This window comes from Diabrotica virgifera, chromosome 4, assembly GCF_917563875.1.
Source record: "Diabrotica virgifera virgifera chromosome 4, PGI_DIABVI_V3a".
NCBI classification, from domain to species: Eukaryota; Metazoa; Arthropoda; class Insecta; order Coleoptera; family Chrysomelidae; genus Diabrotica; species Diabrotica virgifera.
Genome location: NC_065446.1, coordinates 67,155,370 through 67,423,061, shown reverse-complemented (window position 1 = coordinate 67,423,061; position 267,692 = coordinate 67,155,370). Strand labels below are relative to the sequence as shown.

Below are 267,692 nucleotides of genomic sequence, written 5' to 3'. Positions count from 1 at the left end.
CAAAAAATTTGGATACCAAATCCAAAGTCAGACAAAAAAGGGTGAACTTTTGAAGACGCCCAACCCAACCAAATAAGAACAACGATGTTCGTGTTTTTGGAATGGAACGTTCGTGAATTTTATGAACCAGGAAACTTCTGAAAAATTATTATTGATTTACTAACCACAGATTTTAAAAGGGCCGATTGTCCTCGTAGACAATTTTCACACTATGACCTGAAAGATCTTTTACATATTACCATACGCCCAACCCAACCAAATAAGAACAACTGAGAACAACGATATTCGTGTTTTTGGAATGGAACGTTCGTGAATTTTATGAACCAGGAAACTTCTGAAAAATTATTATTAATTTACTAACCACAGATTTTAAAAGGCCGACTGTTTTCGTAGACAATTTCACACTATGACGCTATGATCTGAAAGATCTTTTACATATTACCCTACATTTAGTTTAAGTCCAACTAATCTACGCTTCTATTGAATGCCTATTATCTGATGACAACCTTTTTCTCTATGTTTGGGTATTTTATTTATGTACTATCTTTACTTCACCCTCCTAGTATATCCAGTTAATCGTATAAACTTGTATATACATATGCCTCTTCTTTAGCTCTTTTTCTACTCTCGCTTTCTTTTAGCAGGCGACTAAAGTATTTACACCTGTATGATTACACATGACAAACCTTTTTCTCTATGTTTGGGTATTTTATTTATGTACTATCTTTACTTCACCCTCCTAGTATATCCAGTTAATCGTATAAACTTGTATATACCTATGCCTCTGCTTTAGCTCTTTTTCTACTCTCGCTTTCTTTTAGCAGGCGACTAAAGTATTTACACCTGTATTCAAAAAATAATTTTTTTCACTTCGTACAATTTTTATGGATTCTTTGGGTCATTATGAGCAAAAAAGGTGTCTTGTGATTTTTCTCTAAAATTGACTATTATCGAGTTATATACGCGATTTAAAATTTGAAAAACACGAAAATAACTATTTTCCAGACTTAATAACACGGTTAAAAATTATTATTATAAAAGTCATAAAAGTGACTAAATCAAAGTTTAAAGCCCCCTACATAATCCTGAAGAAATAATTTGGGTCATTATAATTTATTACTAAGCTGTTATTTTTAATTAATAACAAATGAGCGCTAACTCGTATATTGAGGCGGCCATCAATGTGAGTGCGAAAGAGATGCACTATTCCGGCAGTCCAATGGTGCATCTTACTCGCAATATTGATAACAAAATAATACTGGATAACAAAAATTGGTGCTATGGCTGTTCAAAGTTTGCATACACTCGGGATTACTGACTCGTTCAAGCCATTTTAACTACAGCCTTTTTAAAAATAAGCACTTTGAACCGATGAAACTTACAGATAGTATAAATAAAGAATACATGAGCAAAGTAACTTGTGAAGTATAAAATAAAATACAAGTAAAAACTTGTATAAATCGTTATAACGATTAATTTTATTTGGGATGCTAATTAGGGGGTGCTTTTCGCGATTCTTTTTACCAAAAAATAAAAGGGACCAACAATATTTTGAGCGTAACTCACTTACTTTAAATGTTAAAAGTTTTTTTTTAAGAAAAATAAACCTTTTTTTAAACACTTTGAAAAAGTTATTAATGAGTATTCCCCGAAAATATGTTCCTGTACAACCAAGAAAAGACTATCCTTTCTTCATCCCTTTTCCCACTAAACCCAGTGGCGGCTGGTGGGGTAAAATTTTGGGTAGGCCAAGCCAGCAAATTACATATAGCTATGTGTAATACATAATATGCAAATATAAATTTATTTTTATGTATAAAAATAATTAGAAGGTAACTTTAACAGATTTAGTAAAGCCTCAGAAAAACTCATTTTTATGTATCAGTTATAAAACTATCGCACTATTCCAAGAAAAATTTTAAACAATCAACCGAGATCGGCCAAACCACTTACTAATAACAGTGAAAATCAAACAAATTTTTTTTTCGAATTTTACGAATTTTTTTGAACTCATTTGCGCAAACGTACACTTGTTTACAATTGTGTTATTTGTCTAAAAATATGTTACAATTATAGATTATGTTACATATTTTTTTATCAAAATTTAAACGAAAATTTATATTACAATTCGATAATTATGTTTAAAGTGGCAACGAGGCTAGGCGAAGGCCAGTTCGATTCGAGCCTATACACCAAGCATAACACGACAAATAAAATCATTGTCCGGCAAGCTGCTTAACTTCAAACGCTTTTTGTACGGAGATCTTATGTGATCTAGGTCGGCCTGGTGCGAGCGGGCCTGTTAATGATATTTAAAATGCCTGAATACGATTCGATGCTTTCTGTGATAATATAATAACAAAGTTGTCTTAACGGACGCTGATGTATTGAGTGATTTAGTACATTTAAAAGTTATTTACACACATAATTTTTGAATATATCTTTTTAAATTTTAAAGCTCTTAAAATTATTGGGTAGGCCCGGCCTATCCTGCCTACCCCCAAAAGCCGCCACTGACTAAACCTACATCCCCAAGACACAAGGTAAAAGTGTAATTGTGTGTCCAGACCTGCATAGCAGTTGTGTGTCTAAATTGAAACTGTCACAAACGGTCGACTAAAGGAACCAGGCCGCACCCCCCTTTCATTTAAGGCCTTATACTTGTACGGGGAGCGCTGCAAGTATGGACAGATTACTTCTCCGATACTCGTGAGATCAATATGGAACCATGTACAAACATTAAAAATTTAACCATTGGGGTCTCGCAAGAGCACCCAACTAACTCTAATACTTCCACTGAGTCTGTTCGACAGAATCTGGAAGAGAACAAACCCACCACATCGGGTAATAAAAATACAGAGGACGGAATATCTGGGACACAGAGGAGGATGCTTCAAAAAATGAGGAAACAGGGAATTGATAATTCTAAGGTCAAATTACCTCATAGGTACAGCTCAAAATAAAACTAGGAAATGCCATTGCTGCCGTCTCTTCCAAAGGGTTCAAGCGACAATTACAAAGCTGCTCTTATTAGGATAAAGACAACTTCTTCTTACGGCACCTTATCCTTATAAGGACGTTGACCAGCCATTACATTTGCCCATTTAATCTAGTTTGCAGCTCCCTGACTATGGCGGTCATATTCGTCCATTGTCGTAGGTTTTTAAGTCAAGATTTGCGTCTTCTTCCTGGTCCCCTTTTTGCTATTGATTTTGCCTTCAATTATAAGTTGGAGCAGTTCATACTTTTGATTTCTTACGATGTGACCAAAATACTGTGTTTTCCATTCTTTTATTATCTCTATTCCGTATAGAGCTATCATAAGCTCTCCTTCCTTGTTAATCCTCCGCAAGAGTTTCATCCTAACAACGCAGAGTTCGAATGCTTGGATTCTTTTTTGTGTTGCTTCTGTCATCGTCCAGGCTTCACACCATAGATAGAGCAAGGTGGAGAAAACATAGCATATACGGACTGCAAAGTGCAGTCGAGACCCAACAGCACGAGTGCGGTGGGACTCGACTGCACTCTGCAGTCCGGTTGAAGTCGTGTGCGACTGCAATACGACCGCACCTATTCAATCAGTTACAATATGGATTCTATTCAAATTTTTAACAATCTCCTAAACCTGTTGTCCGATTTAAGTAATTTTTTCAACATGTTATAGCCTTATTCTTTAACAATATCGCTGTAATAATATTGATGCTAGACAGGTAAATTTTCATTGTGTACCGGGTGTACCAATCAAACTGGGTATTTTTCTCATTTATCACAACATCCTGTGGAATATTCTAGCCTTTATAAAATATTGAAATTAAAACCCAACTATAGCCACAGGTTTTCTTAACGTTCTGTTTTTTATTTATTCGCTTATGCTGGATAATAAAAAAGTTAGGGACTTTAACAACTAGACAGGTAAATCAATACAGGGTGTTTCTAAATAAGTGCGACAAACTTTAAGGGGTAATTCTGCATGAAAAAATAATGACCGTTTGCTTGATAAACATATGTCCGCAAATGCTTTGTTTTCGAGATACGGGATGTTGAATTTTTTCTTACAAACTGACGATTTATTTATTGCTCTAGAACCGGTTGAGATATGCAAATGAAATTTAGTAGGTTTTAAGAGGTAGTTATTGCGCATTTTTTGACATATAATTAAAAATGTTATCACCATTGGCGTGCATACGGGCATATTACCCGCATGCGCGCCAATGGTGTGAATATAAAATTTTTAATTGTATGTCAAAAAATGCGCAATAACTACCTCTTAAAACCTACCAAATTTAATTTGCATATCTCAACCGGTTCTAGAGCAATAAATAAATTGTTAGTTTGTAAGAAAAAATGCAACATCCCATATCTCGAAAACGAAGCATTTGCCCCTAAAGTTTGTTGCACTTATTTAGAAACGCCCTTTATTGATAAAGAACATGGCTAGTTGTTAAAGTCCCTAACTTTTTTATTATCCACCATAAGCGAATAAATAAAAAAAACAGAAGGTTAAGAAAACCTGGGGTTATAGTTGGGTTTTAATTTCAATATTTTATAAAGGCTAGAATATTCCACATGGTGTTGTGAAAATTGAGAAAAAACCCAGATTGATTGGTACACCCGGTATACAATAAAATTTACCTGTTTGGCAACAATATGATTACGGCGATATTGTTAAAAAATAAGGCTATAACACATTAAAAAATTACTTAGATCGGACAACAGGTTGAGGAGATACGAGACATAAAAAATTACCCATTTTTCGTGCCGGTGAGTGTAGATTCATGTGATTTAATTTCATTTGTCAAGAAATCATCATCCAAATCAGCTATATTTTTGCATTTTTCTTGATAGCAAGCACAATAATACCATTGTTTAACTAGACTAACAGAATAGTATACTGTATCGTGGTACAACGATGAATTATCTAATCGGAGTGCTCGAGAGAAAAGACGCGGGTTGCAGTCTAACTGCAGACTGCTCTATGCAGTTCATGTCCAACCGCATTTTGCTGCCGGCACCACGGCAATAGTCGACTGCAAGCCAACTGTATTTTTGCAGTTGGACCGCATGTGCGGTCCGTATATTGCGAAAGGATAATTTTGTATTGAAACTGCAGATCGCCCAACGGCGACCGCATGATGCTGCTTGCAGTGACCGCACTTTGCAGTCCGTATATGTAAGCCCTTAAGTATTGTAGTTCTCAATGAGATACCTAGCTGGCCGTTGCATAGAACTTTTTGCATTTTGTAAAACACTGTACAGGCGTGTTCTTATCTCTAGTGAGTGGTCCCAAGTTTCATCAAGATTACTTCCGATGTACGTTATTCTTGTTACTCTTTGGAGATCTGTTCCGTCGCCATTGACATTCACCCTTCTGTTTTGCTGCTTGCTGAAGACCATCATTTTTGTCTTCTTTGTATTCAATTTCATTCCAAATTCTCTACAGGCTGTCGTTACTCGGTCCATAGGCGTTGCAGTGCTTCAGCATTATCTGATAATGCTGAAAGACGCTTCTCTTATCAGCAGAAAGATGACAGTCATTCCTGAAGAATACCCAGACATGTATGAGTCTGAGACTGACGGTAACGGGGCAATAAAAGATGCCCTAACTAAACGATGAGTTTCCTTGCGCACCTCTTTACGAAGGTAATCGACTCATGGATGGGTATTATGGGTTGATATAAGTGCTGACGAGGAGTCCTTTAAGATTACGAAGGATTTTTTGGAAGAAAGGACGGAGTGGAAAGTTGAAATAAAACTATATTCCTAAGGTATTCGGTAAATATATTAAATAAATATTTCATAATATAAAAATAACAAATGGAAAATGTACCAATTTGGTATCAGCATACTGATTTTGTGTCATTATACTTAAAATGAAGTTTTATACTTCTTCATTTCTACCATAATAAGATGTATATTTACAAGTTGTGATCGTATTTGTGGTGTTAATAGTTTATGGAATCTGTGATAATATTGCACTAATTGTGTAAGAGCTAACTGAAGTAAACTAGAGCCTGTGACGAGATTCGGAAATGATAATAAAACTTCCCTGTTAAGATCTTCCAACGACCGTTTCCAATTATTACTAAAATTGGTCACAATATCAACTGATTTTGGTTCTAATGCTTTCAATTCTTTAACTTTTGAAGTCTCGAAATAATGTTCACATTCTTTTACATACTGGATCAATTCACCAAAATGTGGAAATAAGATCTGTTCTGCATATTCTCCACTTCGTGCAGATAATCTTGATTTAAATACTTCCGCTTCCTTTGAATTATCTCGAGTCCTTTCCATAATTATACTGAGAATCATGTCGTAATTATTTATTAAAAATATTAGTTGGTCTTTACGTTCTGTGAACACCCCAGCCATTCTTAAAATAAACATCTCTACTTCCTCTTGAAGTTCTGCTAAAAGCTTGCTAACCAGTTCATTGGGAAAGTTTTCGCTTATACTAACCAAAGCTGCACTGAACTCGGCATACCTTCTGGCAATCTAAAAACAAAATTAATAAATAAATTACATGTGATTAAATGTGAAACCAATACAATCAGCCCTGTGATGGATGACCGAAGTTATCTTTAACATTTGCGTTAAAGTTAAGATAACTATTGTAACGATATGATACATCGGCAAGCGATGAGCTGCTATTACCAGAGACGACCGATGGAGTGTCCGTGTTTGCGCATTCATTCTTCATAGCACCGCTGGGGGAAACCGAAGGAGAGGGCATCGAGAGCATATTTAAGGCGAACTAGGAGAATGAGAAAATCAGTCATGGTTAGTGTATTGAACTAACTATGGCTCAACAGCTGATGCTCGCGTATTGAACGAGCTTTAGCTGGCTTGGCAAAGATGCACCGTTTGTGAGGTGGGACTATGCCTAGGTAGACGCCACCGTAGTGACGTGGAGTCTTGCCGCAATCGTTATCGCAGTAGGCGGTAGTAGCAAGGAGCGAGTGACTGCATTGTAGTAAAATGCGGTCTTCAGAATATGTTGATTTAACGTAGCAATATTGTTATTGTATATATGGTTTATCGTATTATTTTAATGTTGCTGATATGATCGGATGGCTGTAATAAAGTTTAATATTGTTTTTCCTTTGCAGAAGATGGAATTATATTTTATTTTATTTGTTTTAAACTGTATATAATTATCTTTAGTATATTTGCTTTATTTTTAACTTGTGTTTTACTGAGTGTGTCGTCCTTAAAAGAACTACCCGTTACACTATGACATATAACTACTCGATAACTTTTTACGTAAACTTCGTGTGACGTATCCGTCACCGTTATGACATGAGATATTTCTTAAACGTTAAAAAAAGTATTGGCACGTATTGGTTTCTCTAACAAAGAGGACCTTATGTGTAGAAATAGTACAAGTTGGAGCGAGAAAGTGAATCATGATCATGAGAAGACCTACCCGTCGCCGGCCACCGCCGATGACCGAACAGCAAACAGCTGTTCGGGTTCGGTGGTGTATCAAAACGTAGATAGAGATAGGGTTGCCAGATTGGGGTATTTTCCCACAATTTTGGGGTAATTTGAAAGCGTCTAGGGAAATTTTTCTAAGTAGTGGGATTTTTTGGGCGGAAAATTATTTTAAGGGGTCATGGTAAATTAAATTTGCGCATGTACATAGAATTATATATTATACTCCCATACAATGGAAGACGATAGAAATTATGAATTATTTCCAGGGCCCTCGTTGATAAGTTTGTAGTATAATTTTGGTTTATTGTTCTCTTCACTTGACTACTAATTTATTGAAATGCGGCAAAAATTTAAATTTGGGGGATTTGAGCTTCAATTTGAGGGAATTTCAGTTTCTAAGTGGGGAATTTATAAAATCTCATCTGGCAACTCTGGATATAAAGAACAGTATGTACTTAAAATCCCTATGTTTATAAATTTCAACTTATATCTCTTGATTTGAGAGAGAGAGACATACTTTATTGATACAATGTACCAAAAGGCCACCGACCGAAGTCTTTCAGCCAATACCATCTCGATTTGATTTTTGTATAATTTTTAAAATTGTATTACCCTTCTATTCTTAATTATTAAATTAATAGCTTCTAAATTCACTTGATTTCTGTCTAAAAACAAGTCAAAAGATGAACCTAACCTTACATATCCTTACATAACTACAAAGTTATCTCATAACTTGAGGTTTAACGTCGCGTTATAAAGTGTGACAGTTGATATATCAGATAACTTAAGAACTGTCAAGAAATAACGCAAGTATTTAAGTTAAATATGATACACCACACCAATTTGACGAGTATAACTTAACTACAGGATAACTTTACGATATATTTAACGTGAGTGATTCATCACTGGGCTGATTGTTACCATGAAAACATAATTAGGTTCGCAGACAGAGTACTATTGTGAAATTCACGGGTAGATATCAGTGCACTGCTTATGACAAGCGAGTTGCCGTTTAAGAGCTATAGTCGATTCGCTAATCTGAGACACAATTGTCTACACTACAATCACAATAAAGATGCACTATATAGAAATAGACAAACCAAGACACGTTGAATGTTCGAGCAGCACTCCCAAATCATGATTTATTTCTAGTGCATCTTTATTGTGATTCTAGTGTAGACAGTTGTGTCTCAGATTAGCGAATCGACTATAGGAACGTTCTCGATCGGCCCGTACAAAACCGGACCGCGTTGGCCCTCATGTACGATAACATTAAACCATGCAATCATATTAGAATTACAACTTCAAGACTGCAAATCACAAGATATTTAATAAACACATTTTCCCTAATAGGGAAACTGTCAGTGATATTAAAAATTTCTTCGGCAAAAATTCATAGCTCCGCAGTGGATACAAATTTAAATTGGTAATTCATATAGAGTGGAACCTCGATAAGTCGGATTAATCGGGACTGCAGCCGATCCGGGTTAGCCGGAGAATATGGTATAAATTAACAAAATACATATACATAAATAATAAACAAAAATACAAACAAAATACAAGCAAAAACATGAAATACGTATGCACAGTACATCTAAATTACGTACAGTTGTATACAGTATTGTTTATTTCTTGGGGAAAAACTCAGTCAAAGTGAAAAAATGTTTGTTTTGTCTGATGAAAATCGGTCCGGGTTAGCCGGACTTCCGAGTTATCGGAGGCCGACTTATCGGGGTTCCACTGTACCTACAGGACGTCCCAACTTGGATCAATGATATAAATTTTTATATTTTTTAAATGAAACCCTGTAGTTTATTTTAATTTTAGAATCTTAAAAAAGGTAATGTAATATTATTTATTGCATATTTTATTAGTGGTATACGAGAATTTGTCAAAAAATGAGATTTTTGTTCAAGAGTAAAGTAGCTTTATTTTTAACAATCTCAAAAATTATTAAAAAGAAAAGTTGTTTAGAATTCAAAATCATAATTTAACATTGTTTATTTAGATAAAAAAACTATTTTGTTTAACATTTTGACGCACTCGGTGTAAGTGTGTACACACCAAAGAATAAAACTACGCTAATAAAAGAATAAAAATGTATACAGCCTAAACGCTACCTAATGAATAAAGATAAGATTGTAATTCAAACAATAACAGCGTCTGGTCTCTACTCCATTTCGGAAAAATCGTCATCACTGGAACTGCCAATATTGGCTGTGATAATTACCGGTAGGATATCTTCTTGTAGGTTGTCAGCTATCCACATTTGTTTTTTAACTCTGATGACATGCTGTATATAATTTTGCCACTGTTCAGCATAGACATTGGCAAACGCTTCATGTATGAGTTGCTGCACACAATCGTTTTTAAAGTCAATGTTTCGGGCGGCAACGTAATGTTTACCTTGACTCCAAACTATCTCTATCGGATTGAGCTTCACAGTGATAGGGAGGCAATCGTAATACTTCTACACCGTATTTCTCGACCAAAATTTCGATGTTATACTTGTCGTATATACATATGTATCTGCATAACGGTTTACACCATCCAATAGTTCTGACTTTAAATAATCTTCTTCATAAAATATACCCTTCTCTCGTAACCATTCTTGAATTATATGTTTGTTCCAGGAGCTTCTTTTGTTCAAAAAACGTCCAAGAGAAAATTTTGTTTGCATGAATGAATAGAATAGAATAGAATAGAATAGAATACTTTATTGGTATAGCTTTACAGCTGCCATCATAAAGATGGATATACACGTCAGATATACAACACAATATAGTCACAGACACATAATCAAATACCTATACATACACTTAAATTTTAGATTTAACATAATGTACATTGATAAATATGAAAATTATTAATATTAGACAGAACTCATAACAGCAATCTAGTTGCTAAGTATTCTTCTACACTGTAGAATGCATGTTTACATAGTATACTTTTCACAACTCTTTTGAATTTCACCGGATGCAAAGATCTAACTTCATTTGGAAGATGATTATATAGCCTGACCCCCACATAATCTGTGGACTTCTCAAATTTGGATAGTTTGTGACCAACAGTAACAAACTGATTGGCATTCCTAGTTGAGTATGCATGTAAATCAGAATTTCTCTTGAATGAATGTAAATTATGCTTAATATACAATATGGATTTCAAGATATATATGGAAGGCAACGGTAAGATATTGTTATTAATGAAAACTTGCTTACAAGTATGCCCAAAAGGAATATTGAAGATAAGTCTAATAATTCTCTTCTGTTTAATAAACACTGTGTCTGATTTTGTGGAATTACCCCATAACGTAACATTATAAGTAAGGTGACAATAAACCAAAGAATAATATACATTAATGAGAGTTTTAATACTGAGTGTTCTCTTCAACTGTACTAAAGCATAGAATGAACAATTTAGTTTCTTATTAACATATTCAACGTGAACATCCCAACTCATAAACTGGTCCAAGAATACACCTAAAAATTTTATGTTTGGAATATTTACAATTTCAGGAATAGACACAACTGGCATATTTCGTTTGCATCTAAAATGTATATACGATGTTTTATCAATATTCAGTTGTAGCAAGTTTTGTGTACACCATGTTTGGAATAATCTGATAACCCTTGACACTCTATTTTGAAGCTCTACGTATGTATGTGCTGATACAATCACAGATGAGTCATCTGCGTACATTACAATGTGGTCATGAGTAATATGATCGGGTAGGTCATTGACAAAAATAAGAAATAGCAGTGGTCCCAACACAGATCCCTGCGGCACTCCTACATCTACACTGAAGATGTCTGACCTTTCCTTGTTTAATTCAACATAGAATTTCCTCTCCAGAAGATATGAGTTCAATAAATTTAACATGTTACCTCTTATTCCGTGGACATACAATTTGTTAAGGACAAATTCAAATTTAAGACTGTCGAATGCTCTGGAAAGATCAAAGAAGATACCCACTACAAGAAGACCATCATCAAGATGCCTATAGACAGATTCCATAAATACTTCAGTAGCCCCCTCTGTTGATCTTCCGGATCGAAAGCCATGCTGTTCTGAACACAGTGCATTATTTTTGTCCAAAAACTGTATGATCCTAGTGTAGTAAGCTCGTTCAAAAATTTTTGAAATTACATTTAACAAAGAAATAGGTCTATAATTATCAATACAAGTGTGATCGGATTTTTTATATACTGGAACAATTTTACTTAATTTTAGGTTTTCAGGAAATTCACCTGTGTTGTATACTAGGTTAATTAAATATGCCAGCGGTTCTGATATAACATCCTTGATGTGTTTGATCATTCTTGTGTTTAATTCATCATTTCCAAAAGAATGTTTATCTTTAAGACCACAAATAATATCAAGAACTTCATCAGATGTTACTGGAAAATAAACAAAACTGTCTATAGTCCACCTATGTGATAAAGTACAGTTTTGAGGGTTATTGTCAAGCCTATTTTTTAGTGCATTATTTTTGTCATTGAAATGGCATGCAAAATATTGAGCTAAATTTTTATCATCTGATATTAGTTTGTCTTCAATTTTGAGTTTAATTTTATTAGTACTTTGCTTTCTCCCTATAGTTTTATTTACTATACTCCACATAGTTTTTTGTTTATTATTACTACTTACAATTTGAAGATAATTGAATTCCCTTTTCTTTTCAGCAATAAGATTATTGTATTCCTTCTTGGTAGCTTTATACTCATTCCAGATGTTACTATTATTAGAGTTTTTAGCTTCATTAAATAGGTTTTTTAATTGTTTACTCCTAGCATATATGTCATGATCAACCCAACCTTTACTTTTATGCACGTCCTTACCTATTTTACTTTTAAGGGGACAGTTTGAAGTAATAGCAAAGTTTAAAGTATCCATAAATTCGATAAAAGCGTTATTAATATTACTTTCATTGTATACCTCGTAAAAACCAATCCTCATCAAGTCTTGTTTTAGGATGTCTAAATTATTATCATTTAAACACCTAAAACACTGCTGTTTTATATTAGATTCCATCCTATCCTGATTACGACTTACAACAATGTCAAAAATAATGGCAAGATGGTCACCCATATTGGGTTGATTGACTTGACAAGTATGATTCATAGTGATATTATTAGTAGCAATGTAGTCAATTTTTGTTTTAGTTACTTTATTGTTATTCATGAAAATACGTGTTGGTATATTTGGGATATTAAGAGACAAACCAAACGATTGAAAAAGATCATCTAATCGAAGTTTTTCATTGCTCTGAATTAAGTAGTTGATATTAAAGTCTCCACAGAGATAAATTTTATCAACACGGTTGTGAAAATGACCTAAAATATTAAAACAATTATTTATAAAAGAATCTAGATTGCTGTTAGGCGTTCTGTACACATTAATGACTAGAAATTTACAGTTACTGATTAAAATAGTCACAGCACAACATTCAAAGCTTTCTTCCTCAGAGAATTTACGGCAATCAACGACTGAGATTGCATACTTGTCTGTCCCAGATTTAGATAAAATAAGAGTTCCACCATGTATTTTATTTTTTCTAGTAAAATGGGTTACCAAAGTGTACCCTGGGATATAAATAAGATATGGAGCATTATCCATTACTCACTACCACATTTTTCTCTCCCTTCGGGAGGTTTGCGATTAGTTTATTTTTAAACCAATCTTCGAAAGACTCACCGTTCATTTCGTCATAGTAATCGCCTGAATCTTTTGCTAAAAATACACGCTCTGAACTTGGTACAAAACCTCTATCAGATCCAGCAGGCAACAAGACAAATCTCGGACCTCTCTCAAGCGGTCAAGTCTTCTAAAAATGTATCCTTATAACTGGATATGATTGAATCCATCATACCTTATTTACTGTATGTCCGATATTTACCCAATTTTCATCCAAATAGAAAATATTCTATCCTTGAGATCGATAATTCTGTAATTTTCTAAGAAATTTATGCCTCCAATTTATTATGTCAGGACGCTCCATCGTTACTGATTTCTTTCGTTTTTTCATAAACAAAGTCTATTTCTAGCAATAGTCGATAGAGAGTAGTTTTGGAAAGTTTAGGCAAATGTTCATGTAAACAGCATCCAGGATAGCTCTGATTGTGGGAGGTATGGTCTTTAAGAAAAATTCCATATGGACAAGCCTTCTCAATTGGCTGCTGATATTCTCATCGTCGGTAAACTCTCGATTGGTTTCCTTCTTGGTCCGTTTCCGTGAGTTTTTGGGAATTTTGGGTAAGTCTACACTATGATCCAATCCTTCCTGATTATTGTTCCAGACTGTCTTGTCGCTAACACCCAGTTTGGGTGGTGTTGTTTTAAACTTTTCACCTCTAAATGCTCCATGTTTGTGACATGGAGCTATACAGTAAACCTCGACCTGTGACCAAAGAGAAGAAAAATTATATTAAAGACCTTTTCTCTTTTATTCCACCCATTCATCATCCTTATTTTGAGAATCTGTTCACTTCAGAAGATGCTCAAGACATAGGGCCACTGCAGTTAGACGTCAATATTGAAGATGATAAAAAACTATGTAAATAAAGCGTTGTTAACTACAATATTAAATGTATGTTAAATAAAATGGTCATATTTTTATCAATAATAATTAGAACAAACTTATCTTAATACATTTTTTTACAGGGTGTCTCAAACTTTTGTTTCGGTTAAAAGACATGTTCAACTACAAAACCGTCTACATATTTTCTTTGTTTCTAAAGATATCAGAGATTCAAAAAACAAAATGTTCACAAAACCTAAGACTACAGTATGATTCCGATGTATGCTCATATTTGTACCTCGTCCTTCCTACAGGGTGTCTTAAACTTAACATAAGAAAAATATTTCTTTTCTTCCACCCGGTATAAGTACGAAAAAGAAGTTTGAGTAAACATTTGCACAACTGTGTAAATACTAAAGAAAAATCTAAAATAATAAAAAAATTAGCGGAATCCGTTAATCCGTTCACGAAAAAATCAACTATGAAAATGAGCATAATTTTCTATATCCCTAACTTAGGCGGTAGGCCTCGCAGTTTACATAAATAAAAAGATCTCATACAATAATATAAGAGACATAAATATATGCCTCATTACATATAAATATGTATTTTAAGTGATATGATGTATTCCACGAATATACGACTATTTTGGATTATCGCGACGACGAATATTTTAGTGTGCAACATAAGACGTACGAAAGTATTTTGCTCTAATAATTACTCCAATAAACAACAATATAATTTGCAATTTACTTTCGTTCTTCATATTTTGCACAGTAAAATATTCGTTATCGCGATAATCCAAGAGGGTCGTATATTTGTGGAATGGGGTATATTAGGATTAACTCCAAAAATTGTGAAAACTATTGGTTGTTAATAAAGTATTTTACTTACATAATGTGGACCTAATTCCAGATTAAACTTTGTAACATCGCAATCGCGTATACTCTTTATATTCAACTGAACAACATACTCAAATCTTGGCAGAAGAATGTTCTCTAAAATATCCCAATACTGGTCTAAAGCTGGTACACATCGTTTATGGCACATTATTTTATATCTCAGTACCAAATGAAAACATAAAAATATGGCTATGGAATCGTAGCAAGATGAAATGTAGCTTTTTAAGTTTTTCTGAAAATAAAAAGTATTTTATCAACAGGAATTTTACATTTAGTCTTATTAGGGCAGTCAATGAGGGTATTGGGCTCCGAATTCCATCCTACTACATCGATTTACTTGATATTTTCACAGTAAATAGGGAATAGCTCAAGAAACAGTCTACCCTATGCCGATGTGAGCTTTTATCTTGGGGGTTCAATATGTTTTGGTTAAAATAGTCACGGAAAAGGCTAGACAACCTAATTTTAAGCCAAAACTGTTCTATAATATATACCTTAAAAACTATGCATCTAACAAAAAAACTATATAAAATATTTCTGTAGGTTATAAAAAAAACAAAGAGATTGGTTCCTTCATAAATCCTCTAGTTAAAATACAAAGAGGGATATGGTAGATAAAAAGAGTTTGTTTTTTTGCTGCATGCTCAAATCGGTGTATTCAACTTGAAATAACAGAGAAACTATCGATTTTAGGTGTATAATGATACTAATTACTTTTGTAGTGCTTGAAAAGACCTTTAAAATGAGCAATAATAAATGTCGATTACATTCAAACTAAGCGAGATATTCTGCAAAAAAGTTGATGACTTATGCATTTTAAGAAGAAATGAGAAGTTTATTTAACCCCTCATCCATCAGAATTTAAATATATCGTTTTCCTTCTACAATACTTTTTATTATAGTGTTATTTCTATGTTCAAAAAGTTGGGCTAGATTAAAATAAATGGTTTCTGAAAAAATAAGATCAAATTATAGAGCGCATTTTTAAATTTTCTTAAAAATCTTCCTTTTCCTCCATGTAACTCGAAAAACATAAGAGATACGAAAAAAAGATACCACAGAAAAATGTCGGGCTTTTCAGATAAAAATTTACTTTTTATTTTTCATTACTGTATCTCTTATCATTTTCAAGTTACATGGAGAAAAAGGAAGATTTTTAAGAAAATTTAAAAATGCGCTCTATAATTTGATCTTTTTTTTTTTTCAAAAACCATTCATTTTAAACCCGTCCAACTTTTTGAACATAGAAATAACACTATAATAAAAGGTATTGTAGAAGGAAAACCATGCATTTACATCTTGGTGGATGGGGGTTAAAATTACTTCTCATTTTTTTTTAAAATACATTAGTTATAAATTTTATATGCAGTATATCTCGCTTAGTTTTAATGTATTGAACCTTCAATGTAGCTCAGTTTAAAGGTCTTTTCAATCACTACAAAAGGTATTAGTAGCATTAAACACCTAAAATCGACCGTTTCTCTGATATTTCCAGTTGAATACACCAATTTGAGAATGTAGCAAAAAACAAACAATTTTCACCTACCATATCTCTTTTTGTATTATAACTAGAAGATTTATGAAGACAACTGTCTCTTTGTTTTTTATAACCTACAAAAATGTTTAATATAGTTTTTTTAGTTAGATGCATAGTTTTTAAGTTATTCGCAAAAAAACGTTCGAAAATGTATTATGTTTCAAAGAAAATGGCCAATTTTCAACCACGAATATCTCAAAAAGTATTGAGTTTTCAAAAAAAAATTATAGAACAGTTTTTGCTTAGAATTAGGTTCTCTAGCGAATTCCGTGGTAATTTTAACCAAAAATTTTTCCACCCCTAAGAAGGGGTGGGAACCACCCCCAAGATAAAAGCACACATCGGCATAGGGTAGACTTTGAATTAGGAGATAAGTAGAGGCTAGGCCCAAAATTTCATTAAAATCCATGCAGTAGGATAGAATTCGGAGGTAATATTATATTCTTGCTCCCATTTATTTATTTAGCGTATGGCTATATCACAGTTTTTGTATATAAATAAAGATAACAACAATACATTATAAATAATAATTAATTTTTATAAACGAAAATTTAGTTGAAATTTGTTTTCTGTGTGTGTTTCTTGCATCGCGACCAGATCAACATCGTCATCCTTTAATAGTCTGTATAGAATTTGACATTTTGCTCTACTTATACCTTCTATTATTTAATTGGCAAACTCTTACATTGGGTCCAATTTCTTTTGTAATGTGTTCCTTGTTCCTTGGAAAGTCCATTCATTGACTGTGTTATCTTTAATTATTCTAAAAAAACTGCGATTAACTTCTGGCAGAAGATCTTTGGAAAGATTGTCTGGCTCCCATTGACTGGCGTATATATGATAATAGAGTAATAAACAGTTTGCTGGTAAATAAAATTAATAATTTAAATTAGAATCATTGAATAATTTTAATTAGGAACATTTTCACCACTGTCGTTAAGTTACTATACATAAAGTCTTGTTGTTTTTAAGCCTTATGTGTCCCATCAGCCTAGCATAAGTTTCGTTTAGCACAGGCTCATACCTGTTTTACTTCGGTTTTTAACCTCAATTGACGTTATTTTACCATCTTTTCCTCGGTCGGCCCAATGATGTTCTTCCATTTGGCGATTTGTCTCTTGCTATCCGTACTATTCTATTTTCTGTCATTCTTTCTATGTGTTGATTCCATTCTGTTTCTTCTTTTGGTCCACATGTTTATTTCCTCTATACCACATCTCGCTCGTATTTCCTCGCTTCTTACTCTGTCTTTTAGAGTTTGGTTTGTTATTTTTTGTAAGACTTTCATTTCTGCTATTTCCAGCAGCCTTTTTGTTTTCGCCGTATCTGCTCTTGTTTCCGCTGTGTACGTCATTATCGGTCTTATTGTTGATTTATATATCCTGGTTTTTGTTTCCGTTGTGAGATATTTGTTTCTCCAGATTGTATTGTACTTCTTCTTCCACTTTTCCGTAGCTTGACAGTTTTATTCCCAATTATTCCGTTTCCAGCACTTGTTCTATTATTTCTTCTATTCTATTCTATTTCTTCTATTAAAACACTTTAACTCCTGGACCTATTTATCCTCAAACGTTGTCACAGCCTGACCACTTTTTGTGGCTTGGATAAGTTCTATTCTTGTGTATCAAATTCATACACATAGGCTCAGGGAGAGTACCTGGTGTGTATTATGTATGATACACATAGGAGTCAAAGTGTTAACATAGGACTAGTGTTGGAAAATTCTCGAGAATGAAAAATCGGAGAATATTCTCGAGAATACTCTTGAGAATATTCTCGATATGGAGAATTTTCTGAGAATGAACCCTATTACGCGCTTAGGGATATTGTTAAATATGAAATAGGGTATTAAAAATCATGAAATTATATAAAAAATTATGAGACGAAACAACAGTGTTCTCTATATAAAAAAATGCAAAAATAACAGAAAACACAAAATTTGTTTGATAAAAAATAAAATTTTCTTCTTAACAGCAAATAATGGATGTGGTGATCTAATCTGAAAAAGATGCGGCCTTAGATTCAGAATCTATTTCTATCATTAGCTCTTCCTGGTTATCTACATTCTGCATTTCAATGTACTGATGGGAAGTTGTGGGATTTTGTTTTTCATGAGTCGCCAGCTCAGTCATGGATTGGTCTTCCTCTAACAATTTCAAATTGTGAGCAATAAAAGTTACCTTACCACCAGTTCAGCAGTAAGCCGGTTTCTTTTAGAGGAGTGGATGAAACCACTGAAACTTGTATATCCGTCGCTGCACTGGATGAAGGCATGCTTAATATATCAACTGATATTTTAGTTAATTTTGTTCCGAAACATGTACCTTTCCAGCATATCACTGGGTCTAGTTTTTCAATTAATTTTACAACGTACGGTTTTCCAAAAAAATCCCCCCTTAGACCGATAAAGTGCGAAATCTGCCAATATTTCAGCCGAGTCATCACCATATTTTAAAGTTGCTAAATTATCTATAAACTCAGTTCTCTCAACTTGTTCTTCTCTGCTTAAATGAACACCATTAAACGTAGGATCCAATATATTAGCTGCCGAATGAATTGAATGTATTGGCATTTGTTTGCTTTTAGAGACAAACATTTTTATTGCTTCTTTTTTCTAGTTTTAATAACCTTGAACTTGACGATAGTTCTCGTCGAGAATAAAAAATTCTCGCCGAGAATTTTCTGGCCGAGAATATTCTTTTCTTACATCACTATATAGGACCTCCGTGTGTCCAAGATCTTCTGATCCAGAACTTTCTTGTTCGCCAAGAACGATTTAAGACACTTCTTACCAACAATGGAGACAGCCCTGAAGCGAAAAAATTCTACACGAATTTCTTGTTCTTAGTTTCTTAGTCTATCTATCAATCTTATAATCTATCTATCGATCTTATTCCAAGCATTGATCTCACCATTTTATGTTGTGTACTTCTCAATTCTTCCACTGATAATTGGGATATTTGTTTTAAACACGTCTCTCATTTTTCCGAATGCATCCCACATCCCAACCTAAACTTACTCTTCTGAGTAGTTCACATGTCTGTCTGTCTCGTGTTAATCTTATTTCGTGGGCCAAATACACATATCTATCCACAACTTCTGTGGGCTATTTCTCGATTTCTATTAGCTAATTGGGGACGAGATTTGTCATCATTAGCATAACTGTGGCTTCTTTAAGTCGTCTGTTATGAGAACAATGTCATCGATGTATAAGAGATGATTCCATTTCTGTCCATTGATGTAATATCATTTGAGTCCCACTCTAATCATTTAAATCGTCAGCATACAAAGGCGCCATCTACTTTGATGGCTATGAACACAAACAGTTTATTAATATTATTTTCTGTCCTTTCTGCTACACGAAATATGCAAAAGTTTACATGCTCTAGCAAAGCTTGCTATCGCTCTGATGTATTTAAGGCACTATATATCATAGTAGCACGATTAGTAGCTCTAACATGAAAGACCAAAAAACGTCTGAATTTTTGCATTGTATCAAGTCAAACGACCCGTCAGGAAACTAAACTACAAAGAAAAATACACTAACAACTACGATTTCAGTTTAGTAGATGCACGATATAATTTTTTATCTTATCTAAACAAAATTGAGATGGTAAAAACTTACCGTAAGAAGTGTGAGGGTTTTCTCCATAATTTTGTAGAATAAGTCAAGTGCAGATTGATTTTTGACAATAAAGTATTCGCTAATAAATAAGTATTCTCGACAGGCGTTATCTACTAGAGCATATTCTACACTTCTAAACAGAGCTTCAAATGGAAACTAAAATCGAATCAAAAACATTATTTCTCTTACTTTCTTTCTGGTCATATTGTCAATAGATTTTCTATTGTGCTTTTAAAAGTTAGTAAATTACTTACCCTGTTTTTGGTTTCTGCATGGGGAACAATAATAGGAGCTTCTAATTGTTGTGCCAAAACATCTCCTCTGTTTCCAATAGAAAATACTGTAGTCTTATGTTTAAGAGACTTGTTAAACATTCCTCTAGTAGCTGTATCCTCTATTCCCATAAGGTCATCAACGGTAATATTTTCTTCATATTGTAATTTCATAATTCTGGCCTCATATGACTTAAAATATGAATAGTATATTTTACTCATTGTGTCTATATATTCATTAGCTATTTCCTCAGCTATGTTTCTTTCATTCGATAGTAAGAATTCATAGTGCCCTTTATTTTTCAGTAGGTTATTTTGTGGGATTTGATAGTTAGTCATAGGTTTTCTGAATTTCGATATTTGTTCTAATAAATAGGATCTTATCTTTGACATGGCTTTAATTCGTAACTTTTCTAAAATATCTTTCACATCCAAACATGCCTTTGTATCTTTAAAGCTTTGCTCTTTAATAAAACTTATTTTGTGATTTAAAATCTGAAGCTGGGTCAAAAATTCCTTGTCTGTGACATTAAGATCCATTATGCTCATAATCAGAGTTTCAGGTACTTTGATATCGTCAATGAATTGACTAAGTTGCCCTCGAATTGCCTGACGGTTCGTCAGTTCTTGACTCATCGAAATAGATTTCTTTTGCAATGTTAATATTTCTGAACTTATACTTCCGAGATCATTTTGGAAATCTAACAACATGTTTTCCATTCTTTCTAATATCTGGTCACAAGCGGATATCTGGTTATGTAAACTTGCTATATTCTCGCTCTCTTTCATATAAACCTAAAATTAACATTATCACTAAAGTAAATATATATAACTGAAAATACTGATATTGGTTCATTTTATACAGTATGCAGCAAAATAAACCGTACTGAAGTGAAAATGTATTGAAATGTTTAGTTTATGATTATTTATATATTTAGTATACATGTTATAACCTTGCAAGCATGATTTATGACAACATTCCCGATAAAACAGATGTTAAAATTGTCCTCTGGCACGAAAAAATCTTTAATTCTAGTCCACAATTCCGGAATGTCAGACAATGGATCAATCTGCCTTCCTTAGCATTCCTCAGATGTATGCATCAAGTGGTGTTAATTAGGTTAGTTCTGATAAGTGCGATGGGTATGGAAAATCACTGAGCAGTACTCGAAGAGACTCTGGCCGTGCGACGGGCTGCCCCGTCCTGCACAAACCATTGTTATTTTAAGCTTGGACCTATTTTGTGACCTTTTCTGTATGACAGAATTTAGGACTCCACAATAAAAAAATTTTCTTCAAAACTCAGAACCATTCTGAAACATTAACACGACATTCACATAAGTTATAAGGACATTAGGAATACTCAATACGTTTCGGCACAGGACATACAAATTTGACGCGTACTTATTTCAGTACTGTTTATTTTGATGCATACTGTAATATTTATAATTCAGTGAGAACTGTATATATTTTCTTTAAATAACAAGAAATAAATGTAGCCCTAGATATAAACCAGCTGGATCTGAGAATGTACATTTTCGATAGCTAAAATTTTGTTGGAAAGCAGGGTTGGCAGGTTTAAACCAACATGCTTAAAACCTTGGTTTCAACAGTTAGTTTAAATCTGGTTTTTTTATTTTTATTTTTTTTTACTGAGCCTCCAAGCTCAAGAACAAGAAGTTTTTACTACAGCTGCCGCAAATGAAGAAAATGAAGATAAATAATTTCTATTTTTTTACTTTTGAACTTAGTTATTTTGAATATTATAACGTTTGATGTTTTTTTGTTATATTAATTTTTTGTGTGTGTAAATAAAAATAAAAGTTGTCTTAATCATTTCTTTCATTGTTTATTAGTTAATTTTATAAAATAATTTATTCGTTTTTAAAGTTTTTAGACTTATTATACTTTGTATCAAAAAAACCTGGTTTAAACCAAATAAACTTGGTTAAACCAAAAAACCTGGTTTTTTTGGTTTTTGCCAACCCTGTTGGAAAGTAATGCAAGAGGCTTAAATAAAACTATATGTCATTACTAAAAAAACAAAATTTTGAAATAATATACCCATTACAAGCATACATTTTGCATTGATTTGAACTATTTTTTTTTCAGATGCAGTCCATTTGGGTCATATTACCCATATCCACGCTAATGGTGAATATTAAATTCTTAATTGTATGTCAAAAAATGTGCAATAACTACGTCTTAAAACCCACCAAATTTCTTTTCCATATCTCAACCGGTTTTAAAGCAATAAATAAATAGTCATTTTGTAAGAAAAACTTCAATAGCCCTATCTCAGAAACAAAGCATTTGCGGACATATCGTACGTTCGGATAAAAACTGTACAATCTCAAAATTTACAAACTTCTCAGGAGAGCATTTTTAAGATTTATCGGTTAATAAAATTTTCCACAATAAACATTGGCAGATTTTTGTTTCAGTTTGTATTAGTTGTATCTTTTATATGTCGAAACAACATGAAAATATTTCAACCATATCGCACACTGTACAATCTCAAAATTTACAAACTTCTCAGGAGAGCATTTTTAAGATTTATCGGTTAATAAAATTTTCCACAATAAACATTGGCAGATTTTTGTTTCAGTTTGTATTAGTTGTATCTTTTATATGTCGAAACAACATGAAAATATTTCAACCATATCGCACACCTAGTTCAATTGTGCCACAACTGCAAAAAATTCGAATTTTGGGTTAAGGCTGTAAAATATTGCCTATATAATGGCCCATCTAATGCAATACAGCCTGAACTAAAATATTGTTTTGGGTAGGTATAAAGTAAGTTACTTCGGTATTTCACTGTAGGGTTTTTGGAGGTTTTGAAAATGCAATAAGTATGGCCATAACTGAGATGTGGCGATAATATACACTGCCACAATACAACCGATGTAATTCAATACATTCAATACGGCCACAACTGCAAGAATCAAGAGAGATATGGCGATAATATACACTGCCACAATACAACCGATATAATTCAATACGGCCACAAGTGCAAAAATCAATTGATTTTTTCATTATATTGCCGCCGTATCTCCTAGGTATCGTTTTATAAATGACTTTCTTCACAATGCAATATCGCCATAACTATCAAATAATAATAACGTTTTATTTTTAATAAATTGTAATAAGATCCAGCCAATAAGTGTATAATTTGCTACCTAAATTGTAATTTTGAAGCCAGTCATTCTCAAAATAAATTATTTACAGGGCAAAACGCATTTACTACAGAACGTTTTGCTCATTTCTCGAGAATATTGTGTTTTGCACTTGTGGCACTATTGAACTAGGTGTGCGATATAAATACTAATAATAAAACAAATTTTTTTTAAATATGATGTTTTGAATTTTGCTACTTTTTTAGAGAAAATATTATTAATTTCCATTATTATACAGATGTTTCAAAAGTACTATTATGATAAAATAGGGTATGTTCAATGAAAAATTAGGCTTATAAGCAAATTTTTATTCTCAAAAATATTATAACAAATATGTAGTAGGTAATATGGCACAAACGTAAGAATTTACAACGTACAAAATAAATTTAACCTTACAATGAAACTTAGTCAAAACTCTTGATTTAGCAAAATCACATTTACTATTAAATACAAACAATCATAAGTAAAAACAAATTAAAAGGAACGGGAAGGTTTTTCAAAGATTTTGATAGAATCCAAGATGTTAACCTGGAATGGTTTTCTTTTGCAGTAAACCCAATAAACCATTTTTCTTCTGATCTGAAAATTTATCTGAAACAGTATAGAATTACTGAAATATACTATTACTCTGATAAAGATTGCATCATATCCCAGTAGATTTTTTAACGAAAACTATACAATTTCAAAATTACATTATTTTAAATAGAAGAATGTTTTAAAATATTATGAGCAAAGTTAAATAAATTAGAAATTATATACTATTCATGAAACACAAAGCTTACCTTCAAGTTGATATTTTGGTTTTGTATACTCTTTAAGAGAAACAGTGTACGAACTTCTTCGATTCGTGAACACAACTGAAGATTGAACCGTTTTAGAGAGAAAGTGATGCACAATCCTTCCAATTTAAAACTAACCAATGCGCTTCCTAGTGGATATTTCTTGAATTACGATTGATTGTCACTATTCCAGAGAAAATAATGATGATACTGAGCGTTTCTATATACTTAACCCAATTTCGTAAAAATTTGGAGGTTGTATACTTTTCATGCGAAGAGACGATATGTTTATAAAGCAAACTATCATTATCTTTTCATGCAGAATTACTCCTTAAAGTTTTCCATACCCTTTTAAAAACACCCTGTATTGATAAAAAACATGACTGGTTGTTAAAGTACCTAACTTTTTTATAGTTTAACATAAGCGAATGAATCAAAAAACAGAATGTTGAGAAAACATGAGGCTATTATAGTTGGGTTTTAATTTCAGTATTTTATAAATGCTAGAATATTCCACAGGGTGATGCAAACTTTGAGAAAAAAACAGTTTGATTGGTACATCCGGTATACAATGAAAATGTACCTGTTTAGCAACAATACTATTACAACAATATTGTTAAAGAACAAGGCTATAACATATTAAAAAATCACTTAAATCAGAACAGGTTTAGGAAATTCGAAACATCAAAAAAGACCCAGTCTTAAGGTGGACAGTTAATTTTTTCAGTGAGTGTATAACAGTTACAATTATACTTATGCTGTCTTTTGACATTGTAAAATTATGCAACTTGACAAAGGTTAATATGTCTTGAGAATTAAACAAGTCCTCTAATCAGAATAAATATTTAAGTTCACCAGCATGAATAAAACAAACATAAGAAATGTGTTAAGAGAAATAATATGGACTTTAGTAGCAATTATCAAGTCTGTAAGTCTACACAGTTTAGTTTTTACTTTTTGAGGAACAGGGTAACATTTTTCTTCCATGTAATTACCATTATGAAGATGAGTTTTCAAGAAAAGAACAAACCTTAACAGATTGGTCTTCCGTATTTCTAAGTTCATTTTCTATTTCTCTAGAATAATGCCTCAAATCTGTGAATGTATTCAAAATTTCTTGAACCACTTTGTCGCTACTTGTAACTTCTTCATTGCTTCCTGCTACTTGAATGTATTCGCTCTTTGTGACTAATTTCGGTCCTTCGCCAGTAATTGGATCAGTCATTATGTATGAAAAATTGTGAAAATACTAGAGGATTTAACAAAATTTTGATAATTACAAAACAAATGATTTATGAATGTCACTGTCAAAATATGCGATTTAGGTCACAAATAATCTAAAGAAGTAGTTCAATTGTGTTGATTTTAGTAGTTTAAACACACTCCTTTAATTTTGCCGTCTGTACAAAAAAGAAGAATGGACAGATTTAGGTTGGTACTCTGAAACATCCATAGGTTGTCCAACAAAATAAAGCTGAAAACTGAAAAGTTACCAACCAAGCTTCTTTTCTGATAAACTGTCATACAAAATGGTAAGTTTTAAAAACAATTTTTAGTTATCTTCAAAAATAATTGTAATCCTGGGATTAGGATTATTTTAAATGAAATTTAAAATGAGTAGAGGTTTAGTGTTAATATGTTGTAACAATATTTATCAAAAATATATACTTACATTCTAATAAACAATGTCTAACCTAACATTTTTTTTTGTTTTAGTCTTTGGTAATACCAGAGAAGTTCCAACACATTCTTCGTATCTTAGGTACGAACATTGATGGTAAAAGGAAGGTACAATTCGCTCTTACAGCAATTAAGGGTGTAGGTAGACGATATGCCAACATTGTACTCAAAAAGGCTGACGTAAACTTGGACAAACGTGCTGGAGAATGTTCCGACGAAGAAGTAGAGAAAATTATTACCATTATGTCCAACCCACGTCAATACAAAATTCCTGACTGGTTCTTGAACAGACAAAAAGATATCATTGATGGTAAATACAGCCAGGTAAGTGTAGTTAGTTTTTAATTAACTCAACATTTGTAAGAGTGTATTAGTCATTTGGATCACAATATATAAGACTATTATTGACTGGTTAAACATTGGAATATTATGTTTACGGCATGTCTTGCATATCTTTCTGGTATGAAAATAAGCATAAGTTTGTCTACATAGTGCTTTAAGTTTGTAACAAGGAAAACATCAGTTTTTGTTGTAAGACTTCATCACTTCATTATTTTTTCTGAAATTGGAATGTTTTCGTAATTATCTGTAGATTCTGATTTTTGTATACCTAACTCGGTTGACGCCATCGTAGCAACAGTGGCCTAAGCCACAAATAAGCATTTTTAGGTTAATATATCAATAAAAGCAGCAACATTAAATCTTTGGATTAACTGGGGCCTACACAACCTACCTATGTACAGTAGAGCGTTGATTATCCAATCGACCGCTTATCCAAACTCCCGACATCTGTAAAAATTCGATTGAAAATTCCTAAATGTAAGCGTATTGTCCTTCCTATGAAAAATAAACACAAGATAACAAACGGTTAGAAGAAGGTGAATCTGCAACCAATTTATCCAATGAATACAAAGTTGGTAGGCTGGTACTACGAATAAAAAAAAAGATGGACGTAAGTAACTTTATGTTCTGGCTTAATTCTTCTGACGGATCCACAAATCGTAATGCGATAAAACTTGCCTTAAACACGGATTTAGATGCTGTATATAAGAGGTTTACTAAAAAAAGATCTCGGGAAGAACCTATTTCTCCTCCCTGGATTCCAGGGAGTTTTAGCTTTGTTACCTATAGTTTGTGATGCCAAACTAACACCGAAAATCAAATTTCGTATTTTTTAATCCATTCTGAAATACTTTGCCAGACACATGGTTAAAAACACGTAACCCAGCCGCTCGTAAACAGGTAGGATTGCTTTATCAGAAGAAAATTGAAAAAAATCTTCATTTTGTTGCAAATACAGACAGCACTTGTTTGTTTAATTTCTATCCTATTTGTCACTAAAGATATACAGTGAAACTTGGATAATTCGAATCTCAGGGGACCGTTAAAAAAATTCGAATTATCCAAAAATTCGAATTAAAAAATAAATCTACAAAAACAAGGATTATCAACAAAAACATCTGCAAATAATGATAAATATCAGTAGTTGATCAGCAAAGAACAGTAGTTGATCATTTTTATCGCTGGAGACGTTTTTGTTCCTATTATTGCCCGAGTTTTGTCAACCCAAAAAAATGGGCCAACAAAATTCGGCCAAAAATACCAATTAAAACATTTGCAAGCTATAAAAAAGACCAACTTTATTTTTTCCAAAGAGATCCGAAATTTTTAGCTGCTTTTTAGAATTTAGCTTCTCAGTAATGACAAAAGTTTCTAAGATACATAATATGTAACTTTTCTACTATCTTTTCTGAATATTATTCAGAAAAGATAGTAGAAAAGTTCGAATTATCCAAAATATAATTCGAATTATGCAAGACTTTTTACCATTACTTATATAGGAAATGCTAGGGACCAGAATAAAAATTCGAATTAAAGAAGATTTCGAATTATGGAAGTTCGAATTAAGCAGGTTCCACTGTATATGTATGTCTGTAAGTATGTAAAGATGTATGTAAATAAGGCTTTCATTCACCTGTGGATAAATAGTATTGCTGTATCAGTACAGTTCGATTATCCGAAAAAATCGATTTACTGAACACCCCTGTCCCCCCAATTAGTTCGGATAATCAACGCTCTACTGTATTTGCCTAAATTGCGCTACATAATTTGTACTGCCATCCCATACACATAATGGAAATTTATCTCAAAACTTCGTTTTTATTGTTTAGGCTACTGTTGCTCTGATAGTCTTAGTTCAGCTCAGATCTGTTATTTATTCTTCATAAGGTTCCATCTTCTATCAAAGTTTGGATATCAACATCAACATTCATCATCATCTCATCATAAATTATAAAGTTAAAACCAGGATTAACGTTTTTAATAACTTCACTTTCTAACGAATCACATGAAACAGAACCTAAATGTATCACTAATACTTATGTTTATGAATCAAAATTCAGGGATGAATATATATGTTATCATCTGGACAGTGATTTTGTTAAAACATGCTTATGCATTTCATTGTTAAAATCATTTTAGCACATTTAAACGGCTGCTTTTATATGCTATGTGAAAGCTGCTGGTAGCATGTGCAACATTAATGCAAATCTTCTGCCTTTTCTGAAGAAAACTTGAATATGCGGATTAGTCACTGCTTATGTGATATCTAAAAAGCACTTCAAGTAACTTCCAGAGAAAATGTTTTGATTTGCTACAATTTTTTACATTTACAAGTTTAAAAATCATACATCATCGTTCTAATCTGTAAACTGTAAATAGTTTCTGATAATTCTCTGAAAATGAGTTACTACATACATAACTCCCTAGTTTGTCATACCACACAACTGTCCTATCACTGTTTAGAAAGTAATATTTTCAAGAAAAAGTTGGTGGTAAGTAAATGCTTATTAGACAATATATAAATGTTAATGATATGTGTATCTATAAAATATTTCCGTTGTACCATCCTATCTTTTAAAATTTTAAATTATCAAATGTTTGTGGCTTTAGGTATTGACATTTTAAATTAGTTTTAGTTTTTTACTTTTTAAATTATGTTATGGACTATATACGGCAAGGTAAATACGGCTACTGGCAAGTCAATCGCCACGTATTTCGTAGCTCCGAACAAATCGTTTGATTTTGTATAACATACTAATTATTAATTCATTAGACATAAACTATCCTATTAAGTGCAATAAACTCTACAAAAAGTGCTAATTAGTCAGTGTAAAATTTGCAATCCAAAGTGCCTTTTGGAACAGTTTTTGTGAGTACATTTTATCATATTCGTAAACCTTATCAGCATATTCACAGTAAAAACTTTACAATGCCTACGTCACCTAATTGTGGGAATTGTTTAAAACCGATACCTGCCAACGATCGAAAACTTCAGTGCGATGGATGTAAACGACAAATTCACATGGGCTGCACAGAGGTTTCACTTGACGATCGGGTAACCAGACAGAAAGTTCGTGGTATTTGTATTCTGTGCAACTCTTGTAACACAAACGTTGCTAACATTTCTCAAATTAAGGATCTTTTATCTGATCTCAAATTAGATATTAACAGTAAAATGGATGCATTTGATAATAAACTGGCCGAATTAAATGAAAAATTGAAGCAGATTGACTCTCTTAAATCAGTAGAATTTGCGGATAATATAGCTAACGAAGCTGTTGATCGTATTACAAGAGCCAAAAATGTGTTAATCAGAGGCGTCCCCGAAGTGGGTCCTACATCTCAGGCTAAAAAAGATCATGACAATAATGTTATTACATCGGTATTGAGTTCTGTTGGGTGTCAAGAAACTCCGCTGAGTTTTTACAGGGTTGGCAAACCAAATCAACGTTTCCCTCGTATGTTAAAAGTGGTTATGTCTTCCGACTATTTTGCTAAACAAATTCTACGCAACAAATCCAAGCTTCTAGAAGATAAAGACACTGAATCCTTCTCCATAATTGACGACAAAACTCCAATTCAACAACAACGTCTGAAAGACCTTCGAAGCGAACTGGAAACTAGAAAAAACAATGGTGAACGGGACTTGACAATTAAGTACATCCAAGGCATTCCTAAAATTACTACATTTCGCCATTGACCCAAACTCCTCTATGTTCAACGATTGGCTACTTCTTTATACAAACATTGCTTCACTTAATGCTAAATTTACTGAATTTGTATGTAATATTCAATTAATAACACCTCATATTATCTGTATAGCTGAAAGTTGGTTGAATAATAATATTCCTGACTCTTTAATTGCCATACCTAGTTACACTATTTATCGTAAAGACCGACAAAATCGCGTAGGAGGTGGGGTCTGTATTTATCTTTCGGAGTTAATTACTAATAAGTTTTCTATTTGTGCTAAAGATATTCAGACTGCCGGATTAGATATTCTTCACCTGACTATCACCAGAAATTCATTTACCATGAATCTAATTTGCTTGTATCGTCCCCCTGATACCCAACCAGGAACTGATAATCTTTTTATTGAATTACTTGAGGAAATATCACTTCTTGACAATCTTGTTATCGTAGGTGACTTTAACTTTCCCAATATCTCATGGCCAGCTATTTCGTTAACTGACGGTGTTAGCTCTCATAATTTATTTAAAAATTTTATTATAAATTCCAACCTGTCGCAACTTATCACCAAACCTACTAGATTTAGACTTAATAATCAACCATCAACGGTCGACCTGGTAATTACAAACGAAGAACAATAAATATCAACGATAGACATATCTTCTCCAATTGGAAAATCCAATCATGCAGTGATAACTTTCCACATTCAGTTTAACTTATCGAAAAGTCTTAACAAAATGTATACAAAGACTATAACAGTTACAGATTTCTTTAAAGTTAATTCCGCTTTACATCAACTTAATTGGAATAACCTTTTTCATAACTTAATCGATCCCTCGTCAATGTGGGACACTTTTCTTGACACTACAACTAGAACTATTTCAGTTCATACAACTGAACGTCAGCTGTTTAGAAATCAATTAAAACCTTGGATCAACCTTGCCGCTACACGCTTAATTCGACATAAACGGAAGCTTTGGCAATCTTATAAACGCACAGGTTCCCTTGATGATTTTCTTGTTCACCGTAGATTTTCCAATAGAGTAAAACAATCTTTGCTAAACCTAAGGAAAGATTTTGAAGAATCTATCATTGCAAGTGATAATAGTAAGAAAATTTTCCGGTACATTCGCACATCTTTATCGTCTAAAGTCTCCATACCATTGCTTCAAAAAGCCGACGGGTCTTTATGTTCTTCGAATAAAGAATCCTCTGATGCTTTATCGCTGTTTTTCACTCAGGTTTTTACAGATGAACCTAATGATGCCGTTCCTCAAATAATGTGTCCACGTTTGCATGCAACTCTTAATGACATCTCTTTCTCACCGGAGGTAATTAAACAACATTTACGGAAACTACGCAACAATTCATCGCCCGGTTTGGACGGACTAACCTCCTTTTTCCTAAAACAATGCGCAGATTCTGTAGCAATCCCTCTATCCCTTATGATGAATACTTCCTTTAACACGTTAAGCCCCATGTGTACCACACTGGCACACACTCTAGTTTTATCTGGGACCGTGTGTACCTGTCAGGCCACAGCGAAGTGTCGTGTTCTTAATGCCGTGGCTCGTCGAGGATCGCATTTGCCGTGCTTTCTTATGTATAAATGTGTGTAAACGGTCTGTGGTAAACAAAATCAGAGGTTGGTCCGTTAAACCACGTGTTCACAAACAGGTTAGGTTATAATTTCTAACATGCTTCAGTCAGTATCGGTTCGAACGTCTAACGAGGCTAACACTATTTTCTCTTCAGTTTTTTGTTAAAAAGTGGAACTAAAAAATAAGATAATGTTCCGTAAAGGACTATCGGAAGACGAACTTCGCAGACTTGCTGAGGAGAGTGACTTTAGTGATAGTAGTATGTCTGAAAGTACGTTTTATGATTCTGATGCCGATCCAGTGTACAATGAAAATGTTACTGATGGTTCTTCAGACTCATACAGTAGTGAATATGAGTCTCGTAGAAAAAAAGCTAAAATTTGCAAACAAACACAAAATTGCAAAGAATTTACTGCAGGTTCTAGTTCTAACCAAAAGGAGGCTGATACAAGAAGGATAGGTAAATTATTTAAGAATGCACAAATTAGGTTTGTACTTTACTTTTTTTTTGCTTTGTAGAAAAAGCTGAATCTGCAAACGTTAGCCTGGAAGCTGTTATTGACGATGTATCAAGAAATAAAATAACTGCAGGTCCTAGTTGTATCCAAAAGGAGGCTGATACAAGAAGGATAGGTAAGTTATTTAGGAATGCACAAATTCTGTTTGTAGTTTACTTTTTTTTTGCTTTGTAGAAAAAGCTGAATCTGCAAACGTTAGCCTGGAAGCTGTTATTGACGATGTTGTATCAAGAAATAAAATAACATGGAGCGATGTGCCAAATCCAGATGATCTCAATAAGTTCGAACTATCATTTACTTCAGGAATAAATCAGGAAGAACTCGCAAAACTTACAGACCACAAACCAATAGATTTCTACCTACTGTTTATCGACCGTCAAGTGCAAGATTTGTTGGTTACTGAAACTAATAAATACGCCGAACAAACCATAATCGCTGGTATTGTAAATGAGTCAATAACGAAACATTCGCTTATGAGTAACTGGAGACCAATTGACAGAAAAGAATTGCTTCGATTTTTGGCTCTCATTATTTGGATGGGGTTAGACAGAAAACCGAAACTCAGAAATTATTGGAGTAACAATTTACTTTACAAAAATGAAGTTTCTAAAATGTGTGAAATAAGTAGAAGTCGATTTGAAATATTATTACACTTCTTTCACATTTCAGATAACGAGAGCTGCCCACCTGGAAACAGACTCTACAAAATTTCTCCTCTTGTACAAATACTAAATGAAAAGTTTCAGAAAATGTGTACTCCTAGAGAATCGTTATGTATTGACGAAACTATGGTGCCATTTCGTGGTAGACTTAGTTTTTTGCAATACATTCCTGGAAAAAGACACAAATATGGAGTCAAATTGTTTAAACTTTGCGTCGCAGATGGATATACGTACGCCGTTAAAGTGTACGGTGACCAACCATCTGAAAAGTCGTTAGCATCCAGAGTGGTGATGGAACTTATGCAACCGCTTCTAGATACAGGCAGAAGTTTATATACTGATAATTTTTATACGAGTGTTGACTTGGCTCATGATTTAAATAATAGGAAAACCCATTTAGTCGGAACATTACGTTCCAATAGGAAACATAATCCCAAAGCGGTAGTCAATGCAAAATTAAAAAGAGGTGACATAAAGTATCTACAGAGTAATACAAAAGTTGTTATCGGAAAATGGAAAGATAAACGGGACGTTTTATTTTTAACGACCAAGGATATTCCTTTGATGATAGATGTTCAAACAAAACGTGGACCTGTTCCCAAACCATCGACCATTGTTGACTATAATTCTGCAAAATCTTTTATCGATGTGTCGGATCAAAAGGCTGCATATAATTCCCCTGTTCGACGAAGTATGAAGTGGTATCGTAAATTGGCTGTGGAATTACTAACAAATACCGCACTTGTGAACTCTTTAGTTCTCTACAAATCTGTTACTGGCAAACATCTCTCAATTACTGAGTTCCGTGAACAGATTGTTCAAAGTCTTTTAATGCCTCAAACAACTTCTGAAAACTCTTTAACAACTTCTGAAAACTCTTTAACAACTCTGCATACGTTGGACGAGAAAGAGAAAAGGGGAAGGTGTTCAGCATGTTACAAGAACTTTTCGAACCGTGAAGGAAGAGCATCAGCGATGAAGAATGCCAAAAGGGTATACACTTTTTGTCCGGCATGTGCCGTTAATACCGCATATATGTGTGTTAAGTGTTTTGTGAATATTCATACATGTTCTTTGAAAAAATAAATTGTTTTTGTATTTTTAAACTTAAAATATCTTAGGGAGAAGGTATTTGATTATCTTCCTGGTGTGAGCCAATATGGCACACATGGTCCACATTAAAACAAATTACAAAAATAATTATAAATAGACCGTGTGTACCCTGTTGGTACATGCTGTTTTTTACTTAAAAAATGTATTTTGTTTTTATTTTAGAATAGAAATAAATAGTTATACACATTCTTATTTCAAAATTATTAAAAAAATGTTCCGGTCTGACAGAAAAATTATGTCATGATGATCCGGGGCTTAACGTGTTAATCAGGGTTATCTCCCTTCATCGTGGAAATTGGCTTCGGTTACTCCTATTTTTAAGAAAGGCAATAAACTTGATTGCAATAATTATCGCCCAATCAGCCTAGTACCTATTGTCAGCAAGATCATGGAAGCCATTATTTCTGAGAGTTTCTCCTTCACGAAAATGTGATTCCTCACCAACAACATGGTTTTATTAAAGGTCGTTCAGCAATCACGAATTTACTCCATTGTGTTAACGATTGGTCGTCATCTTTAAACGATCGGCATCCTGTTGACGTAGTCTACTTAGACTTCTCCAAAGCTTTCGACCGTGTTCCCAAGCGTCGACTACTAGCTAAATTGGATCACTTTGGTATCCGCGGAAAGTTAAACCTTTGGATTCAGAATTTCCTATCTGATAGGTATTTCCGAGTTCGTGTTGGGGAAGCATATTCATCAGATAAACCTCTCAAGAGCGGAGTTCCACAAGGATCGGTACTTGGACCACTTCTCTTCTGTGTCTATACAAGCGATCTTCCACTTATTATATCTAGTAAGGTTTCCATTTACGCTGAAAGTTGTACGTTAATCCTATTGTTAACCAACATGTTCTTCAACATGATCTCGATACAATATTGAAGTGGTCCTTGGAATGGTTACTTCCTCTAAACATTGAGAAATGCGTTGTACTACACATTGGCAAGAACAACCCGTCACGACATCCCTTAAGCACGGTAACCTCCCACAACGACCTCGGAGTGATAATTAACAGTGACTTAAATTGGTCGGAGCATATTGTGTCGGTGTGTAAACGTGCAAACTCGAAACTATTTCTGATACGTAAGTGTTTTACACGTATTTCTTTAAATTCCATGTGCAGACTTTATTCAATATACGTCAGACCTACTCTTGAGTTTGCAGGACCGGTTTGGAATCCAGATCTCGCTCGTGACAAGGTATTAATCGAAAATGTGCAGCGTAAAGCTACAAGACTCGCATTCGGCCGCGTAAGACCTTGTTATGAAGATAGACTCACCATGGCTCATCTAACGACTTTCGAGCGTCGACGTCTTCGAGGTGATCTAATTTTGTGCTTCCGAATTCTGAAATACAACTTTGGAAACCTAAATACCATGTTTACCATAAACCGAGATGATAGATTAAGAGGCCACCAATACAAATTAAAGAAGGAGCAGGCAATAGCACGGTCCAGAGTAAACTTCTTGCCTAACAGGATATTTAATATTTGGAATAATTTAGATCGGGACACCATATCAGCAACTACAGTGAATACGTTTAAAAACAGACTGGATACGACAATATTTCATACATAAAAATTGCACGATGTTAAATTTTCTATGGATATTTTACTAATATCTCTTATTTTATGTAACTGTCAGTAGTTATTTTACATTGTTATTTTTCTTTGTTTTTGGGCATAATAGGAGCTTGCTCCTCTGCCCTTACTTGTTATGTAATAATAATAATAATAATAATATCAATACTTGTATTGTTTTGACTATATGTACTTTAGCATGTTTATATTAGGTTATCCTATTTCAAATAAAGTATTATATTATATATTATATTATGGGAGATATGCAGTGCTGTTTTTGTGACGGTACACGCCGGTACGCCGTACCGGTACCTCTTGGGACAAAAAATAAGAAAAAACAACAAAATTATAGACAAATTCCTGAATTTTTTCCTTGCTTCCAAATAGCTTAAAACGACCTTATTGAGGCTAAATTTAAAACATTTTCCCGGGTACGGATCCTCTTACGAACATTCCCCAGACTCACCGGAACCTATTGCATGCCGGAACCTATATTGTTACAAAAACAGCACTGGAGATATGTATTATTCGCCTTAGTCATATTTAGAGAGATAGTTTTTTGTGTCTCCTGTAAAATTTGGATAAATGGAGTTACGCAGTTTACAGATTAGGTTGATGACATTTTCCATATATCATAAAAGTTATGTTGTTGATGTTAATTATTGATAAGTTTATTTTCTTTGCAGTTGACTTCTTCCAGTCTTGACTCCAAACTTCGTGAAGATTTGGAAAGGATGAAGAAAATTCGTGCCCACAGAGGTATGAGACACTACTGGGGTCTTAGAGTAAGAGGTCAACACACCAAAACTACTGGACGTCGTGGACGTACTGTTGGTGTATCTAAGAAGAAGTAAATGTAATATTTATAAGGAAATAGAAATTTTTTTTCATTCCTGGGTTTTTTATTAATTTCCAATTCTCAAAAATCAGTGAATTGATTCAACCATTCCTTGATGGAAGTTCATTTTATTTATAATAAAATACTGAAAACTTTTGTTTTCAAAACTTCCACAAAATTTATTATCACTGCAGTTGTTTTGGCAGTGTCTTTTGGAAGAGATATATTTTCAGTAGCTCTATACACTTTATAGTCTTTCACACATTCACTGCATTATAAGACAAATAAATCTTGTATTACGCTAACGGTTGGCTGTGTCAAAGGTTCAATAGGGCTTTTCATTCACAGTCATTTGTTTAGAGCTTCTGTCATATGTCACATAATCCTTGTATATTAATACTATTCACAGATTATACAACATATGACAGAAGCTCGAAACAAATGACAATCAATGAAAAGCCCTATATGACTCATACCATAATGCACTCAACGTAAGTTTATAAATATCTCTTAACCGCAGTGAAGGTGTTATGTGTATTTTTTAATTTACTAAATTCTATATCTGGACCTCGGAGGTAAACTACACTTCTGTCATTTCAAGCAACTGTAAAGTAGAGCACTTTGAGTGTCATACAAATTGATATATCCCATAATTGTTCAAAAGACACTGAAAGAACCAATTTGTATAATTCAACTAATAAAATAAGTGGATTAAAAAACTGATTCAAAACCACACCATGTCGACATAGTGTAGTTTATCTCCGAGGCCCAGATATATTCTAATAAACAGATAGTTTAAGCCCTATATTTTGAAGGTGTTCATTAAAAGAATGATTATGATCTAGAAGCTGAATGCTGAAATGCATACATACTTAGAATCTGTTTTTCTATTAGCGAAAGCTTTTTTGTGTTCTGCTATGCATTTGTTAACATGTTCTACCAGTTTGACTAATATAGTTTTGGTTTTGTAGATATAGGGCAGTCATCACATGTAAGTCTTCGTGCTACCACATGAAGAATAACTTGAGGTGGAAGGAACATAATGCCCTCATTCTAATTTTTTTATTATTGTAATTTTCTTTGTGTAGTTTGAGCTTCATTTATTTATAAAGTTGTATAATTGCTCTATTTTTTCTAAAATCTTTTCAATTATTTTGCTCGTCAGACCACTCTGTCACAACTTAAAATGTATATTGTATATTGCTGCTTGGGCTGTAGTACATGAAGTAGTGTATGTAATACAAAACTGAAGTGTAGCATCAGATTCCTCACTGTCCCAAGAGTATGGTTTAGTGAGGCAATGATGTCACCCGGGCTGAAGGTTTTATGCTATATTTTTTAAAAGAAGGTTTGAATAGGAGAAACAAAATATAAACTAATAAAAATAATATATTACAAATAAATGTACAAATTCTTAGACTATTTTAAACTTAAATAATATAATTTAAGAGAATAATAATATAGATAGTTCACGCCTATGACACCAAAATATTTACAACTTACTCCAATCTGATATTCATTTTTTAACTTTTATTAAGAGCTCTAAATCCATACTTATTATTTATGTAACTGGTATTTAAACATTAAACTGTTGCATAAATTCTTTTAGGTAATACTCAGCAATCAAAATGATTTATGTGCTTTTTACAAGGAATAAAACGATATAAATTAGAATATTTTATTTGGTTTCGTTATATTGTAGTACCTATATGCAAGCACATACATAATTCATTCTAATGTCTGTCCCACCGTGACTTTACAGTACACGAACATACGGCAATACAATCCTTATGGGAGTTTTTAGCGCGGCGATACCGATTTTCTTCAAAAGAATTTTCAATCGAACATTACCGGGGTCCTAAAAATGTTAAATTAAAACTAACCCGTTACAGTCAAGTAAAACAATATTTTTCATTGTTTTTTTGTGAGTGATAGTCACTTTCGAAAAGTAATCAGCAATTTTATAATCGATATGCCTAATAACTTTTTTTGGTTAAGAATATTCATCATTAAAAGTGGATGTTCTATGGTTATTAATTTATGTATTGACAGTATAGACAGTTCTGAAGTAATGTCAAGAAAAATATAAAATAGATTGTCAGTCAAGTTTAAGTAAAGTTTTATATTGTCCTACAGTTGAGAATAAATAAAGTATAATTGTTTATGGTCAGTTCACCTAACTTAAATTATAACAAAGAATATTAAATAACCTTAAAATTATTACTGATAACATTGTATTGAGTAACTCATTGCATATTTTGTAAATTTGGATCCTAATTGCAGTTTATTGTTATTCATAATGACTGATTTCCAAGATGAAATTAATGTCATTTTAATGTGTTGACACCCTACGACAGTGGCAGTGAAAGTGAGGAAGACACATTGACATTTTTGACATATATATCGTACTAGTGACGTCATCCATCTGGGCGTGATGACGTGATCGGCTATTTTTTGAAATGAGAATAGGGGTCGTGTGCTAGCTCATTAGAAATGTTATTCAATTCCCTATGCAGTAATATAAACATTAACATGATTATTTGTACAGGGTGTCCAAAAAAATTGTTTTTTTAATTAAATTTATCGACAAAAAGAAGAATGTATGTAATTATTTATTTAAAATACATTCTACTGCTGTCAGAAAATAGAAATAAATGTTTATTAAACAAATAAACATTACTTTTCACTTAAATTCAATGTTCAAGCTGCCACCCATCTCCCTCTGCACAGTTTGAACATTGAATTTAAGCAAAAAGCATATTTTTCTGTTTTCTAACAGCAGTAGAAGATATTTTGAATTAAATAAATTACATACATTCTTTTTTGTCAATTAATTTGCTTTAAAAAATTTTTTTGGACATCCTGTATAAATATTTATCTTAATGTTTATATTATTGAATAACCTTTCAAATGAGCTAGCGCATGACCCCTATTTTCATTTAAAAAAAATAGTCGATTACGTCATCACGTCCAGATGGATGACGTCAGTAGTATGATATATATGGCAAAAAATCATAATTTAAAAATCGAATAACTTTTGTTTTTTTATATTTTTTTCGAACTCTGTGAATAAAGCAGTTTACTGGGTGGTCAAAATATAGTGAATAACCCTGTACATAAAGATTATTTGACAGTGACTTTGTCACCATTATCTTAGAGATGACTTTTGAATGTTCTCGGATAACCGTTGCATAAATTATTAATTCAGTTAATTAATATATTTTTTCACTATGTATCCAGTGATTAAAATAATTTATAGGCATACTATGCAATAAAAACTAATACTTAATCGAGAAAAAAGGAAAAGTAATAAAGTGTATTTTTTAATATACATATATTGTTATTATGGAACGCTTAGATAAAATTTGAACCTAAACAACAAAATACTTGGATCACAGAATATATCCTAGTGTATTCTCTGCTTGGGATCTTCCATAAATAATAAACAATAGATAACTTTTTATTAATTTCATGTCTTAAATCAATTATTTATCAAATATATGTACTATCGATATTATTTAATAAACAACTCAAAATATTTCCGAAGCCGTGTCAAATATCCTAAAATTGTCACTGTCTTACTGACAATATTCTATTCGACTGAGTGCGTTGTATGACAAAGATAGATTTTGGAAAATATTACCACGGACATTGTGTTCATTTTTTTTTAATCCTGAAAAAACCAATAAATATTTTTGAAAAATTTAAACGCAGAATGAGTGAATAAATTATTACCGGGGGCCGAAAGAATAAATAAAAAGCTTATTTTGAATGAGATATTTTAAATTAAAAATCACTAAATTTTCTCTTAGTTTTTCACCCCTGTAACTTATTAAAATAAACATTATAGAAGTTCTCAGGGACTTTCGGCCCTCGCTAATAACGTAATCTTTCATTCTGCGTTTAAATTTTTCAAAAATACTTATTAGTTTTCTCAGGATTCGAAAAAAAATGAATCCCATTTGAATAGCATTGAAGCAGAAACTATGTACCGATCCCCTTAATTTAAGTGGGAGGTGTTTCCTCATCCGTCATATAGTCCTGATCTTGCACCTAGTGACTACCACCTGTTCCGAGCAATGAAGACCTGGCTTGCAACGCAGCGCTTTGATGACGACGTGGAGCTACGGGACGGCGTTAAACACCTGATTGAAGTCTCAGACGGCAGAATTTTATGACAATGGCATTTCAAAGCTAGTTCACCGCTATGATAAGTGTCCGAATTTGTTGGGAGATTATGTAGAAAAAATAGTATTTGAGTGTCTCTCTCAAATGTATATAATGAAATCTTGTTCTTGTACTTGTTTTTTTTTATTCCAAAACGTAACGTACTTTCTGAATAGATATCCTGCATGTCTCATGTATAGTCTGGGCAGATTATCGGAGAACAGGCCATTTTTGGAAAAAGTTATTTACCAGCAATTTTATTGCTGGAGTCGAATCTTATGACTGTATATATTAATAATATAGGTATGCAAAGTCCGCAGATAGTGTGCTACTTTTTATAAACAAAATGGCGCCCGGAAAATCGTGTTTTTTTCAATTTTTGCTCCATAACTCCAAAGATTTTAACTTTAAACCAAAAACACCCAAATAAAAATTCACCGTAATTAAATTCTGCATAGAGACGTGTTTTTCCCGATTTATTCGACGAAAATTTTCCCCGAAAAATGCCGGTTTTTTCAACAAAATCTTTAATTTTCAACTAAAATTTTAGATAATTGTTATCAATAAATAAATAACTTGGTAGCATAAAAGCTCTTTTCGTATAGATTATTTCCAGAAGCCGATGAAAATTAAATGAACAGTTTAGCAACAATTGAATTATTAACTAAAAATTTACGGTCGCTATAATAACCACAATAATAATTATGATACATAAGAATATCTATGATTTTTGTATAAAAAGACACTGTACCTATCTGATGTATTTTACAGAATTGAAATTGGACTATTTAAGCGGCCTCAGGAATATTTTAAAATTATAAACAATTTGACTTATAAACAAATAGAATATCTCGTGAAATATTAAATTAAATTAAATCACGAAAACGGTATTGGAAAAAAAGCGCCAGGACGCTTCTTTTAAAAGAAAAAACGTTTAATTGTGATGAGTGGTTCCTGAGATACAACCGGTCAAAGTTGACCGTCATTTACGGCAAAGATATAAACAATAGGATCATAATTTTCGAACCATTACCTTTTTATTTTTATCCTCTCTCTTCACACCAATTTTCATATCTTTAAAATAATTATAACATATTATAATAAAAACTCGATATTACGAGTCAAAAATAGCAAAATTCCAATCAAAAATTAGGTTGGAGAAAATGTAATCTCAAAGTTCAAAATCGGTATACGTTAAAAAAATGCATTTTCTCGGCTTCCCATGGAGCAATTTTCTTCATTCTTTTTTTGTTCCCAAGTAACTCGAGTAGAACCATCTAACTAACGCATTATTAAATGTCAAAGTTGCTTTTGTTTTGTTATAATAAATTTATTTATTTATTATACCAAAATTTTTAATTTGTTTAAATAATTCAGCTTTCAAATGAGAATACATATTTGTGTTTTTAACGTTAAGTCAAAACTTAAGTAGTAAGTTTATCTAAAAAAAAGTCTACAACTGGAAAAATATGTAGTGTTTTTTTCTTATAAATAAATTAATCTATTATAACAAAACAAAAGCAAGTTTGACATTTAATATTGCGTTAGTTAGATGGCTCTACTCGAGTTACTTGGGAATAAAAAAAGAATGAAGAAAATTGCTCCATGGGAAGCCGAGAAAATGCATTTTTTTAACGTATACCGATTTTGAACTTTGAGATTACATTTTATCAAACCTGATTTTTGATTGGAATTTTGCTATTTTTGGCAATTTTCTCTCGTAATATCGATAGTTTTTATTATAATAATATTTGATATGATTATTTTAAAGATATGTATGAAAATCGGTGTGAAGAAAGAGGATAAAAATAAAAAGGTGATGATTCGAAAATTATGATCCTATTGTTTTATATCTTTGCCGTAAATGCCGGTCAACTTTGACCGGTTGTATCTCAGGAAACACTTATCACAATTGAACGTTTGTTCTTTTAAAAGAAGCGTCCGGTCGCTTCTTTTCCAATACCGTTCATGATTTAATTTAATTTAATATTTCCTGAGATATTCTATTTGTTTAAAGCCAAAAAATTGTTTATAATTTTAAAATATTCCTGAGGCCGTTTATATAGTCCAATTTCAATTCTGTAAAGTACATTAGATAGGTACAGTGTTTTTTTATACAAAAAGCATAGTTATTCTTATTATATATATATAGTTTAGCTCTCCAGGCCTAGAAGGCCCATGGCTTGGTTTACTATTCCTTTCCAATCTCTCCTATTTGCTGCTTTATTTTTCCAATTTGTGATTTTCAGTTCTTCTATGTCTTTTTCAACATCTTTCTTCCATCTGGTTTTCGGTCTACCTTTCTTCTTCTTTCCTCCTATTCCTCCCGTTAGTATTTTTTTGGGAAGTCTCGTGTTTGGCATCCTTTGGATATGTCCCAACCATCTCAGTCTTTGTGATTTTACGATCCCTACTATGTTTGGTTCACCATACATCCTCTCCAATTCCACATTTGGTCTTCTTATCCACATTCCATTCCATATCTTTCCGCCAAATATTTTTCTTAGGACTTTTCTTTCCCATACTTTAAGCATGACTTGCTCGGATTTGTTCATCGTCCATGTTTCACTGGCATACAAGACTATAGGTCTTATCACTGTCTTGTATATTCTTATCTTAGCCCCTCTAGATATGTTCTTATTTCTCAATAAGTTGTTTAGAGCAAAGATACAACGATTGCCAGCCATAATTCTCGCTTGGATTTCTTCTTTTATATTTGGTCTCCTAGTGAATGTCGCTCCTAGATATTGGAATCTCTCTACTTCCTCGAATTTATATATTTTTGCCTCTGTGTTTATTGTCAGGTATTGTCCTTGTGTGTATTCTCGTTCTGTCCATTCCATATATTTAGTCTTTTCTTCGTTTATGTATATCCCTTTCTTTCTTCCTATCGCCTCTAGTCTTTTTAGTATTTCTTTTAATTCTTGTTTGCTTCTGGCTATCATTACTATGTCATCAGCGAATGCCAAGCATTGGTGTTTTCGTTGGTATACAAGTCCTGTCCTGTTAATTTCGGCTTCTCTGATGACTATTTCAAGAAGGATACTAAACAACAGTGATGACAGTGGGTCTCCTTGTCGTACCCCTTCACCGACCCTAAACTTATCTGTTTCCTTTCCATTTATTTTAACCCTGTTCTCTGTTTCTCTGAGTGTAACTTTTACCATCTTTATTAATTTTTTACTAATTCCAATTTCACATAGTGCTTTGTATATTTCTTTTCGTTTAACTCTGTCAAAAGCTTGTTTAAAGTCAATGAATAGGGCCATTGTAGATTTTCCGTATTCGTAGCTTTCCGCTTGTATCTCACGCAGCAGGAAAATTTGATCCACCGTGCTGCGTCCTCTTCTGAATCCACATTGATATTCTCCTATGTCATTATCTATCTTTTGTGTTATCTTGTCTTTTATATGTACTGCAAGTATTTTATATGCAACGTTTAGTAGGGCTACTCCCCTGTAATTATGGCATAAACTTTTGTCGCCTTTTTTGTGAATTGGACACAGTGTGGCTTCAGTCCATTCTTTTGGTATGTGTTCTTGTTCCCAAATTTCTTTTATCAGCTTTTCCAAATGCTTAATTAGTACTGGTCCTCCATATTTAAACATTTCAGCTGTTATTTCATCCTTACCTGGGCTCTTGTTTTTCTTTAGTTTTTCTATTATTTCTTTTATTTCTTTTTCATTAGGTGGTCTTTCCTGTATTTCTTCTTGATCAATATTTTCATTCGGTCCTTCTTCTTCTTCTTCTGCATATTCTGTTGTGGGAATTTCATTTAGAAGCTCTTCGAAGTATTCTCTCCATCTGCTCAGTATTTCTTCGTCGCTTACTAAATTCCTTCCATTTTTGCTTTTGTAGTGTACAGGTTTTCTTTGGAACCCCTTTTTCTCATTTTTTACTCCTTGATATAAGTTCCTGACTTCTCCATTTTTATAGTTTTCTTCTATGCATTTCAATTTATCTTCGTTGTACTTTCTTTTCTTTGCTCTTATGATTCTTTTAGTTCGTTTTCTTTGTTCGTTGTATTGTATCTCCATCTCTGGTGTTTTCACTTGCATCATTTTGAGTCTTAACTTATTTCTTTCATCCAGTTCTATTTTACATTCTTCATCAAACCATTCTTTGAATCCATCTTTTATATTTCTATTACTGACTTGCGCTGCTTTGGTCATACATACTTTTATTTGCGTCCATTTTTGTTCGATGTTTTCATTTTTTGCAATATTTTCCAGTTCTCTAGTGACTAGTCTTTCATATTTACTTTGTTCTTCTTCTGACAGTAGTCTAATAGGTTTAGTTACTTTGTACCTTTTTTTCTGTTGATTTCTAAGAACTGGTATTATTAACTAAAAATTTACGGTCGCTATAATAACCACAATAATAATTATGATACATAAGAATATCTATGATTTTTGTATAAAAAGACACTGTACCTATCTGATGTATTTTACAGAATTGAAATTGGACTATTTAAGCGGCCTCAGGAATATTTTAAAATTATAAACAATTTGACTTATAAACAAATAGAATATCTCGTGAAATATTAAATTAAATTAAATCACGAAAACGGTATTGGAAAAAAAGCGCCAGGACGCTTCTTTTAAAAGAAAAAACGTTTAATTGTGATGAGTGGTTCCTGAGATACAACCGGTCAAAGTTGACCGTCATTTACGGCAAAGATATAAACAATAGGATCATAATTTTCGAACCATTACCTTTTTATTTTTATCCTCTCTCTTCACACCAATTTTCATATCTTTAAAATAATTATAACATATTATAATAAAAACTCGATATTACGAGTCAAAAATAGCAAAATTCCAATCAAAAATTAGGTTGGAGAAAATGTAATCTCAAAGTTCAAAATCGGTATACGTTAAAAAAATGCATTTTCTCGGCTTCCCATGGAGCAATTTTCTTCATTCTTTTTTTGTTCCCAAGTAACTCGAGTAGAACCATCTAACTAACGCATTATTAAATGTCAAAGTTGCTTTTGTTTTGTTATAATAAATTTATTTATTTATTATACCAAAATTTTTAATTTGTTTAAATAATTCAGCTTTCAAATGAGAATACATATTTGTGTTTTTAACGTTAAGTCAAAACTTAAGTAGTAAGTTTATCTAAAAAAAAGTCTACAACTGGAAAAATATGTAGTGTTTTTTTCTTATAAATAAATTAATCTATTATAACAAAACAAAAGCAAGTTTGACATTTAATATTGCGTTAGTTAGATGGCTCTACTCGAGTTACTTGGGAATAAAAAAAGAATGAAGAAAATTGCTCCATGGGAAGCCGAGAAAATGCATTTTTTTAACGTATACCGATTTTGAACTTTGAGATTACATTTTATCAAACCTGATTTTTGATTGGAATTTTGCTATTTTTGGCAATTTTCTCTCGTAATATCGATAGTTTTTATTATAATAATATTTGATATGATTATTTTAAAGATATGTATGAAAATCGGTGTGAAGAAAGAGGATAAAAATAAAAAGGTGATGATTCGAAAATTATGATCCTATTGTTTTATATCTTTGCCGTAAATGCCGGTCAACTTTGACCGGTTGTATCTCAGGAAACACTTATCACAATTGAACGTTTGTTCTTTTAAAAGAAGCGTCCGGTCGCTTCTTTTCCAATACCGTTCATGATTTAATTTAATTTAATATTTCCTGAGATATTCTATTTGTTTAAAGCCAAAAAATTGTTTATAATTTTAAAATATTCCTGAGGCCGTTTATATAGTCCAATTTCAATTCTGTAAAGTACATTAGATAGGTACAGTGTTTTTTTATACAAAAAGCATAGTTATTCTTATGTATCCTAATTATTGTGTTTATTATAGCGACCGTAAATTTTTAATTAACAATTCAATTGTTGCTAAACTGTTCGCATTCAATTTCCATCGGCTTCTGGAATTATAATCTTTACGATAAGAGCTTCTTTGCTACCAAGTTATTTAATTATTGATAAACAATTACTTATATAAAATTTTAGTTGAAAATTAAAGATTTTGTTGGAATAACCGGCATTTTCCGGGGAAATTTTTTGTCGAAATAAATCGGGAAAAACACGTCTCTATGCAGAATTTAATTACGGTGAATTTTTATTTGAGTGTTTTTGGTGTAAGGTTAAAATCTTAGGAGTTATAGAGCAAAAATTGAAAAAAACACGATATTCGGGCGCCATTTTGTTTATAAAAAAAGTAGCACACTATCTGCGGACTTTGCATACCTATATATTATTAATATATACAATCATACGATTCGATTCCAGCAATAAAATTGCTGGTAAATAACTTTTCCTGGTATTTTGCTAATTAGCCCAGAGTAGTAGCGCAGTAGCAACTTGTTTGGTGTGGGAAGATCTATTCCAAACAGGGCACGCATATTCAGTAGATAAAAGACACACTGCCTGTGCTGTTGTTCAAATGCCATCCGCACGGAACGTGTTAATACGCCAGAACGTGCACCCTTAACTTCCTGAGCATGCTGTTCTTAGTTGTTAGTTTCCCTACCGTTTTTAATGCAGTGTTGTCTGTGAGTCGGAGACCGGTCCAGGAGTTACTCCAAGATATTTAGGTTGGTCTCTGTGTTCTAATGTATTTCCATTCTTCGCAATTTGGAGTTTTCGTTTAGCTTCCTTTGAGCAAAGGTGGAACGGAAGGCTGAGCCCTAGACTTGGGATTTTAGAAAGATTATGTCTCGGGGACTCCTGAAGGATGTAAAAAGTCATTGTTTTTAAGGCAATTTAGAGTTCTATTCTTTGAGCACATATTGCGAGATCGTCAGCATAGAGGAAGTGCTTGGTCTCAGTCGATGTGGGTTGATCGTTTGTATATAGGTACATATTGAAAAGCAATGGTGCTAAAATGTTTCCCTAAGATAGGCCGTTCTTTTGACCTCTTCACCTACTTAGTTTGCCCTCCAGCATGACGAAAAAACGTCTGATTTGCAGTAAAGAATATTCGACCCTACCTAAATGGTGGTCATTGAGGGTTTGTACAATTTGTCGAGCAATGTCTTGTACCTTACTGTGCCATAGACTGCTGTCAGATCTATGAAAGCAGCCCCTGTTATAAGTTTTTCTTCGAATCCCTCTTCAATAAATATTCTACTAGGGCGAGGAATTGACCGGTGCACCATTTGTCGGGTCTGAATCCTCCTTATTTTGGGATGAGGTGCATCGTAGACATTTTTTTCTATTGTGGCCCGGATGAGTCTCATGACTTTAAAAAAGTGGCACAACACCGCAAGAAGAATCCTGGATCCGTAACCACAGAGGCTACGCATGATATTGGTTTTTATTATTTATGACTGAAAAATTTTGAAATATGAACATTTTTTAATGACTACCTGATTGGAGTAAACCTAAAAGAATATAATTTAAAAGAATTGTTCAAGATTTCTTTTCATAAATTATTGTCTAAAACAAGGGTAGCATTTTTGTCTATTTTAACAGTGCTCTAATCATACTTTCAATATATCTTATGCGTGATATACACGGCGCGTCAGAGAAAACGGGCACCCCAAAAAATGAGTAGTTTTTGATGTCTCATATCTCATAAATCTGCCTTATTCTTTAACAATATCGCTGTAATAACATTGTTGCCAAAAAGGTAAATTTTCATTGTATACCGGGTGTACGAATTAACCTGTGTTTTTTTCTCAAAGTTCGTAACACCCTGTGGAATATTCTAGCATTTATAAAATATGTACTGAAATTAAAACCCAACTATAGTCTCAGGTTTTCTTAACAGTCTGTTTTTTATTCATTCGCTTATGTTGGATAATACAAAAGTTAGGTACTACCATACAGTATAAAGAGGGACAGTAAAACCTCTTCCATGTCGGCATTTAATCTCAAGAAGTAATACCGGCAGTACGCAATTGGTAATTCACCAGTGGTGGATGTGGGTTTTCCCTGTTAAAACCTGTACACGTTTCTGTGCGACTAACAATGCGAGAGTGGGGCAAAAGCGACTGGGAACATTGCGCGGTCGCCATGCGCGACTAAAGATTTTACTTCCAATTTTTCGGAGAGTCCCAGCAACCAAGAGACGTCAATAACGTCGACGAAACGTTAGTTTTTGTTGAACTGACCATATACACGTGGTTGAACATTACGTCATACCGACGTCTTTTGTAGGTGATTTTAAATACGTAAAATTAATGACGTTAAAAGACGTTTTCATTTCAGACAGCCGAAGTCTGACGGCTGACGTCACGAAATTGGGAGAAGCTTAAAAATTGCAAAACAAAGGTTATAGCATAGGTTATGTTTGTATCGTAGTGGTGGATGTGGGTTTTCCCTGTTAAAACCCGTACACGTTTCTGTGCGACTAACAATGCGAGAGTGGGGCAAAAGCGACTGGGAACATTGCGCGGTCGCCATGCGCGACTAAAGATTTTACTTCCAATTTTTCGGAGAGTAGTGGTTCTACTGTCCCTCTTTATACTGTGGTATTACCAACTAGCCATGTTCTTCATCAGTACAGGGTGTTTCTAAATAAGTGCGACAAACTTTAAGGGGCAAATCTGCATAAAAAAAATAATGGCCGTTTGCTTTATAAACACATGTCGGAAAATGCTTCGTTTCCGAGATACTGGATGTTGAATTATTTTCTTACAAACTGACGATTTATTTATTGCTCTAAAACCGGTTGAGATATGAAAATGAAATTTGGTAGCAACCCGTTAAAGTTTGTCGCATTTATTTAGAATCACCCTGTACTGATGAAGAACATGCATGGCTAGTTGTTAAAGTACCTAATTTTTGTATTATCCAACATAAGAGAATGAATAAAAAAAAATAGAATGTTAAGAAAACCTGAAGCTATAGTTGGGTTTTAATTTCAATATTTTATAAATGATAGAACACAGGGTGTTGCGAACTTTGAGAAAAAACACAGTTTGATTCGTACACCCGGTATACAATGAAAATTTACCTGTTTAGAAACAATATTATTGTAGCGATATTGTTAAAGAATAAGGCTATAACATATTAAAAAAACTACTTAAATCGGACAACGTGTTTAGGAGATACGAGACATCAAAAAGGACCCATTTTTTAGGGTGCCCGTTTTCTATGACGCGCAGTGTATTTAAAACTGAGTATCGTTTAAAAACCAATTAGTATCTACTAGTTAATAATAGTAATCACATAAAGCTGTTGGTTTATTTTTTTGAATACTAAAGTCTTGATAATATTGATTATTTATATCTTCATTCGTGTTTTGATTATGGAACGACTATTCCGAACTGGTTGATTTTTCGTTTTTTGCTGACAGAAAATACCAAATAAATAACGAAAAAAGACGTCTAAAGAAGAGTATCTATCGCATGTATGACACCATTGGTTGCTGGTATATTTTGTGTCGTTAGAAGGTTGTTGTTCACTTTCACTTTACCTGGAACACATTAATTTTAATTAAAATTAACAATAAAAAAATTGTGGCGATTAAACGAATATAACAAAACTATTGAAAATTAATAAGAATATATTAGGCCTGGATCCCGCGTACCAAAAAAGTTGATTAATAGCAAGCTGAAAATTTGTTAATAGCTTAACGGTGTCTATATAGTCAGACAAACGTTGATGTACGGGAACACTGGAACAGGGAAGTTTTAATTGTGGACCAGTTTAAAAATTTGGAACGTCAGATTACGAAAACGTCCCATGTATTTTGTCGAACAGAACATCCAATTGATTTGTTACCCTTTCATTAAACTCTCATGCAAAAATCAGACTGCTATTACTAACCAACATGAAGTAACCATATCACGCACTGGCGCACGATCGTCAGCGAATGGGTTAATTTAGTACGTTCCTTAAATGTAAAATATTGCAAAACCTCTAAATTTTAAAGAACCGATTGGATTGACATGAAATTTGGCATACATAACTAACAAGTCAAAGAAAAAAAGTGATATTGTGCCAATGTGTGATTTTGCCCTAGGGGTATGACTATCACCCCCTTTTGGGTGTTCGAAATAAGTCCGGAAATAGATAAAATGACTAATTCTAAGTAACTTTTGTTCCATAAAGTTTTTTCATTAAGTTAATACTTTTCGAGTTATTTGCGAGTGAATATGTTAATTTTTCTACAAAATAACCACGTTTTCAGACGGTTTTTCGCAAATAACTCAAATAGTAAGTATTTGGTCGAAAAAAATTCTTATCAAAAATATAGCACGTAAAAAAGTGAAAAACATGGTGTATATATTAGGTCACTATACCTAGTAGAAGCAGAGTTATAGCTAATGAAAAATAGGTTCATATTCGTCAAATTCCAAATCGAATATATATTTCAACGTGCCATAACCAAAAAACGAAGCACATTTGGGGAAAATTCATTTTAACTTTTTTAAAGTGTTTAAAAGATGCTTATTTTTGTTAAAAAAAAATTTAGCATCAAAAGTAAACAAGTTACGCTCAAAATAAAGTTGGTCTTTTTTTTGGTAAGAAATCGGGAAAATCACCCCCTAATTAGCATTTCAAATGAACTTAATTGTTACCACTTCACAAGTTTTTTACTCGCGTATGTATTGATCATATGAGCTGTAAGTTTCATCGGTTCAAAGTGCTTATTTTTGAAAAAGCTGTAGTTAAAAGGGCTTGAACGACTCACTTATCACGAGTGTATGCAAATTTAGAAACACCGAATCCTAACCAATTTTTGTCTTACAGAAAAACAAAAGAATACAAAATATTCAGAAAAGTAAAGCCGACTTTTTTTATTGTTTAAGATTTTTGGTATCTCTAACAATTTTTAAGTTATTTTGAAAAAAAAAGCATTTTTTTTTTCAAAATAAAAATTTTGAAAAATTTTACTTTTAAACCAATTTTTTTCAAAAATAAGCACTTTGAACCAATGAAACTTAAAGATAGATAGTATAAAGAATAAATAAGCAAAGTAACTTGTGAAGCGGTAACGATTAATTTCATTTAAGTTGCTAATTAGGAAGTGATCTTCCTGATTTTTTTTTGCCAAAACAAAAGGGACCAACTTTATTTTGAGCGTAACTTGCTTGCATTTGATGCTTGAAATTTAAAAAAAAAACAGAAATAAAGTTTTTTTAATCACTTTAAAAAAGTTGAAATGTTTTGTCCAAAAACGCTTCATTATTTGGATATTTCACATTGAATTATTCTATTTGGAATTTTTCGAATATGAACCTATTTTCATTAGCTATAACTCTGCTTTTGTTAGGTATAGAGACCTAATATATACACCGTTTTATTCATTTTTTATAGGCTATAGTTTTGCTAAGAATATTTTTTTCGACAAAATGCTTACGTTTTGAGTTATTTGCGAAAGACCGTCTAAAAACGTGGTTATTTTGTTCAAAAATGAACATATTCACTTGCAAATAACTCAAAATGTATTGATTTGGTGAAAAAACTCTATAGAACAAAAGTTGCTTAAAATTAGTCAGTTAATCCGTTTCGGGACTTATCTTGGACATATATTTTTTCACCCAGAGATGGGGTGAAACTCACCCCCAGGGCAAAAGCACATATCAATTTTTTTCTTTGACATGTTAGCTATGCGTAAGTCAAATTTCATGTCAATCCAAGCGGTTCTTTAATATTTACAGCAAAAACCGTGACAGAATGTAATAAATGGAGTTAATAGAACGTCTTTTTACTACTATGAAGAATGAATTTATAGAATCTCTTAACAAAGGACGAAAATTAACGATCATTTTTATTGTCTTCTAGTTTGAAAATTCAAAATAAAATGTTTTTATAACCGATTATTAAGAAACTTTTTATACCCCAGGCTGTGGGTCAAAAATAGGTCGATTTCAGGATATAATTCAGGAATTTTTGAAACCTATCAGGTGTTGTAAAGGACGATGCCAGGAATAACTTCTACTAAAATGTAACCAAAAATATTGTGCGCTTTTTTTTATTGCGATTTTCATTTGTTAAATTTGAAATTTTTAATGATTTTTAATTTTCAGCTTAGGATATTGATTTAAGAGAAAAACTTTTTAATAGAAAGTTGTAATAAATTAAAAAACCTACAATTTGAGGTATGGTAAGTTTAATTTCGTTAATTGGTTATTGCAAAACAGCCTGCGAAAGGTCCAAAATGGCCTTTTTTTACAAGTGCATTATTTATTGTACAAATATATTTTTTATTTTTTAAAGCTTTAAAATGAAGATATTTCAATTCCAAACATAAAAAAATTGTAAAGCCAGATTAACGAATTTGTTGCTTAGATATTATAAATTGTTTATCCCAAGAGGTCAAATGTCGAAGGCTATAACTTTAAAAAAAAAATCGTAGAGAGTTGGTGAAACATCCAATCTCCTTCTATAGAGTTATATTTTCGTATTCTGATGTAAATAAATGCGTAAAACATTTTTAAACCTCTAATTTTTGGGTTTGAAAATAAGGGGGCAAATTTCGTTATAAACATTTAGAGCTGAAGCGGCCCTGTACATCCTATGAGTTTCTAACTTACAGATTATTGTTGCTAAAGATGAAACAAAGATTTATAAAAAAATAGAAAATTTCTACGACCAACTGAAGCCAAGATAATTTTTGGGTTTGAAAATAAGGGGGCAAATTTCGTTATAAACATTTAGAGCTGAAACGGCCCTGTACATCCAATGAGTTTCTAATTTACAGAATATTGTTGCTGAAGACCAAACGAATATTTATAAAAAAATAAAAATTTTCTACAACCAACTGAAGCCGAGATAATTGTTTTTTCTTTTCTTAAATCGTAGTGCCTTTATTTATAACAATTAAGAAATTATTTTAAAGTCATTGACTAAAGAAAGACTTATAATTATCTTAAAATAAAAATTATTATAAAATATAATTATATTTAATTATTAAAAATTATTTTTAAAATCGGTGCTTTTGTAAGCGGCTGAATTTTGCAAATCGCCCGGCTCGCTTCAAATCCGCGCGCTCGGAAAATTTTTACGTAACTTGTATTAAATTTTGACAGAAAACAATTAAATAATATTATTTACCATTATAATATATAGTCGGTCTTGACGGTCCAGTTAGCTGGGGCTCAGTCGATCGACAAGTTTAGTGGATTTGCGATTTGCGGTCGCTGGTTCGAGCCTCAGCTAGGTCATGAAATTTATAAAAGGCCAACGCCGTAGTATAAAACTCAATAGAGTCTACGGCTTGGTCTGGAATAAACTGGCGTCTGATCGACCTATGGAGGAGCGGTACGGGAAGGGATAAGGGCTTCCGGCTTGGTGATACTCCTCCATAGATCCCTACCGAAGGGCGTTGACGCCTAAGAACGGTGTATACATACATAATATACAGTCTATTTACCACTGTATTTGTTTTCCTTGATAAACTTTTATATGTGAAATCCAAAACGAATAGTCACTACAAAAAGAAAAAGTTTTATATTGTACATTACAGTAAGAAGTAACATTATTATTGTCCTTTTCATGAGCATTTTTCAATGCGTAACAAATGATAGGAAAAAGGGTAAGTCCGTGATAATACACATTTATGACATTTATTCTAACATGACATTTTAGTTAAGTCTGACAGTTGTCACATTTTATTTTCAATTTGGAATAAAAACAAATCAAATGTGTTTCTTGCATTTATAAAATGGTATTTTTTTTGATTTGTATAGTCTTATAAATTATACAGATTATATTTGTAATATTATTAATTAAAAAAATATTTTTTTATTATAGCGCCATCTATCGACAACTAGAATAACTAGAATAAATGTTGTAAATGTCTGTAATCAGAGACGTGCCTTTTTTTCTGTCACATACAATTTAATGCGTTAGAAAGAAAGAAATCGAAAAACTGACGCACTGAAAGATGATCATGAGAAAAAGAATATTATTGTCCTTTTCATGAGCATTTTTCAGTGCGTAACAAATGATAGGAAAAAGGGTAAGTCCGTGATAATACACATTTATGACATTTATTCTAACATGACATTTTAGTTAAATCTGACAGTTGTCACATTTTATTTTCAAATTGGAATAAAAACAAATCAAATGTGTTTCTTGCATTTATAAAATGGTATTTTCTTTGATTTGTATAGTCTTATAAATTATGCAGATTATATTTGTAATATTATTATCTAATTAAAAAAAATATTTTTTTTTTATTATGGCGCCATCTATCGACAACTAGAATAACCACCGAACTAGAATAATTACCAAAGTAATCACCGACGTGCCTTTTTTCTGTCACATACAATTTAATGCGTTAGAAAGAAATCTAAAAACTGTGACGCACTGAAAGATGATCATGAGAAAAAGAATATTATATTTATATAACAATGAGAAAATTAAAAATATAGTTATATATTTCATATATATGTACAGAGCCGTGCGGTACATCTTTTCAATATGATGCAAGTCTTCGAAATGCCGCCCCCTCAAAATGCCTCAATATTATTGAAACTTAATACTAGTATTTATTTTTATTAAATGAAATTACACAAAATGAACGAAAACTTTTATTTTAAAAACAAAACATACTTTAAATTAAATGAAATATGTATTAACATTAAATAACATTCATGAAAATTTCAATTATTTTATCCTTTTGATTTTAATTTTGGCAAACTCGTCAATCAGGTTGGTGTAGTCTAAAGTAGCAGCTAGTGAGGAATTTATTAAAATAAGTGCTAATTTTTTTAGTTTTGTTTGTCTTATGGAACTTCGTAAATAGTTTTTAATCATTTTTAGTTTTAAAAAACTTCTTTCCCCAAGCTACCGAGACAGAGAGTGTTAGTAAAATTCTTATTGGGCCGGTACTTTCTGCATCTCGCATGACAAAATTCATCTAACAGGGGTTTAATCGGGACAGATAATACCGGCCTTTAGTGATACAACTCAACTATATTCGGGTATAAAGAAATTAGGTTATTTTGGCACAAATAGTTCAAAACCTCTAAAGGTTTCATGGAGGGTATATTGGGATAAACCATGCAATAATTCTTCTAGAAAATCATTTGCCTCTATATCCGATTCTTTTTCTATGAAAAGTATTGAATGAAGATATTCTAGTATTTTATCATCTTTCCCTTTTCTGCAATTTCATTATCAGTAATTTTCATTTGGTCATAGCCATAGCCAAATTGTCAGTAAATTTTCATTGTTTCCATAATTTCTGACGACATTTTTACACAATCTGACAAATTTATAGTTACATGTTGCAACGTTTTCGAGACTGAATTTATATGCAATAAAATATCATGCCAAATAACTACACGGCATATAAATTTATAATTTTTAATATTTTTTTACTAATCCTCGTGCTTTGACTTTAGTTTCTGAATCATTGTTGACGTCTTCTATAATTTCGAATGCATTATATATTTTACAAAATAGAAATCTTAGAGGTTTCAATGCATCTATTCGACTTATATATTAACCATCTAGTAGTACTCAACGGTTTTAATGTTAGTTGTGCAACATGGTTTTTTTTCAGAACTTCCCAACGCTTTGTAAAACCAGAAAAAAGTGTACAGTTCTTGTATAATATAAAAAAAAGGTTGTTGTTTCTGTAGAAGAAGACGCTGCGTTATTTATGACTAAGGTGGCATGCACAGGGCACGTAAAACGCCCTCGGATATTTTTCAAATATTCTGTTTTTCAAACCCCTTTCTTATTCCTTTCATATTAACCCTGTTATCATAGCCGTTTTAAATCAAGAACTAATTTTTCCAAATGTGTCAAAATAAGTTCTGTACCTTCACCTGTTAAATATTTTCGGCTGACACTTGGTCCTACATATATGTTTAATTATTGAATGGCTCAATTATTTGTATTTTGATTTTACTGATTATGCCGCCCCTATTGTGATGCCGCCTGATGCAGCTGCCTCCAGTGGTGTCATGGTGTGGGAACGCGTGGGAACGCCGTTCCCACACTGGTTAAGAAAAGAAAAAAAAATAATAGAGAATTTAGGTTTTGTAAACAAAAATTAGCAATGCGTTCCGGCACTGCGTTCCCGCACTGCTAATTTTGCCATGACACCACTGGCTGCCTCACCGCATCATAGCACCGCACGGCCCTGTATATGTATCATTTTTGTAATATTATTTCTTCAGAAATGAAATTTCACATATAAAAGTTTATCAAGAAAAACAAATACAGTGGTAAATAGAGTGTATATTATAATGGTAATATTATTAAATTGTTTTCTGTCAATCAATACAAGTTACGTAAAAATTTTCCGAGCGCGCGGATTTGAAGAGAGCCGGGCGATTTGCAAAATTCGGCCGCTTGCAAAAGCACCGATTTTAAAAATAATTTTTAATAATTAAATGTAATTATATTTTATAATAATTTTTATTTTAAGATAATATAAGTCTTTCTTTAGTCAATGACTTTAAAATAATTTCTTAATTGATATAAATAAAGGCAGTACGATTTAAGAAAAAAAAAACAATTATCTCGGCTTCAGTTGGTTGTAGAAAATTTTTATTTTTTTATAAATCTTCGTTTGGTCTTCAGCAACAATATTCTGTAAGTTAGAAACTCATAGGATGTACTGGGCCGCTTCAGCTCTAAATGTTTTTAACGAAATTTGCCCCCTTATTTTCAAACCCAAAAATTATCTCGGCTTCAGTTGGTCATAGAATTTTTTTATTTTTTTATAAATCTTCGTTTCATCTTTAGCAACAATAATCTGTAAGTTAGAACTCATAGGATGTATAGGCCGCTTCAGCTCTAAATGTTTATAACGAAATTTGCCCCCTTATTTTCAAACCCAAAAATTAGAGGTTTAAAAATGTTTTACGCATTTATTTACATCAGAATACGAAAATATAACTCTTTAGAAGGAGATTGGATGCTTCACCAACTCTCTACGATTTTTTTTAAGTTATAGCCTTCGACATTTGACCTCTTGGGATAAACCATTTATAATATCTAAGCAACAAATTCGTTAATCTGTCTTTACATTTTTTGTATGTTTGGAATTGAAAGATCTTCATTTTAAAGCTTTAAAAAATAAAAATATTTGTACAATAAATAATGCAATTGTAAAAATGGCCATTTTGGACCTTTCGCAGGCTGTTTTGCAATAACCAATTAACGAAATTAAACTTACCATACCTCAAATTGTAGGTTTTTTAATTTACTACAACTTTCTGTTAAAAAGTTTTTCTCTAAAATCAATATCCTAAGCTGCAAAATTAAAAATCCTTAAAAATTGCACATCTAACAAATGAAAATCGCAATAAAAAAAAGCGCACAATATTTTTGGTTAAATTTAGTAGAAGTTATTCCTGGCATCGTCCTTTACAACACCTGATAGGTTTCAAAAATTCCTGAATTATATCACGTTTTTTCACCCACAGCCTGGGGTATTAGTAAAAATGGGAAGATAAAAATACAGGTGTGTGATATCCAAAGTTAATAAAATATGTTATGACTGGCTATTAAAACCTTTTGGTGAAAATAGAAGATGCAGGTGTGTAGATGAAGGGTCAATTCCTTGATTTTTTGTATATACAAGCCCGACGGGTAGGCGCTAAATGATTATTAAAAGAAGAAGGGTCGAGGTAATAAATTTAAGAGGTTTGTGAGGTAAACAGTGGCGGATTCAAGGGGGTGTCACATGGGTCATGGACGCCCAGACAAAAATAAATATCAATTCAATAATCCTAAAAAAAAGAAAATCCGAGAGCCGTCAAACAAAAAAAAATTAGGCCCGTCCAAAAAATAATTAAAAACCCACTTATCCTACGGGTGGTGAGACTAAGTGACCTTGACTTTCCATTAGAGAAAAGTAATTAAATCACCCTCAAGAGTCATGATCTCCCCCCCCCAAATTTCTGGATCCGCCACTGGAGGTCAAAGTCATTTAACGAAAATCTCGAATGAGGGGAAATATAGTACAGAGGCGTATTTAACAAAGAAATATGTTTGTCGATAAATAAATATATACAGAGCAGTATTAAGAAAGAAATATGTTTTGTCAATATGTTACACATATGCTATATACTATATAGAATATGGAAATTTATATTTACATCTTTTGGAATATTGTCAAAATTTGATTCTAAAGTTTGCAAATTTATATTGCTCTAACAAAAATTGTTAATGAAATAAAAATACATTTACCTGATTGTTTACTGAACGTAATTTGTTTGTCTTGCAAAAGGCTATCTTTAATCTGGTAGTACCTCATACCGTTTGTGTACAGTGTACCTGCTATGAGATGCCTTAGTACTAGTTCCCTTGCTAGAACTTTATCCGTTACCAATTTGCTGAGATCTTCAACGGATAATCCAGCAAATGCTTTCTCTGTGGGTGCTAAGAGTGTAAATATTTTTGATCCTGAAATAAAAATATTATAATTTTAATAATTTATTCATTATTTTTTAATTTCTTATTCATTGATGCAATTTTGATGCAGACTCAGACATAGGGCTTCAATGGCTTAAACAAGGCAAAGCATATGATCATTAGCAAGAAAAAGATAGCAGAAGGTCAACTAACTCTACGTCAACGAAACCCATGTAGAAAGCGTGACCCACTACAAGTACCTAGATACCACAATAAGTGAAGAATGGACCAACAACCAAGAAATTAGAGCACGCATCGGAACTAAATCCACCTCCAACCCATGGGGGCCTTCTTCAAGGGCCACAACCCCTCTCTTGGTATAAAAATAAGAATGCTGCGATGCTACGTCTTGTCCTTTTTTATGGTGTTAAATCATAGACCTTGAACGAGGATACCTATATTTGAGATGTGGCTATATCGGAATATACTTAAAATCCCGTGAACCGACCGAGTCACAAATAAAGAAGGTTACAATAGTTGACACATTATGCGAAATTAATCCAGATACGGCTTCCTATGCAAGCCATCCTGCAAGGAAAAATATTTGGAAAGCGAGGTCCAAGAAGAGGAACATCCTGGTTGAAGAATCTCAGAACCTGGTTCAACACAACATATGTGCAGCTTTTCCGCGTTGCTGCAGATAAAGTGAAGATTGCCATGATGATCGCCAACATTAGTCACAGTTACGCATATCAAGAAAAATAAATGCTATGTTTGGTCAACTATGATACAGGGAGAATCGTAGATGCTCACAATTTACTTTTATATTATTTAGAACTTGAAAATTTACAAATCTATTGCATTCTGAAGGAAGTTAAAAGATAAAATTAAGCAAGTGCGTGTATATAAACTGGAATCAAACAGATGTCGTCAAGGTGGATAATGAAACAACGCAAGCTCAAAAAATTCTCAGAGGTGTTAAGACAGGGTCTGTTCAATTTATATTCAGAAAGTATCCTCCAGGAAGCTCTTGAGGAATGCGAAAGCGGCATCAAAGTAAATATGGTACCTGGGCCAATAATATACGATATGCGGATGACTCGATCTTAATAGCAGACAATATAGAAGACCTCCAAAACCTTCTTAATAAAATTGGAGAACATATATAGCGAGAACATGGGACTTAGCATCAACATAAAAAAGACGAAGTTCCTTATAATCAGCCTTCAATTATGTCAACATCAAAACGCAAGACTAGCATATAACAATCAAGAATGTAGAGCGCGTCAGAAAATTTAAGTACCTGGGAACCTGGCTATGTGAAGACTGGATGTCGGATATGGAAATTAAATGTCGGATAGAAAGGGCCAGAAGTGCATTCATGAAATTTAGAAACGTCTTTACGGACTCTGACTTTGACCTTAATCTAAAACTAAGATTCACGAAATGTTATATATGGCCGGTGCTCCTATATGGCATGGAAGGTTGGACTTTAAAAATAAAGACAATGAATAAGCTAGAGGCATTTGAGATGTGGATTTATCGACGAATACTTAAAGTTCCTTGGACCGCACGAATAACAAATGAAGAAATCCTGAGAAGAATTGGTACAGAACGACAACTGCTATTAGAGAAAAACGGCATACCTGGGGCACCTATAATTAGAAACGAAAGATACCAGTTTCTGCAAACCTTAACTGAAGGAAAGATCGAAGGAAAAAGGGAGTGGGCAGGAAGAAAATGTCATGGCTCCGTAATGTCAAACAATGGACAGGGCTAAGAAACATAGGAGACCTAATACATACTGCAAGGGATAGAGAAAAATGGTCAAACGTGATCGCGAACATCCATTAGTGGATTGCATAAGAAGAAGAATAATGTATATAAAGAGACTAGAAGAAATCCAGCAAGTCTAAGGATAAAGAATTTCTGAATCCATAAAAGAAGAAGGAAAATTGATAAAAATTAATTAAACGAATAAATAGTTGTAAATTTGAAAAAAAACTGTTTTCTGATACAAACCTTGTAACATTTCGTCTAATCCTGATGCAAAAATAGCTCTCAAGAAACTAGTGAACCTTCGTTCCCTGTCTGATTGAAGTGTCTGAACTATATCTCCTACTGGCAGTGGGAACATTACTCTATCTATTGCATGTGCAACTCCTTGTGGAATATCAATGTCCTGACTTTCTTCTTGAATTTTGGCTCCATTTATGGTTGTTATCTAAAACAATATAGAAATAAAAAAAGGAAGGAGGAAATAAAAAAAAGGTTTACTATTAGGGAATATGTATTATTTTCAATTAAGAAAATACCTCAATAACAGAAGGTTAAGCAAAAAAACAAACTAACAATATACAGTGCACTGGAATAAGTGTTAACCCTCCCTATTAACTTATATATTTTAGCACATAAGCAAAACGCTCGAACAGGTCGATTTTTAAAATAATCATAGTATGTATATTATAGCATCAATGTTTCGAACTTTATGCCACACCTCTTCAGGTGACAGTCATAACTTTGATTTTTTTAAATAGGAAAGTACATCATGCGACATCTCATTTAAAAGCTTTTGAAATAGTGATTACAAAAATGTATAATAATTTAATACTTTTTAGAAGCGTCGGCGCAGAATTTCCGTTCTAATGATTTTTCCGTGCACTCATTTTTTTACAGGGGTAGAAAAAAGAGAAAATTTAGTGTGATTTTTTAATTTTAAATAGCTCATTCTAAAGAAACTTCTTGGTTATTCTAAGGGATTTTTGGCCCTCGGTAATAATGTAAACTTTCATTTTGCGTTTAAATTTTTCAGAAATACTTATTAGTTTTCTCAGGATTAAAAAAACTAATGCATTTAAAAATAATTTGACCAAAAATTTTGCGCCTACGCTGTCAAAAAGGATTAAAGTATTATACATTTTTGTAATCAGTATTTCAAAAGCTTTTAAATGAGGTGTCACATAATCCAGGGCAAGAGATGTGTAGGAAGGAGAAGACTCTCATGGTTGCATAACTTGAGGGAATGGTACGGATGCACATCAACCGAACTATTCAGAGCAGCAGCATCTAAGATTAAAATAGCCATGATGATTGCCAACCTCCTTGTCGCGGAGATGGCACGTTAAGAAGAAGTCACATAATGTACTTTCCCATAAAAAAATCAAAGTTATGCATGTAACCTGAAGAGGGATCGCGTAAAGTTCAAAACATTGATGCTATCTGCATACTGTACTATGTACTGTATATGCATACTGTACTATGATTATTTTAAATATCGACCTGTCAGAGCGTTTTGTTTATGTGCTAAAAATAAATAAGTTAATAGGGAGGGGTAACACTTATTCCAGCGCACTGTATAAGACATTTTTCTTGTAGCATTTTAATATTATCTACTATCTACTATATTATTATTTAATGGGAATTAACCACATAATTTAATTTTATCTGCCCAATTCATATTGACCATACAGACAGGTGGTATACATTAGATGTGTCCATTCTGTCTTGTTGTATAAAGTAGAGGCTTGGAGCATGAAAGTCGGTACAATAAACCGCCTTGAGACCTTTAAAATATGGTTATCCTCCTCCTCTATCTTTTCTCCTTCACATACCTAATTTGTTTGACTATTTCCTTCAAAATTTCTACAAAATGTTTTCGTTTATGGACACAGTCCATTTCATGCGCTGCCTCGGTCGTCCCGCTTGGGTGAGCGCCGGCTGATGTTCCAGCGCAGCACCTTCAACGAGCGGAGCTCTTGCTGTTGTTTAGATTGCTTGTGATTGTTATTGTTGTTGGGTTGTAGCCTCTCATAGATCTTAAGCCTTATTCTCATTAGACGTGCAAGGAACCGGACCGGCAACGGCAAGGCACGGGCAAGGTTTTCGGAGCCAATTCACACTGCGAAAGGCTTGCCGCGGGTTGGTTGCTTTGTGTAGTGAACAATGTTGAAATTGAACGTTAATAAAAATTGCTCTAATATTAGACGAAGAAACAGAAAATGGAAACAAATATTGCAGAAATAGAAAAAGACGTTGTTGGGTGCTTAAAATGCTAAAGAAACGCACAGAAGAAGAAGAATTTTCAACCTTACACTCCGAACTTTTAGACGATCAGACAAAATTTTTTAAATATAACAGAATGACAGTGGATGAATTTAACAACTTATTGCTGCATATTGAACCATAATATTCAACCTAGTTCTTGAGTCACTCATCAGAAAAACCAATGAAACACCAAGACAGTACAAATTACTGCATATGCAGACGATGTAGTTCTAAGCTTTAACAGTCTAACTGAAGCGTTCAAAAACATTGATCCTGAAGCACGAAAAAGGGAGCTATAAATAAACAAAGCAAAAACGAATTACATGACCGTCAAAAGAACACCTGACACCTGACAATGAAAATTGTATCACAATAGACAACTATACTCTTGAACGTGTGGATGCCTTGACATATCTGGGCACAGAAATCAGAAGAATTCCGTAAGGATCGAAATTAATGCACATATTTCCAGAGGCGAATCGTACATACTATGCTATTAAAATATTGATGACATCGAAATTATTAGACAAAAGAACCAAAATGACTATCTACAGAACATTGATTAGACCCGTATGGTTGTGAAACCTGAGCAATGACGAAAAGGGATTGAAGCCCAACTCATTACATTCGAGAAAAAAATACTGAGAAAAGTATATGGCCCGGTACAAGGGGAAGACGGCACATGGAGAATCAGTAGAAACAACGAGGTTAATGAATTGAATGAAGGGGACGATATTTTACAATTTGTGAAAAGTCAAAGACTGTCATGGCTGAGACATGTGCAGAGAAAAGACAATCAATAAATAACAAAGAAAATATTACAATGGAAGCCGATAGGAAGGCGAAAAAAAAAGAAAGGGCCAGAATGAGAGGGATGGATGACTTGGAAGACGACATGAAAACCATGAACATAAGACAATGGAGAAAAAGTATACAAGAGAAATCCGAATGGAAGCACATAGCGAGACAGGCAAAGACCCATCCAGAGTTATGATGCCAAAATAAGAAGAAAAATTGGCGCATACTGAGGGACCTCTTCAAAAACAAAATATGTACTTATTTTCTCTATCGTCTTTATAAAACTCCTTTTAAACAACCAAGATTGCAGATTGCTTGCCGGTAAGGTATTTACACTGTATGTCATGACCTTCACGGCACATGCTATGCAAAGATTGTTTCGAAAAGAACGTCGCATGCAAAGCCCGTCGCTTGCCGGTGCCTGACACGCATCATGTGAATTACATCCCGTGAAGTTCATAAGATTTTATGTAAAATATATCTTGCCGAGCCGATGCCTTGCCCATGCCGAGCACTTGCCTTGCATGACAGTGAGAATCAGCCTTTAATGTTCAATTATCTCTCACCTGTGCGTGTTGATTTGCCTCGGAGAATGAGTAACCACTCATGTAACCAGTTATTTTGTCCGACCATCGTACTGGAGATCTTCCTCTGGACCTTTTGTGCGGTACGTTGATTTCTTTCCCTTCCAATAATTGTCAAAAGTCAATTATCTTCGATTAGACTAGTTTTTAGCTAGCTGATAATCCTTAAGACACATCGCGAGTAATGACTGAGTATAACAATTTTTTTTTTCTTTTATCTATTACGAGGTACTACCCCAAACATTTTTAAAATAAGCCAGTTGAAACTGTTTTGTTGTTTTTTTTTATTTATAACCATACATACAGACCTAGGCTAAGCTCGACATATTTGGCTACACAATACTTACAAATTTTGATTACACTACACAAACGAAAAGAATAAGAGATTAAGCTATAAACGATGAGCTCTGCATTAACCACACAGAGTATATCCTCTGGTCAGCGTCAATCACTTCTTCCACTTCTTCTACCCTCTGGTCATTGTCATTGCCCGTCAACTCTTGTGACCCACCCCGTATTATTGTGGGAAAAAGAAAAAGAGATCAAGAGATACGCAATTAGTTTTGCACTTGGCATAAATGGAAGCCCTCTTCTAGCCATTCTTTACTTCTTAGACTTCTTCATCTACCCTCTGGCCATTGTCGATCATTTTTCTGTAGAAATGAAGAAGTGATCAAGAGATAAGCGAGCATTTCTTACCATCTTCTGGTCATTGTCGATCACTTCTTGGAATTCTTAGTACTTCTTGTTCACCTCAATGTCAAAGAAGCCTCCCGGTCTACATCATCGGATACCCTGACGGCATGGTTACCAAAATAATTTTGAAGACCGCTTGTTCTACTACTCACACAAGTCTCACAGATTATAAATCAGATAAATAAATCAATCATAAATTAACTTTTGTTATCAATGTAACATAAAACAAGTAGTTGGACTTCGTTTAATACCCTCCTTGAGTTATAAGCTCTCAGTAGACGGACAGACAGGCATGGAACTGGAAGTATACCTATATTTGTGTTCGTCTTGCTAAGGCGCTTCGAATAATATATCGCTTGTACTATTTCCGCGACATTAAAACAGTACTTCCAGTTGCAACTCTAAAACCAGAAGTCCGAGGTCAAATTTCTCACCTTTAGTTCCATCTTTGGGTTATAAGCTCTTATTCGACACATCATTTTATCTGTTTTAATAACGGAGGAGTTGTATCCACGGACAGACATATGGACGGACAGACAGGCATGAAACCGTAAGTATATATTTGGGCTCGTCTTGCTAAGGTGCGTCGAATAATATATCGCTTGTACTGTTTGGAGAGTTTAAAACAAAATACTTCCGGTTGCAACTCTAAAACCGGAAGTCTGAGGTCAAATGTCAAATTCCTCACCTTAAATACCACTCTTGGGTTATATGCTTTCATTCGACACGTTATCTGTCATTCTATCTGGCATAATGACTAATGACGAAGGAATAGTGTTTACCAAGTCCCTGGGACAGAAGGACATGGATACAACGTTTTCACTGTTCTTCAAACTAGGCGAAAACAATATTTTTAGTAGTCTTCATAATAATTCTGTTATTTCGGCATTGATCTGCTACTTTTGTTTATTTACTTTCTATTTCGTTACGTATACCTATTTGTGAATATTCATGAGTCGTTGACAAAACTAGCATAGTATTACGACCCTCACAGCATCTAAATTACGTTGAATAACTATTGTTTATTGTTATAACAGACTGTCGTTAAGTTAACAATGTAGGAACTGAAGACAATTATAAATTATACAATTAACTTAGTTTGTCTGGATGATATATGATAGAATTCTTATTTCCTTTACATTGCGTTATTTTAATCGTTTAAAACGTATATAAATGTGGATTGCCAAAGAAGATATCAATAACTTCTATTACAATAACATAATATACAGAGTAGACCAAAAATCTGGAAACGCCTAATAATCTCTTAAATGGATGCTCCAAATTGCACAAAAACCGGAATAGGGGAGAGTCGGCTGTTGGTGCGCACCTAAGGAAAATTCAGGATATTTCACAAACTTAAAACATTTCAGTTTCCAAATTTTTTGAAGATATACTTCAAAGGCTTAGGTATATTGGTAGGGACCGCATTTAATGAATGGTTGAACAGTAGAAGAGTGAGAGGCGAAATTTCTAATTAGTGTAATGCGCACAATTGCCCGACCTATTCGGCTAATGCTGCGCATATGTCGGATAGCTGTGCGCAATAATAGAACTTAAAAATGACCTTCGAAAATGTAAATTATTGAACATAAATATTAAAGGAACAAACAAATATACGGAAAAAGATAAGAAACAAACTTACAAATATTTTAAAAAAAATCTAAGTATTGCAGAAGTCACAAATATATCCTTCTGGACTATCCTGTCGTATACACATGGCTTGAGACCATTGACAATATATCGAACACTTGCACCATACCTCGTCTTTTTTGCTACAATCACCACAATATACAGAAGTCATTTTGATCTGACACGAGATCGCCTAACTCATCATCATGGCACAGTTCACTTTCTGAAATAACTTCGGAGCTGTTGTGTTCAAAAATTTTCCTTTTTGTACCTTTTTTCAATTTCGTGGTTTTCTCTTTGCCCCTTTCTCTACTTTGACGGTTGTTTAACGCTTGTTTACGTTCTATGACGCAGTCACAAAACGTAAAAAATGCCTTTATATGCCTTGCCGGCTAATGGTGCGCAACGCGCACCATTAAACGACGTTACCCTTCACCACATAACACAAAATTTGATAAAAACAAAAAATAATCGATCAAAACTAACTCGATGGTATAGTGCACAGAAGTGGTAAGTGCAAAAACTACCATTTTACAGTACAGCCATTTGAAAGTTATAGGTATGTACTTACCACATGTGGAGTTTCTTATATTGTACATAACCCATTTGACAGGTATATACTACAAGCTTCTAAATGAAATTAAATAACAAATATCAAGGAAAAATTGTGTAATTCGCAAAAATAATGAATACAAATATTTATTCATCATCAGAAGTATCATAATATTAGAACAGTGAAGAGAAACCATTTGTGGTAAGGGCACATACAACATTTGGCTTATTTAATTTTTCTTATATTTAGCAGTTACCCCATTATGTCAACTTGTATTTCTTACACGTTTCATTATTTGCTTACTACATTTGTGCACAATAAACTTTGAGTCAAAATAATGTACTATGTGTACTTGACTAATTTTCTAAAAAAAGTTGTACTTACCACTTCTGTGCACTATACCATCGAATCAGTGTGTAAAATGATAAATAAATAAAGGATATAAGTACTATTTAAACTATATTTCTGTCAAGAAAAAAAGTTATCGCTTATTTTCTCAGATACACAAACAATAGCAAACCATGCGAAAACATGTAAACGATAACTGCCATCCGGTAAAGTATCTCCCGACGTTCGTTTGTGTCGGATAGATATGGCAGTTGCTACTAGATGGCCCGACAATATAGTTTTTGTAATTTTATTAAATAGGAGATTAAAAACATTGATGCGCACAATTAACCGACGCGCACCATTAGCCGACTTTCCCCTACGCCTATTCTGCAATATGAAAATTACAAACTTGATGCTTACATTGTTGCCAGATTTATCATTTTTCTGATATCATTAGTCGCTTTTGTTGTTTAAATATAACAGTACGTATATTGTATTATTACTGTAATCCTCACTTCACTACGAGTTTAACCATATGTAAGACTTAAGAGGAAACATTAGCGATCAACAGGTAGCGAAAACGCGTTCCAAGATTGCGGCTGTAATTTTGAATATTTTTTCGAGATATTTGGCACACGTATTCGTAATATAATAAAGAATGGCGGTACAGAGCCCAATTTGAAAAATATATTAATATGTGGAAATTACTCTGTAATTAAATACAATATTAAAAAAAACGAGCCTGTACCGCCATTAAGAAGAACAAAAAAATACACTTTCTTCAAATAAACTTTTTTATCCGATGCCTAGATTTTGTGTCATTTTGGAACTACTAAAATTTTTTATTTCATTAGTAGTGTGCCAAATATCTCGAAAAAATATTCAAAATTACAGCCGCAATCTTGGAACGCGTTTTGGCTACCTGTTGATCGCTACTGAATCACCTTAAGGCGCATTCTCATGGTTCGATTTTAGTTGATCAACTTTAGTGGATCAACTAAAATCGGTCAAGTTTTTGTTCACACATTTTAAACAAAATTGAAGCAATCAGTTTTAATAAAATGGCGTCAATATTATTAGTAGTTTACTGATTCAGCAACTCTCGAAAATTGTGTTAAGACGGAATAAAGAACATAAAAAGGTCGTTTCTGGATACGAAATTGGATTAAAAGAAGGAATGAACGTTGTGTTTCAGAAACTCAACTAAAAGAACTTGTTATGGAGGATACAGAAGGATATAAACATCTGATCATAACACTTTCTGACCACTTTAAACTCATTATGTTAATTTAAACGATAACAATTTACGCAGACAAGAGTGATTCAAGTCGACCAACAAATGTTCCTACGCTTCAAACACTATTCAACTCGTCTGAAAAATGTCAAGTTGAATGATATAGTTTGACTCGATCAATCTTTAGTTGAATCGACAAAAGTTGACCGATTAAAATTGAAACAGATGTTCTCACAGCTATTATCATTCAATTTTAGTTGATCCACTAAAATTGATCAACTAAAATCGAACCGTGAGAATGCGCCATTATGTATTTTACCAAGCCAGGAAGGTCTTAAATAAATAAAACTTCTCAATGCCAAATAGTTTTGAAGTAATTTAGTACCTAAATATAGAATGCTGTGATTTTGACATTACAGTGGAACCCCGATAAGTCGGCCCCCGATAACCCTGAAGTCCGGCTAACCCGGACCGATTTTCATCAGACAAACATTTCAACAATAAAAATGTATGTAATATAATATTTGAGTGACAATGTGCATTTATGTAATTTGAACTGTATGATGCATGGACATGAATGTAGATGTCCATGTTTGTTACGTTGATTTTGAGAAAGCTTTTGACAAAGTAAGACATGAGAAATTAGTCCAAATTCTAAAGACAAAAAACATAGACAAAAGGGACTTACGAATAATAACAAACCTTTACTGGAATCAAAGAGCACAAATTGTAATAGAAAACAAACCCAGTCCAGAAATTGAAATTAGGAGAGGAGTTCAGCAGGGATGTATTATGTCTCCATTACTCTTTAATGCATATAGTGAAGCCATTTTTGAAGAAGCATTGCTATCTCAAAGTGAAGGAATAATAATTAACGGAAGATCTATTAACAACATAAGATATGCAGATGACACCGTGATTATGGCAAGCTCTGCTGAACAACTCCAACTACTACTAAACAAAATAAACAATTTCTGTGAAGAATATGGACTAAAAATGAATATAAAAAAGACCAAATACATGATAATAACTAAGAAAACAAACATACAAACAAGCATACATTTGGAAAATTGTACCGATAGAAAGGGTTGATAAATACAAATATCTAGGAACCTGGATTTCAGAGAAAAATGATCAAACAACAGAAATAAGGACGAGGATAGAAATAGCAAGAAATGCGTTTGTAAAAAATGAAAACACTTCTCTGCAACAAAGACCTTAGCTTAGAATTGAGAGTAAGAGCTTTGAGATGCTACGTGTTCTCGATACTACAATATGGACTTGAAAGCTGTACATTAAAGCAAGAACACATAAATAAGCTACAGTCATTTGAAGTTACAGAAGGATGCTTAGAATAGCATGGACACAGAGGAAAACGAACACGGAAGTACTGCGAGAAATGGGTAAAGGATGCGAAATAATAAACACAATAAAAATAAGAAAGTTACAATATCTGGGACACGTAATGAGAGGACCGTGATATGAAATGCTAAAGCTGATAATACAGGGAAAGATAAGAGGCGGAAGGAGTATTGGAAGAAGGAGAGTGTCATGGTTAAAGAATTTAAGGGACTGGTTTAGATGCAGTTCTATAGAACTCTTTAGAGCAGCGGTGGATAGAGTAAAGATAGTAAGATGATATCCAACCTCCGATTAGGAGACGGCACTTAAAGAAGAAGAAGAACTGTATGATAGTAAAAATGACTCATGGCACACGGCGGCAGAGCGACGTTGATTTTCTCGGATTATCGGAAAAAACAGGCACCTGTATTCCTTTATTTACTTCAAACTATCTTTTAGCATTGTTTAAAAAAGACTAAAAGACTATTTAAAAAATTCTTTTTTAAACAAAGATCTTAGTCTCCACTGTTCTAAAATAACATAACATCGTTCCGATTGTGACCGTATTGTGTGTAGTACAATCGTATTGTTCGCTTCCGTTCTGTAATCGTGCTTCAGATGTTTGCGTGTTTTTTTGTCTACGTAATGGCAACAAAACGTAAAAATGTTGTAGTGACAATTTAAAAGAGACTTTTTAGCATTAGGTAGGATTGATAAAGGCGAATATTTAAAAACAATTGCAGCATAATATCGTGTCGGTACATCTACAGTATCGGATTGGAAGAAAAATAGAACTAAAGTCGAAGAATTTTGTTTCAAAATGATAACAAGACAGTTTGGACAATCGGTGCAAAGCTAAGAAAGCTAAAAATGAGACTCTCGATGACGCTTTGTATGTGTGGTTTTGTGCGGAACGGGAACGTGGTTTACCAGTATCTGGACCAAGTATTCAAGAAACAGCACTCAAGCTGAATAAAATGTTGCCTGATTCTGAACCAAATTTCACTGCGAGTCAAGGTTGGCTGGATAGATGGAAAAAACGTCATGGAATACGCCAACTATCTATCGCTGCTAAGTATACCGTGTTTTATTAATTTTTATCATATTCTCCGGCTAACCCGTAATTTCGATAGCCCGGATCGGTTGCGGTCCCGATTAATCCGACTTATCGAGGTTCCACTCTAATTCATAAAACTAACAATAGCTTAACGTATACTGAAAAGTTTTGTAAAATAAATTGTGTTAATGCCTAAGCTTGCAGTTGCTTTATGTGTTTTTAAAAGCTCTACAATAAAGATGATTTTTAATGAAATAGGGCGAATTATTGTTTTAATGATGAGGGTCTAACCATTCTCCTATCCATAAGTTGACGCATGACGGTACAAAAAATTGTAAAGTGCCTTGAGGAAACTGGACTAGTAAAAGATGGCACTCGAACATATAGACAAAAACAGTTATAAATTAGCTACAATAAAACTTTAGAGTTTCATTGAAGATCCACATAATATATCCTCACGTAGAGCTGCATAAATACATGTTGTAGGTCGTTCTTCAGTTTTACGTGTAGGTATTACATAAGAATTCATTTAAACCCTTCAAAATTTAGTTGTTGCCAGAATTAAGTGAAGGTGAATAATACGACCGCAGATTACAATTTAGTAAGGTAATTATGAATAAAATGACGAGAATAATTGACGAGAATTTCAATAACAAGATATATCTGTATGACAGAGGTAAAGGGCACTATGTCCATTTTTGTCAATATTGGGATTATAATGCAGTTATAATGAACTTTTAATTCTCAACACAGAAGTATAAAGCACTATGTCCTACTTTATAAAATAACAAAGATAAGCAAGCAGTTTATAAAAAGTATCATGTCACATTTTGTTTAGATTAAACAGTTTAGTTTAGATTTTGTTTAGAAAAGGAATTTAAGTTACTTTACAAAAGCAATGTACACAGAGGTATAGGGTTTCATGTCCACATGGTTGAAGAAAGTTACAAAATAAATCCAGTATTAAACCAGCACTCTTATTAAAAGTATTACACTTTACCCTGTAATGTTTGTCATGAAGAAGAAACAAGTTAAAGTTTAACATTGTATGATGCATTTTTAGTAAACATCTAGTACCATGACCCAAAAGATCTTGAAGAGGTAAACAGCACTATGTCCACTACATTGTGTTTTATTTTTTTTTATTAATATTACATCAAGTTTAGTATCACAATATGTGTTTTAAATAATACAATTTTAAAGTTAATAATCTGAAGAATAAATTAGACAAGGGATTGTGACATAATGTGTATTAACATACATCATGTGAATAAAGAAACACAAAAATAAACTTAAACCCTTCTCCTGTAAAATTACAAATTTGTGACATAGTGCCCTTTACCTCCGGCATACAGATATGTTCTTCCGACGAAGAAATATTTACACTGTGTGGGAATGTAAATCGCCAAAATTTAGGCAATGGAGTGAAAACTTTACTCAAAAACAATAAAAACTAAATGTATTGAAGAAAATTTAACAAGCGATAATTGTGAAATACTACTTAGAAATGAGATTTTATCTATTCTATAAAACAAGTTTGGAGCCAATTTTAATAAGATATGGTTTCAGCAAGACGAAACTTAAGCCGTTGTTATTCTAAAGAATAGTTTTATTATGAATACTTGAAATGTAGAAATTTAAAAAATTACCAAAAGGTTGCAGAGCTAAGCACAGAATTACCGATGAATCCCTATTACTTAAGTTCTAGAGATATGTAATAGAAGCATTCTACCATCGTTTAGGACATTGTCAAATGAACAAGGGAGAACATTTTGAACACTTGATTAGTTGGACATTAATTTAGTAATGTAGTAAATTTTTAATTATTGTGTTTAAGTTTAGTTGTAGGTAAGTACGTAGTTTGAATCAAAACATTTATTGAGACGATTAGGCGTTCCTAGACTTTTGTTTTAACTTTTTAAGATGTTCCTGACTACATAAAATCGAAATTATTGTATACAGTTGAATTGGTGTTGAAGTGGAGATTTTAATGAAGGTACAATATTTAGGATGTTATATTTAAAAACCATAATGACTAATGATATAAGAAAAATGCTAAATCTAGCAGCGTTACAAACATCAAGTGGTTCAGAGAAATATTTTATATATTTTTTTATTGTTCTATACATACCTTTATATCGTTCCATTCTTTATCGTGCATACTGTACTGATTTACACGTAATTGTGTACCTGCTAATGATACTCCGGTCATTTCGTCTTGCAGCGAGCTGATTTTAAACGCCCCTGGTATAACATGATGTAACAAGAGCTGTAACAAAACAAAAAGGGGAATATATTGTCATGTGAAAACTACACAAAGGCAGTGGCGTAGCGTGAGTGTTGGCTGCCCGGGGCGGAAGAAAATTTTGCCGCCCTCTTATTTAGATACTATTTTAATTTAATGTATACTATACATTACATACATTAATTATAGAGAACTTTTAGGTTTTATGTAAATTTTAAGTTCTTCACACATATTTTTTGCATAACCTACAGCGCCATTTGCCCATTCCTCTCTTTTCTCTGTCATTATCGTCTGCAAAGCATTTACTTTCTGAGCACACAATCTTATGTCAAGTCCCCTTGTTTGTAAATATTTTTGTGCATCATTCACTTCATGTAGCACAGGTTGCCACAGGCCCAAAAAAACAAAGAAAGGAAAATGACTGCATCGAAACTAGTAAAGCACCTTCATCTGTCCTAGTGTTTAAGCTTTCACCTGCCTCTGCCAGGTTTTCCAAAGTGACGAGAATGTCTTTGTAATGATGCCATGTCACATTTACGGCATCGCTTCTTGCACTCCCCGGCGTGTCTTGAACCCGTTTTAGGCTTTTGCCTGTAGCTGCTATCAGAACTTCCCAACGATGTTTCGGTGAGGAAAAAAAAGAGTAGCAACGTTCTAGAGTGCCGAAAAAAATTACTGAATCCATCTGAATTGAGGCAGCGTGTAAACAAACTAGGTTTAACGAATGATTTGAGCAAGGTACGAATTCAGCTTTAGGGTTTATTTCTTGAATTCTTTGCTGAACTCCTGAATACTTTCCAGCCATAACAGCAGCATTATCAGCTTGGTTAATATAAAATGGTTCAAATATTTACCAAATATTTTTATTATGTATTGTTAAATTTTGCCGCCCCTTAAAAAGCGGGGCGCCCCTGCCTCCCCCACTACGCTACGCCACTGCACAGAGGTATCACTCTGTTAGATACCTGTTGTAAGATTCTGTCAAGGGTGTTAACAGAAAGAATAAACAAATTTGCGGAAGATAAGCTAAGCGAATATCAATCCGGTTTTAGAAATAATATACCTATCTATTAAGGCATATATCCATTACGTTGGTGCACCGTGCTCCGTGTAACTGCTCCACGTAGTGGATACGTTCGTGCTTCCGGAGCTGCGCTCACCCTCGGTGATCCAATCGGTGGCGGTTTATATGTAGAGGAGCGCATGCCGTATCCATTGGAGCAGTTACACGGAGCACCAACGTAATGAATACGGGCCTTCACAGATCATATTTTTACAATACAATATATCCAGATATCCTGCTATGATAATAAGATAACCTTCAATGCATTGTTAACATACAGGGTTGCGAAAAAGTCTGGCAACACGGTAATTTCTCGGAAACCGCTGCTGGAACGATTTTTGTGAATTTTGGTGGATGTATGGGTCTTTTAATGCGGCCGATATTATAGTGGTAATTACATTGTTGTCAAATCTTCCATTTTTCTTTAAATCTAATGAACTTTCTTATTTAAAATAGAATACCCTGTATATTTTTTGAGTTTTGGAATTCCTAAGGCATACTGATTATTTTTCATATGATATTCCCTATACCTAAATGCCATAATTTCGGAGTTATTACATACTACATTTATTAAAAAAAAATTTTAAACAATTTATAAAATTCAATTTGTTTAGCCCGGGTAGACATTATTTTAGGTTCATTGGATCATTGTGCACAAAAAAGATCTTTTGTAATTTTCTTCTAAAGTTAATCGTTTCCGAGTTATACGCTATGAGCTCGTATGTAGAGGGGATAATTAAAAATTCGCGAGCGCCAGTAGTAACAAGTCTGTAAGCTTTTACTGGAAATTTGACATAAATGTCAAAGTGCTTAATTTAAAACATTGAAATTAAAAACATTAATATAGTAGGAAAAATTAAAGAATACCCATGAACGAACATATAAAACACGCTGTATTTTCCTGTCACCGTGTCACACAAAAAATTGGCAAGCGCACGTACATGTAGTAATTATTGTTACATGTACTTACACTGGACAATTTTCTTTGTGACACGGTGACAGGAAAATACAGCGTGTTTTATATGTTCGTTCATGGGTATTCTTTCATTTTTCCGACTGTAGGTAATAATATTAGTTGGTCAAAGCTGTGGTGTATATTTTTACCTTTAATATACTTACATTTTAAATACTGAATTTAAGTTTTTTTAATATTTCGTAATATGTAATTATAAATTAATCTAAGCGCCATCTACACGATAATTGTGAAAGTATCCGAAGTAAGAAATTAATATTTCATTAATAGAACGTTAAAATGATTAGCAAAATCTTTAAAAAATCTTTTTCTAGGTTCAAAAACACAGTAAAAAATATTATTTTTGAAACTGCGATGTGCATAAATTCAAGTTCAATCGTTATTTTATCAGTTACCGATAAGCAATTTGGCCTTGTTTCATTTTAAAATATTATTTTTTAGTTGTTAATGCCGATCGCCCGTTCTCTCATATGCGCTTCATTAATATTAAAAAAAAACAATATTTTAGAATAAAATGTGTCAAGAATTCTTATAGGTATCTGATAGAAGAGGGTTTGACGTTGAATTAGGTATTTTGTAATTTCAAAAATTATTTTTTTTACTTTTGATTTTAAACCTTAAAAATCGTCATTTTTCGTTTTTTTTTTTCGGTTTTAAATTGTTTATAACTCGAAAACGATTAACTTTAGAGAAAAATGACAAAAGACCTTTTTTATTTCCAATGATCCAAAAAACCTAAAATAATGTCTAGCCGGGCCGAAAAAATTGATTTTTATAAATTGTTTAATTTTTTTTTTTAATAAATGTAGCAATAACTCCGAAATTATAGCATTTTGGTATGGAAAATATCATATGAAAAATAATCAGTATCCCTTAAGGATTCCACAACTTAAAAAATATAAGGGGTGTTCCATTTGTAATAAGAAAGTTCATTAGATTTCCAGAAAAACGGAAAATTTGACAACAATGTAATTACCACTGTAATATCGGCCGCATTAAAAGACCGTTACTCACGAAAATCTATAAAAATCATTCTAGCGGTTTCTGAGAAAATAACCTATTGCCAGACTTTCTCGCAACCCTGTATGTGAAGCAGGCGTATGATAATATCAAAATGAATAAATTGTATGAAACACTGAGCTCCTTAGTTTGCTCAAATTGCTCAAGAAATCATGTAGTATGGAGAGGCTTCTCATCGGATAACTTTGAAGTGAAGGAGAATATGTATCCACGGTGCTTTTTAATTGTTTATCTAGGAAAGCTTTATCAGAAAAAGCAGAACAAAAACTACCGGATTCAATAATGAACATCACCGTCTGGCTTTTGTTGGTTATGGTCGATGAAATCAAAATATGCATCGAGGAAAAAAAAGAAAAGAATTTATAAGGGTAATAAGACCCACACTGACATATGGTAATGAAAAATGAACAATAGTGCAGCCGATATGTGAAACAATTGTGCATTTAATGATAGAAGTATATAATTTGGACCACGTATACTACACATATAAAGGTTCAAATTTAGATATGAGGCCATCTCAGATTTTGCCTATTACAAAAATGGAGGGGATTCAAAATGGTGACTATACATATGTGACTAATAGCACGATAACTTTTGAACGAGACGTCAGATTTCAACCAAATTTGGTATATAGGTTCTTTTTTTGATGTATAAGATCGAGGTCTTGAACCGGAAGAATCGGTTTACCAATAGCTGTGTTTTTCCTGGTTTTTATGTAAAAATATGCTGTTTTTTTTTCAATTCTTTCACCCTGTATGTATTAATTTTTCAAAAAGTTAATACCACCATTGAAAAGAGCGTAAAAATATTTTTTAGGAAATATTTTTAACTTTTTAGTTATGTTAATTACCATTTAATAAATGCAAAACGTATCTTCACATGTACCTATATGCGGCAGATTCGTGCAAATATTATAAGAATTATTGTGCATTTAATGGTAGAAGCATATAATTTGGACCACATATACTACAATACGAGGCCATCTCAGTTTTTGTTCCTTTTACAAAAATGGCTAGCATTCAAAATGGCGGGAATTCAAAATGGCCACTATACATATGTGACTAATAGCACGATATCTTTTGAACGAGACGTCAGATTCAACCAAAGGTATGTAGGTTCTTTTTTTGATGAATAAGATCGAGGTCTTGAACCAGAAGAATCGGTTAACCAGAAGTTGTGTTTTTACTGTTTTTTTTTATGTAAAAATATGTTGTTTCGTTTTCAATTCTCTCACCCTGTATATATAAATTTTTCAAAAAGGTAATACCGCCATTGAAAAAAATGTAAAAATATTGTTTAGGATATATTTTGAACTTTTTAGTTATGTTAATTACCATTTAATAAATGAATAACGTATGTTTACATGTACCTGTGGCCGGCAGATTCATTTTGAATGCATGCCATTTTTGTAAAAGACAAAATCTGAGATGGCCCATATCTAAATTTGAATCTTTGTATGTGTAGTATGTGTGGTCCAAATTATATGCTTCTACCATTAAATTCACAATAATTCTTATATTATTAATTGCACGAATCTGCCTCACATAGGTACCTACATGTGAAGATACGTTATGCATTTATTAAATGGTAATTAATATAACAAAAGAGTTCAAAATATTTTCTAAAAAATATTTTTACGCTCTTTTCAACGCCGGTATTACCTTTTTGAAAAATTAATACATACATTGTGAAAGAATTGAAAAAATAAACAACATATTTTTACAAAACAAATCAGGAAAACACAACTTCTGGTAAACCAATTGTTCCGGTTCAGGAGCTCGATCTTATACATAAAAAAGAACCCATATACCAAATTTAGTTGAAGTCGGACTTTTCGTTTAAAAGTTATCGTGCTATTAGTCACATAATATGTATCGTCGCCATTTTGAATGCCCGCCATTTTTGTAAAAGGTAAAATCTGAGATGGCCTCATATCTCATTTTGAACTTTTATATGTGTAGTATATGTGGTCCAAATTTTATGCGTCTATCTTTAAATGCACAATTCTTATAATATTTACACGAGTCTGCCGCACTACAATGAAAATATTAGATGTGGAGAAATTGGAAAGGCGAAAAAGCAAAACGCCTAGGGCTTATATGGAGGCAAAAACACGACTGCAGTCTGGGTATAATAAATAAATAAAAACTTACGAGAAGTGAGTAATAAACCTAATCACACTCTCAAGGTCCCAAAGAGTTTGATGGTTGTGGTATGTGATAAAAGTGGATAATAAGAAGTCAAAAATGGTCTTAAAACGGGACCCAATCAGGAGAAGAGGGAAAGGACGTCAAAAACAAACATGGTCTAATAGTACAAGAAGATCTCAGAACGATAAGAGTTCATTTCTGTAGAGAAAAACAACAACAAAAATTAAATTTGTCTTCCACAAAAGAACTAATGAAATGATATAATCCTAACGAATATAAATAATTTCTTGCTTACCCCACTCAGTAGTCTTGGATTCTCCTTAAACTTTTCTTCGGCTTTTTCAGGTCCACCAAGCTGAATTAATAAAGTCCTGAATGCTTTGTCTGTGGGTACGAACACTGTATATGGGCCTGTTTCATTTAAAATGGTATCCAAACCTGACTGTCTTAAAAATTTCGACATAGCAAACAAATTATTCTTCTTTAAAATTTCTGGTAGTTCCAACAAATGTTTTTGATTTTCCGGAGAGCTAAAGGTTTCTTGAATGGGAAATAGATTTACTGGAGAGACACTTTGTTGAAATGTGATTTCTGTAGGAATAGGTGCTAATAAATTCTTGTTGGGAGCTGATTGAACAGTGGAAGCTTGATTAAGTAAGTCGTTTGCACTGTTCAAAATATGTGGAGTTCGAGTAGACTTTTTTTGTTCACTAGTTGTGCCAGAAGGGAAATATGTGGCTGGAGTAGAAGAAGCTATTATTTTGGTTCCTATGTTAGTTTGTAAAGCGGGCACATCACCTTCCTCGTTTTCGTAATTTTGAGTATGTTGGAAAATATTTGGTTCTTCAGTGGCAAAAGAATTTGGTGTAATGGTAGCAAAAACTGGTTTTAATGTGGGAGAATAATTTGTTTTTAAAGTGGTTGAAATAACTTCAGGTTTTTTAGTTGTTGTTTTTGTTGGTTGTTTTAGATTATCTGGTAATTTTATCTCACCCCTTTTTATCTTGCTTAAAATAGCATCTACGTCAACTGTTTTGTCCTTATCATTACCTTTAACTCCTTGAACTTTTAAAGTTCCGTCACTTTGTTCTTCTAAAAGAACAAATGTTACCTTTTTTTGGTTGGGTAAATTTTTACCTATACTTTCTAAACCTCCACTAGCACCTGTTTTTAATAATTCAAAATTTGAAGAAGGTACGCTTTTAGTAAGTTCATCTAATATTTCTTTTGGAGGTCTTTCGGTTGAGGTAGTTGTTCTCGAAAAAACTAATTTCTCTAAATCACTCCCAGGTTCTACCTTTACACCATCTGGTACTAAACTAGGATCTGATGTCTTAATCAGCTCAACCTTTTGACCGTTAGGAAGCACTATTTCTTCTATTGGTGTAGGGGAACCTGAAGGATTTCTAGCTTTTATTAGTTGTGCTTTTTGTCCATCTGGTAATGTAATCTCTTGAGAAATATCGCCAAAGCCTTTTGATAGATTTGGTATAGCATTTGGATCAGTGGTCCTAATAATTTTAACTTGATGGCCACTGGGCAAAGTTACTTCTTCATCACTTTTATTAACAAGATCATCAGGTCTAATGACTGTAACTTTTTTACCGTCTGGTAAAGTTATTTCTTCTTCTTTTCCTCTTGGGACGTTGGTTTGATCATCGGCAGCTATTAGTTGGATTTTTTTACCATTAGCTAAGGATATCTCTCTGGAAGATAAAACTTTTCCATTTTCGTCCTCAGAATTTCTACCTATAGCTAACCTAAGTTGCTCTAGTAGATCATCTTTACGTATCCTCTGGGATTTATATTCCTTTTGGAGTTGATCTAAATCATCCAAAGATTGAATAGTTTTTACTTTAGATTGAGGTAAAGCAGTTGGAAGAAAACTTAATCCTAGGGATGGTTTTTCTATTTTCTTCGTGGTAGTTGGTTTAGGAGTAGTAGTTGTGGTAGTAGTTGTAGTGGGATATTGAATGTAATATTGTTTAACTGCCTGTTCAAATAAGTTAACTTCTTCTGGATAAACCAATCTTGGTGCTGTCAGAGATGAACGTGGTTCTGATGGAGATGTTTTATATAGTCGTTGATACAATTGTTTCTTTTGATTTCTTTGTTTATCAATAAAGTCTTGATGTTCTTCCTGTGCTTTTTTAAGTGCTTTTTCATACTGCCTTTCAACGAATTGGTTATGTTTTTCTATTATTATTTGTTTCTCCTTTAATTCTTTAATTCGCTGTTTGTTTTTTTCTGGATCAAGTTGTTTAATTTGCTGATCAATAACTTCCAATGGATCCGGTGTTGGTCTTGGTTGAACAAATTGCGGTCCAAATGAAAGTACCTGCCGAGCTGGTAGAAAATTTGTTTGCGTGTGATGCTGGATAATTTTAGAGGTATCTGTTGGTTGCTGACTTGGAAAAACAACTTGACTAGACGCTGTTTGAGCGGTTGGTGGTGATATTTGTTGGAAGGTTTGTTGTGGTGTTGGGACTACATTAGAAGGTATCGACTTTAGAAGGGGTAAAGTGTTTAAAAACTCATTTCGAGCAAAATTCTCTTGAGTATTCTGAGATAGTGGGCTTTGTGACACGAGTTGTTGCTGATTTACAAAGGAACCTTGGAACCTTTGTGCTGCTTGAAGATTTTGGCTGCTTTGAAAGTGTTGTGGTTGAAAGTTTTGTCTGTTCTGTGATAAATCAAATCTATGTTGGTGTTGTTGAATATCACTAAGTATCTGCCCTTGTTGTTGAGGTGAAAGTCGACTCGTTCGGTCAGCATTGGGTGCGAACTGCTGAAAGTAAAGGTTAATTAGTTTATTAAATTCTAAGATGTTTCCTATTTTAATTATTACAATTAAATAGATAATATCACATAATATAAAACGGTGTTAGCATTTTTCACTTTTATGGGAAAAATGAACAATATAGAACTTATTAAACGGATATTTGTGAGAAAATAGTATGTACAAGGTAATTGAAACACCGTATTTATAAGTAATTTGAAATTATCTAAGGTTAAACGATAAAAAAAGTAGTGTTTTAATGTTTTAGTGATTATGTTTACTAATTATGACCATAACAATAAAAATAAATAGAAGATAATTCTTTAATTTCAATTAAATAATAAAAATGAAAGAAGTTAATCTAAAATCTGAGATTAGTCAAAGCTACATGTATTATTTCCTTATAGGCGTAAAAGCAGTAAAAGTAAAAGACGTAAAAAGTCCAAAACCTGCAAAATTTTTGCAGAAGAGATTTTTGAAGTCAAACTTCGGAGATTCATTTCTTCAGTATTCACAAGATGAATTCTCTACAGGAATACTTCAATTACAAGAATACAATTAACACCACACAAGTTGTACAATTTTAATCAATTTTTAATGGGTATGTTGTATTTTAACTGGACCGAGCCTAACTGATTGTTTCTTCTTCCTGTTTGGTTGGTTGTTCCTGTAGTTGCTGATGATGACTCGTGTTGGGCCGAAACGCGTCCAAAGTATTACATGTTTTTAATAACATTAGTGGTTCGTCTTGGAAAGAGTTAATGTTTTTATAGTTTAGTAGTGTTTCTTCAATTCACACAACTTGGACACTTCACACAGGGACTTTTTTTAAACCAGTAGTTATAAGAAATACCCAGATTTCTGAGTATATCTTTATCACTAATGTGAGTTGTTTCATAAACAACACTTAACTTATAATGCAAAGCTGGCATATCAAAATATTTTCATTATTTAATCGTAGTGAAGTAAATTCCTCTGTGGGAAATTTTGATGAATTATAATTAGAAATATTAAATAAGAATATATTATATAATTCTACAAATTTTAATTCGTTAAAATGTTGAAAACGAAAATTCATTTTTTGTAGAATGTTATCAAAAGGTCTCTCTGTTGTCGACATTATCAATCTTCATTCTCTTTCTTTCATGTTCAAACCCCATATTTTCAGTTTTATCCCAAATATTTTTAAACTGCTCCCGTTTTTTAATTATCGTATTAATAAAGTCATCAATTTGTCTTATACAAAATGCAATGTCAATTGACTTCATCTGTAAAATGTCAAATAAAAGATCAGTAAAAGGAAAAATCTCTGCAAAAAATTTAAATCGAAATATTCTTTAAGCTAATGTATGTACCTAAGCAGACTAAGCACCCCTTAAGGCTGTATGACACTATGCATTTTCTTGTATCATTTCTAATATCGTTTCTGATATCGTTTCTTGTATACATTTTCTTGTATCATTTCTTGTACGTACATTTGTGCCCTGTATGACACTATGCAAGTTATTGTATCGAAAACTGTATGAAATTCGGCACGTGATTGGTCGAAATTTTGTTTGTCACCCTGTCACGTTACATTGGTATGGTAGTACTGCGTCTACAGCTGATTTTAAGGATTTTTATAAAATTTATAAACTTTTAAAAACAAATGTTTTAATGTTAACTAGAATTTTTACGTTGACTGTTGATTATTTGTGTTTTTTATTTTGTTTTGATATTTGTGCTAAAATATTTGCATTATAATTATCTTCAGTTTGATCCAAATTGGAACTATTGTATTTTCCTCTATTAAAAAATTATGCAATATGAAACCCAAAGTTATTCTAAATATATAGTTATTAGTAGAACAGTAGTCCATACCAAACGGTATATTAAGTATCAATAAAATATTTATAAATAATACCTACAAAACACAAATAAATTAATCAAGACATAAATCATATGATCTCATGTTCAGCCGCCATTATGACATTTAGAAGTTTTACCAGCAGGTTTTACGTTTTTGCTCTTTGCGCAGAAATTGGCGCAGTTATTGTACAAGAATCTGTGCCTGATACAAATTCTTGTATCGTTTCTGATATCGTTTCTTGTATCTGTGTATGACACTATGCATTTTTTTGACATATCAGAAACGATATTAGAAATGATACAAGAAAATGTATAGTGTCATACAGCCTTTAGAAGCAGTAACAGTCAGAGCATCCCACTCTTGGAAGGCGATCGAACGATCGCTTCTGCAGGGTACCAAAATTCGCGCGACTAGTGGGTGCGGTCATTGAACCCTGACCAATCTTTATACGGGACTACTGCATGACAAGCGGCGATTTTGAGATGCGCTTCTGTCAGGGGTGGACCGAATAGTTGAATTGTGTGCATAGTGCATATTGAGTTCCTTCCTATGCGATTAATTTTTAATATTTTTCAATGCCTATTGCCTAGGTAATAATATGTAGATTACTGGGATTGGGGAAAATTTTTGATAATTAAATATTAGTTAATAATATATTTTGTTATATCGAAGTATATAATAGGGAAGCGGTGCTTCCCCCGCTTCCATGGACCGCACGCCTCTGGTAGTGACATAGTTGTAACTCTCTTTAATGGTGAGCAAAAAAGGTAAAACTGCTAGACAAACAAATATTCCTGCGTAAAATGTGCAGTGCACATGAATTATATCAAAGGGATGTAGGTACTGTAACTAACTTTTTATTTATAGTCTAAGATCCGAATAGGAGGTCAAAATGTACCCATCTGCTTGCCGGATGAAACATTTTTTTTATTAAATTTCGTACATAGACAAATATTTCTAGCATGGGTTGCCTATCAAAATCGTGTCATAGCGATCCTTAACGGGGGGGCGAAGGGGGTTGAAATCAATGTTCCAAACACATTTTTTTGGCAGTATGGTAGAATTATTTTATTTTTAATTTAAATAGAAATATTCAGTACAATTCATAGATTACTCAAGAACGAATTCAAGGAAAAATACTGAAAAATAAGCCAACGGTGGCAAATTTTTAAAAGGCACAAAATATAATGAATTTAGCGGTGGACATCAGAACTCATCATTGAATCGTGGTAAACAAAAAGTTCAAAAAGATTTTATTAGCTTATGAGTTTCTCTAGGTAACGGTGTCAAGTTTTTTTAGTTTTATCTAATTTTGACTTTTTGATATCACTCAGAAGTCAAAACAACGAATTGTTTTTTGTAAAAAAGGGTGAAAATGTACATTTATTATTGTTAAACAAAAAATAAGTATACAACAAAAAATATCTCGACAGCTTTACCTCAAGGAATGTCTAAAGAAAATATATACAAAATTCCAGGTGGGTCGGTCAAGTAGTTCTTGAGTTACAATTTCTACAGCCTTTGGAAAAAGGAGTTTTGAGGAAAACGCGTTAAAAGTATTGTCAACTTTTATTTTCAATTCTTTTTTTGTCTTTCAAATCGTAAAATGAAGCACACAGGAATATCTTTTTGAATAGCGGAGTAATTTACAAAGGAAAATAAAAACAGCTGTTAACCGTTGTTCACTATCTTCAAGCGTGCTGGCACGAACCTGCTGCAAATCGAGTCGAAACTAGGGCTATTTAACACTATCTCCCTAACTCCCTACCTTCGACTCGTTTTATAGCAAGTTCGTGCCAACGCGCTTGAGCGTAGTGAGAAACGGTCAACAGCTGTTCTTATTTTCTTTTGTAAATTACTCCGCGATTTAAAAACATATTTCGGCGTGCATCACTTTACCATTTGACAAACTAAAAAGAATGTTGATGTGGTCCTTGTATTGACTGGTTTCGCAATTTTCATACCAAGTAACTCTTAACGAACATCTGCCGGGTTCGTGCCTAGTGGTCCCATATGGGAACAGTTTTTTTCTCCATTATTATTTCATTTACAAACCATTTTCTTCTTAAGTCTTGTACAGAATACTGTTATGTTTAAAGTTTTTTAATAAATTTTGTCGACAACAAAAAAAATGTTTTCTCGGCGTTAATGAGTTAACTACACCCATAGAATATCAGATTTTCAAGAAATCGGGAATATTCGGTTTTTTTTAGAACGTAGCACGTAGATTAACTACTTAAACGTAGCTTATATTATTCTTATCCTCGTTAACAATGATTGACTTCCAATGAGCCGAAAACAAAAAATAACATTATGCAATTCCGTATAATAGCTCGGAATCACGCAGAAATTGTAACTTTTAGAAATGTTATGAAATAATAAGTAACAATTAATTTGTCTTAATGGCCCCTCACTGGGCAAAAGAAACGATTCCATAATCTATCGTAATAAAGCTAGATTTAAAAATGGCTTAAGCACGAACTTTCGTAACAACTAATGATGTTATTGTTTGTTTAATCATATGTTTAAGAGAGTTTGAAAAAATCAATGAAATCGTTTAAATTATATTAAATGACTTTTTATTAAGCTCCATTAGGATTAGAATTGTTATTAAATTATTGGTTTACATTGTCCTTAAAAAATCCACGAGGAAAATAAAATTCCTGTAGCTGGCTGTATACCATAAATCACAAAAATACAAGATCATATGTAAAAGGTATATTTAAAAGACCCCAATAAGGGTTACATCACAAAACAAGACGTTTTCGGATTAATAGGTAATCCATAGTCAGTGTTAAGCCCTAAAATAGTAAGTATAACCTAATTAATAGTAGATAATGTTATAAAAGTTGACTAAGGTTAAGAATTGACAGAGGCCATACTTACAATAGTTTTTGCACGCGTGAGTAAGTTTTAAAGGGTTCTTACCCATAACTTTTTGGTGGCTCACGCATGCATGCTATTGTAAGTATGGCCTCTGTCAATTCTTAACCTTAGTCAACTTTTATAACATTATCTACTATTAATTAGGTTATACTTAATATTTTAAGGCTTAACACTGATGATGGATTACCTATTAATCCGAAAACGTTTTGTTTTGTGATGTAACCCCTATTGGGTCTTTTAAATATACCTTTTACAAAGGATCTTGTATTTTTGTCCTTAAAAAGTTTATGGATGACTCACTTTAAATTTTGAATAACTTCTGTGATATTCCTTTCTTATTTATTGTTTAAAGATTTTGCTCTGGGGCCATTTGTAACATCACAAATAGAAAAATTCGATTTGTCGTGTTTAGTGATTGCAATTGCTGGATGCAGCATCCAGCAATCCAGCTGGATCCAGCGGTTTTTTTTACATGCTGGATCCGCAAATGTGTCAAATTCGCGTTCATAAAATCACCTTCCAAAGACGATATATTCTTGTAAAAATATGTCAAGGAAGAAAAAGGCAAGGAATTAAGTTTGATTCTTGACTGCCGTATAAGGTGGAACAGTTTGCTCAGTAGGCTGGAACGTTTCTACAGCCTAAATGTTTGCATCGATAAAGCGCTGATAGACATTGATTCTGCGATAAAATTCTCTGCTAGCGAGTGGCCCTACTGGCGTTTGGTCAATAATCAATGACTTGATCGCCACTTTTCAACCGTTGAAACTGACTGTAGAAGCTTTTTGCAGAAGAGAGCCAACTTTAATAAGGGCAGACACAACCATGAAAATTGTCTCGAAAAGTAAATAGCCAGAACCAAGCACTACGCAACAAAATCGCGGAACGGCGCCTCTCGAAAATTACAGGTACATTAATGTACTTACAAAATCCAAATAAGTATGACGAAGGACTAAACAATCCTGGTAATTTCCCCATGCCGAAAAAGAATGCAATGTGACGAGATATGAAAAATTTGTTGAGTCGTATAAATAAACAAGTGATTGTGAAACCAGTGCAAAAGGACATAGTGGAAGTAGAAGACGGGCCAGCTAATCCGGAGCCCGTGAATTTTACTTTTGAACAAGAACTTGAGATTGAACTGAAACGAGAGAGAGAGAAAGAGAGAGAGAAATTTTTTATAAAAAAAACTGGTTCCCAAAAAGATTACGAAAATATTTTGAAAAAGGAGTGACCGTTTATGAGACCGAAGAAGAGAAAAGCGATCATTTGTCCATGGTTTATACCTATTTAATGACCTTAAAATCGACCAGCGTAGAGGCCGAAAGGACTTTCTCTTTAACCGCCTATAAGTGCAGCTCTGTGAGAAGTAGGTTTATTTGATAAGACTATCGTCTTATCGCCCAAAATCGTGTTTTCATTTCAATTCCACACTTTGCTGGATCCGCGCTGGATTCAGGCTAATCTTGCAAAAATCCAGCTGGACTGAAAACGCTGCTCTATTCGTGTTCCCACGCGGCGGTGATATACAAAAATATGCAATCCATAATAAGTAAGTTTTTTTAAAGTAAGTTACTCAGTACTCTACCAAACAATGTCATAAGAATAATTAAATACAAGAAATTATTTCTTCTTCGTCTTCTTCTCCTTCTTCTTGTTTTTTTTAATAGACATGACTGTCTCTTTTTTCAATGCGTTTCCAGTAAGTTGTCGTTCCATTGTTTTCGTGGTCTTCTCACTGATCGTATTCCTATTGGGGCACCGTCTCTCGCCGTCCTTATTACTCTATTTGTTGTCATTCGGCTTGTGTTGTCATTCCATTCTACTCTTCTGGTGTTGTCTTAACCTGATTATTAATGTTCTCCACCTTGCATCTCCGTCATATATCTGTACTTCTAGCTCTGTCCCAGAGTGTTTTACCATCGATGAGTTTTCATCTCTGCTATTTCTAGCAATATTTTTGTCCTCTCTGTGTCAAGTCGTGTTTCTGCCGCTTATGTCATTATTGGTCTGATGACTGTTTTGTAAATTTTTGTCTTTTATTAATAAATTAATATTAATAAATAATAAATAATAATAATAAAATTTATTACACCTAAATACATAAAGTTTTAACAAAAAAGAAATGTATAAAGTCAGTCAAAAATACAAGTTTAAAATTATGACATTTACATAAAAGTAAAAAAACAATAATTAGCAAGTGCACTACTTATATAAGTTTTTATAGGTACATTTAGATATGTTAGTTCCATGTACTATTCATAAAATCGTTTGTTGTATACGGTTCTAATTTACACAAAAAGCTTACAATCTCCCTTTTTATCATGGAGATATCATCAGATATCTTCAAGTGTAGAGGCAGGTGGTTGTAGAATTGTATACCTGCATATAAAGCTCCTATTTCCAGTAATGTGAGTCTATGATAAGGGATATTGTAGTTGAACTTGTTTCTGGTGTCAAAGTTGTGGGATATGTTAAATGGTTGAAAGTACCTACTGCTTGTTGGTAAATACGAGTTTGAGACACTCATATATGTATAGGGCTGGTATAGTGAGTTACTTTAGCGATTTAAAATGACTCCTGCATGATTCAGAGTACCTATTTTAATTGCTTCATGACACGTACTGCTTTTTTTGTATTATAAAAACTTCGTTGAAAGAACTACTACCTCCCCATACTATGATGTTATACCGAGCTCTCGAATAAAAATTAGAAAAATAAAAAGACTTTACTACATTGATGTTAACATTTTTTACAAGAATTCTTCTAGCATGCTCTGCTTAGTTCTTTGCAAATATTCTCGATATATGTGAAATCCATGTTTTGGTCAATCCAAACCCCTAAGTATTTAATATACTCAGAAAAGGGTATCAGATGTTCATTTAGGTTAATATTGTCAGGTGTGTCTGGACCTCGGTTTGTTTTAAAGAATACAGCTTTAGTTTTTTCAGTATTTAAAACTAGTCTTGAATTCAAGAACCAATTTTCTACTTTTGACATCAAAGAGTTACCTAGTTCAGGTAAATTTCGGGCAGAAACCAACAGTGTACTCTCATCTGCATATTTTTTTTATTGGCTTTAGCATTAGACCATGCGGCCAGAAACAAAGTAAATAGTACATACATAAACATAATATATCTTATCTAAACTATCTAATTATTAATCTAATTTAAGGTTATCTAAGTCTGACCGACCTTTTTGTTAAGAATAGATATAATAAATATTTTATTTTCAAAGTGAATTTTTGCTAAATTAATCTTAATAAAAATTTTGGGATAAGGACAAGGGTCACACTTTTCTCATTCAAGGGTTTTTCTTTTTTCTTAATAATTATTGATTACCTATATACCCACCCCACACAGTAAGGCAGGCATGTAGGCAATCAAAAGGAAAGACATTTAAGGTTACAAGCCTAATCTAGTCATTCTATAACTTAATTTTACAGTCATATAGGAAAAACAAAATAAAATCAAAAATACGTTTATCACTCAGTGCCAAAAGATACATAACATTATAGGGACCGTAAACGTTTAAACTTCTTAAATTTTTTGTAAGAATGTCCGACTGATGTGTGTACTTCTTACAATTAAAAAATATACGATCCAAGTCCGCCGTTTCATTGCAAATATCACAAAGATTGTTATCAATTATTTTTATTTTGTATAAATGTGCCGGATAGCAAGCATGTCCAAATTTCATCCGAGCTATGGTTGTTATGGAACTTCTCGGATAATCGTAATTTTAATCTGCATAATTAATAATTAATTCCTTAGTTTTAGCAACTGATGCCAAATCATTTAAGTAGATAATAAATATTAGCGGTCCCAGAACACTATTTTTTTTTTGGATATTTTTATTTCTCCATATTGTTTCATTAAGGCAACCTGCGGCTATATTTGCTCTATTCGCTTGATCTTCCACTTCTTTTTCGAGCTTTCCATAGTTAGAAAGTATGATGCCTAGATATTTAAACTCCATTTGTTCTATTATCTGACCCTCTAGCTCTAATTTACAGCTTAGTAGATTTGCTGTTATAACCGTACACTTTGTCTTTTTTGGGAAAATTTTCTGGCAGATATATTAAATTGGTGCAGCATTTGTTGTAAATCATCTTCGCTTTGAGTTATGAGTATTGAATTTTCTACTCAGCAGATTACTTTTAGTTGTTTTTCTCCCATTTGATATCCTTTTTAGTCCTTACTTTATTATTATTGCATCCATGATCAGATTGAACAATAAAGGACTCAGAAAATCCCCTTGTCTTATCATATTTCCAGCTTCAATTGGGTCAGTTAGTTTATCTTCTACTTTTACTTTTTTTTGTGTTGTTCATTTCAAAGCCCAGAGGAAAATGGAAAGGTCAATGCTGAGTATATCGCTTCGTGACCGAGTTAGAGATGAAGACTTAAGACGAAGAACAGGAGTTACCGGTGTAATTTCCCGAATTGCCACCCTGAAATGGAACTGGACCGGACACGTCGCCCGAATCAGTGATGGGAGATGGACGAAGAGATTACTTGAGTGGAGGTCAAGATTAGACAAAAGAAGTAGAGGAAGACCACCTACTCGTTGGACTGACGATCTCAAAAAAATGTCTAGAAATTGGATGCAAAGTGCTCAAAATAGAGCACAATGAACAAAAATGAGGGAGGCCTATATCCAGCAGTGGACGCAAAGGGCTGGAGGATGATGATGATGATGATGATGAATTTCCTGCTCATCGCCAGATCTTCAATATATTTCGCTTAACTAGTCATCATCGTCATCATCACTCTCGTTTTACTCTATGTGTGTGGGCCCTAGTATCCTCAAGAATGCCTCTCCAGTCATCCTTATCCATCGCCTTCCCCTGCCAAGCACGTATTCCCATATTTCTCATGTCTTCATCGATGTTACCAATTAACAATGTTCTGGATCTTCTTTTTCTCTGACTAATGGGTCTATCAAAGAGCATTTTTCTAGCTAGGTCAGTTTGTTTCATCCGCATTACATACCCTACTCACCTCAGATGTCCTACTTTAAACTATTTTACGATATAGTGTTTCTGGTATATTCTATAAAAATTCGAAATCTTATCGTCTTCTCCACAGTCCATTGTCATTCACCGCTCCATATACAGTAAGGTCCCTTTTTATGCGGATTTTTTTTATGCGATTTTGAAGTTATGCGGTTTGTATTTCATCCAAAAATTTCTATTAATGATAAAAAACATTCTAATTAATATTAACTATTCCCATCCAGATGTCATTAATCTGAGGGTTTGCAATTCGGGTATTCGCATTGTTCCATGATGTAGCATGTAGGTATTATATCAATCTGAGTTCCGCATTGAAAGGTATAACCTGTAATTCTTTTGAAATTAAATTTAAATGTTTAAGTATTTAAGAGTTTGTTGCTGATTTCAAGTTGCAGTATAATAAACAGCACATTTTGATTTCTGGATTGAAACATTTAATTAAGTGTCATGAAGTTTTATGTTTCATTAGAAGAGGTTTTTGCAATTTCAATATCGTTAGTTTGCGTTTTAAATTCCTTCTTTAACCCATTAGCGCCCAGCGTTACCATATGGTAACGTAAAACACATGATTTTTAAAAATTCTGCGGTATGGCCATGGAATTAGTCAGCCACATATTTTGAGAACTATCGTTTCTAGGAATACTTCAGGCACCTATAAAACGTAACGGATTCGTATTTTAGCCTTTTCTCAACCGTCGAGAGATAATCATATGACAGTGTGGTTTAAATTTATAGAAAAAGATGGACGTCCGTTTTGCGTAAGCAATTTTTGATAGTCTTCTAGTAACTATATTTGCATATTTAAAAAAAACTAAGTTTATTATAGCTCAACTTATTATAAATTGTTGTATTTTATCAACAACTAAATGTAGCGAATTCGGTAGGAATAGTCAAAGTACGCCGTTACCATATGGTTACGGTGGGCGCTTACGGAGTCATAATCTTATTTTTTCTTCAGTCGTGGATTTTTGTTACCAGAAGCGATAGTGTTACTGGTGCGATGAAAAGATAACTCTGTTGTTACAATAGCATCTACGAGTTGTGATGGTTCAGCATTGGGCACGGTAAAAAGATTTTCTCATGAAGAAAAAGGCCATATTCAAGTAAGTCGGCCTCACTATATTGCTGAATACAACAAAATATGGTGGGTACCGAGTGGATGGATCAAGGTGTTTCAACCTACCTAGTAGCAATTTGCAGTAAAAACGGTACTGGCAAATTGTAACATGGTTGTTTGATGTTGCAGTCCATAATTCATGGCATTTATATAAAAAAAAATTAAAAAAATATATCCTTGCTATCGTTTAGGAGAGAATTGGCCCAAGTTCTTCTCGCAAGATATGGAAGTCGTCCCTTATATACAGGAAGACCTAGTCTACATAGACAGAACTTGCCAGATCTTCGTTTTGATCGCTTCGACCATTTGTTACATCAAGCAGTAGAAGGCGATGTGCTGGAGACAGATGTACAACATCTGGACGAACAATGTGTAAAAAATGCAACGTTGGTTTGTGTGTTAATTGTTTTATAGGATACCACACCAGACGATGAAAATATTCTCAAATAAATATTTAAAAAAAAATTAAAAAGTTTGGTTTCAACGGTCCTAAAAATTCCTCAAGCGCCCAGCGTTACCATATGGTAACACCATATAATTAAAAAAAAAGACAGGAAACCGAAAAACTTGTTTTTTGGATTAAATTATTAACATTTTCATCAAATTAACCCTAAAAGTAAAGATTTTTAAATAAAAAAAAAACTTGGGCGTTAATGGGTTAAGATTTTATTTGGCCTAATGGAGAAAAAAACATCAAACACATACAATTTTTGGCGGACAAACGTCCACCGTTTTATGTGATTTTAGAAATCTACGGAACGTATCCCTACTTTGTCAATGCAAGTAAAGTCTTTTTTATGCGATTTTTTTATATGCGCTTTTCTGTAGAACGTATCCATCGCATAAAACGAGACCTTACTGATTGCCTTAGTACTTTCCTTCCAAACATGTTTATCAAATTATAATAGATAATTTCCGAAGTGGAAATCGAAATGTCAAAATAAACGTATTTTAAACTAAAATTGTGGTTAATTCCCAATAAAAATAGTAATTAATATTAAAATAGGTTCAGGACAAATATTTATAAAATTCGTTTTCGCCTTTCTACTTTTTACTTCTAATGACGATGTAGGAAATAATTAATAAGTACATACAGTGATTTAATGTTAATCAGAAAAACAAACAAATGATTAATGAGCAACAAGTCATGAAATGGTTATCACTCGATCCAAACGGTATAATTTTTAAATAAATAAATCAAGGAGTTCAATGATACATACATTCACATCACTTTCATTTTTATCCAAATATTTCACACGTGTAATGCTACTTATTTTTGCACCCAGATGCTAAAAGTGATAGTTCAACTAGAACTTTACAGAATCAAGTGAAGTGAAAGTATTTGCAGTACCAGGGACTGATTAAGGCAATATTAAAACAAACTGGAACATGAAGTAAAACCACTTCTATGTAAAAGGTATATTTACTAAAAATTTTAAAAATCCCAATGGATTGAATAAAATGTGTTCATCAGAACGTTTTCGAACCTATCGGTCCATTATCAGTGAATTTGAATACTTGCAAAATAGCCCCAGAACCAAACAATGGTTGTGATTATAAATCAATCTACATTGTGTTAAAATAATATTGTAAAGGCTAAACGCCGAAGTTCATGGATATAACCTCTGGGAACATGGTGATACTCTACCCGAGGACCCAATACGAGGTACCATCCGTATTCATTTCAGATAAGTCCATCTCGCAAGCAAAAACAAGTAAAAATAAACATCTGGCGGTGAGTCACGCGTCCCACGGCCCAAGAAAACTGTACGCCGATGACAAACGTTCCCAAGTGAGACCTGCGAACGAATACACTGATAGTAGGATGCGCAGAACTGTCTACGCAGTTAGCCGGTGCAGGTTATGTCTCGCTTAGGTTCAATTTGAGCCGGGCCTTAATTTCTTGGACAATATCGGTGTCATCGTAGAGTGCTTTTAATTCGATATTGGTTCTGATCTTATACTGGTTTGTGTTAATGTCGTGGTGAGGTCCGAAAGTTTTTCTAAGTATTTTTCGATCGAAACGTCTGAGCTTTTCTTCGTTTGCTTTGGTCATGGTCCACGTTTCGCATCCATATGTCTTGTTTAGGTGTCTACAAACTAATAACATTTCAAGTTGAAAAAGTTTCGAAAAAAAAAGTAAACAAGACGTTGATATGAGAGAATATTTATTTTGGACATTTGTGTTCGAGAATTTGATCTGTGCATTATGTCTGCTTGATTTTTCAATAAGGAGGTGTGTTCTTACAAAAAATGAGTAATTTAACATCAGAATAAGTAGCCCAAATCGTAGCTTTGATTGGAGATGGACGATCGCAGCAATATGTTGCTGATGTTCTGGGAATACACCAATCCAGCGTTTCAAGATCTTTGAGAAGCTATAAAGAAACAAGGAAATTAGTTCCAGAACGTCCCAGGTGCAAGAACCCCGCAGATGACCGTTATTTACGTCTGCAGACTTTGCTTATACGTCATGTTACAGCTAGGCAACTGCAAAATGATCTTTTCACAGTCCGTAATGTTCGAATAAGTGTCAATTCGATTATAAACAGATTAAGAAAATTTAGAATCAGATCCATTCCTAATAAAAGAAGTTTTATTAGGAAGAAAGAAGTAAGCCTGAAAACAAAAATGAAAGTATTTCAAACCGTATACGAGCCGGTGATACTCTACGGTAGTGAAACGTGGACAGTGAACGACAACATCCGTAGTAAAATCCAAGCATGTGAAATGCGATATTTACGTGCGGCATCCGGGGTGACCAGACGTGATTGTTTAAGAAATGAAGACATACGTGAAAGGTGCGGTGTTGGAAGGACCTTAGACAGACTTGAAACGAAACAGTTATCGTGGTTCGGACATATGGCGAGAATGAGTGAAGGTAGAACTGTAAAGAGGGTATGGAAAGCGGCATCTGACAACAAACGAAGAAGAGGCAGGCCAGCAAGAACGTGGAATGCAAATATTGGAAAGGCTTGCGGAAAAAGAAATATTGGGTGGAGAGAAGCAGAAAGACTAGCTACCGACCGAAAGGCATGGAGACGTCTCATTTCTCCACTTACCTCGACACCGTAAGGTACAATAGGACGGCTTAAGTAAGTAAATAAGAATCAGATCCAGAATGCCTGCTACTGCTCCACTGTTAACGTGAACACACCGTATGGAACGTTTAAGGTTCGCACGTAAACATGTTGATTGGAATATTAACGACCGGGCTAATATTATTTTTACTGATGAGTCAAGATTTGCACTTTGTGGATACCACAGACGTTATTCCAGTTTAGGAAGAAACAGGAAAATTTGCATTTGGAGTACATCTTCTTCTTGATAAGTAACATCTTCTTCTTCTTGATGTGCCTATCCGTGCGGGCGCGGATTCTGGGGTTCTGAGGTTCTTTAACCAGGATGTTCTTCTTCTTCCTGGACCTCGCTTTCCAAATATTTTTCCTTGCAGGATGGCTTGTAGAAGAGCATATCTAGATTCATTTCGCATAATGTGTCCAATGTATTCCAACTTTCAAGATTTGATGGTGGTCAGTACTTCTCGGTTCTTCCCCATTCTTCTAAGGACCTCCTCATTTGTGACCCGATCAGTCCATGGGATTTTAAGAATTCTCCGATATAGCCACATCTCAAATGCTTTCAACTTTCGGCACATATCCTCGTTCAAGGTCCATGATTCAACACCATAAAAATTACAGAGAAGACGTAACATCTCAACATTCTTACTTTTATACCAAGAGAAAGGTTGTGGTTCTTGAAAAACGCGCCCATACGGTTGAAGATTGATCTAGCTTTTCCGATGCGCGCTCTTATCTCTTGTTTGTTGGTCCATTCTTCATTTATTATGGTGCCGAGGTAGTTGTAGTGCCTCACTCTTTCTACAGGGGTTTAGTTGATATAGAGTTGACCTTCTGTTATCTTTTTCTTGCTGACGATCATAAGCTTTGTTTTCTTTACGTTTATATTGAGTCCATATTGTTGACTATAATACGTCATTTTGTTTATGAGGACTTGTAGGTCTTCTAGGTTGTCCGCAAATACTGTGGTGTCATCTGCATACCTGATGTTATTTAGCCGGTACCCGTTTAGTAGAATACCTTTTTCAGTTTCGTGCAAAGCTTCGATAAATATTCTTTCAGATTAAAAATTGAAAATTAGGGGGGACAAAATGCAGCCTCCCTCACTCCACGCATGATTTTCATATATTCGGTGTGTTCACCGTTAACTCTGAGGTTTGTAGTCTGATTCCAGTAAAGGTTTCTAATTATTTTCAGATCTTGGTTGTTAATTCCTGCTTCTTTTAGTATTTGCATCATCTTGGCGTATTGTACTCGATCAAACGCCTTCTCGCAATCAACCAGACATGCATATACGTCCATATTGACGTCTCTGCATCTCTGGAATAAGACTTGTATTGAAAACAAAGCCTCTCTCGTACCAGCAGCATTTATGAACCCGAACTGGTTGGACGAAATTTGACTTTCACATAGCTTGTAAATTATCGTATGGATTACCTTTAGGAACAATTTTAGGAGATGACTCATCAGGCTTATCGTACGGTATTCTTCGCATTTTTTGGCTCCTGGTTTTTTTTTTGGAAGTGCAATAAACTCAGACTTCAGCCATTCTGTTGGTATTTCTCCAGATTTGTATATGTTGTTGAATATCTTTGTGATTATTTCTATTGATTCGTTGTTCATCAGTTTAAGTAGTTCTGCTTGTATATTATCGGGACCTGCTGGTTTGTCATCCTTTAGCTGTGTTATGGTAGAATAAACTTCCTGCTGTAATATTCTTGGTCCATCATTTACCTCATCTTCTAACTCAAAGGTGTTATCTCTTTGGCCTTCAAATAGTTTTTCTAGATATTCTTTCCACGTTCTAATTTTACTCTGTCTAAGATGATGTTTCCGTCAGAATCAGTTAGATTTCCTCTCTGTCTCCGTCTGTGTCCACCTGTGAGTTCTTTAACTTTCCTATGTACATTGTGATTATCGTACTTTGACTGTAGAGTCTCATTTTCCTTCTTTTTCTTTCGCTTCTCTAATTTTCCTTCTTATTGATATATTAATTGTTTTATATGTGTCGGGGTCATTTTTGGCATTTCTTCTTTCGTCCACTAGTTTCAGGATCTCATCTGTCATCCATGATTTCTTCTTGGTTAATGTATGTGCCTTTTAGTGTTTATCCTTTACATTTTGAACTATTTCGGTCATCTGTTTGATTATTTGTTCTTCGTTCGATGCGTCTCTAATTGCAGTCACTTGCTCGTTTAACGTGGCTTGGACCCTCATTTTCGTGTCTTTTAGCATATGTAGGTCGTATGATTGTGATTTCTTTTTCTGCACTATTTTGGAGTACATACGGTCTCTAATAAGAAGTCTTCCACAGAGAATAAGGGACGTAATAAGAGCCAAATGTGGCAATAGCAGATACTAAAAAGTTCAGTTTATATGTTCAACAATTGTTATTTTAATTTTTCTTTAATTTAAACCACTGTTAAATATTCCTACGTTTCATTCTCTGACATTTCAAAAAAAAAATAGATATTAATCACACTTCTAGACTTAATCAATTTTTGGGATACTTTTTGGGACGAGTGTATATTTTCTTCCTGTAATTATTTATAAGAAGTTGTTCTAGGTGTTTCGTAATGTATTAAGGGCAACAGTTAGCTGGAATACCACTTTCTTCTGCCCTTTAATTATTTTTAGGTTTCTTATTATTTCTTTATCTTCATTCAGAGTTGGTTCCTCACACGCCCTCCCTTCATCTTCTTGAAAATTATCAAATTTCCCTATAGTTCCTCTTGTTGGTCTGTATTTAACAGATCTTCGAAGTATTTCGCCGATCTGTTTAATTTTTCTGTTGTTTCTCATAGAAGTAAACTGTCTTTGTTTCTGCAATACTTTGTATTATTCTTCTTAGTTTCTCTGGATTTGTTAACTTCTTGGCATAATTGTTTTAACTCTCTGAGGTAAAAAATGTAAACATCAATAACAATTGAGTTTTTCCTGTTTCAATGAATTGCTACATGTTCAAGAAAATTTGTTGAATCCGTTTCTGCTGGTTAAACTGCAGCATCTGATGCTACGGCCGATATTAAAATAGAGGCGTCTTTCTTGAAGGTAACTCTGCCTGCACACAACATCAGCCATGGAACAAGAACGAAAAGTGAATGTCGACCAACTGACTAATTGACCTGCAAACAAATTGTTTCTTACTTAAGTAATCTCATTGGTAATCGCTTGCCTCGGGGAAACCAGAAAACCCGTTTTATGTATTATTACTTATATTAAAACATAATCGCAAATATTAAATGCTCGTCTGTAAAAATTGTTATATGAATATAGGTATTTCCTGGATATGTGATTTGTGGAGAAGATCAAAGTAATAGGAAGTAATTTTAGTATTTGGAACATGAAGCTTCAAGTATGCAATCTAAAAACACGCTAGTTAGTGTAGGTACAGAACGAAAGTTTAATTTAAATTTAATTAAAAATACTTCGTATTCATAACATATTGTTTATTAATTTTTTATTTAATTATTTACCTACTCAGTTTTTTATGATTTTTGTAACGAAGTAATTAAAGGCCGAACCAGAAGTATCATAATATTTCAAGCAGAGGCAGTTATTGTAAGGTACGGAAAAACATTCACGTCTATAATACAAGAAGCAATTGAGGAGGGTGATGCACACATCTAACAATCAGTCGTGTGATGGATGACCGAAGTTAAGTTTAACGTTTGAGTTAAAGTTAAGATAACTCTCAGGAATAACGTGCTCATAACTGTATAGGTAAAATTTGGTGTGATGTATCGCTCCCAGTTATGAAATAGTTATATCATCAACGTTATATTAGAAATAAGTTTTGAGGAACAAATTTTGAAGTAACAAAGAGAACCTTATGTACAAATAGTACAAGTTGGAGTGAGCGCGAGAGATTGTTCCGAACATACCCGTCGTCGGCTACTGCCGATGACCGAACAGCAAACAGCTGTTTGGGTTCCTTGGTGTTTCTAAGTTGCTTTCAAACGGTAGATAGAAACAGGGTTGCCAGGTTGGTGTATTTTCCCAAAATTTTGGGTTAATTTGAAAGCGTCTATTGAAATTTTTCTAAGCAGAAATTGTAGTGGGATTTTTTGGGGGCGGAAAATTATGGATGATTTTAAGGGGTCATGGTAAATTAAATTTGCGAATGTACATAGAACTGTATATTATACTCCCATATAATCGAAGACAATAGGAACTATGAATTATTTCCATGGCCCTCGTTGATATTGTAGTATGAATTTTGCTTTACTGTTCTCTTCATTTGACTAATAATTTATTAAAATGCGGCAACAATTTAAATTTGGGGACTTTGGGGTATTTGAGCTTCAATTTCAGGGAATTTCAGTTTCTAAGTGGGGGATTTATAAAATATCATCTGGCAACTCTGGATAGAAAGCTCAGTAGGTACTTAAAATAAAATTTCAACTTATATCGCTCGATTTGATTTTTGTATAATTTTTAAAATTGTATTACCCTTCTGTTCTTAATTATTAAATTACTAGCTTCTAAATTCACTTGATTTCTGTCTAAAAACAAGTCAAAAGATGAACCTAACCTTGCATAACTACAGAGTTATCTCATAACTTGAGGTTTAACGTCGCGTTATAAAGTGACCAGATAACTCAAGAACTGTCAAGAAATAACGCAAATAGTTAAGTTAAGTATGATACATCACACCAATTCGATGGTTATAACATAACTACAGGATAACTTTACGTTAACGATAACTTCGGTCATCCATCACAGGGCAGAATATCTACTAATGGTACGAGGTGCAAATCAAATATATGTCGTTTATTAAGGAAATCAAAATAATATAGTACCACAATATTGTAATAGCTTGCCTTACAAATAATGTGTAGGTAATATGCAGTCCTTTACAGTGAGCCAGCTGTAACTAAACTAGGCCACACGGGCGATAATTTACGGCGCCGTAAGAGCAGTAAACCTGACGAGGCATAGGCATTGGTTGACTAACTCCTATTTCATCTACAATTGGTGGAGGAGTTAGTCAACCAATGGGTTTATTGCTTTTACGGCGCCGTAAATTATCGCCCGTGTGACTTTTCTCTAACAATAGTCGTATTCACGATGCGATTTAGCAGATTCAAATTTGGTCAGCACAGAATTTCCGAATTACCCCAGGCTGTGGGTGAAAAAACGTGATATAATTCAGGAATTTTTGAAACCTATCAGGTGTTGTAAAGGACCATGCCAGGAATAACTTATACTAAAATATAACCAAAAATTTTGTGCGGTTTTTTATTTATGACGATTTTCATTTGTTAAATTTACAATTTTTAAAGATTTTTAATTTTGAAACTTAGGATATTCATTTTAGAGAAAAACTTTTAAACGGAAAATTGTAGTGAATTAAAAAACCTACAATTTGAGCTATGGTCAGTTTAATTTCGTTAATACGTTATTGCAAAACAGCCTGCGAAAGGTCCAAAATGGCCGTTTTTTTGCAATTGCCTTATTTATTGTAAATATAACTTTTATGTATTTTTTAAGGCTTTAAAATTAAGATCTTTCAATTTTAAACATAAAAAAAATTGTATTGCCCGATTGGTGAACTTGTTGTTTAGATATTATAATTTGTTTATCCCAAGAGGTCAAATGTCCAAGGCTATAACATTTTGAAAAAAAAAATCGAACAGAGTTAATCCAAGATCCACTCTCGTTTTAAAGACTTATATTTTCATATTCTGATGTAAATAAATGCGTATAACATTTTTCAACCTATTATTTCGGGTTTGAAAGTAAGGGGGCAAATTTCGTTATAAATATTTAGAACTGAAGCCGCCCCTGTACATCCTATGCGTTTTTAACTTGCAGGTTATTGTTGGTGAAGAAAAAATAAAGATTTAAAACTAAATAAAAATTTTCTACGACCAACTGCAGCCGAGATAATTGTTTTTGTTTTCTTAAATCGTAGTGACTTTATTTATAACAATTAAGAAATTATTTCACAGTCATTGACTAAAGGAAGACTTATATTATCTTAAAATAAAAATTATTTTAACCTAAAGTTACATTTAATTATTAAAAATGATTTTTAAAGTGTAATGGAGATTTATTTTTCGTTACGACTATGATTTATTGTGTCGGTTGCCCTTAGCAACGGCTAGCAACTTATAATACATTGTTTCACGGTTTTTGCTTTAAATTTTAAAGCACCGCTTGGATTGGCATGAAATTTGGCAAACCTATAGATAACATGTTAAAGAATAAAAATGACATTGGGCTTCTGTGTGCTTTTGTCCTGGGGGTGAGTTTCACCCCTTATGAAGGGTGAAAAATATATGTTCAAAATAAGTTCGGAACTGGATAAAACGTCTAATTCTAAGCACTTTTCGTTCTATAGCATTTTTTCACCAAGTTAATACCTTTCGAGTTATTTTCGAGTAAATACTTTAATTTTTCTACAACAAAAGAAACACGTTTTTAGGCGGTTTTTAATAAATAGTTTAAAAAATAAGTGTTTTATTGAAAAAATGGGTTTTAACAAAAATATAGCAAATTAAAAATTGAAAAAAATTATGTATGCATGAAATCTCTAGACCCAGTATAAACAAAGTTCTAGCTAATGAAAAATAGGTTCATATCTGTCAAATTTCAAAGTGAATTATTTCAACGTGAAATAATCAAAAAACTTTCTGGAGAAAAATAATTTTTAAAGCATTTAAAAAAATATGTATATCTGTTTTTAAAAAATGTTTATAGCATCAAAAGTAAGCAAGTTACTCTGAAAATAAAGCTGATCTCTTTTTTTTTGGTCAAAAAACTCGAAAGTCAACCCCCAATTAGCATCTTAAATCAAATTAATCATTACCGCTTTACAAGTTACTTTGCTCATGTATTATTTATATGATCTATAAGTATTATCGGTTCAAAGGACTTATTTAAAAAAAAATGGTTTTAAAATAAATCTGTTTTAATTTTTAATTTAAAAAAAAAGGTTTTTTCTAAATAACTTAAAATTTATTAATGTAACCAAAAATTACAAATAGTAAAAAAATTTAGTTTTTGCTGTTATGAATATTTTGGATTTTTTGCTTTTGTTTGGAAGGCAAAAATTTGTTAAGATATGGATGTTCTAAATTTACATACACTCGTGATTATTGACTAGTTCAAGTCCTTTTAACTACTGCCCCTTCAAAAATAAGCACTTTGAACCGATGAAACTTACAGACATAAACGACACATAAATTAGTAAAACAACATTGAAGTAAAATTGATTAATTTCATTTTTGACGCTAATTAGGTGGTGATTTCCCGAGTTTTTTGACCAAAAAAAAAAAGAGATCAACTTTATTTTCAGCGTAACTTGCTTACTTTTGATGCTATAATTGTTTTTTAAAACAGATATACATATTTTTTAAACACTTTAAAAAAGTTGTAATGATTTTTCTCCAAAAAGTGCATGATTTTTCGGTTATTTCACGTTGAAATAATTCACTTTGAAATTTGACGGATATGAACCTCTTTTTCAGTAGCTAGCACTTTGTTTCTACTGGGTCTAGAGATTTCACGCGTACCATTTTTTTCAATTTTTAATTTGCTATATTTTTGTTAAAACTCTTTTTTTCAATAAAATACTTACTTTTTAAGTTATTTGTCAAAAACCGCCTAAAAACGTGTTTTTTTGTTGTTAAAAAATGAAGGTGTTTACTCGAAAATAACTCGAAAGGTATTAACTTGGTAAAAAAATGCTATAGAACAAAAGGTGCTTAGAATTAGACGTTTTATCCATTTCCGAACTTATTTTGAACATAAATTTTTTCACCCCTTATTAGGGGTGAAACTTACCCCTAGGACAAAAGCACACAGAGGCCCAATATCATTTTTATTCTTTAACATATTATCTACGTGCTTGCCAAATTTCATGTCAATCCAAGCGGTGCTTTAAAATTTAAAGCGAAAACCGTGATTCAATGTATTATAAGTTGCTAGCCGTTGCTAAGGGCAACCGATACAATAAATCACAGTCGAAACGAAAAATAAATCTCCACTACAATAATTTAAAAATCATTTTTAATATTGAAATGTAACTTTTGGTCAAAATAATTTTTATTTTAAGATAATATTAGTCTTTCTTTAGTCAATGACTGTGAAATAATTTCTTAATTGTTATAAATAAAGTCACTACGATTTAAGAAAACAAAAACAATTATATCGGCTTCAGTTGGTCGTAGAATATTTTTATTTGGTTTTTAATCTTTATTTTGGCTTCAGCAACAATAATCTGTAAGTTAGAAACTCATAGGATGTACAGGAGCGTCTTCAGTTCTAAATGTTTATAACGAAATTTGCCCCCTTATTTTCAAACCCCAAATAAGAGGTTGAAAAATGTTATACGCATTTATTTACATCAGAATATGAAAATATAAGTCTTTAGAAGGAGAGGGGATCTTGGATTAACTCTGTACGATTTTTTTTTCAAAAAGTTATAGCCTTGGACATTTGACCTCTTGGGATAAACAAATTATAATATCTAAGCAACAAGTTCACAAATCGGGCATTACAAATTTTTTTTATATTTAGTATTGAAAGATCTTCATTTTAGAGCCTTAAAAACTACATACAAGTTATTTTTACAATAAATAACGCAATTGCAAAAAACGGCCATTTTGTACATTTCGCAGGCTGTTTTGCAATAAGGTATTAACGAAATTAAACTTGCAATAGCTCAAATTGTAGGTTTTTTAATTTACTACAATTTTCTATTTAAAACTTTTTCTCTAAAATGAATATCCTAGGCTGCAAAATTAAAAAAACTTTAAAAATTGCAAATTTAACAAAAGAAAATCGTCATAAATAAAAAACCGCACAAAATTTTTGGTTACATTTTAGAATAAGGTATTCCTGGCATCGTCCTTTACAACACCTGATAGGTTTCAAAAATTCCTGAATTATATCCTGAAATCGACCTATTTTTCACCCACAGCTTGGAATAAATCCTTAAATTCTTTATTCTCGATCGGTGGAGTGTCAAGAAGGCATCTTAAATGTCTTGTCTACTTCGAAAATTGAATTTGTTTGAGATATTTAATTTACTTTTGTGATTGGAAATAAGCCACAAAATACAAAACATTAATGTTAACAATCAGCCGATGACCGATGTTTGATCAGTAACCGTTACAGTGCGTTCAACAAGGTGGCTGTGATATGATGCATTATGTACATTATACAACATTATGACAGGGTTACTATCAAGACGCTGGGTAATGTATTCGAAGCATGCGGAATTCATGTCAACATTGTAGTCCCCCGTTTTCGTCGATATAAAAACAAGGACACTATTTTGCAGAAAACCAGTATCACTACCAATATGAGCGAAAATTAGTCTAGTCGTTACCTGATTGTGCTCACAATCCTGAAGGCCAGCTTTAACAAACGCTGGCCGAGCATTTGTTACTACAGTGGACTCTCTCTATAACTAACAAGGATATTACGAGGTTTGGCTTATAACGAGGTACATTAAGATTTCCATGCAATTCCTATTGAACTATAACCCTTTATAACGAGGCATGTTTGGTTATAACGAGGAAAAATGAAATCGAAGAATATGTTTCTTTACCTGTTTTTAGCGCAGTAATGGCTATAAATAAATACTCCAACTGTCTGTGTATAGAAATTCCCAACATCTGTGGTATTATCGAGGCCAGTGCTGTAATAAACTCGGCCACCTGTAATAAATTTCTTCCAAGACAAAGTAAGTTAAATATCAATCGAAGTAGCACAGAAAACGACAATAAATATCGTCTCCATAACACCAGATTGACAACAGGTGGAATACTTTCTTTGGTTACACCTCCTGAGATTTTCAAAATTTATAAATCATACAGGGTGCCGAGGAAATTAAGATGAGAGAATTTTAAATAATTCTCAGCTCATCTGCTCAGCGTGGTAAATGTTCCAACAACAAAGATTCTTAATACTCCTACAAAAGAGTAAATGAATGAATTAATTAATTAATTATTAATTAATTAATTAATTAAAAGCAGCAAAAGTCACGTGTCTATATTCCTGCAATAATAAGGGAACATTTTGGCAAGTAAGAAATTCACAGAATTTCTGATAAAATTATTTTAATCCTAAAAAAATGATTAAATAAAGACGTCGCTGGAATTATTGGAATTTTCTAACAGTTTTGGGTCTAACATTTGAGTTTTGCCAATAAGTCACCCACTTCCATTGATTGTTGGACTACTAAACAATTCTGTTTTTGTTTTTATTCGTATTTATGAATAATATGATACATGTTATGATCATGGATAATGTTGTAGAAGCATGTAACAAGTACGGCCTAAAACTAAATTGTAAGAAGACAAAAATAATGATCATTACTAGGAAAAATATTCCGATTCGGATTTTTTGCACAATCTTACTCAAAAATTTTTTTTTGCATGGAACAAAGTTTTAATGTTTTTGGATCATTCCAAACAGAAAAGGTCTTTAGTGACTTTTCTCTAAAGTTGATAGTTTTTGACATAAAGCGATTAAAAATTGAAAAATTGCGAAATCGGCCATTTTTAACCTTCAAAAACTATGTGAAAAACTTAAAATGTGAATGTTGCCAAGGTAGGCAAATATTTTTTCGACATCGATTGATGAAATCCGGAAGAGTTTTTTGCAATACAGTATTCAAAACTCATTTGTTTTTAAATTTCTAATCACGCGTGCGCGACACTATTTTCCACCGTTGCGTTGCATGTGTATTATACAGTATGGTGCAAATGAAAGGAATAAATTCGTTATTTCGTAAACTGGCGACTTTAAGGAAAAAACCCGAAACAGGTCGATTTTTATTTTTAAGTTATGATATTGTGGCGTATATGGTATACTAGTGACGTCATCTGTCTGGGCGTGATGACGTAATCGATGATTTTTTAAATGAGAATAGGGGTCGTGTGGTAGCTCATTTGAAAGGTTCTTTAATTATCTATTCAGTAATGGAAACATTTACATAATTATTTATACAGGGTGCCCAAAAAATTTTTATTAAATTAAATTATTTGACAAAAAAAGAAGTAGAAGGACACCCTGTATAAATAATTATATAAATGTTTATATTACTGAATAGAGAATTGAAGAGCCTTTCAAATGAGCTAGAACACGACCCCTATTCTCATTTAAAAAAATCATCGATTACGTCATCACGCCCAGAAGGATGACGTCACTAGTATGCCACATATGCCACAACATTATAACTTGAAAATAAAAATCGACCTGTTTCGGGGTTTTGCCTTAAAGTCGCCGGTTTACAAAATAACGAATTTATTCCTTTCATTTGCAACATACTGTCGATGTCGGTGGAAAATAGTGTCGCGCACGCTTGATTAGCAATTAAAAAACAAAGGGGTTTTGAATATTGTATTGCAAAAAGCTCTTCGGGATTTCATCAATCGATGTTTAAAGAATATCTACCTACCTTGGCAACATTCAAATTTTCAGTTTTTCACATAGTTTTTGATGGTTAAAAATGGCCAATTTCGCAATTTTTCAATTTTTAATCGCTTATATGTCAAAAACTATCAACTTTAGAGAAATGTCACTACAGACCTTTTCTGTTTGGAATGATTCAAAAAACCTAAAAAAACTTTGATCCATGCAAAAAAAAAATAATTTTAGGAAAGAAACAAAAAGAAAACGTTTAAAAAATTTTTGACCCACTTTTGGTCCTGGCAACATGCAAATTTGTTAAAAGGGGTCCTTTTTGAGTAAGATTGTGCAAAAAATCCGAATCGGAATATTTTTCCTAGCGGATGCACAGTGGCTTTCTGGACTAAACATAAACGCCCAAATTACCGTAAACAATACACCCCTAGAGAGAGTACAGAAAATATGCTATCTGGGCTGCACCATTAAGGATACTTGGGATCATAACTACGAAATAAAAACTCGTATGGAAAAAAACGAGAAGCTCTTTTAACAGTCTTAGGAAGATTCTCTGCAACTTGTCTTTAAGCATCAATATACGCATAAGAATTCTTAGATGTTACGTCTTTAATGTCCTCCTCTACTGAGTTGAAAGCTGGAGTCTTACAGAAGATGCCATAAAACGGTTAGAGGCGTTTGAAATGTGGTACTACCGACGTATGTTGAGGGTCTCATATATACACCACACACAACTAACATAACTATTCTCCAGAGTCCAGAGGCTAAGAAAAGACAAATAAATAATTAATACCGCAAAGAACAGAAAATTGGCTTACTTCGGCCACATTATGCGTAATGATAAATATCGACTGTCGACTACTACAGTTGATTCTACAAGGCAAAATTGAGGGCAATAGAGGTCCTGGACGTAGACGTATATCCTGGCTGGCCAATCTTAGGAAGTGGACTGGTCTAACGTCAACTGATTAGGCCTATTCACGCTGTATGCCCTCTGAACTTACCCAGAGGGAGATCGCCTGCGCATTAGGTTTTCGGAGAGAAAGATACGACCTTATTGAACGTCCAATTTTGTAATGCGCAGGCGTGCTCCCTCTGGATACGTTCGGGGTATACAGCGCGAACAGGCCTTTATTTTGAGCTACTGTAAATAGAATAAGATGGGTCAATGTGGTCGCCAACATCTTCAGAAGATAGGCACCTTTAGAAGAAGATGAATAATACCAGAGAACAACGAACACACATTCGTTGTTCTCTGATAATACTGCAACACAAACATGTAGTCTTTTTGACTTTTCGTAGTTACTCTTTTTTGGATTCCAACTGGTTCCATTTGTCATTATGTTGTGTTGTGTGTGCCCAGGAAATTTTCATTTAAGTTCTACTCCTTGTTTAGAAAGCTTGAAAAAATTTTCTGAATTCTTACTTATTTTTTTCTATTCTGCTTGCTCTTCCTTTGTTGACACTTTTGATGATTTCATCAATGAATAAAAATTGTTACACCTATCAAGAAAAAACTAAACGTCGTTACAGTATTGCCACATTGACTAAAAACTCTTAGAACTTATTTTATGGCATTCATAAATTATTATTAATAAAAAAATAAATAAATCGATAAAACTTAAGTTTAATCGACTTTAATTAAAATTAAAGAGATCCTTTCTAATCTCCTTGGTAATTACAAGTTATTCCTTAACTACCGATTAGTATTTATGGCAAACAAACAACGCAACCTCGAAATTGAATAGTAGAACAATTTTTTATGATTTATTTAAAGGAATGGTCTTGTAGTAATGCAAGGAGTAATAAGTAATAGAGTAAGTCTTCGTAGTAAATAAATGATCTCTCGGTTTACGTGATTATAAGTAATAATATAGACTATACTAAATTTACAATCAAGATGCAGTAGAAATAAACAAACCAAAAAACATTAAATGCTACTAGGAGCACTCCCGAATCATAATTTACAATGTATATACTTTGGAAATCATGATTTGGAATTTACAATGTACCTATATACATTGTAAATTATGATTTGGGAGTGCTCCTAGTAGCATTTAACGTGTCTTGCTTTGTTTATTTCTACTGCATCTTGATTGTAAATTTAGTATAGTATCAATTAGGAACGGAATGTTTTCAATCCTAATAGCAACATTAATAATATTGAAAAATATTAAAAATATTGTGAATTGCAACTTTTTAGAATTTCCTCTTGTCTTCTTCGCTTCAGCATCCATTTGGCTTGCAAATTTTAGAAGCCATGGAGGTGTTACCAGGGAAATGGACCCATAAGTTTTATATTTAAAAATCTTTTAGTAATATTTTTAATATTTTTCAATATTATTAATGTTGCTATTAGGATTGAAAACTTTACCTTTCTGAAAACTTAGTCTTTTTTAAGATTATTTAAATGGTCAGCAATATCTGGATTTTTTGGATGATCAGCCACTTTTGTTACTGGAGAATATTATTTTACGATAAACAAGTATGACAACAAGATGGCACATTCCCATCTTCTTCTTCTAGTGCCGACTCCACTAATGTAGGTTGGCTACAACCATTGCAAATCCATATCTGTTTTTAACCCAGTCCAATTGGGAATGTTTTTAGCCAGAATATTTTTGTCGTTTACCAGGATCAGGTCCTTCGATTATATCCTTCATAACCAGCTGCAACAACTCGTACTTATCATTAAAATGAAGCTGTACATTTATAGTCTCTTATTACAACCTTACTTACCTAGAGAAGCAAAGTTCGGCAATTGAATCGCCGAAATCAAAAAAATCAACAAATGAATCAACAAAAATAAACTATCTCAGAAGTCCTGCACGAAAATCCAAAATAGCAAGAATGAAGAACTCTTATTACTAATACACGCCAGAACAACTTAACTTAGGACTTACATCTAAACAGAATTAATAAAGATAGAATCATAAATCTGTAAATACAAATATTAGACTAGATATTAGGATAAAAGAAAACCAAGAGGTAGAGAAAGCAGTAGACTATTTAACAACAGTTTTACAAACAGCAGGGTGGGAAGCAACGCCACGGCCTCAAAGAAGTGTGCAAGAAAACCATAATATTCCCCTCCATATAAGAGAACTTGTAGCAGAAAAAAGAAGAGCTCGACGCATATGGCAACAAACAAGAAATCCATTAAATAAAACGTATCTTAATAGGATAAGTCATAGACTAAATAGAGCACTACGTGAGGAAAAAAACGACTCCTTCCAGTTTTATGTTTCGAACCTCTCACGTGAAGACCACTCTATATGAAAAGCTACAAAAAAATTTAAACGAGATATGAACAGATATGACCTGGGCCCGCACAAATGAAGAAAAAACCACAGTATTCGCAGAGCATCTTGCAACTGTATTCTCAGCACCAGAAAACAATGACGATCAAGACGACGATATAAAAAGGTACCTCGAAACTCCATGTCAACTATCTCTTCCTCTGACAACATTTACTCCGACAGAGGTTCGACAACAAATAAAAATCCTCAGAAAGCCCCTGGCTATGATTTGGTAACAGGAGAATTACTTCAGAAGCTACCGAGAAAAGCAGTGGTGTTATTAATAGTAATACACAACAGCATACTACGTCTTCGCTACTTTCCAATAAAATGGAAATTAGCTCAAGTTACTATGATTCCGAAACCTGGTAAACCCGCAACACAAGCAAATTCATATCGCCCTATAAGCCTACTCCCAATAATGTCGAAAGTATTAGAAAGGCTGCTATTACATAAAATCGAGCAAGTTGTCCCCATAAACGAAATTATACCACAACACAAATTCGGATTTAGACGTGAACACTCAACCGTCCAGCAATGCTACACAATAGTAAATATAATTAAAACAACTCTTGAAGAGAAAAAGTTTTGCGCTGGAGTGTTTCTCGATATACAGCATGCATTTGGTATGGCATCAAGGTCTCCTCTATAAACTGAAATTACACCTAACAGACCAACTATATTTTATTCTAAAATCGTATTTTACTGAGCGATACTTCCAAGTCAAAATTGAAGATAACTTCTCAAACTACCACATCATCCAATCTGGCGTACCACAGGGTAGCGTTCTCAGCCCATTTCTGTATTTGATATTTACAGCCGACGTTCCAACCAGAAATGATACCGTCTTAGCTACTTTTGCCGATGATACGGAAATCTTAGCAGTGGATGTCGACCCTAATGTAGCATCACAAAAAGTACAAAATCATTTAGACCAATTACAAAACTGACTCAAGCGATGAAAAATAAATGTTAATGCCAGCAAATCAGTACAAATTACTTTTACAACCAGAAAATCTGCACGTCCTCAAGTTTCTATAAATAATACTCCGATTCCCATCAAACCAGTTCAAATACTTGGGATTGCATCTGGATGAAAAACTCATATGGAAAACGCACATTAAAACTAAACGTAAACAATTAGATCTTAAACTAAAAAATATGAACTGGCTATTTAACAAGAGGTCTCAGTTATCTCTTGAAAATAAACTGCTTTTGTACAAAGCTATACTTATACCCGTTTGGTCATACGGAATAGAACTATGGGGCTGCAGTAAACCTTAAAATACGAAGATACTCCAAACATTCCAGTCCAAAATACTCCGTATGATAAGTAAAGATCCATGGTACGTGTCCAACCAGACACTCCACAATGATCTGGACATCCCACTAATCAAGGACTTAATAAAGAATCATTCAATAAAATATAAAAATCGCACCACTGACCACACCAACGAATTGATAAATAATTTATTCACCCAACCACTTGCTGAAAGAAGACTGAAGAGAATATGGCCAGACGACCTACCACAATATTGCTTAGAGAACCGTCACCGGACGGTACCTAACTCATGTTAATTGACTTACATACCATTTACTTATTACTTTGTATATAGAGTAGATTGTAAAAATGCAGTGTATCAAATAAAAAAAAATCAGCCAATCGCGTCCTCTGCTTAACATAGGTCTTCCTGTGTTCTTTCCAGTGGTCTCTACACTGGGCCGCTTGTAATCAGTTTCCCGCTACTTTTTTATGTCGGCGGGCCATCTAGTCGGTGGTCGTCCTCGGCTTCTTTTGTGGTTTCTGGGCCTCCATTCCATGATTCGTCGTGTCCACCGTCCATCTTGTGTTCTAGCTAAATGCCCTACCCAGTTCCACTTAAGCGTCGGAGCTCTTTCGATGGCGTCTTGAACTTCTAATCTTTGCCTGATTTGTTGGTTTGTTATGTAGTCTCAAAGGCTCACGTTCAGCATTCCACGTTCCATGGCTCATTGTAATGTTGTTCTGAAGCTATTTCCTTGTGGCATCTTTGTAATTAACTATTCTAAATGGGAAATAAGCCACAATTTAACTAAAAAATGATTTTATTAACGTTTCGACGTCCAAATCGGACGTCGTTGTCAAAATACAAAATATTAATTAATATTAATTAAAAGCGAAAGCCAATATGTTTTGCCTGTAGTACAAACTTATGAAGCAGAGACTTTAACACTGACGCAAAAATCTGCAAATAAACTCACAATGAGTCATTAAACATACAAATCGGACGTCGTTGTCAAAATACAAAATATTAATTAATATTATATTGTGGCTTATTTCTTTATCTGGAATGTGGATTATTTCAATATCTGCCTTCACAACGCCAATATTCCAACAGACTGGAACAACGCTACTATGATTCTATTACACAAAGCAGGAGACAAAGCCAATTTAGAGAATTACAGACCGATTAGCCTCCTCAGCCATTTATATAAGTTATCTACGCGAATAATAGTTAAGAGAATGGAAAGAAAATTAGAGACTTATCAACCAAGAGAACAGGCAGGATTCCGAAAAAATTACGGAACAAATGACCATCTACAAAGTATAAAAACCCTGATAGAGAAAGTAGTGGAATACAATAAACCCCTAGTTCTAGTTTTTATCGATTTTCATAAAGCCTTTGACACAGTTGAACTTAGCAAAATATTACAGGCGCTTAAAGAATGCAGGCTAGATTATAGGTATACAAAATTATTACACAAAATATACTTACAGGCAACAACTTACATACTAACAGTAATCGCATAAAAATAGAACGGGGGGTTAGACAAGGAGACCCAATGTCACCTAAACTTTTTAATACGGTCTTAGAACATGCTTTCAAGAGTTTGGATTGGATGACAAAGGGAATAAAAATAGATGGAGAATACCTAAACAACTTACGTTTCGCCGATGACATAGTCATAGTAGCTGAGGATCTAGGTATGGCAAGAGAGATGGTACAAGAACTCGTTGTAGCTACAGAAAATGTAGGTTTAAATATAAACATCTCAAAAACAAAAATAATGACAAATTTGGTACCCAACCAGAACATCAGTATTGGTGGGAAGGAAATAGAACTCGTAGATAGATATAAATACCTGGGACATGAAATTACGATTGGCAGGGATAACCAGACTCATGAGCTGAAGAGAAGAATCGGTCTTGGGTGGGCAGCATTTGGAAAACTGAGAGAAACTTTTAAATGTGAGTTACCCACATGTCTAAAGAGAAAGGTATTCGATCAGTGCGTCCTCCCAGTCTTGACGTACGGATCAGAAACACTTACCTTAACTAAAGCCTCGGCTACCAAACTAAGAGTCACGCAGAGAAGAATGGAGCGGTCAATGTTAGGAATAACTCTGCGAGACAAAATCAGAAACGAAGAAATCAGGAGAAGAACAAAGGTGACTGACGTCATCGAGAGGATAGCCAGGTTGAAGTGGAGATGAGGAGGACACGTAGCCAGAATGACAGATGGGCGATGGACGAAGAGGTTATTGGAATGGAGGCCAAGGGAAGACAAGAGAAGCGTCAGTCGACCGCCTACAAGATGGACTGACGACTTAAGAAAGGTAAATAAAAACTGGATGAGGGCGGCGCAGGATAGATGGGGTTGGAAACGAGGGGAGGAGGCCTATGTTCAGCAGTGGACTTTTGAGGCTGGATGATTGTGGCTTATTTCCCATTTAGAATAGTTAATGGCTCATTGTGTAACTTTGAGTTTATTTGCGGATTTTTGAGTCAGTGTTAAAGTCTCTCCTCTATAAGTTTGTACAGGCAAAACACATTGGTTATAATCCTTTCGCTTGAGACACATGGAAATTGAACTTTTTAGAATATGGCTTAGTTTACCAAATGCTACTCATGTAAGGTCTATTCGCCTCTGTATTTCATGTGTTTGATTGTCTCTGCTTATTTTGATCTCGTGTCCTAGATATTTGTAAGTGTCTGTTTGTTGTACGGTATTTTTGTCAACAGTTATATTTCCACTCATTACGAGATTTGTCATAAGTTTAGTTTTCTCAAAGTTTGTTTTTAATCCAGCACTCTCAGACAGAGTTTTAAGCGAATGTATCATAAAAACTGTATCTTGTAAGTTGTCTGCGATTAACACATTATCTGCAAACCTCAGATGACTTAATCTTCTCCATCTATATTGATGCCAATATCTTGCCATTGAGTGTTCTTAAATATTGACTCTAGATCTGCCGTGAACAATTTAGGTGAAATGCTATCTCCTTATCTTACTCCTCGACCTAAAGACTGAATACCAAAATGAATAATAAACTAGGAACCAACAGAATAAAGGAAGGCAGAACACCCAATAAAAACCTTGCAACAAGTGATAATCAAGGCTAAGAGTGAGAGTAATCTGAAAGAGGGTGACTAGATGGACAGAGAACTATAGATTCAGACGTATATAATATAGATTTTTTAATATAGATAGAGCGAATAATAAAACTGGGAAATTTTTAGTGTTAAGCACAACTTAAGCGAAAAGCAAAAGGAAAATGAGCCTCTTCGTCTTATGCTTCCCGGTTTGACTCTTCGTAATTATGGTAAGCCTACCTACATAGATATATCACAATATATCGAGCTTTTGAGATACTTGATTTTTTCTCTGTTATATGAACCGGTATCCTTCATTGAATTTTAATTTTTTATTGGTTTCACCCAGATTTTAGTATACAATTAGGTATACCTAAATGGTATAAATCATGACATGGATGTTTAGTCTATAGGCTCGAATGTGTTGATAATATAATTTGTTAATTAGATACATATTTAATTGAATACAATTTTAAATGATTTCTTCCTCTGTTAATTTTGTATTATTCATTTAATCAAACGGTAGATTTAACGTAGAAAATTAGTAATGGGATAGATATTATATTAACCATGAAACCCTCAATATATTTAATGGTCTTGATATACTTAACATAGATCATAAAAAATATGAAAGTTCATCTGCGCTTTTCGAATAAATGATAAATATATTCATATATAAATAAGCAACATGTATTAACTGAAGAATGAACTACTGGTAATATAAATCAAATATCTTCTTCTTTTTTTGTGTAGACATGACTCTGTTTGTTTTTTAATATGCCTCCAGTAAGTTGTCATTCCATCGTTTTCGTGGTCTTTCTATTGCGGAACCGTCTCTCGCCGTCCTTACTACTATGTTTTTTGTCCGCCCAGATATTAATGTTGTCCACCTTACATCTCTTCGTATATCTGCACTTCTAGCTCTATCCCATAGTGTCTTACCGTCCATTTTTCGAAGTGTTTTCATCTCTGCTGTTTCTAGCCAGTGGCGGCGTTTGGGGGTAGGCAGGATAGGCCGGGCCTAACCCAATAATTTTAAGAGCTTTAAAATTGAAACAGATGTATTCAAAAAGTATGTTAAAGCATGTAAATAACTTTTAAATGTACTAAATCACTCAATACATCAGCGTCCGTTAAGACAACTTTGTTATTATATTATCACAGAAAGCATCGAATCGTATTCAGGCATTTTAAATATCATTAATAGGCCCGCTCGCACCAGGCCGACCTAGCTCACATAAGATCTCCGTACAAAAAGCGTTTGAAGTTAAGCAGCTTGTCGGACAATGATTTTATTTGTCGTGTTATGCTTGGTGTATAGGCCCGAATCGAACTGGCCTTCACCCAGCCTCGTATGCCACTTTAAACGTAATTATCGAATTCTAATAGAAATTTTCTTTTAAATTTTGATAAAAAAATATATAAGATAATCTATAATTGTAACATATTTTTAGACAAACAACACAATTGTAAACAAGTGCACGTTTGCGCAAATGAGTTCAAAAAAATTCGTAAAATTCGAAAAAACAATTTGTTCGATTTTCACTGTTATTACTAGTGATTTGGCCGATCTCGGTTCATTGTTTAAAATTTTTCTTGGAATAGTGCGATAGTTTTATAATTGATACATAAAAATGAGTTTTTCTGAGGCTTTACTAAATCTGTTAAAGTTACCTTCTAAGTATTTTTATACATAAAAATAAATTTATATTTGCATATTATGTATTACACATACTTATATGTAATTTGCTGGCTTGGCCTACCCAAAATTTTACCCCACCAGCCGCCACTGTTTCTAGCATTCTTTTTGTGCTTTCTGTATCAGGTCGTGTTTTTGCAGCGTATGTCATTATTGGTCTGATGACTGTTTTGTAAATTCTGCCTTTCACTTCTTTTCCGATATTTTTATTTCTCACGATTCATGATCTTATCGGCACTTTCAAAATTGCTGATTTTCTTAAATGTACATGTTACAGTTCAAGTTGATTCTCAGTTAGCCCGACCGCACATCAAAGAAACATGAAACGTAAATTACGTTTCATGGAAATAAACCACTGCTAAACAAATATACGTCCGGCTATTTATGAGACTCTCCGAAAATAAAAATGTGTCATGAGCATGAATCACACTCGTTTCATTGATAGGCGGACTTTGAGATTTGTTTAGCAGTGTTTTAGTTTCATGAAACATGTTTTTCGTTTCATGTTTCATGTTTTTCGTTTCATGTTTCTTTGGTGTGCGGCTTGGCTGAGTTGACTATTCCTAGTTCGAGTCAACTCCAACTAAAACGATAAGTAAGAGTTGATTTGAAAAATGTAATTCAACGTTTACTAGTTGAAGTAAACTCTTCCTAACCCTTGTTATTAAAAGTAGATCGAGGGAAAAATAGAATCAACTCTTACTAGTTTGAGTTGACTCGATGCATTATTATACGAATATAATCTCACGTGCTTTTTTGATGAGCGTGCGTCTCTTTGTTTTGACCGTTTTAACTACTTATCACGATTTAAACATATCCAGTAAATATCCAGTTTAATTTCTAGAATCGGTTGTTTGTGTGAATCAGCTCTTACTAAATGGCATTGGGAAGAGTATACCTTTTCTAGTTGGAGTCTACTTTTACTAGTAAATGTTGACTAAAAATCTTCATTTTATATATAATCAACTATTTTCAATGGAAAATAAGCCACAATTTTACCAAAAAAATGATTTTATTAACGTTTCGACGCCCAAGTCGGGTGTCGTTGTCAAAATACAAAATAATACTATTTTGTATTTTGACAACGACACCCGACTTGGGCGTCGAACCTTTAATAAAATCATTTTTTTAGTAAAATTGTGACTTATTTCCCATTGAAAATAGTTGATTATAAAAATGCCACAAGGAAATAGCTTCAGAACAAAATCAACTTTTACTAAAACCAGCCGTTTAAGTTGACTCGAACTAGGAATAGTCAACTCCAACTGGATAATCAACTTGAACAGTAACATACATACATTTTAGTTTATTATTCTCACAGTCCCCTCGCATACACTGTTAAAAATTTGCACCAAGTTCGACCTTGGCGACAAGCGACAACCGAATATTATTCGAAGTGTGAATAGAAACGCCGACATCCGATTTAATATACGAATCCGACACTGTATCCGACACTGGGCTGTATTTCAAGGATGGTATTAAATATGTGAAATTTAACCTCTAACTTCCGGTTTTAAAGTTGCAACCGGAAGTACTGTTTTAAACTCGCCGAAATAGTACAAGCGATATATTATTCGAAGTGCCTTAGCAAGACGAAACAAATAAATATTTTCGGTTTCATGCCTTTCTGTCCGTCCGTCATCTTTATAAACAAACGTCTATGTGTGTTCTGTGTTTTTCGGCATACACAACAGAACTAATGTCTTATACTATAGTAACCAACTGTAAAACTGACAAATGTTTATTAGACAAGGGAAAAAGGTTAGGGATTTCCCAATAGTTAAGCCTTAAGTCTCGACCAGGAACATTTTCCTAGAAATATATTATAAACAAACTACACTAAGCATCAAAATTATCGCGCCACCTTAAAAATGGGACATTTTTGATGTCTCTTATTTCCTAAACCTGTTGTCCGATTTTAGTGATTTTTTAATATGTTGTAGCTTTATTCTGAAGGAAGTTGAACTTACAATTAAAGAAAGAAAACTACAGTATTTCGGACATGTGATGCGGGGAGAGAAGTATGGCATCCTGCGTTTCATAATGCAAGGAAAGATAGATGGCAGAAGAGCGTTCGGAAGAAGACGAATTTCGTGGCTGAAGAATCTGAGAGAATGGTTTGGATGCAGCTTAAAACAACTAGGTATTTAGAACTACTGCCTCAAAAATTAAAATAGGTATGATGATTACCAACCTCCGTAGCGGAGATGGCACCTGAAGAAGAAGAAGTTTTATTCTTCAGGAATATCGGTGTAATAATATTGTTGCTAAACGGATAAGTGTCATTGTATACCAGGTGTAACAATGATAGTGTGTTTATTCCTCAAAGTTTGGAACACCCTGTGGATTATTCTAGCGTATACAAAATATTTAAATTAAAACTCAACTGTAGCCTTAGTCTTTCTTAACATTTTGCTTTTTGACTCATTCGCTTATGTTGGTTAATAAAAAAGTTAGGTACTTTAACAACTAGCAACGTTCTTCATCAATACAGAATGTTTCTAAATACGTGCGACAAACTTTAAGGGGTAATTCTGTATGAAAAAATAATGACCGTTTGCTTTATAAACATATGTCCGCAAATTCTTCGTTTCCGAGATACGGGATGTTGAATTTTTTCTTACAAACTGACGATTTATTTATTGCTCTAAAACCGGTTGAGATATGCAAATGAAATTTAGTAGGTTTTAAGAGGTAGTTATTGCACATTTTTTGACATACAATTAAGAATTTTATATTCACCATTGGCATGCATACGGGTCATATTACCCGGTCATATTACATCAGATTCTAAGACTTACGTATGGTAACTAACACTGTGACAGGAGAATTTCATAGATGTATATATTATATAGATGGCTATTAACAAATAGGGGTTAGTGATAGAAGAGTGAAAATTAAGAGTTGTATGTATTTTTTAATTCTACATCATATAAAATTAAGGTAGACAATGTTGTCCAAAAAAATAAAAAAAAAATGTCAGGGGGGCAACCTGACTTCTTGTAACTTATAGGTATGAAAAATAGATTAAAACCTATTTTTATTTCTATAGGATATACGTGTAAAATTTCATAAAAATCGGCCAAACCGTTTCGGAGTAGTATGGTAACTAACACTGTTACAGGATTATGTTATGGATATAGAAGTATCTGTGAATTAAATAATAAAAGTGCCTAACTTTGACCGTAATTAACCTAGGCGAAAAGTTTTTTTTGAAAATTCGTGTAAAAATACTAGCTTTTGAAATCCCAAAGTAGATTTATAGGTCTGGATCCCGCGTACCAAAAAAAGTTGATTAATAGCAAGCTGAAAATTTGTAAATAGCTTAAGGGTGTCTAGTCGGACAAACTGGTAAATTGATATATGGGAACACTGAAACAGAGAAATTTTTAATTGTGGAACAGGTTAAAAATTTGGAACGTCAGACTACGAAAACGTCAGATGTATTTTGTAGGACAGAACTTCCAATTGATTTGTTACCCTTTCATTAAACTCTCATGCAAAAATCAGACTGCTATTACTAACCAACATGATTCCTGTCATTTGACATGTTCTTCGTGTTCCACTCATTAAAATGCCCAGTTGGTTATAAACACCAGTCTGATTTTTGCATGAGAGTTTAATGAAAGGGCAACAAATCAATTGGAAGTTCTGCCCGTCAAAATACATCTGACGTTTTCGTAGTCTGACGTTCCAAATTTTTAACCTGTTCCACCATTAAATCTTCCCCTATTCCAGTGTTCCCGTACATCAAATTTTGTCCGACTAGACACCGTTAAGCTATTAACAAATTTTCAGCTTGCTATTAATCAACCTTTTTTATGCGGGATCCACACCTATTACTCTACAGTCAATATTAACAAAGCCATTCAAAATGTTTATGAGCCAAAAATGACTCTACTTTAGTAAAATGTTTTCGGAGTGATAAAATTGACTTTTTAATGATTTTGTTTAATATCTTGAAAATAAAGTTATTTTTCTTTTATGTGGTTTCCAGAGAATTGCTATATCATTATTATTTTCCTGAACAATAACATTGCGAAAAAAACGCTCTTTGGGATAAACAAATTGAATAAATCTTAAAATCTTAAAATTTTTTGTACATAATATGGACTGTTTGACTCAGCTTTTCATGCAATATGAAAATCTTATGGTCCTTTTCGCAAACCTTTCGCAAGCCATAAACCTTAGCTCATCTGCTAAAAGAGGAATATTATAAATAAGATATTTAATTACCCTATTTGTACCTGTAGCGATTTAAACGAAAAAACTGCCATTTTTGACCCTTATTTGTTAATAACTAAAATTCTCGTCCGAACTGTGACGGGCATTTTTGTATTTATAATGTATTAGGTATATAGTACCCAGGGCCGGCGATAACGGGCCTGCAAGGGATGCACTGCAGGCGGGCGCCCCTGTTTGGGGGGCGCCAAAATGAGCTTGTTTCTGCTGGTGTTATGTAAAATACTAAGATAAAAAAATTCATTTTTTAAATGTGGTTTAAATTCGTCATAATACCCTAATCTGTGTTTGTTAATTTTGCATATCACACGACATGTAAAATATACAAAAATATGCAATGCGGCAAAGAATTCTTTCCATGTAGTAATATAATTTATTGGTCAAAGATATTATAGGTCTGGATCCCGCGTATGAAAAAAAAGTTGATTAATAGCAAGCTGAAAATTTGTTAATAGCTTAAGGGTGTCTAGTCGGACAAACTTTGATATATGGGAACACTGGAACAGGGGAAGTTTTAATTGTGGAACAGGTTAAAAATTTGGAACGGTCAGACCACGAAAACGGCACATTTATTTTGTCCGACAGAACAGACTTAAACTCTCCGAACAGAGATTAAACTCTCATGCAAAAATCAGACTGCTATTTATCACCAAATGGGTGTTTTCATGAGTGGAACATGTAGAATATGTTAAATGACAGGAATTATGACAGGTGATAAATAGCAGTCTAATTTTTGCATGAGAGTTTAATCTCTGTTCGGAGAGTTTAAGTCTGATCTGTCGGACAAAATAAATGTGCCGTTTTCGTTGTGTGACCGTTCCAAATTTTTAACCTGTTCCACAATTAAAACTGCCCCTGTTACAGTGTTCCCATATATCAAAGTTTGTTCGACTAGACATTCTTAAGCTATTAACAAATTTTCAGCTTGCTATTAATCAACTTTTTTTTCATATGCGGGATCCAGACCTATTATATCTCAACCAAATAACCTTGCTCTTAATGGGAATGCTTTGTTTATTTTCTCCAAATTTCTTGCAAGTTGTAGTTTTGTCAGCAGTTATGAGAGGAAGTGAATCATTTCTAGTAAAATAAACAAGATTGTGATACTGATTTCTTGCGGCTTGTCTAATTTAAGTATTATGTATTTTACCTCTTAATTTAAGTATCGAGTTAAGGATTAATTCCATAAAAACATATGTATTTAAAATAAACATTTTAGTATTATTTCATGTGATTATAATACAGAATAGTTTGTCAGTTGTATACTCTTCATCTGCAGTTAAAGAATCAAGTGTTGTATTCAATTAATATAAAATTATATTTGTTAAATACTCAGTACTATTATTAAATTACACTTTCACATTACTACAGAAGCATAATCTTGAGGTTTTAAAGTTATTATTTTTATGTAGGTAAATAAAAATGCATTCAAAAAAAATTAGCAGAAAAGCCGAAAAAGAAGAAATGACAAAAACAATCTTAGTTCTTTTAGCTAATTTCTTAAAAGAGTTAAAGTGAAGTTGTTTTGTCAGATGATGGGTTCAATAAATCTGTACGGAACTTCATTTACCGGGGACATTTGCGGATAGCGGGACACCGACTTAGTCGGTGCCCGGTACACACATTTTTAGGACACAATCCAAAATCAAGCATTAATAGAGAGAAAAGCTCTTCTAGCTACCCCTAAAATCAGGTGGTTTAACCATATAAAGTAAACCGAGGTAAACAAGGGCATCCTAGCAAGGTAATGCGAGGGCATCCAACGTAACGATTAGTACAAAGTCTCCTCATTCGTTATATACTGCGACGGGGCGAAGGGGGATAGTGGCATAGCTTGGGGGTCAGATAAGTTACAACTCTAGGTTACGCAGTGTGACCGGTTTGATTTTCGTACATGTGGGTCTCACTGTTCCATTAGAACCCACATACCCACATACCACATAATGTCCCCGAGGTTGGAGTTGTACGAGTATCTGTGTGCATGTGGGGGGGGGGGGGGCGCCTTTGCTAGTTTTGCAGGCGGGCACCTTATAACCTAGCGCCGGCACTGATAGTACCCAAAAATCCCATTTGCAACCTGGCTGCTCAAGTGTCCCGACAAAAACCTTATTTCTCTGGACTAATATACAGCTTTATAATTATTATAGTAAAAGAGATTTGTTAGGAAAATTTTACGAAACAGCTATGCAAATGAATACCTAATAGTAATACCGCGAATTCAAAGAAACGTTTTCTTTTAATCTTATTTTTCCCGAGAAGTCATATTTTCTTTGTATATTGCTGTATCATAATCTTATATAAAAATTTCTCGATATTATAAAAATCAGTTATGTAACCATCGACTATCTATATTATTAACCTCAAATAAAATCTTGAATTAACAATAATTTGTTTTATTTGATTACAGTCATTCAAAGTTTTAAATTGAACGTTCGGTTAAGATTGCTATTTATTTCTTCCTGATATTATCTTTAATCTGATCATTTTCAAGATGGTTTCCAGAGCTATTGTTTTTATACGGGTTTCAGTAGTAATTTTATACAAGGTATGATGGTTTATACGCTTTCTCGCCACTTAAACGCATGACCTTTATCTAATATATGTATTATTTTTTCATGGATCTGCCTATAAATTACACAGCTGTCAACTGTGCATTAAAATCAATGGAAAGAAACCATATAATTGCTTCGTTCTGCTTTGGTTTGCTAATGTTCTGATAAGGTAAAATTTCAACAGATTTAATATACCTAACCCGCCAACTCTGCACGATACTAATTTAGGTAAACTTTGTATTTATTGAATCGGCCGAAAACTTTAAATCTGATTAACTAAAAAAACTGACAAAATATAAATCCAATATTCTTTGCTAAACAGACCATATATTAGTTACTATGGACATTACCTGTATCCTCTAATGCAGGGGTGGGAAAAGTGCGGCTCGCGGCGATAGGTCAAAGATGCATGGATATGAATGTGGATGTGCATGTTTGTTACGTAGATTTTGAAAAAGCATTTGACAAAGTGAGACATGAAAAATTAGTCCAAATTCTAAAGACAAAAAACATATACACAAGAGACTTACGAACAAATCTTTAAACGAATCAAATAGCACAAATTGTAATAAATAACGAACCCAGTCCGGAAATTGAAATCAGGAGAGGTGTTAGGCAGGTATGTATTATGTCTCCATTACTATTTAATGTGTATAGTGAAGCCATTTTTGAGAAAGCCTTACTATCTCAAAGTAAAGGAATAATAATTAACGGAAGATCTGTTAACAACATAAGATATGCAGATGACACCGTAATTATGGCAAGCTCTGCTGAACAACTCCAATTACTATCTACTGAAAAAAACTAACACTTTCTGTGAAAAATATGGACTAAAAATGAATAAGAAAAGACCAAATACATGATAATAATAACTAAGAAAACAGTGATGGCCGTAGCGTAGTGGCTACGTTACTGGCTTAACAAGCTCGAGGGCCCGGAAAAGAATCCTGGCACTGACAAATTTTTCAATTTCTAATTTAACTGAGCCGCCACCGTGCTTCGGAAGACAGTAAAGCAGTCTGTTTCGCCTACGTAAGCAGTCGTTAAGCCATGTTAGGGGCGCTTGCGCTACCTGAAAACCCTAACACTATACTTTGTTTCACGTTAAGAATAGAACGTCATGCTTACGGAGATCAGTGTTGCCAAACCTCTCGCGCACGGGTGGATACTCGACTACCGATATACGATTCATTCTATTCTATACGGCGTGGCATCGGCGCGCTTCTATCGTCCATAAGAAATACATGGGGCTATCTCCGCAATGTTCTATTCGTGAAACACTCTATAGACCTTAGCCAGAAGGTTACACGAACTTTTTTTACTAAGAAAACAAATATACAAACAAGCATGCATTTGCGAAATGTACAGATAGAAAGGATTGATAAATACAAATAGAGGCCATTCCACGAACATACGCCTGTTTTGGATTACTTCAACAACGAATATTTTACTGTTCAACATAAGAAGTACGAAAGTAAATGGCGCTAATAATTATTCCAATAAACAACAATGTAATTTGCAATTTACTTTCGTTCTTCTTATTTTGCACAGTAAAATATTCGTTGTCGAAGTAATCCAAAACAGGCGTATGTTCGTGGAATAGGGTATACCTAGGAATCTGGATTTCAGACAATAATGATCAAACAACAAAAATATGGGCTAGGATAAAAATAGCAAGAAATGCGCTTATAAAAATGAAAACAATTCTCTGCAATAAAGACCTTCAATTAAAACTGAGAGTAAGAGCCTTGAAATGCTGCGTATGCTCGATACTGCAATATGGACTTGAAAGCTGGACATTGAAGCAAGAACACATAAATAAGTTAGTCATTTGTGATGTTACAGAAGGATGCTTAGAATAGCATGGACACAGAAGAAAACGAACACGGAAGTATTGCGAGAAATGAGCAAATAATAAGAAATAATAAACATAATTAAAATAAGAAAGTTACAATATCTGGGACACGTAATGAGGGGACAGCGATATGAAATGCTATTACCGATAATACAGGAAAAGATAATAAGAGGAAGGAGTATAGGAAGAAGGAGAGTATCATGGTTGAAGAATTTAAGGGACTGGTTTAAATGCAGTTCTATAGAACTTTTGAGGGCAGCTCAGCGGTAGATAGAGTAATGATAGAGATGATGATATCCAAACTCCGATTCAGAGACGGCACTTAAAGAAGAAGAAGTAGGGGAGAGTTGGACAAAACCGGGTAGGTTGATAAAACCGGGTACCCCTTAATTCTTCTAACTGTCTGCTGCTATCTATTAGACAATGTTAAGATTAGTGTCCCTTTACCACCAACAGTCGTGTGTATTCATTTCTATCTCATTTGAGTAATCTGTGCCGGAGCAGTAAGACCTCACCTGTTTTTTGATGCAGGAAACTCGATTTTTAAGGTAAGTTTCTAGCTGTTTTCTCCTCTAATGAATAACTAATGGCCATTTCAAAATTTAATACATGTATCCTAGTATATTACCCTTAATTTGGCCAAACATTTTGAATATAATTTCATACCTTAAAAATTTAAATAAGATTTAATGTCTTGTTTACGAGTTTGACAAAACCGGGTAGTCCGAAAATCGACAAAACCGGGTACCCGATTTTATCAGACCTGTTGTTACTTCCAGTTTCTGCAGTGGTTTTTTTGCTTTTAGTTAACTACAACATGTGGCTTCTTCTGTTGAAGAAGCTAGTAAGAAAGCTAGTATGAAAAATAAAAAAAAAATCTCCAGTCGTAAAAAAATTAAAACTAAATGAACTGGACAAAAAAAAAGAAAAAACGTGGTAAAAAGGGCTGCACCAAAAGCAACATTTTGGAGAGTTTGGAGGAAGAAGATAATAATGACGATGCGTGTCTATATTATAATTAACTATTTTCAAATTATAATGCGAAGGAAGGCTGGATAAAATGTGTGTCTTGCACCAAATGGGCTTAATGACGCCTGTAGTGCCTATGATGATGTAGATGAAGTTTTTATTTGTGACTTCTGTTCATAGATTTTAGATTTTTGTTCACATACTTTTAATAAACATTTTATTTTCTGCCCATTAGTCTTTTTACATGGTAATTAAGTTACTACCCGGTTTTATCATACCGGTTGGACAAAACCGGGTATTTTGCAATATTTTCATAAAAATAAAAAAAATTAAAAATCTAAAAATATTTTTAAAATTGACATTGGCATATCAAACTTAAGTCATTTGAGAATAATTCAATCTGCAGCAAACATTTGCTACTCTCACATAGCAAAAGATACAGACGGTTTTTGGAGTGGTACCCGGTTTTGTCCAACTCTCCCCTACATGAGTCTGTCATTTTTAGCCTTAAAATACAAATGATGTATTTTATTGATTATACACTGTAATTAGGCGAAGTAATAAAGCACTAAATTCGGCCTTACCTCCGAAAAAAAAACGACAAGACGGATCTTAATAATTATTTTTGGATTCGATTCGTGAATTCACCAGAAAACTTTGTGCCCCCGAGCTATGATATAATATTTAAAAACTGCATACAAAAAATGCATTCTTAAAGTGCATCTCAAACAGACAATAAAAAAAATTCAGAATTCAGAATTCGGCGGAAATGAGTTCAGTTTTGTTACTCGGAGGATTTTGGGGTCGCTGAAAACGAATGTGATGTAAGTGATCTCCGGAGTATCTGGTGCCCATGATACTCACTGTTTACCTCGAATTATGGAGTTTTCTGCAAATTCATTAAAAAATTAGTCAAAAATCATTACTCAGGGGTTTTTGGGGTCACTAACGGCAATATTACATCGGAAGTGATTTCCAGAGTACCTAGTGCCCAGAGTACCTACTGTTTACCTAGTGTTGTGGAGTTTTCGGCAAAAAATGTATTAAAACATTAGTGTCAAAATTAATTAAGTACTCGAGGGTTTTTGTGTCGCTAACGACGAATATGACATCGGAAGTGATCTACGGAGTACCTGGTACCCAGGGTACCTACTGCTTACCTCATTTTCTGGAGTTTTTGGCAAATTCATTAAAAAATTAATCAAACCTCAGAACTCGGAGGTTTTTGGGGTCTCTGACGACAAATAGGACATCGGAAATAATCTCTGGAGTACCTGGTGCCCAGGGTACCTACTGTTTATCTCGTCTTCTGGAGTTTTCGACAAATTCAGATTAGTCAAAAAGCATTAGTCACGAGATAAACAGTAGGTACCCTGGGCACCAGATACTCCGGAGATCACTTCCGATGTCATATTCGTCGTCAGCGACCCAAAAACACCCAGTAATTATTTTTATCTAATTTTTTAATAGATTTGCCGGAAACTCCAGATAATGAGGTAAACAGTAGGTACCCTGGGTACCAGATACTCCGTAGATCACTTCCGATGTCATATTCGTCGTTAGCGACCCAAAAACCCCCGAGTAATTATTTTTGACTAATTTCTTAATACATTTTTTGCCGAAAACTCCAAAATACGAGGTTATCAGTAGGTACCCTGGACAGCAGGTACTCCGGAAATCAATTCCGATGTCATATTCGTCGTTAGCGATTCCAGAAACCCCCGAGTAATTAGTGTTGACTAATTTTTTAATGAATTTGCCGAAAACTTCACAAGACGAGGAAAACAGTAGGTACCCTGGGTACCAGGTACTCCGGAGATCACTTTTGAAGTCATATTCGTTTTCAGTGACCCCAAAAACCTTCGAGTAACAAAATTGAACTTATTTCCGCCGGTAATTGACGAGTTCTGATTTTTTTATTGTCTGTTTGAGATGCACTTTAAGAATGCATTTTTTGTATGCAGTTTTTCATTATTATATCATGGCTCGGGGCTCGGGGTCACAAAGTTTCCTGGCGCATTCACGAATCGAATGCAAAAAAGAATTATTAAGATTCGTCTTGTCGTTTTTTTTTTTCGGAGGTTCAGTGCCTTATTGCTTCGACTAAATATATTATTTGTACAGCAAAAAAAAAGAAAGAAAAATATCTCTGAAAGCAATGACGCGCAGCAATGACTGTACAAGAAATATGGACATGAAAAGTCATATTCTAATGTTTTTGCAATGCTCTGTTCTGTTCAGTTCATATATAAAAATAGTTTTTTCTTTCATACCATACTGTTTCTTTATTACTGCTGGGACATATTTGTCCCATTATTCATTATTGCGAAGATAAATATATCCCAGGACCTTTTTTTAAGAACTAGTTTAAACAAAAATTTCAAATTCAAGGTTTATGTTTTCTCCATATGACCATATGATCAGAAGTTCATTTTTATCAAAAAAATCAGTAAGTTGATTGTTTATCTTATATGCAATTAAAAGACCTCATATTAGGTAATAAAGTCACGAAACACCAAATCGTTACGCCGCGTAATAATTTGCAAAATAAGAAATAAATTATTTTTTGGGTCAAATAGACCCGAACAGGACAGCAGGTTTAAATGTCCATGTTTAAATAATATCTTAGTTAAAACAAAATCAATGGGAAAATCCCAGTAGCTGGCTGTATACTAGGGTGCATCGAAAAAATAAAAGTTGGAAATGTTATATCTAATAGCGTGAAAAAGTTGCTAGTGTTATTTTTCAGCATATTAGTATTTTTAATTTTTTTCTAAGCGAATTTTCTTCCCCCCCCCCCCCCCCACCCAACGACCTTGAATTTTATTAAATATCTGATTTTTATGGAAAGGACATCGCACACATCTTATGGAAAATATAATGTCACTCAAATTCAATAAAATTTATACGAATAGATTCGTTTTAAATTAACGGTCAAATCTTATCATTGCGCCAACTCCATATTTTCAATAATAAGAGCAGAAATTGATATAAATAAATCTGAAATCAAATGGATACGTACATAAGTTAGAGAGAGAAAAAATATTTTATAATACCCAAATTGTCGGTACACCATAAATCAGCGGATTAGTTTCACTAATCCGCTTAGGCCCAGCGGGGTTTAAGCTCTTTTGAATAGCACCCAGAGCAATAGTGATTGTAACTGACAGTTTTACTGACTCCAAAAATGTGATTTCGATAAACTTTAATTGCAATTTGCGCCGTAATTAATCATAATTAAGAGTTGGCGCAATGATAAGATTTGACCGTTAATTTAAAACGAATCTATTCGTATAAATTTTATTGAATTTGAGTGACATTATATTTTCCATAAGATGTGTGCGATGTCCTTTCAATTTATATTATTTGGAATAAAATATGTGCTACCTCGATCTAAGATCAATTAAAGAAAACTTAAAATGTTGTCAGTTACAAATTTAAACGATATTTAAAGTTTTATTGGTTTTTTCAGTCCTCCCACCCCCTTTGAAATGTCCCGGTTCGTGAGTCCGTGCGTGTAATTTTCACTTATGTTTGGTGCGATGCCTTACTTTGTTATTATTGTTGTTTGTGAATTAAAGATTTTTAAAATAGATAAACCAGGACCATGGGGAATAAAATCAAGATTGTGCTGTGGACCGCCCCATTTTTGGGCAATCACCAAATATACTTGAAAATGTTTTACCGAAATATAAACAAGCGATGAAGTTTTGTGGTTGCATGTGGATAAAAAACTCAGCAAGAAAGAGCCAGAATTTTCTGGTATTGCCGAACAGGTTGCAATTAAATTGGAGGAAATATGGAAATATGGATTTAATTCCAATAATTTAACATACAAGAATTATTCAGCTTTTAAAAGCCTATCATGACAAATATATGAAACTTATGAAACCATTTAAGAACAGGCAAAACAGTGAATTTTACAAAAATAAAATTCATTGCTTTAAGAACAAAAGTAAAACTACACGTTTCGATCTTGCAGCAGGCAAATGTGACACTCTGATTAATTGTCTTTGTAGTAAATCTCAAAAAGTGCCTCTGGATGAGCGCGAATTTCTATTAAATCAAAGAGGTCCCAGAAAAATGGTGATAAGCTCGATTGATAGGGAAAACAAAAACAAATATAATCAGAGAGAACAACGGTAAAAGAAGAAAGTTACCGACCCAAAGACAAAACTTTAGCTCAAGTAAAAAACTGTACCAAGTTTTATGGTCAATCGATAGTGGAAGAACAAATAACACTTGTGCATGAGCCAGGGTGCAAATATTTCGGATATGGGTATCCGCTGTCTGGTATATCAGAAAGTATCAAATCCAGCTATTGCATGTGACGAAACAGTCGCAAATACTGGCGTTAAGGGTGATGTAATACGGCTGTTAGAAGAACATCTTCTAGAAGAAAAAACCGCTTCAGTGGTTTTTATGTCTGCGACATTCAAATGATCTACCCCTTGGACATCAAAAGAAGTTTGCCAGTGACCAAATCAAAAACGTGAGGGTCTTCAAACTTTCTCGTATAAAAATTTTGATTCAAACGACTACTTTGAGTTTGAGTTAATTACCTAACAAGAATATCACCTTACAGAACCACCTATATTCTCTAGATTTTTGAGTGACAATCTGCAAATTTTATTAAGAATCCTAACTTAGACTCTTTTAACATTGAAATTGAGAAATATCACTGCCACAAACAATGTGTAGAACGATGTGTCAAGCTTGTGACACATGCTTCTCTAGCAGTTTGTGGAGCGTTTTCGAAGGATGGATTTATAAAAATTCGAATTGATTCCAGAAAAACTATGCCTCACTTTAATGCTAAATCGGAAGACATCTTCGAATAGAATGCTTTTACCACATTTTTTTGTAATAGTTATATACCTAATTTTGTACTTTGCTTTATATTTATTTTAGTATTAAAAAACTTGGGTGACGTCAGGGAGACGGATCAGTTAGGCTATTTTGTTATAATAAGAATGTTTTAGTATACTGTAAAAATTTTAATTGCCTTGTGAAACCAGAAAATATTTTCCAATTTAAACCGAATTTATTTATTTAAGTTCTATAAGTTATTGCATTTCCCTTACAAAATAAATTCGCATATTAATGTACTTTTTCTAATTTTTAGTTGCCGTGGGGGTCAGAAAATATTTTTTATTCCAACGCAATTTTACTAAAATACTAAATAGTGTGTTAGGCAACTTTTGTGAGCTATTAAATGTTCGTTTCGAAATAAAAATTTTTTTGTCTGTTAACATTTTTTCAAAAATTTTAATTGTCTTGGGGAAACTGAAGATATTTTCCAATTTCGAAAAAATTTTACCAAAATACTTAACAGTTGATTGGGCAACTTTTGTGAGGTATTACTTTTCCATCGCAAAAAAAAATATTTTTTTTTTCGCCTTTTTCGATGCACCCTACTGTATACCATAATTAAAAAATCATACAGAAGTAAAAACTTCGTTTGTATAATGGTATAAAAAAGTTTTATTAAAAAACATTAAAAGTCATCCAAAAGGATTTGCAAAACGTTTTTAATCTGAATAAGATCATCCTCAGTGCGTTCTGCTTAGTACATGAAATTAGCAGCTTTTTGAAATAGCTTACAGCGATAATTATGGTTTACATATTAGTTGTATGAGCAACATGGTGCCCTTTGAGCACTCCTAACACATTTAATCTTTTAACATCGACTTGGAGTCGCTATAAATTTCATACAACTATTATGTAAATGTAAACCATAATTATCGATGTAATCTATTTCAAAAAGTTGCTAGTTTCATGTACTAAGCAGAACGCACTGAGGATGATCTGATCCAGATTGAAAACGTTTTGCAAATCCTTTTGAATGACTTTTAATGTTTTTTAATAAAACTTTTTTATACCATTATACAAACGAAGTTTTTACTTCTGTATGAATATCTTAGTTGTTGTTGTTGACGTGCTAATTATACTTATTTCTTATTCCTTTATTTATATGTTGTTCTCCAACTAATATTTAGTATTAGTATTATTTATTGTGTACTTAATAATTTAAAAGAGAAAGTATTTAACAATATCGTGTGCATCATTTTTTTGCCAGTTTTCTTAAAACATATAATTATAATTTTATTATGGCTTAGACAAATTACCACCAGGCAGCGAAATTAACTAACAGATACTTTATTATTGAATAAATGATTAATATGATTATTAACTGTAAATAATTTTTGTTTCAAAATAATTTGAATATATGGGCATAATGTGAAGATTATATAAGAATTTTGCACACCATTTGGCGAAAGGTCAATGAGGTTTCGTTATTGGTGATAATTCCTGCATTAATCTTAGAAAAGATAGTTAACAGGAAAATGAATATTTGACACCACTAATTGGCACTTAAAACAACACCTTCTATACTGGTTATGTTTTTATTTAAATATTTTTTGCATATAAAAATGTAGCCTTTCCATGGTTGTATTGACATATTACTTACAAAAAAAAACAATTGGTTACGGAACATTAACTCTCAGTTGCGTATATTTTTCAATATTCCTCTCACAAGTCTCAACTTGTGAGAGGGTTCTCACAAGTCTCAACTTGTGAGAGGGTTATAGTCAGTTGTAGTAAAGATACAGCAAAGGATAATATTGTCTCTTCATCGCTTTATTAAAAAGGAAAAAACGTTTCGAATATGAATCCGTACATCACCAGTTCCTTGATCTATAAGAGTAAAAAATGTTAAATACATCAATCTATAAAAAAATAAAATATAATTGTGACTTACAAAAAATATTGCAACTGTAGTTAGTTGTAGGTTTTAGGGAAGTATTTAACAAGTTTATAACTCTGTAGTTTTTTGGGTGGTTGTTATCTCCTACTTAGTCCCATATAATAGTAGAATTAGTTTGCTAGTTCTCCATTCTTTCGGTATTTTATTCGAACTTGTGTAACTTCTTGATTTGTGGTTATTTCTGGTATTTCAGGTTCTAGCGTCATTTGTCCTTCATAGAGCTGTTCTGCATAGAGCTTTTTAGGTAGTTAATCCATCATCCACTCATTGAGTCCTATGCTCTTCAATTTAATCATAGATGAAATCATGAAAAGTGTCAAGGGATGCAGTATGGGAAACAAAGAAGTCAAAACACTCAGACGTTACACAGATGTTACACGTGTGAAACCTATATTGATAGCCCAAAATAAAGATAGTCTGCAAAGACTAGTCCATAGATTTAATATAAGAGCAAAATAATTTAATATGAGGATATGATATCTGAAAACGACAACTATAGTAATCAGTAAAGATCGAACCAGTCAGATGTAAAATAGAAATTGATTCCCTTGGCCTTTCGGGAGCAACTGCGTAAATTAAATGATCTTGGGGTACCTCGTAACGTCAAGTTACATGATTCTCTCCTCAATGAACTTCACGGTTGTTGTGATGCATCTGAGCTTGCTTATGGCTCATGCATTTACGTTCGCTCCATTAATGCATTTGGAAAGGTTCAAATCGAATTGCTCTGCGCCAAATCTAGGGTGGCGCCTTTGAAAAGGGTAACAATACCTCGTCTTGAACTATGTTCTGCCCTGATTTTGAGCAGATTATTAAAGAAAGTTCTTGAATCTTTATCCATTATTATTCATAATGTTTTTCTTTGGTGTGACTCAACTGTAGTCCTATCATGGATTCAAACGTCACCTTATTTATTACGAACATTCGTAGCTAACAGGGTGTCAGAGATTCAATCTCTCACCAGCAATTTTTCCTGGCGACATATAAGCACGAACAAAAATTACGCAGATTTTATTTCTAGGGGAGTCAATCCCTCTAGTCTCATATCCTGCATGTAATTTATGGTGGCATGGCCCCGAATTTTTGTTGAAATCTATTGAAGAATGGCCATTTACACCCTTAGAATTGAAAACTAAACTTAAAACTAAATAGCCAAAAATAATTTCAATGGTTTCTATAGAAAGTTTTAAATTTACCTTTAGTAGATATTCTAGAATTGATCGTTTAAAGCGTTCGTTTGCCTACTGTTTGAGATTCATTCATAACTCATCTGCTGTATTTAAGGGCCAGCAGATGAAATCTGGAGCTCTTTCTGTAGAAGAGCTTGATTTAGCTCTAAGTATTTTAGTCAAATTCTGTCAACGTGAATCATTTTATACTGAATATTTTAGCTTGTTGAATGGAAAAACTATCCCATCTAACAGTAAACTGTTATATTTGAATCCTTTTCTTGATGCAAGTGGATTACTCGGGGTGGGGGGTAGACTACATCAATCTTCTTACTCATATGATAAGAAACATTCTATCATAATTTCTCCAAAGCATCGTCTTTCCAAATTATTATTTGAACATGAGCACCTGAGGCTAATGCATGCCGGTCCTCAACAATTGCTTTATTCAATTCGCGAAACCTATTGGCCAATACACGGCAAGGCTTTGGCCCGTCAGGTAGTTCATCGCTGTTTTATTTGTTTTAAGGCTCGACCTGTTTTCAACTTTCCCCTTATGGGAAATCTCCCAGAAGTAAGAGTGACTCCATACCTTCCCTTCATTAATACTGGAGTTGACTATGCGGGACCTTTTGTTTTAAAAGACAGACGCGGTCACGGATTAAAAACTTATAAGGCTTATATTAGCCTATTTATTTGCCTCTCATCGAAGGCGGTTCACCTAGAAATCGTTACTGACCTGACAAGTATTGCCTTCATAGCAGCTTTGAAACGATTTATTTCCAGACGGGGAAAACCCCAAGCCCTTTATTCAGACAATGGTACTACCTTTGTAGGTGTCAACAAGTATCTTTTGGAACTTGGAAAATTTTTAAATATTAATAATGAAAATATATCTTCCTCTTGTGCCTCCCAAGGAATTGCTTGGCATTTTATTCCTGCTTACTCCCCTCATTTCGGTGGTATTTGGGAGGCTGGTGTAAAGTCCATGAAAGGACATTTAAAGCGTGTTCTCTCCGAGGCTCTTCTCGTATATGAATATTTTCAAACTATTTTAGTTCAAGTTGAGTCAATTTTAAATTCACAACCTCTTACTCCTCTTTCTTCCGATCCTGACGACTTTTCCTGTCTCACACCTTCATATTTCTTAATTGGAAGACCTCTTACCTCTATACCTGAAAAGAACTTCACAGAAATTAACGTTAATCGGCTGGACCATTTCAAAAGACTTAACAGATTCGACAGCACCTGTGGCAGAGATGGTCATTGGAGTATTTATATGAATTGCAGTCCAGGCAAAAATGGAAAGAAAATAAATTTAAATTAAAGATCAATGATCTTGTTATTTTTAAAGAGCCTCATCAAGGTCCTATGCAATGGACGTTAGGGCGAGTTACCCACCTCCATACTGGTTCTGATGGTGTAGCACGTGTGGCGTCCCTACGCACTTCCAGAGGAAATATAAAGAAGAGCCGTAGCCAATTTGTGCCTTCTTCCTGTGGCTGAAACTTAGTGTTGAAAGACTTTCTTTCAAGGTGGGGGGTATGTACAGTTTTCCTTTAGCCCACCTTAATTTGAAAGAAGAAGATATGAAAGAAGAATTGAAATTGTTGACATAGCTATTTAATGTTTAATGTAGATTAATTTTGTTTTATATACTGGTTTTGTAAATTGCATTTCCTTAATACATGTTCAATTAATACATTTAAATCAGTATAAAATTATTTCAACTACTGGAAACACAAAAAAGAGAACCACACCTATATACAGTCCAGCTCCAACCCAAGTTTATTCAATAAACGAACAATGGGATCACTCACAAGAAATAAAATGTAGAATAGAGAAGGAGTACATTCAATAACATGACCAAACTCTTTAAAAGCCACAACCTTAATCTGGAGATAAAAGTAAGGCTCCTACGATGATATATCTTCTCAATATTATATTACGGAGTTCAATCCTGGACACTCACTGAAGAAATGGAGAAAAAACTTGAAGCCTTCGAGATGCGGCTATACAACGAGACCGTATTACGAAGAGTGGGGAAAGAAGGAGACGTGATGTATACCATTAAAAGGAGAAAGTTAGAATATCTCGGACACATAATGAGGAACGGCACTAAATACAGATTATTGAAGGTAATCCTTCAAGGTCAAGTAGTCGGAAAGCGAGGAATTGGGAGAAGAAGAATATCATGGTTAAAGAATCTGAGGAAATAGTTCTCCACAACAACTAATATATTTAAAGCATCAGTTAATAAAATAAATATAGCCAGAATGATCGCCAATATTCGAAACGAATAGGCACTAAAAGAAGAAGAAGAATAAGAATCTTAAAATACGGCAGAGTAATACTTAAATGTACAAGAAAATAGTTCCTAGACAAAAGGACCTCACATTATGTAAAGCAGAAATTTAAAAATTGTTCTGAAGCTGTTTCCTTGTGGCATCTTATGTAATTTAATATTTTATTTGAGAATGAAGGAGCCACAATTTAAGTTTGAAATTAAATTAACTTAAATAAATTAAAAAGTTAGGGCTTAGTAATTGTACACGTCAGGTTATTTGTATTTTATTTAAAAATTAAACTAACTTTCTTATCTACCACTTTCAAAAAATTTTTATTAAAACAACCAAAAATAAAAAAATATATGAATCGCCCAGGATTTGAACCCGCGTCATTCCAATCACGGAGCTAACGCCCTACCAACTACACCAGCGAGGTCCTTTTAATTGCCATGTAAGTTTAGGATATAATTACACAACACGGCGACAAGTAATGTACAGTATTTCTCATGATCATCTTTCAGTGCGTCACAGTTTTTCGATTTCTTTCGAACTCATTAAATTGTATGTGACAGAAAAAAAGGCACGTCGGTGATTACATTTCGTCGGTGACATTTTTATAACATTTATTCTAGTTATTCTAGTTGTCGATAGATGGCGCCATAATAAAAAAATATTTTTTTTTAATTAGATAATAATATTACAAATATAATCGGTATAATTTATAAGACTATATAAATCAAAGAAAATACCATTTTATAAATGCAAGAAACACATTTGATTTGTTTTTATTCCAAATTGAAAATAAAATGTGACAACTGTCAGATTTAACTAAAATGTCATGTTAGAATAAATGTCATAAATGTGTATTATCACGGACTTACCCTTTTTCCTATCATTTGTCACGCACTGAAAAATGATCATGAAAAGGACAATAAAAATGTTATGTAGTGTAAAATAATTATTTTACTACAGAGAAACACAAATCCAAAAACACAAGAATTATAATAAATAATACATTTACTAAAAACACTAATATATTCTTTTAATGACTTATTTGCACGGATACAGATACATAAATACCTATCTTGAAAGATTAGCAAGGAACTACATACTGTCTGTGTGCGCAGGCGCGCAGATTTATGTACAATTTTACCCTCAATCGAATCGCGCCTAAAGAAGAATATCTTCAAAAATTCGCATTCAGACATTCACTTTCCGAATAAATACCTACACTTAAAGCTGCTTACCGTGTACATAGTATACTAAAAAAATAATCGATCATGAAAGATTTGTGTAGATGTAGTAGTGAAGTTATGTCGATGAAGTATCTTTTTAAAAAAAATTAAAATAATATATGATTAAATATATAATATATGATTAATATATAATTAAAATAAAGTATGAAAAGATATATATGAAAGAGTCTAAAATATGTACCTAACCCTTTTAAAGAGCACAATGGCATAGTGTAAAGCCCGAAAAATCTACCAGAAGTACTTTTTTCTAATATTTTAGTTTGTTAAGGAAAAAACAATTTTTTAATATTACCTTTTAACAATTATCATCAAATAAATTCCCCAACATATTAAATCCATGAAGAAACAAGTGCACTGGTAAAACCAAAATCAAATAAGTTCAATTTTTAATGATACTCTATAAAAAATTTGAAGAAGGTAATACCTAGACAAATTTAAAAACTATGTACATTTTAAATTTTTCAAGTTAACAAGTTAAAGTTAATTGCGATTATTTTTAAAAGAACAAAAATGCCGATATTTGTTTCTCACAGTCTGTCTTGGGTTCTAGCTCTGTCTGATGAGTTCTCAAAAAAAACGTCATATTCTAGAGTGATATGTTCTTTTTTACGTTAAAAAAATAAATATGTTATGTCCTGGAGTGAACAAAGACAGATGAAAAAAAGCAATAATAATAAATATATTGGCCGAACTTTAAAAACAATTGAATAATACAGAAGAACAAAGGTAATTAACTTTATTTTGCCACTTTGCATGCTGATTACGAAACAGTTAGTGAAAGTAAAGATAGGAAAAGGTCACAACAACATATCGCAGAAGAAAACTTTAGTCTACAGCCACCTACAAAACGCTCATATCTCGTATCTTCACTTTCGATTCAAGTTCAAGAACACATCAGTCACTGTAAAAAGAGATGCAGATAAGAATGGTAACTCATCTTCATGGAATCGGATGGTTAAGAACCGAAGGTCACATACTTACCAGACGTCCCAGAAATAAAGTACCCTTTCGTTTAGCCAATCTTCTACAATTGGCCAGAAACGAACTTCCTGATGAGTATTATAACATCCTAGAAGAAATCCCCCTTAGATAGTGCAGATAACATAAGCTGCATCTAACAAACGCTGATCTAGAGGCGTTTTCAAAGTATTCTGGTAATAACGTCAGAGGTAACCTTCAAATATTGCAAAGATTCTTCACAGTATACTCCTCACTTGGCTTCTAGGCTACAGTTAACCACCTTTTAAGCCCCCCGCTCCACTGGAAGTATTTGCCACTCCACCCTGCATAACTCTTGCAAGTCCCCCTCCTACTCCCTCGCAAAAAACGGAAATACTTACCTTAAAGAGACTTAAGCATAAACAAGCTATAAATGACATGTCTTCATTCTTCAAACATAATTATTACACTTAAACTAGTTACTTATATTATTAAGTTAGTTAAATTACTTATATATATATATATATATATACATATATATATATATATATATATATATATATATATATATATATATATATATATATATATATATATATATAAAACATAAGATGTAGATCTTTGAAACACACTCAGTGAACCAAAGATCCAAGGTTATTGGTTTAACGACCACTCGTACGAAATCAAATAGATGAAATAGAGAATGTGGAAAAATCCCCTTACGAACAATTCACACATCCACCATTTCGGGCTGGGAAAAATTTTTCGAATAGAATCAAAGATCCAAACACCAGTTCTTAGAAATGTGTTTCGCCCTCTTCAACCTCTCTGGGCTCGTCGGTAAAGACAAGAGGTTGAATATCTTTAGACACATTCTAATCAAAAAACAACATTCGAGACCTAGACATAGAAGGTGCGTAAGTCTACGGCAAATCCGACATAAATTTACATAGAATCTTTCAAAGATCTACATCTTATGTTTTTAAACATATATTTTACTTACTTTAAGTAATTAGGGAATTAAAACTTGAGACTGTCATTGTCGGATTTGCCGTAGACTTACGCACCTTCTATGTCTAGGTCTCGAATGTTGTTTTTTGATTAGAATGTGTCTAAAGATATTCAACCTCTTGTCTTTACCGACGAGCCCAGAGAGGTTGAAGAGGGCGAAACACATTTCTAAGAACTGGTGTTTGGATCTTTGATTCTATTCGAAAAATTTTTCCCAGCCCGAAATGGTGGATGTGTGAATTGTTCGTAAGGGGATTTTTCCACATTCTCTATTTCATCATATATATATATATATATATATATATATATATATATATATATATATATATATATATATATACGAGTGGTCGTCCAAACCAGTACCTGTGGATCTTTTGATCACTGAGTGTGTTTCAAAGATCTACATCTTTTGTTTTTTCATAAACATTATCTTACTTACTCTAAAGTAATTAGGGAATTAAAACTTGAGAATGGCATTGTCAGGTTGGGCGTAGATTTACGTTCCTGCTATGTCTAGGTCTCGAATGTTGTTTTTTGATTGGAATGTGTCTGAAGATATTCAACCTCTCATCTTCACCGATGAGCCCATAGAGGTTGAAGAGGGCGAAACACATTTCTAAGAGCTGGTGTTTGGATCTTCGATTCTATTCAAAAAATTTTTCCCAGCCCGAAGTAGTGGATGTGTGAATTGTTCGTAAGGGGATTTTTCCGCATTCTCTATTTCATTTGTATATATATATATATATATATATATATATATATATATATATATATACGTCTTCATATCAAGGCGAGATCCGACTAAATCGAGGACAACCCGAGATCCACCAATAGGAAATTAATTATTGGAGTATATTGTTCATAACTATCTTTATAATTAACATATTAATCATGGCACACTTAGAGGGGAAAAGATTTTTGTACTTAAATTTTTCTGATAAATTTACAGCGAAACGAGATCCGTAGCTGAAAATAAAGGGGAGGACTTATATACGAAATTTTAGATATTTACCGATCAACGCGAGATCACACACTGATGCCAGCTCTAAAGAGTATTATTCGAGCGATTGGAGCTCGTGTTGTATTGTATATTTCCCACGATATACAGATATATAGCGGGCGGAGTCAATGACGGCACCAACAGCGTTGTCTCGAATTCTTTATGTAACTTTTAAGTATCGCTTCTTTTGTGTCTTTAACGTCTACGATTTACCTTTCAGAAAGTCCCTTAGTTTTGTTACATACATAAGGGTGTGAAAAAAGAAAAATAATACTTCACAAATAATAACCATTTAATAATGATAATTATTTGCAATACAATATTTTAAAACTATACATTAATATTCTTAAAAAACACTTACTACGAAACCAGAATGTAATTATGATATTCTTAAATAATACAAATTGTTACAAAATAATTATTTAAATGATTGCTTGTTTTAAAAATACATTACAAGAAAGTAAAATTTTTTATAATTATTATTAAAGTTTAAAAAATAAAATAACTCAATATGTAATTATTATTTGGTAGTTAAAAAATGATTTTAAGTGAACTGATTTAAAAGATAAAAAGAAACACACATAATTTTCAGGGTCAACTCCTAATTGCATGAAAATTTGGATTTAGATTCTACCCATCCCCCACTTCAAAGTTGAATTTGTGCCGTTGATTGCTTTTACTTGGAGGGTGAAAAAATATACGTTTAAAATAAGTCCGGAAACAGATCTGACTAACTTTAAGCAACTTTTGCTCTATAGAGTTTTTTTAACTTAGGTACTAGGTTAATTCAGTGGTAGGTACTAAAGTCACTTGCGACTAAAAATGTTTACTTTTCAACAAAAAAAAAACACGTTTTTCGGCGGTTTTTCGCAAATACTCAAAAAGTAAGTATTTTATCGAAAAAATATTCTTGGAAAAAATGTAGCATATAAAAAAAAACGAAAAAATGGTATATCCTTAGTCTATAGAAGCAGTAAAAGTAAATTTGTAGCTCATAAAAAAGAAGATCTTATCCTTCAAATTCCAAACCAAATATTTTAACGTGATACATAGTACCAAAAAATGAAGCTCTTTTCGGGGAATACCCATTAAAATTTTTTTAAAGTGTTTACAAAAAGGTTTATTATATTTTATAAAAGTTATATACGGGTAGGAAAGACAACGGAACGAATTTTCGAACGTTTAAACAGACGACATCCCAGATTTACCAATTTCTGGACAATTGATCCAAAGGCTGGATTCTAACAACGAAACAGTTGTGGATTTTTAAGTTCTCAATGAGAGTCAGAATGAAAAAACATTAGTGACCTCGAGTATGATGGTTTGGAGAATTTGGCTGGTTATATCTGCCATAAATTGAAGGACTCCAGTATTCAATCCGAAGATGTTTCAACGTACACGTGGGTTGATCATTTGAGTAAGTGTGGTTTATGTAAACCATCAGACACTCTCTTGTCATATATTAAGTAACTGGAGACAATTTTTCCTTCCACGTGAATGGTGATTCCATTTTGGTAACTAAAAATTATTTAGAAAACCTTATGTCCAAAAGTGTAACTGTAGACTGTTCTAACAAAGCGAACAAGTTATTTTTTAGGTCTCGGATGTACTTCCGAATTAAAGAATTAATCAAGTCTCTTAACAACCTGACATTGCGTAAAATAAAAATTATGAAAACTGCTACATATTTGCTGTATGTACATCCATTTCACATGCACAAAATTTAAATAAAGTGCATGGCATGAAAACTGTAAAACTTATTTTTGTCTTTTCCAAGCCTCTTACTTAAATCTGATGAAATACATTATTTAAAAAGTAAAAAATTTTGTTTTTTTATCAATCCATTAAATTTATGGTTTTATTTTGGGGCTTTTCTTCCCCTTGGTAAAAATTATATTTACTAATATGTAGGCCACTAATCAATTTTTGCCAACTAACGAAATATAATAATTTTATTAGATATCGATTATATGAATATTTTTATTTTCCGGATACCAATATAATCAAGAAACTGGGAACTTTACAAATAACTGAAAATCAATTTAAATAAAAGTAAATAGTTTAATAATTTTCCTCTAAACTATAAAAATCACTTAGTTTCTTTTAGTCATAATTCATTCATTTGTACTATTCTCAAATTTCATTCGCGTTCGTATTACGAACGCATAGACGGGACTATGCTTTACTCTGTTGCTGACGTCATGCGCCAATCGGACGAGCTTAGGTAACTAGAATATCAGGGTGTGCATATTTCCGGGTCCCGGCGAATTCGTATCTATTTTAATCCCCCATCCTAATTACAGGCCAACTAGCAACTCTGGTGCGCAGGTAATTTTTAGATAACCCATTAACTACCGGTGAATTGGTAACTTTCATTTTTTAACTATTGTTGATAATCTAATATCGGTATTCCAGGTATTTAGCGCTGCACTCCTAGAAAATGGAAAAAATGGCACAGGAAGTGAAACCGATGATGCAACGAAACGCAAAAGAGAAAACTTGGATGATTGTTTTAATAGAAGTGAAATTACATGGATCTCTGAACAAATGCAAGAATTAGAAACGAATAATAAAGACAACAAGAAATTGTTCGAATAGATAAAACAACAATACAGTACCAAAAAATCTGTCACAAAAATAAACAAAAAAGATTGGGAAAAACATTTCACGGACCTATACAAAAACGACAATAAGGCATATTCAGAGGATGAGGATATAAGAGATAACAGAGATGAAGAGGAAGGCGCACCTACTTATCAGGAATTCATGGAGGTATTAAAACAACTAAAAGTAAACAAAACGCCAGGGCCAGATGAAATCAACAACGAACTGATCATCAACGGAGGAGAGGAGCTCACGAAGCGAATGCACAAGTTAATGGTTACAATTTGGAAGGACGAAAGCATGCCCATAGAATGGAAAAACGGACACATCGCACCAATCTTTAAGAAAGGAGATCCAACTAAGTGCTGCAACTACAGACCAATTATGCTACTAAATACAACGTATAAGATATTGACCACAATTATAAGAAACCGACTAGAAATATCATAATTCAATACACAGAAAAAATTATAGGACCATACCAACAGGGTTTTAGAACAGGAAGATCAACAATAGATGCAATACATGTACTTACACAAACAATTGAAAAAAGCTATGAACATGACATATAATTACACATACTATTCATCGACTTCTAACAGGCCTTCGACAGCATATACAGACAACAATTATTAAAATAAATGAAAAAAATGGAGATAACGGCAAAATTAATAAGACTATCTAGAATGACAATAGAAGACTTAACAGCAAAAGTTAAAACAAATGAGGGCGATACAAATGACATCAAAATAGAACTTGAAGTAAGACAAGGAGACAGTCTGTCAACGACAAACGACACTATTTAATATCGCTCTAGAAGGAGTAATTAGTGACACAGGGCTGAAAAAGACAATCATTCAAAGCTCAACACAGATCATAGGATATGCAGATGACCTGGGACTGGTAGCACGAGATAAAAAAAGACTAGAAGAGGCACTTTTAACCCTGGTAATAGTACTTGGGGTGTAGCGATGGATCGCCTCCACGTGGTGCACCCTGGGTAACGCCAAATGATCCATCCTCCCAATCCTAAGGTGTAACACCATCGTGCCGACGGGATGCATGGTACAGGGAGTAAAGTGTATCTAAAGCGATGCCCTAGAGAGATGGCGAACTCTGGGGGATTATAGCCTTAGCACGGTAAGGGCGCACTGCCGTGCCTGACAGCATTTCGTCCCAACTCGTGGGAACAAATATGGAGAACGAGATTGAAAAAACAAACACAAAAACGGGAACGGACACAGAGGCGACTTCAGTCGTGGATTCTGTATCTGTCCCAAATACTGAGCCAGAAGTTGTTCCAAGCGGAACAGACTCTGCACAAAGTAGTAAAAAACGCCTTTCTGGAGCTCAAAAAAGAAAGATGACGAAAGAGGCAAAAATGGCTGCTGGGACATGGACCACAGCAAATCCCCATAAAAACAAAACGGGAGTACTGGTAAAACCCGAGGGTAAAAAGAGACCGCGGGAGAATACCATTACCCCCCCGCAACAAAGGGTTGCTAAGAGACCAAGGAGCTCTCATGAGCAGACTAGGTCATACAGCAATGTCACAAAAGTATTCAGGATAGCGGTGGCATACAGACACCATCCGGATACTCAACAAGATCAGGCTCACGCAGACCTGATCATCAACAAACTAAAGCTAGCAGTGGATGAGGCTCCTGTTGGAAGTCAAAATCAACTGCTACAGTTCCATAAAACATCGTTTAGCGCAGGTACTCTGTGGGTAAACTGTGCTAACGAACATACCAAAAAATGGACTACTGAGGTGGTAAGGACTATGGAGGGCCTGTGGGAAGGAGTCAACTTAAATGTGGTCGATCTCAGCCACATGCCCAAACGCCCTATGGTCCTCGCCCGCATCCCCGAGAAAGAGGCTGAAGAATCAACAGTCAGAACCCGTTTAGAGAGGCAAAATGAAGACCTTAAGACGGAAGACTGGTTGTTGAAAAATCGGAAGGTCGGAGAGGACATGCAAATCCTCGTATACACGATCGACGAGCTCTCCTATAAAACATTGAGGGCTGCTAATTTCAAGGCGTATTACAGACTTGAAAAGATATCCTTCAAAACCATCAGAGGCATTGATGGCTCCAATCAGAATCCTGCAAGCGAATCTCCAGCACAGTAAGTCAGCTTCGGCAGAACTTACTGTCGCCATGAGAAGGTTTGATGTAGCCTTGATACAAGAACCCTGGGTTTACAAGGGAAAAATAAGAGGTCTATCGGGTATTGGTGGAGAGCTTATATATAGCCGATCTGCCGATGTCCCGAGAACTTGCATAATAGTCAAACGAAACATCAAAACACTGCCGTTGTTAAATCACTGTTCCAGGGATTTAACCACGGTAAAGATGAAGATCATGGATGGAGGAGGGGTGAAGCAGATAGTTTTCGGATCAGCATACCTCCCATATGATGATCCCGAACAACCACCATCAAGGGAATTGGAGCAGCTAGTGAGAGATTGCAGGAAAAATGGATTGCAATTGATCATTGGCTGTGATGCGAATGCGCACCATCTGACTTGGGGCAGTACAAACACCAATGCAAGAGGTGAGTCAGTACTACAGTTTATAATGCAACATAATTTAGACATATTAAACGTAGGAAACAAACCAACCTTCGTGACTTCACGACGGAAGGAGGTGATTGACATAACAGTTGCCACGACTAACGTGGCTAGAACTGTGAAAAACTGGCATGTCTCAGATAAGGTGTCCTTTTCAGACCATCGACACATTTGTTTTGAAATGACAGGCAATGAGCTTATCAAGGAAACTTATCGTAATCCTCGTAAAACAAACTGGGAAGCATATCAAGCAGACATAGAATATAGCTTAGGCAGGATTAACGGGAAGATAAGGCATACATTGGACCTAGACATGGCTGCCGAACAATTTCAAGAGATTGTCACGTCAGCGTTCGAAGACAACTGTCCGGAGATAGTGAGGAATTCCAACAGGAAAGTTCCCTGGTGGAATCATAATCTTGCAAATCAAAGGACAGAGGTTAGACGAAAATTTAATTTCGCCAAAAGGTCAGGCGAGTGGGGCGATTATCGCAAAGCTCTGACTGACTACAATAAGGAACTGAGAAGGGCAAAAAGAGAATCGTGGAGAAGGCATTGTGAAGAGATAGAAGGGACTTCAGAAATGGCAAGGCTCCATAAAGTTCTCTCAAAGGACCCTCAGATAAGTATTCCCTCGCTCCAAAAAGAGTCAGGTGAATACACTCAGAATGGTGAAGACACCCTGAAAGAGCTTTTCAGGGTGCACTTTCCTGAGTCTGAGACAAAACTGATACCACTAGACACATGGCAAACCGGACTGGATATCATGAATTATGGTTCTAGGGAAAACTGGCATGTGGCAAAAGAAGTTATAAACCAGGACAAAATCAAATGGGCAATAAACTCATTCGAGCCATATAAATCACCGGGTCCGGACGGAATTTATCCAATACTTCTACAGAAGGGAAACGACCTTCTTTTCAAAAAATTGTGTAAGATACTGCAGGCTAGTTTAGGGCTGGGGTACATACCAAAAGCATGGAGGCTGATAAGGGTGGCTTTTATACCCAAACCTGGCAAAATCGGACAGGAAAGGGCCAAATCTCTGCGGCCATTAAGTCTGATGTCATTCGTACTAAAGACCTTAGAAAAACTGCTCGATAGGCATATCAGGGACGGTGTATTGGTTGAAAGTCCGATACATCAGGGACAATATGCATATCGAGCGGGAGTCTCCACAGAAACGGCACTGCACCATCTTGTACAGAGAGTGGAGTACGTTCTAGAAAACCAAGAGGTGATGTTGGGTGCATTTCTCGATATTGAGGGAGCATTTGACAACACCTCCTACGAAGCGATCACAAGGGCGATCCGTCTAAAAGGAATAGACGAAACAAGCTGTAGATGGATAGACTGCATGCTGAGAAGCCGTGTGATATATGCTACGTTGCTAGGGGATACAGTGTCAGCTCAGGTCGCCAGAGGCTGCCCACAGGGGGGAGTCTTATCTCCTCTATTGTGGAATCTGGTCATGGATGGCCTGATCGCTAGACTCGACAACGATAGGCATCACGTCCTGGGCTATGCGGATGACCTAGTCATCTTAGCCCACGGAAAATTTAATGGTACAGTCAGAGATCGAATGCAACAGGCTCTGACCGTAGTTACAGAATGGACTTCAAATGTAGGGCTTAACATCAGTCCTCTAAAGTCCAAAATCATGAAATTTACTAAAAGAAGGAATTCAGAGGAATTGGGTCCTCTAAGTCTAAATGGTGTACATTTAAATCTGGTGAGTGAAGTAAAGTATCTCGGGATAATCTTAGACTCAAGACTTACTTGGAATCAGCAGATAGAAAGAATAACGAAGAGGGCGGTATCTACGTTAATGGTAGCCAGACGTACTCATGGAAAAATGTGGGGTTTGAGACCAGACATGGTATATTGGACTTATAACACGGTGGTAAAACCCACAATTACATATGCATCAGTGGTATGGTGGCCAAAAGTGCAGCAAAAAAGTGCCATCATCAAATTAAGCAAGGTGCAAAGACTTGCTTGTCTCGGGATCACGGGGGCTATGAGGGGCACACCTACGGCAGCTATGGAGGCACTACTGGATCTCCCTCCTTTACATATAACAATAAGAGGTGAGGCGAGAATGGGCTATTATAGACTGCGAGAAAACCTGAGCAACGTACCAGTTAAATCAGGACATAGTAAAATAACGAATGAAACTAATGATGCCGAATGGATGATGATTTCTGACCATATGACATCAAGATATATACCTGAAGTACCTTTTCAAGTGGACATTTGCCCACGAGACGAATGGGACAGAGGAAACTCTCGACCCAGACTGCGGGGTTGCACCTGGTATACGGACGGGTCTAAAACTGCAGACGGTTCGGGCGCAGGAATATTCTGTAGTGGTGGAAATTTCAACATTTCTATTCCACTGGGAGAATGTACCTCCGTATTTCAGGCAGAGATTTTTGCAATCTTGCAGTGTGCAAGAGAAAACAACCTGAGGGCATTCGAACTGCAGCGGGTTAACATATGCACAGATAGCCAAGCAGCCATTGGGGCTCTTATAAGCCCTAAGGTGAACTCTAGGCTGGTGTGGGAATGTCGACAAGAACTTGATAGACTGGCACAACATAACAGTGTTATACTGGTATGGGTTCCAGGTCATCGGGGCATATACGGCAATGAAAGAGCTGATGCACTTGCCAAGAGAGCATCAGCTACAAAATACCTGGGTCCAGAGCCGGCCGTGGGAGTGCCAAAAAGCACCGTCCGTGAACGAAAAAAAGCCTGGATTCGAAGCCAACACAACTCACACTGGGAGAGTGTACCCGGTCACACACATGGCAAGATGTATATCGGACGGACATGTGCTAGTAGAGCTGAGTTACTGCTGAAAACAAGCAGGAATCAGCTCAGAGTCATAACAGGTTTCCTCACTGGACATGCGCCAGTTAAGGGTCACCTGCATACAATGGGGCTGTTTCATGGAGACTTGAGCTGCAGACTCTGTAACAGAGAACCTGAAACAGTCAACCATATTTTGCATGACTGTGAGGCATTGGATCGGAGACGGCAAACACTTTTCGGAGACATCGAAATGACTCCAAATTTATATGGCACCCACCCACTAGACCTGTACAAGCTGGTACAGGGTTCCAGAATTCTGGAATGGGTTTCATAAACGAATGGAAGATGTACAATAAGCCAAGTGGCTGCAGTACAACCGGTTCACAACAGACGGCTTCCAGGAGAAAAAAAAAATACATGTACTTACACAAACAATTGAAAAAAGCTATGAACATGACATATAATTACACATACTATTCATCGACTTCTAACAGGCCTTCGACAGCATATACAGACAACAATTATTAAAATAAATGAAAAAAATGGAGATAACGGCAAAATTAATAAGACTATCTAGAATGACAATAGAAGACTTAACAGCAAAAGTTAAAACAAATGAGGGCGATACAAATGACATCAAAATAGAACTTGAAGTAAGACAAGGAGACAGTCTGTCAACGACAAACGACACTATTTAATATCGCTCTAGAAGGAGTAATTAGTGACACAGGGCTGAAAAAGACAATCATTCAAAGCTCAACACAGATCATAGGATATGCAGATGACCTGGGACTGGTAGCACGAGATAAAAAAAGACTAGAAGAGGCACTTTTAACCCTGGTAAGAGAAGCAAAGACGAGAGGATTAATAATCAATCAGAATAAAACAAAATACGAGTATCTTATAAGCAAACGAGACAATGTAAACAGAATAACAGAAATAAAGATAGGTGAAAATACATTCCAGAGAGTAGATTGCTTCAAATACCTGGGGGTGATGGTGGACGGCAAAAACGGAAGGAATATAGAGATAAACGAAAGAATTAAAGCAGGTAATAGAGTATATTGGAAATATCACCAATTACTCAAGGACAAAAACCTGAGCAAAAAACAAAATCAAAAATATACACAGCAGCAATCAGATCAGTGATAGCCTATGGAGCAGAAGTAATGTGCCTTACGAAAAAAGTCGAAGAAAAGTTAAGAATAATTGAGAGAAAAATTATGAGAAGAATACATGGCCCAGTAAAGACAGAAACAGGGGAATATAGAAAGCTGATGAACCATGAAATAATAAATATAAATAAAGGAGAAGATATAGTAAAATTCATTAAAGCACAAAGGCTCAGATGGTTTGGGCACACACAAAGAAGAGGGGTAGAAGAACTGATCAGGAAGATAATGAACTGGAAACCAGTAAAAAATAGACCAAGAGGAAGACCAAAAATATCAACTGCTAGACGATATATCAAAGATGGAAATTGCAAACTGGAGAGAAAAGATTCAGGACCGGAGAGAGTGGAAGAAGATAGTAGAGAAGGCAAAAAAACATCACAATCTATGAACTACGACCTAAAGGAAAAGCGGACTAATTTACCGCGTGAAATGGATTAAAAGAGATATTTAAAGGATATTTGAGTGAACTATACTCTAACAAGAGTGAACGGTCCATATAATAATTCCAGGTATGTACCTGTATAAATTACCCTTCTTGAAGTTGGTGTAAAAGGTATTCATCATTTATGTATTGTCTTTTGGAAGGATTATTAGAGAAAATCCAAATAAATTTTGAAAAAATGGCTGAAATCGCTGAAATTCTTGTAACAGATTTCGTAATGAGTGAACATGGGTGTAAGTTATTGGTGGTAAATGATTTTAAATTTCACTTAAAGAAAGTGCTAAAAAGTGGAAAACATTTATGGTACTCTTCTGCATCTGGTTGTCAGGCAACCTGTTATACCGACGGTTAGTTTTTTTTAAATATTTTGAGTAGTAACTATGTTATCAACAATTTGATGTCAAAAATGCACATTTTGCCATTTTTTGTCTACCAGTAAGAAGAAAAACATTCAAAACAAAATTTAAGATAACCGCATTATAGAGCATGTAAAACAATTTAAACAAGGTTTTATAAATTTCGCTATACTTAATTGTTGCTTATAAAACTATAAATTAAGTCAGTTTAACGTTAATATAACTTATGTAAAAATACAACTTATATCTCGATTTTACGTGAAATAGCTCAAAGCAATGAGTAAAAATACACGGTTTTTATGACACTCAGTGTAACTACGTAACAATTGTTTTAGTTTCTATATGGCCGGAATAACAAAATTTATGTAAATCTGACCAATTTTTTCTCAATTTAATTATTTATTGACAATTTAAATGAAAAATAGCCGATTTTAAGAATTTTCGTCTATAAGTTACAATATTTTACCAAAAAACTGAAAAAAGAACCGGTTAGTTTATTGAAATAGCCTTAAAATGAGTTGAAGTAAAATAGAATTGGAGCTTTGTTTATCAATAAACATTAATGAAAAGTATACATTTGCGATAGGCTCTGTGTTGGCTTAATCCGTTACTATTCAGATTTATTTCTTAAGTTTTAAGCTACCTGAGGTACCCCTAAACCCTAAAAATGTCATCAAAACGACGATTTTGAAGCTCTTCCGACTGGATTAAAGAAGATATTATCGGTTCAAACAAAGGTTGTGTATTTTTAATTCTAAATTTCAACTATTTAATTAAAAATAAAGGGTTTCAGTTGATAATTCAAAGTTGCTACACCCACCGCTTTCCCAGGCAGAATAAGAACCCTGCTATTGCATAAGTATATAGATTTTGAAAAACCATCAAAAAAGTATTCCAAAGTTTTTTCGATATGCCGTCTAGTCTCGAGATATTTGACAATCGCCTCTCTAGACAGAGCCCTTAAATAATGTAAATATTCTTTATTCTTATTCAAGCTAGACATAAGCCGAGTGAGAGAGCTGACCGTGAAATTCATTTGCGATGTTTCCAAATTTACCGGATCTCGGATTGTCTGCAAAATATATATTTAGCATATACACAACGGATCGCGCGCGCTGCCCTCTACAGCGGATTTAGTGGAACCACCGCAATATAAAATTCACCAAAAGGGGTGCAAAATGAGGTCCAGACAAAAATCGATTTCCTTGTACCCCAACCATTGTTACATCGAGATGTCACTATATACACGTGAATACAAGGTGAGATCCAAAATCGGATCTCGCCTTGCAAAACGGATCTCATCTTTTATAGCTTATGATACAAACGGATCTCGCCTTGATATGAAGACATATATATATATATATATATATATATATATATATATATATATATATATATATATATATACATATATATATATATATTATATATATATATCAAACAATAACACTTAAATTAGTTACTTATATTAACTTATTTTATTGTAGCATAGCTCTGAAGATGGCTTTTTAAGCCGAAAGCGCTCAGCTAGGAATTAAATATTTTACACACTTTTAAAATACTTTTATCTACTCTATGTCATATTATGTATAAGTTTTTAGTTTGTGAAAACTGTCAATATATATAGCAGTGCATGAAGGGTTTAAAGTGTGCGTGAAGTAACAATGTATTTTAAATGGGATTTACTTTTTAGTACTGTTTTTGACACACTTTCATATAATCAAGTATCCTATAACTTTCGCGTTGTGATGGTGATGACATAATGAGCAATAAATTACAACAAAAATTTTGACAGTTTTGTAGTTTGCAAGAAATTAGAATTGTTAAATGTCAAAGTTCTAAAAATTGTAGAATAGAAATGAATTCTAGTGACGAAGAGTTACAGTTTTTTTATTTGTTTATCGTAGATATATTATCGTAGATATATATTATCGTAGATATATTATCGTAGGTATATATAGAATATAATATTGTATGAAACTGTGCGTGAAGTACTTTTTGCGAACTTACGCGATGTATGGCACTCGCTCCGTTGTCGCTCGTGCTCTAAACATCGCGTGCGTTTGCAAAAAAGCATACTTCACGAACTGTTTCATAAATAACTATTCTTTTCCTGTTCATTCATTTGACATAAGTGTGTACAAAAACATATCAGTCTGTTTCAATTCAAAGGTACTTAATTCTTTATTTTGCCCACTTTGTATGTTGATTACGAAACGGTGCAATCGGTATAACAACTAACGACCTTTAGTGAAAGTAAAGATAGGGAAAGGTCACAACAACATATCGCAGAAGAAAACTTTAGTCTACAACCACCTACAAAACGCTCATATCTCGTATCTTCACTTTCGAATCAAGTTCAAGAATACGTCACTCTAAAAAGAGATGCAGATAAGAATGGTAACTCATCTTCATGAGATCGGAAGGTTAAGAACCGAACTTCGTGATTACCTCGGCGAAGAAAGTTATGTGTAATCGGCAAAACAAATTATCTCATTTTTTAAAGCACGTCTTGACAATATCGTAAAATTATAATCATCGAAATAAAAGTTACGACATAAGGATCACATTTCATGCAAATTAAATACCTACTTAAGATCTAGCCGGAAGTTAGTTAAGTTTGATTAGCAACATTTCTTTTTCAACTATTAGCATATTGTTGATACTGCTGAACCGTATTATGATTATTAATTAGATTTTCTTTGCCATCCCGTCACTCACGTGGTGGCAAGAGACGTCATTTACATTTAATTGTTTTTATCAAATTCGTATTTGAGTATTTCTTTGGATATAGACTGGAATAATTATTATATAATTAAGTTCGCTATATAATTACGTTTATAAGATAATAATAATTTCGCTGTGAAACGAGCTGTCTTATATTTCAGTTCGTTCAGAGAGGGCCATAAACACCCTTACCAGTTTCAAGCTCCTTAGCTTTCTTCAGAGAGTGTATATGTTATAGTCAAAGCCCGAATTTCAGGCACCCCCCAGGCAACCAAGTGACGTCATATAACGTCGAGGAAACGTCAGTTTTGGTTGAATATATACACGTGTTTGTAGGTGATTTTAAATACGTAAGATTAATGACGTTAATATACGTTTAAAAGACGTTTTCATTTCAGACAGCCTAAATCTGACGTCACAAAATTGGGAGGAGCTTAAAAAGCTTGTTTGTTTTGACTTCAAACAATTTACATAGTTTATAACGTTGTTCATAAGAAATTTCTCATTTATTGTTTACGTGCTTTGTGTCTTGTGTGATAAAATAAGACTTTTCATTGAAATATTTACCTGAAGAGCGTGTTTAATAAAGAGATTTTTATTCGCTTTTGCTCAGTGAGTTAGTTTAATAACGGTTTAATGCAGTAATTCGTCTTGTCAACTATTTGAGGTTATGTTTATTTTCTGTTAATGAACTAATTATGTTCATGTTACCTATTTTTTATACTATTTTGAAACATCTGAAAGAGAAAGAGGTCACTTTTTGAAAGTATTACCGACGGCGACGTGTAAAAGTCGTCATTTTTTGACGTTTTAAAATCGTCACAATTATGACGTCAAATCGATGAGACAAATACACGTGATTTTCAACGTCAGTACTACGTCATAGAAACACGTCAATTGGTCATTCTTATGACGTGTTTTCTACGTTATAAAAACGTCGTTTGGTTGCCTAGGTCCTAGGTTTAACTAGGCAATCCTCAGGTCTGACTGACGGTCTTAGTCAAAGCTCGAAATAAATTACAGTTTCGGCCTTTGACTAGTCGCACCCAGGGGAGAAGTTGGTCAGGCAAAGGTCTAAATTTATAAGAAATCGGGGTTTGACTAGTCAAACCCCGATCAGCTATTAACATGTCGTAATTTGTTAGATTAGGTTTAATAAAACGGCATTTTTTAATTTTAATGATTTGTATTTTTATATTGTCGTACTTTTAATAAAAAATTAGTGTTTATTCTCACATGTTGAGGCATTATGGCATTTAGAGTTGCACAATACGTTAGACCTTTTACAGTTACATAATTTTGAAGAGCATTTCTTATTGCAGTGCCAATTTATACAGCCTTGTCCTCCAAATTTAGAATCTTTTGTACTAACGTTTCTTAGAGGCAGCTTAACGTCTGGAACATCTTCGAAATTAAGAAAATTCTCTTTGTATTCTCATTCTTTTATTTGATTTCTTGAAAAAAGTGTGTTTATTGTTCCGTATTTTGTACCAACTCTCGTCCCAATATAAACCGTTAATTATTTTATCTATAGTACAATATCCAAAATATTTCGAGCATCTCCTTTGGCTCTATCAAAGATGGGGATAGGTATTGTTACAGTTTTTCCGATCGAAATTGGAGGAAATTTGTTTTCACTTAATTGTTTCATAGCAATAACCTGGGGATGAATACCTGAAGTCGGCTTTCCTTTATTTTTATTTTAATCTTTTCTGTCTGTGTAAAGGTGTGTTCACTACGGAGAGCAATGGATTGTATCCTCGCTCCGACCCTTGCTCCCTGGCATTTATATTCGTGAATACTCGCATTTAAAATAAATACATTATTTTAAATGTGAGAATTCACGAATATAACGAATATAAATACCAGGGAGTAAGGGTCGGAGCGAGGATACAATCCATTGCTCTCCGTAGTGAACACAACTTAACAATCCCCAGCTTTGATAGAGCCAAAGGAGATGCTCGAAATATTTTGGGTATCGTACTATATAAAACAATTGAAGGTTTATATAGAGTTGGTATGAAATGCGGAACAATGCAAAGAGATTTTTTTAATTTCGAAGATGTTCCAGACGTTAAGCTGCCTCTAAGAGAAATTAGTACAAAATATTCTGAATTTGGAGGACAAGGCTTTATAAAATGCTACTGCAATAAGAAATGCTCTTCAAAGCTAGGTAAGTGTAAAAGGTCGAACGTATTGTGCAACTCTAAATGCCATAATGCCTCAACATATGAGAATAAATACTAATTTATTTTTTTATTTTAATTACGACAATATAATAATAGCCGATCGGGGTTTGACTAGTCAAACCCCGATTTCATAAAATTAAATTTCGACCTTTTTCTGACCAACTTAGTATCTCCTAGGTTTAACTAGTCAAAGGCCGAAACTGTAATTTATTTCGGTCTTTGACTAAGACCGTCAGTCAGACCTGAGGATTGCCTAGTCAAACCTAGAAGTGCCTGAAATTCGGGCTTTGACTATAACATATATTATACGACTATCTCTGGACGAACTGAAATTCGACTCCTATTATCGAATCACAACAAAATAACATGATAAAATTCGTACCAAAAATCTTCTTTTAGCGAATTATAGTTTGTCGAATTCTCTCTAACGTGATTATTATACATAGAACTCAGATAATTATGTATTCCTTGACGGATTATTGCATACTTTCACAGTGCGAAGGGGTAAAATTAAAATTGTCATTCTAGGTTAGTATATTTCGACATTTTATCGTTGACACACTGAAACAAGGGTTTGAGGTCGAAGACCTTGATGTTATCCTGTATATAGGTACAAAAGTTATACTTAAACAATATTAACGATTTTACCTTCTTGTGCTGTTTTTGCTAAAACCAATTAATTAAAAACATTTTAGAAAACGCCATTTTAAGGTTTTATCATTTTCTTAACAGATAAAATGTTTATATTTAAGCATACATAGACTTTCTTAATGGTAAGCAAAAATTCGAATTTTAATTTTTCGCACTAAATTGTTAATAATTATCATAATTATTATAATACTTATAAAACCAAAATAGAAATAAACGCAGAAAACTGATTTTCTGCGGAAAAGTTATATTCAGATTGAGGATTTAAATTTATATGCAAAAGGAATTATGAGAGAAAACTCGAAACTATTCTTCTTTTAAGGGTTTCTGTTCTGACCGAGCATTGAACTCTTTAATATAATTTTTAAAATAGTGTATAGTGTATAAATTTATAATGTAACTAGATGACCCGGTGCACTTCGTTGCACCTTAGATAGTGTGTCAGAATTAGATAATGTGTCATATTTTGATTCTAGATCAATTGCTTGAACGCAATTGCTAGAGATCAATTACTCAAAATTAACCACTCGAAAATGAATTGTTCGACATAAAATTGATTGAAATACAAATTGCTCGAAAAAAAAAGAAAATTATATGTCCAAATATTCATTCATAATAATGCAAAGTTTGTAGGTACATAATAAAGATACATTTAATATGACAAATTATATGATATTCCACGTATACAGTACGTAAATCGTTCAGCTGGACAAAGGGAACATACAATATAATATATATTTAGATACGTAAATACATACATTGTATTATTTTGAGATAATTGTGGCAACTGAGCTGTATCGTTGACAATATTTTCGGCCTCATATGAAAAGTGCCTAAGTCCCAGAATAAGCAAAAATGAGATTTTTTGCGCCATCTGATTAATATTTATGGTACGTATGCATAGCAAGGTAAAAAAAGAAACAGTGTACTTTTTACGCACGTAAGAAGTTATACTTTTATTATATGATTGTAACGAAATCAATATACTTTAAATAGTTTATTTATATTTAATTAAAATATTAAACTAATTTTAATACTTACTACTTTCCAAAAATTAAAAAAATAAAAGAATAAAACACACACAAACACATTGAAAAATGCCACAAAGAAATGATTTCTGAACAATAATTGTTGCCAAAAATTTTAATTAAATACGTATTTCCTGGAAAAAATTATATAATAATATACTTACAATCATAAAATGTATAAAACAATAAAAAAAATAATAACTTGCATTGGGGCTCGAACCCGCTTCCCGTCGATCCCGCCGCTCGAAAGTCAAAGCGACGAAGTATATGTCATGTGGAAATGTACACCAACTGAACGTTTACACCATAAACTTTTTGACATTGTGTTTATTTATATGAATTTAATCAAATTATTAGTTTGATTTTTGTCGAATTAAAATATTAAAATACAACAAAATATAGAGTGAGAAAACGATATATTAGATGAAGATTTGTAGAAAGTTTGTTCGTAATCAGATTATGTAAATTAAAGCATTGCCTACTAATAGGTAAGTACATTATTTTTTTTTAGATTTTCCAAATAGGTATGAAGATAAGTTTTTATTGCAATACAACTGAAACATTTAGAATTACGTATCTGTGGCTTTTCAAAACTATTTAGAAAGTCACTACAATTGTAAATTTGATTTTATTTCTGTCCTCACGACAATAAAAACTATTATAATATACAACATTTTTGTTTACCGATAACCTCCATATTGAACAATGATTGACAGATCATTTTAACACCCAATCAGAGCCTGTATAACGACTAATACCATACTGTCGGTGTGCGCATGCGCCCAGTAAAATAAAAATTCACTCCAAATCGCGCCTAAAGAAGTATAACTTCAAAAAGTTCAAAAAAGCCAATAGATGTCGCTAGAACCACAAAAAAGAATTCTATCCAACTCCATGGCGTTGATGACATTTGGAAACATGATTTAAATGTTCGAATTGTCTTCAGGAACAGATTAGAATCCGGATCTGTACCAGTTAGTATACCGTTTAATGGTTCAGGCGGTGTTTCAATTTCAGGAAGTTTCACCTTTCCTGATGCGCAACACATTCCGGCTGGCTCATTTTCAAATTTGAGGGCAATGCGGGCATTCTTTATCCATAGCACCAATTGTTACTTTTGAATGAGTATAATATTCAATATTTGGCTCATACTTGAATGCTAAACGCAGGAATGAATCAGACGTAAATACTCTATTTATCTGTTGGTGTTGTTGGTCATTGACCAGATATGCCAGATATGCGCCTCCGCCAAAATTTTGATTATTATACCAGAGATATGGTCCTTCGGCAAAATTTTGAAATATTTTTTGGTACATTAAAAATAGTAATCGTAAAGTTAAAACTTCATATTTTCACTGATTTTAGTACAATTTTCGCTTGTTCTTCTCGTGTGCTTAGTTTCGTCTCTCGTGCTCTCGTATTGTCCTAGGGCCTCGTTTTGCTATCTCGGAAACTAATTGAGCTAGAGAGACGATTTATACACCGTTTTTTTCGCAATAGCAAGGATTTCACCTGCCAAATTTCATGAAAATCGGTCAAGCGGTTTCGGAGGAGTACGGTAACAAAGCCTGCGAATTAGAATTTTATATATATAGATGTTAAACCACGAAATTTTTTAAAAAAAATAACGGTTAAAGATAGAAAAGTGAAAATTTAGGATTATATGTATCTTTTGCTTGTGAATCATATACAATTAAGAAAAATCGGTTTGTCGAAAAATAAAAAAAAATTTTAGGGGGGCCAAAGCCCCCTTATAACGTACGGCTATGAAATATAGATAACAACCTACTCCCTGTCCGGTCGAGTCCACCTGCCAAATTTCATGAAAATCGGTCAAGCGGTTTCGGAGGAGTACGGTAACAAAGCCTGCGAATTAGAATTTTATATATATAGATATCATGTGCAATTAAAAAAAGGTTTAGAAGCAGTAATGTAGTTTTTATTCAAAAAATTAAAAAGAAATCTGTATTGGATAGGAAGTGAATCCTAGTTTTAAAGGCATACATTTTTTATCGAAAATTACTATTTTTTATTTGTGAGACCAACTAAATGATTTTTAAAAGTCGTAATTGTCGTTCCTTTACGTTGGATTATTAATGAAGATATTTTGATGAATTGTAGCCATGTTAAAAAAATTATTACAAAGACCTATTATAGATTATAAGTCTACTACATAACATATAAAATATATAACTCAAATAAAAATGATGGCAAAATGAATATAAACTGAAAGATTTTGTTTATTCTTGTGGGAGCTTAAATTGTTTCATCTTACATAATCCTTTCTTTCATTAACTTTTTATATATAAAGATTTCTAGGCTTTTATTTCATAATAGCGTGGCTTACATTGCTTTCAAATAAATAAAACAATAATAGAATTTCAACTGGATCCTTTTACAAACTTATAAAAATTCATAGTAGCAATAATCACAAGAGATAGCATCAAAAGAAGATTATTATTAACTGAAAATCTATTAAGATTAAGTGGCTCTCTCGGGTACAAAAGGAAAGATTGTATCTAATGAGAACTTCTTGTCTCAAATTATAAACCTTTGGTTTTGATTTTTTTAATGTAATTTTGGTTCTATAGAAAATGATTATGTAACATTATTAACTTTCTATCGCTATACACTAGATACAATATAAGATAATTGTGCAGTTTACATTTTTACAAGACCACCAATGTAGTCATTAAATTAAATTCTTATATTATTCATTAAGATATAGAAATAAGATAAAACAAAAAGATGAATTAAAAATAAACGATAGTACAAGGTGTTACAACTTTGTAACATATCGATAAGAATATTTCTTTACTTATACGATCTTAATATAATGTATCACATCTTCTACTACTTTATACACATATTCGGCTATCTGCCCTTTGCAGCTTCCAATTAACTCGAATATGAGAAATATCATTAAATCAGTAATCCTTTGGAGTCCTCCGTATTTCCGTTGACTGTCGCAAACCTTTGACTTGAAAATCTTTACGCTCTGAAAACAAATTTATAATCTTGTTTCCGTTATTTCTTCTTTTTCACACGTTTCCAACCTTCACAAAAACAATTGCTTGGTCTAAATCCACATATGGATTAATACAGCTTGGATTAGAAGTTAAGTTTAGTTAGTTTATTTTTAGTATATATTATTGCGATTATTGTATTATTGCAATTTTATGTTCCCCAAAACTCTTAACGGCCTTTTATGTTACGACCGCACCAAAAGGATTTTATTTGCTTATAATTTAAATTAGATATGCACAAAAGTTAATTGATTTTCCCCCTCACTGTAAAAATCCACAAGAAGTCGACTTCTTATGAGGTTCAGAATTAACAGCCAGTTACCAACAAGTCACAGAGTTAATTAGTCGCAATTTAGTAAAACTAAGAATATAGCCATTGTCAAGCAGGCTCAATTCACAATTCTCTCGTTACTCTCGTACGTATATAGTTTGGACAATCTCACGTTTATTACACATATTTCTCATTATATCATTATTACGTATAAGTATGACATTCAGAACGCGGTCCACGTTTATTCACGGTTCGCTAAGACATAGCAAGTGTTTGTAAAAAGTGGTTGTGCTGTAAAATAAAACAATAATTATCTCCATTTATTTATTCATTTCAACACCGATTTACACCTTGTACACTTACTTCGACTAGACAAAGATAATCAGAGTTTTCGTAATCAATCACTACAGATAGCCCAATCAAAGAACAATCTGACCCCAAAAAGTAAAGGAAGGATGAAAATTTGGGAATAGGTAGTTGAAATTGTCTATTATTCAGCGGTGTGATGAATGACCGAAGTTATCGTTAACGTAAAGTTATCCTGTAGTTACGTTATAACCCTCGAATTGGTGTGATGTATCATACTTAACTTAACTACTTGCGTTATTTCTTGACAGTTCTTGAGTTATCTGGTATATCAACTGTCACTTTATAACGCGACGTTAAACCTCAAGTTATGAGATAACTTTGTAGTTATGTAAGGTTAGGTTCATCTTTTGACTTGTTTTTAGATAGAAATCAAGTGAATTTAGAAGCTAATAATTTAATAAATAAGAATAGAAGGGTAATACAATTTTAAAAATGATACAAAAATCAAATTGAGAGATATAAGTTGAAATTTTATTTTAAGTATCTACTGAGCTTTCTATCCAGAGTTGCCAGATGATATTTTATAAATTTCCCACTTAGAAACTAAAATTCCCTCAAATTGAAGCTCAAATATGACACATTTAAATTTTTGCCGCATTTTAATAAATTAGTAGTCAAATGAAGAGAACAGTACACCAAAATTATACTACTTATCAACGAGGGCCCTGGAAATAATTAACAGTTCCTATGGTCTTCATTTTATGGGAGTATAATCACCGGTATAATATACGTAGTTCTATGTACAGTCGCAAATTTAATTTACCATGACCCCTTAAAATACTCCATAATTTTCCGCCCCCAAAAAATCCCACTACAATTTCTGCTTACAAAAATTTCCACGCTTTCAAATTACCCCAAAATTGTGGGAAAATACACCAATCTGGCAACCCTGTTTCTATCTACTGTTTGAAAGGTTTGAAACAACACCGAACCCGAACAGCTGCTTGCTGTTCGGCACTGGTCGGTCATCGACAGTGGCCGATGATGGGGATTTACTTTCACGGTCATCTACTATGTTCCGAACTATCTCTCGCGCTCACTCCAACTTGTACTATTTCTACATAAGGTTCTCTTTGTTACTTTAACCTTTTTGCCTCAAATGATGGTTGATGATATAACTATCTCATAATCTGACCGATCCATCACACCGAATTTTACCTAAATAGTTATGGGCATCGTTATTCCTTAGAGTTATCTTAACTTTAACTCAAACGTTAAAGTTAACTTCGGTCATCCATCACACGACTGATTATATAAGAAAAAGTTTACAGTTCTACATCCCTACCATTTTACAAAAATGGAGGGGAATATCCCCCCTCCAACTTATTTTTTTTTTATTTTTACAAAAATGGAGCGGAATATCCCCTCTCGAAGGTGAAAAATATTCATTCAAAATAAGACCGGAATTGGATAAAATGACCAATTCTAAACAACTTTTGTCCTATAGAGTTTTTTCGCTAAGTCTTTTAAAGAAATAAACCTTTTTTTAAACACTTTAAAAAAGTTGTAATGAATTTTCCCCGAAAAGAGCTCCGTTTTTAGGTTATTTCAAATTGAAATATTCGATTTGGAATTTGACGAAGAAGAACCTACTTTTCATTAGCTACAACTCTGCTCCGACTGGGTCTACACACCTCATGCATACACCATTTTTTTCAGTTTTTTTATAGGCTATATTTTTGCTAAGAATATTTTTTTCGCTAAATTACTTACTTTTTGAGTTATCTGTGAAAAACCGTCGAAAAACATGTTTTTTTTGTCAAAAATGAACATATTCACTCGCAAATAACTCGAAAAATATTAACTTAGTGAAAAAACTCTATAGAACAAAAGTTACTTAGAATTAGTCATTTTATACAATTTCGGACTTATGTTGAAAGTATATTTTTTCACCCCCGAGAAAATATTTTTCACCCCCGAGAAAATATTTTTCACCCCGTATTTCCCAATTTTTGTAAAATGGAGGGGATGTAGAATTATAAACTTTTTTTATATAATAATAGACAATTTCAACTACCTGTTTAGACATTTTATAAAATTTATTTTGTTACACTTTTTAATGTAAGCTTTGATTTAATGATGGATGTTGCTATGGTTGATGCTAACAACTGAAAATAATATTAGAAAACTAACTCTTGTCAAAGCAGCAATAAAAAATTCAAAATATATCCCTTTTTGCAAATGAAGTTTTTATATTAAATTGATTAATTCAAGAATATGGTCAATCACCATTGATTAGCCCGAAGTTTATACATAATTAGTTTGGTCCAATTCGAGCGGATAAAGAAAATTTTTGCAGCAAATAAGGTTTACACGAGGTTACGACATTCAGTGCGAAGGAAGCCGATGTCCATTTGAAAAGGTTCACACAAGGTTACGACATTCAGTGCTAAGGAAGCCGATGTCGATTTGAGGTTTAAAAAACCGTATACGGTAGGTGACTTTTGATTCATTGTATTTTTTCATCTGTGCAACAATGGCTGAACAAGAGTTAAAGAGTTTAAAGGCAAGAAGGGGAGTAGTTAAAGGTAAACTTACAAGGTTTAAGAATTATTTTGATAAAATTGATAAGGATGATGTTTCTAAAAAATTGATCACAGATGTAGAGTTTAGGTTAAGCAAGGTTTTACCCTTGTATGAAGAGTTTCATGTGATTCAAGAAAAAATTGATGAACTAGAGGTGAGTAAGGATAATGAGAATGAAATTAATACTTTTGAGGCTTCGTATTTTGAACTTGTTAGTGATATGCAAACATTTTGCGATAATTTTAAAATAGAATATAATGCAGATATGGTATCAGTTCATAGTGATTCAAATAAAGAGGTTAATAATAATAGTTTTCAGGCATTGGTTAAGTTGCCCCCTATTTCTTTATGTACTTTTAACGGGCACTATGACTCGTGGCTCGAATATAAAGATTGTTTTCTGGCATTGGTTCACAATAATGCTTCTTTAACAGATATTCAGAGATTTTATTATTTGCGATCTTCTCTTGAAGCGGGTCCTCAACAAATAATAAAATCTATAGAGGTTTCGTCAATAAACTATAAAATAGCTTGGCAAATGTTAACAGAGCGTTATGAGAATAAAAAACTTATTATTCACAACCACTTGAAGGCAATTTTTGATCATCCTGCTATTAATAACCAGTCTCATCTTGAACTAAGAGATTTATTTGATAATGTCACTAAACATTTACGGTCATTAAATAGTTTAGGCTTAGACACACAAAGTTGGGATAGCATAATAATATTTATAATGTGTTCTAAATTTGATGCTACCACTAGAAGGGAATGGGAATGTTTCAAACATAAAAATGACTTACCCAGTATGACAGATTTAAATATATTTTTAAAGGAAAAATGTCAAATGTTAGAGAAGCTTCAAATATCTTCTGGTTATAAAAATAATAAAGCAAATGTTCGCAATGTAAATTCTCGAAGTTTTGCTTCTATTGAACGCCAGTCTAGTGTCAAATGTTACTTTTGTCAAAATGATCATCCGATATATAAATGCGATGCATTTTTAAAATTAAATATAAATGACAGAATCTCGGCTGCCAAAAGATTAAATTTGTGTTTAAATTGTTTAAGAAATTCACATCCTACATGGAAATGCAAGTTACAAAAGTGTATAAAATGCCATAAATTGCATAACTCATTATTGCATTTAAATAATCCCAACGCAAATGTTCCTAGAAATATGGTTACTACTGATATAAACGATCCGAATCAACATAGAACAGGATCGAATACAAATATCGACATAATCGATAACTGTATTGAACGCTCAGACAACGATCAACGTCAGCTAAGTTCTTCTCTTCATATTTCAAAGACGTTGCCAATTCATATGAGATTTCTGCTTAGAATATAAAAAAACAGGAAGGAGTCTTTCATATATCAACAACACCTTAAATTTCTAGCGGAACCGGCCATCTTGAACGTCTGTGGATGACTCATAAGTTTTTGTCAACGAGGTAGAAGGTGTTTGTGTATTGGATCAGCTGTGTGCATAGGCGTACCATCTGGTAAAGCTCCTGTATATGCAATCAATTAACTGAAGTTATTAGTATAATAAAATGTTATTTAACTGACTTTTCAACAAAATATTATATTAATACGTATTTTCTCTTGATCTGTAGCTGTTTGTTTAACATCAAAGATGTAATAAAATCGTTAAGAATTTCTTTTCTTCCCTCTTTCAAAGGTACGTCACTGGAGATAGAAAGTAAATCTGACAGCTGATCGCCATTTGCAACCTCCTTCCTGACTCGTAGTCATTTCGCATTGTACTCCTTCCTGATTTATTTTATATTCTAAGGATTTCTGAGGTTTTATTGTCGACGGTCTTAGTTCGCATTGTAAATGGAAATAAATCGATTGTTTGTCGTGGATTATTGGATAGCGGTTCTCAGAGTAGTTTTATTAGTGAGAAAATTTGTAAATTATTAGATTTACAATGTCAAAAGGTAGAACATTTGGTCAAGGGTGTTGGAGAGGCACTAGCAAAAATTAATAAAGAAGCGATTGTCACTATAAGTTCTTCCCAAGGAAATTTTATTATGGATACTCATTGTTTGGTTATTCCCAATATTACGGGAAAGTTACCGATCAGGTCTTTCAATAAAAATTATTTAAAAATTCCCTTAGGTTTAAAGTTGGCAGATCCAGATTTTTATGTATCTGATGATATAGATTTATTGCTAGGTTCGAGTATATTTTGGTCTGTTTTGTTAAGAGGTAAAAAACCTTTAGGTCCAAATATGCCGATTTTGCAAAATACAAAATTTGGTTGGATAATTGCTGGAAATTTATACCTTAATTCCCTAGAACCTAAAAATTCTCATACATTTTTTAATGTTAATTCTTATAATGAATCAATAAATAATCAATTAGTAAAGTTCTGGGAGATTGAAGAATTGGGTTCGTCAAGAAAAATATTGTCAAATGAAGAAATGTTTTGCGAAAATTATTTTAAGGAAACGGTTAGAAAAAATTCTTCAGGAAGGTATGTAATTAAAATCCCATTTAAAGATACGATAAATGAATTAGGGGATTCTAAAACTATGGCGTTGCATAGATTTGACTTATTGGAAAAACGTTTAAACAAAAATAAAGATTTGAAGAGTATGTATGTTACTTTTATGAATGAGTATATGGAATTGGGACATATGTCGGAGACGGATTTTAACAATGATAACGGATATTTTTTACCGCATCATGCTGTGATAAAACATTCTAGTTTAACGACTAAATGTCGTGTAGTCTTTGATGGTTCTGCAAAATCAAGTTCAGGTCTGTCTATAAATGATGTGCAATATATAGGTCCATCTCTTCAACAAGATATATTTTCAATTCTTCTAAGGTTTCGTCTACACAAGTATGTTATAAGCGGTGATATATCAAAAATATATCGTCAAGTTTTAGTGGATGAAGATGATTGTCAATTTCAAAAAATAATTTGGCGTGCAGACTCAAATGAAGAACTAAAATGTTATAAGTTAAATACTGTTACATACGGTACCGCATCTGCTCCGTATCTTGCTGTTAGGAGTTTGTTACAAGTAGCTGAAGATAATAAGCATGATTATCCATTAGCATCAAAAATAATTCAGCGCGACTTCTATATGGATGACTTGCTCAGTTCCTCAGATACTAAAGAAGAAATAATAAAGATACAGAAAGATGTTTCGAAAGTTTTAGCTGATTCAGGGTTTGAATTACGAAAATGGCTTTGTAATGAACCAAATATAGTTAAAGATTTTAACATTAATAATGATTTAGATGTTGCTGTACTTCCATTAGGTGAACAAAATAAAATGTTAGGGATCTATTGGGATCCACAGAATGATTTTATTGGATATAAAATAAATATTGATTTTTCTATTGAACCACGTCAATGGAATAAACGCTGTATTCTATCGGTAATTTGTCAGATATACGATCCATTAGGACTATTAGGCCCTATTGTAATAAATGCAAAGTTAATTATGCAAGATTTGTGGAAAAGAAAAGTTGAATGGGATCAAGAGTTACCGCAAGACCTTATTAAAATTTGGTTAGAATTTTATAGTAATTTAAATTCTTTGAATGAATTAAAAATACCACGTCATGCTAGTATATCAGATTATATTAATATTGAATTACATGGTTTCAGTGATGCATCTACACGGGCTTATGGTTGCTGTAGCTATATAAGATGTTTAATGTCGTCAGGAACTTTTATATGTAATTTGTTATGTGCAAAATCACGGGTTGCACCATTGAAATTGTTAAATCTCCCTAGATTGGAACTTTGTGCGACAGTTTTACTAGCTAATTTAATAAAAAAGGTTTCGGATTTTATATGTATTCCAGTGAATGGTATTTATTGTTGGACTGACTCCACAATTTGTTTGTATTGGATTAAGGGTGATCCAAGTAAATGGAAACAATTTGTTGCCAATCGAGTGCAAGAAATACAAAATTTGACTAATATTACTTCTTGGAATCATGTTCGATCAGAACACAATCCAGCAGATTTGTTGTCACGAGGAGTTTCGGTAGATAATTTAATGAATAATAATTTGTGGTGGTCTGGGCCAGAATGGCTTCTTAAAGATAGTAAAAAATGGAATATTTTAAATCCTGAACAATGTCAGAATGTACCGGAGGCAAAGGTTGTTTCTTGTGTTGCTGTTAATGACTTTAATTTGGTTAACTATTTGTTAGAGCATTTTTCTTCATTGAACAAAATTTTAAGGATTTTAGCATATATTTTACGATTTTGTAATAATTGTAAAGTTAATAATAAATCAAATAGAAAGACTGGTGTACTAACACCAGAAGATATTGAAGCAGCTCTAGCATTAGCAATAAATTCTGTTCAAAGAGAATGTTTTCCATTAGAATACAAGCGTCTAATGAATAATAAAGAAATACAAAATAAAAGTAAAATTATTTCTTTGAATCCTTTTATTCATGAAAGGTTACTAAAGGTTGGTGGACGTTTAAGAAATAGTAATATTCCGTTTGACAGCAAACACCAAATTATTTTACCAAATAATCATATTTTAACAAAAAGAATTTTATTAAATGAACATGAACGTTTGCTTCATTGTGGTGTTCAACAGTTAATTTTTTCATTGAGGCAAAAATACTGGCCTATTTCAGCTCGTAGCTGCTGTAAATATGTTATAAATAAATGTATAGCTTGCTTTAAAACTAAGCCAAAACCTCTAAACTATTTAATGGGTGATTTGCCCCAGAATCGGGTAAATAGTTTTTCAGTTTTTCAAAATGTAGGTACTGATTATGGTGGTCCTTTCCTTATCAAGGATCGCAAAACTAGAGGTGCTAAATTATCCAAAGCTTATATATGTATTTTTATTTGCATGTGTACTAAGGCTGTACACATTGAGTTAGTATCAGATCTTACCACTGATGCGTTTTTAGCAAGCTTCAAAAGATTTATAAGTAGAAGAGGAAGACCTTGTAATATTTATTCTGATAATGGTTCAAATTACATAGGTGCAAACAAGGAAATAAATACTGTTTATGAGTTTTTAGAAAAATCATCTGACTCGATTTCTCAAAGTCTGTTACATGAAAAAATAAAATGGCATTTTATACCTGCAAATTCTCCAACGTTTGGGGGTTTATGGGAAGCGGGAATAAAAAGTATTAAGTCTCATCTAAAAAGAGTAATGGGTTGTCGATCTTTCACTTTTGAAGAATTTAGTACATTGTTGCACCAGGTGGAAGGTATATTGAATTCTAGGCCACTTTGTCCTATTTCCGGCGATCCTGATGATAGCACTGCCTTGACGCCAGCTCACTTTATCATTGGACGTACCTTAACTATGTTGCCAGAGTGTGATATCACTCATGTTCCTGAGAACCGTCTCGACAAATGGCAATCTATACAATTAATGGTTCAACAACTATGGTCAAGATGGCAACTAGAGTACTTGAACGAGCTACAAATGCGTCAGAAATGGAGATCTAATTGCCACCAAATGTTAAAGCTAGGATCTCTGGTACTGATCAAAGACGACAGGGCTCCTCCACTTCAATGGCCTCTTGGACGAGTGACAGAAATGCATCCAGGTCCAGATGGAGTTACTAGAGTTGTGACTGTTAGAGTGCGTGGTAATGAAACAAAAAGAGCACTCAATCGTGTATGTGTTTTGCCAATAGACTGTTAATTTTATTTGTGTTTTGTATGTTAATTTGTTAGTTCTGTACGTTTTCGAAAGAACTGCGTCCTTTCAAGGGGGGCGGTATGTTTAGACATTTTATAAAATTTATTTTGTTACACTTTTTAATGTAAGCTTTGATTTAATGATGGATGTTGCTATGGTTGATGCTAACAACTGAAAATAATATTAGAAAACTAACTCTTGTCAAAGCAGCAATAAAAAATTCAAAATATATCCCTTTTTGCAAATGAAGTTTTTATATTAAGTTGATTAATTCAAGAATATGGTCAATCACCATTGATTAGCCCGAAGTTTATACACTACCTGTTCCCAAATTTTCATCCTTCCTCTATTTTTTTGGAGGGTTTCGTAAAATTTTGTGTTCCCTGATCGTGCTAACAAGCTGGTTCTCGTTTTATGTGAAGAACAAGAGACATTCACCAAGTCAAGTTGCAAACTGGTGAAGTGTTCTAAACACAAGGATATCAAAATACAATAAAACAAAAATACAAATTAAAAACAAATGATAGTGCAGTGTGTCCCAAGTTAGTATGTCTTGCAAGGTATACCGAAAACTAGAAGAGATTGAAAAAAAGTACCTAGTTAAAATGTGATGCTTTTTTTTTTCGATGAAGTAACGATTACACAGGTCACAGACATTTTGCCGTTGGAAGTGATCAATCTGATGATAATTGTTTGGTATATAATATAAGCAATTCTCATCAGATTGGTCACTGCCAATGGCAAAATATCTCAGTATACACTATATAGACTACTAAGTTCAGTACTCTGCGCAGTTGTTTTGCTTTATTGTATATATTTTAATTTAAATAAAGACATAATTGTTTTTATATATATGTACATTTTTGTCTTTTTGTGATTTTTAGCTTGTTGTGTAATTGTGAAGACTTTATGTACTGGGCCTAAAGATGAGGCAGAAATTGTAAGCCTCTAAACCGGTGGCCCCATGATTTTGTAACAACTACTAAAAAATACAAACTTTAAGATTGCGAGTATTGACACAATTTCTATATCCAATAGTAGGTATAATGGACTCGCATTGGCAACCCTTTCATCATTTCACATTAGATGACTTTAACATCCAAAGTTGAACAAAAAATCATATACAAATATGCTGTTTGTAGGAAAAATAAATATTATTTATTATATAACAAGCATTTCAAACAAAAATAAAATGTTAACTATGAATTAATTTTGCAATAGAGAACTATATAAAAATCATAAGCATTCACTTTGAAAGAAAATAGATTATAGAACAACATAAATATTTCTAGACCACAATACTGAACACCAAATAGACCATGTATTGATTAAAAGTAAACACGCTAACCCTGTTAAGAATATTAGAAATTATTGTGGTGTAAACGGTTATACACATTATTTTATGGTCGCTGCAGTTATAAAACAGGAAATGTAAAAAGCGAAGAAATTGGCAAAATGATGTTAAAAGATGTAAGGTATGTTTATAGTCTAGTAAAATAAAATTACACTACATGTAAATCAAAATGTAGATTCGTACAGGTCGAAACAAATTTTATATCAAAGTTTAGGTGGGTACAAAAGATATTTTCAAGAAAGTATCCAAATCATACAGGGGGATCATTGTTTAAATAATTAAAAAGGGGTCATTTTTGCAAAAAAATTACTTTTTTAACTGCTGAGGTCATTCAATTACTAATAAAAGTCTATAGGATTATTTTCTACAAAGTTGAAGGGTAAATCTTTCACATAAGACTTACTAAATTAAATTTGACCCCCTATTTATTTAAATAATTATACATAAAACTTTAAAAACAAATTTGCAAAATATTATTTTTACTGTTTTAAATAAGCACTATAAAATATCTTATTTTACAGACTAAGTTGCGCTATGTTACCAGTATTAAGTAAAAAAAAATGGTCAAAAAATATTTAATATTTTTTGAGATAATGAATTTGTTTATTAAATGTTACTATATTTTCAATTGCAAAATCGCGGTTGTTGCCAAAGACTTATTCACCTGTATTAAATCTTATTATTTTTATGTATACTTTCGATAAATGTATTGATAAATTCAAATTTCAATTAAACTTCTCCCTAAAATGGCATTTGAAAATTATTCAAATTTGTTTATAATTTGATTTTTTAATAACGTCGCGGGGATTAAGGATTTTGAACTGCCGTTTCGATAATTGGGTTCCTGGGAATTTTTCACTAATTAACAAATTTTTTTGTCTTTTTTTCCTCTTCTTTTTTTTTCTTGGAGTTATATTACTACGGGCCCTTTTAGGGTTAAGTTTCATTAAGAATGTCGACTCTCTAAGTTGTAGATTCTAGACCTAAAAATATTAAGATTTAACTAAAATCTCTTAAATAAAATGTGGCTACTTACTGAGTTACAGGGTGTATCATTTAAAAATTTAAAAATTATTGTTACCAAGTACTTTAAAATTATTTGACGTATCCTTATCATACTTGGCATAAAGTGTGGGTACTATACAGTCTACTAAATTGTGATAAATAAAAGTTTCTAGCTACTACCAGAGGTGTACGACAGGGGATAGTGAATGATTGACCCTTTCCAAATTCTACGCCACTGAGGGAATTACTATTTTAGTGAAATTTTTCGATTCTCCAATACTTTCTATGTAAATAATATACTCTTTACTGGTAACGATTAAGTCATTAGTTTCCGAGATATTGGACGTTAAACATGAAATGACATAGTTATTTTGATCTATCCATTAATTCATTTTAAACTTCCAAAATCTCTCAAACTGACGACTTTATCGATACCAATAAAGTTATTTACATACAAAGTATTGGAGAATCGGAAAATTTCGCTAAAACAGTAATTAACTCAGTGGCGTAGAATTTGGGAAGGGTCAATCATTCCGTATCCCCTGTCGTACGCCTCTGGCACTAGCTAGAAACGTTTATTAATCACAATTTAGTAGGGTGTATAATAGCCACACTTTCTGCCAAGTATGCTAAGGATACGTCAAATAGTTTTAAAGTACTTGATAACAAAAATTTTTAAATTTTTAAATAAAACACCCTGTAACTCAGTAAGTACCCACATTTTATTTAAGAGATTTTAGTTAAATCTTAATATCTTTAAGTCTAGAAACTACAACTTAGAGATTCGACATTCTTAATAAAATTTAACCCTAAAAGTGCCCGTAGTAATATAACTCCAAGAAAAAAAGAAGAAGAAAAAAACGACAAAAAAATTTTGTTAATTAGTAAAAAATTCCCAGGAACGCAATTATCGAAAAGGCATTTCAAAATACTTAATCCCCGCTACGTTATTAAAAAAACAAATTTGAATAATTTTTAAATGCCATTTTAGGGGGGAGTTTAATTGAAATTTGAATTCATCAATACATTTATCGAAAATATACATAAAAATAAAAATAATGAGATCTTAAGCAGGTGAATATTTCTTTGGCGACAACCGCATTTTTGCAATTGAAAATATAGTAACATTTAATATACAAATTCAATATCTCAAAAAATATTAAATATTTTTTGACCAGTTTTTTTTTACTTAATACTGGTAACATACCGCAACTTAGTCTGCAAAATAAGATATTTTATAGTGCTTATTTAAAACGCTAAAAATAATTTTTTGCAAATTTGTTTTTAAAGATTTATATACAATTATTTAAATAAATAAGGGGTCAAATTTAATTCAGTAAGTCTTATGTCAAAAATTTTCCCTTAAACTTCGTAGGAAAAAATCCGATAGACCTTCATTAATAAGTGAATTACCTCAGCAGTTTAAAAAGTTTTTTTTTTGCAAAAATGACCCCTTTTTAATTATTTAAACAATGATCCCCGTGTATGATTTGGATACTTTCTTGAAAATATCTTTTGTACCCACCTAAACTTTGATATAAAATTTGTTTTAACCTGTACGAATTTACATTTTGATTATTTTTTATTTTCTTAGGCTATTAGTTTAGTATGGTAAAACTCAAAAATATTAGCATACCTACATAATAATAGTCTCCAGTTTTATACCGCTAACGCGGCTTTGGGATTATAACAGGGTAGTCTGCTATAACTAGGGCCTACGGTATACAAGGAAGGTTACAGGGCCAGTGCTACGCTTCAACCGCCTATTATTACTCCTGGTTTTACCCAAGGTACTCATTTTATTCATATAAAATACATAGTGATGTACAAACTATTAACCAAGATATTAACAAGCAGATTAACAACTAAATTACATGGATACCAGGCAAGAGAACAAGTCGGATTTAGAAAAAACTTCAGTACAAGTAACCACCTTTTAACGATGAAGATATTAATCGAAAAAGCTAACGAATATCATATCCCGCTATACATGGCATTTATTGACTTTGAAAAAGCATTTGATAGAGTGGAACACTGGGGAGTAAAGAATTCCCTACAAAATAGACAAAACAGACTTAATTACAAAAGGCAACAACAACTATTAACCTAATGAAACAAACGGAGCCTATTAAAATAAACCGAGGAGTAAGACAAGGAGATACCATCTCGCCCAAGCTATTCAACCAAGCTCTAGAAGATGTGTTCAAACAACTACACTGGGATGGCTTGGGTATAAACATAAACGGGCAATATCTGAATCACTTACGATATGCTGATGATAAATCAGCTATTAATAACAGAAAGAAGTGCTAAACTACAAAGAATGATAGAAAAACTAGATATAGAATCGACAAAGATAGGACTGAAGATGAATTACAATAAAACAAAAACCATGACCAATTAACAAGAAGAACTAATAATTACAGTGGCACACACAAGAATAGAACAAGTAAAAGAGTATAATATATATCTAGGACAAATCACTAGATTAAATAAAGAAAATCAGACCGAAGAAATAAAGATAAGAATAAGATTGGCCTGGGCATCATTCAGAAAACTGTCTTATATTCTAAAGAATAGAAAATACCCGCAATATCTAAAAACAAGAGTCTTCAATCAATGTATACTCCCTGTTCTAATATATGGCTCTCAGACATGGACGTTTACAAAAGAAAATATGGAAAAAATAGCAAAGACAGAAAGATCCATGACAGACAAATGCTGAACAACATTAAACTATCAGACAGAAAAAGAAACGAATGGATCCGTAACAAAACAAAAGTAAAAGATGTCTCAACCCAAGTAGCAAAGCTTAAATGGAAGTTCGCCGGACACACCCTACGGCAGAAGGATGAAAGAAGGACTAAGACGATTATACATTGGACACCATGTAACCACAAACTAAAAAGGGGAAGGTCACAAATGCGATGGTCAGATGACCTGAAGAAACACACTGGGTCAAAATGGATGCAAATTGCCCAGGATAGAGAGGCATGGAAGAGGGAAGAGGAGGCCTATATCCCAGGATGGATGTTTAGGACTGATAAGATAGATAGACTCATTTTATTCAGGCTGGCGAGTCGACTTGGGGCCTATAGACATTTTTAAAAATGTCTAGCTGTTCTCGCCGGCGGCTCTAAGATTCGAACCTCGGCCTACATGCATGGAAGTCAGTCATCCTACCCTACTTCGGCCCTTATTAACATAACGTAAGAGCACCGAATTCCGACCGGTTATAAGTGGTATATATAAAATTGTTTGAAAGATCAATTCCGAATCATTGAAATTTAAAGTAATTCTGTCTATAAGCTATTATGCATTATTAATTCTTACTAGAGCCAAATTTATAATAATAACAGTAGTCATTTCAACAAAATTGCTTATTTAAGAAACCAAATGCAAAAATTTCGCAAATAGCCGTTTTCCGTCCACATTAATGATTTTTTCCCAATTCCGTCCACAAGAGTACCGTTATCCGTCCTATTTATTTAGTTATGACAAAAAAAACCCATTATGAATAATTTTTAAATAAATTTGCAAAAAAATGGCCAAAAAACAAAACAAATAATTTAAAAATAAGTTTTATTTAAGTACAAAGTTTTGAAACGAACTTAATGACTGCAAATGAATTAAATAATAAAAAAAAAAGACTTCATTTTTTTAGGTTTTCAATTTCTGGAACTTCATAGGCGCCGCGTTTATTTATGAGTGAAGGTCTCGCAATCTTACAAACTACATCATCAAAGTCATAATTTAAAATGTCATCTCTATCTGGCCATTTCCAGTACTTTCCATTCATAGTCATACTTTTAACTCTCAAAGTATCATTGCTTCGTTCCAGAACTACACCAGGGAAATATTCACTGTCGTACTGAACCAACACAAAATCGTCCTTTGAATATATTTCTATATTCTTTTTATTTATGTTTTCCGTATTATTATTACCAGTATCTATGCCTGGTGTGTGTTTTGGAGGACACTTTTTCTTTTTTGCTTGTTGAATCTCTGTTTTTGCTTTCCTCTTTCGGATTCGTTCACATTTCTCATTTTCTTTTTCCTCTTTTTCTTTTTTGAGTCTTCGTTGATGTTCCATAAATTCATCACTTATAGCTACTGTAGGATAAATCTTTGGTTTTTTCCTTTCCTTGGTGTCTTCTGTGCTATTATTTTTTTTCTTTGCAGAACTTTCCGGCCAAAATAGTGCTTTTTTGAAAGGTGTTGGATATTTACTATTATTCTCTGATGTTGTTGTAATTTGCTTAAGTGGGGTTTTTTCTTGATTTTGTACTTGTCTTTTTTGATCAGAATAAACTATACCTATTGAATCATCTTTTAATGGGCTATTACAAGGAGTTGTGTTTACTATTTTGTTCTTAGGTGGTGTTTTTTCTTGGGGTGAACTTACTGCTAAATAATAGTCTATATTCTCACAATCATTGTTCTTGGATGCTGATGGACCAGGTTTTGGCGAACTAGAATTGCTATTCTGTGAAGGAATTAAGACCAATGCTCCATCTGCTTTGACTGTAGCTTCAATTGTATCATTATTGCAAAACCAAAAGTTTTCATCGAAGTGTATGTCAACAATGGTCTCGTTAGCAGCATTAATTGGCAAATTGTTTTCCAAAGTTTTATCATGATCGACATTTTGTGGATGAAGACTCTTCCAGAAATCATACAATGCTACATATTTTTCTTCTAGTTGGGCCGCTGATTCAGCAATCCTAAAACGGTTAACAACCTCTGGCTTTAAACGTATCTCTACCTCTCGAAGTAGTTTAGAATCATAAACATTAACAGTTGTAGTGGATGTTGATTCAGTTATTTTATCATCAGAATCTTTTTGTTCTATTGGTTTTATTAATTTTGAATAATCAATGCGATTTTCGTTAAACGGAAAGAGTCCACATGATTCAAATGCACTTTTTATTATCGATGTACAGACTGTAGCCTTCAAAGTTTTGTCTAAGAGTTTTGCAAACTCAGCCCGTTGAAGTTTTCTTCCGTTATTCTCCATACGCCAAGATCGAACATCTTTTCGCCAGTTATTTTTAATGGGATAAAAAACACCAACATCTAACGGCTGTAATCGGTGAGTTGCGTTGGGGTAAAATGCTGTTAAAATAATACCTTTTTCTTTGCAGAATTCAGTAATAGGCAGATTGATGTGGGAAGAGTGTCCATCCAGAAACAATATCACTGGGAGTGGAACACTGTTCTTTTCCAACCAGGGAAAAAATACATTTGTAACGTATTCATAAAATGTCTCACTTGTCATCCAACCAGATTCAGAGTGCCCAACTCCCCACTGGTTTGGCATGTTCGTTATTATTGCAGCTGACACATACCGTTTGTAGGGATACAAAACTAATGGCGGAGGTACAGAACCATCAGCTCCAACAGTTAGCAAAACTGTAAGACATTCTTTTTCGTCATTAGCTATGCGACTGTATACCTTTTTTGCACCTTTTCTAACCAACACTTGTTTTTCTTGAGGGGATAAATAGAAACCACTTTCATCACAATTGAATATTCTCTTGGGGTTTTCAAGAATGTGTAAAAAATTCATTTTTGTCATATAATCCCGAACTTGGGTAAACCAATTTCTTATATTTTGTTCCGTAACTGCGGCTCTACAAGAAGATAGTGATTGTGGAACACGTTTTGAAATTTCTGGATGACGAGCGAGAAAACCATTGTACCATTTTTTACCAGGTATGTAATTTTTAAATGGGGTTTTTCGTTTCAAATTTTGAATTAGTTTTGAAACAGAATCAACAAGTTGAGATCTTGTTACCGGGAATCCCACGTTACCCATTTCGATTATCCATTTTATAATCAAGTCTTCTTCGGAACTGGACAAAACTGTTGGCCCTCCAATATTGCCCGGAGTTTTGTACTTTTCTTTCATAGTATCTAACAAAGTACTTTTAGGCACATTGTATATTTTGGAGGCTTGTCGAATACTTAAACGTTTCAAATTAATATCTTCTATAGCTTTTTGGATATTCTCTCGGGGATACTTCATCCGCTTTTTGTATACCATAGTTGCAGATAATAAAAAACTGAAAAAAAAATATTTTATTAGTTTTTATTTTATGGGGTCGGTAACAGGAGTTTGAGGTAGCTCTGTCCGTCCACCATGGACGGATATAGGACAGAAGGTTCCTGTGTCCGTCCAATTCCTTTAAATGAGTTTTACTAATTAGATAGTCATTTTTATCATACTTGATAATACAAACTGAGAGGAAGAACTACCATAAACATTTTTTACAAATAAAAACTAAACCAAACTTACACATTAAATCTAGAATAGGTAATAAATGCATCATTCTTGGGTTAAATTTTAAATTGAATTTTCGAATTCACTTAATAGTTGACACTAATTTTCTTAAAATGAGTTGTACCTATAATAGGTCGTATTTAGGTTTTTAAACGGAGCAAAATATATATTATGGTTAAAATATGTCGGATTATATTATTTAACTAAGACTTATATTTACAAAGCGTTTGAAACTGAAGGAGTTAATCCCTAATACCGTCCGCTAGGACGGTATCAAGAACCCCTTGATATTCTGCATTACCCTATTCCGTCCACTTTAATTTCGGTAATAAAATCTATTGTTCGAAAAAAATTACAAAAATATATGTATATTTACAATAAATAAATATGAAAGATTCTAATAAATAAGTAAAAACATAACTGTTAAACGTAGTATCTATAAAATATGGAAAATAAGTATTCCTTACCTTTATGTTTTTTTGGAATCAGTATAGCTTAAAACAAGACATGCACTTGCAATGAACTGAATCGCACTGACAACAGTAAACGTAAAATGTCTGCGTGCTAAAAGTAGAATGAGTGGGGATATAACCTATCAAAAATTCTACTCGGCCGTCTGATTGCGACGAAACTCTGAGGTATAGAGCGCAATTTCTTTGTCGGACGGAATTGGGAGACCGGACGGTATACGGTGCTTTTACGTTATATGGCAGGGAAAATGTTTAAACAAATACGAAATTTAAAGACAAACATTGATTTGACTTCTTCTTCTTTTTCTTCCTGCTTCCTTAATAGGCTTGCGCCTGTTCCATCTTCGGAGGCCTCCTCATCAGATATCCAGGTTGTCACTCCATCTCTTCTTTGGCCTTCCTATACTCCTTCGGCCGTTTGGTGATCTGTCTCGTACTATACCAGTCTTCCTTCTCCCATTCTGCTTATATGGCTATACCATTCTTTTTTTCTTTTGTGTCCAGTCATGTATATATTCTCTATATTCTCATTGATTTGACATGGATTTAAAATATACTTACAAAGAAATAAAACTAAAGAAAGAAATATACCAAATACTCCAAAAACAAGAAAATACAGGGTGTTTCATTGGGAAAGTAACATACGTTAACTGTAGAAAGAGGACACTTAGGCGGTCTCAAAAATACCATACTTAATGCGTCTTACTCCATTAATAACAAAGATACTGGGTGTTTTATCTATTTTGCCATTTTTTTGATTGGTTCATAACTTTTTAACCACACTGTACATTTATTTTATATTTGGCACGCAAATATCATTTAAGGTTTACAATAAATTAATTTATTTAAAATTGTAAAAAATCCAGGTTCGGATTAAAAAATATTGGAAAAATATTCCGACCCAAAAACAACACCCTGTACATTGAATTTTTTTAAAATGGATTTTTCAGTTGAAAAGAGGATGAAAAACTAAATTTAGTGGTATACTTTGAATTTTCGGCAAAATGATTTTTCTGGTCAAATCTTGAATTTGAATTCTGAAATTATGTGAATTGCGAGAGCTCGAAGTAAAAAAAAATTTAAATACAGCTTACAACTTGTCAACCGGACTGTATATTGATTTTACATTTAATACGCGAATATTCTTTTAGGTGTCCAATAAATTAATTTATTTACAATTATAAAAACTCCAGGTCCGGACTAAAAAATATTGTATAAATGTTCCGACCCAAAAAAAACACCCTGTATATTAGATTTTTTCACAATGGAATTTGCATTTGAGAAGAGGATGAAAAACTAAATTTAGTGGTATACTTTGAATTTTCGGCAAAATGATTCTTCTGGTAAAATTTTGAATTTAAATTCTGAAATTATGTGAATTGCTAAGCTCAAAGTAAAATAAATTAAAATATGACTTCATTTTAATTAATACTATTATTTGTAAAATATTAACATTTGCACACATAACAATAATGTTTGATGGTGGTAATTTTGAATAAGTACTTTAGTTTTGAATAGTTATTATGCTGCAAATTTTCGCTGTTTTGTTATAATTTTTAGATACTTTTTTGTTTAAAGTGATGTATTCTTTATTAAACCTTTATTATTTATTCATTTTGTAAAGATGAATATTCGCCATAAACTATTTTTCACACATAATAAAAAAAAACACTGAAATGTTAACATTTTTCCAATTTAGATTAAATAATGGTATTAATTAAAATTAAGTCGCATTTTAATTTTTTTTCTACTTAGAGCTCTCGCAATTGACATAATTTCAGAATTCAAATTCTAAATTTTACCAGAAAAATCATTTTGCCGAAAATTCAAAGTATACCACTATATTTAGTTTTTATCCCCTTTTCAAATGCAAATTCCATTTAAAAAAAAATAATATACAGGGTGTTTTTTAGGGTCGGAACATTTTTACAATATTTTTTAGTGCGGACCTGGATTTTTTATAATTTTAAATAAATTAATTGATTGGACACCTAAAAGAATACTCGCGTGTTAAACAAAAAATAAATGTACAGTGCGGTTAACAAGTTGTAAGCTGTATTTAAATTTTTTCTACTTAGAGCTCTCGCAATTTACATAATTTCAGAATTCAAATTCAAAATTTGACCAGAAAAATCATTTTGCCGAAAATTCAAAGTATACCACTAAATTTAGTTTTTCATCCTCTTTTCAACTGAAAAATCCATTTTAAAAAAATTTAATGTACAGGGTGTTGTTTTTGGGTCGGAACATTTTTCTAATCTTTTTTAATCCGGGCCTGGATTTTTTACAATTGTAAATAAATTAATTTATTGTACACCTTAAAGGGAATTTGCCTGCCAAATATAAAATAAATATATAGTGTGGTTAAAAAGTTATGAACCAAATAAGAAAATGGCAAAATAGATAAAACACCCAGTATCTTTGTTATTAATGGAGTAAGACCCATTAAGCATGGTATTTTTGAGACTGCCTAACTGTCCTCTTTCTACAGTTAACGTATGTTACTTTCCCAATGAAACACCCTGTATACTAAGAAAAAGAAAAAAGTCCAATCATGGAAGATTACAACATGATTAATAAGGACAGAGACTTATATGAGAGATTAAAAAAAGTAAAGTGCATAGTCGAAAGAATACTTGCTACTCATAAAATAAAGAAGCTGTGATAGGCAACATCCAGTAAAATTAGAAAGATGGACTGAGTATTTTGAGAAGCTACTCAACTCACAGAAAGAGGTAGGTGATCTGAAGTACGCCAGATATTAACATAATTTGTACACGATACTTATGCGTCGGAAATAAAGGAACCGACTGATCAGGAAATAAAAGAAGTAAACTGTAATACAGCTCTAATGGCCAAGACTCGTAGCTTATTTGGGCTGCAGCGCCATTAGAGAGAGAGAGAGCACTAGTATCTAGAGCTAGTCATTTCAGAGGTTCAGTTTTGTGCCAAATGATATGGATTCGATCCCTATTACACAAATCAAAAGGATTGCTGAGACTTGTTTTACTCGTATAACTGTAGGTTCCTTATATCTAAATACACTTAATGATATATCCAGAGAAACTTGGATATGGCGTATTAAAAAGGAGGTGTCTAGGAGACCTTCTGTGTAATATATGAGATACAGTAGTGTTTAAAGATGTACCTACATGGGCACGTAAATGTCCATGTATATGATGATGTTCAGATGTAAGGATAATATGAAACTGAAATCGAGAAAAAGACCGACCGGCAAAATGAGCAAAGATGATTAAAAAAAGCTAGCAAATAAAATAGAAAGACAACTAATAGTATAAAACTAACACTAGAAAGAACAGAAAACCAAGTAAAAGTAAATAATGAAATATATCAGACAATTAACAGAAAATGTAGCAGTATATCGTAAATGAAGCAGTAAGGCAAGGAGACCCACTTTCATCTTTGTCTTTAGTCTCCTCTTGGAAAACGTGAAGCGGGAAGCCAATATAAATAAAAAAATTAGATAGATAAATAAATTAATTTAAATAAAAACAGAAAGTGGTGCGGATAACTAAAGAAATACGACTAGAAGGAAAAGCCATTAAAAAAGGATTATATTATATTAATGACATTCAAAACAAAATACATGAAGTGCACAGACCAATAATATAAGGGGAAATTATTTAGCAGTACAAACAAATAATAATAATAATAGATAATATATATTTGAGAACGTTATGAAGTTCGAATATCTATGAACAATTATAACACGAAAACTATGTAAATACAAGAAGCTATCTAAAATATTCTAATGAAAGCGAACAAGTGTGGTTATGCATTAAATAGGTTACTAAGAAATAAATGCATAATATCAAGAGGTTATAAATTAAGAATATATCGAACGGTTATTAGTCTTATAGTAAGTAACTTATGCATTAGAGACATGGATATTATATATAAAACACCATAATATGGTGCAGATATGGTAACTAAAAGTGTTAATAAGGAAAATAATTATAAGGAAAATATTTGGAGAAAAAATGGAGAACGGGGTTTGGATCAGAAAAACCAATAGAGATCTAAAATAATTATAGCCATCATACTAGGAGTAGGTACCCCGTCAAAATAGCCCCGTCAAAAAAGCTCCGACAAAATAGCCCCGACATAATATCCCGCACACAAAATAGCTCCGACAAAATAGCCTGCGGACAAAATAGCCGCGGAATAATAGCCCGCCGACAAAATAGCCCCGAAAAAAAGCTCCCTTAAGAATTCATCATGAAAAAAAGCTCCCTTAAGAATTCATCATGGAATAATTCCTTAAAAATACATTTTTTCGGAAATGGTAATTATCCTCTATTCAGATGTTTATCTTAACCACATTAAATAAAGTCCTGTCTTTCCTGCCTCTTGGAAGTTTGAACATTTAAGTTAAGCGAAAATCAATGTTAATTTATTATATAAACATTTTTTTCTGTTTTCGGGCAACAGTAAAATGCATTTTAAATTAAATAAATTAAATACATTCTTCCTTTTTGTCAAATAATTTAAATTTAAAAAAAAGTTTTGGACACCTTGTATAAATAATTATGTAATTGTTTATAAGAGACTGTTTTAGCCGGGGCTATTTTAGCCGGGGCTGTTTTGACCGGGGCTATTTTGTGTGCGATCTATTTTGTCGGGGCTATTTTGTTTGCGGGCTATTTTGACGGGGCTGTTTTGACCGAGCTATTTTGACGGCTCACGCTAGGGGTAATAAGAAGCCAACGACTAAGATGGCTAGGAGACATAAAGAGGATGTCAAAGGGTAGAGTACCTAAAATGCTACTGTCAAGAACAATAGGTGGAAAATGGACTAACTGAAATAGAAGATGATCTAAAAAGACTTAACGTCACAAATTTAAGGATGAATGCAATGGACAAGAAGGGATGGAGTAGAAGTATTACCTAATCAAGCCATGGGCCTACTAAACTCGACGCCCTAATTATTATTATTAATGTTTCAAAGATATTGAAAAAGTAAATTCCACAAAACTATTTTGCTTTTTATTTTCACTGCAAAGTTCCTTTACTGGAAAATAACTAAAATGTTGCTTTTTTTATGACGCTTTAATAACTCCTTCGAAATTTATTTCAAAATGAGTCTTATTATTTCATTTATTATTTTTAAGTGGTCGATTACATATTCAATGATGTATAAGTGAATAATATACTTCACTGGGATGCTTATTTAGAAGAAATACTAGATACTAAAACGTTAAAAGAAACAGAACTTTTGTTTCATAGATCCTAAACTGTTATTCAAAATATATATGTTATTTTGTTTGATAATTTTTATTGCATACTACTATGTATAGGTATAAGTAGATATAAGTATAGGTATATATTTTACTGTACAATTTTCTATGAGTTGATTTCTCAAATTTAGCTACGTAAAGAAAGTATTCGTTTTCACTCGGTAAGTCTACTCCCTAATTTGCAATGTACGATATTGTCACGTTTACTTTGCTATTTTTAATCTAATCACATGGGTATTGGGATAAACCGTAATCGTACCCCCTCCTAACTGCCAAAGTGTCATGGCCGCCGTCGGGACCTATTGTGCTGACATTTACAATGTTTACATATAGAAAAGTTTGTTTTTTTTCTGCTTATAATGCCGTTTTCTAAAGATATTAGTGAACAAAATCGATTTGCTAACAATATTTAATATATTTTAAATGTGCTAAAATTGGATTCAACAGCAAAAGTCGCATAAATAACATATAAATAACGAATTTGTTCACCTATTACAAATGGGGTTATGTGGTTGTAACTGTTTATTTTGGGAATAAAATGAAAATGATCAATTAAACGACTGGAAAACTGTAAGTATTACAATTAAAACATGTTTATCCTATCAAAAGAGTTCACTTCATTTTAAGAAAGCTAATTATTATTATACAATAGACATTTATAAACTGCCATGTACTTTTAAGGTTACTTTTGATCGGTTTTCAAAGCTTATGATTAAATGTTACCTCTTTATTAATTAGATTTGCCAACAAAAGATGCATGATTAAGGCCAAATGCAATTCCTTTGCTAAAGTCATAAAAAAAGTACCAATACAGTTAAAAAAATTATTTTAAAAAGGTCTCTCAAAAGACATGAAAATATACAACAACTCAAAAAACTAGAGAATGTAAAGAAAGCCAGGTTATTGGAAATGGAATTCCTGTTTAATTGAAAGCCAGTAAACTATCCAAGACTTTTCAGAATCAAATGTGTCAACTTGTAAAAACGATTCTTCTGACATTTTTAGTAAAAACCAGATTATCCTCAAGAAAAATTCTGTTTAAGTGAGACTCAAAGTCATATTTGTGAATGTGTCATCTTTGAATGAAACAATTTTTTTACCTAAACAATTAAATGTATGGATCTAATTAAAAACAATGCTGAATCAAGTACAGTTACAGAAATACAATCCTTTGAACTTCTAAATGTGATTGTTGAAAGTGTCGAAATAGCTAGTGCATAGGGATTCGAAAGGGATAGACTTGTTATGAACGCACTTGATCATGTACTTCTTACTGTTATAAAGTTGAAACAAAACTTATTTTATGCTTTTTTATCAGTCACTTTTAATGGTGTATCAACTTTACGTGGTACATCGTGCAAAAATTGCTAAAAATGCAAACATTATATTTATTTTCTGTGTTACATTGGATAGTATGATTGAATGTCTTCCTCTTTTAGATAGTGAAGTGAAGAACATCTTGAAGTTCCAATGATGTTTCAAGATGAGGTAAATCGAAATAATTGTATGTTAGAAGGACAGAGAATATGAAGAAATGTTATTGCTGCATATTTAGTGTAGTGAAATACAAACTTCAAACATTATAATATATTTTTTGATTTCAAACATTTCATATGATTATGAAAGAACATCTTTCTTTTTAAAACAATGAAGAAGTGAAGAACATAATAAAGTTCCAACGAAAATGATTCCAGATGAGGAAAATCGAAATAATGGTTGTATGTTAAGTGTATAGAGAATACGAAGAAATGTTATTGCTGCAAACTTAGTGTAGTGAATTAAAAACTTATTGTCAAATACAAATCAATTTATTTCATACTTTTATAATATATAGTGATATAATTTTATATGTGTTCAAATAAAAATATTAATAAATAAAATACAATAAACACAAATCATGTATATCTTACAATGAATTACAAAATCAAAAATTAATTACAAAAATATCAAAATAAATCTAAAATATTAAAAAGTTACATATAATTTTTATAGTACCTACATACTTTGGTTGGTACTCTAATAATTTGGAGATCCATTAAAGTTTGTAGATGGAAATTGCAGGTATCTAAAAAATATAATAATATAAAGTAACTCAACAATCTCTTTTTAATTAGGGTAGCAGTTGATAAAGATGACCCTTGCTCAGGAAATCAAATGTATATAAAAAAAATTAAGTAACAGCTTTCTAACAAAACAATCTTAGCACTAAACGGAAACAAAGATACTGGTAAGTATTAAAACATTTTTTGAAAAATCTTTCTGAAAGTGAAAATAAAGACTACTCTCTATGGGAACAACTAAAACTGGGCATGCTTTACAAAAAAATGTATCCAGAACAAATTTCTTCTCTATAAGGCAATACTACGACAAGTCTGGATGTACAGGATTTAAATCTGGGGAACTGCCAGTAATACAAATATGCAAAAACTATTAAGATTCTAATCCGAAGTCTTTTATGATGTCCGATGTTTTTAGTACCACTACCAAATATCATGCTAAACTGAAAATTATAGGGTAAAAATCTGTCTGATCACCCAAACTTTTAAAAGCTGGATGCTTATCTGATCTAGTCCAGAGGCTGGTTTCGGTATTGCAGCTATAAAATACTTAAATAGTAAGGATGGAAATTTTTATTATGGTCCGCCTTGAGGCAAACTAGGGCACTAGAGGGTTAAGAAAAGTTACAGATCTCTACACCACTGGGAAGTAGATAGTAGTTACTAATTTGTAAAAAAGTCAGAAATATGGTAAATGTAGACTAAATTAATATAAATATGTAAAGAGTTCTCACCCCCGAGTGTAGTTCCCACTGTGTCATTTTTTATATCTGTCATATTGTTATAATGATAACAGATTGCATTAAAGTTAAAATAAAAAAGAATTAAAGAAGTTCATAAAAATATTCTATTTTTGAAAAAATATTTAAGTGCTTAAATACTTTTTTAGATAAAATATACATAAAATTTATTTTTTCTACAACCGTGTTAAAATGCAACTTTCAGCACTCTATACAAGCGTTAAAAACGCTACTGTATATAGACTGTATAGGCAATTTTGATGTAATGTCAAAAAAATATAAAAATGGAATGTCAGTTCAAGTAATAGGTAGTTATTTATGATATAAGTGTTAAAAGTACACGTTTAAGGCACGCATGTGAAAGTTTGCCTTAAAAATGTACTTTTTAACACGCATATCATACAATATTTTTTCTACAAACGTAATTACAGGACAATATCTACAAAAACTTTTACTTGAACTTGACTGACATTCCATTTTTATATTTTTGTGACATTACATCAAAATTGTCTATACGGTCAATACGAATTGCAGTGCCATAAAAATTTTAAAGCACTTGTGCCTTAAAGTAGCATTTTTAATGCTCTTATGGAGTGCTAAAAATTGAATTTTTAACACGGTTGTAGAAAAAAGTTTTTGTAGATATTATTCTGTAATTACGTTTGCAGAAAAAATATTGTATGATATGTGTGTTAAAAAGTACATTTTTAAGGCACTCATGTGAATTGCAGACTTTCACATGCGTGCCTTAAATGTGTACTTTTAACATTTATATCATAAATAACTATTAAAAAACTAACAGAAAATAGTAAAAATATTTGATTGAGCATAAGTAAAAAAGTCACTCTCTCAACCAATAAACATTTGTGATTAAAATTAATATACTTAATTGATTATAATATGAATGTGTTCTTGTAGAGTTTCATATAATAATTTCCATTTGACTAAAGAGCCACAAGCTGGAATACTTAGGTCAATAATACTTAGGTATGAAACACCCTAAAAAATATAAACTTTTGCATTTGATAATTCAGAGAAAGATCCAAGGTAAATGTGGTTCTGGTAGAATCTCACAATCATAGCTGAACAATCTAAGACCATAGTATGGAAAATCGACTCCATCATCATTAGTTAGAGCTGCTGTCAATAAAGCCACAATAGCGAATATGGTAGCCAATATATGATATCCAACAATTGATAACAGTCATGGAACTAAAAAATGTATTATTTCAAAGTGTTTATGGGATAAAATTAGTAAGAGTGACATGATACCTAACAAAAATTTGATTCAGAAGATTTAACATAAAACTTGTAATTCTCTTATACTAAACTGACAATAAAGATGCACCAGAAATAAACAACCCAAGACATGTTGAATGATACAAATAGCACTCCCGAATCATGATTTACAATGTATAAACTTTGTAAATCATGATTTGTGAGTGCTCCTCATAACATTCATCATGTCTTGTGTTTGTTTCTTTCTAGTGCATCTTTATTGTGATTTTAGTATTATAATTATATACAGTGTGTCCACGGTTGGGGTGCCCAAGAGGAAAAACTTTTTTATTTTCAATTTTAGCGAAAAATGTCATTATTGATAAAAAGTTTTGCTTGTTCTAAAACCCCATAAAACGAAATAAAATTCAAGTTTTTTAAATCCTGCTTAATTTTGTAGCCAATTTTATGCAAATCCCTATTTTATGTAAATTTTTGCACTAAGTTTGAAATCTTAACAATAATCTAGTGTTGCCAAGCCACAATGTAGCTTAGTAACTATCAATTTCGATAAATAATTTGCGAATGGTCAATTTTTTTGACAATGTTAAGCTATCAATAAAGAATTTATCTTGTGATAAATTTCATTATTAAAATTGTTGTATTAATAATTATTTAATTAATAAATAATTGGATGATTCAAGGAGAACGACAAAGTCTGGCTTCGTAATCCAGAGAAGTGAAAGGGTTGTTCTCCCAAGTTATTATTGTTACAATTTCGAACTTAGTGCAAAAATTTATAGGGATTTACATAAAATTGGCTATAAAAATAAGCAGGATTTGAAAAACTTGAATTTTAGTTCATTTTATGGGGTTTTAGAACAAGCAAAACTTTTTATCAAGAATGACATTTTTCGCTAAAATTGAAAATAAAAAAGTTTTTCCTCTTGGGCACCCCATCCGTAGACACACTGTATTACTATTTTTATAATAAAAAGATTATAATTTATAAAATGTGATGCTGTATATGATTTCAAATATTAATCTTTTCTATTACCATACAAAAAAAATCTTGCCTTTACTCAAAAACATTTTATCATAAAATTTTTAAAGATATATTTAAAAAGTTCATAAATATTAATATTAATTTATACAAAAACATTAAATATTTTAGTTTTACTGGTTTATGGCTGTAAGGTGTCTCTGAATATTTTTCACTCTTATAAGATGTTTCGAAAATTGAAATATCTCTGAAAGTTTTTAATATTTAAAATCAGTTTTCATAAATTTATCATCGGTTAATATTAGAGATCTTAAGTTCACAGTGGCACAAACAACTGAAAATATCTTCTGCAAGTGGAAGAAGACTAACATACATTTTACATACATTAATTGTTTTTATTTATTTGGTTGGATCTATCTATGTGTACTCAAGCTTTAGCTATCTTCATTGTAAGAATTTTAAGTTTAGCGTGATATTTGGTAGTGGTACTAAAAAAATCGGACATCATGAAAGACTTTGGATTGGAATCTTTGTAGTCTTTGCATATTTGTGTTACTGGCAGTTCCCCAGAATTAAATCCTGTACATCCAAACTTGTAGTAGTATTGCCTTATAGAGAAGAAGTTTGTTCTGGATACATTTTTTTGTAAAGCATACCCAGTTTTAGTTGTTCCCATAGAGAGTAGTCTTTATTTTCACTTTCAGAAAGATTTTTCAAAAAATGTTTTAATACTTACCAGTATCTTTGTTTCCGTTTAGTGCTAAAGGCTGTATGACACTATGCATTTTCTTGTATCATTTCTAATATCGTTTCTGATATGTCAAAAAAATGTATAGTGTCATACACAGATACAAGAAACGATATCAGAAACGATACAAGAATTTGTGTCAGGCACAGATTCTTGTACAATAACTGCGACAATTTCTGCGCAAAGAGCAAAAACGTAAAACCTGCTGGTAAAACTTCTAAATGTCATAATGGCGGCTGAAAATGAGATCATATGATTTATGTCTTGATGAATTTATTTGTGTTTTGTAGGTATTATTTATAAATATTTTATTGATACTTAATATACCGTTTGGTATGGACTACTGTTCTACTAATAACCATATATTTAGAATAACTTTGGGTTTCATATTGCATAATTTTTTAATAGAGGAAAATACAATAGTTCCAATTTGGATCAAACTGAAGATAATTATAATGCAAATATTTTAGCACAAATATCAAAACAAAATAAAAAACACAAATAATCAACAGTCAACGTAAAAATTCTAGTTATTATAACATTAAAATATTTGTTTTTAAAAGTTTATAAATTTTATAAAATCCTTAAAATCAGCTGTAGACACAGTACTACCATAAGTAACGTGACAGGGTGACAAACAAAATTTCGACCAATCACGTGCCAAATTTCATACAGTTTTCGATACAAGAACTTGCATAGTGTCATACAGGGCACAAATGTACGTACAAGAAATGATACAAGAAAATGTATACAAGAAACGATATTAGAAATGATACAAGAAAATGCATAGTGTCCTACAGCCTTAAGATTGTTTTGTTAGAAAGCTGTTACTTAATTTTTTTTTAGATACATTTGATTTCCCGAGCAAGGGTCATTCATCTTTATCAACTGCAACCCTAATTGAAAAGAGATTGTTGAGTTACTTTATATATTTTTTAGATACCTGCAATTTCCATCTACAAACTTTAATGGATTTCCAAATTATTAGAGTACCAACCAAAGTATGAAGGTACTATAAAAATTATGGGTTACTTTTTAATATTTTAGATTTATTTTGATATTTTTGTAATTAATTTTTGATTTTGTAATTCATTGTAAGATATACATGATTTGTGTTTATTGCATTTTATTTATTAATATTTTTATTTGAACACATATAAAATTGTACCACTATATATTATAAAAGTATGAAATAAATTGATTTGTATTTGACAATAAGTTTTTAATTCACTACACTAAGTTTGCAGCAATAACATTTCTTCGTATTCTCTATACACGTAACATACAACCATTATTTCGATTTTCCTCATCTGGAATCATTTTCGTTGGAACTTTATTATGTTTTTCACTTCTTCATTGTTTTAAAGAGGAAGATGTTCTTTCATAATCATATGAAATGTTTGAAATAAAAAAATATATTATAATGTTTGAAGTTTGTATTTCACTACACTAAGTATGCAGCAATAACATTTCTTCGTATTCTCTGTCCTTCTAACATACAACCATTATTTCGATTTATCTCATCTTGAAACATCATTGGAACTTCAAGATGTTCTTCACTTCACTATCTAAAAGAGGAAGACATTCAATCATAGTATCCAATGTAACACAGAAAATAAATATAATGTTTGCATTTTAGCAATTTTTGCACGATGTACCACGTAAAGTTGATACAAAATTAAAAGTGACTGATAAAAAAGCATAAAATAAGTTTTGTTTCAACTTTATAACAGTAAGAAGTACATGATCAAGTGCGTTCATAACAAGTCTATCCCTTTCGAATCCCTATGCAGTAGCTATCTCGACACTTTTAACAATCACATTTAGAAGTTCAAAGGATTGTATTTCTACTGTACTTGATTCAGCATTGTTTTTAATTAGATCCAAACATTTATTTGTTTAGGTAAAAAATTTGTTTCATTCAAAGATGACACATTCACAAAATTATATTTATATATATGACTTTGAGTTTCACTTAAAACAGAATTTTTCTTGAGGATAATCTGGTTTTTACTAAAAATGTCAGAAGAATCGTTTTACAAGTTGACACATTTGATTCTGAAAAGTCTTGGATAGTTTACTGGCTTTCAATTAAACAGGAATTCCATTTCCAATAACCTGGCTTTCTTTACATTCTCTAGTTTTTTGAGTTGTTGTATATTTTCATGTCTTTTGAGAGACCTTTTTAAAATAATTTTTTAAACTGTATTGGTACTTTTTTTTTGACTTTAGCAAAGGAATTGCATTTGGCCTTAACCATGCATCTTTTGTTGGCAAATCTAATTAATAAAGAGGTAACATTTAATCATAAGCTTTGAAAACAGATCAAAAGTAACCTTAAAAGTACATGGCAGTTTATAAATGTCTATTGTATAATAATAATTAGCTTTCTTAAAATGAAGTGAACTCTTATGATAGGATAAACATGTTTTAATTGTAATACTTACAGTTTTCCAGTCGTTTAATTGATCATTTTCATTTTATTCCCAAAATAAACAGTTACAACCACATAACCCCATTTGTAATAGGTAAACAAATTCGTTATTTATGCGACTTTTGCTGTTGAATCCAATTTTAGCACATTTAAAATATATTAAATATTGTTAGCAAATCGATTTTGTTCACTACTATCTTTAGAAAACGGCATTATAAGCAGAAAAAAACAAACTTTTCTATATGTAAACATTGTAAATGTCAGCACAATAGGTCCCGACGGCGGCCATGACACTTTGGCAGTTAGGAGGGGGTACGATTACGGTTTATCCCAATATTCACTAGCTTTCTATTTATACCAAAATGAAAGGGGTAATCTTCAATACAATACTAATAACAAATTATGGCAATATAATATATGCATATAACATATTAATTATTTTTTATATAACAGATATGCAAATACATTACCTATACACAACATTATTCCACAACTACACAAAATAGTTATTTTTCTACAACCACTACTCAAAGTGCACTTTTCTGCACGGTTTTATGTTAGCAAACTTGATATTTTCTCACAGTATAAGATATTTGACATTAGTGTGCAGAAAAGTGACGTTTCTGTGCCGCAAAGTGACGTTTCTGTGCCGCAAAGTTCTTTTCTGCACAGTTGACTACCTCATTCTGAGTAACGTTATATTCTGTTTACATCCGTGGACTACCGCATTCTGAGTAACGTTATATTCTGTTTACATCCGTGGTTAAACTTTAGACAAATATATAACCTATAAGACAATTATTATATTTAACTATAGCATAGAAACTAAATTATGGATGTTACAACTGTTTTATTTTACAATTTTATTCTTATTAAACATTTTATAATTATCAAATAACCAATAAGGATTTAGCAACCTGTGCAAGAGACGTCGAATGAAGTAGGTTTTGTGTATATCCGTGACTGCATAAATATGATGTCAATAATGTGTAATAATTGTTTAAATTTAAACAAATTAAGGCAGTGCATTAATTTTTTAACTGATTTCTGTGCAATTTATTTAGGTATAAGGAAGTTAAATTGATTAGTAGGTATTAATTAAATACAGTTTAAAATTTATCACATAGGTACTATTATAATTAATCGTCGTTTGGAAATTGTGATTTTTATTTTTAGGAAAAACTGTGCTTGTAGAAAAAGTATAGTGTGAAACACGTGCAGAAAGGTAATTTCTCACTCGTTTGAATTGCGGCACTCGCTTGCGCTCGTACCGCAACTTTTCAAACTCGTGAGAAATTAGTACCTTTCTGCACTTGTTGCACAATATACTATTTCCTAACAAGTGCAGAAAGTCATTCTTTTCCGCACGCGACTGCAGTTTGCCGAACGACGCGAAGCGGGAGTTCGGCAAGCAGTCGAGTGCGGTTAAGAGACTTTCTGCAAGAGTTAGGAACAATATTTTTTCTAAGAGTCTTTAAAAAATTACCAAATCTTAATTAATTAATTTAATTAATATGAAAATACATACACAAATTAATTCTTTGACAAGGTTGTCAAAACCAAACTTTCAATATAATTAGTTAGCATGACGACGATCTTGGTTTCCATGACGATGATCCAAAACGACTGTTATTGTCTACCGATTTGACTTTCGAATATTATGTCAAAATAATTTTATTTCATCGAATTGTCGCGTTAATTTCATTAAAACAAGAACACAATAAGATATATTTGACATAAATTAGTAAATAATATCTAAATATTAGTTTATTGCATGTATTATAATTACTTTAAGGCCATATTAACATATCTAAATTAACACGCGTGCGGAAAAGTAACACGCGTGCGGAAAAGTAAAGCTTTCTAAACTAAAATGCGTGCGCGAAAGTAGACATTTTTGCACGCTCGTAGAAAAAAAAATCCAATTAGATCAAACAAAAACTAGATGTAGATGAACAAATTAATAATGCAACACAAAATTAAATTTAAATCCTAGTAAATCTCCAGTGATGCAACTACAAACAATGTTGAGAAAACAAACAAAGTATCTAAAATGCATCATAGGGTAAAATAAACAAAACAATAACATAAATGTATTATATGGTTTATAAGACAGTATTTTGGCACCACTTTAGGGTAAAAGTACAAAAAGACAGAGGAAACACAGAAAATACGATAGAAAACTATGTAGCTAGAAGAAGAGAAGTTAAAATAATATGCAGATAGAAGAACAGCTAGAAGAGCAATATGAAGACATAGAAGAAGCCTACATAAACAAAGAGGTAAAAAATTTCTACCAGGAAGTTAAGAACTCCAGTGAAACTAAAAAAGAATGATATAAAGTATTGCAGAAACAAATAAGGTTTACTTCTAGCAAAAACTACAGAAAAATTAAATAGATGGGCACAATACTTCAAAGATCTGGTAAATAGAGACCAAAAAAGGTTACTAGAGGGAAATGAGAATTGGTAAGAACCAAGTGGTAGTTGGTTGGTAGTGTACTAAATGGTACTAAATTCGCTAATGAAACAAAAAAAATACTAGGGATAAGTACTTAGCCTCTACAATAATAACGAAAATTTTGGAAAAGTGGCGATTTATTTTTAAATATTGTTTCCTTTTACGTCGATACACTTGACCCAGCAATGCTCTAACCTCTTTAACCCGCCAGAAAAATACGTTTTTTCGAGGTCTGCAAAATAGTCTTTCATGGCGGCGAAGAACTCATTTGAATTAAATTTCTACCTGACAAATGAGTTGCTTTTTTAAGTTTGGAAACAACAAGTAGTCGTACAGGACCAAATCTGGAGAATACGATAGATGGAACAGTAGTTCGTAGTCCAAATCAACCACTTTAGCCCAGGGGTGGCTCGTGATAGTACAAGATGGTGAGGCACACTACACTTGAATCAGCATTATAGTACGAATTTATCAAAATCTTGGGTATTAAGAAAACTCGCACTACTCCTCTCCATCCACAATTAGATGGAATGATCGACACACATAGTAGAACTGTTTGTCAATACCTTTCAATGTTTGTTGCTGATAATCAAAAATATTGTGATACTTTAAATTCCTGTTAGCATACAGAAGTTCCGAACATGAAGCAACTGGTTATTCTTCATCGATGATAATTACCGGAAGAGAAATAAAGCTTCCTCAAGATCTTATTTTTGGAAGATTGCCTTCCACCGAAGAAGAACCTTCATCCGTAACGTACATTGAAAACTTTAGAGAAAAATTGGAAAAAGTCTACGAATTTGTTAGTAAAAGATTGAAGGTTCAAAGTGATAAAGCCGTCCAGGCTCGCTATGCATGCTACTAGGACAACATTCGAAAGAGGTGACACAGTATGGTTATACAATCCCACACGTAAGAAAGAACTTTGTCCGAAACTTCAACGAAACTGGAAAGGCCCGTACACCGTACTGCAGAAAATAAACGATCTAATCTATCGCATACAGTTTTCACCTAGACGTAAATCCAAGGTAGATCATATCGAGAGATTAGCCCCATACCATGAAACAGATCCACCCTGTTGGCTTCAACCAGTCCCCGAGAGACCAGTTATTCGAGGCAAATATCTATAAAGGAGAGAGCAGTGTAACAACAGTTCAGTAAGATTGATCTCACATAGAAAAAGTCCCTTGACGAAAAGGAAGAAGTAGTCAAGTCAGCTATTCGAGGCGAATAACTATAAAGGAGGGAGCAGTGTTACAACGGGTACCCGTTACAACAGTTCCGTAAGATTGATCTTACATAGAAAAAGTCTTTCTTTTTCTTTTCTTATCAGACCAATAATGACATACGCGGCAGAAACATGTTAGAGTTGTAACATTATAAAGTATTGTAATATTGTTGGTGTTGAATTAATTGATTTGTAAAGAATTGGTTAGTCACCCTGAACGACAGGGGCGCGAAAAGTTTTTTTCCCTTCCCTACCCTGGATTGTTCGATTGGATTCGTAATGGTCTTGGTGTATGAATGGTCAAGGCCTCGATTTTTGACCCTTCGCTTCGTTATCGAACGTATTCGCTTCGTATACTAAAAGGCTCAAAGAAGCGAAGGGTCAAACATCGAGGCCCTGTTTAGTATACGAAGCGAATACGAGGCCCAGGGCCTCGATTTTTGACGCTTCGCTTCGTTATCGAACGTATTCGCTTCGTATACTAAACAGATACGAAACGAATACGTTCGATAACGAAGCAAAGGGTCAAAAATCGAGGTCCAGGCGTTCATTTTAAGAAGTGCTGCAGGCTAAAATGGCGCAGTTCCCAAAGGCCATAAAAGAAGAAGAAGAAAAAAAGAAGTGTAACAATACGAATTATATTATAGTAGAGGAGGAAAGTATGCTAAATTTGCAGTCACTCGAGCGCTTTGGGGACCTATTGGGTGGTGATTATTAAGTCCTAAAACCAAAAAAAGTTAAGTAAAATTTTACATTTTAGTGGGGACTTTCCATTTTTTAATTTAATTTTTCATTTCCAACAATCGTTTTTTCGATTATAGCGCCATCTATCCATAATTCGAAAAAATGTTTCGAATAAAAGTTGCTTATTTTTACGTAAAGAATCCAAATCTGCAATAAAAATTTGAGGCTCCTATTTAAGATTTTAAAGTAACCTCCCCACCTCAGCAGGGGTCGTGTTTGATACCATTCGATAGATTTTTCAAAAATATTGAACACGTATTTTTTAGTTTTTCGATATGACGTCCATTTCGCGAAATATTCGCTTTTTTGTGAAAGTTTTTGACCCTCCCGTTTCCTTACGCCCCGCTCAATTCGTCAGATTTTTGAAATATGTCCAGGAACCGAAGCATTTCACCTCGCAATTTTTACAGAATGGATCGATTTGCTTGAAAATTTGAGAATAAGTAGTGGATAGTTCAAGGATCAAAATCTATATGATGCCGAAAGGCGCTTTTACCATGGGGTCGGTTGCCATCCCATCTTAGGGGTGGAAATTTTTTATTATAGTTTGACTGCAAAAGTTGATAAAAACGTTCATTCTAAGCAAAAAATGTTCTATACATTGTTTTGATAAAATTAATACTTTTCGATTTATTCGCTATCGAAAGTGTTAGTTTTATATAGAAAAAAATCAATGTTTTTCGATATATACTCATTTACCATTCACTCAATTTTTGCCGTAGAAAAAATTTTTTCAAACCAAGTTCTTGGGAATTAAATAACCTACAATTTCATATAAAAACATTTTTTCGTATATCTGATGCTAATCTTTCTATTTTGAAGAAAATAGCATTTTTTACCAAACTACAAAAAGTCGTTATTCGCTTTTAACTCTAGTTTTTTAAAAACTAATCATTCTAAGCCAGTCAAACTTTTAAAATCTATTAATAATACATAAAAAAAGAAGAATTAATAAGGCGAATGACTAAAAGCAAAGCTAAGCTTACATTATTATGCTTCCAATTGGATTTCTTTTTTTTTTTTGAAAAAAATATATTGATTTTTTAACCGTAACCTTTTTAATTTTTATCTTAGAAAGTTTGTTAAAAAATAATTTTGTAGGTTTTTATAAGACCTATAAGACTATTAATACCAAATCCTTTTTAAATCCTCAGTCGCAAAAAGTAGTGACTTTGAAAGGGTTGATAAAGGTGATTTTTGCATGTTATTACAAGTTTTAATTGTCAATAACTCACTAAATTTTTACCGTAGAGAAAATTTTTGCAAACAAGTTCTTGGAAATTAAATTAGCTGCTACAATTTTATATTTAAATATTTTTTTGTATCTCTGATGATAATCTTTCTATTCTGAAGAAAAGGGAATTTTTTACCAAACTTCAAAAATTCGATATTTGCTTTTGACTCCATTTTTTTAAAAACTAATCATTCTAAGCCAGTTAAACTTCTAGAACCTATTAATAATACATAAGTAAAGAAGACGAAATAAGGTCAATGACTAATTTTAATCAGGGTGGTGATTAGGGGTTTGCTTTCAATCACTTTTTCGCTGAAAAATATAGGGTCTGACATTCTTTTCATTATAGGCCACCTAATTTTTGAGCTAAAGACTTTTTTTATTTCTGAAGATAGATATTTTTAAATACTTCAAATTAGTTTAAACAAGTGATCCTCGAAAAATGCATAGTTTTCCCGTCTTTTGACTTTGAAACTACAATATTTAGCATTTGCCGAAGAAGACCTAACATATAATAAAGTATAGCTCGATTACTATTGGTCTTAAAGAAAATTTAAAAAATCGGTTTTGTTGATTTTTTCAAAAGGTACATTTTTGTTAAGCAAAGTTGTTTTGATAAAACAAAAACTTTTTGAGTTATTTGCAGAAAACTGATTAAAAACATTAATTTTTTTAATATAAAACTAACACTTTCGATAGCGAATAAATAGAAAACTATTAATTTTATCAAAAAAATGTATAGAACACTTTTTGCTTAGAATGAATGTGTTTACCAACTTTTGCGGTCAAAATATAATAAAAAATTTTCACCCCCGACATGGGGTGGCAACCACCCCCATGGTAAAAGCGCCTTTTGGCATCATATAGATTTTGATCCTTGGACTATCCACTACTTATTCTCAAATTTTCAAGCAAATCGATCAATTCTGTAAAAATTGCGAGGTTTTGTCCTATTTTAAGCTTCATTACTTGGACTAACACTGTTTTGCATGTACTTAACTTACCTTATCTTAATCTGACAATTTCGAGTATTTTTAAGGATAGATTTTTTTTCGGACCCCCCTTAACGAACGCCCCTGTGTTAATAGCCAATATATGGTAGAGGTACATCTGCAGGGTACCAGGTTTCTCCCCATATGATAATCTGACGCGCTCGAGTAACTGCAAAAATCCCCGCTTGGGCTCCCCTACCATTATGAGGTTTTATAAATTTTATGCTGGAGTTTTGTGTATATTACGTACTTCCATTTATTACCTATAAATTGATTCAATTATGGTTTGGGCCATCGGCAAAAATCGAAAGTGAAGATGTTGCTGTAAAACATTCTCGAAGATGCTTCTCTTAAGTAGAATTTCTTGTTTAACGAAGACACGCACAATACCGGTGCTCATGTCTACCTACTTTCGATGCTGGATAGAAAGTAAAAATAAGATTCACTTTAATTATTTGACAGAATAATTAGAATACATTAAATTACGACATTTAACTTATTAAGAATGATTAAATTCATAGGTACCAACGTAATAATACAACCGCATTTGTGTGTAAATCTTTTATGAATGTTATTTATTGTTAAGGCTTTTAATGCTCATTTGCTCTTCATATACTTTCCCATACATGTTATGTAATGAGAAAAATTCCTATTTAGTTTATCGGAATGCTTGTGTCGAAATTAAATAACCTGTCTATACTTGTAAGTTGTAAGACGAACAAATGCAACGCATTTACACTTCGCTTGACTAAATTTTCGATTATAGTCGATGCTGATTTAGTACCTCTTTCCGATGATGTGCAATTGCATGCAAGAGAGTTTTGCAATGGTTATGCAGTTAAACATAACTTTTTTTACTCATAAATACTGAATAAGCTTGTGACGATAATATAATTATTTTATCGTCTAGAGCAGTGATTCCCAAAGTGGTCCAGGTGGACCCCCAGGGGCCCACGAGAGACTCAACGGGGGTCTACGTTGGCGTGAAATAAAAATAGGGGTTCACAAGTTGTAAGTGGGAGTCCACGAAAATTTTATAGTGATTTGGTTTTTATTTAAACAAATTTGCATTTTTTATCGTAAAATATCAATGGGAAAAATAATGTTTTAATATGTAGTAGGGACTTAAAAATGTCATTAAAATATATTATAACAAGTTATTTTGATTAAAAACAAGTTTTTGATCAAATTTTAGTGTAGAAAACTTTAAAATGCCGTTTTTTACATTTTCCTCCATTCCCAAAATACATGTCTTTCGATTTGTCTGAAAATTTGCCCACAGATAACCAAAACACATGGCTTTAAGTGTTAAAAGAGTTTGTATAGTTTTACAATACAAAAAAATACGTGGAATAATATCAGTGTCAAAAATATAGGCGGCTACTGTAATTAGGTACAATTAATTAGGAAAATATCGACCCTATGAAAAAAAAATGGTTAAAAAAATTGTAATAATTATTGTGAAGACGATTTATTTGGAACAATTTTAATTTCTACCATTTTTGTTGAAAAGTTGAGAATGGAGGAGATATTGAACAAAAACCACTGCTATCAAACCAATCAGATCTTATGCTCGCACCTTTACCGCATACGTACTACCTGAAATATTGATTTTAACAAAAAATGAAAAAATCAAAATTGTTTAAAATTTAATTCTCTCCACTTTTGTATAGGTACATTTTTGCATATACATAGGTACATAATTACATGTACATAGGTACATAATTATGCTCTAACTGTGACTATTTTCCCCCCATAACTCGTAAAATATCGACGGCACAAAAAAAATTATAATAAAAGAAATTATGGAAATCATATTTTTAACAAAATCGGTCAAAACAGATTAGAATCTTGCTGGAGTAGCCTGGGCATGCAGGATCAAATGCTAACCCGACTGGACTATATAATTTTGATCAGATATTATTTCGTGTAACTTTTCTTGTATTGTAAAACTACACAAATTCCTTTAACCACCTTTTTACCAGTCCTGTGTTTTGGCTATCTGTGGGCAAATTATTAGCCAAATAGAAGAACACGTATTTTGGGAATGGAGAAAAATGTATAAACAGTATTTTAACGTTTCTTACACTAAAATTCGATCAAAAAGCTTGTTATAATGACTAATAATCACATTTTTGAGTCCCTTCTATTCATTTTCATTCATTCTTTTCCATTGATACTTTACGATAAAAAATGCAAATTTGAAGCAAAATATTAGTCGACGCGAATTCTCACAGTTTCCAAACTTGTCACATACAGCTTGATGAAGATATTCAGACATACGTTCAACATTTAAATGCGCTGCATGATGACTTCAAAAACAGATTTGAAGATATTTTGATGATGGAAATATGTACCACCATGGGTCATAAATCCATTTGATGAAACGGAAGTGGCGGATGTGGTATTACAAGAGGAACTACTAGAGCTCAGCACCAATGAAGAACTAAAGGTGCAATTTAAAAAAGGCTATCAAACATTTTGGCTGCAGGCAGAAATACCTGAAAAATATCCTGGGCTGTGAGAAATTGCGAGAAAACTTTTGATAGCGTTTCCCTCGTCATACCTTGTCGAAAAAAAGATTTAGTGTCAAACCTATTAACAAAAAAAAAGGAGCACATTAAACATCACAGAACGGGGAGATTTGCGGTTAATCCTTAGAAAACTAAATCCAAATATTGATAATTTGCTGTCAATCCATCAAGTACATCCCTCCCATTAAAATTATGGGTATTTTTTCATTATTGATTTGCATATTTAAAGTTACGTAACGTTATTAGTGCTTCATTTTAATTCTTTTAAGCCTGTTATCATTACCATTTTATTAAATAGATCGTAAGAAAATAAACCTACTATTTTTACTTTATTTTTACCACTCCGAATTTGGCACTATTTTCGAAGACGAAGAACAGGAGTTACCGATATAATTTCCCGAATTGTCACCCTGAAATGGAACTGGGCCGGACACGTCGCCCGAATCAGTGATGGGAGGTGGACGAAGAGATTACTTGAGTGGAGGTCGAGATTAGACAAAATAAGTAGAGGAAGACCACCTACTCGTTGGACTGACGATCTCAAGAAAATGTCAAGGAATTAGATGCAAAGTGCCCAAAATAGAGCACAATGGACAAAAATGAGGGAGGCCTAGGTCCAGCAGTGGACGCAAAGAGCTGGGTGATGATGACTGATGATGGATTTAGGGTTGCAACTCACCCGCGACGCTAATTTCCATCGTTAGATCTTCACATTTGGGACGAGTTTTGGGAATATGGTAAAAATGTAGCAGCAGGGGGTCCACCGAAAACAGTAAATTTTTAAAGTGGTCTACGAGAAAAAATAGTTTGGGAACCTCTGGTCTAGAGTAAGCCAATGTATTACTATTAAGCAAAGCGTGTTTTTATACCGTCTTTGACAGTATAAAAGACGAAACGGAAAGCCATTTGATCATTCTCGGTGCGTTGAACTGAGAATAATCAATAAGGTGTAATAAGTGGGTTAAGTATATTCCGACCATATTCCGAAACCTTCCGAACCCTGTCATCTTGACGAGCTGAGCGATTTCGACGGTTCACACACCCCATCCCTTACGAGAGCTGATCGTAATTCCTTACATGTCTTTCCCCCTGGCGAGTTGAGCGAGATGTCTCCATTTCACATATTAAATAAAAACAATTCCTAATCCACTCAACCGTAGTTTAGTATCGTTTATTCATGTATCAAATATATGTAGATTGTAATAAACAAGTAAAGTAACAAGTTATTATCGCTAATTACCTTATATTTTGTATGTTTTGGCTTTAAGAGTAAACAGTAGCGCGTCATCAATATTTTTGTTTTTTGAAAGTTCTCAACAGTGCGTCGGTAATTCGACACTGACAGTGACATTATACCAGAGATATGTCAAGAATAGATCTGGCTAGGGATATGCTAAACGATGCTTCGGGGTGTAACGTCGATATCAAGTACGGTGGTCTAGCTATCTTTGTCTGTTGTGCGAGTGTGAGCGTATCTACCAAGAGGTGAGAGTAATGGAACGACAGTTACACAGAGGCGGCAGCCATTATATGCTAGAGAGAGAAAGCTAAGTGCCAGTAGAGAGAGATAGATAGACCACCGACCCGAACTGCTCCACGTTACGCTATTTTTCGGAGTTGGCCAAATCTATGTGTATAAGATCTTTGCATTATACTATCAAAAACAATAATTTTTATACGCATAGGCGCGTTAAATGTTGCCGAGTCAGTCACGTTCGATTTCTTGTTATAGAAAATCGATTTTTAGTAGTGACACAAAATCTAGGCATGGGATAAAAAAGTTTATTTGAAGAAAGTGTATTTTTTTGTTCTTCTTAATGGCGGTACAGGTTCCTTTTTGCAATATTTTATTTAATTATAGAGTAATTTCCACATACTAACATATTTCTCAAATTGGGATATGTACCTCCATTCTTTATTGTATTATGAATATGTGTGCCAAATATCTCGACAAAATATTCAAAATTACAGCCGCAATCTTGGACCGCGTTTGTTGCTACCTGTTGATCTCTACTGTTGCCTCTTAAAATATATATCTTAAAAAACTAATCCTGTCTCCGACTGAATTTTTGTTACGCGATATCATCATAAGCTTGAATATTATATATTATCTGATAATAGCTTATATTGCCAGAAATAAATAAAATAACAACAACCAATTAAATTATTTACATCAGAATTTTAAACTCAGTGAATGTAGGTTGATCACAAGTCACTATTTTAGTTGTTTGCTCTCAGAAGACAAATAACTCGGCTTTTTAATAGGGTGAAGAAATCATGTGATGGGGAAGCGTATAAGACTAAACTGAAAACCTATACCAAGATAATCTTATCCGTACAGGAAAGATCCTGGAGAGAGTTCTGTGAGAATATTGAAAGTATATCTGAAAGTGTTAGGGTTAACATAATTCTCAAAAGAGATAAAATTAATAAACCCAAGTTAGTTAAAGTTCCCAATGGGAAGTATACGGATACATAGGAGAAGGCTATAGCGTCGACCTTCTGAAGTGTTCATTTCCCAGAGTCGAAGCAATTGAAGTGGAAATGAGCATCAAGCAAAATTTAACCCAACAAGAAGTTGGCTGACCTCTGAAGTGATCTTTAGTTTTCACAAGGTCAGATAGGCTATTGAAACTTTCCAACCATACAAAACTGTGGGACAGGATGACATATTTTCTAGGCTACAATAAGACGGACTGGAAATAATTATTGTTCTGGCATACCTACATTCCCAAAGCTTGGAGAGGGTGACGTTTATTGAATGAAGTTTGGTGAATGAAATCAGGCCTATAAGTCTGGCTTCATTCGTGTTGAAAACCATGGAAATACTATTGAATGAATACATCAAGAAAATATTCAAGAGTAAACAGTAGCGCGTCATCAATATTTATGTTTTTCGAAAGTTCTGCGAACTTTCAACAGTGAGGCAACAGTGCGTCGGTAATTCGACACTGACAGTGACATTAGACTATCAAAAACAATAATTTTTATACTCATAGGCACGCTAAATGTTGCCGAGTCAGTCACGTTCTATTTTTTGTTATAGAAAATCGATTTTTAGTAGATCCAATGTGACACAAAATCTAAGCATGGGATAAAAAAGTTTATTTGAAGAAAGTGTATTTTTTGTTCTTCTTAATGGCGCTGTAGGCTCCTTTTTGCAATATTTTATTTAGTTATAGAGTAATTTCCACATACTAACATATTTCTCAAATTGGGCTCTGTACCGCCATTCTTTATTATATTACGAATATGTGTGCCAAATATCTCGACAAAATATTCAAAATTACAGCCGAAATCTTGGACCGCGTTTGTTGCTACCTTTTGATCGCTACTGTTGCCGCTTAATGAAAACCCACTATACCAGCGGCAATAGGCGTACCAAGTAGGGAAATCAAGTGAAGCAGCCCTGCACAATCTGGTGTCGGAACTCGAAAGCAGTTTACACCATAAAGGAAAGGAGTCACCCCTGTTGCATTTTTAGACATAGAAGATAGAGAAGAAAATCAACAACACAACATGCAATTAATAAAAAATAATAATAAAAAAAACAAATCAAAGATATAAAAAAATACAAAAAAAAATTAAAAAACCGCGCGTCATAGAAAACGGGCACCCTAAAAATGGATCATTTTTGATGTCACGTATCTCCTAAACCTGTTGTCCGATTTAAGTGATTTTTTGAATATCTTATAGCCTTATTATTTATCAATATCCCTGTAGTAATATTTTTGCTAAACAGGTAAATTTTCATTGTATACCGGGTGTACGAATCAAACTGTGGTTTTTCTCAAAGTTCGCAAAACCCTATGGAATATCCTAGCATCTATAAAATACTGAAATTAAAACCAAACTATAGTCTCAGGTTTTCTCAACATTCTGTTTTTTGATTCATTCGCTTATGTTGGATAATACAAAAGTTAGGCACTTTAACAATTAGCCATGTTCTTTTTCAGTACAGGGTGTTTCTAAACAAGTGCGACAAACTTTAAGGGGTAATTCTGCATTAAAAAATAATGATAGTTTGCTTTATAATCGTATGTTCGCAAATGCTTCGTTTGCGAGATACGGGATGCTGAATTTTTTCTTACAAACTGACGATTTATTTATTGCTGTAAAACCGGTTGAAATATGCAAATTAAATTTGGTGGGTTTTGAGAAGTAGTTATTGCACATTTTTTGACATACAATTAAGAATTTTATATTCACCATTGGCGTGCATACGGGTAATATGATCGGTCATATTACCCGTATGTACGCCAATAGTGAATATAAAATTCTTGATTGCAAGTCAAAAAATTCGCAATAACTATCTCTTAGAACCTACCAAATTTCATTTGCATATCTCAACCGGTTTTAGGGCAATAAAATAAATCGCCAGTTTGTAAAAAAAAATCAAAATAGGGGCGTACATATGGCGTGCATACGGGTAATATGATCGGTCATATTACCCTTATGTACGCCAATAGTGAATATAAAATTTTTGATTGCAAGTCAAAAAATTCGCAATAACTATCTCTTAGAATCTACCAAATTTCATTTGCATATCTCAACCGGTTTTAGGGCAATAAAATAAATCGCCAGTTTGTAAAAAAATCAACATCCCGTATCTCGTAAACGAAGCATTTGCGGACATAAGTTTATAAAGCAAACGGTCATTATTTTTTCATGCAGAATTGCCCCTTAAAGTTTGTCGCACTTATTTACAAACAACCTATACTGATGAAGAACATGACTAGTTGTTAAAGTACATAACTTTTGTATTATCCAACATAAGAGAATTAATCAAAAAACAGAATGCTCAGAAAACCTGAGGGTATAGTCGGGATTTAATTTCAGTATTTTATAAAGGCTAGAATATTCCACAGGGTGTTGCGAACTTTGAGAAAAAACACAGTTTGATTCGTACACCCGGTATACAATGAAAATTTACCTGTTTAGCAAAAATATGATTACAGTGATATTGACAAAGAATAAGGCTATAAAATATTCAAAAAATCACTTAAATCGGACAACAGGTTAAGGAGATACGTGACATCAAAAATGATCAATTTTTAGGGTGCCCGTTTTCTATGACGCGCAGTGTATGTACAAAAAAATATTTACAACCAAAACAGTGTATTATTTAGATAATAATTGTAATATGTTAGTTTGTTATGTATTTAGAGTTAGAAATACAGAAAAAATTCCTCTGATTGAAAAAACAAATTTGTTTGTTTTTAAAATAACAAAATGTCTGGCTAATTGGCTCGGCCAAGGCCATCAAATTCACACAAAAAAATAATTCAAATATTTCGTTTAAAAGAAACTTTTTATTTATTCTAAGGAACTTTCGGCCCTCGATAATAATTTAACCTTTCATTCTGCGTTTAAATTTTTTAAAAATATTCATTAGTTTCTTCAGAATTTGAAAAAAATTGACACCATGTCCGTGGTGATATTTTCCAAATCGAACATTCGCTATCTTTGTCATACAACGCACTGAGTCGAATAGAATATGGTGACAAGACAGTGACAGTTTTAAATATTTGACATGGCATCGCATCGCTCATCGGGAATATTTTGAGTTGTTGATTAAATAATATTGATAGTGTATTGGATAAATAATTGCTTTTTAAGACGTGAACTTAATAAAAAGTTATTTATTGTTTATTATTTATGGAAGGTAGTGTGATCCAAGTATTTTGTTGTTAAAGATATTCAAAACTGTAAGCGTTCCATAGTAACAATATATTATTAAAAAATCATTTTATCACGTTTCCTCTTTTCTCGATTGAGTATTAGTTTTTGTTGTACAGTATATGAATTATTACAATCACTATGAATACATAGTTAGAGAAAAAATTATCATATTAATTAACTGAATTAACTATGCAATTATACAAGTAACAGTTATCCAAGAACATTCAAAAGCCATCTCTTTAAAGTTAATGATGACATTTGTCAAGTAATGTTTACATATCCATACCAGTGAGAATTTTACTACACGTAATTTATCGTGTAGAGATAGAAAAAGTAGGGATAGCAGTAAAATATTTGCGCCCATGCCCTTAAATATAATATGAGCCTTGAATAGTACAGAAACAGCATATTTAGAGGGCTATCACAGGTCTCCCTTGTATGGAATTATGTATTTCGGCGGTAGCCTTTGATGTGTTGAATTACAAATACTACTGGAACTATACTTGAGGAATCCATCTTTGTGATGAACTCAGATATGACGACACCAGACCTAATATTCACTAAGGTGATTAAGAAATTAATCTAGAGAACAAAAAGTCACAAATATTAATGGGGACTTAATATGGTTCACTGATGGATCTAAAACTGCCCATGGTACTGGATCAGGAGTCTTTGGGAAGACATGTAACTATAACACATCTTACAGCCTAGGACAATATACAATTGTAGATCTGTGTTCCAGCCTGAAGTTTTTGCTTTGGTGGCCAGCCTTGGTGAAATAATGGATGAAGACCCCAAAGCAAAAGAATCAACATTTATACAGATAGCCAAGCGGCTATTCTTGTAGTAAAGAACCTGCTCACCAAATGACTTACTACTCATGAAGAGTACATGGGAATGAATGAGCAGATTTGTTGGCAAAACAAGGCTATAGAGGAAAACCTTTGTAGCCCTAGACCTCTGCAACATCGACAAAGATGCTAACAAAAAACGAGGTTCAGATAAGTGACTGATAAGGAATCATCAAAAAAAAACGGACAGCCACTCAAGATAAAATTCGGATTAAAAAAGTAATTAGGGATATTGACAAAAAGAATGTGTGTGTACTTTGTACGCACGTAAGAAGTTATACTTCTATTATAATATAATCTAACTTCATATTATGATTTCAACGAAATCAAGATACCTATCTACTTTAAACAGTTTTTTTGTATTGTATTTAAATATTAAACTCATTTTAGAAAGAACAAAAAGAATACCAAAAATTAAAAACAAAAGATATGACTTTGTCAGGATTCGAACAGGGACCTCTCGATCCCTAGGCGAATGCTCTACCGATCAGCTACCACCGCTTTTGTATTCAGTCGATCATTTCTCGGACATAATTACAATCATGGTGACAGATACAATAATTGAAACATTTTCAATAATACTTATAAGGAGGAAGACAAATCCTTCTTCTTAACGTGCCCTATCAAGTCCCCTTGACGTTGGCGATTAACATGGCGAAACTGTCTATGTCTCGAGCTATTCTAAATAGGTGTTCTACTTTCTTTATTCCTGTCCACTCCCGGATATTCTTCAACCAAGAGGCCTGCTTTCTACCAATTCCTCTGCGTCCTTCGATTTTACCCATCATAATAAGTCATCTTTCTATATTTGATGTTATCAAGCAGCTCGCGGGTAGCATTTGCTCTCTTAAGGACTGCCACATTTGTCTGCATAGCCGTCCATGGTATTTTCAGAAAACGTCTGTGCAGCCACATTTCAAATGCCTCCAAACGGTTAATGGTGGATATTTTTAATGTCCATGCTTCGACACCATACAAGAGGACTGACCAAATGTAGCATTTAATCATGCGCTTTCGAAGTTGAAGTTGCAAGGTATCATTACAGAAGAATGACCTCATTTTTAAAAATGTCGTGCGGGCTATCTCGATTCTACATTTTATCTCTTTATTTGGCTCAAAGACAAATCCACAGACATAAAAATTATAATAAATATATTTACTAAAAGCACTAATAATATATTCTTTTCACGCACACCTTATTTGCGCTACATAACTTAAAAGATGTAGCGGCTAATACCATACTGTCGCATGTCGGTGTGTGCATGCGCCAGGGAATGTAAAAATTTATCCTCGTGCCTAAAGAAGTATAACTTCAAAAACTCTTGGACAATTTGATGAAATGGTAACTAGATGTTGTCGTTTAAGAAAATACCTATACAAACTCTGTAAGGTGAATGGACCATAGTGCAGAGAATGCGAAATGGAAGAAGAGACTGCTATACACCTCATATAGATACCATTGCAATGTGCCAAATAAAGTATAAAAAATAATAAATTTCTTATAATCGCTTTGAAATATTGATTTTACTGATTATTATTTTTTCTGTCTACCAGAAATGAGACATGTACCGATGAATCACCCTGTAATATTTGAAATTACGAACTCTCTTATTTACTAAACGAATATAATTAGTAGGTACCTTAGAATGTCTTCTAGAATATGTCTTGTAATATTGCATGAGTGGCATTGTTCTCTTATTATTGTTTTGCGTCACGGACTATTTCTATGGATCTTTTCAGGCTGTTGGTTTTGAATTTTAATTATATGCTTCTGCGATTATTCCGTCTGAATGTCTTAATTAATGCACTTGTATATTTTGGAAGCTAGGTTTACAAAAGTGTGAAAAGATCCGGATAAGATTATTAACGATTTAATTAAATGTCTTCAACTACATTTTTATTTTTATTTTTTCGCGACTGTTGATCGATAGCTCAAAGCGGAGTTTGAAGTGTATTCTGCTCCACAATGGAAATTTATTTGATTCAGACCTGATAGACCAAGAGGCAGCTCTGAAAAATCTATTTGAATTTACTAAAGCTAGATTTTTCACAGTTGATTACTGTGAGTGTGTAGAGAAACATACTGCGGTCGGTCAAGCGAAACGTAGAACAGGGGTTACTGAGAAGGTATCAAAGTTGCGTTCCTACGAAGGTAATTATTTCCATTTACTAAGGCTGAAAATCAGTATACACATTCTAAATTAAATATAAATAAAAGTTATTATAGTCGGTCAGCTGTATGACGGGACAGAGCCGGTCGGTCGGCCCCAATAGTCGATTGAGGAAATAAAGCATTTTGGCTTGCAATTTTTTCGTCCAGCATGTATTTACTTGAAACTTTTAAAGAAGGTAGGGAATAGTCCAAGGATCATTTTATATATCATGCCGCTATTATACGCTAAAACCTTGGGGGTGATTGCCACCCCATCTCGGGGGTGGGAATTTTTTATTACATTTTAACTATGTAATTCGATGGAAAAGGTGATTCTAATAAAAAAATGTTTTTTACATTTTCTTCGTAAAACTATTTTTCGAGTTATTCGCGCTTGAAAATAATAGTTTTTCGACGAAAAAATCTACTTTTTTAGCGGGTTTTTTGAAAATATCTCGAAAAATATGCATTTAATCAAAAAAACTGTAGATATCGAAATTGTATCTTTTAGTAACACAAACCAAATTCTTTTCCTATAATATCTTTAAGACCAATACAAACTGAGATACGGCATGTTAAAGGTTAGCTTTTTTCGTCAAATGCATAATTTGAAATATTCAAAACCAAATAATGGAAAAAATTTGCATTTTTCGAGGAAAACTTAAATAATTTTGGAAATTGACCTATTTAAAGTTTGACCTATTTAAATGCCTAATTTTGGAAAAATTTAAGTTTAAAGAAAAACTGATTTTTTGCAATTTGGTATTTTTCACCATTTACTTCAAAATACCTCCGAAAATACTGAAGATATGAAAAAAATTTTAAACTACTAAATTGTAGCTTTTTAAATGACTAAAATTACCCTGTACATAGATTTTCATTACAGTGAGTAGTTAGCCAGATATAGCTGTTTAAATCCTCTATTTGCCAGCAAACACCCCCTTATTCGAGCCTTTTAACCCGCCCCAATTAAAAACTAAGGCATCTTAAGGAATTTAATTTACACAGTCTTATAGCTCTTTAAAAATCCTACAAAATCATTTTGGAGGGGTCTCATTACTGAGAGGGTATCAAAGTTGCTTTCCTACGAAGGAAATTAAATCCATTTACTAAGGCTGAAAATCAGTACACAGTGAGATATAATATTTTTCCAAAATTACGCATTTTAAATAGGTCAAACTTCTTGAGTGTATCGATAATATAAATATAAAGGAACTACAGAAAGGTGAATACCAATTTTGAATTAGGAAGGTAGTTAGGGGGTTGTTTTCACTGATTTTTTTCGTAGAGAAAAACAGGTACCGATATTTTTTTGATTATAAGTCGCTTAATTTTCATGCTAGAAACTTTTATTATTTTTTTTTGAAAGGTCTAATTGTATACTTGAAAAAAGATTATTTAAGTTTTTCTCGAAAAATGCAGATTTTTCCCATTATTTGGCTTTGAATATTTCAAATTATGCATTTGACGAAAAAAAAAGCTAACCTTTAACATGCCGTATCTCGGTTTGTATTGGTCTTAAAGATATTATTGGTAAAGAATTTGATTTGTGTTACTAAAAGATACAATTTTGATATCTACCGTTTTTTTTTTTATTAAATGCATACTATTTTTCGAGGTATTCTCAAAAAACCATCTAAAAAAGTCGATTTTTTCGTCGAAAAACTGTTATTTTCAAGCGCGAATAACTCGAAAAATATTAGTTTTACGAAGAAAATGTAAAATACATTTTTTTCTTAGAATCACTTTTTGCATCGAATTACATGGTTAAAATGTAACAAAAAATTCTCACCCCCGAGATGGGGTGGCAACCACCCCCAAAGTTTTAGCGTAGATAGTGTCATGATATAGAAAATGATCCTTGGACTATCCCCTACCTTCTGTGAAAGTTTCAAGTAAATCGATGCTGGACGAAAAAATTGCGAGCCATAATGCTTCATTTCCTCAATCGACTATTGGAGCCGACCGACCGGCTCTGTCCCGTCATACAGCTGACCGACTCTAATAACTTTTATTTATATTTAATTTAGAATGTGTGTACTGATTTTCAGCCTTAGTAAATGGAAATAATTACCTTCGTAGGAAAGCAACTTTGATAGCCTCTCAGTAACCCCTGTTCTACGTTTCGGTTGACCGACCGCAGTATGTTTCTTTACACACTCACAGTAATCAACTGTAAAAATCTAGCCTTAGTAAATTCAAATAGATTTTTCAGCGCTGCCTCTCCGTCTATGATAACTATTCTGTTTATTTGAGTGAAAAATATGAAGACATAAAGAGAGTTATTGATCTGTTATAATATAGCATGCACCAATAGATAATTATTTACGTCGACCTTCCGCGAAAATGATCTGCTTCCTCTTTGGACAGCAAAGTGGATATACAAATATAGTACAGGCAAGATCTGTTTTGAATTGGACAATGTGTGCTTAATTTTTTAATTAACAAAAACTGAAAAAAATATTTGCTTTTTTCGCCCATATATTCGACTATAACTCGAGAAATATTGTTCCTAAAAAAATTATAAAAGGTAAAAGTTTCGTTTTTCAATTTTACATAATACTTTAGCTATAAATTGAAAATGTAATGTTTATTCTTAAAAAAAAGCAATAATTGGAAAAAAAAGTGCAAAAAATGGAATTTGTCCTTTAAATTTTTTGGTCCAAACATAACTTCAAGCCTTCATATTCCACTTAGAAAAACTTTATAATACGGCTCAAAGTTGTGCTAAATTTCATTAGGATCGATTTAATAGTTTTTCCATAATAATTTTGCAATACAGGGTCCACAAAAAATTGCAATATTTCAAAATTTTCTCATGGTTGCATCTTTAACATCTCATGGTTGCATCTTAGATTCTATACGATGCAGAGTATTTTATAAAGAATAACTTTTTTTTGTAAAACTGTTAATAAAAAAGTTATCAATAGGTTCCAATTTATGAGGACATACTGTATAATAGCACAACAAAAATTTTTTGTTGAACATTTATTATTGTTGAAGCTATTATTATTAAATGTATTTTGGGTAAGCTTTACCGAAAAAGTTTTGATCACCTTGTATTTTGTATAAACATTTTTTTAGCAGATAATCTTCGGTTTTTGTATTATTTATTTTTATCTTTCTTAATTTCTCAAAAAGAAATTGTTTATTTTATTTCTAAAGGAAAATAATTTAGTGCATTTTAAATATTACATCCTAAGCTTAAAAAAACACCTATAAAATTATAATGAATATGTTCAAACTTGAGTAATATCGTCTTAAAGTGGTAGTAATTCTGTAAAACTACGAAGTTTTCAAAAATTATTACATTTTTGAGACGCCGTATCATTTGAATTAAATTTTTGGGATTTTTTTTGATAAAACCTCGTTTAGTAAGATGTTTGAAAGCTAAGTTGTGCAAAGTTGAGAGTTTTATAAGTAAAATTGTATTAGTTACACATTTTTAAATCATTTTTAAACAAAATTCATGTAAGTATCACTTTCCGCCCACACCGTACTTATGTCCATACATTTTATTTCTTTTTATTACAACCATAATGTAGCTTAATTGTTCTGATTTCATGTTCAATTTGTAAAATTTCACTTGGTCCATTAGTTAAAGAATCACATTAAAATAACTCAACCGTGCACTTCGCCGAACGCTAGTTTACAGTGCGCCAATGTTTGTGAGAAGGGTGACTTTAGCGTTATAAATAAAAAAATATAGAAGCTATAGATTTAATTTTAGAAAAATCTTTATATAAGGATTTTTTGGAAAATTTCCTGAATTTTTCAATGGCCAAGTCAGTTTTTTTCTGAAGTTTATATTTTCGGAGTTATTTAAGAAAACATCTAATTTCGCAGGTCATTTGTTTAATAAAAAATTAAGCACCCTCTTCTCGAGTAGAACTTTTTGATATGTTGTTTATTAAACATTTCGTAATGAAATTACAAAAAGTTCTATCTTGTTTGATTTTTTCCGAAGTGAAAATCTATATGCACTCCCCTAGTCGGTGTACCCAATAATGCAACAAAAATTATTTGTGACTTATGTCGAGATTAGTGCATTTATTTCAAGGGTATGCCAAAACACACCCACATTTATGTGGGTGAGATGGCTCATGTAATACTTTAAAATTTGTTTTTTCAGAAGAAAACTATAATATGTATCTTGTTAAAAAATAATGCTATATTTAAGTAAATGTTTTGATTTTCATTACATATCTAACTACATATCGATTATATTATCGATTACAAAACATTAAAAAAAAAGTATGCCGTCTCAGACATATCTCCCCTAGACTTTTCAAATTTAATAAATTAATCCACAAGGAAAGTAAATTCCGGTAGCTGGCTGTATACTATTTCACAAAAAAGTACTAAAATAATTTATAAAAGGTATACTTTATTTAAAATTCCTTAAAGGCCTACATCACAGAACGTTTATAGATCTAAAGAGATCATCACCAGTGCTTTTTACAGGTTAATGATATGCTTGAGCCACCAAGATATGTGGGTGAAAACTCTTTAAATCCTATACAATTATAAAATGTTTACACTATTATGTTAAAAAGAAAGTGATGTTTAAGTTATGTCAAAATTTGCTTGCAATGCTCTTTAAATGCATTCATTTTTTTCGAATCCTGAGAAAACTAATTAGTATTTTTGAAAAATTTAAACGCAGAATAAAAGATTACATTATTACCGAGGGCAGAAAGTCCCTGAAAACTTCTATAATATTTATTTTAATAAGTTACAGGGGTAAAAAAAAAGAGAAAATTGAGTGTAATTTTTAATTTCAAATATCTTATTCAAAAGAACATCGAAATATATTTTTCATACGTTTTTAGGTGAAACGATGACCACCAACAAACTGACGAGCAGACTCAGGATTACTGCATAATAATAGTTTGTGAAAAGGTTCAAATGGCACCAAATGTGCTGGAATCGGGTATATTTAGTAAGATTACTGATTAATTTCCGATTCGCAGCATGGCTTTCGCATAAAAAGGTCTGCTGCGACGAACTTGGTCGAGTATCAGTCTGACTTATTGTGTCAAATGGAGGATCGTAAACAGATAGATGCCATATACACGGATTTTTCGAAAGCGTTTGATCGTGTTGATCACCAGATACTCTTGGAAAAGCTGGTGTCTGTGGGTTTTGATGTTAACTTTGTCGAGTGGATTAAGAACTCCTCATCGGGGCGTACTCAACGAGTGAAGATTGGTAGCTATTTATCTGACATTATTACAGTAAGCTCCGGAGTTGCTCAGGGTGGCCATACTTCTCCGCTTCTTTTTATCATCTTTGTTAATGATATAAATAATTGCTTTTTGAATAGTAAATGCTTAATGCTAGCTGATGATCTGAAATTCTGGAGACCTGTGGATGGTTTGTTGGACCAGGCGTTGTTGCAGGAGGATCTTGATAGACTGCAGGAGTGGTGTGTTCGAAACAAACTTTTCTTGAATACCAGGAAATGCTGTTTTATAAGCTTCTTTCGGAAAGTCAGTAGAATTGAATCAGGTTACATCATTAATAATCAGCCACTTGAATATGTATCTTCCGTTAGGGATTTGAGTGTTGTTTTGGATGAGAAGCTTTCTTTTGTGGAGCATATAAATGCTGTATCTGTGAAGGCATCTAAACTTTTGGGATTTGTTACAAGAAATTGCAAATTCTTCTCTATTGAATCTACTAGGCTTGTTTACTGTAGCTTAGTAAGGTCCCTCTTGGAGTACAGTTCTGTGGTTTGGTCACCCTATTTCCAGACTCATATTGATACTATCGAGAGAATACAACATAGATTCTTGAGATCATGTGCTTACTATACACAAACTATCATTGTCAATCACGATTATTCTTTTCTTGAACAACAGTTGTCCCTACCTCCACTTAAGGTACGCCGTGACATAGCAGGTGCTGTTTTCATTTTTAGGATCATAAATGGACTTATAGATTCTCCCAATCTTTTAAGTCAGATTAATTTTAATGTTCCTTATCAAGCTCTCCGTTACCATAATATGTTTAAAATACCTTTCCATAGAACATTGTATGGCGTTCACAACCCACTTGATAGGTATATGGGATTGTTAAATAATTACGAACTTGATTTATTTAATATAACTCTAAATCAATTAAAAAGATCTCTTGCTCTGTGATGATATTTTTATACTCTTAAGTGTTATGTTTGTATGTTGTATATTTTTTTGTAGTCAATATTTATGTTATATATTAATTTTCGTGACATATGAAATTTTTCAGTGTTTTTATACTTTTCTAACTCTCTATTTTTTAGATTAATTGAGTCATATTTAACACATTGAATTTATTATTACCTTTTGGAAATGTATTAATATTTAACTGTAATTTTTCTGTTAATGGGGTTATCCCGTATAATAATAATAATAAATAAATAAATAAAAAGATGTGTTGATAGCGGGTAGAATTCTTGCAGATCTGGATGGCGAATGCGTAGGAGGCGGAGCTTGTGCTGAGAGCGGGTATATTTTGTAAAATCTGCTAAATAGGTCTGCAGTTAACTTTCATGAATTTGAAGTGAAACTCGACAAAATTTAGATGTTCTTACTTTATAATAATATAATAAAAAAAAGAAAACTTTATTAAATGTCGAAACTTTTCTAATTAAATTGTATTATTCTCATAAAACATTGTAAAAATAATGGGAAAACGTATATTATTAGCTTATAATGGTTAAAGCACGTAATTATTGAACGTCAAGTGTGAAAAATTATTCTACCTAGAAATATTTCTTTATTAAAAAGATTCAGTGTCAACTTGTTTAATTCATTTTTAATGTCACGTATTTTCATCAGGTCATAGTTACATCAAGCGTACAATAAACAATGAAGTTACAAAAATTTTTCGTAATAGCATCTCATCTGTTGGGTCAAGTGTATAAAATTTAAAGATGGTTTTTTAAGAATATCTTTCTTCTCGCTTTAGACCAGGGCATTTAGCACAAAATAAATCGATTTTTAAATACAGCACCTAGAAACTTTCAACTTTTTGCATTTTGTTCAGGATGATGTCAGGAAAACAGTCTACTAGATACCTATAGAAAAACGGGTGGAAATGCTTAGTTGCATTTTAAAGTGCATAAAATGCATCCAAGAGGGCATAAACATATCAAAATAAGGGTATTAAGGACCAGATTTTGTCACTCGGGGGGTTTTTGGGGTCGTTGAAGACTAATACGCCATCAGAAACGACCATCGAAGCACCTGGTGCCCAGGTTTACTGCTAAAGCACTTCATCTGAAGTTTTGAGTAAATATATTATTTGGGAGTTTTTGGGATCGATGAACAAGAATACGCCATCAGAACCGACCACACGGTACACCTGGTGCCCAAGAACCCTCCAAACTCCAGAAGATAACATGCCTTCGCAGTGACGTTGGGCACCAGGTGGTTCGGAGGTCGGTTCTGATGGCGTATTCGTATTTAGCGACCCCAAAGACTGTCTACTAATCTATTTGCATACATTCAAGGCCGAAAATCTACAAAACTCCAAAAGAAGACGTGCCTTAGCAGTGACAATGGATACCAGGTGCTCCAGGGGTAAGTTCTGATGACGTATTCGTGTTCAGTAACCCCAAAAATTCCTCGTGTAATCTGTTTGCATCAAGTTGTGCCGAAATCTTTCGAAACTCCAAAAGATGATGTGATCCTAGACACCAGGTGCCCTGGGTGTCGGTTCTGATGGCGTATTCGTTTTCAGCAACCCTAAAAACCGTACGAGTAATCTATTTGCATCAATTTAATGCCGAAAACCCTCAAAACTCCAGAAAATTACGTACCTTAGCAGTGACACTGGGCACCAGTTGCTCCGAGGATCAGCTCCGATGGCGAATTCGTATTCAGCGACTCCAAAAACCGTAATATTTTATTTATGGAACATAACAATGTTATTCCTCGCCAGTTTTCGCATAGCTATACGTCCTCTTTGTTTGAGAGCTTAACTATAATTCCATTATTCCATTCCGCTACTAGCTCCACGGTTCTCTCAGTGTCGGCTTTCCACAGTTCTGCTGGGATATCATCCATTCCCGCTGCCTTGTTGTTCCTCGGGTGTCGGATTGCTTCAGTAAAATTTTTTCTTCGTTGGAGTTTCCTCGTTTATTCTTAGATAATTTTCATTTGGCTCTACGTCGTTACCCTCTTGGAACGGCGGCTCATTTTCTTCTTCTGTCATGAGTTCGCTATAGTACTCATGTCATCTTCGTGTTTGCTCTTCTGTTGTTGTAAGCAGTTGTCCTTGTTTGTCTATTAGTGGTTTGTCACTGTTGAAGTTCGCCATCTTCTCTGTCCATTTTCTTTTGTCACTCCTAGCGCTCTTTTTACATGTTTATTTGCATCTGCATACTCTTGGGTTATTCTGATTTTATTTTCTAATTTTTGTATTATATTTAGTTCGGCTTTAAATCCTTTCTCATTTTTATCAGTTGCCATGTGTTATCACTTAGCCACTCTGATTTCTTTTCTTCGTTGTAGCCTAACACCTCTTGTGTGGTTTGCTATATTTGTCTGTGTGTTGTTTACAGTTTCTGTGTTCAACTTTATTTTGATACTCCACATTTTTTGGATTTCACTGTCTTTCAGTCGTTGTATATTTATCTTTATCTCATTGTTCACCTTTCCGATAGTATCTGTTAATTATTGATAGAAATTTTTTCTCATCTTCTGCACTTACCTCTGTAGGTGCGTAACATTGAATAATGGTAATCTTCCTTATTTGAGAATTGAGTTGTGCTACTATTAGCCTGTTTGATATAGGATGCCATTTTATTAACCCTCTTTTTGCCTCTACTTAGGAGGATCCCAACTTAATTTCTCCTGTCTTCTTTTATATCGTTTCCTGAGTGTAACAGCACTCCTCCGTTTGATATTGTTGACTCTTCTTGTCCAGACCGTCTTATTTCAGATAGCCCCGTAATTTGTATCCTTAATTCTTCCATTTACTTTACTACTTGCGCTAGTCTTGATGCTTCATACTATTCATACATGGTCCTGACGTTCCAAGATCCAATTCTGTAACGTTTTTTGAGATAAAAGGTATTATTGGGTTTGTTTTGGTTCGCTTCAGTTTCATTGATTTTAGAGTTTAAGGTGAGTGAGTAATCAGCTCTCTGCACCGCGATTTTCATAGTGGGGGACAACGAGGCACTGTGACGTATAATCGCTTTTCTTCTTATTCTTTCACATTATGGAATCGAACCTAGTCAAACGTCCACTGCTAGACATAGGTCTTCCGTTCTTTTCATTAATCATCTAACATCCACTGCTTGACATAGGTACCCATTATTTCGTACACTGCTGCACACAGGTCTCCGTTATTTTTTTTAAATCATCGAACGTCCACTGCTACACATACAGGCTTCCGTTCTTTTCGTTAATTAGATATTGAAAGTCCACTGCTTGATATAGGTACCCATTATTTCATACACTACTGTGTATAACAGTTGCATTTAATTGGAGAAAATTTTGGAACAAATTTGAAAATTTGTATTTTGGAGCATCAACTTATTTTCTGTATACATGAATGCTTTATTCAAGTGTGTGTATTCAAAATACCGGTGACAGACACACTTAACACTCACCAGTGGCGTAGCTGACAGGCCCGCAAGGCGGGGGGACCCGACGTTAGGAGGTGAATTTTAAAAAGGTAATTTTTTGTCGGTGGTTCTTTTACTACCTAGCTAAATATTATCCTGTTTTAGCTAAATTAATCGATAAAAACAATAACTTAAAAACAAATTACTTGAACCCTCAAATAAAAAACGAAGTTATAAATTTGCTGGCTCAAGAAACTGAAAATAAATTGATTAATTTAATTAAAAAGTTGTTTTTAGTCAATAATTTTTGATGCCTCTCAACATATTTCAAAACACGATCAGCTTAGTTTATTTTTCGGTAGTAGGTAAAAATAACTTGCGATGAAAATAATTTACCTTCCAAAGCAGAAGTTGTTGAAAGTTTTTAGGGATTTATTCACATAGACCAAAGTGCAGAAGGTCTTTTATAGGAAATTTTAAAATTTATACAATCAAAACACCTTTCCGTGTTCACTACTGCAGAGGAAAGGGGTATGATGGGGCAAGTGTTATGAGTGGTGTATATTCAGGCGTACAAAGGCACATAACTGACATTAAAAAACAGCTTCCTATGTTCATTGTGCATCCCATAATCTGAACCAAGTGTTGAAGTATGCCGTTGCTGGTGTACAGGAGTTGTTTTTTTAGGGTATAATTAAGAACTTATAATATGATTTTTTAGTGGAAGTATTCAAAGATGGGATCAACTATGTACTATTACGACTTTGGATTCATCGCGTTTGCCAACACTTAAAAGGTTAGGTATGTGAAACCCGGTGGTCATGCAGACATGATGCTTGGGTCGAGCTTTCCGACAAGTAGTGAAGTCTTTAACGAAAATTTCATTTGTATCTAAAACAAACCGATGAAAAATTAGAAGCTAATAAATTATTAGAGAATATGAATAATTTTGAATTTTCCGTTAATATTACTATTCAATCTAAAATAAGTACTTAACTTTATTAATCTAACATAAAAACTTTTGCAATCTGAAACGGCAGAGTGAACGGTCGCCCTTCAACTTTTTGAAAAAAACTCATGATAATCTTCGAGAAATGTGAAATTCGTTTCCCCAAACTTTAGCAGAAGCAGCAGGAATAGCAGAATAGTGGGGTATTAAACTGGAATTAAAAAATAAACGGATAAAACGTATAAAAAAATTTTACGCTGAGCTCAACAGCGACGAAAAAAAAATTGTAGAAAACTGTTGAAGCTAATGTTTTCAATGAAAATTTAGATATAATATTGCAACAACTTACTAATAGGTTTGTCAGATTGAGAGACATATAGGCATAATAGGTTTTCATGTCTATTTCCAAAACATCTATTGACACTAACTGATGAAGACTTACTAAAGAAAGGCCAAATATTGTCATTTACACATATTTTAGTAATTATACCTACTGATATTAGTTGTCGTTATGTTTATAATACGGGGGCCACAAAAATTGTCGCGGGGCCCCCAATCTTCAGCTACGCCACTGACACTCACACAAATATATGAATGTATATGTATACAAGAATAAAAAACCGCTAAACGCCGTAAAAATGAGTGGCGCATAAAATATTCCAGCTACAAAAGATCTGATATGAATATTACGTGGCGCGAAAATGGATTTTCATTAGATGCAAAACAAAATTCTAGTTTTATTTTAAAAGATTTTTCCATAATATTTGCTAAATTTGAAGTAAACGCGCCACAAAAGAGTAACTTTGATACAGTTTGAATTTTGAAACTCTTTTGTGGCGCTTTTACTTCAAATTTAGCAAATATTATGGAAAAATATTTTAAAATAAAACTAGAATTTTGTTTTGCATCAAATGAAAATCCATTTTCGCGCCACGTAATATTCATATCAGATCTTTTGTAGCTGGAATATTTTATGCGCCACTCATTTTTACGGCGTTTAGCGGTTTTTTATTCTTGTATCAGGAGTTTTTCAAAGTTATTTATAAATTAAATGTATGAAGTTGAATGCAATGTTCCTCTATTACACGTCAAGCTTTATAAATGGTCAGCTTTGTTGCATTATCTCCCAAATGATCTAGTGTCCATCGAATGTACACTAGATTTTTTTTTATTCGAAATAGATTGAAAAAAAAATTGAGATGGCCGGTAAATGAAGTCGGATTGCCCGTTGCCAGATCAAATTTAGCGTCGTAACCACTACAAGTACATAAACCATTTCGGGAATAATCGTTAATTGGATTATACTTTTGTAGCTTAATAACTTCTAAACGGCTTAACCGATTTTGATCAGTAAACATGAGTTTGAAACGTATTGACCAGTAGTATCTGATGGATCTAAGGTCAGGTATGATAATTGAAGCTATTACAGGAATTATTGAGCTTGAGAAACCGTTTTTCCCACAGGAAATAGATTTTATCATACTTATGAAGCTTATAACCTAAAAAATTCAAATTTTCCGGGATATGAGGTATACACCATTAAATTCGTCTGGAGTCCTTCTATAAACGCCAAGTTATTGGCGCAATTCGTAGGTTGAAATGTTGAGTAATGGTCGAAAAATCAAAATTTTCAAAGTTTAGTTTTTCAGTTTTTCGGCTATACTGAGCTGTGTGTATGTCTGATCCTGACGGCTTAGACACCATTTGAAAGCTTAAGTCAACACTATTAATTTGATGTATTTGCGGTTCTCCTGGCTCTTCTTGATCCGAATATATATACCCCCAAACATATGCCGTTTTGTACCTACCAAGTCCTATAGCTGGCTTATGGGTGGTCAAAAGTCACAAACTACACCGGTTCTAAATCGGCCCTGACCCCCTCTTCAAACACAGAGGAAAAATATCAAATCGGTTTAACTTTCAAACACACATACATATACAGTATGTCCCTGTAAGTTGTATCCATATGGAAAACTTTTTTATTATTAATTTTACGAAAAAAAGTTATTCTTTATAAAAAGCTCTGCATGAGCCAAAACCTAAGATTTAACCATCAAATATCAAATTTTTTGAATATTATACGAGGTATGTCAAAAAGTTTGAATTTCACTCAAGAGTAAAGTAGCTTTATTTTTCGTAATATTGGAAATTGCTATTATGAAAAGTTGTTTGGAATTAAAAACTATATTCTAATATGCAATTACATCCTTCTAATTGAATTTTTTTTAAATTATGGATAACTCATTATTTTTTCAGTTATTTTAATTCTGATAACTCTTTTATTATTAATTTTACGAAAAAAAGTGATTCTTAATAAAAAGTTCTGGATGGTCTAAAACTTAAAAACAATCATCTTATATCAAATTTTATCAATTTTATACGAAGTATGTCAAAAAAGATAAATTTAGATCAAAAGTAAAGTACCTTTATAGTTCAGAATTTTTCAATAAGAAGGATGTAAATACATACTGAAACATAGTTTTTAATTCTAAATAACTTTTCATAATAACAATTTTCGATATTGTGAAAAATAAACGTATTTTACTCTTGGGCGACATTCATATTTTTTGACATACCTCGTATAAAATTGATCAAATTTGACAAAAGATGGTTGTATTTTAGATTTTAGACCATGCATAACTTTTTATTAAGAATCACTTTTTTTCGTAAAATTAATAATAAAAGAGTTATCTGAATTAAAATAACTGAAATTAATGTTAGTTATCCATAATTTTCCAAAAAAAAAAAATTTTTTCAATTAGAAGGATGTAGTTGCATACTATAATACAGTTTTTAATTCCAAACAACTTTTCATAATAGCAATTTTCAATATTGTGAAAAATAAAGCTACTTTACTCTTGATTAAAATTCAAACTTTTTGACATACCTCGTATAATATTAAAAAAATTTGATATTTGATGGTTAAATCTTAGGTTTTGGACCATGCAGAGCTTTTTATAAAGAATAACTTTTTTTCGTAAAATTAATAATAAAAATGTTTTCCATATGGATACAACTTACATGGACATACTGTATATCCACAAACATTTTTCCTTTTTTAAATAAAAATTAAGTCACATTTCTAAGCTCTATAACTTTTGAATGGTATAACCAATTTTCAAAATTAGACATGCGTTGGAAAGGCAATGATCAGTACTGTTAGAAGCCGCAAAGGTCGGACTTAAATTTTCGAAGTTTTTGGGAGTTTTGGGGACCAGAACGAAAAACAGACCCTAAATAGGAAGGGCCGTAAAATCGACACCCTTAAACCAAAATGGATGGTTGACATATGAATGGGTAAGTCTTTTTCTGAACTTGAAGATGGGAGTTGGCACAATTTTCAATTCAGTCAGATTTAGAAAATTGAAAATTTCGTGTATATAATAATGTCGCGTGTAGGGGGGTGTATTTCTGCGCCACTGGCGGGAACTGCCGTTCTCTGGTAATTTTTTCGATATAAAACTAACAGCTTCGATAACCAATAAATCGAAAACTATTAATTTTATCAAAAAAATGTATAATGAACATTTTTTGCTTATAATTAATATTTTTACCAGCATTTGCGGTCAAAATATAATAAAAAATTTCCACCCTCAAGATGAGGTGGCAACCACCCCATGGTAAAAGCGTCTTTCGGCATCATATAGATTTTGATCCTTGGACTATCCACTACTTATTGTCAAATTTTCAAGCAAATATATCCATTCTGTAAAAATTGCGAAGTGAAAAATTTCAGTTCCTGGACTAATTATACTTTTGGACCTCTATAACTTCTGAACGGTTTACCTGATGTTGATCACTAAACATGAATTTGAAACGTATTGACAAGTAGTATCTGACGCATCCAAGATCGAGTATGATAACTGAACGTATTACAGGAATTATTGAGCTTGAAAAACCGTTTTTCCCATAAGAAATAGATTTGATTATACTTATGAAGCCTATAACTTAAAAATTCGAATTTTCCCAGATATGAGGTATACACCGTTAGACGCGTCCTGAGTCCTTCTACAAACGCTCAGTTATTGGCGCAATTCGTAGGTTGAAATTTTGAGTAATTGTCGAAAAACCAAAATTTTCAAAGTTTAATTTTTCAGTTTTTTGGCTATGGTGAGCAGTGTGTATGTCTCAGCTTGATCGCTTAGGCGCCATTTGAAAGCTTAAATCAACCCTATTGATTTGGTGTATTTGCGGTTTTCCTGTCTTTCCTTGAACCTAAGATATATACGCCCAAAAAATATGCTATTTTGTATCTACCTAGTCCTCTAGCTGGCTTACGGGTAGTCAGAAGTCAAAAATTAGACCGGTTCTGAATCGGCCCTCACACCTTCTTGAAACACAGAAAAAAAAATTCAGATCGGTGTAACTTTTCCACACACATACATACATACATACATACATACATACATATCCACAAACATTTTCCATTTTTTAAATAAAAATTGAGTCATATTTCTGAGCTCGATAACTTTTGAATGGTATAACCGATTTTCAAAATTAAACATGCGTTGGAAAGGTAATGATCTGTGCTATCAGAAGCCGCAAAGGTCAAGCTTAAATTTTTGAAATTTTTGGGAGTTTTGGGGACGAGAACGAAAAACAGGCCTTAAATGGGAAGGGCCGTAAAATCCACACCCTTGGACCAAAATGGAGAGGTAACATATGGATGGACGAGTCTTTTCCTAAACTTTAAGATGGGATTTGGCCCAATTTTCAATTCAGTCAGGTTTAGAAAATCGAAAATTTCGTGTATATATAGTGTCGCTTGTAGGGGTGTTGTGCGCCACTGGTGAGAACTGTCGTTCTCTGTGGATGGCACATATAGACGATAATGACGTTTCAGACAATTTGATATATTGTAAATAATTTTTATTTTTGTAAATATATTTTGTATACCTTCTGCGTAGTATTTTCATAAATATTTTTTTAATTACACATTTATCAAAGAGGAGTTTGTTTCGTGAGCATAGGGGTAGTTTTTGGGGTTGGAAATTTTATAAACAAGAAATTAATTTTTTTCTTAAATATAAATACAATATTATAGCGTTTGAAATTATCACAATTTTTTATGAACGTTTTGACACAAGGGGATGTTTTTAACCCGCGAGTAGTCGCGCCGTTAGATAGAATCTCACATTTTATCCTTTTTCGCGATAACTTAATGAAAAATTTTCCAATTTTGAAAAAATTTCGTAAGTGCCTCGAGGAAGGGTGTAGTAATGTGTAGGAATTTTTTTTCTTTTTTTTTTCTTCTTTTTGTGGAATTTATGGTTTTGGGGAGAGCCACTAAGCTTTAATAATTGTTAGAAATAATATTTCTAACATAACAAGTAAATAAAAATACTATTAAATAAAAATTTGTTGTAAATTCGTATTTAAATTCGTATGTTGAGATATAATCTAACACGCGACTATTCGGGTTAAGGGTTGAAAATAAGCAACCAATAAAAAATATTTTACTGACAAGAAATGAATTGTTGAATATAAATGTACCTACATTTAAAACTTTTAAAGTTGTTGAAAAAAATGTTTATAAATATTTTTGACTTAGGTATGGGGTATGTTTTTAGGGCGGAAGTGTTGCAATTAACCAAAATTATTTTATATAAGCAGACAATTACATTGTAGAGGATATACATGCATTACCAAAACGTTTGAATCTGTTAAAAGATTTTTTACAATTATTTGAAAGAGGTGGTTTTTAAGATTGTTCACAGGCTGAGAATATCAATATTCATTATTATAAATAAAAATGTATCACTTGCATAATTTAACATGATTTAAATCCATAAAATGCTTTAATATTCGTTTTGTTCTATGAGGGGTGGTTTTCACCCCTTAAAAATAAAAAGCTCACCTAGCACATATTTGAATGGGGTAAGTATTAATATAAGCCTAATTCCAAATATTTAGCAAAATCGGTACAGTTATAAACGTTTAGGGGTATTGACTTGTTTTCCTCCACAGTGCGACTGGGACTGGAGTATCTCTTTTGAGTTTGATACACAAAAGTATACTGATTAAAAAAATGTAGGTATACATGACACTTATTTCACTTATACCTATACAATAAGGATATATTTATTTAATATTTTAATTTAATATTTTCAAAAAATTTCAAAGAATTGAATATTATGAATAATTAATTTTAAATAATTTCACATTTTTCCTAAGCAATAGTCACTATACATTTTTTTTTGTTTAAAAATATGTTGTAAACACCCTGTACATATATTATTTCTCGCCTTTCATCACTTTCCGTGGAAGTCTCACAATATAAATTCTCAACTTTCTCCCGTAGTGATACAACCCGGTACTTACCGTGTGTGTTCCGACTATCTGCGCTAGAGAACATTCAAAAAGCGTGCACAAAAACAATAGGCACCACGACAAGTTCTTTGGATTTTTCATCCTCGCGTTCACTATACCGAACATCGTCAAAGATGGTACTAGAAGGTTGGCGGGTACCAGTGGCGTCTTTTACGGTACTCCCTCTCGACGCCCGAAGAATCTTTGGAGATGTTACTTACTACCACTCTCTAGATAGTTATGTGGCTTAAGGCTGTTTCATCTTGTACATTATATATTTGCCCTCAAGGATTTTGGAGAGATTTAATTTAAAAGGTAGTGCTTATTTTCGCCAGCGAAGAGACCTCTTTGAAGTGTATATTAAAAATAATAACATATATTTACAAAGGTCATAATATCAAACAATTCCTATACAAAATGATGTTCTTGAAATCTATTAATCTCAATAAAGAATATGTTTTAAAACAACTATGCGACTACAGGCTATTTGGAAACAAGAATGGAAAAGAACTAAGAACAATAAATATAAAGATCTACAAAACAAATATTAAATATGTATCAATTATGTTGAGGGGAGCTCGGAAAATGGATACATCTTCTTCTTCTTCAAGTGCCGTCTCCTAATCGGAGGTTGGATATCATCATCACTATCTTTACTCTATCTACCGCTGCTCTAAAGAGTTCTATAGAACTGCATCTAAACCAGTCCCTTAAATTCTTTAACCATGACACTCTCCTTCTTCCTGTACTCCTTCCGCCTCTTATCTTTCCCTGTATTATCAGTCTTAGCATTTCATATCGCGGTCCCCTCATTACGTGTCCCAGATATTGTAACTTTCTTATTTTTATTGTGTTTATTATTTCGCATTCTTTGCCCATTTCTCGCAGTACTTCCGTGTTCGTTTTCCTCTGTGTCCATGCTATTCTAAGCATTCTTCTGTAACACCACATTTCAAATGACTGTAGCTTATTTATGTGTTCTTGCTTTAATGTCCAGCTTTCAAGTCCATATTGTAGTATCGAGAACACGTAGCATCTCAAAGCTCTTGCTCTCAGTTCTAAGCTAAGGTCTTTGTTGCAGAGAACTGTTTTCATTTTTACAAACGCATTTCTTGCTATTTCTATCCTGGTCCTTATTTCTGTTGTTTGATCATTTTTCTCTGAAATCCAGGTTCCTAGGTATTTGTATTTATCAACCCTTTCTATCGGTACATTTCCCAAATGTATGCTTGTTTGTATGTTTGTTTTCTTAGTTATTATCATGTATTTGGTCTTTTTTATATTCATTTTTAGTCCATATTCTTTACAGAAATTGTTTGTTTTGTTCAGTAGTAGTTGGAGTTGTTCAGCAGAGCTTGCTATAATCACGGTGTCATCTGCATATCTTATGTTGTTAATAGATCTTCCGTTAATTATTATTCCTTCACTTTGAGATAGCAATGCTTCTTCAAAAATGGCTTCACTATATGCATTAAAGAGTAATGGAGACATAATACATCCCTGCCGAACTCCTCTCCTGATTTCAATTTCTGGACTGGGTTCGTTATCTATTAAAATTTGTGCTCTTTGATTCCAGTAAAGGTTTGTTATTATTCGTAAGTCCCTTTTGTCTATGTTTTTTGTCTTTAGAATTTGGACTAATTTTTCATGTCTTACTTTGTCAAAAGCCTTCTCAAAATCAACGTAACAAACATGCACATCCACATTCATGTCCATGCATCTTTGAGCTAACACATTAAAAGCAAATAACGCCTCTCTGGTTCCTAGTCCGTTTCTGAACCCAAACTGACTATCATCTATTCCTTCTTCTAGTTTTTTGTTTATACGACCATGTATTATTTTCAAGAATAATTTGAGAATGTGACTTATTAATGATATTGTTCTGTATTCACTGCAATCTTTAGCGTTTGTATTTTTAGGGATAGCACAAAAGGTTGAGAGTAACCATTGTTTTGGTATGTTTCCTGTTTTGTACACTGTGTTAAACAAGTCTACGATAATGTCTAAGGTTTCATCATTTATACATTTTAAGCTTTCTACTGGGATTTGGTCTGGACCTACTGCTTTACCATTTTTGCTGTTTTTTAATGCCGATTTAATTTCTTCTTTTAATATCTTCAAAACCGTATCATCTTCTACTTCGACTTCCATCTGCTCTGTTCTATTGTCTTTGAACAATTCATTTATGTATTCTGTCCATCTCTTTAATTTTTCGTTAGTACTCAACACAAGTTTCCCATCTGTATCTTTTAGTATTCCCGGTTTTCTTTTTCTGCTGATCTGCGTTAATTCCTTAATTTTTTTATGTGTGTTAAAATTATCATGTCTTTTCTGGTGTTCTTCTATTTCTGCGCATTGTTCTTTTAACCACTGTTCTTTAGCCTATTTAATTTTGGATTTTATTTGTTTATCCACATTTTTGTACATCTGATTATCTTTGTTTTTATGCTGACGTCTTTCTTCCATTAAATCTAAGATTTCCTCCGTCATCCATTGTTTCTTTTTGTATCTGGTTGGTGTAAGAATTTCTTTTTGACATTTATCTATTTCTGTCTTTATTAATAACCATTCTGTCTCTGTTTCAGTATTTTGCTGGATTTGTTCTTTAACATTCATTAAAAGGTTATTAATTTCATCTGTCAGGCGTTGTTTTATGAGTGGGTTTCTTAGTTTACTTGTATCGATTTTTACATCTGTTGTTCTGCGTTTTATTATTTTCATTTTGAGCCTAATTTTGGTCACTACTGGGTTGTGATCTGATCCTATGTCGGCACCTGGATAGGTTTTTAAAGATATAATTGCGTTATTGTATATTTGTCTAATCAATACATAATCTATTTGGTTCCTTACAATTCTCCCTTCTTGATCTGCTGGTGACTTCCAGGTATATAGTCTTCTCTTTGGCATTTTAAACAATGTATTAGTTATGACAAATGGATACATAGGATCTGTTAAACCATTCCATCAGGTTTCTAAGCCATAGCATCCTTCTTCAACTTCTCAACTATTCTCATTAGTTTTGGACCAGATAACAGCGAAACTACAGGGTAGTATTCCATGGTGCCTAATGTATGCTGATGATGTAATGTTAATAGGAAATAGTGAAAGAGACTTAGAACAAAACTGGAACAGTGGAGACAAGCTCTGGAGGAAAAAGGTTTAAAACTTAGTAGGACAAAAACAGAGTATTTGGAATGTTCATTTAAAGATGGAGTTACTCCAAATAAAATGGTATCTTTGGATGGTGAAATTATTGTGAAAAGAAATAGTTTTAAGTACCTAGGATCGGTATTACAGAGTAATGGAGAAATATATGGAGATGCATGCAGTAGAATTAGAGCTGGATGGATGAAGTGGAAAGAAGCGAGTGGTGTGTTGTGTGATAGAAAAATGCCAATGAAGCTGAAGGTAAAATTCTATAAAACAGCCATAAGACCGGCTATGATGCACGGAACTGAATGTTGGGCAGTGAAAAAGAAAGAGGAACAACGAATGCATGTGGCGGAAATGAGAATGCTTAGATGGATGAGTGGAGTGACAAAGAAGGATAAAATTAGAAATGAGTATATTAGGGGAAGTCTAGCTGTGGCACCAACTGATGCCAAAAAGAGAGAGCATAGGTTAAGATGGTTTGGTCATGTTCAACGTCGAGACGTTAATCACCCAATACGAAGAATAGCTGAAGTGCAGATTCCTGGAAGGAGTAGGAGAGGAAGGCCAAAGAAGACCTGGGGGGAGACGATAAGGCAGGACGTGTTGGTAAAGGGGATTAACATTGATATGACCCAAGATAGAATTGTGTGGAGAAATGCAATTAGGGAAGCCGACCCCGCATAGGGATAAGGCAAAGAGAATGATGATGATGATGAACATCCTTCTTCAACTTGACTCTCTTGTTCTGTTTATCTTACCTTGTATGACCGAATGGAGTATATTAAAACACGGTTGATTTATAATATGGCCAAAACATTTAAGCTTGCGATTTTTAACAGTTTTTACCATTTCCGTATCTTTTCCCATCCATTGAAAAAGGACTTCGTTACGAACTCTGTCTACCGAACTTATTCCTAGGACTCTCCGATACCCAACTTTCAAAGCCTCTCAGTTTTCTGAGAAGGTGGAGGTCCAGCCTTCAACACCACATAAAAGTAGAGAATACATAACATCTTGCTAATCTAATCTTCTAATGGGCAGGGCCTATTTTACCACTAGGCCCGTGAGGTACCTGCCTCGGGCCCGCATTTTAATTGGGCCCGGAAAGACCATAAAAAAAATTTTTATTGCAATAACAAAATAAATTTTTTAAATTCTTTCATTTTACGAAGAGGGAATGATAAATGATGACTCCACTGTTGATTTTCAAACGACTTTCCTGGCACAAGTGCATCTCCGTCATCTCCTATAGAAAACGACGATGTCAATAACACTTTTCCTAGCGATAAGTATAGGGGATTGGCCAAAATATATATACAAGTACATCTCCGCCATCTCCTATAGAAAACGACGATGTCAATAACTCTTTTCCTAGCGATAAGTATAGGGGATTGGCCAAAATATTTAAATCTGGAATTTTAACAATATTTTATAAATAATCGACAGAATCAAAATATTCATAAAATTAGTGAGTGTGTTACACAAATGAGTAGTAATAATAAAACCAGACATTTACAAAGTGCGATTTTTTATAAAACGAAAGCTAATAGGAAAAAATCCTAAATGTATCCTAGACCTGGATCACGCGTACCAAAAAAAAGTTAATTAATAGCAAGCTGAAAATTTGTTAATAGCTTAACGGTGTCTAGTCGGACAAACTTTGATATATGGGAACACTGGAACAGGGGAAGTTTTAATTGTGGAACAGTTTAAAAATTTGGAACGTCAGACTATGAAAACGTTCCATGTATTTTGTCGGACAGAACTTCCAATTGATTTGTCCTATTGATTTGTTACCATTTCATCAAACTCAAATGCAAAAATCAGACTGCTATTTATCACCAACTGGGCATTTTAATCAGTGGAACACGAAGAACATGTCGAATGACAGGAATCATGTTGGTTAGTAATAGCAGTATAATTTTTGCATTTTTATGAAAGGGTAACAAATCAATTGGATGTTCTGCCCGACAAAATACATGGGACGTTTTCGTAATCTGACGTTCCAAATTTTTAAACTGTTCCACAATTAAAATTTCCCCTGTTCCAGTGCTCCCGTACATCAAAGTTTGTCCGACTAGACACCGTTAAGCTATTAATAAATTTTCAGCTTGCTATTAATCAACTTTTTTTGGTACGCGGGATCCAGGCCTAGCTGTGTTTATTGTTACGTTTGTAAACTGTTTTTCCATGAAAATTGTTCTTTTAACTTACGATGGGTATAATGGCTGAAAAAATATCAATAGGACAGTTATTCAACATGAGCGATCTTCTGAACATTTTTCATCAATTGGTACGTTAGTCAAGACAAGTACCTAGTACAGCAGAACAAATTGTAACATTAATGGAAAAAAGTTATTTAGAAGACAAGAACATTGGAGAAACGTTCTTCAACTAATAATAGCAACCATTAAATTTTTGTCCAAAAACGGTCTATCCTTTTATGGTTCAAGAACCAAATTGTTTACAAAAGGAAATGACATATATGTATATTTTTAAACGATGTTTAATTGTTTAAATATGAATTTTATTTATTGTTAATAAAAATTTAAATTTCTGGTGCAAGTATATTTCTCTTAAATAATTAATACATTTAAAAAAGGTATTATGCATTATTATTTTTAAATTATATTTAGCGACCCGAAAATTGTGTAGTGCGTCTGGCCTGATTTGAAGTAAAATAGGCTCAGCTAATGGGGTAGTGATGCGCATTATAAGGTGTTGCTTATAATGGCCAGAGATGTCACCTCTGGCCTCTCCTACTCAATTCCTATCCTCTCCTCCAAGAAGTGTGATCTTAATCACACGGGTGAACCCCGGTAAACCTGAGTAACCCTACTGGAGATTGGGTAACCAACCCCAATGGAAGGTAGGGTCACGACAGACGAAGAAGGAAGAAACCAAAGCTTGTTCAAAAGGTATAGCCAGCAGCCTGGCACTGGACTCGGGTGCAACATGCAGATAACCTGCTCACCTTAAACTCAGCTATCAAGAATGCTGCGAACAATCTACAACCGGACGAGCAGCGGACAACGACCATAGCTACGGAATAAGGACTTAATGATGGATTTACGATTGGGAACCTGAAATATACCAACAATGCTGCAGGCAGGCAAAATGCAAAGTATTGCACACGAACTACAGAAGTACGAGCTAGACATAACAGTTCTCAAAGAAATCAGATTTAAAGAGCATGCTTGCATAAATAAAAAAGAAGTAAAAAAGAGTATGTACTACGGTGGACAGAAAGACAAGAAGACTTTGGAGTAGGTTTTATGGTAAACCATAAATTGACATTTGTTTTCGACTTGCTAAGGCCCGTCGAATAATATATCGCTTGTACTATTTCAGTGACTTTAAAATGATACTTCCGATTACTACTCTAAAACCGGAAGTCCTAGGTCAAATTTCTCACCTTTTAAACCATCCTTGGGTTATGAACTTTCATTCGACACCACACCTCATTTGTCATTCTATCTGGTACAATGACGGGGAGGAGATGTATTTACAAAGTTCCTGGGACAGACGAACACGGATAATTCAACGTTTTCATATTTTTTCAAAATGGGTGAAAACAATAATGCTAAAAATCTAAATAATTGATTAGGGCCTATAATACAATTTAAATAAATTCATAAAAATACCTCAAAATGGACTACTATGGGACTAGGCTGTCTGTCCGTCCGACCGCGAATCTAACTCCTCCGTCACAATACCAGTTATAATGACAAATGAGGTATCAAAAGAAAGCTTATAATCTAATAATGGTACTAAAGGTGAAAAATTTGACCTAGGCTGTCTGTCCGTCCGAACGCGAATATAACTCCTCCGTCACTATACCAGGTAGATTGACAAATGAGATGTCGAATGAAAGTTTATAATCCAAGGATGGTACTAAAGGTGAGAAATTTGACCTAGGCTGTATGTCCGTCCGAACGCGAATATAACTCCTCCGTCACTATACCAATTAGAATGACAAATGGGTGTCAAATGTCAAATGAAAGCTTATAATCTAAGGATGGTACTAAAGGTGAGCAAATTGACCTAGGCTGTCTGTCCGTCTGTCTGTCCGTCTGTCTGTCCGACCGCGAATATAACTCCTCCGTCACTATACCACGTAGAATGACAAATGAGGTGTCAAATGAAAGCTTATAATCCAAGGATGGCACTAAAGGTGAGAAATTTGACCAATTAGTTTCGGTTTTAGAAATGCGACCGGAAGTACTGTTTTAAAGTTACCGGAATAATAGTACTAGTGATATATTATTCGACGCGCCTTCGCAATACGAGAACAAATATATACTTGCGGTTTCATGACTGTCTGTCCGTCTGTCCATCCGTCCGCGAATACAACTCCTCCGTTATTAATACACATAGAATGACAAATGAGGTGTCGGATGAACGTTTTTTAACCCAAGGATGGTATTAAAGATGAGAAATTTGACATCCGACTTCGGTTTTTAGTTCAGAGAAATAAGGAAAAAAATAGCCTGTTGGTGACACAATCCCCTCCAGGCCGAAACCAAATTTTTTGAGTAATATGGACATCTATAATAATATCCTATATATTTCCTGCAGCCGATTTTGGTGATATACATAGTTATAAACAAATGAAGATCAAAAAACGGTAAATTTTCGCTTTTTTCGTCTATTCCTAAGAAAATAGTCATTTTAAACAAATTTGAGAGTAAGAAACTCATAAACGGTATAAAAAACTTCAATATGGCGTTTGCTTAATATGTCTATCCTTATTGGTTGCTTAGAAAATTGCAAAATAAATCATAAATTTTGAGTTTTTATAAATATTTATAACTTATGTAAAAATGAACTTAGAACCTTCTTATTACACGGAATGCTGAGACTTATGGTGCTTAATTCATACCCTAAATTTCGAAGAAATTGGTTAAATAGTTTAAAAGTTATTTAATTTGTTTATCCCAAATTTATTTTTTTTGTAACACTGTAAGTCAGAAAATGATGAAGCTACAGTAATACTTTGGATAGTTTATGGAAGAAGGAAATTTACATTATTAATTTAATTAAAAAAAATTACAAAAAATAATTATAAACATTGCAAAATTATTTTGCAAAAACATGTGAATTAAATAAATGGGGGGGCTAACTTTGTCCCTAATTGTCCTAGGACAGTTGTTTTTCTTTCTAAATGTGTATAAAAATTCAGTCTTTCTAAATATGAAAAAATAATTTTTCTACGGGTAACGGTTAAAAAGTTATTCTAATTGTTTATAAGTAAGCAAAAAATCGACATGTTTTTTCAAAATAATTTTACACTGTTTAAAATTATTTTTTGTCATTTATTTTTAATAATGGTAATAGTATAAATGTTCTTCTTTCATAAACTGTCCGAAGTATGATTGTAGCCTCATAATTTTTTGACTTGTAGTGTTGCAAAAAAAAATGAATTTGGGATAAACAAATTAAATAACTTTTAAACTATTTGACCAATTGCTTTGAAATTTAAAATATAATTTAAGTACAAGAAGTATCAGCATTCCGTGTAATAAGAAGGTTCTAAGTTAATTTTTACATAAGTTATGAATATTTTTAAAAACTCAAAATTTATGATTTATTTTGCAATTTTCTAAGCAACCAATAAGGATGGACATATTCAGCGAATGCCATATTGAATTTTTTTGTACGATTTATGAGTTTCTTACTCTCAAATTTGTTTAGAGTGCTTAACTTTTTGGTAATAGACGAAAAAAGCGAAAATTTAGCGTTTTTTGATCTTCATTTGTTTATAACTATGTATATCATCAAAATCGGCTGCAGGAAACATATAGGTTAATAATATAGATGTCCATACTACTCAAAAAATTTTGTTTCGGCCTGGAGGGGGATGTGTCACGAGAAAAATCTTATTTCTCTGGACTATTTAGAGTTGAAACCGTAAGTACTGTTTTAAAGTCACTCAAAATATGATATGAATGTAAATAAAGATGACTCAAAATTAGTAAAATCTAATATCAATCGACGCAAAGTTACAAGAAAAGTTCAAATATCGACTTCCAGTTCTACTTTCGATTACTTTGGGTGAAAACCTAGGACTTACGAAGTCCAATTACTTGTTATATTAATTAAGTACCAAAGTGACGAATCGTTTTATGATTGGCACAATTTAATAACAATATATTTATTTCCTTATAGTCCAGGAACCAAAGCTATTCACTTCGCAATTTTTACATAATGGATCAATTTGCTTGAAAATTTGAGAATAAGTAGTGGATAGTCCATGGATCAAAATCTATATGATGCCGACAGGCGCGTTTATCATGGGGGGGGTGGTTGTCACCCCCATCTCGGGGGTGGAAATTTTTTATTATATTTTGACCGCAAAAGTTCATTTTAAGCAAAAAATGTTCAATACATTTTTTTGATAAAATTAATAGTTTTTGATTTATTCGCAATCGAAAGTGTTTTATATCTAAAAAATCAATGTTTTTCTATGGTATACTCATTTACGATTCACTCAATTTTTGCCGTAGAAAAAATTTTATCAAACCAAGTTCTTGGGAATTAAATTACCTACAATTTTATATTTAAACATTTTTTCGTATCTCTGATGCTAATCTTTCTATTCTGAAGAAAATATCATTTTTTACCAAATTGCAAACACTCGTTATTCGATTTAAACTTCAGTTTTTTAAAAACGAATCATTCTAAGCCAGTCAAACTTCTAGAATCTATTAATAATATATAAATAAGGAAGAATAAATAAGGCCAATGACTAAAAACACCACTAACTTACATTATTATGCTTCCAATTGGATTTCTCCTTTTTATTCAAAAAAATATATTGATTTTTTAATCGTAACATTTTTATTTTTTATCTTAGAAAGTTCGTTAAAAAGAATTTTGTAGGTTTTTACAAGGTCTATAAGGCTATTGATATTAAATCCTTTTATCTCATCACAAAAAGAGGTGGCATTAAAAGGGTTGGTAAAGGTGGTTTTTGCATGATATTATAAGTTTTAATTGTCAATAGCTCACTCAACTTTTGCCGTAAAAAAAATTTTTGCAAACCATGTTCTTGGGAATTAAATAAGCTACAATTTCATATTTAAATATTTTTTCGTATCTCTGATGCTAATCTTTCTATTCTGAAGAAAAGGGTATTTTTTACCAAACTACAAAAACTTGTTATTCGCTTTTAACTCCATTTTTTTTAAAACTAATCATTCTAGGCCGATCAAACTTCTAGAACCTATTAACAATACATAAATCAAGAAAACCAAATCAGGTCAATGACATATTTCAATTAGGGTGGTGATTAGGGGGTTGTTTACGATCACTTTTTTGCTGAAGAAAATAGGGACTGACATTCTTTTCATTATAAGTCACTTAATTTTTTTAGCTAGAGCTTTTTTTATTTCTGGAGATACATACATATTTTTAAATACTTTAAATTAGTTTCAACAAGTTATCCTCGAAAAATGCATAGTTTTCCCATCCTTTGACTTTGAAACAATATTTAGCATTTAACGAAGAAGAGCCAATATATAATAAAGTATAGCTCGATTACTATTGGTCTTAAAGAAAATAAAGAAAAACAGTTTTGCTTATTTTTTTAAAAGGTACATTTTTGTTAAGTAAAGTTATTTTGATAAAACGAAAACTTTTTGAGTTATTAGCAGAAAACTGATTCAAAACATTGATTTTTTCGATATAAAACTAACACTTTCGATAGCGAATAAATCTAAAACTATTAATTTTATCAAAAAAATGTATAGAACGTTTTTTGCTTATAATGAATGTTTTTAACAACTCTTGCGGTCAAAATAAAATAAAAATTTCCACCCCCGAAATGGGGTGGCAACCACCCCATGGTAAAAGCGCCTTGTGACATGATATAGATTTTGATCCTTGGACTATCCACAACTTATTCTCAAATTTTCAAGCAAATCGATCCATTCTGTAAAAATTGCGAGGTTTTGTCCTATTTTAAGCTTCATTACTTGGACTATTAAGAATTTTAATAAAATGCAGATATAATAGTTATTAAGCAACATATCGATTATGAATAAATATATTATTAGTGGTTTGTTGTTAACCGAACACTATTTTACGGAAGAAGATTATTAACATTCTTATGGTTACAACTGCATAATAAAATAAAATAAAATAAAATAAAATGTTACTTTTTCGGTCGAAAGTTTTCCTGTTTATATTTACAAAACCCGTTTAAAAAAGTAATGCAGATGATTTTATTGAAGGAATAAGTGTACACGGCGGTAATGGACAAATATATATGAGTATACTCTTCTTTTCTTTTCTACATTATGTTTATACAGAGTGATTGATTAGTGGGGTAAAGCTCTGTAGATCCGTTATAGTAATAGATAGCGATAAAAGTTAATAACAAAAAGTGTAGTCAACTCATACAGTATGAGCAATATTTTTACCTTCCAACAACTTTTGTAAGGGGGTGTCCGCGAATTTTTACCAAACTTTAGTATACATGAGTGAAAAATAATTTCGACCACGTCCAAGTAATCTGTTAACCGAGATACACTAGTACCAAGCGGCGCCGCTAGGAGAACACTACAATAATGCGTCGCAGATGACTTATATGAAACGTGGTCATTTTGTACTCTAAAATCGAGTAAGGTATGACAAAAAGAAAATAATCTTTTCGTTTTGATTCAATTCGAGTCTCTTGCCATCCTCTGACATCTGATGTTTCGGAATCTATTCCTTGTCAAAGAGGCGTTACAAGAAGACTGAATTGAACCATAACGAAACGAAGATGAAGTGCAAATATTGAAATATTTGCACCGGAGTCTGGTTAGACTGTCCTCTAACGGGGAATGATTAAATGAGTGAAATAAGTGATGAAAAAGAGTGATTCCTCTTCGTTTAGTTATGGTTCAATTCAGTCTACTTGTAAGCCTCTTTGACAAGGAATAGATTCCGAAACATCAGATGTCAGAGGATGGCAAGAGACTCGAATTGAATCAAAACGAAACGATTATTTTCTTTTAGTATACATATTATTGTACCTTAAAAAGTAGCATACGGCTTTTTTATCCTTCCCGTTGCCCGTGGGCCTGAAATATACCCCTCGAAAGGGTCAAAAATAGCCCTTTTTACTTTATATTTGAAGAGCTATATCTCTGAGCCCTGTGGACCCATTTTATCGCAAAAGTCTATGTTGTGTTGTTATAATGTCTACTTTCTGATAAAATAATTTGCAAAACCACAAAAGATACGTTTTATCATTATTTGTAAACTGATAGTACTTTTACCTGACAATATCAAATTGTATAAAAATGTAAGTGAAGGTAGTTCTAGATGTACAACAATCTACTTATTGGATTTCTTGGACCGAACCTTTATCTATTTTTTTAAACCGACTTAAAATTTAGCTTTTTGCACATAGGTATGCCAACACACGACATTAATAATTTCTCTCATCTCTTTGATTATTCTGCAATATTAGAACTACACGGATTATTAAAATACATGACAGTACCTAAATTTTAAGCATTTAAGTAAGCCTTTAGGTGATCGAGAACCAAAATTATGTCAGTTTTAATTTTAACTTTAATCTACGTGCATTCGTGATTTGTTCCTCCGGAGGTAACCCTAGGCAGTGAAGGCCCGTTTTTTAGCTTAGCTTATAAACATTTATAATATTTTTGATATTTTTTATGCCGCGCAATTGTCAATAGGCTCACTGAAAATATTGTGAAAAAACACAATCCATAAATAAAGAACTTTCTATGACCAAAAGGAACCAAGCAATTTTTTCTTAAAACCATATTTCCATTTAGACCAGTAAGGATCTGTTTTTAGGTGGATGTGAGAGGTGGCATTCAGATTTTTGCGGATCAAGTTAGGTGATGACTTCTTTAATAATAATTGATTTATGTTCCTTCTCAAATATGCCCGGAACATTAATAAAAAAAATAAAATATTTAAAAATTTTAAAAAATTTCGTTTGTTTTCTAATTTTTTTGCTTATAACTTAAAAACTATTCATTTTAGAACAAAGTCCTATAGGAATAAAACAAAGACAATTAAATTTTCTATCAGATGCGATTGGCTAAAAATGTCTTAATTTATCACCCTTGCTTCAAAATAGCAATAAATATAAAATAAGGGGGCAAAACAAGCCTGTCCTTATTCAATGATTTTCCATCACTTGGGTTACACTTGGAACCTTCCTAATTCGCTTAGAAAATTTTTGTAATGTGCTAAAACCGTACACCAAATTTCATTAAAATTGACTTACTAGATTTTGCATAATAATTTTGCAATATAAACTTTTTTTTAAAATTAAATTTTTTTAAAATCTTGCACAACAAAAACTAGAACATACAAAGATTTGTCAATTTTTTTACATATAAAGAATTACTCCACCTATCTAATGCACTTTACAGAATTGAAATCGGATTATTTAAGCAGCCTCAGCAATGTTTTAAAAGTTATAAACAATTTTTTGGCTTATAAACAAATTAGTGCTGTGACCAGGAGGGGGTGCTACGGGCTCCTTTATTTAGATGGACTTACCCAAGTTTTTTATGTATTTTGGCCCGTAGAACATGAATTTTTTGGGTAACAGTTGATCCGGATGTCGATAAGATTGTTATAAACAAAGAACTTGAGGAATTACATAAAATCGATTTTTCGCAAAATAAAACATTTTTTTGTATTTCTTGGGTAATTCTAAGCAAAAAATGTTCTTACAAGTTTTTTCGTAGGATGCATAGTTTTCGAGATAAACGCGGTGAAACTTTCAAAAAATCGAGAAATGCAATTTTTGAACGCGAATAACGTTTGATTAAAAAATAAAATAGCAATTCTGCTGACAGCATTTGAAAGTTTACCGGTTTTAATTATCTGCATTGCTAAAAATTAATTTTTTTATTATTAAACAAAGCTATTTGTTTATAAGCCAAAAAAAGTTTATAAATTTAAAACATTGCTGGGGCCTCTTAAATAATCCGATTTTAATTCTGTAAAGTGTATTAGATAGGTAGAGCACCTCTTTATATGTAAAAAAATTAGCCAACTTCTAAATGGTCTACTTTTGTTCAGAAAGATTTTAAAAAATTTGAACTTTTTTAAAAACATTTAGATTGCAAATTTATTATGCAAAGTTTATTAGGTCGATTTTAATGAAATTTAGTACACGATTTAAGTATGTTACAAAGAATTTCCTAAGAGAATTACTAAGGTTCTAAGTGCCACCAAAGTGGTTAAAAAATATTGAATAACAACAGACTTATTTTGCCCCCTTATTTTGTATTTATTTCTATACTGCAGAAAAGATAATACCTTAAGACATTTTCTACCAGTCGTATATCATACACAATTCAATTATCTTTATTTTATTTCTCTACGACTTTGTTCCAAAACGAATCGTTTTAAAGTTATAAGCAAAGAAAGCAGAAAAAAATCGATGTTTTCGAAATTTTTAAATATTTTAATTTTTTTATTAATGTTCCGGGCATATTTGAGAAGGAGCATAATTCAATTATTATTACTGAAGGTGTCACCTAACATCTGCAAAAATTCGAATGCCGCCTCCCACATCCAAAAATAGACGTTTTTTCGCAGATTCTTACTGGTCTAATTGTTTATTAACATTAAGAACTAAAAATTAAACAGATATAAGTGAAGATCTAGATTTTGTGACCCAATTTATAGACATAATATACAGAGAAGGTGCAAAAAGTGATTGTACTTGTAAAATACCGCCACATTAAAGGGAGAAGAACTTTCCTAGCCCCCTTTTTTTTTCGGAAGATCGGAAAATCTTGGAAAAATAAATTAATCAATTTTTCTATAAAATTTAATTAAATTTTTCTATTATTTCATAAGAAATATTTAAATTTTAATAATTAATGTTAATTAATAAAATTAACTTAATAAAAAATTAAGTTTAATTAAGTTAAAATATGAAAAGAAACTTTTTGTATAAGAAGAATTAATAATAATTATTGTATATTTATATAAATGATATGCATTAACCAATAAAATTTAAATATTTCTTACGAAATAATAGTAAAATTCAACTTTTTTGTGGAAAAATTTACCTAATTAATTTATACGCAATTCTCCAATTTTTCCGGGAGGTAAAAATAGCACGATTCTTATTATTTTTTCAGCATACTCCAATTCTACAAAAAACGGATCTCGGGCAGGCGGTATTTTTCGAGTAACCATCACTTTAACAGGTTATACGTTATACCATTGTATAACTAGACCAATAGTTAATGTGTAGATAAACAATGGTTATACGCTTTTACTCCTTCTCGGTATATGCCGTCTATAAAATGGATCATACAATTTACATCTTCGTTTATAATCTGTTCAATTTGCAGCTTTTAATGTTAATAAACAATGGAAATGTGATTTTAAGAACAAAAATTGCCGTATTGGTGATAAAGTCCTTTTCATGAACATTTTTCAGTGCGTCACAAATGATAGAAAAAAAAAGGTAAGTCCGTGATAATACACATTTATAACATATTTATTCTAACATGACATTTTAGTTAAATTTGACAGTTGTCACATTTTATTTGCAATTTGGCATAAAAACAAATCAATTGTGTATATTGCATTTATAAAATGGTACTTTCTTTTATTTGTATATTCTTATAAATTGTACAGATTATATTCGTAGATATATTATTTAATTCGTAAATAATTTTTTCGATTATCTATCGACAACTAGAATAAATATTATAAATGTCTCTAATCACAGACGTGCCTTTTTTTCTGTCACATACAATTTAATGCGTTAAAAAGAAATCGAAAAACTGTGACGCACTGAAAGATGCTCATGAGAAAAAGAATATAGCTTATTTTTTCTATTCTCATACTACATATAATATTAATTATGATTTCACTACCTGTATCATAATGAACTTCCTTATGAAATATGAAAAATTATTGAATTAGCGACCGTCATCACGACCGTCATTGCTTCGACGAAAATAAATTTTTGAAGTGAAAGCTTCTTTAGGGACGTTGTGCACTTTTTCGATGGGGAAAAAGTATTAAATTAGCGACCATCATTGCTTCAACGAAATAAATTTTTGAAGTGAAAACTTCTTTAGGGACGTTGTGCCCTTTTTAGATGGAGAAAAAGTATTAAGTTAGCGACCGTCATTGCTTTGACGAAATAAATTTTTGAAACGAAAACTTCTTTAGGGACGTTGTGCCCTTTCTAGATGAGGAAAAAGTATTGAATTAGCGGCCGTCATCGCGACCGTCATCGCTTCGGCAAAATAAATTTTTGAAGTGAAAACTTCTTTAGGGACGTTTTGCACTTTTTCGATGGGGAAAAAGTATTAAATTAGCGACCGTCATTGCTTCAACGAAATAAATTTTTGAAGTGAAAACTTCTTTAGGGACGTTGTGCCCTTTTTAGATGGAGAAAAAGTATTAAGTTAGCGACCGTCATTGCTTTGACGAAATAAATTTTTGAAACGAAAACTTTTTTAGGAACGTTATACACTTTTTAGATGGTAAAAAGTGTTGAATTAGCGACCGTCATCGCTTCGGCGAAATAAATTTTTGAAATGAAAACTTCTTTAGGGACGTTGTGCACTTTCTGGGTGGGGAAGAAATATTGAATTAGCGACCGTCATCGCGACCGTCATTGCTTCGATGAAATAAATTTTTAAAGTGAAAACTTCTTTAAGGACGTTGTGCACTATTTAGATGGGGAAAAATATTAAATTAGCGACCGTTATTGCTTCGACGAAATAAATTTTTGAAGTAAAAACTTCTGTAGAAACGTTGTGCACTATTTAGATGGGGAAAAAGTATTAAATTAGCGAACGTCATCCCGTATATACTATAACAAGTTTTCACTTCTGTCGGCACTCCCATGAGTGCTTTAATTTTTTTTTAAATATACACTGTTTTGCATGCAGGTACTTAACTTACCTTATCTTAATCGAACGATTTCGAGTTTTTCTAAGGATAGATTTTTTTTTCGGACCCCGCTTAACGAACTCCCCTGTATTAAGAGCCAATATATTGTAGAGGTACATTTACAGAGTACAAGGTTTCTCCTCGTGTGATAATCATAATCTGACGCGCTTGAGTAACTGCACAAATCCCCGCTTGGGCTCGCCAACCATAAGCTAAAAAGTCAGCCCTTTTTCATACGATTTTTTTAATACCAATTTTGATCAAATTTTCAGGAATCGATTGCGGTCTGCTAAATACCTCCAGCTCTAGATTGACTGTTTGGGCAAGTACGGTGGTTTAAATAATAGCTCTCCGGGATAAACAAATTAAATAACTTACAAACTATTTGGTCGATCCAGCTGTTATTTCAATAACTCAATAGTTGCCGTATTTTCAAGTATTACTTATATTACATAGTCTAACAACTTAGTTCTATTACACAAAAATATAATAAATTAATTCTAAAATAAACACTACTTCCCTATGGATCAACACTAACGAATTATTAAAATAGTACACTACTGCACTGACCAGATATCGATACAGACACGATACACTAACACGTGTTTAGTGTATCGTGGATACAGATAACAGAACAGATAAGAGAATCGTGCTATATTACACTTAGAAATCTAACGCAGGTTTGTCAAAATGACAGTGACTATTTCTCTATGTTGACTAATCAGTTATTTAGTTATAATACGTTCGATTCCTTGTTAGAGATAAAAAATTTAAGTAGTTCCAATATGACACAAAATCTAGGCATGGGATAAAAAAGTTTATTTGAAGAAAGTGTATTTTTTTGTTCTTCTTAATGGCGGTAGAGGCTCGTTTTTTTAATATTGTATTTAATTACAGAGTAATTTCCACATATTAATATATTTTTCAAATTGGGCTCTGTACCGCCATTCTTTATTATATTACGAATACGTGTGCCAAATATCTCGAAAAAATATTCAAAATTACAGCCGCAATCTTGGCACGCGTTTTCCGTTTTGATGACGCGCTACTGTAGCCTCTTTATATTTAGTATTCATATTAGCATTGTACAGTCCGTCCAATATACTTACTGTTGCACGTCATCCGCGTGATAGCCCGTGACGTCACATGATACCAACACGAAATATTTAGGCGGCAGGTATGTTCCTTTTTAGAATCATTTAGCCGAGTACACGGGGATTTCAGCCACTAGACATATTTTATTATATATGCGTAGAAATAATATTGGAAGATTTCTATTAATGTACATTTAAAGAAACATACCCTACCTTATTTCATTTAATTTGTGTAAGTGAAATATAAAGCGTTTTTATAAAGCATACTTGTTTGGATTACCTACACTCTAACTGCGATCGAACAAAGGTGACATTTTGGCATAAATTGGTACCATTTATTTGACAGTTGCGGTGATGACACTTCATATTTGTGTTTATTCTTTACTATAAGTATTTGTTTTATTATATTAACTGTTTTTATTATTTTTTACTTTAAGGGGCTATCCTAGTGTAAAAGTACGAAATTCATACTTTTTTTGAGAATGTCTAAAATAAAAAGTAGTGTACCAATTATTTTGAAAATTTGCATTACCATTTATTATAAAAAGAAGTATGTACATACATACAAAAAAATGTTCCCAAAAAAGATTAAAAATTAAACGATTTATGCGCCATCTGCTGGCACCGTGAAAAAAAATACATAGCTCCACTGCTGCAGTGATTGGGACTCATAGAGATCCTGAAACATAAAATTTCAAAGTGTTTATTGAAATATAAGTTATTTTCTATACCATGAATTAGGATTTTTTTAAAATATTAAAATTTGGAAAAATGACCCAAGTATTGAAAAATGTTTTTAAAATTATCTAAAAAATTCTTAGTTTCAAAATCCACCAAAGTGACATTTTTAATCCAATCAAAAAACCCCTAGTTGATGTTATAGAGTATAGGAAATACAACTTATATTTGAATATGTATTTTAACTTATATTTTAATAATCACTTTGAAATTTTATGTTTCAAGATCTCCATTAGTCCCAATCACTGCAGCAGTGGAGCTATGTTTTTTTTTCACGGTGCCAGCAGATGGCGCATAAATCGTTTAATTTTCAATATTTTTTTATGAAAATTTTTTTGCATGTACTTTTTACAATAAATTCATGCAAATTTTAAAAACAATTGGTAGAGTACTTTTTATTTTAGAAATTCTCCAAAAAAGTATATGAATTTCGTACTTTTACACTAGAATAGCTCCCGTAAGATTTTAACTTAATTCTTGATTTCTATTTCTAAAGTTTTTATTTATTTACATTGAATATTAATTTGTTTCGTTATATAATCCACTTCCGCAAAAATTATGTGATATATTTGATTTAAAATAAATTCAAGAATTTTTTGTAATTGGGCAACAATGTCAACTTAAATCTCTGACGTAGATAATGACGTGCAACGGTAAGTATATTGGACGGACTGTATAACAAATTGTATGTAAAATTTCAGTAAATGCTAATAAATACTCATACTAATTTTAAAAGAAAATAAAGAAGCCGTCTTATGCGACAAGCCGGTAATAAAAGTAAAATTAAAAAAAAATATCTGCAAGATATTCAAATATACGAGTGATGATAGGTCATGTATGTACCTACTTTCGCTGAAAAGCCAAAGATGCGGTGAACAGTTTTCTCCTGTGAAATATACTCGGAGGCATTGTCTGAAGTAAGATGACTAAACGAGTTTTACAAATTTGCATTTTAAAATGATTATATACGGTGTGAGAAGCAATTGCGTAATGGGCTATATTCTTTATTCGTCATAATGAGTGTCATTCTGCAACTAGGTAAATCCGGTTATAAAATCAAGTAGAGGACAATTTTATTTCGGTAATAAAGGTCCGATATAAAGTTTATTAATCGGACTCACAGGCGGACTAAATTTCTCCTGTGGGTTTTAATATATCTACGAAAAAAGTAAAGAATGGGATTCTAATGTTAATCACAGTGGGAGAACTTTATATTTTGGAAGAAAGAGACAGTATAAAAAACCTTTTCAAATAAAAATACCGTACAAAAATGACTGAAAACTTGGATAGAACTTACACCGAGACAAACGTCAAACGAATTAAATACTTATATTTAAATGAAGAAAATTTGAAGAAATGGAACAATGAGAAAATAGAACTTGAAAAAAGATGGGCAGAAATCTTTCGGCATTTTAGAGTAGAACATATCCCACATGAAAATTTAAAAGTTTTAATAGAAATTTGCTTATGTTGTCCAGACCCTAATTAATGCTGCTGTTGAAAGGGTATTTTCACTAGGGAATGATTATTGGAGCAGTGAGAAGTCGCAACTTTCTGTAAAAACATCTGCCGTCTTAACAGTCAAATTTAATATGCAAAATAAAAGTTGTTCAGATGTGGCTACATTATTATAGGAACATCCTCATTTAGCAAAATAATGCAATCCAAAGAAAAATATGTTTTTAAAAGAAAATAAGGTTTTATCCTTTTTTCTTCCTTTTTTTTTTGTTTCGCCTATGAAATACAGTAGACTCCCTCTATAACGAGAACTGAAATGCGGCCTAATTACCTCGTTATAAGAGGATCTCGTTATATCAGAAAACAGTAATATTGAAATGTTTTGATATCTCTTACGTAGTTCATTAGGGGTCGATGGTGAACAATGAGACCTCGCCATCGTAAATTGTAAATTTCGTACAATAATCAATATCGGTCGATACACAGGAAGAAGTTTATTGCAGGTGGCGAAGCATATTACAGCACTTGCCTCGATAATAACACAGATGTTAGGAATTTCTATATACAGCCAGTTGGGGTGTTTATTTATAGTCATTACCAGTGGTGTCATGGTGTGGGAACGCGTGGGAACGCCGTTCCCACACTGGTTAAGAAAAGAAAAAAAAATAAATAGAGAATTTAGGTTTTGTAAACAAAAATTAGCAGTGCGTTCCGGCACTGCTAATTTTGCCATGACACCACTGGTCATTACTGCCCTAAAAACAGGTAAAAAGTAAAAAACATATTCTTCGGTTTCATTTTTCCTCGTTATAACCAAATATTCCTCGTTATAGAGGGTTATAGTTCAATAGGAATTTCATGGAACACCTAATGTACCTCGTTATAAGCGAAACCTCGTAATATCCGTGTTCGTTATAGAGAGAGTCCACTGTAGTTGCAAAGTGTACTCTTTTGAACAAAAATACTTGGTCACCTTACTAGTCTATCTGTGAAAAAATCATCAATTTTAGATAAAAAGTCTTGAAGACCAGGGCATTTAGAACAGAAAATACCGGAATAAATCGATTTTTAAATATAGCACCAAGAGACTTACAACTTTTTGCATTGTGTTAGGGATGACTTCAGGAAAAAAGTCTACAAAAGAAAAATGGGTGTAACTGCATAACTCAGTTTTCAGTACATAAAAGACATCAAAAGTGTATTGGCATGTCAAAATCAATATATTAAAGGCCAGATTTTATTACTAGGGGATTTTTGGGGTCGTTGAACATGAATACACCAACAGAATCGACCCGCAGGGCACCTGGTGCCTAGGGTTACCGCTAACGAACGTCATTTGACGTTTCGGGGGATTTCGGCACTAAATTTATGCAAACAGATTACACGGAGGTTTCTGGGATCGCCGAACACGAATCATCATTATTCTCTTTGTCCTGATCCCTATGCGGGGTCGGCTTCCCTAATTGCATTTCTCCACACAATTCTATCTTGGGTCATATCAATGTTAATTCCCTTTACCAACATGTCCTGCCTTATCGTCTCCCCCCAGGTCTTCTTTGGTCTTTCTCGCCTACTCCTTCCAGGAATCTGCACTTCAGCTATTCTTCGTATTGGGTGATTAACGTCTCGACGTTGAACATGACCAAACCATCTTAAACTATGCTCTCTCATTTTGGCATCAATTGGTGCCACTCCTAGACCTCCCCTAATATACTCATTTCTAATTTTATCCTTCTTTGTCACTCCACTCATCCATCTAAGCATTCTCATTTCCGCCACATGCATTCGTTGTTCCTCTTTCTTTTTCACTGCCCAACATTCAGTTCCGTACATCATAGCCGGTCTTATGGCTGTTTTATAGAATTTTCCCTTCAGCTTCATTGGAATTTTTCTGTCACACAACACACCACTCGCTTCTTTCCACTTCATCCATCCAGCCCTAATTCTACTGCATGCATCTCCATCAATTTCTCCATTTTATTTGTAGTAACTCCATCTTTAAATGAACATTCCAAATACTCTGTTTTTGTCCTACTAAGTTTTAAACCTTTTTCCTCCAGAGCTTGTCTCCACTGTTCCAGTTTTTGTTCTAAGTCTCTTTCTCTATTTCCTACTAACACTACATCATCAGCATACATTAGGCACCATGGAATGCTACCCTGTAGTTTCGCTGTTATCTAGTCCAAAACTAATGGGAATAAATAAGGACTAAGCACCGAGCCTTGGTGCAATCCTACTTTCACCTGAAATTTACCAGTCTCTCCCACACCTGTCCTAACACTAGTCGTTACTCCCTCATACATATCTCTCACAATCTTTACATATTCGCCAGGAACTCCTTTCTTATTGAGTGCCCACCACAGAATCTCTCGAGGAGCTCTATCATATGCTCTCTCAAGATCAATGAATACCATATGAGCGTTGGTCTCTTTATTCCTGTATGTTTCCATCAGTTGCCTTACAATGAAAATTGCATCTGTTGTTGATCTGCCCTGCATAAAGCCAAATTGATTATCGGATATTTCGGTTTCTTCACGTATCCGTCTATCAATTACTCCCTCCCATTTTTTCATGGTGTGGCTAAGTAGTTTTATAGCCCTGTAGTTTGTAGGTACATTGTTGTATGTCTCCCTTGTTTTTGTAGACAGATACTAATACACTGCTTCTCCATTCGTCTGGCATTTGTCCAACTTCCATAATTATATTAAATAGACCTGCTAGCCAACTTACTCCTGTCTCTCCCAATGCTCTTCATACTTCCCCAGGAATATCATCTGGTCCGACTGCTTTTCCTTTCTTTATTTTTGGAAGCGCTTGAGCCACTTCCTCGTTTGTTATTCTGGTAACCATTGCTGTTACTGTCTCCGTTAACTCCACATGCTCTCTGTAAAATTCTTCATTTAATAAACTGTCAAAATACTTTCTCCATCTCTTTTTGACATCCTTTTCGTGCTGAACACGAATATACTATTAAAACAGACTCTCGGAGCACCTGGTGCCCGGGACGTGCATGGCAGTCACCCTGGGCACAAATCAAAACAAGCGCAATAATGTCAGCTTGAAAAACTACGAAAGAAGGAAGCAAATGAACCAGCAATAGAATATTTATTTTTAATCTCAAAGCTCTAAACTAAGTGGGTGGTCCGATAAGTAGTTAGACCCTCTGCCCAATGGCGCCACTATCGCAAGAGAAATCTACTATCGTGTAATACATTCTTAATTCTTGTAGACAGCTTATCGCACCCTCAGTAATATAAGGGCTCAACTCAAAATTTGTGTTAATTGTTATTTTGAATGATATGGGCACAAAATGAAATTCTCCACCGGTTAGCATTGACAGAGGGAGAAAAAGAACATGAATGGTTGGGTAAATATATTTATGCCTCTCTCACACTCTCCCCGGCCACCTCTGGTTTTTACTGCTATAAGGGAGCAATCAGTAACATGTCCTTCCATGACGAAAATCCTGGTTAGTTTGTGTTTTAACATTCTGTATTATATATAATAGTTTTTAGTTGAGCCGTTATATTATGCAAAATATAGTAAATAAATGGGTATAATTCAAAATAGATCGTTATTTTGCATAAACAGTGACAGAGCATTAATAATATGAGGGATCAAACTTAAACAGTTCCTTATTTCTGTTGTTTTTTTTGTACTATATGGGACTAACTTGAAAGTATTTTTCAATTACATATAATTAATGGAATTTATTTATATTAATTTTTTCTCGTCGCTATTTATAGTGCAATTATCAAATAACAAATCTGCCAAATTTCACATTTATAACTTAAATAATAAGCATGTTATTTGAAAAAATAGCTATCATTTTGGAAACCAGAATCTTTAAACGCGATTTCCCAAAAATCTACTTTTTTGAATTGTGCTTCTATATTGCTGAGGATGCGTTATGTTAAAATCTCAGCAGAATCGGACTAGTATTTTTGTTTTGACCGTGCGTGTCTGAAGATTTTAGAAAAATGAGAAAAGCGCAATATCGGCCAGTGATTCGACTCTTGTTTTTGGAAGGGAAATCTCGCAGCGAAATCAAAGAGCGCTTGGATGCTGTATATGGTGACTCTTTTTCTTCGATGGTGACCATCAAAAATTGGTTTAACGTTTTTCAACGTGGTTACACGTCGGTATTTCATGTGATGTCCAGGTGCCCTGAAAACGGTGGATGGAAAGCATCCAGGTGCCTCCAGGTTACCACGGAGGATATCGTGAAAGAAATCCACGATCTCGTATTGGCAGACTGCGGATTGAACGTGCGCGAAATAGCCGAGACAGTAGGCATCCCAAAAGATCGTATGTGTCATATCCTGCATACAATTTTGCGCATAAGAAAGCTGTCGGCTCGATGGGTGCCGTATTTGCTCACTCCGGACAATAAGCAAAATCATGAGACCAGTTCAGAACAGTGTCTGTGGCTGTTTAAACGTGATCCAAAAGAGTGTCTACGTTGTTTCATAACCGTCGACGAAACATGGTTTCACTGGTAGATATCAGAGACCGCAAAGAATAGTCGATAGAGTGGACGTGACCTCGCGAACGTGCTTAGAAGTGAGCGAAAACTGTCCAATCTAAGGTGATGGCCACCATTTTCTAGGATTCACAAGGTGTGATCTACATCAACTTTCTAGAAAAGGACAAAAGTGCTTTATTATACCGCATTATTGGGCCGATTCGACGCCGAATTGCAGAAAAAACAATCCCAATTGGGGAAGAAAAAAGTACTCTTCCACAATGACAACGCACGCAGCTCATCCCTACGCCATCGCCATGGCCAAATTGGTCGAAGTTGACTACGAACTGATGTCCCATCCACCGTATTCTCCAGATTCGGTTACTTCTCCAGATTCGGTTACTTCTCCAGATTCGGTTCTTTTTGTTACCAAACTTAAACAAGTCACTTGCCGGGCAAAAATTTAGGTTTAATGAAGAGTTCATCACCGCCACGGAAGCCTACTTTGCAGACCTCTAGAAAACCTATTTTTCAGACGGGTTAAAGTAGGTGGAGCATCGCTGGGTCCAGTATAAGAGACTGGGTTCAGAAATAAATAACTTTTCTAAAATTTTCGTTTTTCTTTCTAGAAGCACCAGAGCGGTCATTTTGACTGCTTTCTATTTTTGACCCTCTGTATTACTTATTCCTAGTTGTTTTAGAAAGTTGATAATTTAGGACTTTTCCCAGATCTCCTTGAGGATTATAATTCCTCCTTTACAAGTACTTAGTGTAATTACTTTCTGAGATGTGTTAATATATACCTAGAAGCACCAGGGCGGTCATTTTGACTGCTTTCTATTTTTGACCCTCTGTATTACTACTTATTCATAGTTATTCTAGAAACTTAAAAATTTAGAACTTTGCTACATCTATTTAAGGATTACAAGTTCTCTTTTGTAGGTAGGTACTTAGTGTAATTATTTGTTGAATATGTTGATGTCTACCTAGAAAAAATGTGGTCCTTATTACGGAGGAGAAGTACCAGATCTAAGCGATGATCTACAGATAAATTTGCACTTGCGTCGGCAATATGGAACTTATTTATAGAGAACTGTATATTTTGCAACACCTACAATTGGCTAAAATATAGCTATCGATGAACAGCTTTTTCCCACAAAGGCAAGATGTCACTTCACCCAGTACATGGCGTATAAACCCGATAAGATTGGAATCAAATTCTGGCTTACAGCTAATGTCTAGTCCAAATATTTATTGCACGAATTTCCTTACCTACGGAAAGATGAACAACGACCAGACAATCAACTTCTAGGGGAACATGTAATTAGCCATCTAATGGGCCCATTTATGAATAAGGGAAGAAATGTCACAATACATAAAAAGTATTACGAAAGAAGGCTACCAGCAGTACTGGAACAATAAACCGAGCAAGAAAAGATATTCCCCGTCAATAAAAAACGAAAAGATGGAATTATACAAATCAAATATTTTCATACACGAAAACTTGAGCTAACCAGGGAAACCAGGTGTACCAGAGAAAAATGATCAAAAATGTTCTAGCGCTGAATTCTCTATACTCAAACAATATTGAAATAGGCATAGACAAAAAGGAGAAACCTAAAACCATTACCTACTACAACCATACAAAATACGGAGTAGACGTTGTAGATCAGATGGCCATACAGTGCTCAACCAAATCAGCTTCAAGAAGATAGTCATTGCAGGCTTTTTTTAATATCTTAGATATGGTAGGAATAAATGCTTGGATTCCGTATAAGGAAGTTACTGGTTGTCAAATATCTGGGCAAACTTTCCCACTTCATCTAGCAGAAGAATTTCGACAAGATCATCTGACTAAGGGCAGGACAATATCAACGGAAACAAAACAGAGATACAACACCTCAATCAAATAATAAACGTAGGCAGTGACAAAAACTACAATATCTCGGACATGTGATGCAAGGAGGGATAGATAGCAGAAGAAGCATCGAAAGAAGACGAATTTCATGGCTGAGGTTTGGATGCAGCTCAAAACAACTATTCAGTGCTACTGACTCACAAATTAAAATAGCTATGATGATTGCCAACCTCAGTAGCAGAGATAGCACCTGAAGAAGAAAAAGTGGAAAACTGGGAACTAAAACTAAAATAAAAAAATAAATAAAATGTGAAAGTCATGTACCTACCCATGTAAAAAATTTGTGTGTAGGTCTTGTACAAGCAAAATTAAAAAATTTTGTTACTACATAAATTGTGCTTAAATAATTAAATAATTTATTTAAATTAACTAAATGTCTTTTGTTAGTAGGTATTAACTCAATATAGGTTTTTTTTTTTCAATTAAAAAACGATACGAAAACGACTGGCGATAGAAAATTCTAATACCCGTCATCTTGACCGCTCCGGTGCTTCTAGGTATGAAAAATGTTGGTGCTTCTAGTGTTAAAGGATAAGTATTTATCGGATCGCCCTAGTACTTTTAATTACTAATAAATTAAGAGCCGGTTGTTCGAACGCTAATTAAAAATGGAATCAACTGATCATTATCAAATATTTAATTACTGTCACCAACTGTCAATGTCAACTTTGATTGGGTTGCTGAAAACATAATTGATTACAATTATGAGATTAATTGATTAGTTAATCAATTATGTTAATAATTGTTATGTTAATTAATAATTAGTAATTAATTAATTAATCAATTATGTTAATTATCATAATAATAATTAACATAATTGATTACAATCAACTGATTGGCGTACGAACAACGGATTTTGTTATTTGATAGTTGTTAAGGGGACTTCATTATAATCAACTTCTTGATTAGCGTTCGAACAACCGGCCCTTAAAGTTTTAAGTGTTTATTTTTAAATTACTCGAACGGAGCACCATAAAAGCATTTTTAAAAGTAATCAACAATATTACGCTCCTTGTCTATCACTCAATATACTTTTACCCGGAAGCTGTTTCTAGCCGACATAAGTTACGTTCTCGACCAGAATACATTCATTAAATTATTTAATTAATCCTCCAATAACTTCCTCGTAATACTTATTTATATTGTTTATAAAATTTTAACTTAAGAGCGTAGGCGCAAAATATAATTGAATTGAATTGAATGAAAAATATTTCATCACGATTCGTCTTATTCCAAAACAGTTAGAGGTATATTATTTCCTCGCCTAATGTAATATTTGATCTGTTCAAAACATTAAAAACAAATACAAACACAGCTTCAAAAGTTTTTATGTACCTAATAAAATATAATAAAATAAAATAAATACCTAATAAAATGTACCTAATGTAAATAGTCGGAGAGATAGAAGCGGATTTTGTGCGTGATAAGTAATATGGAAAAACTATATGGGGATATGTTGAACTAGTTGTGTACACTACTTTCCCTAACGGCCGGAAATTAGAGTGGGGGCCGAGGGTTGATATAAGGGGTCAAAATCGCAGTTTTTATTATTTTTTTGTGACGCTCTTGATAGAGATGGTGCACCAAAATTTGGGAATAAGTAGGTCATGACGTAACTAATTAAAATCTCTAGGGGCGGAACGCTGCGTGTCCGACAAAGGGGTGGGGGAAGGGGTGAATATAAAAATTATAATTGGGTTTTTTGTGACGTTTCTGATCGAGATAGTGCACCAAAATTTGGAAATGAGTAGACCATGACATAACTAAGTAAAATCGCCAGAGCCGGAAACCAGATTGGGGGACGAGCGTAGTTATAAGGAGTTAAAGTCGTGGTTTTTATTATTTTTTTTGTGACGCTCATGATCAAGATTGTGCATCAAAATTTGGGAATAAATAGGCCATGGCGTAACGAATTAAAATCTCCAGGGGCGGAACGCTGCGTGGCCGCCAAAGGGGTGGGGCCAGGGGTGAATATAAAAATTAAAAGGGGTTTTTTGTGACGTTTCTGATAGAGATATTGCACCAAAATTTGGGAATAAGTAGACCATGACCTAACTAAGTAAAATCCCCAAAGCCGGAAACCAGAGTTGGGGACGAGGGTAGTTATAAGAGGTCAAAGTCGCGGTTTTTATTATTTTTTTTTACGCTCATGATCGAGATAGTGCACAAAAATTTGGGAATAAGTAGGCCATGACGTAACTAATTAAAATCTCCAGGGGCGGAACGCTGCGTGGCCGACAGAGGGGTGGAGACAGGGGTGAATATAAAAATTATAAGGGTTTTTTTGTGACGTTCCTGATCGAGATAGTGCACCAAAATTTGGAAGTAAGTAGATCATGACATAATTAAGTAAAATCCCCAGAGCTGGAAACCAGAGTGAGGGATGAGGGTAGTTACAAGGGATCAAAGTCGCGGTTTTTACTATTTTTTTCTGACGCTCATGATCGAGATACTGCACCAAAATTTGGGAATAACTAGTTCATGACGTAACTAAGTAAAATACCCAGGGGCGAAACGCTGCTTTTGGGGACAAAGGGGTAGGGGCATGGGTGAATATATAAATTATAAGGGGTTTTTTGTGACGTCCGTGATGGAGATAGTGCACCAACATTTGGGAATAAATAGGTCATGAGGTAACTAACCAAAATCTCTAGGGACGTAATGCTGCGTGTGGGAACAAAGGGGTGGCGGGCAGGGGTCAATATGCAAAACTTTTGGGCAGGGGCGTCATTTGGGCGTCCAGGGGGGGGGCATATGCCCCCCCTGGCCATGAAAATGACTGAAATTTACAAAAAATATATCAATATTCATCATAACATCATATATAATGTATTGTATATATAGTGCTTGCCCCCCCCCCCAAACAAAATTTCAAATGACGCTCCTGCTTTTGGGTGATGATCGTCGTCGAGAATATGTCCGCAATTTGCACAATTGAATAATTTAAATGTCTATGATCAAAATCCAGAAGGACGCAGAGCTAGGTGGGGGTTATTTTTCCTAAAAATTTACCAATTTAAAAAAATTTCCAACTGTACAACATTATATTTAAATAGTTTAAGCTATATTTAAAATTCTCTACCGAAATTAAATTTTGAAATTCCTGCGTCATCATCCGCTTGGGTTAGTTCCGACACGAATCTCTTGGAGCGTTGAATTTGATATCCAAATAACGCCTTGCATGTAACGCCTATGTGATTTTTGAGTGAACGGTGTATCGCTGTATTCAAAAAAGGATGAAAACGTTTATGCTCCGTGTGTTCTAAAAATTGCTTTTTAAATTTAAAAATTGTTCCGCCCCTGGAGATTTTAGTTAGTTATGTCATGATCTACTTATTGCCAAATTTTAGTGTACTATCTCGATCACGAACGTCACAAAAAAACCCTTATAATTTTTATATTCACCTCTTTCCCCACCCATTTGTCCCCCACACAGCGTTCCGCCCCTGGAGATTTTACTTAGTTATGCCATAATCTACTTATTCCCAAATTTTGGGGCACTATCTCGATCACGAACGTCACAAAAAACCACTTATAATTTATATATTCACCCCTGCCCCAACCCTTTGTCGGACACTCAGCATTCTCCCTTAGAGATTTTACTTAGTTACGTCATGAACTAGTTATTCCCAAATTTTGGTGCACTATCTCGATCATGAGCGTCAGAAAAAAATAGTAAAAACCGCGATTTTGACCCCTTATAACTACCCTCGTCCCCCACTCTGGTTTCCGGCTCTGGGGATTTAACTTAGTTATGTCATGGTCTACTTATTCCCAAATTTTGGTGCACTATCTCGATCAGAAACGTCACAAAAAACCCAATTATAATTGTTATATTCACCCCTTCCCCCACCCCTTTGTCGGCCACGCAGGTTTCCGCCCCTGGAGATTTTAATTATTTACGTCATGAACTAGTTATTCCCAAATTTTGGTGCACTATCTCGATCATTAGCATCACAAAAAAAACATAATAAAAACCGCGACTTTAACCCCTTATAACTACCCTCGTCCCCCAATCTGGTTTCCGGCTCTGGGGACTTTACTTAGTTATGTCATGGTCTACTTATTCCCAAATTTTGGTGCACTATCTCGATTAGGAACGTCACAAAAAACCCAATTATAATTTCTATATACACCCCTTCCCCCACCCCTTTGTCGACCCCTTATATCTACCCTCGGCCCCCACTCTGGTTTCCGGCCGTTGGGGAAAGTAATGTATACAACTAGTTCAACATATCCCCATATAGTTTTTTCATATTACTTATCACACACAAAATCCGCTCCCAGCTCTTAGACTAAAACTGTGAAAGATGAAAAAGGAAAATCTAAATGAATTCACCTCATCTGACAGCGGCTAGAATACCTCCCATAATTTATGAATATTTTTTAATGTTTATATAAACTTGCATTGTACTTATATAATTATTGATCTTTCAGATTAGCTATTCAGATCATAATAATGTGTTAAGTTCCAAATCAAAAAGAGAAAATAGTCAAGTGAAAACATACGATTTCGATTCAGATAGGTTTACAATAAATATTTCAATAAAACGCCTGATGTTTATTATTTTTAATTACACTGAAACTGACATTTCTTTTGGACAAGTGATTAATTCTTACTATTAAATCATATTTATGCCGATTGAAGATATAACAATATAGGAAATCGCTTTATGATCAATTTGTTTTCGTCTTTAGATTTCACCACAATTAAATAAAATTAATCGTTTCACTGAATAAAAACATAACGTAGGTAGGTATTCGACCATTGCGAAGACTTCTCGATCTTCTGCAATATGGAATTGTCCTGCATTTGATATCTGGGTCCATTCTCGAATGTTTTTTAACCAAGAAACTTGTTTTCTTCCTACACCTCTACGGCCCTCTATTTTGCCTTTAAGGATCAGTTGTAATATTTTATATCGATTTCCCCTTACTATATGTCCCAGATAAGACATTTTCCGGCGTTTAACAGTCTTTAGCAGTTCTTTATCTTTGTTGACCCTCCTTAGTACTTCTTCATTAGTTTTTATTGCTGTCCAGGGTATCTTCAGCATCCGTCTATGAATCCATATTTCCAATGCTTCAATTCTGTTCATGATCGATACTTTTAGCGTCCACACTTCTGCACTATACAAAAGTACGGACCAAACATAGCACTTAGCCATTCTTTGTCTTAGTTCTAAACTGAGATGATTATTGCAAATAAATTACTTCATTTACATAAAAGTAGTTTTAGTCATTGCTATCCTACGTTTTATTTCTATGTGTGGATCTAGTTCTCCACTTAATTGAAGCTCTGCATCTGGATGTGAGTCACAACTAAAAACTAAAAATTTGGTTTGGTTTTGAGTTTATTTTAATGCCCACTTTCTCTCTTACCTCTGAATACTTTGTTAATGTGAGTAAAAATATAACATCAACTATTGTGTCACAACAGATCCCATTGCCTATCTCCCTAATTCAGGAAAGGTCTCGAATTCATTCTTTATAAGACCGGTTGATAAATCTGAACTGATCCAAACAATCAAAAGTATCAAAAGCAAATCTTCCTGTAGTACCGATAAAATATCCATAAAAATTTTCTCAAATCTCCCAGACAGTGTGTTGGGAGTCATCTCTCTAATTAATGATGCTTTTGAGAAAGGTAAATTTCCAGAGTGCCTAAAGACGGTCATCATTATTCCTCTTCATAAGAGTGGTGAAAAATCAAATGCCTGTAATTATAGACCTATTGCATTACTACCGGTACTCTCCAAAATTATTGAGAGACTCATAAAAACCCGACTTATGTCCTTTCTCGTTGATAACAATATTTTATCACAAAATCAGTTCAGCTTTTTAAATAATAAATGTACCACAGATGCCATGTTTTCTGTACTACATGAGGTTTATCAAGCATTAAACAATAATCTACACACTGCCACTGTTTTTTGTAATTATGCCAAAGTTTTTGATTGTGTAAATCACGACATTTTGATAAAAAAACTAGATTTCTATGGAATTCGAGGTATTTCTTCGAACTGGTTTTAATCTTACTTGGATAATAGGAAACAACTGGTTAGAGCAAATGATACAGACTATAGTCTCAAAAATGTTGTATGTGGGGTACCACAAGGTTCAGTATTGGGTCCTCTACTTTTCCTTATCTTTATTAATGACCTCACTAGCTTAAAAATCCAGGGAAAAGTTTTTCTTTTTGCTGATGATACCAGTATCACTTGGAGCAACTCAAATATCGCAACTCTTCATGCTACTATAACTTACTGATCTACTCACAATAAAATCCTGGTCCGATTCTTTACTCTCTTTTAACGTAGATAAAACAGTAGCATTATCCTATAAAGGAGCTCTTCAACCCTTACCTCTTCATAACAGCCAGATCAGTATCGTTGATTATGTAAAGTTTCTTGGTATTTTTTTAGACAGCAACCTTAAATGGTCCTTTCATATAGATTTGTTAACTAAGAAACTAGCCTCAGCTTGCTATGCGATAAGATCTGTTTTGAAGGAAGTCAATTTAGCAACTTCCAAAATAATATTTTATATTTTTCTTTGTTCGAGTCCCATCTTCGATATACCTTTCTGGTATGGCTGACCAATCCGATGTTATTTTTAAATTACAAAAAAAGAGCACTAAGATATCTATTTGGCCTCAGAACAACACATTGCAGAAGCTACTTCAAAGATCACAGGATTCTAACACTACATTCTTTATATATTTTATAAACTGTTTGCTTAATTCGTAAACATCTATATGTCTTTCCAGCAAGGCCTAGACATGACTATTCCACCAGAAATTCTACCTTTGACATCTATTTACCGATCCCGTCCAGTGAGTTAGTAAAGAAATCTATATTATATTCTGCAAAAAAACTTTACAACCATCTCTCTCTACCATTTAAAGCTGCAACATCTTTCCCCAAGTTCCGTAAAATGACTAAAGCATATTTATCTGAAAGACCATATTATTCAATAGCAGAGTTTCTTAACCAATAACTAAGAAAGTACAGTATTCTTATTTATAAGTAGAATCTGAATCTATATTTGAGTGTCATAATATGCAGTAGCTTAACTTAACTTATTAAATTTCTTAAGGTAGATTATGCAATTTGCAATTTTTTTTTAATTTGGCAATAGATTGTTACTGTTTTTTGTTTCACTTCATTATATTTTATTTATATTGACAATTTATATCATTTTAGTAAATTGTATTTGTTATTTGTTATTGTTCTTATTTATGATTCTTGTAAGCTTTGTCTATAAAATTGTTAAATTTTTCATGACAATAATTATTGCAATATTATATTGCAAAGCAATTTCTAATACGATCAAACTGAATTTGGAGACCTTCAATATTATCTGACAGAATTATCGTATCGTCTACGTATCTAATTACATTAAGAAGTTCTCCGTAGCTAGGTAGGTATACGATAATATAATTATGCAAAGTTCCTATTCCATGTTCTACTATATTATAATATAATATACTATATTATAGTAGGTACCTATACTCAGTTTACTGATCCCAATCCAACTGTCTAGTAAATTTAATATTTTTTTTTGCTATCTTGGTTAAATTTGGACCTGTGGCTGGAAATTTCTAAGTATACAGCCAAGCACACTTATTAGACCAGGGTATTTAGACAAAATAAAGCGATGTTTAAATACAGCCCCTAGAGACTTTTAACTTTTTGCATTGTGTTCAGGTTGACGCCAGAAAAAAGTCTACAATAGAACAAATAGCCCTGATTTATGAGCTATTTATGAGCTCTCATAATCCGCAAATTAAAAATTTTGAGCTCGTTCCACTGAGCAGGAATTTAATATTTTAGTGGGGGGACTGAGTCAGTCCCCCCTCAGTCCCCCCACTACTTAAAAATAGGAATATTGAATCGATTTTTGCGGCAGAATTACGAGCTATTTATGAGCTCTTGAAATGATATAGTTTCGATTTTTGAGCTCATCCTCTTCACCCCCAAACAACCCTTTAATTGATTTAACTTAAGAGAAAAATGCTGAGAAAACTTAAAATATATCGTATTGCGGATATAATTTTTATAACATATATTCTAAGAATAAACTATTAAATCACGTGCATTTCGATTATTGAGCTACAACCCCTTCGCAAGAAAACTACCCCATCTTCCCGGCTTAAGAGAGAGTTGTACTTAAAATGCAGTAAATTAATTATTTGGCGAATACATATCATTTAATAATTTATGAGCTCCTAAATTACGCGCATTTAGATCAGTAAATTGCAATTTATTGTGTATAGTGCAGTCACTGAAGGTAAAAATCAACGATTACCTTTAATTTCGGTGAACCTTCATCGATTTTCACGAAAATTGGTCAATAGTTAGAGGATACCTCAAGAAACAAAGGTGACATAGTGCCACCTTGCGCCTTTACCCTGAGGGTGGATACCGCCCCTTCTCGGGGGTGAAAATTATTTTATAAAAAATAACTGCACAAATCAATAAAAGGGCAAATTATAAGCAACATTTGTTATATAAAGTTATTAAAATAAGTCAATGCTTTTTAAGTTATTAAAGATCAAAGATTTTAATTATTCGTGAAAAAATGCATGTTTTGAAGCGGGTTTTCGTAAATCACTGAAAAACTGTAAGTATTTACAAAAAAGTTAGTAGTAGTTTAATTCGTATAGCTTATGTTCTAAGAATAAACTCTTAAATCACGCGCATTTCGACTATTGAGCTACAACCTCTTCGCAAGGAAACCATCCCATATTCCCGGCTTAAGAGAGAGTTGTACTTAAAATAATTTAAATTAATTATTTGGCGACTAAATATCGTTTAATAATTTTTGAGCTCGCAACATATACGCATCTCAATTATTGAATTGCAATTTTCTTTCTATAGTGCAGTCACTGAAGGTAAAAATCAACTATGACTTTCGATTTCGGTAAATCTTCATTCATTTTCACGAAAATTGATGAGCGGGTAGAGGATACCTCAAGAAAAAAAATTAACAATAACAACTTGCGGTTTTAGCCTGGGGTATATGTCACCCCTTCTCGGGGGTTAAAATTACTTTATTAAAAATAACCCCACAAATAGAGAGAGGGACAAATTCTAAGCAAAATTTTTTAAATAATGTTATTAAAATAAATCAATACTTTTTGAGTTATTAAAGATCAAATATTTTAATTTTTGTGAAAGAAAATGCATGCTTTAAAGCGATTTTTCATAAATAACTCAAAAACTGTAAGTTTTTACAAAAAAGTTTTCATCACTAAAATTGAAGCTAATAAAAAATATAATAAATTGCTTACTTAAAAATAATGTTAATTGAAAGTAAGTTGTTATAGGTAATTAAATGTATATTTTTTCTGCGACTATTCAAATCTAAGGATTCAAGCTTAAATAACGGGAAAGATATGCATTTTATATAACTTTTACTAAATACTTGTCAAAGTACTTAGAAATGCCTATCAAATGAGCTCCAGAAAAAGTTGATAGCAACAAAATTTATACTCCAAAAATTTTTCCAAAAAAAATGATTTTTTTTTGAATAACTGTTAATTTTTATGATATCAGGCACATCCAACTATTTGAAAGGTAATTTCAAGAGCTATAAAACTGTATTACATTTAATCTTTCAAATACTTTATTTTTTAGGATAATAGTAAAGGGCTTCTGTTACATTGTTCTGGTAGTAAAATTTAGACTTAAACGTTTCTATCTTCGTTATTTTGATTCATACAGAAATCAAAAGACAAGTAAAATCTTTGCTAATAAAAAAATCTCAAATTTCGTTATCTATCATTTTTTACGTGTATCGAGTATTGTTGGAGTTATTATCAAAAACAAATGGTTTACGAAAATTTGAAAAATTTTGATTTTTTTTAAATCATATTTAAAATAATAACCCCAACAATACTCGATACACGTAAAAAATGATAGATAACGAAATTTGATTTTTTTTATTAGCAAAGATTTTACTTGTCTTTTGATTTCTGTACGAATCAAAATAACGAAGATAGAAACGTTTAAGCCTAAATTTTACTACGAGAAGAATGTAACAGGAGCCCTTTACTATTATCCTAAAAAAATAAAGTATTTGAAAGATTAAATGTAATACAGTTTTATAGCTCTTGAAAATACCTTTCAAATAGTTGGATGTGCCTGATATCATAAAAATTAACAGAGGTATTAAAAAAAATCATTTTTTTGGAAAAAATTTTGGAGTATAAATTTTGATGCCATCAACTCTTTCTGGAGCTCATTTGATAGGTATTTCTAAGTACTTTGATAAGTATTTCGTAAATGTTACATAAAATGCATGTCTTTCCCGTTATTTAAGCTTGAATCCTTAGATTTGAATAGTCGCAGAAAAAATATACATTTAATTACCTATAACTTACTTTAAATTAATATTATTTTTAAGTAAGCAATTTATTATATTTTTTATTAGCTTCAATTTTAGCGATGAAAACTTTTTTGTAAAAACTTACAGTTTTTGAGTTATTTATGAAAAATCGCTTTAAAGCATGCATTTTCTTTCACAAAAATTAAAATATTTGATCTTTAATAACTCAAAAAGTATTGATTTATTTTAATAACATTATATAACAAATTTTGCTAAGAATTTGTCCCTCTTTCGATTTGTGGGGTTATTTTTAATAAAGTAATTTTAACCCCCGAGAAGGGGCGACATATACCCCAGGCTAAAACCGCAAGTTGTTCTTGTCAATTTTGTTTTTTGAGGTAATTCAATAATTGAGATGCGTATATTTTGCGAGCTCATAAATTATTAAACGATATGTAGTCGCCAAATAATTTAAATTATTTTAAGTACAACTCTCTCTTAAGCCGGAAATATGGGATGGTTTTCTTGCGAAGGGGTTGTAGCTCAATAGTCAAAATGCGCGTGATTTAAGAGTTTATTCTTAGAATATAAGCTATACGAATTAAACTACTATTAACTTTTTTGTAACTAACAGTTTTCAGTGATTTACGAAAAACCGCTTCAAAACATGTATTTTTTTAACAAATAATTAAAATATTTGATCTTTAATAACTTAAAAAGTATTGACTTATTTTAATAACTTTATATAACAAATGTTGCTTATAATTTGCCCTTTTATTGATTTGTGCAGTGAATTTTTTATAAAATAATTTTCACCTCCGAGAAGGGGCGGTATCCACCCTCAGGGTAAAGGCGCAAGGTGGCACTATGTCACCTTTGTTTCTTGAGGTATCCTCTAACTACTGACCAATTTTCGTGAAAATCGATGAAGGTTCACCGAAATTAAAGGTAATCGTTGATTTTTACCTTCAGTGACTGCACTATACACAATAAATTGCAATTTACTGATCTAAATGCGCGTAATTTGGGAGCTCATAAATTATTAACTGATATGTAGTCGCCAAATAATTAATTTAATGCATTTTAAGTACAACTCTCTCTTAAGCCGGGAAGATGGGGTAGTTTTCTTGCGAAGGGGTTGTAGCTCAATAATCGAAATGCACGTGATTTAATAGTTTATTCTTAGAATATATAAGCTACAGGAATTATATCCGCAATACGATATATTTTAAGTTTTCTCAGCATTTTTCTCTTAAGTTAAATCAATTAAAGGGTTGTTTGGGGGTGAAGGGGATGAGCTCAAAAATCTAAACTATATCATTTTAAGAGCTCATAAATAGCTCGTAATTCTGCCGCAAAAATCGATTCAATATTCCTATTTTTAAGTAACTCAGAACCCCCCCCCCCCCCCCCCACTAAAATATTAAATACCTGCTCAGTGGAACGAGCTCAAAATTTTTAATTTGCGGATTATGAGAGCTCATAAATAGCTCATAAATCAGGGCTATTTGTTTTTTAATTTTTGCAAGTGAGGGGGGGGGCAGCTCAACACGGGTAAAAATTGGTGGAAATGCATAACATGCATCCAAAAGTGCATAAACATGTCAAAATCATCAGTTTATTAAGGGCCACATATTTTGTTACTCGGGGGGTTTTTGGGGTCACTGAAGACGAATACGCAATCAAAACCGACTCCCGAAGTACCTGGTGCCCAGGGTTACTGCCAACGCACATCATCTGGAGTTTCGAGGGTTTTCGGCACTAAATTGATGCAAACAGATTACTCGAAGGTTTTTGAGATCGGTGAACACAAATACGTCATCAGAACCAACTCCCGGAGCACCTGGTGCAGTGGCGTAGCGTAGTAGGGGCGGCCCGCTCCGGGCGGCACTTTTTAGGGGGCGGCAAAATTTAACAATAATAAATAAAAACATTTTGTAAATATTTGAACCACTTTATATTTTTATCGCAACTACAAATTCGGGCCGATTGAAAGGAGCACGGAATTGTTCATTACTTATTTTGTGACGAATTCGGGGAATTCGTTTTCTTTGAATGATATTTTGTAGCGACTGGCAACAACGTATATACGGACTTGTGGGAATTCCCCGTTTTATGACTAACAATCAACACAACTGTTTTCGGCACTTTAGAACGTTGCTATTCTTTTTTTTTTTTTTTTTTTTCTCATCGACAAATCGTTGGGAAGTTCTGATAGTAGCTACAGGCAAAAGAAGGATTCAAGACACGCGGTGGAGTGCAAGAGGCGATGCCGTAAATGTGACATATGGCATCATTACAAAAAGATTCTCGTCACTTTGGAAAAACTGAAGAAAAGACAGGAATGGGCAAATGGCGCTGTAGGTTATGCAAAAATATGTGTGAAGAACTTGGAATTGCTATAAAACCTCGGAGGCGCATAACAAGAAAGCATATTTTTGATGACGGAAAAATGAGTTGAGACGAAAGGTTTTCTTCGTTAGATAGCGTTATTGTAGAAATTCGTGAGCATTTTCAACAGTAACAGAATTTAACGGATAAGCTTGTTTATCTAACGCCAGCTATATTATTAGATCCAGACAACACTGAATGTAATCTAGACTACGCATCTGACGAAATTGGCAACGAAATTTATTAATGCAGACTCAATTGAATTATTTAAATTTACTGTTAAATCCAAGCTGGAAGATACTCTGTCCAATATTTTAATAATGTTCCGAATATTTTTCACAGTTGCTATAAGCAATGCCAGCTGTGAGAGAAGTTTTTCAAAATTGGAGTTGATTAAAAATGATTTAAGATCGACAATAAGTCGATCTAAGATCTCTAAGACTAACTAATTTGGCTATTTTGTCTATTGAGCAAGAGGTGTGTGATGCGATAGACATTGGCGGTGCAATAAAAGACTTTGCTCTTAAAAAAAGTAGACGTATAAATTTTTAATTGAGACGGAAGTTTTGTTTTTAATTCTAACAAACACTCATATTACTTTTCAATAAAAATAAAAATATAACATTATAGTATCGTTCTATTTAGTTCTAATTAAAAATTGATTTTTTTTAATTCTGTCGATCGTCAAGGTGTACCTAATCTTAAGTGATAGGTACCTAAGTTATATCAATGTATCTAATTGGTTAAAGTAAAAGAATTTTTGTATTAATATACGTGATTGTAAAACTTGGATAAACTTTTTTATTTAAAATCTAACCTGTACCTATAATGCAAAATAATGATGACTGTTCTCGCCGAAAAGTTCTCTATAATTAATGTATGTAATGTTATACAATAAATTAAAATACCTAAATAAGAGGGCGGCAAAATTGTATTCCGCCCCGGGCGGCCAACACTTACGCTACGCCACTGACTTGGTGCCCAGAGTCACGCCTGAGACACGTCATCTTCTGTAGTCCCGAGGGTTTTCGGCGCTAAACCGATACAAACAGATTACTCGAGGAATTTTGGGATTGTTGAATACGAATATGACATCAGGATCGACCCTCGGAGCACCTAGGGCCCATACATTAGTCTTTCTGAGAGAATATATACGAAATGAGGACGTGGCACGACAAGACAACGAAAGATGGACGAGATACATTGTACACTGTAGACCAGTGAACACAGTTGTAGTAGAGGAAGATTACAAAAACCTGACTATAGACGACATCAAAGCAAATGTGAGGAGAAACTGGCATCAAATGGCATAAAACAGAGAAGAGTGGAGAACTCATGGGGAGGCTTTTGTCCAGGAGTGGATACAAATAAGCCGAAGAAGAAGAGATTATTCTTCTTCGTTGGTTATAACCATTGCAAATTCGTCTCTATCTTCTACTTTTCTTAAAAGCGTCTGTGTATTTAACCCGGTCCAGTTGTGACTGTTTTTCAGCCAGGATATTTGTCGTCTACCAGGATCCCTTTTTACTTAGGTTTCACCATTCATAATCAGCTGTTATAACGCGTACTTATCATTTCTTAGTAAGTGCCCAAATATGCTCTTTTTCTCTTTTTAATGGTGGTCAAAAGTTCTCTGTCTCTTCCAAGAGATTATCAAATCTATTATTATCAATATTTAAGCCATACGACTCTCACTGAAAATTCACTCATCCCATAATCACGATGTGACCAATTTATACAAAATTTGAAGGCAAGTAATTGGGCGGTACTTGACTGGTTCTCAAAGAGAACTTTTGGTTACTTTGAATCTCCTTAGGTAGCCTATAGGTTTGTTCCAACTAGCGGTCAAACCAGTCAGAAACTATCCAACGAATAGTCGACCAGCGCGAGTAGAGGGTGTTGTAAAAACAACTTATTTTATTTCATTCTAAATATATCCAACTATTATATTTTAAAAACATATAAGAATTATAAATGCATGTATTCGCCTTTCGAAAACTAGTTTCAGTTCCCCTGATATGAACCTTTATTTGTTAAGACTAGTTTTCTGTCTCCATATCTCCCCGCGTGAACCCTTGATAGTTTAAAATCACTAGAGATGGTTGGAACAGGGGTTTTTCAAGACCTGTTACAATCTGTTTCAGTTTTTAAAATATCCTATAAATATGCTATAAATCATTAATAAACAAATTTAAAAAAAAAACTATTAGGTAGTGCGGCAGATTCGTGCAAATATTATAAGAATAATTCTTAAAATGCACAATTATTGTGCATTTAATGATAGAAGCATATAATTTGGACCACATATACTACACATATTAAGGTTCAAAATTAGATAGGAGGCCATCTCAGATTTTGCCTTTTACAAAAATGGCGGCGATTCAAAATGCGACTATACATATGTGACTAATAGCACGATAACTTTTGAACGAGACTTCATATTTCAACCAAATTTGGTATATAGGTTATTTTTTTGATGTATAAGATCGAGGTCTTGAACCGGAAGAATCGGTTTACCAGAAGTTGTGTTTTTCCTGGTTTTTATGTAAAAATATGTTGTTTCTTTTTCAATTATTTCACCCTGTATGTATTAATTTTTCATATAGTTAATACAGCCCTTA

At 33.1% G+C, this 267,692-nt stretch overlaps 5 protein-coding genes and 2 long non-coding RNA genes across 8 annotated transcripts; 3 read left to right on the top strand and 4 right to left on the bottom strand.

The window, feature by feature from the left end:
• Positions 1-5,761: 5,761 nt before the first annotated feature.
• On the bottom strand, positions 5,762-25,610 carry LOC114324813 (vacuolar protein sorting-associated protein 52 homolog). Its single transcript, XM_028272681.1, has 5 exons — positions 25,282-25,610; positions 20,276-21,088; positions 20,022-20,177; positions 14,852-15,091; positions 5,762-6,495 (listed from the first exon to the last, which is right to left on the bottom strand). Exons 1-5 carry the CDS (start codon positions 25,474-25,476, stop codon positions 5,866-5,868), a joined length of 2,034 nt encoding a protein of 677 aa, XP_028128482.1. The 5' UTR covers positions 25,477-25,610; the 3' UTR covers positions 5,762-5,865.
• A 31-nt stretch (positions 25,611-25,641) lies between these two features.
• Positions 25,642-36,328, top strand: LOC114324814 (40S ribosomal protein S18). Its single transcript, XM_028272682.1, has 3 exons — positions 25,642-25,783; positions 25,968-26,255; positions 36,123-36,328. Exons 1-3 carry the CDS (start codon positions 25,781-25,783, stop codon positions 36,288-36,290), a joined length of 459 nt encoding a protein of 152 aa, XP_028128483.1. The 5' UTR covers positions 25,642-25,780; the 3' UTR covers positions 36,291-36,328.
• Positions 31,754-36,192, top strand: LOC126883045 (piggyBac transposable element-derived protein 4-like). Its single transcript, XM_050648234.1, has 3 exons — positions 31,754-32,024; positions 32,084-32,197; positions 32,257-36,192. Exons 1-3 carry the CDS (start codon positions 31,754-31,756, stop codon positions 33,828-33,830), a joined length of 1,959 nt encoding a protein of 652 aa, XP_050504191.1. The 3' UTR covers positions 33,831-36,192.
• Positions 36,329-47,768: 11,440 nt separating the features above from the next.
• LOC114324810 (uncharacterized) lies at positions 47,769-225,767 on the bottom strand. Of its 2 annotated transcripts, none has more exons than XM_028272679.2 (6): positions 225,624-225,767; positions 78,718-81,210; positions 73,103-73,240; positions 60,728-60,929; positions 58,541-58,756; positions 47,769-49,853 (listed from the first exon to the last, which is right to left on the bottom strand). In XM_028272679.2, exons 1-6 carry the CDS (start codon positions 225,735-225,737, stop codon positions 49,765-49,767), a joined length of 3,252 nt encoding a protein of 1,083 aa, XP_028128480.1. In that variant the 5' UTR covers positions 225,738-225,767; the 3' UTR covers positions 47,769-49,764. The 2 variants fall into 2 exon arrangements, with proteins under 2 accessions (XP_028128480.1, XP_028128481.1); XM_028272680.2 differs by having other exon boundaries at positions 78,718-81,207.
• LOC126883042 (uncharacterized) lies at positions 174,272-177,707 on the bottom strand. The gene is made up of 2 exons (XM_050648233.1): positions 177,457-177,707; positions 174,272-176,771 (listed from the first exon to the last, which is right to left on the bottom strand). Exon 2 carries the CDS (start codon positions 176,750-176,752, stop codon positions 174,359-174,361), a length of 2,394 nt encoding a protein of 797 aa, XP_050504190.1. The 5' UTR covers positions 176,753-176,771; positions 177,457-177,707; the 3' UTR covers positions 174,272-174,358.
• LOC126883043 (uncharacterized) lies at positions 182,963-184,612 on the top strand. Its single transcript, XR_007697472.1, has 2 exons — positions 182,963-183,287; positions 184,157-184,612. It is a non-coding gene; the product is annotated as an uncharacterized LOC126883043 (long non-coding RNA).
• LOC126883044 (uncharacterized) lies at positions 189,902-191,247 on the bottom strand. The gene is made up of 2 exons (XR_007697473.1): positions 190,931-191,247; positions 189,902-190,051 (listed from the first exon to the last, which is right to left on the bottom strand). It is a non-coding gene; the product is annotated as an uncharacterized LOC126883044 (long non-coding RNA).
• Positions 225,768-267,692: the final 41,925 nt, after the last annotated feature.

What these genes read in the sequence shown, in the direction of transcription:
- LOC126883045 (XM_050648234.1), top strand. Translation starts at nt 31,754, where the DNA reads ATGTTCCGTAAAGGACTATCGGAAGACGAACTTCGCAGACTTGCTGAG. An exon ending in GGCTGATACAAGAAGGATAG is followed by an intron (nt 32,025 to 32,083) that starts GTAAATTATTTA and finishes TTTGCTTTGTAG; the next exon opens with AAAAAGCTGAATCTGCAAAC. An exon ending in GGCTGATACAAGAAGGATAG is followed by an intron (nt 32,198 to 32,256) that starts GTAAGTTATTTA and finishes TTTGCTTTGTAG; the next exon opens with AAAAAGCTGAATCTGCAAAC.
- LOC114324810 (XM_028272679.2), bottom strand. Translation starts at nt 225,737, where the DNA reads ATGTTCGGTATAGTGAACGCGAGGATGAAAAATCCAAAGAACTTGTCG. An exon ending in ATTAGACGAAATGTTACAAG is followed by an intron (nt 58,757 to 60,727) that starts GTTTGTATCAGA and finishes TTTTTATTTCAG; the next exon opens with GATCAAAAATATTTACACTC. An exon ending in TACGTTCAGTAAACAATCAG is followed by an intron (nt 49,854 to 58,540) that starts GTAAATGTATTT and finishes AATGTGTTCCAG; the next exon opens with GTAAAGTGAAAGTGAACAAC.
- LOC114324813 (XM_028272681.1), bottom strand. Translation starts at nt 25,476, where the DNA reads ATGACTGATCCAATTACTGGCGAAGGACCGAAATTAGTCACAAAGAGC. An exon ending in ATGCAGAAACCAAAAACAGG is followed by an intron (nt 20,178 to 20,275) that starts GTAAGTAATTTA and finishes ATTCGATTTTAG; the next exon opens with TTTCCATTTGAAGCTCTGTT. An exon ending in TGGAATTAGGTCCACATTAT is followed by an intron (nt 6,496 to 14,851) that starts GTAAGTAAAATA and finishes TTTTGTTTTTAG; the next exon opens with ATTGCCAGAAGGTATGCCGA.
- LOC114324814 (XM_028272682.1), top strand. An exon ending in TTGATGGTAAATACAGCCAG is followed by an intron (nt 26,256 to 36,122) that starts GTAAGTGTAGTT and finishes TTTTCTTTGCAG; the next exon opens with TTGACTTCTTCCAGTCTTGA.
- LOC126883042 (XM_050648233.1), bottom strand. Translation starts at nt 176,752, where the DNA reads ATGGTATACAAAAAGCGGATGAAGTATCCCCGAGAGAATATCCAAAAA.